This window comes from Lepidochelys olivacea, assembly GCF_965140295.1.
Source record: "Lepidochelys olivacea isolate rLepOli2 genome assembly, chromosome: 1".
Lineage (NCBI taxonomy): Eukaryota > Metazoa > Chordata > Testudines > Cheloniidae > Lepidochelys > Lepidochelys olivacea.
This window is the reverse complement of record NC_140411.1, coordinates 250,627,203-250,877,122: the sequence shown is the minus strand read 5'-3', so window position 1 is coordinate 250,877,122 and position 249,920 is coordinate 250,627,203. Positions and strand designations below refer to the sequence as shown.

Genomic DNA, 249,920 nt, shown 5'->3' with positions numbered 1-249,920 from the left:
CATCTTTTGATATAAAAATTGTATTAAAGCTAATGTTAAAACTATCTAATACACAAATTAAGGAAAGAAAATACACATAATATATAATCTGCAATACCCCAAATTATGGTTAATAAATTTAAGAATACAGTTAAAACAGTAGCATCCAAATACATCACTCATAAAAAGTTATATTAAGAGTAGCTTGTGGAAAGAAAATATAGCAATGGGTGTAGATTGTTCCTCAGTAACTGAGAATTTAGGATAGTAAATACAATCCATCAGAGAAGTTTTTCAGTTACTTTCCGGACTTCACTTCTCAATGGCATGCCAGCTCCTGGTTTTGCTGATGTCCGGTGATGTGTCCTAAATAAATGTCCCTTGACCACTTAATGGCATCTGACATCATGAGTTGCCGCATCAGCCGAGCATAGCACTGACCGTTCCCACATTCGCACAACGCTTACTTGTTACAGGGATCCCATGCGCCCAGTGCTCTGACGATCAGCACATGTGTTTGAACCTCATAACCCCTAGCACTCAAGACATCGACCAGAGAGGTGTATTTCTCTACCTTTCGAGCTCAGGTCTTGCAGAAGGCCGGGGTCCTGTTTTCAAAGGCAACTGTGATGTCCACCATGACCATATTCTTCCATTCCTCGTTAGCGATGACGATGTCCTGTTGCAGTTGACTGTCCGTTCCAGGGATATCAGAGTCCCTGGGTGGCGGGATGGCTTTGACTAGGCAATCTTGGATGGCATTGTGGTGCAGCTGCAGGCTCTGGAATGGGGCTTGCAGCTACATAAGTCATGATCTTTGATCTTAGCTAGATGGCTTAAGAACTGAAAAAGAAGATGATCAGTGGGAGGAACCTGTCTTACATTTTGGATCTAATATCCAAAGATTTCTGTATGCTGGTCATCTTCCCCATACTGTGTAGCAGTTGCGCCTTAACTCTCTTCTGGAGGTGGTACTTCTAGGCATAAGAGAGTAATTCAGACGTTAGGTTCACACAGTCTTTGGCAGTTTCTGTGCAGAGGGCAGTCAGTGTGTCAGTTGAGATTAGTACTTGTCCACTAAGAAAAGAGCTGAGACCAGTCCTTTTGTGTAGGCCATTCACAGCTGTCAGATGATGGTGACTGGCTGTCACTAGTGATCTGGATTCTACCATGAATTAGAACTGGTTACCTAAGGTACAGCTATGAGAGAATCTGTACGCTATTACAGCTCCCATGAGCCATTATCTCTGCCCATTCCTGTCTTCTACCCACCATGATGTCCTTACGAAAGAAACTTCAGAAGTTAAATCAGACAGAAAACCACCTGGATTCCAGCAGCACACAGATATTGACATTTTTTTGCCATAATTACAAATAACTTCAGGTGCACAAGTAAAATAAAAGCTATGCTGGATCTGTGCAGTCAGCATAGATATCTGTTGTGCCTTGTTCACTAAACTTGTGCTGCATGGAAACAGCTGTTGGGAGAGAAAATTTAACAGGCTAGGCAATTTCATGCTGGTGAAATCAAAAGGCATCAAGCTGAATAAGTCTTTGATTTATTCTTATAGACAGGTGCAGCACAGAGAATGGCAGGGAAAGCCTTGTCCCCAGGCCGGGAAAGCTTTGTCCTCTGCCTTGTCCCCAGCTACCTGGCCTCCACTCTCATTCCAGCTGGTTGAAGAATTGTCAGTATCAAATAAACATATTTCTGTCAAAAAATACCCATTTCATCAACAGAGACATGTTTCACTGACATCTGGCAGAGCGGGGAGTCGAAGCTGGGTCTCCCACATCCCAGGTTCATGCTCCAGCCACCAAGCTGTTCACTATTCTGGGGGAGCGTGTTCTCATGTCTTTTGTGAAAATTTTCACAAGCCTTCCATGTCATTCTGAGGCCAAACAAAAACAAATGTCAAAACCTGTCTTTTGCGAAATGGAATTGTTTTCCAACCAGCCCTAACCCTGACCTGGCGAGCTGAATGGGTCGTTCTGTTTAGTTCTTTGCCACTCAGCTCAGACTAACGACAAGACATCTGGTTCATGACAACTGTGATGCACCCACCAGTTCACTAAGAATGGACCGAGAAGACTGCCACCAGTTCTGTACTGGCAGTGAACGGTTCTGTATCGCTTTACTGATTCCCTTCAGAACACCCAGTCCTTGAAATAAAATATTTCCATGATGAAATACAACTTATCCCACTTGAGATTTCCATGAGAAAAGACTTGTCAAGCTGCAATTGAATAAAAAGACAAGACAGCTGAAATGGGAAAATTGACAGTTAGCCACCAGGCCCTGCCATTCCAGATCTGCTTTGTTTTATGTTTTTTAGCTTGTCCACAGCAGCAGATGAAGTTACAACTGCCTCTAGCCAGTCTGCAATGGCTCGTTCTTGTCGGAGCCTTCTGTACCCGCTGTAAATACTTTCTGTTGACAGTGGAGCAATTATGGATGGAGTTTGCTTGTGTGACAACAGAACTGCGTGTATGATCAAACCATCAGACAGTGATCCTGAAAGAAATAAGCCTTTCCATAACAGACAATGCTTTAAAAAGTACCTGAGTGCCCAGATACAGAATGCCTTTGGAACTCATTGTATAAGATCATCTTCACTTCTGGCTAATTACAGTGTCCAGAGCTTTCATAAATACATGTTTTTTATTTTCATTTTCACCTGAGAATGAGCTTACCTGAAAAACAGAAATTGTTTACTGGGAAGAAAGCCAAGTGCTCTCCCTTCCACTCCACCCTTCCCTCCTTGAATGGCTCTTCTTTGGGTTTTGCTGGGAGTTGATACGGAAATTCATTTCACAGACATGATCAAAATCAAAACCCACTTCACGCTAAAAAATGTTTGAGAAAGAGAGAAACTTTGTTGTTTAGCAAATAATTTGTGATGATGCATCTTTTCAATTGTAGCCATTATTGAAACTGCCTTTGTCAGATTGTATGTAAATACTTCCACCTCCAAGAGAGACTGGTACTGCTTTCAGAGCGTTTGCACAGCTAGAGAGCATTTGACATGCACAATGATCTGTTTCTTTACCTTTTAAAAAAAACAACTGGTAGCTGAGCCAAAATCAACTGAAGAGAATGGAAAGACTCCCACTGACTGCAATGGCTTTTGGCTTGGGCTTGAAATGAGGGGATTATTGATGAACTCAAGTAAACTCTGTTAAAGGTTCTCCGCACACAACTCTGGCTTTATTTCAGTTCTGATCTGTAACACTGTAATGTTTCAGTGCTGCAGCTCCCTTCAGCAGAAGCTGCTAATCATACTAAATTGTGTGGGGAGACCCATCAAACCTTTTCTTAGCTGTTGATCTATCGCAGTATTTGAACTCCAGTCTCCAGAGGAGAAAGGGTAGTGCATGAATCACAGACATTAAAAATGGAAAAGATATAGGTCATTTTGGTCCTTCCCGTGCCAGGGATTGTTCTTTTATGGATTTTGCTGAATGCCTTGCCCAGTTTATTTTCAGATGACTCAAGTAAGGGGGCTTTCCCCGCTCCCCTTGAGAGACTATTGCATAGTCTAATAGATTTGTTAGGCAATTTTTCATAATAATCTCAAATGTGGGATTAGCTACCATTTGAGTGTATTTTTTGGTTTATAGTGACTGCTTCTACGGCTTCTGTGCTTAATTAAATGTTCTTTGCCCACTGCCTGCAACTGTGTGACCCTCCAATTACTACCGATGATTATTTTTTACATTCTAAACAAAAGCTGATCTTTGCATCAGTGCAACTCTGCTGAAAAGAGTAGTAAAGAGTGCCATGTTCTGCATTCTAGAGCAAAAAATACCTAAATCAATACAACATACACTGCACTAGAGCAAAGAACGTTAGGTGCGTGGCACAACACAGTCAAGTAAAAAGAGAGCAAATCCCCTTTTTCAAATGAAGCATTTGGTAGTCAGTTACATCTTTGGTCCCTGCTCTGTCTCCAGCATGCCGGCCTACTGTTGTTTTTACTACTGCTGTGGAGGAGGGCAGCTTTGGTGTAAAGAAAAAGTACCTGTTCACATTTGATGTAGCCATACAGAATATCTTTGTGTGATACAGCTGTGTACAAATGTAATCTGAGCAAACACTTCGGTCTGTGTGTAACTTGACTCATCAGTGGGATGACACACACGAGTAAAATTATACATGTGCTTGAGTGTTGATGTGATTGGGTCCTAGCTTAGTTTTGTTTATTGCAATTCCCGGATTCTAACATTCAGAGCGTTACGAACAAAGATCCTGCTCATATGGCAAAACAGGACTGCAGAGCTAAATGCTCAATAAACGTCTTCAGGTCCCTGATAGCCCTGATCCAGTCTTGATATCGATCATATAAGCCTCTATCTCTTTGCATCTTCCCTGTGAGTAACTAAACCTCCAGGTCCACGTTTAGAAAAGAGATTTGTGGGGTTGGCTGGGGCTGTTCAGTGGCTCCAAAGCCCCTTAGCCTCCCCTCCCCTTTAGTTTATCATATTTATATTTGGCACTCGGTGTTTTCTGCAGTGGCCCCCTCACAGCTCCAATTCAAGAAGGTGTTTACACACATGCCTAACTTTCAGCATGTGAATAGCTGATTCTCTTTCATGGGTTTTCTGGATATTTTTGTTGTTGAAATTGTAAAGCAAAAATGTTATCGATGTTATCAAAATGAACATTGGCTAACTTTTCTCAATAACATTTTTGATGATGTGTTTGAGAACAAAAAAAATTGGGGGGAATTTGCAAAAGATATTGTGAGAATCTCTTAGCAAATGCAATGTGGTTCTGTGTTAAATGCTTCGGAACAAAATCAATTTCGAGGTTTTGAAATGGTTTGCAAAACTTTTGGGTTTGCCAGCCAGTGCTAGGTTTGTTTCTTTGACTGGTCCACGATAGCGTGACCTTAATGTGCCTTCCTTTCTCTTCCCGCTGTCCCTCCAGCACCCTAGAAATTGTATAAGTCATTACTACACAGTTCCTTCTGGCTGAGTTAGAAAGAGGCTCCCTTTAATTCCAGCTAGCACAGCTGCTGCGTACAGACAATGGGGCTCCTGATTCGAGACCCAGATCCAGTACTAATTAGAACACGCTCACTACCAATCTAGGCACTGCATATGGGGGAGGGGCTCTTCTGAACAGAATTTACTCTTGGGTCTGGTCACCACCAGTGACAATCTGATCTTTAATAATATTCTTTTTAATAATGTTCTGCATTCAAAATGCCAAAGGAATGAAATGGATTATCCTTTCAGCTTCTATCATGAGTCTGTGAAGGTAATAAAAATGGGGATCCAGCTTTATTACTCCTCTCTATATTCACTCAGTGTCAACTAATTAGATTTAGTCTCCAATGCAGGAGGGATCTTAGCAGTGCTCAGCTGGTGATGATTGCATGTCTGGAAATACCAGGCCCCTTTCCCAGCTACCTTCTAGGACAGTATTTGAATGTAATTCTGGACCTACCACTGAAATGTTGTGAATAAAAATGGGAAGAGTTTTATAGTTTTGTTCCTACCCCTTTAGTACAAACAAAGTTAGCATTAAAATAATATGATCTTGTTGGGAGGGAAAGTGATCTTGTGGATACTAGACTTAACATGGGAGACCCTGAGTAGCCAGTTTATTTTATTGCGTCAGTATACCTCAGCCAAGGAATGAATGATGATTTCTGTTCTCTTAGCATTATAACCAAGCTTAGCAACCCTTTTGTTTGGCAGTGCCCACTCTGACCTGTGCCGGCTCCTTCACAGCACCATTTGGGTGGAGAAATGCAACTCCCTTGCCTTTCACCAAGTATTGAAGCCAGTTACTTTGCATCGGTCTTCACGGCTGAGGATGTGAAGGAGATCTCAAACCTGAGCCATTCTTTTTAGGTGACAGATCTAAAGAACCTGTCCCAGATTACAGAGTAGCAGCCGTGTTAGTCTGTATTCACAAAAAGAAAAGGAGGACTTGTGGCACCTTAGAGACTAACCAATTTATTTGAGCATAAGCTTTCGTGAGCTACAGCTCACTTCATCGGATGCATAAAAGTGGAAAATGCAGTGAGGATATTTTTATACACACAGACCATGAAAAAATGGGTGTTTATCACTTCAAAAGGTTTTCTCTCCCCCCACCCCACTCTCCTGCTGTGTATGATAATCAAGGTGGGCCACTTCCAGCACAAATCCAGGTTTTCTCTCACCCCACCCCACTCTCCTGCTGGTAATAGGAACTGGGGGAGCGGGGGTTTTCTCACTGGAGTCTGGTCTCGAAGTTTTTCTGTTGTAATATCACAACTTTCATGCCTGTAATCGCGTGACCAGAGAGATTGAAGTGTTCTCCGACTGGTTTATGAATGTTATAATTCTTGACATCTGATTTGTGTCCATTTATTCTTTTACGTAGAGACTGTCCAGTTTAACCAATGTACATGGCAGAGGGGCATTGCTTGCACGTGATGGCATATATCACAACAGAAAAACTTCAAGTCCAAACTCCAGCGAGAAACTGCTGAATTGGAATTCATTTGCAAATTGGATACAATTAACTTACGCTTGAATAGAGACTGGGAGTGGCTAAGTCATTATGCAAGGTAACCTATTTCTCCTTGTTTTTTCCTACCTCCCCTCCCCCCAGTTCCTCAGACATCTTGTTAAACCCTGGATTTGTGCTGGAAATGGCCCACCTTGATTATCATACACATTGTAAGGAGAGTGATCACTTTAGATAAGCTATTACCAGCAGGAGAGTGGGGTTGGGGGAGAGAAAACCTTTTGAAGTGATAAACACCCATTTTTTCATGGTCTGTGTATATAAAAATATCCTCACTGCATTTTCCACTTTTATGCATCCAATTAAGTGAGCTGTAGCTCACGAAAGCTTATGCTCAAATAAATTGGTTAGTCTCTAAGGTGCCGCAAGTACTCCTTTTCTTTTTGTCCCAGATTAAGATATCATTAGAGGCGGCTTTGGAACAAATTGATAAATTAAACAGCAATATGTCACCAGGACCAAATGGTATTCACACAAGAGTTCTGAAGGAACTCAAATGTGAAATTGCAGAACTAATAACTGTAGTCTGGAACCTATCATTTAAATCAGCTTCTGTACCAGATGACTGGAGGATAGATAATGTGATGCCAGTTTTTAAAAAGGGCTCCAGAGGTGACCCCGACAATTATAGGCCGGTAAACCTGACCTCAGTACTGGGCAAACTGGTTGAAACTGTAATAAAGAATAATATTGTCAGACATATAGATGAACATAATTTGTTGAGGAAGAGTCAACATAGTTTTAGTAAAGGGAAATCATGCCTCAGCAATCTACTAGAATTTTTTGAGGGGGTCAACAAGCATGTGGACCAAGGGGATTCAGTGAATATAGTGTACTTAGATTTTCAGAAAGTCTTTAACAAGGTCCCTCACCAAAGGCTCTTAAGCAAAGTAAGCTGCCACTGGATAAGAGGGAAGGTGCTCTCATGGATTGGTAACTGGTTAAAAGATAGGAAACAAATTGTAGGTATAAATGGTCGGTTTTCAGAATGGAGAGTGGTAAACAGTGGTGTCCCCCAGGGGTCTGTTCTGGGACCAGTCCTATTCAACATATTCATAAATGATCTGGAAAAAGGGGTAAACAGTGAGGTGGCAAAATCTGCAGATGATACAAAATTACTAAAGATAGTTAAGACCCAGACAGACTGCGAAGAGCTACAAAAGGATCTCTCAAAACTGGATGACTGGGCAGCAAAATGGCAGATGAATTTCAGTGTTGATAAATGCAAAGTAATGCACATTGGAAAGCATAATCCCAACTATACATATAAAATGAAGGGTCTAAATTAGCTGTTACCACTCAAGAAAGAGATCTTGGAGTCCTTGTGGATAGTTCACTGAAAACATCCACTCCATGTACAGCAGCAGTCAAAAAAGCAAACAGAATGCTGGGAATAATTAAGAAAGGGATAGATAATAGGACAGAAAATATCATGTTGCCTCCATATATACATGGTATGCCTACATCTTGAATACTGTGCGCAGATGTGGTTGCCCCATCTCAAAAAAGATATATTGGAATTGGAAAAGGTTCAGAAAAGGGCCACAAAAATGATTAGGGGTGTGGAATGTCTTCCATCTGCGGAGAGATTAATAAGACTGGGACTTTTCAGCTTGGAAAAGAGATGGCTAAGGGGAGATATGATTGAGGTCTATAAAATCATGACTGGTATAGAGAAAGTAGATAAAAAAGTGTTGTTTACTACTTCTCATAACACAAGAACTAGGGATCACCAAATGAAATTAATAGGCAGCAGGTTTAAAACAAATAAAAGGAAGTATTTCTTCACACAATGCACAGTCAACCTGTGCTACTCCTTGCCAGAGGATATTGTGAAGGCCAAGACCATAACAGGGTTAAAAAAAGAACTACATATATTCATGGAGGATAGGTCATCAATTGCTCTTAGCCAGGATCAGCAGGAATGGTGTCCCTAGCCTCTGTTTGCCAGAAGCTGGGTATGGGTGATGGGATAGATCACTTGATGATTACCTGTTCTGTTCATTCCCTCTGGGGCCCCTGGCACTAGCCACTGCCAGAAGACAGGATACTGGGCTTGCTGGACCTTTGGTCTGACCCAGTAAGGCCATTCTTATGTTCTTACTTCACTCCTGCTTCTGTCTCCTTGGAGGTCAGAAATGAGGTTTCTTCTCCTGACAGTAAGTACCTCAGTTCAACAGCTGTCGCTTCCAGTTCTGGCTAGTTTAAATGAAAAGCTGAGTTCAATGACACAGGGTAGAACATGAGGAGCAAATCACAAGCAAAACAGGCACGAAGCAGGCAAGTGCTGGGCCAAGCAGAGTTTCTAGGCTCTAAAGTCACTTGGAGGATGCCAGGTGAGCAAGATGAAAACCTTAGGCCTAAATTTCCAAGGTAACCCCTGGTTTTAGATGCCTCAGCTTTCTGGGTACCCCAATTGGAGAAGGTGGGGGAGGTTCAGAAAGTGCAGAGCACCCTCCCTCTCAAGCTGAGCAACCAAAAACTGAGGCATCTAGAATCACTTGTCCTTGTTTGAAAATGTAGCCTTACGTATTCACAAGCTCTTTGTTTCTGCCAGTGTGGTTGTCTACCCCACCTGGTCAAACTGTGGCTTTCCGCTTGTGAGCTCACTGTTGTGTGTCCAGAAATGTCTGGGTCTTAGAAAGTGTGTCGTTGTCTCTTTTAACAGTCCAGAGTCAGCAGGTATTAGTCAATACCCTATTTTACGTAGTAACATGCATTATCATTAGCCTTCATGATTTTGCTTTGAGACAGGCCTTTGTCCCTCCAGTGGATCCCAGTCCCCAGCTATAGAGGGGTGTATATATCTGTAGCTAGGCCAACCTTGGGAGCTGTTTGTCCAATCACACAAGAACAATTTAGTCATATAGAGCTCAATTGTGCTTTTGAGGGTATGTCTACATTACAGCTGGGAGCGTGCTTCCCAGCATGAGTACACAGACGCACTAATTCTGTTTGAGCTAGCATGCTAAAAATACCAGTGTCGCCAGGAGTAGCATGGACTGCAGCTTGGGCTACCCGCCTGAGTACAAACACATCCGGACCCCTGGGTGCATACTTAGGTGGCTAGGGTGAGTCGATGCCCATGCTACCCCCAGGCAGGGCCATCCCTGGGGGAGTGCAGGGCCCACGACATAAGGCACCGAGTTTCTAATCTACTAGGGGGTGCTTCCCCTTCCCCCAGCTCAGCCCAGGAACTGCCCCCACTCTACCCCTTCTCCCAAGGCCCTGCCCCTGCCCAGTTCCACCCCCTCCCCCCGAACGCACCACGCCCACGCTCCTCTCCTCCCCCCCGCCCCCCGTGCCTCCCTTTGCAGTGAAACATCTGATCTGTGGTGGGTGGTAGACGCTGAGAGGGAGCGGGAGGTGCTGATTGGCGGGGCCCGCCGGCGGGCAGGAGGCACTGTGGGGAGGCGGAAGTTCTCATAGGGGGGCTGCTGGTGGCCACAGCTCACCTCCTCGCCCCCACCACCTGCCTGCCCGCCACTCTCCTCCTTGCCGCCTGCCCCTCACCTCCCCATTTGCTTCCTCACCCCACTCACCTGCGCGCCTCACCTCCCCATGATTTTATACAAGTGTGGGGCCTCCCAAAGTGCAGAGCCCAGGGCGGTCGCCCTGATTCGCCATACCCAAGGGAGGGCTCTGCCCCCAGCTAACTTGAGCAGAGCTGGCACATCTGCCTACCTGCACTGGGAAGGATGCTCCCAGCTGCAGCGTAGAAATACCCTTAGTCCACAGCCCTGAGCAAGGGGTAATTCATAAGAATCCCCACCCCAGGAGAGACCCTAGAAGGGACCATCCCTCTGAGACACCATTCCCTCCCTACTTCCCCTTTGCTCGCCATGTTGACGAGTAAAGGACTTCAAGTCTCTGGGGCTCACAATGTAGTAGCTTTCATGAGTACTAAAGTTCACTTAAATAATATAGTTTTCAAAAGGAAAAAAATAATGTTAAATCCCAACTCCCGTGAAATCAATGGGAGTTTTGCCATTGACTTCACTGGAGCCAGGATTTCACTGAGTCTTTTTTCTTTAGCATTTGAGGGGAAGGAATATAAAGCATCCATTTCCCGTCACACAAACCAATAAAAATAAAGGTCCATAAAATCAGTATTCATGATCACTAACATAATACTCCTCATAGAACCTCTTTTTGGTGTGTAAACATTCCACATTAACCTCATACCAATGTTTGGCTGGAAGAAAGTCCTAAATCTCTCCTTGTTCCTACCTGATCTCCAGTATTGTGTCTTTGCCTTAAAGCTGATAGAGTTGTGTGAGAAACAGCTTGAAGGTTTTCTCTGTTTCCTGGGGATTGCTATTTCTTTAACCAATATTTGAATGAGCTTTCATTGGTTTATACTTCTCAGAGTATAGCACTTTACAAAAGTTCATTTTCGTTTGAGAGCACCTTGGCTGTGCAAGGAAGCATGTCCGATTTGTTATTAATCACAACAATTTGCACACTGACAAAACAGCCAACTCTTGTCACAGATCTGGCATGAAAAATTTAGAATGAGCCAGACAGCTCCTGATCCATTTCACTCCGTGTTTGTTTTAGGACAAAAAGGGTCTCTCTTCTCTGGTCTAGACCAGTTCAGCCCTTAAAAGAACTGGTTTCTATAGATATGTTAAAGAAAGAAAAGTTTACTTCGGTCCTTCATTTGCTGCTCAGTAGAATTGGAAGTAGTTCCAGAATTCTTCAGGCTCCATAAAGAGCAGGTGATCAAGGTAAGAACAGGCATTCATATTACCTAACACAAGAATTCTGGCTAGCTAAGCCAAAATGGAACATTTTCGTTGTTGTAGAACTACCTTTAGAATTGTTAAGACTTGATGGGCGGTTCTCCTCTCAGCCCTGCTAAGGAAACAGCCTACATAAAGTTTTTTGGTCATTGACCTGATGACACATAATAATATTCTTTTTAAATCAACAACTAACTCTTACAGCTATATCTAAACGTGTGTACATTCTAACTATAACTTAGGAGATCACAAATGGAGTAACTGTGGATGATTGTTTAGCTATCCCTTTGTCAAACTGAAGAATTTTGAGGAAAAGAAACCTGACAGCAACTCAGATTGGGATTATATTCCATATTAAATTAATAGTGGCTAAAGTAAATGAGAAACTTCTACTATGCTCATTAGAGCTGGGCAGGAAATAATTTTCCAGTCTGAAATCTTGAAAATTGTCACAAATCAAAAATCTGATTTTTAAAAAAAAACAACCCTCACTTTGGATTGGGTCAATCAAAATGTTTCATTTTAAAAAAATGTTGATTTGAGAACTGATTTCAATCTTGATTTTTTTTTTTACCTTTAAAGTATATAAATTACCTACAATTTCAAAATGAAAGTTGAAGATGTTGTTTCATAAATGTTGAAATGGGCTGTTTCAACAAATTTGAAACTTTTCTTTTCAAATGGGGAGATTTGTTGAAACTGAATAATTTAGGTTTTGATGATCTGTTTTCTCTGATGGAAAAAATGTTTTACTGTGAAATTCCCAACCAGCTGTATTGCTCGCATCCTATCTCAGCCATGTGAAACTGACAGATGATATATTTTATTTTAGCAAGTTATTAGTTATCAAATGTTCTGTTTTTCTATACCTTAAAACTACCTAGTGAATGGGTACAGTGAGTGATGCAATGAAAGCTCAGAGGAAAAGGGATATGCATTGACTCTATATATGAATAATTGACTTCATTGAATCTCCATAAATCAGGCCATTTATCACATTTTGTAAAACTCATCTATTATTTTTAGGGTGGTTTTTTTTAATGTCCTTGGTGCTTTAAATAAGAGGTGATTTGAACATACGCGGACCTACTAGGAATAAGCATTGCAAGATTGGGTTGAAAAAGAGAGCAGGTTAGGGACAGTTCCCTTCCCGCCTTTGTTATTAGGTGGAAGAAATTCATCAAGGGATGCAGTTAGTAGTCGAAGTATAAAAATGTCGGTTTGGGTCTGATTTTATTTTTAAATGCATGGAAATAATGTGTTCAATTGCATGTTTCTTCTGGCCAAGTGATTGCTATGTTTGTGCATTGAAATTAGCTGATTACATGCATGAATGCTCAATGACATGATTATCTGCAGTTTGCATGTGCGGTTACCTTATGTAAATAGTGATAATAGCATGCACAAAGCAAATGAAAAATTGCATGTGCATTTTGCGTATGTCATTACATGTGCCTTATTTTGAAAATAGGCCCTTTGTGAAAGAAAGAAAGAAAGAAAGAAAGAAAGAAAGAAAGCAAGCATTTTATAAAACAAATATTAGTATGAAACATTCCAAGAAATGTTGATTTAAATTTAAATGAAAATAGATTTCCCTTTTATGATGTAAACTGTCCCTTGCTGTGTTTGCAACCCAGACACCACATTGTGTTAGGAGTGAAACTGACATGAAACAGATCAGCCTCCCTTACCTATCTATATTCAAGATGAGTTTAATGGAACAAGATGTCAGGCCTCTTGGCTCATCACTTTTGTGGACAGTACTGTGAATTTCAGTTTCAGTATCCAAACATGTTAATCACCCACATTTGGGTGGTCTGAAGTGCCCAGATCCTATGCTGGGCACAGGGAGAAGAGGAGAGGGCAGGATTCACTCACCTGTTTAATGTAGAAGACCTATGAGACTCACCTCCCATGACAAGCATGCACCCCTCCCAACCCCCCACTAACCTTCCATCCTGCCATAGGGTGACCAGATAGCAAGTGTGAAAAATCAGGACGGGGTGGGAGGTAATAGGCACCTATGTAAGACAAAGCCCCGAATATCAGGACTGTCCCTATAAAATCGGGACATCTGGTCACCCTACCCTGCCATGATGATGACTCTGTGGGCAACATGGCTACTGCCCTCAGGAGAGGAAGAAACACTCTTGTGTGTGTTGTGCTGCAGCACTTCTTCCTCGCCTGCAGGTTGTGCTGTGTAGAGAGCCCTCTCCCTGCTACTCTCCTCTCCCCAGGCCTGCTCCTTCCTCTCTTCCTCACTGCAGCTACCAGGAGGAGGAGAAGTGGAGGGACTGTGAGCAGACAGAGGATTAAAGGTGGGTAGGGTAACCAGACAGCAAGTGTGAAAAATCGGGACGGGGGTGGGGGGTAATAGGAGCCTATATAAGAAAAAGACTCCCAAATCGGGACTGTCCCTATAAAATAGGGACATCGGTCACCCTAAAGGTGGGAGAGGTGGACAGGGCACCCTTTCTGGATTCTCGCTCTCTCTCTCACCCTGATTTTCTGTTTGGAGAGTTGTGAGGTGTAAATAGGGAGAAGCAAACTAGATGCCTAAAATTCATCCAGTCTCCCTAATGCGTTAGTATCTTGGACAAAGACCATATATTGTTGTATACAGGGGTACTGCCCTTTGACTGCATTCTGCCCCCTTTTACGCGACAGGAGGGCCATGAGAGAGATGGGGGAAGCAGCTGGATCCGCATGTGCCAGGAATCCCCCTACCATAACGGGGGGTCCTCCTGCTGTCATAACAGCCCTACACCCCTTGCCCCCAAGCTGTGTCTGGGTGGGCAGGAGGGTGCATGGCTGGATGGCTGTTTGTTCTGGCTCCGGAATGACCTGGAGGTAGCGGTGTAAAGCGGCTGTAAAGTTAGAGCAGCCCTTTGGAGATCTGTTTGGGATTCGGTTAGTGCCCTCTGCAGCTGGGCTGTGGCTGACAGGCTTTGTAACCCCTCACAGCTAAACCCAGTTCCATCGTTGTCCTTAGCCAGGGCATATCAAAACAACCCAGTGCTCTGTACCTGTCACACTTTTACTGGGGCTGTCAATTACAGTTAACTCAAGTGATTAACTCCAAACAAATGAACTCGATTAAAAAAGTGAATCGCAATTAATCGCAGTTTCTTGCCATTAATCACGATTAATTTTTTGTAATCGTTTGACAGCCCTAATTTTTACCAAAGGTACAGATTTTCTGGATGCCCAGCATTTAGAGTTCATTGTATTGGCTTAATAAGCCAGCATTTATACTGCCCTTTACATTTTAAGGTTTGTCACAAGGCAAACAAGCCAGCGTCACCACCTTAATTCTCCCATCAACACTGGTGCAGAACAAGAGCGAGCGAGATGGCGTCAATGTTCCGGAGTGAGGAGATGTGTCTGATGCAGCTGTTTCTCCAGGTGGAGGCTGCCTATTGCTGCGTTGCAGAGCTTGGCGAGCTGGGCCTGGTCCAGTTCAGAGATGTAAGTAGTTATGAGAGGTTCTGGGGTAGGAATGTTGGGATCAGCTATTAAAGGGCCACTGTAAATGTGGTTGGTCCCAAAAGATGCTGGGACAATAGATTAATCTGGAAGGCGGGGATGCTACAAAAGTTTTTATAGTGCGGGTGCTGAGAACCCTTGAACCAAACTGTAATCCCTGTCTATAATGGAAACCACTTCGAGCCAGGGGATGTGGCAGACCCCCTGCATCTCTAGTTCCAGCACCTATGCTGGAAGGGCTTGGCATAAAGACTGTAAATACCTGCCTTGCTCTGGAAAGGAAGGAGGCCGTGGGATTCAGGCAGTGGACTGGGAGATCCGGGTTCAATTCCCAGCTCTGACACAGACTGCCTGCATGACTTTGGTCCAGTCGTTTATTTTCACTGCACCTCGGTTCCCCATCTGTAAAATGGGGATAAAAATATTTCCATTTATCTGTCCTGTCTATTTAGATGGTCAACTTGTGGAGGCAGAGACAGTCTGTGAGTCTGTGTATGCACAGAGCACACTGGGACTGTGATCTCACTTGGGCCTCTAGGCGCTACTCAAATACAAATACAGTAGAACCTCAGAGTTACGAACACCTCGGGAATGGAAGTTGTTCATATCTCTGAACAAAACATTGTGGTGGTTCTTTCAGAAGTTTACAACTAAACATTGACTTTAATGCAGCTTTGAAACTTTACTGTGCAAAAGAAAAATGCTGCTTTTCCTTTTTTTTTTTTTAGTAGTTTACATTTAACACAGTACTGTACTGTATTCCCCCCCTTTTTGGGGGGGGTCTCTGCTGCTGCCTGTTGCGTACACCAGTTCCAATTGAGGTGTGTGGTTGACTGGTTAGTTCATAACTCTAGTGTTCATAATTCTGAGGTTCTACCGTAACAATAATTACTCTGAGTTTACTGTTACACATAATACTCTTCCTATCATTGACTTTCCAGTTTGATCGGATTACCTGAACAGTGTCCCTGTCTGAAAATTGAAAGTAAAGGTTTATTTATATGTCTGTTTAAGGCCAGATACAGTATGGTAAACAGAGCCACAGTCTAAATTATCTACAGTAAAGGGGGTTTCTTCTGTGAGAATTATAATAACTTGTAAGGGGAGTATTTGGAATTGCTGGAGTCCAAGGGTGTCTACTACACTACAATGCAGTCTATGGCCACCCTTACCCATAATTTAATATGGAGATACGATCCACAGAAATTACATCCACAGAGCTCCATTGTAATCAGAGCAGAGACATCTTGGCTCCAGATAGAGCTTTGCTTGCTGGGTATTGTAGTCTCTATAGTAAAGATGAGCAAGGATGCAATGTCTCCATGTGATGCCAATTATGCATGATTGAAGTATATGCACAGTGTGGTGCTTCTGCAAAAATCTAAGCCCATCAAGGAAGATGCTGCTCCTCCAGTTCATCAGCTAAATCTGAGCCTGATGCCAGAAGTTAGATTCAGCTAAGAAAATATGAACCATTTCTCTGCATGCCAATTAGGCATCATTTGCATATCCTTAAAGTCAATCCCCATCACCCACCTAAATCACCTGGTTACCTTTGGTGGTTTTCCAAAGTGGGTATCTACAAGAACGTTGTTTTTGGAGAGCAAAAACTGCAGCATGAGGTTTATCTGTACAAGGAAGGGACTATAAAGTATTTATACAAGGCTTGAAACTGAGATTTATTGGTAACTGCCAGTAGTGAATGGCATAGCGACAGACATATCCTTGGTGAATTAGCAGACCAAAAGAGTCTGCTGTGGGACATGGAAAATTCATGAGTATTTTTTCTGCCGTGGTGCTGTTGGTAGCACTGGTGGAAGCCGTACTGCAGACAGGAGGCAATGGTTAGTGTCTTCCACCGCTGGCGCTGCATCAGTGCAGATAAATGTTTACTAATTTGCTTAGTGTAAACAAGGTATATGGAATGTGCCTCACAAAATTACACCCCAAATAGTTACACCTGTGACATTGGCATGTACATCCCCAAACAGAGGTTTGGTTATTTAAAGAAATGAGAGGAAAGAGGATTCAGAGTCTTGTTCAGGAGAATATCAAGTCTCCCATTGCTAGGACCCCAGTTCATATCCAAGCGAGGTCAGCAGTGGTGGAGAATAATTGTCTGATGCCTGTTCAGTGGTGCTGGTGATACAAGTTCAGGGATCTTGGTTCAGTTCCTCGGTGGCAAGTGGGGAAGAACTCTCCTCTGTCAGGATAATGAGCAGGCTGTCTTGAGTGAATCACTGGCTGAATTCTGTGGTCCCTGTTATGCAGGAGGTCAGACCAGATGGTCCCAGTGGTTCCTTCTGGCCTTAAAATCTATAAAATTCAAGAAGCCTTTTCTACCCCTGCTCAGACCTCTGGCAGCCAGAGAAGCCATGACTGAATGGGCCAAGCATACCAGTTAAGGTTGAGGCACAGTGATTGTCTGAAGAAGTTTTGTATTCCCATTGTTTGTGTGGTGCCTGTTGTGTGGCTAGGAGGCTACAAGTTTCAGTAATATGCAAAGGCAGCATCTTTCACCCACGCTAATATACAGTTAAACTAAAAGTCTCCCAACTGGCAATGTGCATTCAGCCCTGGGTTTGTTTGGGTTTTTTTGTTTTGTTTTTTAATTTCTAGTTGAATGTGAATGTGAACAGCTTCCAGAGAAAGTTTGTGAATGAAGTCAGAAGATGTGAATCCTTGGAGAGGATCCTCCGTAAGTAGACATTTGTACAATGCTACTGGCTCCAGAAGTGGTAATCTACTATTTCAAAAAGCAAAGTGATCTAACTAGCAAAATTGAATGGAATTTGTTCTAAAGATGGCAAAGCTTTCATTAGAAAGGCTTTGTACTTTTCATCTGAAGGCTTTGAAGTGTTTGCATGCACCAATTAAGTGCCACTATACTACTGGGGCTGGGGAGGGGGAGTGTACGTATCACACCTATTTTGCATATGGGTAAAGTCAGAAGAGAGGTTAAGTGTCCTGCATAAAATCACATTTCCAGCAACTGGGCTGGAAATGGAACCCGGGGTCCTGACTCCTCGTCCCGTGTTCTAACCATTAGAACATCCTATGGACACTTCACTTGATACCATTTCCAGTGGCACAACTAGGGATAGACCGTAGGTCTCCTACCTTCCAGCCTTCAGCCCTATCCCTTTTGGAAGAGGGCCCTGGATACTTAAGACAAGTGCTGCTTGTTGGGCAGAGGAGGGTGAAAGCTGTTGTTGCCTGGGGACAGTTTTTCAGTTGGTGTTGCAGGGTCCGGATTTTGAAGGGGTGCAAACAAAAAGTCAGTGGCCAAGGATATAGGGCTAGATTCACAAAAAGACATAGGTACCCTAACTGCTATTTTAGGCACCTAAATCCCAGAATCAGGCCCCACCGGGATTCACAAACCCCTGGTCCGCTGCCACTGAATTCTGTAGGCAACGAAACTCATTTGGCGGCTACATTTTTGCATTAGAAGTTCCCTCTGCCCCTGTCTTTCTTTCTCCGAGCACGTGCACTGCTGCCTCGCCCTAGACATCCAGATGCCCAAGCCCCAGTGTGATGCCTGAACTGCGGGAAGATCAGCTTTCCTCTGCCCAACTCACCTGTGGGGCCCAATCTGGTAAGCAGGCCCAGAGCTTGCCTACCAGATTGGGCCCCTGCAGGTGAACTCGCACAAAACAACTGGAGGGGAGGAGAGGGGAGGGGAGGAGGAGCTCCCTCATAACTTTTAGTCCAGTGGATAGGTTGGTCACCTGGAATGCATGAGACCTCTGGTTCAAGTCTCGCTCCAGCTGCGAGGAGATGGGATTTGAACAGGGATCTTCCATCTCTCAGGTGAGTGCCCTAACCGCTGGCCTATGGGATAGTCTGATATGGGGTTTCCGCCGTTTCTCCTGTTGAAGCTGTTCCACTTGGCCCCTAGCACCAAGAGAGAATCCCAAAAGAGGGTGGCACCTCTCTCCAGCTTGGATTTAGGCGGTGAACTCCCTGAGAGGGGTGGGGCAAGGACTCCCCCCTTGCTTTGGCATCTCTCATTAGCTAGTTCAGGTGAGGAGCTGCCTAGCATGCCGGCTTTTGTGAATCCCATTCTCAGGTGCCTGTCTCATTCATTGTCCAGGAGCCTGGGCACCAAACCCTGGCTTTGTGATATCAAAGCGAGGAGGTGCAAGGTTCAAGGTGTCTAAATAAATCTATTGTATGAAATGAAACACAGGAAAAATGTAGGCTGGATAGCAAAGAACCTTTGCTACCAGTGGGATCTATTCTATTGCAGTGTATTCTCCTGAGGTACTCCTGGGGGAATTCTGCGCTACTGCACATGCACATAATTAATGAGCCCTGCAGATTTCTAATTTTTTGTGAGGAAAAAAGCTTCTGCCAAAATGTTGCTGCAGTTCCACCTTTTGCACACCAGAGGGTGCTGTGGCAATAGAGCAAAGCTGCAGCTCCCCAACAGCGAGGGAAGGAGAGAGCTGCGTTCTTCGCAGCGGGCCAGGTCAGGAGACAGAGGTATGGGGAGACAGACAGTATGGGATGCTGCTGGGTCAGATCGGTTCAAAACAGCTAGTGGGGGAGGACAGACTGGGACAGGGGCTGAATGGGAGTTGAGGTGCAGGGCCACATGGGGACAGGGGGAGGAGTGCAAAGCTACATGGGGATGGGAGTGGCTGGGTGGGGGCACAGAAACACATGGATACAGGAGGAGGGGGTGCAGGGAGACAGGGACAGGGGAGTGGCTGGGTGGAGGCACAGAGACACATGGGGAGGGGGTACAGGGACACAGGGACAGAGAGTGGCTGGGTGAGAGCACAGAGACACATGGGGACGGGCAGATGTGTCTGACTGAATGGGAGAGGCTAGGGGTCAGCCAGGGTCTGCATGGGGAAAGCTCCCTAACAATCCCTCCGCTCCCCTGTTCCATACTTTTCCCACCCATACACAACAACCCTCCAAGTTCACACCCAGGCTCCTTCCCAGCAATGTACTTTCCTCTCCCTCAGCACCTCTGTTAGCTCTGACTCCCCCAAACCTTTGCACTTTGCTTCTGAGGGGTGTGGGAAATATGGTTCTGTATTGTAGTTTAAATGAATTATTACTCAGAGTTCTGTATTAATATGCTTAGTAAGGAATCTATTTGTCAAAAAACATTTCCTGAATCTTTTTGTTATCTGTATTGTTACAGATATACTTGCTGACAGGTATTTTGAAATAAATGACCAAAAATAATTGAAACTGGTGTGTTTATATTGTGTTATTTTGACAAATAAAATATGCAGCATTTTGTAGAATTTTAAAATATTGTGCGCAGAATTTTTAATTTTTTGGTACAGAATTCCACCAGGAGTACTAAGGGAGGTTGGAGTAGCCCCCCCCCCCCCTTGAGGATTTGAAACTGCTGGAGAAACCACTGTATGCTGTGTTGTAAGGAACAGCAGGCTGGAGAGCAGGCACAATGAACTGATGATCATTTTCTACTGCCGTGCTATGATTAGGTTAGCTTCGTACTACAGGCACGATTCCCAGGTGTATACAATTATCTCCTCTGGAGAAGGAGCAGCTTCCTTACTGCTGAGGGAGGCTCCAGGGAGCCAGATTCTTGGGTGTCGAAGAGTTCCACAAATATTTGGTGAATCTCCTAGAATAAGTGTCGAATGACATTTGGATACTGTGATCATGTGTCATGATGTCACATGCGGGTCACCACCGCAGGCCGTGTCAGTGACCCCAGGGAAAGCCTAACAGTGCCTTTTGTGTGGTTTCCTTGCAGGCTTTCTGGAAAATGAAATGGAAAATGAGATTGTGATCTTCAAACCTGAAAAGTATCCTGAGACCCCCCTGCCTCGAGAAATGATTGATCTGGAGGTACAGAATTCTGCCCTGCCTCGGGGGCATATGGAGCAAGATTGGGCAGGGGAGGAGTGAAATTACATATATATCCATATATTTAACATTTCAGGAAAAACATGTGGGTCCCAGAAGTGGAGGCAAGTGACTCACCAGTGACAGATTCTCATGGGTTAGCCATGTTATTCTGTAGTTGTGGCACAATCCTGTGTACTAGATTAATAATACTGCATTTATATATCGCTGATTGGTTTTAATCGAGGTTGACTGTCACTGTTTGTCTGGGAAGAGACCATGATCTCTCTTCACGTAGAATGATGGTCTGCTGGCTTGCCTAATTTAATGCCTAAATATAACTTTGAGTCACTGCATGTAACAGAGAAGGTGGCAGGGGGAAGGTCAGGGGTTTTATAGCTGTGTGCATGTTCCTAAACAGCCAATGCATATTTTAAAATGTTCATTGCACAATCGTATATGTCTGCCCATATTATTTTACAATCCTTTTGACAGGGATGTGGCAGCCTGTAAAAGGATAACTGGGCCTGTCTTGAATCTTTCCTGTTTTGTTTTGGTTGTAAACAGACGGTTCTGGAGAAATTGGAGAGTGAGCTGCAGGAAGCCAATCAGAATCAGCAAACCCTGAAACAGAACTTTCTAGAACTGACTGAACTAAAACATCTCCTGAGGAAAACTCAGGACTTCTTTGAGGTGAGAGTTCTTCAGATGTGTTACTATCTGTCAGTTTTGTCCTTCTTTCTTTTCGCAGAGGGGTTGATGAATTTTAAAGTTGTTTATGCTTTTGGCTTTATTTTGGGGGGGGGGTGTAAAAAAGACTCCAGATTTCCTTTACTGCAGATTCGAGGTCAAATTTTCCAAAATGCCTTGGTGAGCCTAAGTCTCACTGGGTCTCAGGCTTCTCAGTGCCTAAATCTCATGGGCTCCTAAGTCACTTAGACACTTGAAAGTTTGGTCTAGACACTTGGTCTAGCTCTCCGTAAAAAACTGTCTTCAGACAAAAAATAGCAACAGTAAAGATGTGACAACAGTTAAATCCATTGGAACATGTTAGTGTTTTTAAAATAATTTCAAAAGAAAATGATGATTTCTGCTTTCAGACAGAAACCAATCTGCCAGATGATTTCTTCAATGAAGACACTTCTGGTCTGTTGGAATTAAGAAGTACTCCTACTGCAGTGGCTGCAAAGCTGGGGTCAGTGTGGTTATAGGCTTATAGCTTTAATAAGGCCAATGCAAATATACCCTTCCCTTTTACTTCCACCAGCATTAATAAGCTGGTTTCAGCACCATGACCCAGTCTTAGAGGTTTGCTGAATTCGGTTCCTATCTTCAGATAGCTTAGTACAGGCTGCTTTTCAGTCTCTTAATTGTAACTCATTGATTAAAATGAAAGCAACGTTAGTGTTTTGAAGGAGACAATAGATGATTAAAAACTGATCTTTATGGCTCAGACTATTGCTAAATGGGATGGACAGCCTTTCAGCTCCAGGTCACTGGTTCAAATGTGCCTAGTGACTGAAAATCACTGCCATCTGACAGCTGTTGAGTGGCCTCTGGGAAACTTAGTGAGGAAAATGGAAAGGAGCATATATTCTGATAAGTCAAGTGTTAAAGTGCAATTAGGCAGGCCAAAAAAGAATTTGAAGAGCTACTATCAAAAGATACAAAAAGTAATAGCAAAATTTATTTTAAGTACTTTAGAAGCAGGTAGTCCGCAAAGCAATCAGTGGGGCCACTGGACGATCAAGGTGCTAAAAGAGCACTCAAGAAAGTCAAGGCTGTTGCGGAGAAGCTAAATGAATTCTTTGCATCAGTCTTCACTTTGGGGGATGTGAGGGAGATTCCCACACCTGAGCCATTCTTTTTGTGAGACAAATCTGAGGAACTGTCTTAGATTAAAGTGTCATTAGAGGAGCTTTTGGAACAAATTGATAAATTAAACAGTAATAAGTCACCAAGACCAGATGGTATTCACCCAAGAGTTCTGAAGGAACTAAATATGAAATTGCAGACCTGCTAACTGTGGTATGTAATCTATCATTTAAATCAGCTTCTGTACCAGATGGCTGAAGCATAGCTAATGTAACACCGATTTTTTTAAAAGGCTCCAGAGGTGATCCCGGTAATTTCAGGCCAGTAAATCTAACTCCAATACCAGGTAGATTGGTTGAAACTATAGTAAAGAACAGAATTATCAGACACATAGATAAACATGATATATTAGGGAAGAGTCCAACACGGCTTTTGTAAAGGGAAATCATGCCTCATCAATCTATTAGAATTTTTTGAGGGAGTCAACAAGCATGTGGACAAGGCTGATCCGATGGATATAGTGTACTTGGACTTTGAGAAAACTTTTGACAAGGTCCCTTACCAAAGGCTCTTAAGGAAACTAAGTAGTCATGAGATAAGAGGGAAGGTCTTCTCACGGGTCAGTAACTGGTTAAAAGATAGGAAACAAAGAGTAGGAATATATGGTCAGTTTTCACAGAGGAAAAAGGTAAATTATGGGGGCCCTCAAGGATCTGTACTGGAACCAGTGCTATTCAACATATTCATAAAGTTCTGGAAAAAGGGATAAACTGTGAAGTGGCAAAGTTTCAGAAGATACAAAAGTATTCAAGATAGTTAAGTCAAAAACAGACTGCAAAGAGTTACAAAGGGATCTCACAAAACTAGGCGACTGGGCTACAAAAGGGCAGAAGAAATTCAGTGTTAATAATGCAAAGTAATGCACACATAATCCAACTATACGGACATAATGATGGGGTCTACATTAGCTGTTATCACTCAAGAAAGAGATCTTGGAGTCATTTTGGATAGTTCTCTGAAAGTAGCTGCTCAATATGCAGTGACTGTCAAAAAAGCAAACAGAATGTTAGGAACCATTAAGAAAGGGATAAATAAGACAGAAAATATCATAATGCCACTGTATAAATCCATGGTACGCCCACACCTTGAATAATGATTGCAGTTCTGGTTGCCCCATCTCAAAAAAGATATATTAGAATTGGAAAAGGTACAGAGTAGGGCAATAAAAATGATTAAGGGTATGGAACAGCTTCCGTCTGAGGAGAGATTAATAAGAGTAGGACTGCTCATCTTAGAAAAGTGACAACTAAGGGGGGATATGATAGAGGTCTATAAAATCATGACTGGTGTGAAGAAAGTAAATAAGGAAGTGTTACTTACGCTTTCGTATAACACAAGTACCATGGGGCTCCCAGTGAAATAATAGCCAGCAGGTTTAAAACAAACAAAAGGAAGTATTTCTTCACACAATGCACACTCAACCTTTGGAACTCATTGCCAGGGGATGTTGTGAAGACCAAAAGTATAATTGGGTTCCAAAAAGAGTTAGATAAGTTCGTGGAGGATAGATCTGTCAATGGCTATTAGTCAAAATGGTCAGGGATGTAACCCCATACTCTGCGTGTCCCAAAACCTCCAACTGCCAAAAGCTGGGACTAGATGACAGGGGATGGATCTACAATAAATTGCCCTGTTCTGTTCATTCCTTCCAAAGTCTCTGACACCAGCCACTGTTTGAATTTAGGATACTTCACTAGATGGACCATTGTTCTGTCCCAGTATGGCCATTATGTTCTAATGAAAGATGTGCACATCACAGAAACCACCGCTGCAGTTTACACTCAGGGCTTGTCTACAGCAGAAAACTGCAGTGAGTTTGAATGCAGTCGAGTCAGATGGCATGATGATGACTGTGACTTTGCAGCAATGTTGGCTAAGACAAGTCACGTTCAGCACTGTGTTAGCTCGTCGTGGTTAAATCTCCATATAGTGGTGTTTTGTAAAGTAGGCAATTCTTCAGTGGCCCTCATGATGGCATGATTGCCTTGAGTCAGGGCTTAGTTACTCCAGCCTTGCGCTAGAGAAAGAGGGAGAGAAAGCCGGGAAACTGAACTCTGTTCTAAACCTTTGACCTCATCGGGTTGAGGCCGAGGTACATTGTTCGGTCAATATGGTGAAACTCACATGCCCTGCCTATGCTGCACCGGCTGTGTGTATGGAGAGTATTTCAGTTTCCAGTGCTGTCATCCAGGTGCCTTTCACCATCACTATATCCGCTTCACATATTTAAGAAGAGAATGAATCATTCTCTCCCTGTTCCTCTCCCTCCCTCCCCTAATCGTGAAACAGAGAGGTGGGCTTATGGCCCCCTAAGAAGATAGAGAAAAGTGAATAGTTTAAGAAGTAAGATCCATGCTTGAACTTCTCTTAATAAAGAGGCCTCACCTAACTACAGCCACACCTGTGGCCAGGGTCCCAGGTTGGATTTGAATGTAAATACAGTCTATCGTAGACTACGGCACCTTAATGATTATAAAACCCAGTGTGGTACATGTTCAAAAATATTTAAAATATGCCTGCCATTTATCAGTCTTGTTAACACTGCCTAGATTCACAGCAGGGGTGATAAAAAGGGAAAGGATGGTGCCTTTTGAGCGTTTATTGTGGAGAGCCTGCAGGGGAAACATCTATCTGAGGTACACTGAAATGGACACTTCCCTGGAGGACCCTATTACGGTAGGTATACTCCCGCTTTACCTCCTTCCCATTTTATGTGCACACACACACACACACACCTTTAGAGAAACCCAAACTACTGCCATGATAACCCTCTGCCACTCTACTGTACCTGCCACCTTAGTTAAACCTGGGGTTCAAAGAGGCTAATCCATATAGTAAGAGAGGCGGGACAAATATGAGGCGGGGAGGCCCTCTTTAAAACACAACAGATCTTTGTTTTCCCCATTTTCATTTGTTATGATCACTGTTGCCCATTTGGCCTGAGCAGTTTGCCAATAATCAGGGCCTTGTAGGGCTGTTTTCAATAGGATGAGGACTCACTGTCAGGTACGTTCTTGGTGTATTCTTGTTTATTTATGAAAGTGTACACAAAGTTCTGTGTCCCTGAACACAGTAGAAACAAACAGCGGTTTTCTCGCTCAGAAATTTCCAATCTGTCCCTCCAGCAAGCTCTGTGCCCAAGAAGCCCTGTCCTTTGCTTCCTCTGAGGGTCACACTTAGAACTCCTGCTGGCCTTCTGTCTCCAGTATACACAGCCTGCAACAGATATTCTAGCCCTTGTGTCTGCAACCAGGGGAACCCCTCTGAACAGCATTTTGTGTTTTAATTATTGTTCTTGGAAAACTATTTTAAAAAATGCTGTTGAAAAAGGGTGACTAAAAATTTTCCCTTTTCAGTACTGTGCTGTACTTTGTTATGAGCATTTTAAAATCTGCCTGCATTGCTTTTCAGAAGGAACAGATGAAAAAGAATGTGTTCATTATCTTCTATCAAGGAGAGCAGCTCAACCAAAAAATCAAGAAGATTTGTGATGGGTAAGGCAGGCTGCTGAGAAAGTAGCAATGACTCTTTCGGGGGTGTTTACTTGGCAGGATTGACAAAAGGAGCCTGGGAGTACAGATTATTTCTCAGCACTCTGCTGTCAGTTCTACCAATTTGCTCAATCCTGCTTTTCAATTCTGCTGTGTCTAATAATAAAAATATATATCACTTTGGCATTTTAAAATTAAGGCCCTCAGTTTTCCAAAGTGACTAGAGATTTCAGGAGCCTCAATTTCTAGATTTCTAAGCTGATACCTTAATGGGCCTGGATTTCAGAAGGTCTCAGCACCCACTCTATGGAAATCAGGCCCTTATTAGGGTGTCAGAAGATGGGCAGTCCAAAACTGGGGATCCCTAAAATCTCTAGTCATGTTTGAAAATTTAGGACAAATTTTATTAAGCTTCTGTTTAAAGGATCTGGGGCTATGTTTTTAATAAACCTTTCTGTATTGAATTAACTGCTGACCTCTGTGCTAGTCTCTTTAACTGGTGTCAAAATGAAACAGCAAAGAATAAAAATTAAAATTAAAATCTTAAACATTCCGTCTCGTTCCCACCCTATTGAGCAAACTTTAAAAAAACGAATCAGGTCTAAATACTGCGTTACTGTTTTATAGCACTCAGTACTGATGGGCTTTGTACTGTGTAAGTCAGATTTGATTAACTGTCACTGTCACACATAACCCCCAACCCTTTGGCATGGTTAGCTGAAGTCTTAAGGCTGGCAGATTTTTGCAATGATGACTCCAAGAAAGAACCCTATGTGAGAACCAGAACTGATCATACCTGACACAGCCATCTGGTGGGTGGGTCTTTTCCTTGGTCCCTAGGCTCAGTCAAGACTGGATCGGGAAGGAGAATTTTCCCAGCAAAGGTTTTTGACTGTGGAGCTCCAACTTGACAATCTGACCTTTAAGATCTGCTCCTGCATAATTGATATCCATGGGAGTTTTGTCCTTCACTTCAGTGGGAGCGGGATCAGTCCCTTACTGGCTGCCTTTACAGCGTGCTGCAATAAGCAACAACCAAAATTTCTCATGTATGTAACAAGGCGACGACTATGCCTGAAGGCTTGTCTGTGCCAGGGCTGTCACCGGTGCCACCACCCAACCTGTTGTAGAACCAGCGGGAATTTTTCAGAAAACAATTTTAGTAGATATAAGAACTATCATCATTTTGGTTCTCAGTGTGGATTGAACTCAGGTCCCCAGAGCTAAAAGCGTGAACCTCTGCCCCTTGAATAAAAGGGCAGCAGCTGGGAGCCTAAGGGAGTTAGGTACTCAAATCCCATTTAAATTCAAAGGGAGTTAGGCACCAACACCTACACCCTCTACCTGAGAGCTGAAGCAGACTCCTCCTTTGTGGGAAGCAGATGCTGAGCAGTGGCTCTATGAACATGCCCATAGGTTCTCCTAATCCTGGTTAATTTAAAAGTAGAAATGAACTTGGTGGTGCCATTGTAGTCCTTAAAAAGCATTTGCTCACATCAGAAACCCAACATCATCAGTGCACAATTAAGCACAACCATTAACGGTTAATATTCTGCAGAACCCCTGGATTGGAATAGCAGGACTTTTACAGGTCAGAATAAGCTTTGATTGGGGGAACAGTATATGAAATGTTCGCACATCCCTCACTTGCAGTATGCTTGGCTCTAACTGAGAACGTTAGTCTGCCAATTTCATGAGCATTAATCCCATGCACAAATTTATTAAAGAGACAGAGGGGTGGGAACAAGGAGATTTTCCCCTTTCTCTTAAGCTGGTGGCTGCCTAGATGCTAATGTGAATGCCAAAATGGGTTTATCAGCGTAAGCGTTCCCTGCTGAATTCTCCTTCAGCTTTCATAGATGTCTGTCATGAAGGCAAAGGCGATATTTAATATGCAAAGGGGCTGTTAACCGATCAAAGTAGCATTGCTGTGATAATGTGCAAAATGTAGGAACTCTACAGCACGGTGGAATAAGCTTTCAAGTTTGATGAAAAATACCAATTAAAAGATGGGCTAAGAGCTCTGAAGCATAAGAAGCTGGAGATAATTAAGTGGGGCTAGTAACCCTGGGATTCTTTTGCAGGATGTTTTGTGGTTAGAGATCCCGTTCAGAGTGGGAGGCTAGGTAAAGAGATATTGTTGTGATTATAGAGGGCTCAAATACACGGCTGTGTGTTTTGTTAAGTTTGCCACTGTTCTTCCTCACGCACGGGCTAGAACTGATCTGGGAAACATACCGTGACATGCCTTGAGACCATAATGTGACACGCATTTCTAAATGTCACATGCTGTCTTTTAAAACGATCAATGGAATGGTCGCTTTACACCAGCTGATAATCTGACCACGTACCCTTGTGTAAAAAAGCAGCATTCTCTTCTAGGCGTTCTTTTTCAACTGTTTGATTCATGGAGCCATATCTCAATACAGCCTTTGTGACATCCCCTGAAGTGACAGTGGTGGCATGAGCACTAGATAGTATGCCATCGCTGCATGAATCAAACAGCTAATGACTGAGAAATCTGTGTATAAGTAGAAGCTAATCTGTTACCTTGCACTCATTTATTTTCTGTAGTTAAAAATCTTATCCACTGAGAGAGCCTCATGAGATGTGTGTCTTGTTTTGTGAGGGTCCCAGTGGACAGCAGGCCAGAAAAATCTGTCAGTGTACGCTACATGAGTGTAACACAAATACAGCCTGCTCTGTGTGTAATTTTTGTACTGTTAGGGGTGGGTGTGTTTGTTTTTTGACTGCTTTAGTTATACAAGTACAACCCCTACAGTAGTTACAGTTATTCCTGAATAAAGGTGTTCTATGCCAATATTGTTTATTCCCCTTCCTGTACAGGAATAAGGCCAAGTCTACACTATGCGCTACAGTGACACAACTGCAGCCTAGCACTGTCATGTAGACCCTTCCTACGTCAATGGAAGGTGTTTTTCAGCCTTTGTAGGTAATCTACCTCCCTGAGTTGCAGTAAGCTGGTTGATGGAAGAATTCTTCAGTCTACCTGGCTGCGTCTACACCGGGGGTTAGGTCGGCTTAATTGCAGCACTTCGGGGCTTTTCACAGCCTTGAGCGATGTAGCTAGTTCAGTCTAAGTGTAGACCAGGCCTCAACTATATTGGTATAAGCACATTTACACTGGTATTGGTGAATCCAGATTGGGGGGGTGTAGACTTTTGTGTGTAGACAAGGCCTTAGTCATGCATACCGTGCTTTAACTGTAACTATCCCTGTACAGTTAAATCAGCAAAACCCTCCCAGTGTGAACACAGGTTTATCAATATAAAAGTGCTTCTACTGGGGTCGACACTTTTAGATTGAGTTCACGCCCCAGCCCAGGTAAACTCTACAGACTTCGGCTGGCATAGCTGTGCCGGTCAGGAGTGTGAAGAAGTGTGGTTCCTGACCAACACAGCTGTGCCAGCAGAAGCTCCCTGTGTAGATGCAATTATAGCGTCAAAACGGCTTTCACCAGTATAGCTTGTTTCACTCGGGGGTGGTTTTACTATACAAACTGCAGTTTTGCTGCAATAGCTGCATTCATGCTAGGAGTGCTTTGCTGATGTAGTATACAACTATAGCTATCCCAGTATAGCACTGCTTGTGTAGGCCTGGCCTCAGTCTACACAATACTGTACATTCTCAGTTTTAGTTGTTTACACTGGCAAATAAATATAGAAAACATACGTTATAGACTAACTGGGTTTTATTAAAATTTTCCTCAGTGAAGGCTCTTAAGCGTCATGTAACAGCTCACTGACTGGGGATATGCTGATTTTGCAATTGTGATGCAAAGAGAAAGGTGAATGGCTACTGTAAAGACATGGTGCTACAGGGACATCTATTGGCTGCTCTGTTCAATGACTGACTTTTCAGAAACTGCATGAAATGCCCCAATAACAGCTAAGCGGGTGAAATGAGACAATCACTATGCTCTTGAATGAACTCACATAACAAAATGATACCCCTCCCCCCAAAAGACAAAAATATCCTATTGCCTGTCAGTGAACAGTTTTTTCACAAAGCGATCGCTCTATATCTGACCTCTCAGTCCTCAGCCTCAAAGGGAGCCTGTACAGCATCTTCAAAAGATGAGCCTGGGAGCTTAAATTCATGACTTTGCTAGACACTAAAAATCATGGCCTGAATCGAGACAGTGGGTTTATGGCCTATTACAACAATCTGTAACCCACCAATGTTAACAGGTCTCTTCACCTTGAGTGGTCCCTTGAAATATGTGTTATGCTAAACAATCTGTTCCACTTTGCATTTAGCTGGGGCACTCTTGAGTACATTTCCCAGACCCAAAGAAGAGCTCTGTGTAAGCTCGAAAGCTTGACTCTCTCACCAACAGAAGTTGGTCCAATGAAAGATATTACCTCACCCACTTTGGCTTTGCAGAAAATGTTATTTTTGTCACTCTTTAAAATCCTTTCCACTAAGGTTAGGTCTACATGTCAGCAAAACATATGTTGCTCAGGGGTGTGAATATTCCACATGAGTTACCCCAACGTAAGTGTTTCTGTGCACACCGCTGTGTTGGCGCGAGAGCTTCTCCTGCCAGCATCGCTTAGGCCACTCACGGAGATGGGTATTTTATGCTGACTGGAGAGCACTCTCCTGTCAGTATAGGGAGCATCTTCACCAGACGTGCTTCAGTGGCACAGCTGTATCCATTCAGTTGCCCCACTGCAGAGCTGTATGGATAGACATGACCTCAGGAAGATCAGGTACCTTAACTCACAGCACAGAATGAGAGGCCTGTTGTCTGAGCAGCCCCATTTGAATGAGAGTCTCATTTACTGTTGGGTTGAGGGAGGTTCCTATGTATAACTGCACCTCAGCTGCAATGCCAGTGCATCTCAATGCATGAAGTGGAGATGGGGACCAGTTTTCAACTGAAAAGAGTATGCAAATAGCCTTACAGATGACTGTGCATAGTGACAGTAAGCATGACTGGGTCTTTTCCCCCTTCTTCATACTAGGTTTCGTGCTACAGTATATACCTGTCCAGAGTCTGCTACTGAACGTCGAGAAATGTCTGATGGTGTGAACACAAGGATTGAGGATTTAAACGCAGTAAGTGACACTAGCTTTATTTAGGCCCCGATCCTGTGACTGACTGCATGCAGACAGACTGGCTCCTATGGTCCTGGGCAGCCCAGCTGACAACGGCAGGGATCCACACACAAATGGGGCTCTGGCTATGTACAGTCAGTTGCAGGATTGGGGACCTGGTGACGAGGACAGGCTCCAGGAATAGCTAATCATGGAATCATAGAACTGTAGGGCTGGAAGGGACCTTGAGAAGTCACCTAGCCCAGCCACTTGCATTGAGGGAGGCCCAAGTAAATTTAGACCAGTCCTGACAGGTGTTTGTCCAACCCTTTTCTCAAAATCCTCCCATAATGGGGATTCCAGAACCTCCCTGGGAAGTCTTTTCCAGAACTTAACTCCCTTATAGTTAGAAAGTTTTTCCTAATATCTGACCTACATCTTCCTTGCTGCAGATTAAGCTCATTACTTATTTTTCTACCTTCGACAGACATGGAGAACAATTAATCCCAGTCCTCTTTGTAACAGCCCTTCATATATTGGAAGACTCTTACCAGCTGCCCCCTCAGTCTTCTTTTCACAAGACTTAACGTGCCCAGTTTTTTAACCTTTCCTCATAGCTCAGGGTTTCTAAACTTTAGCATTTTTGTTGCTCTCCTGTGGACTCTCTCCAGTTTGTCCACATCTTTCCTGAAATATGCTGCCCTGAACTAGACACAATACTCCAGCTGAATCCTCACCAGTGCCGAGTAGCCAGGACAGTTACCGCCCATGTCTTGCATTCGACACTCCTGTTATTACAGCCAAGAATGACATTAGCCTTTTTTGCAGCTGCATCATATTGTTGACTCATATTCAATTTGTGACCTCCAGATCCTTCTTCTGCAGTGCTACCGCCTAGCCAGTCATTCCCCTTTTTGTAGGTGTGGGTTTGATTTTTTTTTTCCTTCCTAAGTGTAGTAAATTTGCACTTGGTCTTTTTTTAATTTCATCTTGTTGATTTCAGACCAGTTCTGCGACTTGTCAGCTGGGGCAGAGCCTTCTTTTTATGCACAGGGTGGTAGCTGTGCCATTTTCCATTAGATATAGGGAGAGCGATGCCGGGAAGGCCCCACACGTTAAAAGCTTAAGGGGGCGTGGTGGTAGATGAACAAAATACAAAAGTAGGACTCTCTCAGAAAAGGTGGTTGATTGCTGCCAGACTTATACCCTACAGCTCTGATATCTAGGGAGTACATGATGGTATGGTACGAACTAAAGGTTTTAGTAGCCTGAATATGGAACAGCTGAATTACAGGTCATCCAAGACAATATAATAATAATACTCTTACAGCACGTTTTAGCAGTAGATCTCAAAGTGCTTCCGAAAGAAGGTGTCATTGTCCCTGTTTTACCAGTAGGGAAACTGAGGCAAAGAGAAGGGAACTTGCTTGCCCAACTTCTCCAGTCAGGCCCGTGACAGAGCTGGAATAGAACTCAAGTCTTGTGCGTCCCAGTCTAGTGGTCTAACCACTAGGCAACACTGCTTCCCCTCAAGAGGTGCTGGTAACATATTTGTACCACATTGCATCATCATGTATGTGCCACATATGTGACAGAAAAATGTTTTTACAAATGTTTGAGAGAGCTTTACATGTTTTTATTGGAACTATTTTGTTTTGTGCAATAGCTTTAGCAGAGGATGGGGATCTCAACTCTTGTATACAAACACCTACTTTACCACCTGGTCCAACTGTATAGGGATGAGAGGGCACCATAAAACCCTTTAAAAATACCTGAAATAGCTTTACTGTACCTAAAATGGCTGATCTCTCAGGCCCTTGGTGTAGTAACAAGTCCTGAACCACTCTGGAAAGCCAGGGATCTTCCTTTTCCAGTGGTATCCATCTCCTGTTTCTAACTTTGAAATCTCAACCCTTAAATCTGTGACAGCGGCAGAACTGAAAATTACCCATCTTGGGCCTCAGAGGTGTATAATTTTGTGGGGAAAATTCCACATTTGAGGGGAAAGAAGCAAAAGTTTCTTTAACAGATTCCTTTGGGGGAAAAAAAACAGTGGCAGTTGAATGAAGAGGCTCTGAGACTTGTAGCAGTCGTCTAGTGAAGCTGGCTGAGCAGCTGAGTTGGCTAAAGGCACATGATAAATTGCAAAACCGTGTGATATATTAAAAATCCATGTGTTTGTGAGATAATTTATCCCACACGTGACCTTTGCTCTTAAAGGGCCTGATTGAACTCAGATTGCGGTCTGTGGAAAGACGCCCATTGGTTTGGATTGGGCGTTTAATCTATTTATTTGACTGGTTAGTTGGCACTGATAATGTCCTAAATAATCCATGAATTCTGCTGTCTTTGAATCACGCTGAGCTTTCCAAAACTCATTTGTTTGGATTGCTTTGACTTTTGTCACCCAGCCCCTATTTAGACACACATTAACCTGTAAGGCAGGAGGGTGGCATAGTAAGGATGCATAGTAAGGGTAAGAACTAGGGGCCGAGTGCTGTGGCCCATGCTCCACTTCATGAGTAGTGTGCGGAAGTCAGGATGGGGCCCTGAAAGAGTATGATAGTTAAAATACAACGCTCCCGCCCATTTATAAAGACACGGATTTTCCTCCATTTGAAAATGAGACTGATGCATTGGCCTGTTATGTTGTGCAAACTTTCGGTAATACTGCTCAGTGCGACACAGTGGGCAGCCCTCATTCTCTGTCTTTGTTCCAAACTGTCCCAGCTAGCAGTTGGAGATGCAGATGTTTATTTGACATGATATCATCCCCTCTCTAAATGCTCATGTCAGACTGACCCCCTGATAGTCTCACTGCTGACTAGCCAGCTGGTCAGGATTTTGCTTTTAATTCTGCGTGCCTCAGCCAGCCAGACTCCTCTCTCTGCTTGTTAGCTGTGGAGGCCTTCTTGAGAGAGACTGAACTAGGGCCTGATCCTACAATTGTTGCCCAGGAACTCCTGAAGGTGTCATCAGTGTTGAAGGTGCTCAATATCTGCAAGAAATATCTCAGCCCCTTTCAGGACCAAGCTCGCAATGAGCAGAGTTTTAAATTTCTGGTGTCAGGAAAATGTGCCTTACAGTATCAGCTACTGAGCCACTTCCCTGGAAAATTTCTTAACAGGAATGAAGCTGTGATAATTCTCCCCCGTTCGTCCCCCCAGTATTTCAGCTTTCCAGAGATTGGCAAATTGCGTCCATGTTCAGACATCTTTGAATGCCATTACCAGGTGTCTGGCTGACTCATACTAAACACCTGCAATCCTTCCTCAGGCTTCCCTAAAATGCAGCTGAAGGGCACCACACCAAATAAGTTCCCATTGCTTCACTATTGCTCCTGCTTTGCTTGCAGGTGATAACCCAAACGGAATCGCACCGCCAGCGGCTGCTGTGCGAGGCGGCTGCGAACTTGTGGACCTGGGGGATCAAGGTGAAGAAAATCAAAGCCATCTACCACATCCTGAATTGCTGTAACATTGACATCACCCAGCAGTGCGTCATCGCTGAGATCTGGTTCCCAGTGGCTGACTCCGGCAAGATAAAAAGGGCTCTCCAGCAGGGAATGGTGAGGGGCTAAGCGGCGCTTCCCAACCACTCTGTATCGGAGCCCCCTTCTTGCTTCGGAATGGACTCCCAGGACCCACCAGAGCTTCTTTTTCCTCTGCCAGTTTTTTTCGTCTGTCCCTCTCTTTTATCTCTCTCCTGTCCTTTTCCTTGTCTGTTCTTATTTTTGGCTCTCCCGGTTCTGGTGGCTCCTGTCCTCATTCCCTGACAGAGAGATACTCGTGGTTCAGGCTGGGTGGGGACATCCCTGGGTGCGTCTGGAGTTGGGCCACATGTGCTGTTGTGGCTGAGCTGAGCTCTGCATTGAGTTGCTCTGAGCACCCAGCAGCATTAGGCCCACTCAGAGAAAGGAGGAGAGGTGAGCGGCCCTCATGGACTGCCTGCCCCTTCATTTGCGGCTGTGGGAGCACATTTGATTCAGGGAAGTGAGTACAGTATAGGAATGCGCTGTTTTGCCCAACGCCACTGTCAAGGTTCCTTCCCCACTCTGAACTCTAGGGTACAGATGTGGGGACCTGCATGAAAACCTCCTAAGCTTACTTTTATCAGCTTAGGTTAAAACTTCCCCAAGGTACAAACTATTTTACCTTTTGTCCTTGGACTTTTGCTGCCACCACCAAATGTCTAACCAGGTTTATTTTATTAGGAAAGAGCCCATTTGGAAACGTATTTCCCCCCAAAATCCTCACCAAAACCTTGCACCCCCCCTTTCCTGGGGAAGGTTTGATAAAAAATCCTCACCAATTTGCGTAGGTGACCACAGACCCAAACCCTTGGATCTTAAGAACAATGAAAAAGCATTCAGTTTCTTAAAAGAAGAATTTTAATAGAAGAAAAAGTAAAAAGAATCACCTCTGTAAAATCAGGATGGTAAATACCTTTCAGGGTAATTAGATTCAAAACATAGAGAATCCCTCTAGGCAAAACCTTAAGTTACAAAAAGAGACAAAAACAGGAATATCCATTCCATTCAGCACAGCTTATTTTCTCAAGCCATTTAAAGAAATCATAATTTAACGCATACCTAGCTAGATTACTTACTAAGTTCTAAGACTCCATTCCTATTCTGTCCCCAGCAAATGCATCTCACAGACAGACCCAGACCCTTTGTTTCTCCCCCCCCCCCCCCGTCCAGCTTTGAAAGTATCTTGTCTCCTCATTGGTCATTTTGGTCAGGTGCCAGCGAGGTTATCCTAGCTTCTTAACCCTTTACTGGTGAAAGGGTTTTTCCTTTGACCAGGAGGGATTTTAAAGGTGTTTACCCTTCCCTTTATATTTATGACAGCCACTGTGCCCTGAGTCTACTGGGGCTAGTCTGTCTATCCCGTCTCCTGAGGGGACCAGCTTCCAAGGTTGGGAGACAGTGGGCTAAAGGGGTGTATAATGCAGACCTGTTGGGCAGGGTTCACTAGCCAAATAATACTCCATGGGTAAGGTTTCTTGGCAAAACCGCGTGATGTGACTAGTAAAAATGGGCTAACGTCCATCCTTGTCACCTGTTTGCAGGAACGTAGCGGCTCTACCATCTCCCCCATCCTGACTGCAGTACAGTCTAAGATGGCCCCACCCACCTTCAACAGAACCAACAAGTTCACTGCAGGCTTTCAGAACATTGTGGATGCTTATGGTGTGGGGAGCTATAGGGAGATGAATCCAGGTAAAAAGACACGTGCTTTGCTGCAGCCTGAAGATGAGATCCTGCCAAGGGCGTGGGTCAAAGGGGAAGGCCTCCGGTCTCTGACCACACTTTGTGATCCAAAACCACGTATGTCACAGCTGAACCAAATTCTCTGCTGGTGCAAATTAGTTCAGCTCCATTGACTACAGTGAAACTGCACCCCTTTACACGTGGCATAGAGTCTGGCCTTCTGACCCTAGTGGTTGATTTAAAAAGCTGATTCTTGTTGAGGCCCTTCAGTGAAACTGAGCTCCTGTCTGTCTCTTTCCATCAGCTCCATACACTATCATTACCTTCCCCTTCTTGTTCGCGGTGATGTTTGGAGATTGTGGCCACGGGGCTGTTATGCTGGGCTTTGCCCTCTGGATGGTCACTAACGAGAAGACACTTTTGGCCCAGAAAAGCAATAACGAGGTGAGTTTCCTAGGGCTGAATGCATCCTGTCAGCCTTGCAATGGGTTCCAAAATCCTTACTCAATACTGAAGGCATCTAAACCCCAAAATGTTAAATGAATTTTCTTCTGTAAAACTCAGAGAACCTAAGAGGCCTTGCTGTTTGGCAAGTAGTTCCTCTGCCTAATAATAACACAAAGGGCCAGATCGCCCCAAACACGCTCTAACTTTGCACCTGCAGTTTCATGCACCCGCGTATATGCCTGTACAAAACTGCAGCTGGCATTTGTATGTACAAATTGGGGCTCAGTTTTCAGAAGTCGGATACTAAAGTCAGGCTCTTAAATACACCTTTAGGGGTCTAAGTAATTGGCCTGATTTTCAAAAATGTTGAGCAACCAGCAGCTCCCATTAAAATGGCTGGGTGTTCAGCAAGTCTGAAATTAGGCCATTTCTGTAGGAACATCTTATCCAAGCATGAACATCTGGAAATACGGGGAGTGAGTGAATGACTCTGTAAAAGAATTCCTCTCTCGAGGCATGCTGCACAGTGCGAGCATTGCTGTGTTGTGTGATGGTTGCTTGCTCTCCCTGAATTCTTCTCTTGCAGATTTGGAACACCTTCTTTGGTGGGCGCTACCTGATCCTGCTCATGGGCATATTCTCCATTTATACTGGCTTTATCTACAATGACTGCTTCTCCAAATCTTTCAACATCTTTGGTTCTTCCTGGCATACCCGCCCCATGTTTAGAAACAATACGTGGAAGTAAGTGGTAAATGATGTAAAAACAAAAAGCAAGATGACATGTAATGGAACAATATTTTGTTCCCTGGGGATTAAAAGAAAGACCTGCTGAGGATGCATGTGGGGCTGGGCTGAATCCCTGGGGTGAATTCATGTGTGAATGGACCAAGCTGTGTGACTGAATTCACGTTTGGACAAATCTCATCTCAAAATCAAGGTGTATTTTAACAGATACTTAAAATAGCTGCTGACTTGGGGAGGGGCCATCATAAGCATAGTGGACTCCATCACCCGGCACATGGGAGTGTGACCTGGCTTTCCCGTTCCTCACCTCTCTCTCTCTCACTCCACTTGCCTCCCACTCACCTTTCCCAGCCCCCTTTTACTCCTGGAGCCTGCCCTGCCCACTTCTTCTCCTCCCCTGTCTGTACACAGCCCCATATCACTATAACAGGGTTAAAAAAAGAACTAGATAAATTCATGGAGGATAGGTCCATCCATGGCTATTAGCCAGGATGGGCAGGGATGGTGTCCCTAGCCTCTGTGTGCCAGAAGCTGGAATGGGTGACAAGGAATGGATCACTTGATTACCTGTTCTGTTCATTCCCTATGAGGCACCTGGCATTGGCCACTGACGGAAGACAGGATACTGGGCTAGGTGGACTTTTGGTCTGATGCAGTATAGCCGTTCTTATATTCACGATCCGGCTTCATGTCTGTATCCAAGAGATTCCAAGGCCCAATAAATTCCTGGACTGAGATTCTTTGATGTACCAAAACTCTCATGCTCCGGGAGCTTGGGAAGCTTCTGGCATAATTTAAATAGTGTTGGGGGCCTGTCTAAATTATGGCAGCCTCCCCTGGGCTGCCCTATGGGCCGCAGTACTGCCTGGAACCTCTGCAGAACTGTGTGCTAAGGCCCAGTCCCACCTCCAGTCCTGCCACCGACATGGTCCTTATGATGCTAGCAAGGGGGGTCTTGGAAGGCAGCTTTATGGCAGTTTTCCTCAGTTCCTGTTCTGGGGAACCCCCACTCCTGTCCAGCTTACAGGGCTTTTTGAGCCCTTTGCACTGCTCCCTCCAGCCCTTTTACCAGGTGTGAAGGGACTGGAATGAGGGTGAGGATCTAGCCCCTAGTATCCACACATTGGGGAGAAATGGATTTGTGGCATTCCTTCAGATTTTTCAATGACAATGTGAACAATCAAAATGCTAGAGAGCAATTGCCTAGACGTTCCGGAATTGTTCGGATGCTACCTTGATGTGTTTCCTCCCAGACTCATTGTAGCTGGAATAGGAGTGTCAGGCCTTGTATATCCAATATAGACACGTATGTGTGTACACACACACACACACACACACACATGTATAGCATATGCACATGCACAATGCCACTGTAGGCCTTGGGTATATGACATTTTTAATTTTGTAGTACTTAGCACTCTTGATAGAGAAAAACCTCAGGTTGAGGCAGTAAGAACCTGCCCCTTCTCTTTTCTTTTGTAGTCCACATGTTCTTGAAGAAAATCAACTATTGCAGTTGGATCCCGCGATCCCTGGAGTCTACTCAGGAAATCCATATCCATTTGGAATTGATCCGGTAATAAAGTTCAGTTGGTCCAAGATCTTTAGTTATATTCCTTCCTCACGTCTCCAGATCTAGTACATCAGCAGCTTGTGTATAGCCTTCAAATATGCAAGCAGTCCCTCCCAAAGCCACATTGGCCACTTCCTGCTCTTTGCAAGTCCATTACACCTTAGTTATGGAGTCTTTTAGGATGCTCATCTTCAGCCGTCAAGATTTTAGTACAATATTCCTTCCCCTCATGCCATGACCAATAGATAGAGGCTGTGTGGTCTGCAGGCTTGTGCACAGATTTGGGACTTGGGAAATTCTGAGTCTAATCCTTGCTCTGCCTGTGAGTCAGTGGATTTAATTTACCCAACTGCGTAAGGATAATGATAACGTGTACCTATGTATCTCATCATTTTGATTTGAGGATTAACTCCTTAATGTGTGTACAGTGATTTAAAGCACTGAATAAATGTAAGGATTATTAATGTCTCCAAATTTGAGTTATTGACATCTAATACCCCATCATTGCAATTTTGTGTGAACCCTTTTTCTTCATGCTGGGTATGAAATTCATTTAGCACCAAGTGGTCACTAGCACCAACCTCCCTACTTCCCTTTCATTCTCATCCAGCATGCCTCTGTTCGTAAAAGAGCTAGATGTGATTTCATTGTCAAAAAACAAGGCAAAGAAACTCATAGCAGCACAGTAACATGTTAATGTCCTGGGCCCAGACCTGGCAGTGTAGCTGAGAAGCATTCACTGCAATTCAAGAAGTGGCCTTAAAGTGGGTTTAAGCCAGCTGTATGTTCCCTCCCCCACTCCTGGGACCATCTGCGTCCACTCGCTGGTGTAAATTAGAACAGCCGTATGCTTTTATTTACTCTGGCTGCTAATTCTCCCAGTGGGCTATTCTGGCATCCAAGGATGTGGGGGAGGAGGGCAAAAGTGGACAATGGGCATATTCCACCGGCTGTGCATAGAAGACATTACAGTGGCTCCATGTATGCCATCTGAGGATTCCCCGGCACTCTGGTAATCCACCGGTGATTGGGTCAGCTAGCTTTAGGGCAGGACATGGGCTTTGCTGCATAATTATTATTAGTTAATTGGATTTTATTGAAACAAAGCAATTATCCCAGCTGTGTCATTTAATTGGAATGTAGATATGCAGCATACAGCAACACGAAAGTGGACAAGAATAACTGTGATGAGCCCAGCAGGCCACTAGATGGCAGCTTTTCTTTCCAGTACTGCACAGGTTTAGCTGAAAGTTCTAACAGGAATCCTAACAAAGAAGCAGGCTGTAAGAAAATGGACAGTGCCGCACATTTCTTGGTGTGTTTGCAGGGTTGTTGTAGCCGCGTCGGTCCCAGGATACGAGAGAGACAAGGTGGGTGAGGTGATATGTTTTATTGGACCAACTTCTGTTGGTGAGCTTGGAAGTTTCTCTCACTTCAGCAACAGAAGTTGGTCCAATAGAAGATATCACCTCACCCGCCTTGTCTCTCTGCTTTTTTTAATATGACCATTTCTATGGGATTTAACCAGTTCACTCATTATAAAGGCCTGGCTTGTTTCTTTTGTGGAGAATACTTTTGTGCGGGTTTAGTAGGATGGTATGATGCATTTATACCTTGAAGAGAAATCATCACCCTAGACTGAGATCTGACTGTTTTGGGGTCTCCTTCAAAATGATAGTATATCCTACTCTAAAGCGTGTGTAGAAGCTAGTATGTTACTAGCTAAATAAATAAATAACTAGTATGTTACTTTCCCAGCAAACCTCCCTTCCCATCCAGCCTCCCTCCCCCCGAACCCCGCTCCCCGGCTCCTTTTTATACTGTATCTCACAAGTATTGCCTGAAGAGGAAAGTAGGTATCTACTCAACATCCTCCACAGTGGAAAACGAGGCAAATAAACTATTTGAATTACATGCAAGGTACTTTTCATCCTTAATTTCTCGCTCAGCTTCAGGTAGTCCAGTGAATCCTCTGATTCTCTTACAGGCTTTCCTGCCTTCAATGGTTTCCATAACCATAACGGTTCAGCTGCTCCTTTAAGTGGTGACCAGAGCTGTCTCTCAGTTTCATGCATGAGAATAGTCTTTCTTGAGTTGAAATGAGCACGTGTTCTACAGGTCACTGTTTCCTCCAGCGAACATGGAGACCTTTTTTATAGTGGATGAAGGCAGGAAGGATATTCGCATTGTTATCCACCTCTGCTGTCGAGAGAGACATCACAGTCCAGTGGTGCTGGAACAATTTTTATAATGAGGGTGCTGAGGGTGGAAACTATGTATTTGCGTTGTTATTACTACTTCAAGCCAGGGGGTGCGGTAGCACCCGTAGTTCCCGCATCTATGGCACAGTCTAGTGGCTAGTGCCTGACGCTGGAGAGATCGGGGTTGTATTAACAGCTCTTCCACCAGCCTGCCATGTGCATGATCTTAGGTCACTTCAGCACTCCGGGCCTCAGTTTCCTCATCTGTTTAAAAACAGGATAATAATTATCTTGGAAATCTTTGGGTGAAAAGCTTTATATAAATCCAGTGTATTATGAGTCAGACTTAGATTTCAGTCATTTGGGACCGTTCGAAGTAGAACTAGCAAAAGGAGTTTGATGGCATTTGAAATTAATGGTCTAATGATTTTTCACCTGTCATTATCAAAAGCATTCCCCCAAATCCTGCTGTTTTCATCCATTTCTCCCTTCGCTTTTCTGAAGATCTGGAACATCGCTGCAAACAAGCTGACGTTCTTAAACTCCTACAAAATGAAGATGTCTGTCATCATGGGGATTACGCAGATGGTCTTTGGGGTCACACTCAGTCTTTTCAACCACATGTAAGTGTAACGGTTTCGCGCATGCCTTTTAAAGGCTGCTCTGGGTTACTGGGCTAGAGGCGTGGACTCTAAGCCTGTTGCTGCTGCTCATGAATAGCTTCGCGGCTTTAACTCCTTCTCTGAAGCCTAGGCACCGCACCCTCGTCTGGTACAGTGGAAAATCCTGATAAGGATCAAGTGTTGGCCAGAATATTTTATCCTTATCAGCAAGTGATTCTTATGTACTTATGTTTTACGTATTTTCCACGGCCTTAGCTTCCACTGAAGGAGATATGCATTCCTGGCCTTCAGCCTTGCAGAAAATTCTCCCCAGCCCAACATTCCCTGTACCGTTCACTTTTCTACTACAGCTATCACTGAGTCAGGGGTCCCAGTAACCGCACACTTGTCTCTCAGCCTACTTGCAACATGTTTTAGTGCAGATGGGACCTAGCGATGTCCCTGTAAGTGAGTGAAAGCCTTGGACTATTGTTTGTATCAAAGCCTCTACTTAAGCCTGTAGGAAAACAGGTTGGAAGTAAGGTACATCTGCACTTGACAGCTGAGTCAGAGGACCCATTTACAACATGGTTACAGTTTGCAGTGCCAATTGGACCTTAGCTGGTGCTCATTTATCATGATGAGCCAGTATGGGCTTGGCTACACGTACGTTTTATAGCACTCTAACTTGCTGGCTCAGGGGTGTGAAAAATCACCCCGCCCTCCGAGCGCAGCAAGTCAGAGCGCTTTAAAGCACTAGTGTAAATAGGATCTGAGCTCTGGGAGCTAATCCCCTCGTGGAGGTGGGTTACCAGGAGCGCTGGGAGAGCTCTCTCCCAGCGTTCGTGCACGACCACACTTGCACTTCAAAATGCTGCCACGGGAGTGCTCCCGCGACAGCGCTCTGAAGTTTCCAGTGTAGCCATGCCCTATGAAAACCTAGCTAGGTGAGGAGATAGACCTGTGATGGGTCACAGTTCTACCGCTCATAAGATAGGGTAGTAGCCACAGGAGGGCTGTGCATAAGGTGACCATAGGTCCCGTTTTGGCTGGGACAGTCCTCTTTTTAAGCTCTGTCCTGGCTGTCCCGACATTTTTGACAAAAATGGGCATTTGTCCTGTTTGCTGTTCCCAGCTGATCAGGTGGCAAGAGCAAATGAACGAATGCCCAGTTTAGCAAAAAGCTCGGGTGCAGGTGTAGAGGAACGTTGGGGGGGGGGCAGCGATGCGAGGTGCTGGGCAGCAGGGCTTATGGGGTCAGCCCCAGCAGGCACGGGGCTCGGGTGCTCAACCCCAGCCGCAGGAGGCATGGGGTAGGGAGTTCTGGTGGGGGGGTCAGCCTCAGCCCATAGTGATGTGGTGCTCGGGGGGGGTCAGCTGCAGTGCGGCATTGGGCTCAGGTGCTCAGCCCCAGCCGCAGGTGACATGGGGCTCAGGGGGGTGGGGGTCAGCCCCAGTCATGGGCAGCACGAGGCACGGAACTTGGGGGTTCAGCCCCAGCCCTGGGCGGCGCGGAGCTCGGGGAGTGAGCCCCAGCATTGGGTGGCATGGGGCACGGAGATCAGGGGAGGGGAGGTCAGCAATGGGTAGCAGGGGTGTGGTCAGTTCTGGCGAGACCTATGGGCAGGGGGAAGGGCGGCTCAGGCGAGCCCCATGGGCACGGGGGAGGGCAGCTTGAGCGAGCCCTATGCCATCCCGTTTTTACTTTAGGAAATATGATCACCCTAGCCATGCAGCAACCCTGCTGATCGTGCCGGTGCCCCACACCTGCACTTCACCCACATCGAGGCTGATTCTTCAGTTTACTGCAGGTGAAGCGAATTTTCCCTCTAATGCAGATGGGCAAGCCCTGTGTGTTGATGCACATCACTGCTCCAATTCATTGCTGAAACCGAACCATGTGCAATAGGTCACCAGTTTTCACAATCTCTTCTTGATTAGGGTTGTGGCTTTTCTGCTGAGTGATCTCTGTGTGTGTGTGTGTGTTCTTGATTTCACAAACTATTTTCAGAGATACAGAAGTGCAGTTAATTTTATATGTAGAATCTATAGCTTTTTTGGCTAAAATCTCTCTCTCTGGGCCTGATCCAGAGCCCACTATAGTTAATGGAAGTTTTTCCATTGACTTCAGTGGGCTTTGGATCAGGCCTTATATGTATAATACATCCACAAAACCCAGATTCTGTTCTGGGATCTCATGGAGGTTGTGTAGTGGATGAGGCTGTCTATAGGACCCTCGTTTGCTGAAAAGTCAGAAGGTACATAGTGAATGAAGCAGGAAACTGCAGGAAGAGGAAGGCTGGTCTCATAGTTAAGGCAGTTGAACGCTCCCCTGGAGAACTGGATTCTATCCCTGCCTCTGCCATAGAGTTCCTGTGTGATGCCAGGCAAGTCCCTTAAACCAAACTTTTCCCAGGTGGCCCCTAACTGTGTATTCCTCATTTTCGGAGCGCCCAACTTGAGACCCTGGGTCTGATCTACAGAAGTGCTTAGCCCTCACAGCTGTAACTGCAGTCAATGGGAGCTGTGCTCTGAACACAGTGTTATATAAAGCTAAGCACTGTGAAAAGTCAGGCCCTGTATGCCTCAAATTGAGCACCCAAAATTACTGGGCACTTTTGACTTTAATCTGTATGCCTCAGTTCCCCATCTGTAAAATGGGGCTAAAAACGTCTCGCCTCAGAGGGGTGCTGTGAAAATAAATTCACCAGTGCTTGTTTGGAACTAACGTAATATGATGAGAGCACCATAGAAAAGCCCATAAGGAAATTAATAATTCTGCATTCAGTACAGGGTGTGGATGGTATGCAATAAATAAGGCCTGGGGTCACACAGGGAGGAGAAAACAAAACACTGAAAACTGCTCATTCAGCAAGCACTATCCCTCCTGTGCACTGACTGCAGCAGGGATCCTATAGAAAAGTAGTATGTGATCATGTACACACACATGCACACACACACGGGGGTATGAATTAGGGCTGCACGGGCAATCTTAATTCTAGCATTTCCTAATATTTGCTACTTTAACATTCTTTTAATGTACTTTTTTAATGTAATAATCTATAAAGATGCTCAGATACCATAGTGATAGGCAAAGTGTAAGACCTGAATAGAAAATGTGTAAAATAATATTTATATCTTAATAGTACCTTTAATCCCTAAATTTGCCCAAGTCACACGTTTCTCCCTTGTCCATCCATAGCTGTACAATGCTAGTTTCATTTTTCGGAGACTACATTATGTGCTCCACAGCCCTAACTCAGTGACCTTGTCCCGGGTGTGCCACACCAATCCCTTCGGTGGGGTTCTGTCTTTCCAGCTACTTCAAGAAAACCGTAAACATCGTCCTGCAGTTCATTCCAGAGATGATCTTTATCCTCTGCCTGTTTGGTTACCTGGTCTTCATGATTATTTTCAAATGGTGCCGCTTCGACGTCCATGTATCCCAGAAAGCACCGAGCATTCTCATCCACTTCATCAACATGTTTCTGTTTAATTACAACGATCCTACAAACGGTCCCTTATATCCACACCAGGTAATGACTCGAGTATATTTACACCTAGTTTTACCCCAAGTTTAGAGAGCCATTTCAGCCCAACTTCATTAACTGGTGTGTGTGGGCCCCAAGCTATGTTAGTTTGAAAATTAGACAAGCACTGGTATAATAAGCAGTTTAGACTGGTCCTACCTTTCAAACAGTTCAAGTCTGTTGAGAAAATTTCTATGGGTCAAACATACAGCTATGGGTAGCATAAAATCCCTCCTTGTCCTGTAAGGGGTTAAGAAGCTCAAATAATCTGGTTGGCACCTGACCAAAAGGACCAATAAGGGAAGAAGATACTTTCAAATCTGTGCGGGGGAGGTTTTGTTCGTTCTCTCTCGGACAGAGAGGGACCAGGGCAGGAAAAAAAGATCTCCTAAAACCCTACCTGAAATAAGCATCTAAGATTACAAAAATTGTAAGTAATAGCAAGGAAATGCATTAGATTATCTGTTGTTTTAGCTTGTGAATTTTCCCTGTGCTAAGAGGGAGGTTTATTCCTGTTTTTGTAACTTTGAAGTTGAGCCTAGAGGGGAATCCTCTGTGTTTTAAATCTTTTTATTACCCTGTAAAATTACCTTCCATCCTGATTTTACAGCGGTGCTCCTTTTTTCTTTATTATAAAGTTCTTCTTTTAAGAACCTGATTGAATTTAGTGTCCTAAAGAAAGGGTCTGGTCTGTACTTTTATTAAAGGCAATTGGTTGGTATATTATTCTCAAGCCTCCCCAGAAAGGAGGTGAAGGGGCTTGGGGGATATTTTGGGGAAATAGGAACTCCAAGTGGTCCTTTTCCTGAATCTTTGTCTAAATCACATGGTGGTGGCAGCAATCCCGTCCAAGGACAAGGAAAGGATTTGTGCCTTGGGGAAGTTTTAATCTAAGCTGGTAGTATAAGCTTAGGGGGTCTTTCATGCGGGTCCCCACATCTGTATCCCAAAGTTCAGAGAGGGGAGGAAACCCTGACAGGGTCAAATTCTGCCCTCCATCACACCTCCATGTGTGGTGGGTTGTGTAGGGTGGAATTTGGTTCTAGTGAAAGCAGTATCTCCTCTTAATGTCTAACCCTGCTGTCTTTTTGTTCTGTGAGAGGCAAATCCTGTCTCCAGGCAGCGAAATCAACGTTGTTACTGGGGAGGCGCAGAGGGGCTCAAGTGCCAGGTGCCAGGCTGGGGAGCATTGTTTTACTGGAATTCAGGTTGCTCCGGTAGTGAGCAAATGGCTCTAATTGCTGACCCCAGTGATGACGCGCCCAAGACTGGGAGAGTGAGTGTGGAAGCAAAGCTGTGGTGCTCTATTGTCTCGTGGTGACTCCGTTTTTAGGGCTGCTCATAAATTTTTTGGCGAAACTATTTTTGACATAAAACCAGGTTTTTGACAAAGCAAAATTTTTTCCAGAAATGTCTGCTTTCCTCTAGAATTTCTGATTTTTCATCGGAAAAGCTGAAAACTCAACATTTTTGGCTGAAAACCGAAATGTATTTGTTTTCAGGCAATTTTTGATCAAAAATTATTTGGTTTGGAGGTTCTTTACTTTTAATGAAAAGTCAAAATCTTACACCAAAAGAAAACTGTTTTCCTACCAGCTCTGTCCATTTGGTCAGATAATACGTGAGAAGATGTTTTTTCTAACTGTCAGCCCTGCAAATTCATGCTGGCTTCACAAAGTCCAGCTGTGTTCTTTCTGGCTCATACATACTTAATCTCTAATAAGGAAGGTTCTGCAGGACAAATTCTGCCCTTGGTCGCATCTGTGCAACCCTACAGCATTCTGAGGTCAGATTTCTGTCCTGCGGTTTGGACTCAGTTGCCAAGACTGTTGTTGATGCCTAAGATGGAATAGACTCGCTGTCCAATAGCTGTCTGGGGTCTGCAGTGTTAACAGGAGTGCAAAGGAGTGCAAACTGCAGTGTTAACAGGAGTGCAAATATGCTTATTTTTGTCACCAAGCAAGCAGATGACACTCTGAAGGTACACAGGGAGCAGACTGGTTGAGTGAGAAGGGACCATTTTTACTGAATCACTTTTCTGACCATAATTGCACTTGCAAAGCTTTTTTAAAAAAAGCTTTTGTGATGTCCCTTTAACAGATTTTTTTTCCCCCCTTGGTCCCTTGTAGGAAGAAGTCCAGAGCTTTCTGGTCATATTTGCCCTGATAGCCGTTCCCTGGATGCTTCTGTTTAAACCTTTCATCCTCCGAGCCAATCACCGGAAAGCTCAGCGTATGGTAAGGGCACAAGTCCGTTGCTGCAATCAGAAGTTGCAGACAGCTCTGTTTTCAATACATTGGGCCAGAGCTGAAGATTAGAGGTGGGATTTTCCAAAGCACTAAGCATAGGACCTAACTCTGCTCCCGTTGAAGTTAACAGGAGTTATTTACCAGCAATGTTCCCCCTAATTTTTGACAGGCCGTGTGCAAAAAAAAATTAATTCTGTGCAAACTGTTGTGTGCGTGGTGTTTTGCCGTGTGTGCGGGGTCTAGGATCTGTGTGCACACGCGCGCGCAGCTTAGAGGGAACAGTGTTTACCAGTGACTTTGATTGGAGCAGAGTTAGGCCAACACTGAGTGTTTTTTAAAAACTATATCCTAGGTCAGAAGCAGTTAGAAAAAAGTAATTGTGAGGCCAGTGGTCTAGTGATTACCTCAGTTCCCTGCTGTGCTCAGTTCACAATCACTGTTATGGCTGATTGCTTGCTCCATATAAACGGGGAGCAGGGCAGAAATGGTGCTCTCAGGGAACGTATACAGTACCTGGGGAAATGCCTGATTTAAAAGTGATTGACCACTTGTAAATAATGCTTTCCTCCTTAAATGATAGAACTCATATGAGCAAGTTTTAAAGCCCCTGGTCCTACTCTGTTGCACATAACAGTCAAAGCTGCTTGTGAATTCTGTTCTTTATCACATTTGTTTCTAATTTACTTTTCTTGGTAGTTAGATGTAGTGACTGGAGTATCTTTTGTATGGCACAGATGTTTTCATTTAAAAAGAGATCAGCTAGTTATGCTAAGTGACCTTTTCCAGTCCAGTAGCTCATAACCTATCATTTGTCCTGTAACTTCTTACTGTGTAACTCTTCTGGGATTTTCAGGCAAGTTTTACATTGTTGACTCCAGCTTCTGCTTTACGCCAATAACATTTGATATCTTTCCTCCTCTTTCCATCTTTCCCCCCTATTCCAACCAATGATTTTCATATGTCAGCTGTCTGATTAGATCTTAGATTTGCTCAGTGGTTTGAGCATTGGCCTGCTAAACCCAGGGTTGTGAGTTCAATCCTTGAGGGGGCCATTTAGGGATCCAGGGCAAAAATTGGGGATTGGCCCTGCTTTGAGCAGGGGGTTGGACTAGATGACCTCCTGAGGTCCCTTCCAACCCTGATATTCTATTCTATGATTTGGCCAGATTCATACAGCTCTAACAAAAGGCGCTCTTTGTATGATATTCAAGACAACTCTAAGATAAGCAGGTATCACAGAGATTACTGGTGCAACAGAACAAACACATTATTATGAGACCTTTCCTACAAAACATGTTGGAAGCATTAAAGAATGCCAGGATCCGGCCTAACAAGCTGCTATATCAGTACTAAAACGAGACTTTTATTGTGCCCTATATTATGTTGGCTATAAGATTCTTCACATACTCGTTCATGGTCTTTGGAGGCATGGATCAAGTCATCCTGTGTGTATTATAATGCTGTGCACTTTGATGATGCTCCACAAATACTGATTATGGAGAGAGGGTGGATAGTCTTGAGATTTTGTCACCAGATATAGGTCAGGAGATCTGGATTCTGTTCCCAGATCTCTCTCTCAGACTTACTGTGTGACCTTGAGCAAATCACTCAGTCTGTGTGAGGCTGATTCTCTCCTCTGGCTTGTAACAGCATGACTCCATTGGCTACAACTATTCTCGATTTGCATTGGTGTGATTGCAAGGAGCAAATCAGGCTTTCAGTGCCACAGTGTCCTCATCTGCCCAATGCAGATGGTATCCCCCTGCCTCACAGAGGGGTTGCGAGGCTGAAGGTAGTGCATGTAAATTATGTTGCAATCCTTGGCTGGAGGATGTTCTAGAAATTAAAGAATTTATTTATTCCTAGTGATGGAGGCAGCAATACACTCTTTCTCTAGTCTAATAAATGTCTGACTGTCGCTGAAATCACCAATATGTCACACATAGTCTGTGCTACAACAATATAGGGGAATTATGTTCCACATACGTATAGGTATAGTTACATAGTGCATCTATTGACCTGTAGGACCACTGAGGCAATTTGAATAATACAAACCTCGCCTCTCTCTTTTCTTTTTTGAAAGCTCCAGACACCAGCCATTTCAGAAAACCCTGCTGGTGACATTGAAGTGGAGATCATTGACTCCAATCACGCCAAGAAAGCTGGTCAGGAAGACCATAGTGGTGGCCATGCGGGACATGACCATGATGAAGAGGTAGGGAAATCAGAACACGGGACAGGGGGAGGAGCAGTCCTTATGAATCCTACCTGCAAGTAGGTCAGACTGGAATGTGGATGATCTTCTGCAAGGCCAAACTGAGGTCTTGGAATTTGCCTGCGGCCTTTTCAGTAGTTTCAGGGAAAGCTCTTGAACCCATTCCTTGTAAGAGAAGAGCCCCCTGAACCTTAACCCAATCCTCTGACCAAATCTGAACCTAAACTTTGTTGAGATTCAGACAGGTATAACGCTCCATCCCCTTCCACTCCCCATCTATTATTGTTCATTTTCATGCCTCACTGGGTTTATAGCTGGCCAAATAAAGCCAGCGTGTAGCATATCATAATGTACTTCCTGTGGGAGAACCTGTTCTTTTTTATCTTCTCACCCAGTTCTGTGAACCCATGAGGTTCAGATTTTGAGGCTAAGCATCGGAGGTTTTGGGTGTGAACCTAACTATAGGAACTTCCAGACTGGATCAGACTTCAGGCCCATCCAGTCCCATACCCTGTCTCTGATATTAGCCAGTACCAGCCGCTTCAGAGGAAGGCGTAAGGACCTTGCAGAAGGCAGATGTAGAACAATCAGCTCCCCATAGAAGTCTCATCCTGCTCTCTAATTATTAGAGTTGTCTTAAGCCCTGAAGCCCAAGGTTTAACATCTCCCCCACCTTCTGAGGTTTTGCCTGTCACGAAGGTCCGGTTTACACTACAAACTTCTATCAGCATAACTATGTTGCACAGGGGTGCAAAAAATCCACACCCCTCAGTGATGTAGTTATACCAGCCTAACCCCTATGTAGACAGCACTGTGTCAGCAGGAAAGCTTCTCCCGCTGACATAGCTACCGCTCTTGGGAAGTTGGATTAACTACACCGATGGAGAGCTCTCTTCTGTCGGTTTAGAGCGTCTTCATTAAAGTGCTACAGCGGAGCAGCTGCATCGGTGCAATGTTTTAAATGTAGGCTTGCCCGAAGGAAAAGCAGTTGTCCTGCTGGAAAAAGCACAGGAGTGTTCGGCATTAAAAGAACCTGAAATCTGGAGAGGAAGGTGAGAGCAACTAAGATAGTGACAGAAGTTGAGCATAATTCTCACCTGAATGTACTGATCCAACACCCACTGAAGACAATAGAAAAACTCTTGTTGATTTCAGTAGTGTTGGATCAGCCCCTTTGTGCTCCACATTTATTTCAGGGTTGCACCCTTGCAGCCTGTAACGTGTGTGTGTGGCGGGGGAGGGGGCCATTAGGCCTCATTCATTTGAACTGGGGGAACCCAGGATGTGGGCCTCTGGCAGCAGACACTCTGCCTAGACTGGGGTTCACAGCAGTCCCAGATGCTTCAGGGGGAGGGGGTTCAGTCTCAGCTGGCAGTTCGGGAAGTGGGATTGGCTGGCTGAGGAGGGAGATGGCTCTTAAGAAATGCACTGATTTGGCGTATGTCCCCAGAAGCATCTGCCACCAGGTTTCCTGTGCAGTTCCAGCCATAAACTAAAGCTTCAGGCCTTAGGGGAGCCCAACGAGGACAGTGGTCATCTCACTGCCACCCCCCAGCAGGGGTTAAGTTGTAGGGATGGTAAAGGGTAGTTCTTTAGCAGTTGCCTCAAGTTGCCTTTCTTCTGAATGGTGGGCTGGGAAAATAAAAGAGAAGGAACAATTTTCAAACCTTTCCTTTTGACCTGTGAAGTACCCATGTGTTGCTCCCACTGCCATGAAGAGGAGAAAGGAGACCAATGTGCAGCACATTAAGGCAGCACTGCGCTGTTCACTTACGCTCATTTAGTGCTGCTTGTTCAGCAGCTTCATTTTTACATCATTCCAGTTCAGTTTTGGCGATACGTTTGTCCACCAAGCTATCCACACGATTGAATACTGCCTGGGCTGCATCTCCAACACAGCATCCTACCTTCGGCTCTGGGCCCTCAGCTTGGCTCATGCACGTGAGTTATCACTCTGTGTTCGTTATTCTTCAGGTAGTGACTGTGAAAGGCTGCTACAGAAAGGATTTCAGTAGAGCTGGTTGGGAATTTTTTGTCAAAAAGTTTTCTGGGGAAAATTTTGGTTTCCCCAAAAATCAGGGAAATTGCCCATCAGGAAAATCAAACCAAATGTCAACCCAAATAAACGTGTTTTGGTTTGTCGAACAAAATCAAAATGTTTTGTGGCAGTTCAATCTGTTCACCTAAACTGCCGCAGCATGGGGCACGGGTCACTTGCAGGTTTAAACTAGTGTAAATGATGGATTATCTGTAATTTAAAATCTTTAAACCATGATTTGAGGACATCAGTAACTCAGCCAGAGGTTATGGGCCTACTACAGGAGGGGGTGGGTGTGGTTCCATGGTCTGCGATGTGCAGGAGGTCAGACTAGATGATCATTATGGTCCCTTTTGGCCTAAAAGTCCGAGTCCCTCTGGTGTCTTGTAATTGTGGTTCCTCATGTCCACGCTGTGGCCTTGGCTCTCTGGCTGAACTACATTTCCCATGATGCACTAATTGAACCATCATGGGAAGAGGTAGCACATCCGGGAACCCAGCCCATAAAGGAGAATGAGAGCATGAGGCACCAGAATTACAACTCCCCACGAGGCACTGGGGCAGCTCAGGCAGACACAGATTAATGTCAAACTGACGTGAAAAGAAATATTTTGATTACGTGCAGCAAATAAAAATGAAACATTTTGCTGTGGGAATAGCTAAACTTTTCATTTGGATCTGAAATTTTCCAACCAAAATTTTTTAGAACTCTCCATTTCATGAAAAATTTCAATATGTCAACTTTTCATCCTGATTTGGGATGAAACAAATGTGAAAATATCAGAATTCCCCGTAGGACAGAATTTCTGATTTTTTGACCAACTCTAAGTATTATTATATATTTATTATTTATATTTTTGTGGCACCCAGGAGTCCTAGTCATGTACTGGGGACCCCACTGTGCTAAATACTGTCCAACACAGTACCAGACAGTCCCTGCCCCCAAAGAGTTTACAATCTAGAAATGGGCAACTACAGAAGGAAGGAGTGCAGAGATCCCTGGATTGGAAGGGGTGAGCTGCACTTCCCCTTATAACAGCCTTGTTGGCACATAAGTGAGTCTAATAGGACTTAATTAGAAGCCAAGTCACACTAGCCTTATACTGGAGATAAAGTGATAAAAAGTATAAGACATTTGAGTAAAAGGGTGAAATGCACTTAAATATACAGGTAACCCTTTCATGAACATCTGAACACCTGTTTTTCTTGGGAGGTTTAGCAGAGGTGTTCATTACAACTGTTGGCACCTAAGATGATAGCCCATTCATCTGAACTCTTACATCAAAATATAGTCTATGGATCTTTCTGTACTGTCCAAGGAGATAGAAGAAGGATGATCCAATGGTTAGGGTGCCAGCATGGACTGTAGGAGAGCTGAGTTCAATTCCTGGCTTTGCCACAGACTTACCGTGTGACCTTGGGCAAGTCACTTCGCGTCTGTTCCCCATCTGTAAAATGGGGATAGTAGCACAGAGGTGCTGTGGAGAGAAATACAATGAAGATTATTAGGTGCCTAGATACTATAGTCAAGAGGGACATGTAAAAACTAGGGCTGTCGATTAATCACAGTTAACTCATGTGATTAACTCAAAAAATTAATCGTGATTAAAAAGATTAATTGCAGTTTTAATCGCACTGTTAAACAACGGACTACCAATTGAAATTTATTAATATTTGTGGGTGTTTTTCTACATTTTCAAATATATTGATTTCGATTACAACACAGAATACAAAGTGCTCACTTTATATTATTATTTTTTATAATATAAAAAAATATTTTATTACAAATATTTGCACTGGAAAAATGATAAACAAAAGAAATAGTATTTTTCAGTTCACCTCATACAAGTACTGTAGTCCAATGTCTTTATTGTGAAAATGCAGCTTACAAATGTAGATTTTTTTTGTTACATAACTGCACTCAAAACCAAAACATTGTAAAACTTTAGCGCCTACAAGTCCACGCAGTCCTACTTCTTGTTCTGCCAATCGCTCAGACAAACAAGTTTGTTTACATTTACAGGAGATAATGCTGCCCTCTTCTTATTTACAATGTCACCTGAAAGTGAGAACAGGTGTTCGCAAGGGACTTTTGTAGCCGGCGTTGCAAGGCAAAATCATAGGATAGACTGATAAGAGAAATAATTTTGAACCCCAAGAGAACCCACCTTTTACACAGGCTCCTATTGCCCACGATCACAGATCTTAACATTAGCTGGAGATCAAGTAGACAGTCAGTGGTAAGAAAGGGAACTGATTTTGGCAGTAAGGATGAAATGCAAAACCATGAAGGGTTTCAGAGTAACAGCCGTGTTAGTCTGTATTCGCAAAAAGAAAAGGAGGACTTGTGGCACCTTAGAGACTAACCAATTTATCTGAGCATAAGCTTTCATGAGAGAAAGCTTATGCTCAGATAAATTGGTTAGTCTCTAAGGTGCCACAAGTCCTCCTTTTCTTTTTGCGAAAACCATGAAGGACGCTCCTGGCATCCCACTGTCTGGGGGACCAGAACTACTACAATGGCACAGACTATTATAACTCTGATAGAAACAAAAGGGAGATCTCAGGAGAAAGCAGCCTGGATTTCTCTAAAGATCTCTGGCAGGTGCAGTCACACACACAGCTCCGCAAAAGGACATAGAGCCAGATCCTCAGCTAGTGTAAACTGGCAGTGCTCCACTGAAGTCAATGGGGCTGTACGGAGCACCAGGATGTTACACCTCAGCTGCAGTATATACCCACTTCCCATTCGTTCTGCACACAGCTTCCCTTTAGGGAAGGCATTGTGAATGATGGAGCACAGAACAAATGGATTGTTCCATCCAGCGAACGGGGTGGGCGTATGGATTTTACCATTGTGATGGTTGAACTATTCTTGCTCTTCCCCGCTGCTTGCTTTGCAGAGTTATCAGAGGTCCTCTGGACCATGGTGATGAACATTGGACTGAAGAACAGCGGCTGGGGAGGACTTATTGGGGTCTTCATCATCTTTGCCATCTTTGCAGTTCTGACTGTAGCTATTCTGCTTGTCATGGAGGGCCTCTCTGCCTTCCTGCATGCACTGCGCCTTCACTGGTACGTATTCGTCCCTCTTCAAGCTATGGAAGCCTTTTCTAGTGCAGAAACGAGGGCACACATTTTACTGCAGAGAGTCCATGATGATGTGCATGGGGAGGGGCACGGGGTGAGGGCATGTAAATACCTAATTAGAAAGTGAGACTGTATGCCTCGGTAGATGCTCATATTTGTTACAGGATGTTTTCTATTCACAGCCGTTTATTGTACCTCAGGCTTATACCATAACACTGCTCGAGATTGCACTTTCCTGTTTGAAGACGGGCAGGCATGCAAAAATATGTAAACGGTCAGGTGAAGTGGCCTAACTGAGACCTCCAAACTCATGTCTGTTGGGGAGTAGCTCATGTTTCTTCTTCGAGTGCTTGTTCACGTCCATTCCACATTAGGTGCGCGCACGCCGCGTGCACCAGCGTTGCAAACTTTTTCCCTTAGCGGCTGCCGGCGGGCCCCCCGAGGGGCACCACTGCGCCGTGCATATATACCCCGGCCAGCCCAACCCCCTCCAGTTCCTTCTTACCATCTGTGGCGGCATTGGAACAATCTCTCTCTCTCTCTCTCTCTCTCTCTCTCTCTCTCTCTCTCTCTCTCTCATAGAAGAGCAGTCCCTTAGCCTTTAGAGTAGCTGTTATCAGTTTGTTCACATACAGATTGTGGACACTTAAGTCATTAGGTGCTTGGAGGCCTCTAGCACCTGCCCCGGGCCGCGGGGCATGCCGCAGGCCCACAGCTTCAAGGCTTGCACCACGTGCCGCAAACCTATGCCAATTAGTGATCCCCCACAACTCGTGTCTACGTTGCCTGGGGGACGGACATCAAACTGAAAGGTGTAGGATTTGCAAGGCGTTTAAGCCAAGGACAAGGAAAGAAAGAGACTTTCGCCTAAAGCAACTGTTGATGGAGGCTGCATTGCAGCTGCCAGGCCTGAAGCGCCCGACGCTGGCTCAGACTTCCTTGGTGCGTAGTGCCCCGGAGCCGTCAAGAGACCAGGCATTGGCTAAGCACCGTAAACTGTCGGCCCCGGAGCGCCAGGCTAGATCCTGGCACCGATTGTCCTCCCCGGTGTGGCCCCCAGCGCGGCCTAAAGGAAGGCGTGGTCGTTCCCCGCACAGGAGGCTGGTGCCTCCCAAGGCTCCGAGTGCCGTTAAGAGCGGGAAGGCCGCGGTACCCGTGCTGACCACGACGGTCCCGGCAGCACAAGCCCAACCGAGCCCAGACCTAAGTGAGCTCAATGCGGACGATGGGCTCAAGGGCATAACAGATCAGCCCTCTACCCCTGGCACCTTTGAGGCTAAAAAGGACCTCATCTAGCAGTCGGCGGCGAGCCCCCTCCCCTGTGGGGAGAACCCTCCGTCACCCATGCCTCAGGTGCCGTTGAGGGGTAAGCCGGCAATGGTGGGCTGCTCGAGGACACTGTCCCAGCACCGCTCCCAGAGTTGGTCCTGGTCGAGCTCCGGCTCTGCAGACTCACACTTGCCAGCGGCCCAGAAGGAGGTTGCAGCACCGGCAGCGGGTCGACACGAAGAAGCACCAGAAAGGGCACACCGCTCTCTGGCACTGCCCAGAGACCGGCACCAGGAGGAGTTGAGACGGCCCTCGCCAGAGGTCTCCCGCAGATGGTCCCGGTCCAGGGAGCACCAGCACCGGTCCCGGTCCCAGTCCCGGGGATACTGGTACCGATCCCAGTCCCGCTCAGCCAGGAGCCACTCATTCTCCCGCCGGCGCAGATTGTTGGCACCGCCATGGCCTTCACGATTGGCATCGCCACAGTCTGGTGCCGGCTCCGGCCACTATACCTACCTGCACCAGGGCCCGGAAAGCAGGGACCCTCAGGGGAGCTGGCAACCTCAATGGGAGCCGCCAGGCCATTGGCCCTTCTGGACCCCCTGGGCCTATCAGGAGCGCCAAGGGGCCCCATCCAGGGCAAGTTACTCGGTGCAGCAGTCCCGGTCTCTGCACCAATGCCAGATGGTCTCCAGCATCCCCCCAGCATAGAGTGGAAAGTCCAGCACCGAGCCCGGTGCCGTCCCATGGACTCCCACCGCGGCCTGAGCCGGAGGCCCCTACCACAGGAGATGGGGAGCAGGAGGACCAACCAGAGGGGGTCGAGCAGCAGCTAACTCCTCATCTTCCCCCGATGAGGCGGTGGCGGGTACAGAGGTGTCCGGCCCTCCGCCGATAGACCATAGAGCCCACCAGGAACTGCTGTGCAGAGTCGCCCAAAATTTGGGGTTGCAGGCCAAGGAGACAGTTGAGCAGGAGGACCCCATGGTGCACATTTTGAGCCCCGAAGGTCCATCCAAAATAGCGCTCCCGCTCATTAAGACATTCAGTCTAACAATAAGACTATATGGCAGACCCCGGCCTCCAGCGCTCCACCAGCTAAAGGAGTGGAGCATAAATACTTTGCCCCATCTAAGGGCTATGAGTTCCTGTTCTGCCACCTGAGTCCCTGCTCCCTAGTGGTCGTCAGTGAACGAAAGGGAGTGCCACGGACAGCAGGCCCCAGCCCCTAAGGCCAGGGAGGCGAAACACCTGGACCTTTTTGGTAGAAAGGTGTACTCATCTGGGGGCCTTAAGTTGAGGATTGCTAACCAGCAGGTTGTTAGGGGGCTTATTCCTTCACCCACTTACTTCCCTGGTCCTTCTCACATGAACAGAGAGCAACAATACCCGAAGTCCAAAGGTGCAAACAATTCGATGTTTATTGGGGTGAACTTCCAGCAAGCATGATTCCAGTTTCCTTCCTTAGTATCCTCCTTCCCAGCTCTGACACCACAGAGCCTTACACCTATGTCCCTGTTCCGATTCCTGCCCTTAGCCAAGCATGATTCCAACTTCCTTACTCCCATTCCCTGTTCCCATTTCCCCCTTTAGCAAAACATGATTCCAATTTTCTTACCCCCATTCCCTGTTCCCATCTCCCCCTTTAGCAAAACATGATTCCAATTTTCTTACCCCCATTCCCTGTTCCCATCTCACACACCCACATGCCCACCCACACCCACACCCCCACCCCGTCACTTCCTCATTGACTACAGATTATATAGTAAAACTTGAGTTCTGCTTAGCTATACCTTAACCAATCATTTTCCTGAAATTTAACTAACCAATCCTAACATATTGTAACATGATTATGTAACCAATTATATCCCACCACCTCAATTAGTTTACACCCAGCAAAATTAATTATACAGCAGACAGGAACAATCACAGAACCAGACAGAGATTATACAGACAAACAACAGCAAAGTGGGAACTATAATGACAAAACAATACAGAAGTGAGGATTTCACATCCCAGCTATTGATAAGTGAGTTCTTGCCAGACAGGATGCTATCAAACTAAGTTTCCTTTTACATTTTCTAGGCACTTCCCTTTCTCTGGAGGTGATAGGAATACAATCCTGTCCTGATAGTGCCTAACAGCCCAATAGCACCTTATTTCAATGTGACTAGTTTGGAATGTGAGGATGTGACCGTTCGCTTCCCAGCTTATGGCTGCCTCTGCTGCTTAGCCAAAGGCCTTAGCCTAAGAACAGGGCCTCAGACTGTCACAGTAAGAGAAGGCCCTTACACCAGCAGACAGTGATCTTGATTCTTTCTTTTATACCTCTATCACTAGCCAAGTGATAAGAATACACCTAAATTCTTAGAGTACAGGCCTTTGCAGACAGGCCTGAATATCTATATCCTAACACTCCACCCCTTTTTTTTTCTTTTTCTTTTGGGATCCTCCTGCCCAGGTATCCCTGGAAAAGCATAGGACATATGGCGACACATTTCCTGATAAGGCCAGGCATCAAGGTGGAAGGTGTTGATATTCCATTTGTCCCACTGCCCCTTGTGTAGTATAGTGCCCTGCACCTTCTCTCATACGGGCATACCACACCTATTCCAATTAGTGTTCCAGACTTCCCATTAGAGTGGGCCTGAGAAGGTTGGGTCCGGGTTGTCTAGTACACTGCAGGGTTTGGAGGGCTTATTACATTCCTAATAGGTTATCTCCCTATGCAACGTAACACAAGTACAGTTAACAATACAAAATCCACAGCAACACCGAGTCCTGACCACTGCAGTATGGTCCAACGTCCGAGACACCCCCAAAATACTGCCTCTCCTCCTTCGATGGGGTCACGATCTTGTGTCCAGTTGCTGGCAGTTGCAACAAGCTGCTCCTTCAAGTTTTGTATGCTTTTGTCCATATCACAAGTCCATTGAATGTTCACAGAGAAATGGGATATTGTCCAAACCAGCTTGACCACTTGGTATGGAATCAGGCAGTAAGCCCTGGCTTATTCACAGCAATAAGATTCACAGATCCATTTGTGCACCAAAGTCCATATAGCAGCATGTAGATGTGTGTAGTTTGGTTATGGGCTGGTGTAATTGTGCCCCCAGTAATATGTACATTCCCAGCAAAACACCTTATACACAGTACACCCAATTGTCCACCCCTTGCATAGGCCATTGATCCCGCTCCTCTATAGTCATAGGAGAGGGGCACATCCAAACATCTTCTATTGATTTACACTATTTTACACACACCTCCATTAATTCCCAGTGAGCTCCTCCCCTTTTCATTATTTCCATAGGGCTTGTGGGGGCCACCTTAGTTGCCATTCCATTTCCAGGTACCACGGTAGCTATTACACAGGTGCTGGCCTCCTAGTTGAGAATTTGCATTCCCATACACATCTTCCCCCCCAAGGCCAGCCTTTGGAAGCCATCCCTCACCCACATCATGAGGTTTTCTGTTCATTAAAACACAACAATGCTAGCAACAAGACAAACACCACAGACAAACAACACAAAACATAGATCCATGGTATTCTGGGTTATTTTTCCGCTGGCGCCAGCTTGCTTGTAGAGTATCTGAAAAACAAAAGAAACAATTTCCACCCCCCTGGTGGGGACAGATTATTGCTTAATAATAATACCACTTTCTTTTACAAATGTCCTTGCTACTTGCAGGAAAAACAGAAGAATTACCTCCAGATTGTCCTTATTTTGTTCTATAGTCAGGCTAGTGAATTACCCCACTCACTGGTCATTTATGAAATTCATGAGATGGTGTACCTCAGTTTCCCCTCTTGTACAACAGACCAAGTTTGCAATAGTTTCTCTGCTGTACCAAGCTTTAAGTTTATTCTCAGGTAATAGCTGAGACACAGCTTCAGATTTTAGCACTGTACACACACACACCCCTTAAGGTTAACCTGTCCCCCTTATTTTCAGGCTTAACTTGTTTTTTTTTTTGTTTTTTTTTCACCTCCCTTTCCTGAAGGGCCATAATCTGAGTCTTCTAGTAGCTTGTTTGCTGACCGGATGTATTTGTTATTTGCAGCTCCTTTGTGCCCATCAGCTAGGTAATTTGCATTTACACACAGAGGCTTACTAGCTTGCTTTTGGATCCAAAGCTGTTAGCAGCTCAGACACTGTCTTAAAAGGGAAGCATTTTACTTCCACCAGAGTTCTGATTACTTTCCACTTTCATCTCCTGCTCCAAAACACAGCGACCTGGAAAAGAAAGCACAACCTATTGTGGCTCCTTTTGGAGCCCTATTAGGATTTTAATGAAGTACCATGTTTTATTTGCATTTCTTTTACTCCTTTTCCAATATACACTGCACATGTCCTGGGAAAATGCAAATTCCTTCCATATAGTTTAACCTCCATAACATCATATTAGCCAAATTAATTTTACACAAGGTATAACTGCCTCCCCCATGCCTACAGAGTTTTCATGCAGAACCCACCAAAGCAACAATCTGATCCCCCAGAGCCATCCCAAGGTTCAGTGTTCCCATCATTCCTCCCCTTTTCCTTTTCTTTTACCTGTGCACACATACACACAAAATTCTGTTTTGCCTAACATCCCTTGCACTGTAATTACTCTTTTTACACAACTGTACCCCGATTACACTTCCATCTTGTACAACTAGACACAACCAGGGGCAGCCAAGTTAAGTTCCAGTAGAAACCCCTTCCATCCTTTAGTGATTTTGATTACATTACCCAATAGTCAAATAATTTTGATCAGATTCTCTCTCTGCCTGCTGCCTGCAGCAGTCCCCTATAGACCATTTCTGTGGGAAAAGGGCCCATTTTCCCTCAGAATAGCCATAAAGGCTTCTGGGGACAGAAGCGTAGTGGTGATAGTAGCCACTCTACCTGACCCCCTTGGAAAATTTAATGACCAAGCTTCCATCCAATGTGACTGCACAGAGTTGCACATACAGTTACATTTATATAACTCGGTTTTATCATTAAACAAAAACTTCCTTCTTGACATCTCACATAAGTATCCAAAGTACCCTCCATTAAAACTTCAGAAAAACAAAAGAGTGTGGAAAGGCAGGTTGCACTTTGAAACTTTTTTTTTTTTTCCTCTACTCCCCCAGGACCAAGTCTCAGATCCAGTCTCTAAAGGTGGTCTGTTAACTCTGCTTTTGACCTTAAACCCTTTTGTGCCAAATCATCTTTCACTACCCCTAACTAATTTACAACCCTTCAGCAGCCCTTGCTGAAGCAGCACCAAACTTGAAAGATTACTGGCAGCTTCCCATAATGCTGCCCTTACTTCAAACCTCTCAAGCAGACTGAAGTGCCTCTTTTCCCTGGGAGGCATTCAGTCCCCATGGGCAGGGACCTTTTTCCCCTACCCATATACCAAGGAGGGTGGGCTCCTCAGCCACCCCCCATACCTCTGGGTCCCCTAACACTTCCTCCATTTCCTTTTTAATCTTATCCCAGGTTGACCCCTGTACCTGGTATGGGCCCTGGTCCTCCCTTATCCATTTATCCAAAAAATCCTTTACCCTGGCTTGCCAGAACCCGCAACTACCATCACGAGAGTTCGCGATACCCCCTCCAAGCAGCTGCGCGGACTGTTGGGGAGGGGGACTTACAGGCTGCCACTCACCTATCCAATGCGATGCATCCGAGTCACCGGCACCAAGATGTTAGGGGGCTTATTCCTTCACCCACTTACTTCCCTGGTCCTTCTCACATGAACAGAGAGCAACAATACCCGAAGTCCAAAGGTGCAAACAATTCGATGTTTATTGGGGTGAACTTCCAGCAAGCATGATTCCAGTTTCCTTCCTTAGTATCCTCCTTCCCAGCTCTAACACCACAGAGCCTTACACCTATGTCCCTGTTCCGATTCCTGCCCTTAGCCAAGCATGATTCCAACTTCCTTACTCCCATTCCCTGTTCCCATTTCCCCCTTTAGCAAAACATGATTCCAATTTTCTTACCCCCATTCCCTGTTCCCATCTCCCCCTTTAGCAAAACATGATTCCAATTTTCTTACCCCCATTCCCTGTTCCCATCTGACACACCCACATGCCCACCCCCACTCACACCCCCACCCCGTCACTTCCTCATTGACTACAGATTATATAGTAAAACTTGAGTTCTGCTTAGCTATACCTTAACCAATCATTTTCCTGAAATTTAACTAACCAATCCTAACATATTGTAACATGATTATGTAACCAATTATATCCCACCACCTCAATTAGTTTACACCCAGCAAAATTAATTATACAGCAGACAGGAACAATCACAGAACCAGACAGAGATTATACAGACAAACAACAGCAAAGTGGGAACTATAATGACAAAACAATACAGAAGTGAGGATTTCACATCCCAGCTATTGATAAGTGAGTTCTTGCCAGACAGGATGCTATCAAACTAAGTTTCCTTTTACATTTTCTAGGCACTTCCCTTTCTCTGGAGGTGATAGGAATACAATCCTGTCCTGATAGTGCCTAACAGCCCAATAGCACCTTATTTCAGTGTGACTAGTTTGGAATGTGAGGATGTGACCGTTCGCTTCCCAGCTTATGGCTGCCTCTGCTGCTTAGCCAAAGGCCTTAGCCTAAGAACAGGGCCTCAGACTGTCACAGTAAGAGAAGGCCCTTACACCAGCAGACAGTGATCTTGATTCTTTCTTTTATACCTCTATCACTAGCCAAGTGATAAGAATACACCTAAATTCTTAGAGTACAGGCCTTTGCAGACAGGCCTGAATATCTATATCCTAACACAGGTCATCCTCAACTGGCACAATTTCAACACCTGGGTGGCGGTGGGGAAGTTTAAGGACAACCTCCCGCAAGGTTCCCAACAGGGGTTCACAGCCCTGGTGGATGAGGGCAAAGCAATAGCCAAGACCCCTCTCCAGGCCTCTCTGGATTCGGCAGACGTGGCGGCTAGAACAATCACATCGGGGTGGTCATGAGGTGCTTGGCGTGGCTCCAGGAGTCAGGTCTGCCCCCCGAGGTCCAGAATCCACTCCAGGACCTCCCCTTTGAAGGGTCCAGGCTCTTCTGGGACCAGACAGACACGAGGCTGCATAGCCTCAAGCTACACTCAAGTCGCTGGGTATGCACAGCCCGGCGACTCAGAGGAAGCCCTTTAAGCCGCAGCCTCCCCCTCAATGCCAGTACCAGCCTCACCATAGGCATGAGCCTTACCATAGGCAAGGCAGGGATAACAGGCAATGGTGCAATAACAATAATAACAATAATGCGCCGGGCCAGAACCAAGGCCAGCACAAACCCCGGCCGGGCACTAAGCCAGGCTTTTGAAGGTGCGCTCGAGGACAGCATACCAGACCAGTCACCAGATCCGCCCCTTTGTTTCCTGAACCACCTCTCCTGTTTCTCCCATGCGTGGTCCACCATTAAGTCAGACCCTTGGGTCTTACGCACGGTGCGGAACGGGTACTCGCTGCATTTCGCCTCCCTCCCCCCCTCCTACTCCCCTTCTCTGTCCCTCTTCAGGGACCCCTCTCATGAGCATCTCCTAGAGGAGGAAGTCTGCTTGCTGCTAGAGGCGAGGGCGGTAGAGGCGGTGCCTCACGGCCTAAGGGGAAAAGGGTTCTACTCCCGGTACTTCCTCATCCCCAAGGCCAAAGGGGGCCTTCGCCCAATCCTAGATCTGCACGGGGTCAACAAATTCCTGATCAAGACCCAGTTCCGCATGGTCTCTCCGGGCACCATCATCCCTTCCCTGGATCCAGGGGACTGGTACACTGCCCTTGACATGAAGGACACGTACTTTCATATCACTGGTTTCAGAGTAACAGCCGTGTTAGTCTGTATTCGCAAAAAGAAAAGGAGGACTTGTGGCACCTTAGAGACTAACCAATTTATTTGAGCATAAGCTTTCGTGAGCTACAGCCACAGCATGCATCTGATGAAGTGAGCTGTAGCTCACGAAAGCTTATGCTCAAATAAATTGGTTAGTCTCTAAGGTGCCACAAGTACTCCTTTTCTCTTTTCATATCACCATCTTCCCAGCACATCAGCGGTTCCTACGCTTGGGCCGAGAACATTATTAGTTTACGGTTCTCCCGTTCGGTCTAGCCGCGGCCCCAAGGGTGTTCATGAAGTGCATGGCGGTGGTGGCGGCCTTCTTACGGAGGCAGAGCATCTGGGTGTACCCGTACTTCGATGACTGGCTCCTGGCGGGCCGATCCGAGGTGGAGGTGTGGGGCCATGTGGAGGTGGCCCTGAGATTGTTCCACGAACTGGGGCTCCTTGTCAACATCCCCAAGTCCCGCTTGTACCCACGCAGAGAGTGGAATTCATAGGGGTGGTCCTGTACGCAGTGCAGGCCAGGGCAAGCCTTCCGGTATCCTGATTCCAGACTATCCAACAGGCAGTGGCCTCCCTGCACCAGTTTCCAACGACAACAGCCAGGTGCTGCCTGTTTTATATAACCAAGCAGGGTGGGGCTCGTTCCTTGACACTCTGTCACGAGGCTCTCCTCCTCTGGGACCTTTGCATAGCCCATGCAATTGACCTCGACACGTCCTATCTCCCAGGGGTGCGGAATGAGCTGGCGGACTCCCTCAGCAGGTCGTACCACATGCACGAGTGGACGCTCAGGGTGGATGTCGTGCTTTCTCTCTTCCGCAGGTGCGGGTTTCCCCGGGTAGATCTGTTTGCCACCAGGGCCAACGCCCAGTGCCCGCGGTTCTGCTCGTTCCAGGGCTGCAGCCCGGGCTCACTCGTGGACGCGTTTGCAATCCCGTGGAGAAGGGGGCTTGATGTATGCCTTCCCCCAACTCCTCTTGATGCACAAGGTCCTGCTCAAGGTGTGCACGGACAGGGCGGTGGTGATCCTCATTGCCCCAGCCTGGGCCTGCCAACACTGGTACACATCGCTCCTAGAGCTGTCGGTGGAGGCCCCAGTAGTCCTGCCCCTACACCGGAACCTGCAGTCACTGCACCTGATGGTGTGGAGGCTCCGTGGTTAAATGTCCTGGAGAGCCAGTGCTCCCTTCCTGTGCAGCAGATTCTGCTTGGCAGTAGAAAGCCGTCTACCAGAGCGGCCTATATGGCCATGTGGAAAAGGTTCTCGTTTTGGTGTGAACTCTGACAGGTGCAGCCGGGCCAGGCCCCGGTGCAGGCCATTCTGGAGTACCTCCTGCACCTCAAGCAGCAAGGGCTAGTCCCGTCCTCACTCAGAGTGCACCTGGTGGCCATCTCCGTCTTCCACCCAGGGTTCTCGGGGTGCTCACTGTTTTCCCACCCAATGGTGGGACGGTTCCTTAAGGGGTTGGAGAGGGTGTTCCCGTACTCCCACCCCACAGTCCCTCCATGGAACCTTAACCTGGTCCTTTCTAGACTCATGGGACCCCCTTTCGAGCCCCCTGCTACCTGTTCTCTCCTCCACCTTTCCTGGAAGGTGGCATTTCTGGTTGCCATTACCTCGGCCAAAGGGTGTCCAAACTGAGGGCCCTCACCTCTGAGCCACCGTACACAGTATTTCACAAGGACAAGGTGCAGCTCCAGCCGCATCCCAAGTTCCTCCCTAAGGTTGTCTCCCAATTCCATCTGGGCCAGGACATTTGTTTACCAGTGTTCGACGAAGAAGTCCAAGAAGGTGGCGCAAGGCCGGTTTCCAACCTCCCGCAAGGGAACGAATAAGACTGGGTGTGAGCAAGGTCCCGAGCCGGGCAACTCTTCACCCACGTAAGGATCTTGGGCCCACGCTCCTGTGGAGCGATGTAGCCCAACCTGCTCCCTGCCAGCTACCTCAGATGGCAGCAGAGGCTTCAGTCAGCTCTGGGTGCCGTCCATGCCAGATGCCCTGCAGGCAGCGCAGGAGATCATGTCCCTCCCGGTGCCGCCCACGCCGGCTCCTGCGGTTCCCCGGTCACAGGGTAAACCTGTGTTCGGACCACCACGGTCCCCACCTCAACGGGCACCATTCCCCATCGTGGGGGGACATCCCGCCGGCACTCACCCTCCCATAGCCGCCACGCATCTGACCACAAAATGCAAACACCGCACAGCACCATTCGGTCCCCAGCCCTTGGGCACAGGCAGAGAGGCTTGAGGCGCAGCTCGCCGGTCATTGGGTGCAGACCTTTGGAGGCACGTGCCCCCCGGCAGAAATACCGATCCTGGCACCCGGTATCTCTGAGACCGCAGTACCACTCCAGGGACCAGTTGCGGGATCACCATCACCATTCCTTGGACCGTGGCCGATCCCCTAAGAGGGCATCACTGCATGCAGGTGCTTCCCGGCATTGGGCCCACTCTGACTCCTGGTCCCGCTCCTTTCATCGGAGCAGTGTTCAACTCTACCCATACCAGGGCATTCCTGCTGCTGGAGCGATTCAGGGCCAAGACCCAAGGTATGTGGTCCCCAGAGGAAACGACGCTACACATAAACGTCAAAATGCTCAGGGCAGTGCGCAGAGCTTGTGCGGTCTTCCTACCTCACCTGTCGGGCAAAGTGGTCAGAGTCCTGACGGACAACACAGCCTCGATGTTCTACATCAACAGACAAGGGGGAGCATGATCCTCTGCCAAAGGCACTCCATCTTTGGGACTTCTGGCTCGACCATGGAATCCATCTAGAAGCGTGTCACCTTCTGGGTGCCAAGAACATGCTAGCAGAACACCTAAGCAGGGACTCCTCCTCTCACCATGAGTGGGTGCTCCACCTGGAGGTAGCCGACGTGGTCTTCCAGAGGTGGGGAACTCCCCAAGTGGGGAACTCCCTTCTTCAGAAGGGGTCCAGAAGGTCCTCCTCGAGAGTAGAAAGCCCTCGACTAGACAGACTTACCTGGCAAAGTGGACGAGGTTCTCTCACTGTGTGGCCAAACGGGGCATCTCCCCTTCACATTCTTCAGTGCAGTCGATCTTAGACTACCTGCTTCAGTTGAGGAACCAGGGTCTGGCACGCTCCTCTGTCAGGGTGCATTTGGCAGCCATTTACACCTTTCATCCACCCATCCAGGGGCAGACGGTGTTCTCCCATGACATGACGATCAGGTTCCTCAGAGGTCTCGAGAGACTTTTTCCTTGAGTTTGGTCCCCGGTCCCTCGGTGGGATCTCAATTTGGTTCTCTCCAGGCTCACAGGCCTGCCCTTTGAACCTTTGGCCTCATGCTCCCTGTCTCACCTATCGTGGAAGGTAGATTTCCTGGTGGCGGTGATGTTGGCAAGGAGAGTCTCCAAGCTGCGAGCCCTGACCTCAGACCCGCTTTACATGGTCTTCTATAAGGATGAGTTTCAGCGCCAGCCGCACGCAGCCTTCCTTCCCAAGGTGTGTCCACTTTCCACATGAGCCAGGACATTTTCCTTCTGGCCTTCCACCCTAAGCCCCATGAGATTAGCAAAGAGAGGCACCTTCACTCTTTGGACGTAAGAAGGGCTCTGGCTTTCTACCTAGATCGGACAAAGGCTTTCTGTAAGTTGACTCAGCTTTTCATCTCTACAGCTGATAGGATGAAGGGCCTCCTGGTGTCCATGCAGAGGATTTCTAACTGGATCACCTCTTGCATTTGGACCTGCTATGAGTTGGCGGGAGTCCTTCCACCGCTGATCGTCAGAGCCCACTCGACCAGAGTGCAGGCATCTTCAGCAGCCTTCCTGGCACACTTCCCAATCCAGGACATCTGTCGAGCCATGGTCCTCGGTGCACATGTTCACAGCCCACTACGCCATCATGCAGCAGGCCAGGGATGACGCTGGGTTCGGCAGAGCGCTGTTGCAGTCAACGCATCTGTGAACTCCTACTCACTTCCAAGGGTATTGCTGGGAGTCACCTAAGTTGAAAGGACATGAGCAAGCACTCGAAGAAGAAAAGACAGTTACCTTTTCTGTAACTGGTGTTCTTCAAGAAGTGGTGTTCATGGCCATTCCACAACCCACCCTCCTTCCCCACTGTCAGAGTTTCCGGCAAGAAGGAACTGAGGGTGGGGGGAACCGGCAGCGCCCTATATACCGCATGTGCGCACCACTCCAGGGGACGCCGGAGCCGGTCCCCTACAGATAGTGGTGAGGGAAAAACTCCCAACATCAGTGCATGTGGCGAGCACACACACCTAAGTTGAATGGACATGAGCAGCACATCTCGAAGAACACCCATTACAGAAAAGGTAACTCTCTTTTGTAAACTCCTTCCTGGTGGTGGAAGATTTAGTGTTAACTCACTGTTCCGCCTGCACTTAGGGGTTCAGACACTTTTCTAAGATCTTATAAGAACCCAGACTGATGTGTAAAACAAATTCAGTGCAAGGGAAAAAAAGAACTCATCGGCCCTGGAGTTCTCTTGGAGGGCTTGTGTTGTTTACTTTGCATCACGTGACATTCCATCCCTGACCACACAATACAATGAGCAAAAACCAGCTTGTAAAGCTTGGAATCACTTGATATGGGGCTGGAGGGCCTGAGAAGTTTGCTAGCTCTCGGGTTCCATTGTACTGCATGAAAGAGTGAACTTGGCTGCCCCCAGTGGTTATCAAAGCTCTCTCGGATATTAGGTTTAGTGTAGGAACAAGGGCCTAGTTTTCACTGCTTCAAAGATACTGGTGATTGTCCCCTCACTGGCAGTGTTTTCAGACTGATGTATGAAAGGAGCTGTAATGGTCAGTGGCTCTTCTGAATTCCTTTTTCAGCCACAGCTGTTACTCTCTCTCAGACACTTTACTTTCCTCCTTGTACCCCCAACCCAAGGAAGGTGGGAACCAAATATGTCAAGGGTGGTTCTTCTTCCTTTGAAATGTAGTTGCCAATGGTGCTGTTGCTGATCCTGACCCTTTCCATTATGTCAGAGCGGCCCTCGGGAAACCCTAGCTCAGCCACCAGTCCAGACCATATGCACATCACAAAGCTGTAGAGATTCCTGGAAACTTGTGCATGTTTCTGACATAGACCCTCCACTGTTAGTTAAGCAGCCGGTCTCCCTCTTCCTGGAGCTGCTATTTTTGTACCTCACTGCTTGACTTTTAAATGTTCCTTTCTTCCCTCTCTCCCCACCTCCATATCTTCTCTTGCAAACTCATATAACACATTACGGTGCCTCTTAAACTTCTCTTTGTGTTTATTTTCCCCCTATCAGGGTGGAGTTCCAGAACAAGTTCTACATGGGGACAGGTTATAAGTTTTCTCCATTCTGCTTTAAGTCTATCATAGATGGAACTGCAGAAGACTAGAGACAACTCATTGCAAAAACCCTTTATTTCCTGGACCATATTTTTCATTCCTTGAAACAGATTACACTGTGGAGTACAGAAACCTCTTCAAGTGAGCTTCATATTCTATGTAGTTAAATGGAATTGTTGCGCTGGCCTAGCACTAGGTACAAACCAGACACTACTCTCATTGAAGGGTTAACCGTCTGTCATAATTTAGCAAAAATTTTAATCTAAAAGGTGACCATTTTTACCTGTACAATGCTAAACTGTAAATCAGTGGAGCAACAGAACACAGATCCTCAGCTGGTGTACAGGTGCATCGCTCCGTTGATGTCAATGCTGCGTATCTGGCCCTATATGTAGGAGTCATCTGTCTACTCTTTGGATTAAAAACAGAGGATGTGTACTGTTTTGAAATAAATTAATCATCAACTCTCACGTGTTTTTCCCCCTTTGCTGTCCTGCTTTGCGGTTTTTGTTTTTTAAGAAAACATTTAAGGGTTGATTCAGATGAATTCCTTGGGTGATCAGAAGACAACTGCATGTGATGAATCCCTGTACAAGATTACATTTCTTAATATAGCACACAAATGCAATTCAAAGTAACTTAAGAAAAATGCTTGCTTTTAAAGACATCCTTTACTACGACAAACTGCTTATTATCTTATTTGTTCCAGAGCTTAACATCGCTGGATTATAGGCTTTCTCACACATTGTCACTTTAGAAAAGCATTAAATTTGAATCACACAAATACAAGGACACACCAGCTGCAGATCAGCAATGCGGGCCTTTGGGGTTTCTAGTTCTAGTGTGTACCTGTCATGGCTGAGCTCAGTAAAGCTGGTCATTATTTACTAGCAGGTCTTAGCAACAAATCCTGAAATCCTTGCTCATTCTTTACTCAATGCTGGCCACAGGCACAACTCCCATGGGAGTCACGGGGAATTTTGACTGAGTAAGGGCTTCACAGGATATACATCTGGGAATAAGCTCTCAAAAGCCTGAGGCTCCATAGATATCTGGGTGCCTCTTGGGGTGATATAACGAAGACCTCTTGCGATGTGCAGACAGGCACAGGCGTAGCTACCATTGCACGAGTTCAAACCTTGTTAAAACAGTAAAGAGAGGTCCTCTCTCTGAGATCGTGGTCACTAAGACTTGCCGGGTCCAAGACTAGCAGCCTACAAAATAGTCCTCACGTGGGGGTAGCGCTGTATGATCTGAGCTTGGCAAGAAATTGTTGCCTGTGTATCCAGGCTTACGTACATCCCGTTGATCTGGATGGTGTTTGTTTGCAGTAGCGAGGTGATGGGAGCTACACAGTATCGTGAGGTGGTTAACAAAACAAAACAAAAAAAATCTCAGCACCTCCTGACATTTTCCACGGTAACTGTTGTCATCTCCTGTCAGGGCTATAGCGCAAGTTTCCTGAGATCCACCCAGAGCAGAGGAACTGCCAAGCCTCAGGCAGTCTGGTTCAAATTTGCATCCCAAAGCTGAGCAGTTAAAACCTCTTTCCTCCCTAGAAGTGATCCCGCTAGCGCAAACCTTAAAACACGTCGATGGCAAATCTGGATGTGCTGCTGCCCACACTGTACCTCTCATGTGGGGAAACAGCCTGGACCGTTGGCAATCTAGCACCCTCCGCCAGTGTGGTAAAACCACTTCCAAAAACGAATGCCAGAAAATGCTTCTGGCAATTCCACTGGGAACCACAAGCTGCCAGCTGCATTTGTTCCTTTGCAGTTCGTTGCTGAAAAAAGCCTTGTGGCTGACACATCATTGCTAACGTCACCATCTTTTATTTCCAGAGTACTCTCAGACTGGCGTGGCATGATGCAGACCCTCCCGCGCTCCGACACAGTGCCCCTTTCTGTTACCACATTCCTTAACACCGGTTTGTTATACTGAAGCCTTGATTACATTAATGGATGAACCCGTAGCCATCCAGACCACTGCCATCCAAGTGTTCATTCTCGCATCACTGACACAATCATGCACATCACTGGATTGAATTCGTTCAGTCTTTAAGGCAGCTGCCAATTCAACAAAGGCATTGAGATGTATCATTTTCATTCGCTTTATCCAAAATATTCATTGTTTTGCATTTCCATTCCTGTTTACGTATAAGTGCCGAGCCAGATGCATCTTCCCCCTTCTGCATGCCATAGGCATTACCGGGGCCAGGGATGAGAGGAATGCATCTCTCACCAGGTTATTATAATTGAACTATTGTGTACTGGCCCTTATATTGCCCTCATCACCATCGTATTTAATACCTTCCAGTCGTTGATGTCCCTCCCAGGGCAGCTGCAGGAGTCATTCATTTTTACTCCTGCTCTCTCTGCCCCACGAGTATTTTTTGTGTGTTTGCACCTCTATTTCTTGGATGGCTGACGTTCCCAGGAAGTGACATTCACGTGTCTCATTGGGCATGGTCTGGCCCCACTTCATTCGGAATACTAATAGGCAATACTGCTGCTTCATCTACTCCTCCCCACCCCCACGCACACATTCTATTAGCCAGTTTATTCCCAGTGTCTCTGGGCATCTGAATAATAATAATAATCTCTCTGAACTCCTTCCCATATGTTTGTACAAACATGCTGCTAAGTGGGTCACCAGTGGAGAGCTCTGGATCTAAATGCACAAGCCTCTACTGCTTGAGCTAAAGAATTAGCTGTGTTAGTTTAACGGCGGTATAGACCCACAAATCTCTATACATAGCCTAGCCACTAGAGGGGAACAAAGTCAACCATGTTAGTGTAGGTTATACACTCTCACTGATCAGGAAAGCTCATCCCATGCATTAGAGATCCACAAAAGTTCAGTTCTCCAACAGAACATTATTTGTCACGATTCTCCTGGATGTATCATTGGGAGGGCTTGAACATTGGATCTCTGGGCCTAAAATTATGAGTTTCTACTGGTTGGGAATGTCACAGAACTGTGGCCAGTTTTGTTCACATTAACACAGGGAAGTTGGCATTGTGAAATTTCTACAAAATGCTGTGATTTTACATGAAGCGTTTCAATTTTGCTGGAACCAGTTTACAAAGTGGGTATAGGATGGTGGATTTGGCACACCAAATCCTGCTACTGATCCATCTAGTTCAGCCTGGGCCAATACAGGACATTTAAAAGGAAGTTGTAAAATAACGCTATGGGATGTTATGTGTTGGGCTGGAGCAAATTCCTCCCTGAGCCCCGGAGGCCATGCGGCGTGAAGTTAAAATGCTTTGGTAAGATTACTACTATAACACGGTGTTCAGCTCTGGTGTTCACATTTTAAACAGGGAGAAGATGGTGCCTAAAGAAAACTGCCCTCCTTTACTTAACTCGTAAGTCCTCATTGTGAAACACAGTGCTCATATTAAACTGGAAATATCTGGGAATAGACGTCAGGCCGTCAGGCCAGCCTCAGAGGAGACCATTTGGAATCTCACACTCCCATTCATTAGGTTAGGGGCCTCTCTCTTTTAACAAAGGGTGTCTTCCCATCAGTTTCGGTGTGTAAGAGTTTGAGGGGAGTCTGTGAATCTGTGACTTCTCCCATTGATTCCCTTCCTTCATTAGCCATGGAGAGAACAGGAAGCTCTATATGCTCATGCCACTTTCAGTTTTGCATTGTGATGATGACTATAACCACATCTCAGGCTTCAGGGCTTTAGTTGGTCACCTGCAGGGGTCAGGAAGAATTTTTTCCCCCGATGAACAATTGGCCAGAAGTAGCGTGGGTCAGAGGGTGGGGGCATGGGAAGGGAGTTAGGTTGGGTTGGTTTGGGGTTTTGTTTTTTTGTTTGGTTGGGGTTTTTTTGCCTTCCTCTGAAGCAGGAGGGATTGGCCAGAGGAGGAGACAGGACAACAGATGGGATGAATCAGTGCTCTGAGGTGGTATATGGAGGCCTTTTTCTCTATACCTGGCCAGTGCACCTTGTTCACATGCTCAGGGTCAAACTGATTGCCATTTTCTGGATCGGGAAGGAATTTTCTTCCAGGGCAACTGGCAGGAAACTTGAGAGTTTTCACCTTCTTCTGTAGCATGGGGCCTGGTTTGCCTGCTGGGATCATCTGGGCACATCTCACCGAATCAATTCCCTGACACTGCAGAGGCCTTGGGCATAGGTGGCACCTCAGTCTCTACTGTTCTCTGCCTGTGGAACACAATAGTTTAGTTTCCTGAGGAGTTAAAATTGCTTTAATTTAACCCAAATTATTGAGCTCAATATAGGGGTAACTGTGTGAAATGTAATGGCCTGTGATATGCAGGTAGTCCAATTAGATGATCTAATGGTCCCTTCTGGCCTTAAATGCTATGAAATTATGGGTTGGTGTTGCCCTTTTAAGACAGGACAGGTGAAATGTTGTCGTGGAGGAGGTGTGGCTCAAGGATATTAACCTGCATATTTTAGTGTAAATTCCTTAAAAACATTTCCTGGAGGCACAAAGTGAATTGACCTATTAAGATACCGTAAATGCAGCAACTTACTTTGGAAAGGAATGAGGAAGTTTTGAAACCCTTCATTTAAAACCCAGACAAGCCAGAGCTGAAGGATTTAGAGAGGGATGTGTGTGCCCCCGGCTAGGAAGAAAAGTAAGTTATGGAAGCTGGCCCCTAAAGCAGCAATGCAGCTAGTGCAATAAAAGGAAAAGAGGCAGAATAGTTAAAACTGTAAACGAGGAAAGAGCCATTTCCCCAAGTTTGAGAGCTTTCTAAGGTAAGAAACTTTCACTCAAAAATCAAAACCAAGTCCTGTCTAGGTGGAGTGCGGTTATTTGAATGTTTGTGTGTTTTGCTGTGACGGAGACTGCGTTATCTAAAGGCCTGGTGAGCAGCCATGTATTTCCTATACCTGCCTCCATTGCTGAGAAGTCCTGCCAGGGTTCTCATTGTGGGTCAGTTAATCTTTCTGTGTTATCTCTGTGCCACTAAACTTATCACTCAGGCTGCTCCCTTTAGCTAGTGCATTATTGTGGTGGTGATGGTTATTAATGTATCACTTATACAGCACATAGTGTTTTCAAAGTGACTTACAATTATTAATCAATTAACCCTTGAGACAGCCCTAGGAAGGACAGAAGACTCTAGCTCTTGTACCAGGGCAAATAAGTTTGGAAATGTTTGGGGGGAGCAAGCCTGCACTTTTAGTAAGAGCTGTAGTAAGATTTCTTAGAAGTATTCACATATGGATAAAAACGTCACTCTCCGCTCACCCATTCTTTTAGACATAAAAGCTGTTGTATAGCATGTAGTACTATAGACATTTGAAGTATACAGCGTCTTTCATGATGCATCCAGCACAAGACACCGTATGGAGAGAGAGATGAATATACAGGGCATATTTCTGTGGTGCTGCTCCTCCTTTGTAGATGTGAAGCAAGGGGCTTTTTCTCATGACCACCACAGTGGCACTGCGAAAGATCTATCAGTGTATTTAACTGTGAAGCATCCAGCCAGTGTGGGAGCGCTGGAGAGTGACTAAAAAGGTAGAGCCTTCTGTTAACATTGATTTGCCAAATGCTTTCTCTGCGCTACCCTCAATTTAGGATTCTGATGGGCTCCTTACTATCAAACTGTCTGAATCAGCATATGCAGTGGGGTAGTAGCTGTGTTGGTCCCAGAATATTAGCCCAACAAGGTGGGTGAGGTAATCTTGTTTATTGGACCAACTTCTGTGGGTGAGAGAGAAGCTTTCGAACTGCATGGAATTCTTCTTCCGATCTGGGAAAGGCGCTCCAAGCCTCACTGAGAGTACATTTCGCAGACCTGAAGAAGAGCTCGGTGTAAGCTCCAAAGCTTGTCTCTCTCACCAGCAGAAGTTGGTCCAGTAAACGATATTGCCTCACCCACCCTGTCTTTGAAATAGTAAAAGCATGGCATTAGGGCCTCATCCAGTGCTCACTGAAGTCAATGAGAGATTTTCCTTTCACTTCCGCAGGCTTTGGATCGGGCCCTTACTAGCTAAAAGACCTCCTGTGTCTCTCTCCTTTCATCTGATCTAGTTAGCTGCCTTCCAACTGCTACCCTCCACCACAAACACTCTAATAATAAGAAAAGGAGGACTTGTGGCACCTTAGAGACTAACAAATTTATATGAGCGTAAGCTTTCGTGAGCTACATCCGATGAAGTGAGCTGTAGCTCACGAAAGCTTATGCTCAGATAAATTGGTCAGTCTCTAAGGTGCCACAAGTACTCCTTTTCTGTTTGCAGATACAGACTAACACGGCTGCTACTCTGAACTCTAATAACAATCACCACTTCACTGCATCGAAGCCAGCTCTGGTTTGGCATACCGCAGCTTTTCAGCAGTGCACAGCAATATTAGGGCAGGACGTACTGACAGAGTTATTTATTTATCTCTAGCCTTTATCGTTGTGAAGAAGACGTTTCTAACCTGGAATGAAGCACTGTTCTCTTTCCAAGGGCTCTTCTAGATAATCCATTTTAGTAACAATTTATATTGTTTCCACTTATAAACGGTTAAGAACTGGGAGGAGACAGTATAAACATATTGCCGATAGGAGTAGTATGTGTTGTGGACAGTTATAAACACCTCAAAGGAAGATGTTATAAGCTATACCAGTGGTTCTCAAACTGGGAGTTGGGACCACTCAGCGGGTCGCGAGGTTATTACATGGGGAGTCCCGAGCTGTCAGCCTCCACCCCAAACCCTGCTTTGCCTCCAGCATTTATAATGGTGTTAAATATATAAAACCATTTTTAATTTACAAGGGAGGTCTCACTCAGAGGCTTGCTATGTGAAAGGGGTCACCAGCACAAAAGTTTGAGAACCACTGAGCTATACAATAAGCAGCTTATTGACCTGTTGGACTCTTTAACAATTTATAACAAAGATTCTGTCATCTAAAACACCTATTAATCAATTAATAACCCTTTAAAATGTCCCTCAGTGTAAAGTGTTGACCTAAATTTTGAATGCTTCCAGAATTCAATTTTTTTTCAATGTTTGTGTTTCCCTCTAACTAATATAACTGACATTTTACATCTCTTTAAAATGTCACAGTTCATTTTTTTTTCTCTCAAACTCTCTGACTCTCTTCAAACCATTGTCTTTTCTGATTTGGCCTTTTGGTCTCTATCTATTTTTGCCTTCAGTGTTCAACCCTCTCTGTCAACATTTCTCTCCTCCATCGCCTCTCTCCCCTTGCTGGGCCTACTGGGATGGGAAACAGCACATTGGTCCTGCCCCTGGAAGAGGAATGTGTTTGAGAGGGTGTCTGAGTGAATTTCTTAGCGTAACTCTCCAGGGGCCCAACCGAACTCCCACTGATGTCAAAAAGAGAGCCTTCCATTGACTTCACTGGGAGTTGGACCCACATCCCGAATGCAGGCAAGCACACAGCCCTGCAGCGTTAGTGAAAACACTAACCTTCATCTCCCCAGCCAGCAGAGGAGACCTGTGATTGCCTCCATTATAATCGTTTGGACCTGTTTCCCCTGCCCCGGAGGCAGTAGAATGTGAGATGGGGGTTAAAACTGAGGAAGCTGGGCAAAACAACCTCATGATGTTATTTTCATTGAGGAGCGACACCAACAAGGGGCAGTGTTTTGCTGGTTATATAATGGGGGGTTAGGTTGCACAGAATACACTGGCAGTGTTGTTCTCAGGCAGCGTACGAAGGGCTTAAGAAAGAGTGCTTAAGAGCACAGATGCGCGATCCCTTTTGATATGTGTGCAGGGTGTTCCAACCTGCTGGGCTTAATTTCAAAGCACGATGTAATAATGATTAGCAATTCGAGAGCCCATTATGTCTTTAAAAGAGCTTAGCCAATGGGAAGTAATCCCCACAGCATTCCTGTGAGGGAGGCATTGTTGTCCCCTTTTTACAGACACATGGAAGATTTAAGCTCTAACTCCCTTAGGCGTCTTTGCAAATCCCAGCCTCCACAGCTATCTTCACCCTGAGAAGTTGTTCTTTCAGCAGGAGGTTGAAGGTGCCGCTGATGGCTGGAGGGGGGCAGTGTTAAGGTAGCTTGCTTTGCTGCTGCTCAGGCTAATCCCCATTGAATGCAGAGAAGGAAGATGGCAATCCCTAATGTTGTGCGTCTGGTCCTTTCCCCAGCACTGCTGGGTACCTCATGTGAAACCCAGTGTGGATCTGTTTCTGAGGAAACCGGAGAAGCAGGCAGAATTCCAACTCAACAGCACAACCCTCTTTATTATATTCTCAGTGCTTGTGTGTAACGAGGAACCTGCCCCTACTGGGACTTCATCTGGAGCGATGCTCTCATTTGTGTCACACAAGAGTCTCCCCTAAACAGGAGGTGGCTCTTGTGCCAGCCAGGGTGGAAAATGTTTTTGTTGCATCCCCACTCCCCTTCCAAACAGCAGAGGAGAAAAACAAACAACCTGAGCATCACAGTGGCACTGCACCCCCTGGAAGTTGACACCTAAGGCAACTGCCCTGCTCATCCCGCCCCCCCCCCCCCGCCCCAGAACAAGCCCTGCTGCTAAGAGTGAGTAGCAGAACTGCGCAGAGGAGGGAGATTTCATTTTGCTAGGAATTTGGGGCTTTCTAAATTAGGCTTTGTTCTGCAGCAAAGCAAAAGCAGAAAATTTCAAAATTCTCCATGAAGGAAAATTCTGAAGCATTTTGTTTTTCGTTTTCATGTCAGTTTTGACCCTTTAAATGTTTTGTATGCATCATAATATGTAATATAATCATATATTCAAATGAAAAGTCCTTTTGTAATGAAAAATGTAAATGTTCCATTACAAAAACGTGAAAACAGGTTGTTTCAATGTTGTTGGAACTTTTTTCCAGTTTTCTTCCAAAACAAAATTCTGGTGAAATCAACCTGATTCAGTGAAGCATTTAGATTTCGGTGGAAACACACTCTGTCTCTCTGTGAAGAGATAGTCTATTACTACTCTAAGGAAAAAAGTTAGAAAGTCACCATTCATACAGTCTCCCATTTAAGTTACCTGATTCCTTCTTTGCCTTCCTTTCCTTGGGTGAACACAAACCCACAGCATGCTAGGTGCCTTTCAGACAATGACTTCTGCACATATAGCACCTTTCACTTGAGGATCTCAAATCTCTTTACAAATGTTGATTAAAAAGCCTCCACGATACCCCACAAAGGTATATGAGTGTTATCCTACCTTTTTTAGTAGCTTCATTGGACTTTTCATGAATAGGCCAGGATGGTGACTGACCTTTGCCAATTTTAATAAATAGTCCATGACAGCCCTTCTAATTTTTTATTTAAATGCACACCAACAGGAGGTAGGTGCAAACCCTTAACATTTCCGATTAGCATCCTGAGAAACTAAGAGACTTTAAACTGCCCTCACTACCACCAGTCTTGCATTGGAAATTACTTGATGGCTCATTACTAAGACTGTGACTATCTTGTAGGTTGGAAAGTGAAATCAAAGTAATCTCCATTGTCATCTTTGGGAACCCAACAAGAGCTGAAGATGGCCGCCCAGCAAAAAGAAGTGCCAAATGCCATTGGCCTGGAGGAAATAGGCACTGAGAGGCAAGAACCCAAGAAAGGTTGGTTCATATAAACTGGACTGAGGGTGGTGGTTGTCACATCTCAGTAAGGAGGGGCAGTCTGGCCCTGGGTTGGGGTTGGGTGTGGCTTCCCCACAGAGAGCCCTACTACCTCCATACGGGATGAGCAAGGTTCTGCTGGGATAAATAGCCAGCCCCCTGGATGCTACTCTGTGATAGCAACTCAGCAAGTGAATTTTACCCTAATATAGTTTGAAGGTAGATTTTAGCACTTTCTATTAAGCTTATTTTAAAGCAATTTATGCAAGGAAAGCTAGGGCCCAGTCCTCAGCTGTGTCATGCTTATGCTGAAGATGGAAAAGTAAAGTTGGCATTAAGCTCTTCAGCGGCTGACCTGACCTATAGCACAGGTTAGAGCAGCCAGCTTGTAATTGTCATCTGGGGCCGTTAAAATAATAAGGATTACTGGGCTGCAGTGAGCTCTGGCTTCCTCTCATTCTGAAATGCCTGCTGTGCTGGGGAAAGTAGAAGTATCCTGACTAGTACAGCTGGGGAACAGAGGCCCCAGAGTAAGAGACTTGCCCAAGGCCATACAGGAAATCTGTGGTAGAGCTGGGAAATGAACCCAGGGCTCCTGCATCCCAGTACAGTTCTCTAACCCGAAACCATCTTTCCTTGGTCTAAGCAATACATACAGTAGCTCAGAATACTATATGAAAAGCACTGGATGATAGACCTCGTCCTTCCTTCCATGTATGTTCTGTATTCTCACTGGCTATCTATCATCTCTTGATTTTATCTCTCTCTCATTTTGTTGAATCTCTAAAGTGCCCAGCAACCCTGACCTCTTGGGGATCTATATAATTCTACAGCTGCTTAGTTGAAAGAAGCTCTCTGGCACTGATGGAGTTTCCAACATCTTTCCTGTCAATAACAAAAAGTGTTTCTGTTTTGCAAGGACATACTTAGGGGTGGTCTCAGTTCTAACACTCTCTTTCTCTTTGATGTTTAGAACAGAAGACATTTACAGTGGAAGAGGCTGTGGAAACCATCGGGTTTGGGCGGTTTCATATAGTGCTTTTCCTGGTCATGGGCAGTACTGGTGTAGGTTTTCATTGTCTACTAACTTGAGCCTAAAAATCCTATTACAGTATCCTTATTAATATGAAACAGAATCCATAGACTCTAGGCTCACTTCTGACCTCACCTATCACTCACCATTGACTTAACTGGGGTTGCATGGGTGTACATGGGTCAGCATTTGTCACTCTTAGTTCCCTTTCCTTTCTTCTTTTTGTAACAAGCCATCCTGAAAAACACAGAAACACCACAGTCGTCAGCTGGGCTCAGACCTGAGAGTGACTGCACCCAAAGTGTTATAATTTCAGCTAAAAGAGGGATCTCATTAGCTATGAGCAAATAGCAGACTCTTATCTTTGCTGTCACCAGTCACTAGTGGGTGACATGCTCACATGTATTAAATCAATGTAGTACAATTGCACTTCCCAGCCAAGATTTTCAAATGTGGGTGCCTCGAGTTAAAACTCTTAAATTCATAGTTAGACACTGAAAGAAGTAACTTGATTTTTCAAGAGTGTGAAGGACAGAGCAGTCTCCACTAATACACATGGGCAGAGAGAGAGGACCCTGTCAGTCTCTAGCCCTCCCAAAAATAATTTGAGAAGCTTCCCTCGGAACCCCTCCCCCCATGTTTCCAAGAGTTCACAACTTTCTGGAGAAGACAAAGATTGGGTCCTCCAGTAGGCCTTGTAAATGGTTGTTATTCTCGGAGTCCAGTACCACAGTAACTGTTCTTTGAATGACTGAGAATCCCAGTAATACAACCAATGGGGGTATGCATGCATTGCAGAGGTACTGGATATACTCCATATCAGGGGCTGAGGGAGATGCCCGTTCCATGATTCCTTCGGCTCTGCCTGCAGAATGCTGCAGGTTGGTTCTGGAAAGTGTATGTGTACTGTTCGAAATGGATGGCTTGACTTTTGGTCACCTGGATTTCAAGCCCTAGCATGACTGGGATCTTTCCCCCCGGCATGCAAAGGAATTGTTCACTGTGCTGCCACTGGAACTGACCTTTGCAAATGTCTATGTTTGTTCTTGAAGGTGGTAGAAGCCATGGAGATCATGCTAATAGCTGTTGTTTCTCCACTTATCCGTTGTGAGTGGCAACTTAACGACTGGCAGGTGGCTTTAGTGACAACGGTATGTGTCATTTATAACCCCTTAAGCTTGTAGTCTGCAAACATTGCCGGGGAAGGAGCTGTTTGGTTTAGTTTAAATGCACATTTAACCAGATCGGAAGATGCTCAATGCTATGGAGAAAAGGGATATATGAGTACTCAGAAAATTGCCACCTAATATATACTAATTTTAGTTATTTATAGACTCTTCCACAGGGCAGTATCTGAACACATCACAGACGTTAATGAATTTAATCTCCCAACAGCCCTTTGAGGGAGGGACATGTTATCATCATTTTACAATTGTGGAAACTGAGGCAAAAAGACTAAATGAATAGCCCAAAGTCACACAACAAGCATGTGGCACTGTCAAGGTTAGAATCCAGGTCTTCTGAGTTCAGTGCCTTCATCACAAGACCATCCTCTCCCTCTTAAAGATTTGTCGTAGTTTATCCGAAGTATCAGTCCCAGGATTGAAATAGTAGAGGATGCTACAGGTCTGGATTAAGCCACCTTGGGAAAGCTGTGAATGGTAAACCTGACCATACACATGGCTTAAGTCACAGTTATTAATCCCTCAGTTTCAGGTGTATTAAGTTCAACCACACATTTAAGAGCAGTGCCACATAATAGGTACAAGGTGTGGAAAAAGCCCTACTGATTAACCAAGACAATGTTTTAATCTCTCTTAGATGGTGTTTTTTGGCTATATGATATTCAGTATACTCTTTGGACTCTTAGCTGACAGATATGGCCGCTGGAAGGTAAGTGAAAGTTCTGGAGCATTCCATTTTAGTCCCTTTTAACAACAGAGCCAGGCCTGATGACAGAACTGTCAAAATAATAAGGTTAGCACTGACCCAGACTGTTACACCTTTAACCACATCACCTAATCAATCTTTGTGAAGGGGCTATTGTTATTCACGTCCCCCTTTACACATGCACTTGTCCAGGGCTGCACAGTGAATCAGTGGCGGGGCTGGGATGAGAATTAAGGACATTTTCAAACATGGGTTCCTCCAGGTAAGCCTCTGAAACATAATCACAGAATATGGTGGGCACCATTAGATTGCTCACAAGCTATTTAAAGGGATACTACCCTATTTCTAGGCACTCCACATTCCAGAGTTAGAACTGGTTCAGAAAGCAGAGCCCTTGTGTCTCTCACAATGGGCAGCCAGACTATATGACAATGAGCACTTGTGTCAGAGGGTATCGAATTTCCACAGTGGTTGGTTGTTGGAAGGGTACAGAAGCATTCAAAGGCTTTTATGGATCCTTGGTCCTTTTCACTTCCCCTTGAGCTTGATCTAGAGCCCTTTGAAAGCCTGCTCTTGGATCAGGGTCTTTAAAGAGGTCAATGTGAAAGAATGGGGCCAACTGGAGCTGTAGGTGACATTAACTAAGGAGGAAGCCTCGCCCAACTCTATTTATTTAAAGAGTCTCTCGGGCTACATCCGTACTACAGCACTTGCAGCTGCACGGGTGGTGGTGGTGGTGACTCTAAGCCAACAGGAGAGAGCTCTCCTATCAGCTTAATACCTCCTGCTGCTGAAGTAACCTGTAGTGTAGACAAGGTCTCAGAGACCGATGCTTTGAATTTCCATTTGGGCTCAGCTGATCTGTGCTTTATTTATGCCCCAAGTCAGCAAAACATTCAATCCTATGCTTGAAGTGCTGTCCTGAACAGGGATATTTTCTAATCTTTCCCTTCCAGATTCTGCTGATCTCTTTCTTATGGGGGGCCTATTTCTCCTTGCTGACATCATTTTCCCCATCGTACATCTGGTTTGTTTTCCTCCGGGCCATGGTGGGATGCGGTGTGTCAGGCCACGCACAAGGGTAACGTTGTACTTTGAGCACTGTAGCCCTGGAAGCAATAGGCAAATAGAAATCAAGAACACCTTTTAAGGGGAGGAGATCAGCTGAATTCTCCCCATGTCTCATGTGACTAAGTACTACTTACTAAATGTGACAGATAGAATTGGTTGCATGAGGGGTGTGTGTGGAAAAAATAAATTCTCATTTTATGCCAAAGAAAAGGTCACTGACATTTTCCAACCAGTGTAAGCAAGTGAAAAACTTACTGGCAAGCTGGCTAATGTGCCCTTTTTTCAAAAGCAAAGAGAAAAAGACCTATAGCACTCGGTTAGCCGTGGTAGCCAGACTAGAATGCACTTTGAACTGATCTAATTTTGTTAGACTCAGTCGGTTAAAAGTGATAACGGAGTTCTATTAAATTGTAGTGCTCTGCAGATTACGAGTTCAATCCACAGCATCCTGGGCCTAGTAGAGGCTGGATGCTTCATAGAGTTTAAGGCCAGAAGGGACCATTCGATCATCTAGTCTGACCTCCAGTGTATATCAGGACATAGAATTTCCCCCATTTCCCCCTGTATTCAGCCCATGGAGTGATGTGGAGGCATATTACTTCACCTCAGGCAGGCAAGGGCAATCATGGGAGTAGACCGTCAACCAGGGACTTCTTAAGAGGGCTGGGAATAAAGGGGAAATGAGGGGAAATTCCCCCATCCACTTTACCAGAATTTCAAGGAACCCTTCTGAACAGAGCTTTAAATTACTTTCCCGAAGATCTAAACAATCTAGATTAGACAGGGGCAGCTAGTTTACACTAAATGAATGACAATGGCTTATCAAACAGGGTATGAAAGATAATTGTAGCTGTGTCAATCCCAGGATATTAGAGAGACAAGGTGGGTGAGGTAATAGCTTTTCTTGGACTAACTACTGGTGGTGAGAGAGACAAGTTTTTGAGCTACACAGAGCTCTTCCTCAGGTCTTTGGTTATGGCTACACTACAGTTTAAGTGAGAATAAGCTACTCCCCTGAATGATGTAAATTACTCTGACCTGAGAGCCGGTGTGGACAGCACTACGTGTCAGCATGAGAGCTTCTCTCTCCGACATAGCTAGCCCTGCTCCCGGGGGCTGGAGTAATTAAGACAACGGGAGAGCCTTCTCCTGTTGGCATAGAGCATCGGCACTAGCAGCAGTGCAGCTGGGCTGCTGTAAGCTCTGTAGTGTAGCCATAGCTTTCCTCAGGTTTATCTCAGGCCCAGACCTGAAGTCTGGTCCAAGAAAAGATATTGTCTCACCCACCTTGTCTCTCTCATGGCTTATCAAACACATTTGATAAGGGACAAATAAAAAAGTAATCGATGTGTAAATGTTACTTCACAGTAAACAAAAAAAAATGGACACAATTCTGTTTTAATAATGGACTGTTTTATGAGAATAGTACGTTTGTATTGAAATGTAAATGCAGTGCGTACTTGAAAACCGCAGTGTTAAGTGTTACACAGTCAGTGTTATAGCGAACACTTTCAGTACTTCCTTTTCAGAAAAAGCCTTTACGCTGTAACATTGACACTCACAACACTGTCAGCCCTTTTACTCCTGACCCCCCAACCAACCAAGAACAACAAAAGAAGAAAAAGAGGAGAAAATAACTACATTTAAAAAATTAGAACAAAAACTCTACTGCAAGTACAGTTTTTATTTGGAAAAGGGAAAGTACTAGAGATTACATGAAATCCACAGTGGAATTTGCTGTTGCTATTCTTTTTTTGTGGAAGGTGCTCAGATGTTGTGGAGATGGGAGGCAGTGTAAAACCCCGAGAGAGAGAGAGATACTTTACATATAGTCTTTCCCCACTAAATGGATATTAGATGCCTCCCCTTCATGAAAATCTCAGCATGGAAAGTGAGATTAAAGGCTCATGAATTCCACTAGGAATAAACACATGGGAGTCCATTCAAATCAAAAAGCTAAAGACGAGAGCTGCCCAGGTGACCTAGTTTGGCGTGTTCCATTGTTGGAAGCCTGGAGTCACTCCCAATTCCCAGGCAGGGGTTGGAAGTGGAGCGGGTCAATATTTTTCAGCCCCACCATTTTCCCGCTAGAAAATGGAGTTTTGTCAAAAATTAAAATTTTCATAGGATACTGTAATTTTTGATTATTTCTTTAATTGTTTTGACAGGAAATTTTGAAATAAAGCAAAACATTTGATTTCAAATTGAAATTTTTATTTGGTTGGGTTTTTCAAAAATTTCGGATTGGGGGGTTTTTTTTCTTCCCCTTTCCCAACCTTTTTGCCACTGACTGTAATAGCTGAATGATGTATGTTGGGTTTTTCCCCCTCACTTTTCCCTGTGTTTGGTTTGGTATGGATTTGGGGGGTTTTTTCCCTCATTTTCCCCCACTCTAACTTTTCAAAACATATTCAAATCTGGAAAAGTTATAGCGTGACAAAAGGAAAAATAAATCCCTGTAACTTTTTTGAAGTTGGAGATGTTTCAAAAAGTTATGGTGGGGAGAAAAAAAAGTGAAGAACCCTTTTCCACTCACATATTATTCCTTTTTCTGCACTCAGTGGGAGAAAGGAAGGAAAGGGAGAAAGGGGAGGGAATTTAAATTAAAAATATTGAAAATTAAATTTTTTTTTTGAAAAAACAAAATTTCACCAAAGGTTTTAGGGAAAAACTGTTTCATTTCAAACCCTGCAACATGGAAACAAATCAGAAAACTCACCATTTTTCATTATTCCCGCCCTCCCTCCCTTTTTCCACTGGCTCTCTCTGGTAGTGCTATGCTGCAGGGCACTTGGACCTTGGGAAAGAAACAGTGCCCTGCAGAAGTTACTATTCTTGGGACTCTGCTGCCCGAGTAGTGAACAGACTGATGAATTGCAAAGTGGCTTCAATCCAATGTGAAAGGTTATGACCCACCTCCAGGCTCTGGGGATAGGCAGGTGAAGAAAGAAGCCCCTCAGGATACCTAACCAAAACCAGCCTTTCTTTAACTTCACATCACACAGAATGCATAGCATTTAAACATGGAGTCCAAACAGCTCCACGGTTCCTTCCCTTAGAGGTGTGCACGATGCAAAGTGCCAGCACTCAGATACTTGTATCCTGAGATTATGTCCTCAAGTGTACTATTGGATTGACATTACAGAGCCTCCTTGTCCCTGTGGGCAGATATTTGTGCAGCATGTTGTGTTAAACTAGGTCGATATTTGCCAGCAATCTTTGCTGCAGGAGCAGTAACATTAAAGGATCTCTGACATGGAGGAGGGACACTCTCTGTCAAAGGACCAGAGACTCTTCACTGAATTACAAGGTTAAGGTCAAACCCCCATCTGCTGTAAATGGACACAGTTCCAGTGAAGTCAGTTGAGTTACACCTATTTACTTCAGCTGAGGATCTGGCTCTGTGGTACGCAATGAGACATGCTCACAAACGCTATGTACATTTATTTGTTCCGTGCCCAACTTTCAGTTGCTAGCAGTGAAAGAGCAATTGACTGACAGTGGAGTCTAAATTCGATTGACTGACCGTGGAGTCTAAAATTGACTGAGCTGGCATTTCAGCTGCATGCAGATTCTCACTCTCTCTGCATTTTTTTCAGACTTATCATAAAAACCGAATTCTTGCCTACAAAATACCGAGGGTATATGTTGCCTTTATCTCAGGTAAGATTAAATGCATTGCAGCCCAGATTTCCTGTGTCTGGCTCAGAAAGCAGAATTCTAGCCAGTTTTAATGTGTTCCACAATATCTGAATATGTACTGCACTCAGTGAGGGTCTCTCATTCTCAGCGTGTGTCACAGGCAACACTGCATTATTAAACATGTGCACGGGTGTGCAGAAGAAAAGCAATTTCTTTTCTGATAATTGGCTGCTCTGTACATGGCACTGAGACACTGATTGACAGCTGACATCCAGCTTTTTGGTTGCTAGGTTGATAAATGCGTCCGTTGCCTGTTCTAACAGTATCGCCCCTGACAGGCTGTCAGTCAGGAGCTGGGTCAGCCGCTCAATCTCGTTTCAAGATAATAGCACATAGGCAGCTAAAAATTGAAACAGAAATGTGCTCCACGCCGGTAGACTGGACTCTGTCTATCTGGAAGCAATTTTCAGACTGGGGCTGGCCCAGGACAAATGAATCAGCACTTGTGTTGTGTACTTTTGGAGATGAGTTCAAAATCTGATTTGGGTCATAATAAGAGATTCATTAGGTGGTCCCATGCAAGTCCCCAATTTATGTACATCAAAAACTTATCATATAGTGTGGCATAATGGGCAGTTTCTGTTCAGGAGAGGCTCAGAGCTGGAAAAGCTAAAGGTGCCCTGGGTGGCCAGGAATGGAGCAGCATTGATGGTTGCGAGTGAGGACTGAGGTGCACTGGGACAGGTTGTACTGCCTAGCAAGGGCTGGTTAAATCTGGAGCTGCCTTGAATTTTTTCTTGTGAATGATTTGTCCAATGAATTTAGCACTTTTTCCATGGGTTTCTGGAATTATCTGTAAAGAGCTCCTGATACACAGGAATTTGTCCAATTGCTCAACCAGCAGGGGCACTGGAGCCTTCCCAAAAGTGAGAGGCCCGAGGCCCAGCCACTTCCCCTCCTCTCCCCCTGGAGGCCCCATCCCCTACCCAGCCGGAAGCTGGAGCAGGGCCAGGGAACCTGCGCGCCCCTTCCGCCCCGCCCGGGGTGGGGGTAGGGTTGAAAGCAGTCCCCTGCCCATGTTCCCGTCCCCCAGACCTCCCACACAGGGCAGCTGGAGGGACCCAGGCTCCCCACAACTGCCTGTGTGGGCTCTTCCTGACCCTCAGAGCTGGAGCCCAGCCTGTGTGGGCAGAACAGTGTGGGCAGCTGAGGAGAGCCTGGGTCCCTCCACCTGCCCGGTGGGGTGGGGGAGCACTAAGAGCAGCCCCTGGCTGTGTCCCTACCCCTCAGGCCCTCCTCCCAGGGCAGGTGGAGGGGCTGCAGCTCCCTGCCCACACCAGGCTGCGACTCTGAGCCCCCCCAGCTGGAGCTGGGTCAGGGAGAGCCGTGTGAGGCACTGGCATGGAGTCACAGACCCTCCACTTCTACCTGTCCTGGGCCGGGTGGGGAACCTGCGGGGCGAGGACATGGGCCGGGGGCTGCTCACAGCCTCCCCCGCCACACCATGGGCAGGTGGAGGATCCACATGCGTGGCTCCCACAACTGCCCAGGTTCCCCTCCCTGGCTGGGCTCCATGCTGGCCTGGACAGGAGATGGGGCCTTGGGGGAAGAGGAGGGGATGGGGGTGGGGTCCACTTGGGATGGGGGTCAAAAAGCGAAAGGGCCCTGGCCCCCTGAACCCCCGCTCCCCTCGGTTCCGACACCCCTGTCAACCAATAGTTGTGCAAACATATATTGGCCTCTGGCTTATTCATGGTCTTGTAGCAACTAGTATTTGCTTTTCATTATTCTCTGTTTGAGCCATTGGATTGATCGCTTAAGTCATTGTTTCTGTTCTCGCCTAAGATTTATAAACAGGCAAAATCCTTTTATTATTATTTATTATTTATGTTCCCTTGCCCCCAGATGACGCAGTGGACAGGTTGTGGCTTTTATGAATTTGTTTGTTGTTGCTTACCTTATTTGTGTAAATAAAAAAAAGCATTTTTTCTAATGGCTACATGAGAACTTCAAGGACACACATGCTTGCAAGTATTGGGCCAGATTCTCCTGTGGTGTAAAATCAGTGGAAAGTATTGCTCACTATTTGCACTAGTGTTCATAGCACTATTGCCTTCTACAAGCATTCTTATAAGAAAAAAAAAATCTCATTCATATGACTAATGAAGCAAATAAAAAGGCTCATGAATACCAGGGAAGCAAATTAAAGGGTTTCATTTGGAATGATAACCACACATGGCTTTCTGTGTTCAACCACAGCTACCTGAAACCATCCTGGGCCCAGTCGCACCAAAACTTTGGTCCAGCTCTCTCCAAAAATTCGACTTCCCTGACTGTGTCTGAGTCAAATCTCTACCATATTCTAATGGTGTGGACGGGGAAGGTTGCTCAGAAAAGAACAAAGAAAAGAAAAGAACGGTGGCTAAAATATACAAACCATAACCATTGGCTCCTTTATTGTAACCTCTCACTTTCCATTTGAAAGGTCTTTTGGTTGGCAGGCTCCTTATTAATTATTGGATTGGCATCAGTGATTAACCCGACCATAGGCTGGCGCTGGCTGATCAGAATCTCCTCTGTTCCAGGAATCATTCTCATCCTGGCATTTAAGGTGAGAAGAACACTCCCTCCCACCCAAAAGAACACACTAGGTCTGGAATCTCTAGGTATATTTTGCCATCAGCTGATAGAGACAGCAGGACCTGATAGCCTGCCCCTGTGGTCCTGCTTTCACCGTAACCCACAGCAGCCCTCTCATGGAGACAAACTTTGAAGAGCCCACACCAGCCACCAGCACGCAGGGACCTGCAGGAGACAGCCTCTTTCTACAGATTTGCTGTTCCTTCATAGCAGCATCCCAAGACTAGGGCATCAGTGTTCTGGATCCATACACTGTATTCTCATATTGTGGTGGTGGGGGAGGGAAGGGCATGCAAACATAGATGAGATGAGATTGGATTAGATTACGTAGAAGCTTGCAATTCATATGCTGGCAAATTTAGGAATTTGTTGCTGTCATCCATGTATATACCCCATCCTCGTAACTCTTTACATTTTGTAGAACTAAGTGAATAATTCACAACAAACAATGTACCCAACAAAGTTAGCCTTTTAACAGGTTGCAATGTCGTCTTATTTATTAAGGGGAGAGCATATTTTCTTTCTCTGGACTGATGTAAACAAGTCTCTGTGAATATCGCAATTTGAGCTATGTTGGTTAGCTGTGATTGGTCAGATAAATCACATAGACGATAAAATCCATTCCCTGATTGGATGAGTGCCCAAGCATGTCTGAGAGTATGTCTACACCGCAGGCAAAAATGTGATTTGCAGCTTGGGGAGACATCATTGCTCTAGTTTTAATGTATTTAGTACAGCTAAAAATAGCAGTGAAGTACAAAACTGCCTGGTCCCCTGGAATATGGATTCACATTCCAAACCCATGCTGAAGCCTGTGCTCCTATATCTTCACTGCTATATTTAGGCCTATATTATGCCTGTCCAAGCTGCAATCACACCTTCGATTGCAGTGTCGACATGGACTGAGATAAATACGTATGCTTGCAAATATAAACTAGGATCTCTGTAAATACCCATGTCTTGAAATTTGACTTCTCTGAACATCTCTGCTAGTAAAACTATGCTGCCTGATTTGTTCATGGAAATAACAAAATGAGAGGCACAAGCATGGCCAAGCAAATGCCTTTAAAAATTCAAGCACCGCTTTCTGTAATATTCATTCAGTTCTACTTATTTTGTGATCAATACGAGGGATGAGTGAAACACTCCAGTTAAACTAATGTCCCCCAGTTTTGTCCATCCCTTGAAATGAACCCAAAATCTCTTTTAAGTCTGGGACGCTTTTATTAAGAGGGAGAGGTATGTTGTTAGTCTCAGGTTACAATGTCAGATTCAAGTTAGGTTTTGTTTAATTATTATTTTTGTTTCACTGTTTTGGTTTGGTTTCCCCACAGTTTTAAAAAAGCCATTTTCTTTTTATTGATTGGCTGTCCCAGAATGGCTGTAGAACGGAGATCAGTAGTTCTGTTAGTTCTCTGAGAACTCACTGAATATGTGCAAGGAATTGCTGTTGTTCAGAACACTTATCTAGCACTGTTTATAGACTGGACCAGAGCCTCAGGTTGGGTCAATCAGCATAGCTCCACTGCAGTCGATGGAGTGACACCAATTTACGCCAGCTGAGGGTCTGGCTTAATATTTATGAATGTGCATTCTCAGTGGATTGGAAAACTGAACCATGCAGATGGGAAACAGCAAAAAGAAGGGGGAAATCCAATAACTGTTGGGTCTGTGCACTGTCTCCTGGCACTTAACCAAAGCTCTGTCTTGCTGCTCAAAGCGGTTAAAGCTCTTCCTAACCAACCTGTATTTGCAGTTCATTCCAGAGTCTGCTCGGTACAATGTATCTACTGGAAATAACAAAGCCGCCGTTGAAACACTGGAGAAGATAGCCAAGATGAACCGCTCAGTAATGCCAGAAGGGATCTTGGTGGAGTCTGTTAATGTGAGAGTTAAAATATCTTCTCTCATCACGCTGATGGTTGATTGGATATTTCCTGGGGCACAGGATTACTGGGATTCTAGGGGACAGGGCTATCTTGCTTAAGCTTTTCATGCTCTATGCGTTTCTACTATATCAGGCATCATTCCAAAGGAATATTGAATGCCATGATAGAAGCTGTCATTTGTCTATTTAAAAGAGAGAAATCTTAGCCCTTTCATTTTAATGGGCTTGTTTATTCTATTCTTCTTCTCATTCAAATGAACATAATGCTGGGGAAATGTTTGCTTTTGCTACCATAAAAAAGGCTTCCAGTAGAGAGCACCCCCTTTGACCTGGTGAGATCCCTAAGCAGTCTTTTCCGAGTTGCTGAGAGATCTGGCAACAGCTCTCCGGGTGCAGGAAATTCATGTCTTTCCCTTCCTGGAAGATCTGTTCATCCAAGCTCCTTTTTGAGGAAAATGGCCCTTCAGGACACAGAAACAACCATCACCTGCCTGCAAGAGCATAGCTTGTAGGTGAACATGAAGAAAAACCATCTGGTGCTGAGTCAGAGACCAAAGCACCTCGGAGTAATGCTAGCCCAGCCAAAGACGAGGCCTTCATCTCTGACATGAGACAATTGCCCCTTGTTGGCCTGACTCAATGATTGACAACTGCACCCAGGTATCAGTAAGATTCCTCATGCAGCTCCAGGGCACGCTAGTATCAAGTGTGGAAATTCTCCAGGTGGCACATTTCCAGATAAAGAGCTACAAAGATTCCTCCTCCCCTCCCTGTGCCATGGCTGGACAGAGTTAAGCATGGCTTGCTGCCTCAGGTATGCAGTCCAACTCCTCAAATGGGGGCCCATAGAAACATACAAGTGACTCAGGGAGAACAGACAGACCAAGAGTGAAAAAGAATCATGAACTGTGGGAAACTGGGCTTATGCTCCTTCCTTTCCAGATAGAACTGCAAGGCAAGCATGTACTAGTCATGACCGGCAACACCCAGGCACTGGCAGATGTGGGGGAATGGAGCTGGAGCACTTAACGGTGCGGGAGCACTGGAGCAGTCATTATTGGTTACAATATGGCTCAGGCCCTGCATATCAATATTAAAGGAAACATCATGGTGTGAGTGGCTCAAGAGGCCACAGTTAGATTGAAAGAACTTAGACCTGAACCATGGGAATCTTCAACACCATCACCCAGCTTGGAGGGGTCCCTCTTCTAGACCTGTTTGCTGCTTATCTAATCCCACAGGCACTTAGCATTGGCCTTGGCAACTCATGCAATGTGGTACTATTGAATTGGCATTAGGATTAAACAAGAAAGGCCTTCCCTATACGCTCTGTAAAATTTCTGTAAAGAGATCTCACTGGCTCTGTGATGTTTTTATTAAAATTTAAAGTTATGCACACAGCCATGTTAAACAAAGAGAAAAAAATCAACTCGAAACATTCATGTGAACTCTTTCCCCCTCCCCTGGGACAAGTGATGATTAATTGACTCTCTTCACATTCATGGCAGCAAGAATCTTGCCTTAGATGTACCAATCCTCTAGATGTTACTACATATCTTCACTTTCATATCTGCTAGCCCAATGTCTGACAGCTGGTTAGATGCAGAATACAAAAGCAAGCATACAGCCTCTAATTTCTGACTCTGTTTCTCATTACGGCATTTATGTCTTGTAACATAAAATGTTACATACAAATGGTAACTGCGGTCAATTCAGACCGCAGTAGTCAAACCAGAAACAAATAAGTAACCAACACCTTTCCCAGCTTAGGCCATAATACAGCAAATTTTTCCACGCAAGTAGAGCCTGGGAACATTCAGAGCCCTGTGGAAGTCAGTGGGGCTGCACATGGACTTACAGGATCATGGCCACATCCCCACACATTCTCTCTACAACCTTTTCCCTTTTGGTGCTCTTTAATCTCCAGATTCATCTGTGTGCTGCTGCAGTGTGTTACATGTCTGCCTTTCAGCTCAGCAAACATATTAGTGTATAGAAATACATGGTAGCACCAGAAAATTAGTCGAGAGAGCCAAGATACTTCTCCAAACTTGTGTTTTCTATTAAATGCAGGAAAGAAGAGGTAGATTCTGCGACCTATTGGACTCCAAATACTTACGAACTACTTTGCAAATATGGATCATATGGTAAATATGTTATTTGGTTTTGGTTATTGTTTTTAACGTAATTCTTTCATATGAGGGGGGTAGGACCCTGATTGAAAGTCTCCCATTGACTCTAAAGCAAGTTGGATCAGACTCTGAGTGACCTACAGAGACATCCGGTGTAGCGGTCATAGGGGGGAACATCTGGATTGGTTTTAAGATTGCTCTCTCACCCCTGGCTTTCCCAAAACGAGAACCCGTGCTCCACCAGCTGCTTTGGTAGCACAGCCAGAGTACCAGTGAAATAGGTTTCAGACAGAATGTTGTTAGCTCTTACTGATTCCACTGGCTTTGGAAAATTCAACGTGAACAAAAGATGACTCTCATCTGAAGTCTCATAAGTAGGCCTGAAGTAGATCAATCTATATTTTAATGGCACCATTGTCTAGAATTATAATGAGAAAAGGTGGGTGAGGTCATATCTTTTATTGGACCAACTTCTGTGTAGTTCAAATCAACAGGAGTTAGTCCAATAAAAGATAGTACCTCATCCACCTTCTCTCTCTCAGCACCTGGGACCAATGCAGCTATGACACCACTGCAGACTAGAATTGTAATGTGCTGATAATGGGTGTGTGGAAGCTCAGGGATCCAGAATCTTTGTATATCGGTCCCTGAATCTTTTATGATTTTTCTATTTTTGTAAAATACAGTTTTTCTACGGTTATAAATCAGCTTATAGGCTCCATAGATTTACTTTCCCATCCTCTGTGTACTTAGCATTCTCCCTGCATTCAGTATGCAGGTCTTTTGATAGCTTTCAGAGTAACAGCCATGTTAGTCTGTATTCGCAAAAAGAAAAGGAGTACTTGTGGCACCTTAGAGACTAACCAATTTATTTGAGCATAAGCTTTCGTGAGCTACAGCTCATTTCATCGGATGCATACTGTGGAAAATACAACAAATACAACAAACATCTTCTGTATTTTCCACAGTATGCATCCGATGAAGTGAGCTGTAGCTCACGAAAGCTTATGCTCAAATAATTTGATAGCTTGTAATTCTGAGGCTCGCTTCTTCAATTGCCGGGGGGGGGGAGGGGAAAGGGAATAAAAATCCACTTCTTAGCCTGTTTATGATGAGGGACATGCCGAATTAGGTGATGATGTTGCAACAAGGCTGCCGTCATTAATACTCTGCTCTTGACAGACAGCCATGACAATATATGAGCTTCCCCCATCAGACGGTGCCTAAAATTGATTTTAAAAGTCACTGCACAGAATGGGGAATGAAGCTCTGATGGTCCTAGGATTTGGTAAAAGAAGCATCAGGGATTTGTTTTAAATATTCAATGGGCAGGTTCCACCAGGAGTGAATGTTTGAAAAATTTCCTGGCACAAACATGCATTGCTACACATTTTTAGGGCCCACTGCCCCAGCCTGTAAATAATACCATTGCTCCTTTCATCAATGGGTCTCAAACATTTGGAAAATAGTATAAGGTAGGTAAGAAACATACAGTGATAATTTCCACCCACCATGCACCCACCTCTGGTATAGAACATGGCAGCTGTTTAGCAGTGCACAGCAATACTTCACAATACATGTGGGGAAAAATTATCTTTAACTGAAATGGCAGGGAGAGACAGAATGTAATTATACAGACTGGCATTTGGCCAGGGCTTCAGGGCTAATCTTCCTGTTCATATGAAAATTATAATGGGAATTTTAATGGTCACAAGGGATCAGGATCTTGGCTTTACATTTTAAACGAAAGCTTGTAAACTACAGTATATAGAGCCCTGCATCAACGAATTTTAAGAACACCGTGGGCCCAATGCTGCCACACTTCCTCAAGCTGAGTAGTATTTTATTCTGCGGCTTTAACATGGAATAAGCTCATATTCCGTGGTGGTAATTTCACCCCTATGCAGAAAGTCTGAACAAAAGCCTATGTATTTCTTAAATTCTACTTCTTAAGTCCTCAAAACAGGGTGTAAGTGAAACATTGACCTTATGCTGGCTTTCTGTACCAAGGTGAATTTCACCCTCTGTGAGATAGATTTATACCCATTTTATGGATGGGAAAACTGACACACACAGAGATCAGCGATATTTGGACTGTAAGCTCCTTTGGACAGGGACCGTCTTTTCATCCCTGTTTGTACAGCATAATGGGGTCCTGGTCCATGACAGGGACTTCTAGGTGCTACCATACTACAAATTAATAACAACAGTCCAGTTAAGAACTGGGCTTTTTCTTTTAATAAAGAGGAGTACTTATATGGTAGCTGCCATTGTGTAACACATTTGTGACAACCAGTTTGCTGCTGGTTGCACAAATAACTACTGGGGTTTCTCTGGACTTAAGATTTCCAAAAGTTAAGTGTTGTTTACCTGTTTTGCTTTGTAATTGTACTTGGGCATTTAATATCTGCTGAGTTTTATTCCTCTGTGGTTCCATGAATCTGATTATTTTCTCCTTGTCAACATTGGTTTTCTTTCCCCCAGGCTTGGAATATCTTTTGCTTATTATGGCGTCATCCTGGCCAGTGCTGAGTTACTGGAGCGGGACATGGTCTGTAGTTTGCAGACAGCAGCAGCGAAGGAGTTGGGGAATGATTCAGAGGAAAGCCACAGCCCATGTCACTGTCGCTTATTTGCCCCTTCAGATTACCGGATCATGATCATCAGCACAATTGGAGAGATTGCATGTAACAGAAACATCTCCAAGTTGTCTTTCTGTGGCTATTTAATGTGTTATGCAAAGTGTTTAACTCGGCAGTTTTACATGCCCGTGCTCAAAACAATATATAAGCTATAGGTGAAAATCACCCTGTGCACAGAGCCAGCCAAGGGCAATGCACTACTTCAGTGGGATTTACAGTAGAACCTCAGAGTTACAAACACCCTGGGAATGGAGGTTGTTTGTAAATCTGAACAGAATGTTATAGTGGTTCTTTCAAAAGTTGACAACTGACCATTGACTTAATACAGCTTTGAAACTTTACTGTGCAGAAGAAAAATGCTGCTTTTAACCATCTTAATTTAAATGAAACAAACCCAGAAACAGTTTCCTTACCTAGTCAAGTCATTTTTTTAAACTTTCCCTTTATTTTTTTCGTAGTTTACATTTATTACAGTATTATACTGTATTTGCTTTTTTTGGGGTGAGGAGGTGAAGGGGGAGGGAAGGGAGGGTCTCTGCTGCCTGATTGCATACTTCCGGTTCCAAATGAGGTGTGTGGTTGACCGGTCAGTTTGTAACTCTGGTGCTCATAACTCTGAGGTTCTGCTGTAGCTGCATATGCTTTGTGCTGGTGTCAAAGGGAGGAATTTCACCCTACATGACTAATTTATCTTTAAGGACAGTTGTGAAAATTTAACTGGCAAAGCCGAATAGCCCCTATGCAGGGGATACATAATGACTTTCTTTTTTTAAAATGACCATAGGAAACTACCTGAACAGTAAAGTCCAGATCCTCAAAGATACTTAGGTGCCTATCTTGCACTGAAATCAGTGGAGGCTAAGCACCCAAATGCTTCCGAAGTTCAGGTTCTAAGTTACCAGAGAGCCAGGACTGGCTTGAAGGCAAACTTTCAGACAACAGTGACTTTTGGAAATGCTAGCAAGAATTGCAATCAGTCACTGATATGTAGGCAACAGAATGCAGCAAAGGTGTGCTTTAGCTTAGAAAGGGTATTATTTCAGTGCCATCATCCTGTACTGTGCAGCAGAGACCTGCTCAGAGTAGGTTAGAATGGAATACAGCAGAAAGTACACAATGCATCCAGAGCAACACAAATCACCATGTTTCTTGGTATATCTCCTCTACTTCAGTATTAGGTGGTAAAAGTGTCATGTGATAACATGTTTCCATAGCACCTTCCATCTAAGGTGCTCAAAGTACTTGGTAAAACATTACTGGATTTAGCTTCATGGCTCCCCTGTGAGGTAAGCTTTATCCCCATTTACATCTAGGGCAATGAGATAAAAGGAGATTAAAAGTTTGATCCTGTAAGGTGCCAAACTCTCTGACCTCAGTCCAACAAAGGGCATAAACACATACTTAAGCTAGAAGTTAACCATGTGCTTCAGTGTTCTGCTGGGCTGGAGCCACATTGCTTAGCATCCTGGAGCTCTGGGTGACTTGCCCAACTCGTACGGGAAGTCTTTGGGAGAGTTGGGGATAGAACCCAGCTGTCTAGAGTTCAAGTGCTGTGCTTAACCACATGACCTCACCCTTCCTCCCAGCATCTTGCTGGTACTAAGAAGTGATCAAGGCTATAATGCTAGTGAGACATTACTGGAGTCGTGACACAATAGTAGTGTGTCTATAGCGGGAACTAAAGTGTCTCAAGTGAGGCCGGTTCAGAAACTCCAGACATTAAAAAAAAAAAGAAAAAGGAAAAATAAGTAAGAGGAAGATCATAGTGTTTGGGTAATGGAGGGTGAAATCTTTTCTACTGGGCATGGTGGGATGGAATTCCTGGTTTGTAGTGTCAGGAAATGACCGCTAAATAGGGGCTGAGACATAATTAGATCATCTAACTCTGAAGTTTGACATTTATGTTTTGTTCTGTTTTCCAGTAAATCCCTTAAACATTCTAGGCATCAATTTCCTAGGAAGACGGCTGAGCCTGTCTATAACAATGGGATGCACTGCACTATTTTTCCTCTTCCTTAATATCTGCACTACAAGGTAGCGTATTAGATTAGTATGCTAGTACTGTCGTGGTGGTTTGTAATACCATAGGCAGAGGGCAGGACCTCTTAAATTCTCAGTTTGCTAATCAGCAGTCCTGATAATTCTCTCTCTCTCAAAAAAAATCTCCTGCAGTTTCCTGTCACTTCCCAGCAAAAAAATGTAATAGCAGAAGCTGTAGTGAGGTCTTGTATTGCTGAGACTACGGGGATTTCACAAAATATACGACAGGACGTGTCCTAGCATGCTATGGAGTGCGATAAATAATTATAGCTAAACCACACATCAAGATAAGGAAACAAAGTACATTGTGTGGTACAGTGCCCATAATTTTTTGCATTGTTTGTTTGCTCATTTACCAAGTTAGGGTAGGTCTCTACGGAGAACAGAAAACCTATGGCTGGCCTGAGCCAGCCGACTTGGGCTATGGGGCTGTTTCATCGCTGTATAGACTTCCAGGCTTGGGCTGAAGTCCAGGCTCTAGGACCCTGGGAAGTGGGAGGGTCCCAGAGCTCAGGGTCCAGGCCGAGTCCATGAGCCCAAGTTGGCTGGCACAGGCCAGCTGCGCGTTTTTCTTTGCCTTGTAGACATCCCCTTAGACTAATAATCCATGGGGCGGGGGTGGGTCTCGTAATCAGGATGAATTAGCAAGGTTTGACTATATTCACTAAATAAAGACTGAGCTGAAGGGACTTACAGGTTCCTCCCGTGAAGCTGGCAGAGCTTGTCAGTTTTTTTGAAGTGGACCAGGACTGCAGCTAGGGCTCTGAAATGACCCTTCAGCTTAAAGGTTCCATTAAACTGACCTTTCAGCTGTGAGGGACGGCCATGAAGCACAGTTGCTAATGGTCTGCTTTACTGGTGCCTGAAAAACAGCATAGGAAAATTGTATGTTCATGTTTGAGATGGGAAATTTAAAAATTTAGTATCATAGGTGCTGGAACCAGTGATGCTGCACCCCCTGGCTTGAAGTGGTTTCCATCATATCCACGGTTCACAGTTTGGTTCAGTGGCTCTCAGCACCCCACTGTACAAATTGTTCCAGCACCCCTGACTAGTATAATTTTCTTCAAACTTGGCTTGTTGCATACATGGCAGGGAAATTTAGAAATCAAGCCAAAGTCAAAGTTTCTAGCCAAATCTATGCAATAGTTACTTGAATGCAAAATTCTGATTGGAATAAAGGGCTTTTTCCAGTGGCCAAATACCTGAAACAATTATGCTCAGTCTTCACCTTTGGGCTGAGTCCAAGCATAGACTTTGTGAGAGTTAATAAGCAACTGAGAAAGAGGGATAAGACAGCAAGTTAGAACCCAGTCTTAACTCTAACAGATGCAACCTGACGTGCTATAATGAATATAGATGTCATCTCTCCCTTGGCTTGAAAGCTTGGTCAGTCCATTTTCCAAGCATTTTCTCAAGAAGAAAGTCCCTCAGTGTGAATCATCAACCTTTCCTTGTCAATTGAATGGATAAAGGTTACATTTGTCATTATTACATTTTACTTGTGTCTTTTATTATATTCTTATTTTGGAGGGAAGTTCCTTAGTGCAGTGAGTAACCACTTGCTTTGTCTGTGTTTTAACAAGTGTTCTCTGATGCTAGTGCCATATTCTCCACCCCTTTCTCCCTAGTACGGGTCTGATCGGTTTTCTCTTCATGCTGCGTGCCTTGGTAGCAGCAAACTTCAACACCATCTACATTTACACAGCAGAGGTAGGTCCTTCTGAAAGTTCCTCATTAAGCTGCTCTTGCCAGAAGCTGGGAATGGGCGAAGGGAATTACCATTTTTGTTCATTCCCTCTGAAGCACCTGGCATTGGCCACTGTCAGAAGACAGGATCCTGGGCTAGATGGACCTTTGGTCTGACAGTGTATGGCTGTTCTTATGGAGTGTATTAAATGAATAACAGCACAGTTGCCTATTCTCAGGAATTTTCCCATGCTAGTTGTCTGTGGCAAAGTTATTGTAACTATATGATTATCTATGAGTCTGCTTTACTATCTCTGTAATAATAATTTAGTATATCATAATCGTGCTTACAAGAATGCACCTGCAGTGCATAGATATATTAATCTTTTGGTGGTCTAGAATTGCGGAAGTCCATTATTGGCTATGGATGTGTCAGAAACCACTAACCTGAGACCGTTTAATAAAAAGGGACAATGAAGCCCACCCAGTGCCTGGAAAATGCTTCTTGAGACTGCTCCCCTCGAAGAAGGAAAGCAGTTGGGGAATCCTTCTCTTGAAGTGGCTTAGTGAGAATGATACCGCTCTGAGTCCTTCCACAACCATATTTCTAACAGATAATAAACTACACAGTCCCACCCCTTTATGCTTATGTGCTTTGCTGAAACAGGGCCTAGGAGTGGCAAAAAGCATAATTCACAGTGAGTCTTGGAGGTTCTTTTTAGATCACTTTTTTGTCTAATACATAAGTGAATTTAGGGCTTGCCTAAGGATTGAAAGCCCTGGACACTACTTGTCTCTGTCCATCAGACATGGAGCGTGGCCATGCAAGCGTACCCTGTATCACCCTATCACGGTTCTGTAACCCTGACCTTGAGCAACCACCTCTAAGGCTGAGGGATTCGTTCAGTGTCCGCTCCAGCTTTGATTGGACTAACGCAGTGGTTCTCAACCTATTTACCATTGTGAGCCGCAACAGTACCTCTATGGCCCTGAGGATGTCACATGGGCTGCAGCTGTGTGCTGATTGGGCTGCAAGTGGCCCATGGGCCATGTGTTGAGAACCATTTGACTAACACAAACTGATTCAATATGGAAGAGAGATTTGGGAGCCTTACTGCCCTTTGAAAATCTCCCCCTACAGCTGTCCTTTCTTGTGCAGTGAGCCGCCAGGAACCAGTGGCATGCCATAGTTCTTTCTGGTATTGAATTAAACCCTCTTTGTCCTGTTACAGGTTTACCCTACCACAATGCGAGCTCTGGGGATGGGGACAAGTGGTTCACTATGTCGGATTGGAGCTATGGTGGCACCATTTATAGCACAAGTAAGATGCTTTTCCTGTTATCAGCCTGGTATGAGGTGGGGGTTGTCAGTGATGGGGAATGGGAAAAAAAAGCCCTAGGATGGTATTTCTTCAGCTACCTTGGAAGAGCTTTCAGCACTGGCCTTTGTTTTTATGGGCACCGTTTTGGTTTTTGGTAAACTCTATGCCCAGCGTTGCCCTCAGATGCACCCACAGATCTCCTGAAAGCTCATAGGTGCATGCATACACATGTACATACTGACCTTTGTTTTTGCCAAGACATTGGGTCTTTGATATTTATGTGGGATACTAGGATTAGTTACGTGGTCATTGCCAAAAAGACCCGCATCCATGGTGGTTCTTGACTTTTTTGACAGATGAGACACAAGTCAGAAAATGGTTACATCTCCCCTCCCCAGTGTATAATTTAATAGCTATTAAAAGTTTATCTTATTTATAATGCAGTAGCAGCAGGAGGACTCGGGAGCTGGAGCTGCTGCTGCGGCTACTCAGGCCACAACCGGAGGGTGGAGCATGAGGCCGGCCTGGGAGTTGACAACAGCTCTTGGTGGTTAACTTGGACAGCCCTCCTGAGGCTAGGGAGGCACAGGTCCCAACCCTGCCCCCTGAACCTCCCCTTGAGCCTGGCCTCAACTGCTCTCATTCCCCAGCTGTGGTCCCTCCATGCAGTGCTTACCACAGCAATGCTGATAAAATGAGTCCTCTGCAGGGTAAATTGTCATGGTAACAAGGCAGCTCCTTGAGGCACTTTTCGCTATCCCACATTTCAGCCTCACGCAGCACCACATTCGTCAAACTTCCTAGTGTGGGGTTTCACTACGGGTGCGTGGATTGTGCCATTTAAAGCTGTATAAAAGTATCAGTTACATAAAAAAGAATATGCAAAAGGTATGGTGTAGCTTTTTGGGAATTCTTGAGTAGCCTGTGGCTCATGTTCCTGGGCTGGCAAGCTGCTCCTGCCCTGTGTAAAGCTCTCTGTACAGAACGTAACTGGTTAGCGTGTGTTACACACTTTGCGGAAGCTGTTAGAACAGCTTGTTTTCTTCGCTATTATTGAATCCTTTAGTCTCTTATCCATTTCACATCTTGATTCCTACCATGCCCCCTGACCACAATCTTGTACTGCAGCATGGAGCTGATGCTTGAATTGTTTGTTTGTAGGTTCTCATGAATGCTTCCTTCCTTGGGGCCTTGTGCCTTTTCTCAGGCGTGTGTGTGGTGTGTGCCATCTCTGCCTTCACTCTGCCCATAGAGACCAAAGGAAGAGCGCTCCAGGTTTGTAATATCTCATTTCTGACACAGCTACAGCTTTGTCCCCATGAGAAAATGATACTGATTTAACTAAATCAGTTTAGAGGCTCCTAAAATCATTATCCTCTCCCAGCTCCATAAAAAGCCCACAAACCAAAATAACAGGTTTCAGAGTGGCAGCCGTGTTCATCTGTATCCGCAAAAAGAAAAGGAGTACTTGTGGCACCTTAGAGACTAACAAATTTATTTGAGCATAAGCTTTCGTGAGCTACGGCTCACTTATTCCGATGCATGCAGTGGAAAATACAGTAGGGGGATTTATACACACAGAGAACATGAAACAATGGGTGTTACCATACACACTGTAAGGAGAGTGATCAGGTAAGGTGAGCGATTACCAGCAGGAGAGGGGGGGAAAACCTTTTGTAGGGATAATCAAGGTGGGCCATTTCCAGCAGTTGACAAGAACGTCTGAGGAACTGGGGGGCGGGGAGAGTGAGGGAGGGAGAACATGGGGAAATAGTTTTACTTTGTGTAATGACACATCCACTCCCAGTCTTTATTCAAGCCTAAGTTAATTGTGTCCAGTTTGCAAATTAATTCCAATTCAGCAGTCTCTCGTTAGAGTCTGTTTGTTTTTGAAGTTTATTTTGTTGAAGAATTGCCCCATTTAGGTCTGTAATCGAGTGACCAAAGAGATTGAAGGGTTCTCCGACCGGTTTTTGAATGTTATAATTCTTTACGTTTGATTTGTGTCTATTTATTCTTTTATGTAGAGACTATCTGGTCTGGCCAATGCACATGGCAGAGGGGCACATGATGGCATATGTCACATTTTTAGATGTGCAGGTGAACGAGCCTCTGATAGTGTGGCTGATGTGATTAGGCCCTATGATGGTGTCCCCTGAATAGATATATATCAACAAAAAAACTTGTCAACTGCTGGAAATGGCCCACCTTGATTATCACTACAAAAGGTTTTCCCCGCTCTCCTGCTGGTAATAGCTCACCTTACCTCATCATTACAGTGTGTATGGTAACAAACACCCATTGTTTCATGTTCTCGGTGTATATAAATCTCCCCACTGTATTTTCCACTGAATACATCCAATAAAGTGAGCTGTAGCTCACAAAAGTTTATGCTCAAATAAATTTGTTAGTCTCTACAGTGCCACAAGTAAACCAAAATAAGTGTCTTTACACACACAGGTTGGACTGATCTAACTAAGCCCTTGTCTTACTACAAATACTTTGCCATTATAGCTCTATTGGCATAGCTAGGCTGCCAGAGCACTGTCACCATACCTCTTAGCATAATGCCACCACCTTCCTAAAAAAACCAGTTTCAGAGAAGGACTTAAGGTTGTTTAATTACTCTGCCTCTGTGGGTAAAACGCAGCCCTGTGCTGAAGACTCACACACTATTTAAACCCTCAAATGGTTAATATTGCAATAATCAAACAAGAACACTCCAATAAATCGCATTACATGTAAGAGAAAAGCTTTGATCCATCTATAATTGACATGACCTAGATAAATGGGCTGCATTCTTGTGAGCTAATATCACAGCTGAAGTTTCAATAGACATCATCCTTTTTGCAGACAAGGTCTATGGCCCTGATTTTGCTACCAGTTATACTTTTCACATAGGATTAGTCCCATGGAGGTTAATAGAAATAATCAAGTATGCAAAGTTACTTGTGCACAAAAGTTAACCAGATTAGGGCCACAGGCTTTATTTTCAGCAGGGATGATGCCAATGCTTATGCAAATGTGTAACTTTGCATACTTGATAACATCCTATTAACATCAATGGGATTAATTCTGTTCATAAAGTTATGCATGCCTGCAGATTCTAGACTAATGAATGTATTGCCCCTCGCTCTCTAATAGTAGGGATAGGAGGCCATATAAAATGCTGTCTGTATTCTTTAACACAGTGACATTTAAGGCTAAGAGCCAAGGTGGCAATGTCTACATTATGCCTTCCAAATCTGCTTTGTAGGCAACTATATTTCAAAAGTAATTTTAGAAGTCTGCTCAATGTTATTTGAAAGAGACACAGGCTGAAAATATCCAGCCTTGCATCAGATTCTAATCTTAGAGCAATCTTAGAATAGTGTATGGGTCTTGCAAATACAAGGCAGGATTTTTGGACACACAATAATACACATTTGTATCTGAGAGCGGAACCTGCTCCTGGTCCATAAGCCCCTGTTCTTTCAATTTGACTCTGAAATTTTTATCCTTTTGTATCTTTCCCTTTTTTAGCAAACGAAATGAATGAAGACACTCAAAGTTGCCTCGTATGTGCGAGAAAAAGGAACCCTTTGAATAGTTTCTCAGTTGCAGTTGAGCTGCTTTATGTTGATTGCTTCTTGATGCCATTTCTGGAAAGAGGATGCATAAATAATCACAGTTGAAGAGCACACAAGCTACAGGATGCATTTGGAAAAACTGTTGTGCGCGCGGTCTTTCCTGTGATTCAATAAATAGATCTCTCCCCAGCCCCTGGAACAAGATGAAGTCTCTACACTACCCACCGGATCGGCGGGCAGCAATCGATTTATCGTGTCTAGTCTAGACGCAATAAATCACCCCCAAGTGCTCTCCTGCTGACTCCTGTACTCCAGCTCTGTGAGAGGCGCCGGCAGAGTCGATGGGGGAGCAGCAGCAGTCGACTCACCACGGTAAGTCGATCCAAGTACGTCGACTTCAGCTACATTATGTAGCTGAAGTTGCGTAACTTAGATTGGATTCCCCCCTGGGCTTAGTATTGGTCCTATGCCACAAGATGGCCACTAAAATACATAGGTCCTAGGCCCATCTTGGAGTACCTGGTGTTGGGCAAGTTGGCGTATTTACTTTACAGCTGGAAAAAGGGAGAGGGTGTTTTTCCTTCATGAGTGGAACATGGTTTTTGCCACAGCAACCTGGCTTACAGCATGTACATACTAATCAAGTACAACATTCCTTCCTCAAGGACCAAATACTCCCATCACTGGGACTGACCTGTAAAAGCAAGTTTCACCTTGCCCTCACAATGGGGCTTTCGGGTGATTGCTCTGGCCCTTACATTTACCTCAATGTTTAGAGCTGGCTGGAATTTTTCCATTGGACACGTGCCAGCTTCTGTTTCTCCCCTCAGCAATCAGGGACCCTGGCACAACACTAGGGCTCCCTCCCCTCTTTTTTTAAATGTAACTTCCACTAATGGATATTTCTGTAAGACTGGAAGTTGTACAGAGCTCAATTAAAACAGCAGATACAAAACAGGGTTCAATACAGCGGAGTCAAAACCTGGGTGAAGGGGGCAGCTTTCCCGATCAGGCCCACAGAGGGAGCAGTGGCTGCATAGCGGTGGTGGGTTTGTATGCTGGAAGTCTGAAAACTATAGTGGTTTTTAAACATTCCAAAATCATTCATCTTTTTCAAAATACCTGCATTTCATTAATGTGAAAACTAAAGCTTCCCTTGGCTGTCACAGGCTGGGATAGAACGAGGCTCATGGACACAGTCAGTGTAACCGCAACCATTTAGAATTTTTTTAATCATTAGTGTGTATGGGTGTAAAATGTAGCATTTATCAAGGGGCTACTGCCTCACTTCACCTCAGTCTCCTCTCCACACTGAGACACAGACAGTTAGGAAGTGTTGGAGATGAGTAAGCTACTGTTACCTTGCTAGTGGATACTTGCCCCACTATGGGAATACAATCTTGAGCTAATGCATCATATGAGGGAAGCACTCCTTGCCTTAATTATGCCACTGCCTATGGAGAATTTGGGCAGAAATTAATATTTTTTGCACAGAATTTCCTTTTCCTCCACAGAAATGGGATGCTGGCCACTAGAGGGGCTGGGAGCTGCAGGGTTTCCTGCAGCTGCAATTCTCAGGAGACAGGTTGATTCTCCCTCTGGGCAGGAGGGGGCGTGTGCTGCCAGTGTCTGAGGTGGGCGTGCCACAGCTGGGCTCTGGGGGGATGGGGTAGAGAAAAGGAATTTCCTTAAAACTCTACTCCTGGGGAATTTGTGTGGGTCTGTAATGTTACAGACAGAGTTGCTGATAGGCAGGATTATAGGGTGTCATTTTGACCAAAAAAATTGCAGAACTTTAAAATACCAGTGCAGAATTTTTTGCCACAGAACTCCAGCAGGAGTAAGCACATGAAACATGCCCAGTTGTATTTAGAACAGACATGGTCAGTCTATCCTCTAATCCCCACAGCCCAGCTTCTCTATTTTGGGCCTGTAGTGTTGTCTATGCCTGCTCACATAGTCTTTATCCCGAGGCTTGTTGTGTCGGCAACCACGGGGCAGGGGCCTGGCTCCAAACACTAGTTGTTTCAATACAGCTGCACCTAAGTGTATATACATCTAGGAACAAAGAACATAGGCCATACTTACATGATGGGGAACTTAATCCTAGGAAATGGACTCTGAAAATGATTTGGGGTTGGGGATGGATAATCTGTTGCTTGGCCATGAGCTCTCAGTGCAACACTGTAGCCCAAAGAGCTAGTGTGCAGCTGGCTCCATAAACAGGGGAGTAGAGAGGTTATTTTACCTCTATACTTAGCACTGGTGCAACCGCTGCTGGAATACTGTGTCCAAGTCTGGTGCCTACAATTCAAGAAGGATGTTGATAATTGGAGGGGGTTTAAGAGTCAAGCAAATGATAAAAAAACAGACTTATGGAACTTACTCACTGTAAGTCATATCTATTTTACTTAGGGATGACTTGATTACAGTCTCTGCATGGGGAACACATCTAGTAATGGACTGTTCAGCCTAGCAGAGAAAGGTGTAACACTAAGAACTGGAAGTTGAAGCTAGACAAATTGAGCCTAGAAGGTGTACATTTTTAACAGTGGGTAATCTACCAAGCGTCATAGGAGATTCACCATCACTGACCATTTTTAAATCAACATTGGCTGTTTCTCTGGAAGATCTGCTCTAGGAATTAATTTAAGGAAGTTCTATGGCCTGTGTTCTACTGGAGGGGTGACCAGATGGTCTCTTCTGGCCTTGAACATTAGTAATTTCCTCCCCACTTCCCATCCATCCTGTGCCCTCCATGGTCATACCAATTTTCAAGCTGGCTATGCCTCTGCACATTATATCACATGGGAGTGGAGGGTGAGGTGACTGATATACAGTCATGAAACCTCCATGCATCTGAAGAAGTGGGGTATTTTACCCATGAAAGCTTATGCCCAAATAAATCCGTTAGTCTTTAAGGTGCCACTGGACGCCTTGTTGTTTTGGTGGACACAGACTAACACAGCTGCCCCCTGATACTTGTAAATTTAAAATCATTGATAATTCACTCAACTCAGCACCCACCAGCAGCAGCCCTACACTCCACTCTGGAGAACCAAAATAAAGTAACAAAACCAGGCAACTGTTAATCTAAAACCTAAACTAAATGTTTGACAGTTTTTCTGTAGGTAATTTCCTAGATTTTTTTAAAATAGTTTGTTTACTTTTAGCAACTCCCCTTACGTATTAGGGGGGTTTAGAACTCCCAGCAATAGAATACATACTGCTAGTGGGGCTCCAGGGTACCTCAGCTGGCAGCAGCAGAAGGTTCTTATTCCAGAGCAGAGGTGACCCTGCCTCTGCCTTTTTTCCTTCTCGCTTCATCCCTGCTGCAAACTTCCTAATATTTTATAATGAAAAATGGCAGGTAACCTACAGCTAAAGGGGAAGTACCAGCCACCCTTCTACTAAGGCAAAGACGACTTACCTGGCTATAATGCTCACCTTCAGTCGGTTTCTTCCCCTCACTCCAGAGCTCTGCCACCAAGTAGTCATCAATGATTGTGGCCAGCCTCTAAACTCCTGTGGTAACGATCATGTACACTGGAGCGGCAACCTATCTATCTGTTTGCTTACCTGCAGTATCGGTGTAGACAGCTACCATAGTGCCCCACAAATGGGAATAGTTTGGCTACGGCTGCCCTTATGAAGTTCAGTTTCCACATAAAACCAACCTGAATTAGGGCTTTTAACTGGTCTGTGGAGCACTCACAGACAGGTGCCTTTGAAAGGAAATTGTACTTAGGTCAGTGGAGCATCAAAGAGAACGACTTGAGAAGGGAGCATGGGTTGACATATTTCACAAACACTGCCACAAGAGAGCTAGTGAGGTCAATAGCAGGGTGAAGGAGGAGAGCTGAACAACAGTGTCTCCTGCTTTCCAACTTGAAGAGGTATTGCTATAGTGATGACTCAGTCATCCAGGAGCGATCACCATGACCACCTCTATGAAAGGAATGAGAAATCCAAAACTGTATTCCAAAGATGACATTTTTAGAAGTTCAATAAATTGTCTAAACAACCCTAGGTACAAGTAATTATTCCTTCCTTGCAACTATGCCATTAACTCCTATTAGCACATGTACATTGAATCTGTCTTATCTTGTTTAGAGGACATTTCAGAGACATTTTAGTGCATCTCATTGCAGTAATGCATAGTGACCAAGAGAAATCCAACTGCTGGGATGAGAGGAACAACCTTTCTCACCTATAAAAACACCCCAAACAAATCCCTGATTTTTTAAATATATTTTAATACAGCCCCCCCTTTACATTTTAAATCACCAGTAACTTCTTTGGGGGGGCAACTACACTTCCATTGTACCAGTCAGTATTCTAGGACAACAAATTACACCATGTGCTTTCATGGCTTGGGGTTAAGTACAGTACAAAACTCAAATTCTGGCCAGCCACATGCCTTTGGTAAAATTAATGTCTGGTGATATTACATTTTCTTGAAACTGAGAAAGTCACACATTGAATTCATGTAACATTTTAAAGTTTAATTCTGTACAAATTCTTTTCTTTAAATGAATTTGAGCAGCTGTTGTTCCAGACTGCCGTTTGAATGACGTTCAACATGTAGGATGTAAGGACTGAACTTCAGAGAACAGTCTCTCCAAATGCCTTGATCCCTGGTAGATTTCTGTTTGAGGAGGAAGGGTATAAAGTCTAGTAAACATCCACAAATGTACAGGTCAAAGTGGTCATGACTTTTCCTCTTGACAACTGACAGTCGATAAATATTTGTTTAGTTTTAAAAAATTCATTCCAGTACATGCGACTCATTCATTTAAGCAACTGGCGCTCCTCTCCTTTGAGGCGTTTTTTCCGGGGCTGTACAAAATCATCATCAGAGTCATCACTAAATTCTGGATTGTCTCTCTCACTCCGACAGTAGGGTTGTATAGGGAATTCTCTCTCTGGATAAAGGGTCTTTAGGAGTTCTTCAAAGTAGGCTTCAAGTTTCATGCCAGCATCAGCCACTTCTGAATCAGGCTGTTGGGTGAGTTTACAATAATCAGTGCATCATAAAATAGTTTGACACTTATAGCACCCAAAGAATCTCAAAGTGAAAACTACAAAAATCAAGTAGCAATAAGACACAGACATCTCTGGGAAATGGGTGGCAAACAACCAGCACACAGAACTCTGCAAAAATCAGTGGTAGAGGGGAAATTTTGGCCAAGGACATCACAGCTAATTCCGTCTCTTACAAAATGGACATAAAATCTAATGTTCAAGAACAGACAAGATCATTGGTTTAAGATCTCCACTGAAAAACCTACTTAAGAGATCATACATGGTACAAAGTTTAGCCACTTCAGAAATGGAAGGGTTGGGTCAATTGTGCCACTAAGACGACAGAGTATTTTGTACCAGATACTTTGACTGCTATGCTGCCATTTTTCCGCCTCTCTCATATACACAGCAGAATATAAAATGTTACTGACATGGATGATTATACCTTAGGACACTAACCAGCCCCATGGTGTTTCTCATCAGCAGCCCTGGCCAGTTTCCTGGTTTAAGCAGAGGCTAATAGCTAAAGCCAGTTCTAGTCAGGTGTGCCTCCTTCCTGCCCTATCTGGGACATTTATCTCTTCCCCAGGGTTCCACCCCTCACTTCAAATGAGGAATCAGCAGATGGCTAACAAAGCCAGCAGTGGCCAAGGAGTTCTTGGCATGGCAGTCAGAAGCCACTGTGTACTTAAGAGGTTGACTGAAGGGCAGGACAAGGTGGGTGGGGAATGAAAGGCTCACTACTCATTGAGAGGTCAGGGAAGGGAGGAAGGGCAGTGGAAAGGATATTATTCTGCAGATAGGAGGCAAAAGGCAGAGAGAGAGAGAGAGATGTAAAGAAATATATAACTGTTAAATAAGCGTGCATAATAATGGTATATGTAAAAGGGAATTTTTCTGTATCTGTCAAGATGACAGCTCTCAAAACTCTGCTAAAACAACTTTAAAGGCTGTAAAAATCAGAAAGCTGGTTTGTCTCTTATCTCCAGTGGATTCTTGGTTCGTGTAGATAACAGGGCAAAGCAAACCAGACAAGGTGTGTGGTTTCAGAGTAACAGCCGTGTTAGTCTGTATTTGCAAAAAGAAAAGGAGGACTTGTGGCACCTTAGAGACTAACCAATTTATTTGAGCATAAGCTTTCGTGAGCTACAGCTCAAATAAAAAGTCTTTAAGGTGCAACAAGTTCTCCTTTTCTTCAGACAAGGTGTGAGATTTACTAGCCAGGTGAAGATCTTGGACTAGGGAGGATGGATATTAACTAGACAGAACTAGCGAAGTTCAAGGTCACAAGATGAAGATAAGAATAAGACATACAAAAGCAATGAAAAGACAGCTAGATTGAGTAAGAAGGACGGTAGCAATGGTTAAAAAGACAAGAGATATCAATTAGAGTTTTTGAAGGATAAGTAAAAGATGTACTAGAGTTACGATGGTGTGTATATGAAAATGTTTAGAATAGAATGTTGACAGATAAGGAATTTTAAATAATCAGTGTCCTGTATACCTGTACAAGGTATAAAGGACATGTGGAGCAATGCAGGACCCCTACCAGACTGGACCAGAATGGCTCTGATGAGAACAGAAACAGACTACCAGTGCCCCAGGACTGTATCCTACTCTGATCTGCTTTACTTATGCTCTATACTTAGTTAAGGTGGTAATACAGTGTCCTAAAATGTTGTTAAAGTTTTCAACTAATTAAGCTTAAGTAACTGGTGTGGATTGTGCCTTTCACCCAACAGAAGAAGCCATATTAAAATCTGCTCCTATCCATTTCCATAGAATAAATGGTTACTAACTGTAACTGCACTTTGAGATGTGATGCAGATGTGTATTCCAAGTAGGTTTGTGCACATGCTGGAGCCAAAGACTTTTGCCAAGCAGTAGCCGTAGAGCAGTGGCGCTCACGCTTCATGCCTGTAGCCCCTCCCTTGGCTATATGAGGCGACAAAACCCCATGTCCCCTCAGTTCTTTTGCACAGAATGCTAGGGGAAGATTGATGCTGAGGGGATGGTGGGTGGATTGTGGTACACACGTTTGCATCCTATCTAGAAGGACCAGAGTTACAGTAAGTACTTGTTTAGTCTTCTTTCAGTAGATGCAGACACGTATTCCAAGCAGATAACGAGCGAACCCCATCTGGGGTGAGGACTTAGCGTCCACCTGAGCAAGGACTGCAGGACTGCTCTTCTGACATTAGTGTCTGCTCTGGAAGAAGCAATGATTGCCTAATGATCTGTCAAAGTATACACAGACAACCTTGTGACCACCCGACAAATGTCCAATATGGAAATGTCATTGAGGAACACCACCAAAGTTGCCTGTGCTCTCGTCAAATGTGCCCATATCTGCTGAGGACACGTAACTGATGCTATTTCGTATGCAGTATTGAAGTGAGAGGTTATCCATCTAGACATGGATAACAGAGACCGCTTGACCCTTCATATGGTCTGCATATGATACAAACAGGGCAAGGCGAAGCACAAAACTGTTCATCTTGTTCAGATAAAAGGCTAGACAGCATCTAACATCTAGTATATGGAGGCATTGCTCCTCGGGGGAGGAATGCAGCTTGGGGAAAAATACAGGCAAATACACTGCCTGGTTCAAGTGAAACTGAGACCAATTTGGATACAAAACTTTAGATGTGGCCAAAGCATAATCTTGTCCCCGGAAAACTGCGTTTAAGGAGGACCAGCCATCAGGGCCTGCAACTTACACCCCTTCTGGCACAGGTAATGGCTATCAAGAATGCAGTTTTCTGGGACAGGAGGCAGGAAGCAAGGGGCTTACATGGCGGCCCCATTAGACCCACTAAAACCATGTTCAGATTCCCACAAGGGGACCAGCTCTGTGACCAGAGGATGCAGGTGGAGTAGTTCTTTCAGAAATCTCATCACCATGGCATTGGAGAAAAACAATTTTCCTTGGACAGGCAGATGAAATGAGATTTCAGTCTTCAGGGACCACTCGTGGCTCAGGGAGAAAACCCAGTGAGATGATCCATGAGATGGTTCTGGACCCCTGGTAAGTGGACAGCTATTGGGGTGGTATCATCTGATACAGACCTGTCACAGGTTGATTGCCTCCAGGCAGAGTGCTCTGTTGTGGGCTCCCCCCTTATTTGTTCACATAGTACATCACAGTAATATTATCTGTGAGTATGTGAACCACGGAATGCCTGATTCAGTCCCAGAAGGCACAACGTGTTGTGGATGGCCTGAAGCTCCACACTGATATGAAGCAAGGTCTCCTGTTCCGACCACAGACCCTGCACCTCCAGCGAGTGAAGATGTGCTCCCCAAAACAGAAGGGATGTGGTGGTAACCACTGATTTGGTGGGAGAGGGCCAAGTGAAGGGGACCCATTGGCACATATTCAATGGTGACTCACACCAGTGCAAGGACTCCAGGACTGATGAATGAAGGTGAATCAACCTGTCTAGAGAATACAGGGTAGGGCTGTAAACCATCCTGAACTACATCTGAAGAAGACAAAGGCGTAACCGGGCAAGATGGACCACCTAGGTGCTGTTGGTAGTGGTACAAGTTCCCTGTTCCCATGTGGTCCAATAGGCTCAGGCACACATGGACTGTCGGACAGCTGTGATTGCAAGCTGAGGCACAGCTGTGGAATCATCTGGAAGTGACTGGTCATCAGAAACACCCTTGACCTCATGGAATCTAACAGGGCCCCAGTGAACACTATTTGCTGAGTGGGGGCCAAAGTCCCAAACAGTCAAGGAAGTGTAGTATGGTATCAATGTGGGCAAGAACCTCCCCTCTGGAGCCTGCAGCAACCAGTCATCAAGGTAAGGAAAGATATGGATTTCTTTCCTCTTCAGATATGCCATGACTACTACCATGCATTTGGTGAAGACTCGGGGGCGCAGCAGAAGAGAGGCCGAATGGGAGAATCACGTATTGAAAGTGGCAGTCTCTTACCATGAAGCAAAGATACTTCCTGTGACTCGGTAGAATAGCCACATAGAAGTAGGTGTCTTGAAGGACCAGAGCTGCAAGCAAGCCATTTTGAGACAAAGCAGGGAGGATAGATATATACAACAAACTAGACTAAGATATAAACTCGTGAGGTTGTGAAGCAATAACTGCATAGAGCTCCAACTCCAGCAAATGGGCAGTAAGAAGGAACTGGGGGGGTTTGGGGTGCCACCTCCACATATATCCAGGGGAGGAGTGACCGGCCCGAGGCATGAATGCCATCCCTCTACAGGTACTGCTAGGCAAAAGGCTCTGGAGCGTGGGGCACGCATACACCTACTTAGAATACACTTTTGTATCTACTCAAAGAAGAATTAATGCATATTTAATCCTGGTGTAATAACAATTAAACCAAACTGTTTGCTACTGCCTTCTTTCCCTTCTTCCTTCTATGGAACTGTCTCTACTACATACTAATCTAATACAAAAGTAATTTCAAGTGAAATCTATAACTTCATTGAATAGGTCTTATAACCAAAGCAAGATTAATTCACAAAGTTATGTCATGTCATTTGCATCAAGAAATTCTACCACCTGCCACAAATTCTGCTTTCTTGGAAATATATAAGCTTGTAAAACTATACGGTTTTACTTTTCTGACCTCATTAAACTCAGCACAATTTTGGAAAATCAGTCTGAAATCAGCCACAAAATCTTCAGGTTTCATATACAGTGGATGGTTCACTTGCAGTCTTTTTTTGATTGTTGACAAGTCCATAGGCTTCTTTATTATTTTGTAGTATTCAGGCACCTAAAAGAAAAAAAATCATCAATTCAATCAGATCTCTCTCTCACACAGACACACACACACTTTTAATCATCATTTCTAGGCAAAATACTATTCAGTTTAACTCTTGAAGTATAGTTTTAAGATGTAAACATAATGCCTTCTTCCTTGAGCCTGGCTCCCTGTGAGTAGCGAGACACAACTCTGCTTACCTTTATGATAAGATAAAGGATCTATTTGGATTTATTTCTACACCGCTAAGGCCTGGTCTGCACTACAGACATTAGGTCGACATAAGACAGCTCACGTCGAAATACCTGTGTAAGTGTCTATACAACAATTTTTCTCCCACTGATTTAACTTGCGTGCTATGTTGACCTAATAACTCCACCTCAAGAGCTGTAGCACTTAGGTCGACGCAGTGTCTGTGTAGACACGGCATTGCTTACATTGCCTGTTGCTGCCTTTCACAGCCCTTCCGCACCCCACAATGCCTCGCTTGCATTGGTGCAAGTGCTCCTGGCGAGGCCGTGCACCGCCAACAGAAGAAGCATAGTATGGACACAAAGAACGGATGTCATTACTATGGTTGCTGTGGGGCAAGCTAACTTAAGTCTATTTAATTTTGTAGTATAGACATGCCCTAAGTGTTCTCCATACTACATTAAATGAAAATGGCAAGACTAGTTAAAGATGCATTTGAGGTATAAACAGCTATCTACCGATCTATATATATTAGTACCGATAAATGATTTAAACTATTACTTCAATCCTTTCACCTGTGCAGCCAGGCTGTCGTCATAATACAGTGGTGCCCAAACTTTCCTGCTCTCCCGCAGCCCTTGCCAGTGATGGAATCTGTCTGCGTCCCCTCCATTACTGCACAGTTGGCTCAGCAGAGAAGCTTGGGCTGGAGGCGGGGCTGGGGGAGGACCTGGGGCTAGAGGTGGAGTGGGAATGAGGGCAGAGCTGGGCTGATGGTAGAGCAGGGGGGAGCTGGACTCAGGGAGGAGTGGAAATGGGGGAGAGTGAGGCTCTTTCCCCACCCCCCATGGGGGCTGTCCCAGGCCCCGCCAGTGCGCACCCCCGAATGTTCCTCTGTGCCCCCCAGTGGGATGCGCCCCACAGTTTGGGGACAACTGTCTTAATATATGGGGTCCAACTGTACAGGAGATTTACAAATTTAAGATAGCTTTTCTGAAACTCATGTCATGGTTTTGAACTCCTGTATCTGACAACCTGCTCAGGCAAGAACTAAAGTGCACTCAAGGTGCGTGGGGTGATTTCCCTGCTATCCAATAGAATAGAACCTGTATTTCAAATTCTGATGGTTCACAAGATATTGGACCTAAAAACCTGTGACTGATCTAGGTTGAGTAGTGTAAGGACTCTGCCTCAGGAGGAAGAGCAAATATTTTTGAGGCAGAGGTTTTTTATTTTTTAATACAGTAACTGATAGAAAGCAGCTCAAAGTGTTGGAATGTTAGAAGCAGTCTGGAGTGAAATCAGTGGGCAAAATGCAGCTGAGGCTCTCAAAAATAAAGAAATGTAATGTATCGTATAGCTACTGCCATGTATGCAGGGCACATTTTTGTTTAAAAAAAATGAGTTTTCAAAACTATTTTTCAAAGGGATTTAAACCTCAGTGTTCTACAGTAGAAGTACTCAGTAATATTTTACATCTTTATGCATCTCTTCATCTCCTCCTTTTTAAATATTGATTTTAAACAAAATCAGAAATTTAACTCCAAAAATGAGTCACTGTTTCAATATCGCCACAATAAAAGGGTAAGTTTCCTTTCACTTAGATCTGCCATTTTACGGATACATCAGTGCTTAGCTATAATAGCAATAGGCACCATAGATGAACCGCAGATAGCTGCAGTTTTAGAACAGAGGAAATACAGCACAATATTTGACTAGATGAAAAAGTGGTTCATGTAACTTCACTTTAAAAAAAATTAACTTGCCTTACAGCAACATGAAGTGTTCCAAAGATGCATTTCCTTTGTCAAACTGAAATAAATGATCAGATTAGCAGCTTCCTGTGTGTGTTTAATAAAACATCTGACACTTTAAAAAGAAGATAGAGGGTACTTAAGGCATGAAGGTGCAAATTTTAAAAGATGTAATTTTGTATGCTCCTGCCTGGCTCCTATGCACAAACAATGAGCGAATCCTGACTTGCATGTCAGCAGGAGATGTGGATAAAATTCGGTCTTTAAAAATTTTTTCTTTAATCTGTGTGTAATTTTTCTCTCTCTGCAATTAGATGCAACAATTAGAACAGCCAATTTATTTCACATTCCAGATTCTTATTTATGAACCAGAAGCCATTCTTTTCTCCCCATCCACCAACAATCTAGGCAGATCTGTGAAGAATTTTAAGATGTAGTCCAAGTTGTGGAGTTAAAGTATGTGCTTGTACTACTGACATTACAGAAAGAGAGACTTCTCTTAAGGCTCAACTATACTTACAACGGTGCAGCTATAGCGTTTAGTGAAGACTCTACCTATGCTGATGGGAGAGCTTCTCCTATTGGTGTAGGTACTCCACCTTCCCACAAGGCGGTAGTTATGTCATAGAATCATAGAATATCAGGGTTGGAAGGGATCTCAGGAGGTCATCTAGTCCAACCCCCCGCTCAAAGCAGGACCAAGCCCCAGTTTTTGCCCCAGATCCCTAAATGGACCCCTCAAGGATTGAACTCACAACCCTGGGTTTAGCAGGCCAATGCTCAAACCACTGAGCTATCCCTCCCCCCTGGATAGGAAGGTTTCATGTCAACGGTAGAAGCCTTCCTATCCACATAGTGCTGTCTGCACTGGGGATTAGGTTGACATAACTATATCACTCGGGTGTGGAAAATACTGGCATACATTGGTAGCGTAGATCAAGCCTCTCCTTCCATTTTGAGTTCACACAAATAAATGCTTCACTGCTGTTAAATGTAAATAGCACCATTCATTATGCAATTCAACGATGTGCCAACTACCACTGATTTCAATAGAATGCAGCAACACTCAAGATGAAGTGGGAAAACCAGAAGTTAAGGGTTAAGTCATGTTTCATGCATAAAACACATGATTTTTAAGATGTAGCGTACACTTTATAGTAAAGTTTGTTAATTTACTGCAATTGGTAACTAAGTCTCACCTTAATCTCTGCTCGGATTCAGTGAGCACAGAAATTCCATGCATCTAGTATCAACCTTTTACCGCTATCCTACATTTTGATATTTGTTACATTAAATATCTGGAGTAGATTACTCTTCTGATGATGGATTTGTTACCAGTAACGCCCACAGAAGTGCTGGTGCCAAGTGCTCTGACTCTTTTATAAGGCAAAAATGACAATGTACATACTGTAGGAGGAACTGGATCTTGAAAAGCCAGGCTCATTTCATGGCAGTAGAGGTACAGCAGGAGCCTTTCACACTTCTGTATATAGGGAAAGAAAGAATGCCTGTGTATTAGAGAATGCTGCGATTTTACCTTTAATAATTTATTATGCTAAAAAATTCAGGCAGATGTTTAATACTTCCCTGCCCCCCCAAAACAAAATCAAGCACATCTGAAAATTTCAGACAGTCAGTAAAAGCAAGTCAATCATCATTACCAAGAAGCCTAATTGTGTTTTTTCCACAGCGCCATCCAAGAGAGTGCCCCCCTGGCTGCAGTTCTGCCTAGAGTGTCTGGTGCTGCAAAGACTGCAGGGTGAGAAGCACACCTCAGTTCTAGTTCTCCTTATAGTAGGAGCCTCCATTTTATACCTATAGACTAAAGCTAGAGTGCAGAAATCCCCTTAGAACCCAACATTAACTAAAATTACTAATCTCCTAATACTGGGTAAAATACAAAAACCAAGAGGCTCTGGGAAACAATTTTCCCAGAACATTAGGTCAAAGAGACTGAGCCCAGGTTTCTGTTCGGCACACTGCCACAGTTGGAAGGAACAGAGGTGGCTTTTATAGCTTCACCTCTAATATTCAGAGCCACAAAGGGAGAACACAACATGCAGACCCTGCTCCAGAGGCTGCTACTAATGCAACTGCGACACCAGAGCACCTCCCAATATTGGGGATATGCAGCGGCCCGCCAAAAAATATTTTAGACTTCATAGTGCTCTATGAATGAAAAAGAGCCTTCAGAATAGGCCTGTTCCAGGTGTGGGAAACCAAGGCAAAGATATTTAACATCTTACTCAAGACAACTGAAGAGCACTCAGTGATTCTTGGTTATATTTTAAATGTACGGCCAAGTTCTCAGAGCTGTTTAGAAATCCTCCAGTGAACTCTTATTACTACCACCAAATATATAAAAAGCAGCATTTACAAAACGACTGGACAAGCAGACTGGTTGAATGAACAACGTATCCTCACCCGCCGATCTATTGGTGCCAATCCCATATAACTTTCTAGTTTTCTTTTTTCAGAGCTCTGATTGGGATTATCACAATCATATTCTACTTCCGGCTTTGACAAGTCCCGACAGAACGTGCAAATCCACTCTCCTCTAAACAAGGGGAAAACAGATATATTACTCCGGGCACCTGCTAAAGTTTCATGGTCTTCAACAGAGGGTTTCCAAATGCCTTTGGACAAGTTGTTCATTTCTATTTTCTTTTTGCACTGTGTCAATTTTTTTGCAACCACCAAAAGGAGGGATAATGATAGAAAAGGACATCTCTTTGGAAGAAAAGCTCACTCATTCCTGAAATTTTTGGAATAGTTTTACACCAAAAAATAGCATCTATTTCCACTAGTTTTGAAACCATTCATATGGGTTGACAGATTAAATTCAAATTTTAACAGCAGGTGCAGTTGCTGGTTAGGAGGCAATTTGAAGAAAAAAGTACAAGAGAAAAGGAGAAAAAATTAAAATTTTGGGATGAAAAATGGAACAGAATAGGCAGAGTGCAAAACAAATTCAGAAACCACAAAAATGGAGCAACGGAGAGGTTGGGACCTGTGGGAAGTATATTTTCTCATTAGAAGTTAGCCTATAGGCTATAGTTTTCTATTCTTAACAAAATAACTTTTCAGCTTTTTTTTCCCTCATCTCAGTTATTCTTGAGAGAAAACTCTAAATGGCAGGGGAATAATGGTTCACAAACTACTTTTGCTAACTACCCTTCCCCCCCTACCATTAGTTATGCCCTCAAATACTTGAGCAATCCTAGTGAATGTTTGTGGTTTAGTAAAATTCTTTACAGAGACACCTGCATCTTCACAGATAACTACAATATGGCTGAATTGTATTAACTTGCTTACAAGAATGAATAAAGACAGAATTCAGCTATGATTGATTGTGAAAAGTACAGTATTAATGTGCATGTATGTACCACATATCTGATCTAATAATATAAACATGACCTCCGGCATTGGGGTTAGTTTCAGGAGCAAGTTAAAATTACTTTTGACAGTGAAACTTGTTAAAGCCTACATCAGAACTACAAGTCCTCCAGAAAAACAGATATACATCCTGTTAGGATAATTAAAAGATTTCTAGTTTCTCCTAGGCTAGCCTGAGCCTGGAAGGTAATGAGTGACTAACTCTTTTGAAGGCAAATGTCAGTTTGTTTGCTTTTATTTTGAGAATTAACAACTACTTATATTTTAGTAACACCTAACCACCTGTAACAGAGGGAGCCTGTGCTAGGTGCAGTACGGAGGTATATCTGAGTCTCGGCCCATCTCTGAGACAACAAGAAACATTTGAAGGATGGAGGAAGGAGATATTCAAATACATACAAATCATGGCAGAAATGGATCCTGAGCACAAGAGAATAGTAGCCTTAAGGATCAGTATGGGGAAGATGTTCCATTCACTGAAGAAAGCATAAATAAATGTATTGAAGGCGTGAAAAAAAAAAAATCAAGCCTGGCATTGTTGGTAGAGTAAAAAAAAGTCTGGTGCTGAGGGATGGAGTTTTAAGACCCATAAGGTCTAAGAGTAACTCGCTGATATACTGCATAGTGTATATACAGGTAACATATGAAAAATTAGAAACCTGCTAAAATTATGTTCTTAAAATGTGTGCCAGGCAGGACAAGATACTCCACCCAAGACAAAGGAATGTGTCTCCAAGGTAAATCAAGACAACTGAAAATGTATTTACATAAAAGGTAAAGAAAGCCATCAAGCTAACAAGGGGAGGAAGCAACCACCCAACTATCACTACTAGGGAAGGAACTAGCATGAAGTCTTCACCAGACCATGTGGCATCTCTTCCCAGCAAAAAAAAAAAAAAAAAAAAAAAGGGGGGGAACTTTACCAGAGAATACATTTCACAGGTTCACTGGTCTATAAAGAAGGGGGAGCAAACTCAAGTTATCTTTCACCTGAAGAGACAAAGGAACCAAGCACTCTGTCCAGGACCCTTCACAGATCTCAGAGTCTGGTCAGCCATGCTGGAAAAGAGACTTTGTGAACAAGAGAGTCTAATTTGTTAAATAAGGTTTTAGCCTAAAAAGCATATTTTTACTTTTATTTGCTTGTAACCCTTTCTACCTTTATTCCTTACACTGGGTATCACTTAATCCTATGTTCTTTTGTTAAATACACTTGTTTTACTTTTACGATAAACCAATTCAGCACTGTTTGAAGGGAAGGGTGTGTTAACCCCAGTTAAGCTACCTGCCTGCAGTATACTGTCTCTTTAAAAGAGCAACAAACCTAATAACTTCTCTAAGTATTCAGTAAGAGGGCTGGACACTATAGGGCAGTGGCTCTCAACCTATTTACAATTGTGGGACGTATATGCGACCCACAGTGTATTATGTGGGCCGCATCCAATACTACCCGTATGGCCCTGAGGATGTCACATGGGCCACAGCTGTGTGTTGACTGGGCTGCAAGCGGCCCACAGGCTGCAGGTTGAGAACCACTGCTGTAGGGAGACATCTCTGGGGAAGCTGGGGTTCACTCTCTTACCCACAAGGCAAGGTTTGGACTGGCAGAGAGCTGAAGAGTTTGCTGGCAAGGCATACGAGCTTGTGTGTCCGGGAGCTGTCCTACAGCTTAGCAGCAGCAAAACTCACTTGGTGAGGCTAAGATGGGTAACACAGTAATTCACAATTCTCTGAATCCTAGCAGCTTTTCACACATATTTAGCCATGAAAAGAGTACATTAGGGACACGGTATGACAGCAGTTTTGGTGGAGTGAAGAGAACAGATGTCAGATAGAAAGGGATTCAAGACAGAGTACAAGCAGAGCAATTCAAGGCAATGGCTGTAACAGCATGTCAGAGTGAAGGGCTGCAAGTAGGAGAGGCAGTTGGAGTCCAGGGCAACTATTTTGAAGGGAACGGACCAGAAGACAGTAAGGAGCAAAAGGGGCAAAAGAGGGAATGAGGGAAGGTTGATAGGATGGGATGGGGCTGAGGGGCAGGTTTAGAGATGGGAGTTCAAGTGTGAAATCTCAGTATCGGTGACGGTACTGCTCAGAGTTAAGAGTACTGGCCACTAGTATTACTATGCACTTTACAGATTTGAGCCCCACTTGGAAACTTCTTTTTTTGCTCTTTGCCCCATTGAATAAGCTCAGCAAAAGCCACAGCCAAAGAAAAGTTGAAACTTTAGAAAGATATTTCTGGAATGTTTAGAAAATCCAATAACTGTACAATGTGACATGAAAACAGTGATATTTTCCTTTACACTGAGAGGACAACATTTAACTAATAAAAAACAGTTGTTATCCATCATATTCATACAGTCTTTCCTTATGCACAGAGGAAACAAAATTGTAGAAAGCTGTTATGGTCAGCAAAATAACAGTGCTGTATTTAAAGGAAGACAGCCCCATAGTTTGGAGATTCAAAAGGCACATATTCGATGTGCATAGACTAAGTACAGTACTTGAATATAACTGGTATTTCAAAGCCTGATGTGCTACTAGCAATCATTCTAATCAAAGCATGTAAGCAGAGCTGACCAGTGTAAGAAACTGTAAACTAAACCAGTATTTAACACTTATATCAAATCACTGAACGCTGACCATCTTATGGTAAACACATTTGTATCCTTGTTCAATACTAGCTTAAGTCTTATCCAATGCTCCTATACCAGAGTATCACAAAAATTTCATTTTTACTCTGGCAAAGCAGCTGACACCAATAATAAACTTTAGAAATACTAAGGATACGTATCTATTTTCAAACATTTATACTTAATAGAAAAATGGATTTTTAATCTTCTGATTGTTCCAACTGGGCTGAGCAAATTGCACAGTTGCCTTCCAACAAACCAATTAAGGCCTATAAAGATTAGTCTTGCTTCTTCTCAGTGCTTACTGAGGTAGTTTTAAAAATATTATGAGCAGACAGCAAGCACTGTGCCCTATGGCTGATGTGGCCCCTGTTTAGAGCTTTTTCTTGAAAGAATTAAAAAAAAAAAACAACAACAACGGTTTGCTGTCTTAAAGGATTCTGTTTAGAATGGTGATTCTATGGCCCAATTTTGTGGCTACAGATAATAATAGATGGCCCAGATATAAGCAATCTTGCCAAGAAACTGCAGCATTTTATAATAGCTTTTGCAGCAGCACTAGTTCAGGTTACACAACTCAAATTTAGTTAAATCCTGGTTTTCACCGACTCAAACTTTCTTAGGGCTTGTTTACACGTACAGAGTTGCAGGGATGCAGCTGCACTGATGCAGCGACGCCGCTGCAGTGTGTCTGGTGAAGACGCTGTATGCCAATAGGCAAGAGCTCTGTCGTCAGCATGATAAAATCACCTCCCCAAGAGGAGGTAGCTATGTTGGTGGTAGAAGCTCTCCTGCCGACATAGTGCTGTCCACACCAGTGCTTATGTTGGTGTAACTTATGTTGCTCGGGGGGTGGTTTATTCACCCCCCTGAGCAACATGAATTATGCCAACATAAGCTGTAGTGTAGAGATAACCTTAGAGTTATCTTTTGGGGCAGAAACGTCCTGTACTTGGCCTCACAACCCAAAGGTGGTTTCTTCTGAGCAAAGTTTGGCAAAATTCATTTGGTCATTTTTACCTAGGAAAGTTCATCAGTGAAGGGACATGACAAGAAAGGTGGAACACTTTAGGGCATTTCTCACAACACAGGAGCTCCCCTCCATTCTGACACACTGCACACCAGTCTTCATTGGGGTCATCCTCTTTTCTGCTGTCTCCAATGTGAGGGGTACCCATCCATGCTGTCTTCCCACTGGAGGTATTCTCCTGAAGTATCCCTGGTCGGTCACCTGTGCTATCTGGAGCATCTGTTCTTAAGACTGTTTTGTCAGAAGTGGTATTATGACTGCTATCCAATAGCAGTGAGGTGAGTATGCTTCTTGAAAAGTTGGTCTGTAGGAAAACGCAAAGATACATCTAGATGCCAGGCTGTCAGGTATAATTATCAATGCATAAACTCATTGAAAATAAAAACATTACTTTTTTCACATGTATTGTTAGTCAGGCCCCTTATTACCTCTACACAGGAATTATCACTGTTATGGCTTCAGCCAATTTAATACAGCAAACTAGTATAACAGGACCCAAGTAGGTTAGCTCTGACATTTAAAAAACTGCTTCCAATAGAAAACTATAATAATCTTCCAGTAGCAAATAGGTCTTGCACTCCTAAAGTTGAGCATATGCATTAGTAGTAGCAAAATCTCCAAACACCATGTGAAAGAATTTACAGTATTTATAAGATTTCCCCCTACCTCCCAGATCCCCACAGACTATGGTAGTCTGATCATGTCAGTTATTTAGTCATCCCAGTTTATTAAGAAATATAACTTGTTTTGGAATCTCACTTCATCCCTTTTTAAAAAAAACAAAACAAACCCAACAACACACACCCACTAACACATTATGTGCTTCCCTTAAAGTTAACACCTAAGAGTAACGCTCTAACAGAATATTTGTAATTTATTCTATTTCCAGTAGACGAAAACACCCTCCCCAAAACCCAAACTCAGAAGAGATTCTTTATTATTGTTAATATTACATTCCGAGGCCGGGATTCTTCATCTGTTTCTTGCTTCACTATAACAATTGGGAAATCATAGTTCTCGTGGGATGTACCAGACTCCTGTTTAATCCTGATTGGCTCCAACATGACAACAGGGACTCTGTGTGTAGAATCAGCTCCTGGTGGCCTGCTGGAGGAGCCAGAGCTATAGAGGATGAGAAGAGGCAGAAAGAAGAGAAATGAAGTTGCTGGACATCATCTGCACCATTCAAGAGAGCACAGTGCTTTCAGAAAAATCACACCTCTTGTAGTGATTAAGACTCATGACCCTGGAATACTACAGTATTTTCCATTCTCTACATTTTGAGGCTACCGCGCTACCCACCATAGAACAAAATCTTCAGGTTTTTTAAAATAGGATAGTAAAAGGGGGGAAATGCTAATCTAATCCTAGGACTGCAGAACTGCTCAGAGTTTTATTTTCTATAGGTCAGAGGTTTGGAATACAGCATTGGTTTGTTTAGGTCCCATGGTGAATGCACTTCTCATTAAACTCCACCCAATACAAATTTTAACAAAACCTAAAAAATAGCAGTATTTTGGGAAGTTTTTGAGAGGAGAACAGTTACATTTTTGGAGAAAGTAAGTGTCATTCCAGCAACGTCCACTCAAACACCACACACTGGACTATATCCAGTCAGGTCCTTCCCTCAGAATCAGGTTTCATGTCACTGCTTTTGTGCATAATCATAACAAAAAGAGAAAGGACATCTTAACCTTAAATTACGATGGAATTTCAATTTAATTCAAAACATAGGAGACTGCACCCTAAAGGAGAAGTTACTTACTATATACAGTAAGTGGAATTATTTGAGATGTTCTGTCCCTACGGATGCTCCACACAAGGATGTGCATTAAGTCCATGCACTCATGACCAGATTTTTCAGTTAACAGTGGCCACGGGTCTGCACCTGGGCTGTATGCCTCCTCGTGCCCCAGTAGGACAGCCTATAGGAAGGAGTAGATCCATGCTACTCCAGTTCCTTCTCCACTTTTGAGCATGGTAGGACTCCAATGCAGAGGGGAAAGGAGAGTAGATGGTGGAGCACCCATAGAGACCTAACACCTTGAAGAATTCCAGGTCCTGCCCAAAATAAGTAAACTCTCCATCTTTGAGTTATTGTCCCTATGGGAGCTCCATGTGAGGAAACACCCAAGCAGTACCTCAGTATGGAAGAGAGGGTTCTGAGGAGGTGGATTCAGTACAGCGTAGAATGGCTTCAAAGGCCACATTAACTCTGGAAGCAGACACTAAAGCATATTGTATTAATATAGATAGAATATATGGGTCAAAAGTGTTAAAATAACCCAACTTTAAACAATTATAAACACTGTTGGAGGTCTCTGCCATTAAAGTCTGATCCCCTAAAAGACAGAACAGGACAAGCACGCAATAGGGGAGAGAAAACAGCAGCAAAAATAAAAAAAAATGCAGGTTCTGTCTTCGGAGTTGACTCTTACTTGCATCCTCACCGCTGGAAAAAACAGGTACAGCACAGTCTTATCAGCTACTTTCAGACTGGCAAACTTGTACCAGCATTGGGATGTTTAGGATATTTAGCTTCCTCTTTCTAGTTGTAGGCTTACAGCAGTGTTGCAAAACAAACAGCCCTGGTGAGCTAAGCCAGGCCCTTGGACAGAAAGAAAAAGGAGAGAGAAAATAAAATAAGTAAGATAGGGAAGGAAAAGTATATGTGGGGGCAGGAAACAATGTCTCTCATTCCAGGTGGTGGTTGGGATTCCGACGGAACTGGTGGTGTGGTGATGTCATCTGGCTTCCTCTCTGTGGCCTGGTCAGGATAATGAAGGCCCAGAGCTCCCAGAGAAGGTGGGGGTGGCAGCCAGATGGTGAAGCTTGCTCCAGTAGCCAATTTTTCTCCCAAAGTTTCTCTGAGGACCCCAGAAGGGAAGTATGGATGGACAGTGTTCCAAATTTTCAGTTTTTACCAATTTTCAGCAATAAAGTATCACTTATTTTAATTAAAGGAGTTCAGTTTTTACTGATTTACACCCGTTTATCAATCCACTCAATTTTTAGGGGGGGGTACTTATTTTTGTTAAACACTAACTTTATGTGATTGTTGTGTCCTGAAGCTCTGAGACTAAAGCAGATCCGCAGTATAAAACACAGAACACATGCGGCGACGGTTGGAAAATCAAATTGGCTCACAAGTAGATGCTGGCCACTTATTTCTTCACATCTGTTTTAGTTTGGCACTGAATTTAAATGATCAATCCTCCACAGATAAAGATAGAGAAGGTAAAAAAAGATAAACATGGGGCAAAAACGCAAATCTATGCCTGAATATCAACAAGAAAAATCAGTGCTTAGAAATTTGCAAGAAAAGTAAAGGTGGGAGTGAAGAGGATGCATTACGCTCCAAGTACTGCAGCATTGAGGTCAAGGTCAATGCTCACACTGACAGAATAAAGAAGCATATCAAGAGCAAGCAACACAAGTAGCTTAAATAAGAAAGTGAGCTTTGGTATAAACAGTCAATATCTGGAGCTTTCACCAGGGTTTTAAATGAAAGAGGACACAGCATGAGTGTGTGCATGCTCTGTTTCGCTGGATAACCGCTGTTAATTGCAGAGGGGCCTATTGGTGACTTAGTGCAACAATACTGTCCAGCAACAAAAACCCTTCCTAATGCAAACAACCTCCCTCATAAGTATCTGAAAGAAAATGATTCTTTAGTATCTAAAACGATGGAATGAATTGATGGAAATTTGGTGTCTGGTCTGATTTTTGACAAGTCTTCTGATGCTTTGGACCGTCCGATTCTTGGCCTTTTGGTTTTTTTATTTCAAAGCGAATAAACCTGCATTATTTTGTGCCAATGGGATATTCATCCCCTCAGCTGACAGCCACTTTGTTGATGCAGCAATAACTGACATGTTTGACATGTACCAAGGGACTTGGGAAAACAGGGCCACAACTAACTTCCTGCATGGCTAAGTTTGCACGGGAGATTAAACTCAACCAGAAACCAGAATTGCTATTATTACCTGTCCTGCTCATCTGACTAACATTGAGCTGCCAGCAGCTACTGCTACAGAAGAAATGAAAGACATGAAATCTTGCATCATTGCATGTGGGGCCATTTTCAAGCACGTGAACAAGTTGAAGGCTTTGTTTTACACAGTGCGAGATGAGTGACAAGCCGACTGCCGATTACCTACTCCTTTTGTGCCACATTGGTGGATGAACTTGTACTTTGCTGCCTGTCATATAAACAACATATGGACTGTGCTAGTGCGTCTCCTGGATCATCCTGAGTTTTTTGGTTCTAAAGCAGAAACTTGGAAGAGACTGGCAAATAACCAAAATAACTGTGTACCAAGGGGATGACGTTCATTGCTGAAAACTTGGAATCACTGTGTGACACAGAAAACTCTGGAGTTACTCCAACTACTGACAACACATTTGCCCCTACAGATGTTTACTAGATCCTGACAGCCAAAATCTCAGAATGGAGCACAAAAGCTGCAGAAGAAACAGCATGAAAACCCAGATGTTTCTGGAAATCCTTGCAACACGAGAACATCAAAAAAAGAGTTCAAAACCTTCAACACAATGCTCAGCAAGGAATGGGAAACCCAAAGTGTTTGGTGCTGAAGACTCGTTTTGGAATGTCATCCAGGTGTTACACCTCCTTCCTTAAGGTGAATTTTGCAGCAGATTATGGCCATTATGCCAGACTGTTTCCACCATTTGCCACTAAAGATGAAACTTCAAGTCTGAAAGGGGAAATTTACAATTTACCTGAGCATACCTAACCCTGGCTATTTGAAACTCAGTGTGCTGGCTTTTTGGAACAGTCATCAAGACACACTTCCCAACATCAGCGAAGTGGCATGGCAAGCTTTGATTGTACCCCCTGGATCTATTGGTGCAGAGTGCTTATTTTCAAAGTTGGACTACCTCAAAGACAGCACAAGGGGCTCAAAATGAGTGTGGATACTTGGAAGAAAGTTATGCGAGTGTACACAAACCAGGATTTCTTGAAAAGCTATTAGCTCTGACAGAGACCAAAAAATACCTTTGTACATAAAAAAGTTTCAGTTGCACTGTAGTAAAATGTGTATATTATGAACTTTTTTTGTTTTTCTTTTTTCTTGCTTTTTATTCTTTTTTTTAAAACCGATTTTATCCTGGTTTTAATGTTTGGAAAATAAACACTGAAAAATTCCTGGATTTCTTTCCTTTTTACAAATAAAAACTGAAATCGTGGAACACTATGGATAGGATAACCCATTCTCCTCCTCATTTTGCCCACTAATCAGGCCTAGTTTTCGACACATCAATTTTGGTCCATAGAAAACAAGTATGGAACTGAAAATCTAAGGATGATCTTAACACAGTCCTTAATTTGGAATCTCACTTTTGCACCTTTTCCCTTCAACTTTTGTTATAAGTTATTGTGACATCTTATGAACTTAAACTCTTTTTTTTTTCCATTTGAGCTCACATTTAGAGTAAGTTTGTAGGTCCATACATCATGTTCTGAGAACGTGTGAACAGAAGACCAGGTGGCTGTCTTATGGGTACCTTTCTGAGGAATACTATGGAAATGGATTGAGCCCTAGTGGAATGAGCAGTGACTTTAAGAGGGCGTGTATCCCAGAGGACTCATAGCATGTCAAAATACACCCCAAAACCCATTTAGATATTCTGAATAGAAATAGAATGATCCCTCATCCTCTCAGCAAAGGAAATGAAGAATCTAAGGAAAACCCTAAAGGGCTTAATCTGGTGAAGGTAGAAGGCCAGCGTTGTTCTTTTCTATAGGCTATAGGGACTGGATTATTCCCTGGAAAGGTAAGGCTTGGGGTAAAATAACTGGCAATTGAATATCCTGACTGATTTGGACTTCTAATGACACTCTAGGGAAGAAACAAGAATGGGAATGCAACGTAGCTTTGTCTGGATAAAACACTGTATATGGTGGGTCAGCCATGAGGGCTTCCAGTTCCCCAGCCATTCTGGGCAAAGTCATTGCCACAAAAAATGAAAACTTGACGGACAGATGCAGGAACAAGCAAGTTGCCTTGGGCTCAAAAGTGGGCCCTCTTAATGTGTTAAATGGCAAATGGAGGTCCCTTGGTAGAGCAGGGTCCTACACTGGAGGAAACTGATTAAGGAAGCTGTTAAGAAATTTCACAGACTCCGATTCCAAGGCCAGAAGGGACCTTTGTGTTAATTTAGTCTGACCTCCTCCTGAATAATACAGGCCACTGAACTTTTCCAAAATAATTCCTAAAGCAGATCTTTTAGAAAAGCATGCAATCTTGATTTTAAAATTCTCAATGAAGGAGAATCCACCACAACCCTTGGTAAATTTTTCCAGTGGTTAATTACTATTAAAAATGTATTAATTCCAGTTTGAATTTGTCTAGCTTCAACTTCCAGACATTGGATTGTGTTATTCTTTTTTCTACTAGATTGATTAGCCCTAGATTGAAATATTTGTTCCCATGTAGGTACTTATAGACTATAAATCAACTCACACAATAACCATCTCTTTGTCAAGCTAAATAGATTGAGCTCCTTGAGTCTATCACTATAAAACATGTTTTCCAACCCTGTAATCATTCTTGTAGCTCTTCTCTGAACTCTCTCCAATTTACCAATATTCTTCTTGAATTGTCAACACCAGAAGTGGACAATACTCCAGCAGTGGGTGCACCAGTGCTAAACGGAGGTAAAAAAACCTCTATTCCTATTTGAGGTTCCCTTGTTTATACATCCCAGGATTGCATTAGTTCTATAGGTCACAATCACACGGGGACCTCATCTTCCTGGCAGCTCCAGTGGGCTTGGGCTGGGCAAGGGGCTCCTCTCCCCCGGCAAGTCTGGGGCAGGTCTGCGCTAGGGCTGGCGGGGACAGGCGCTCTCTCCGCCGCAGCAGGTCTGGGGGAGAAGCATCTCTCATCAGGCGTGCGGCTTAATAGGCAGCTGCGTAGCCACACAGCTTAGAGGGGACTTAGACCACAACCTCCAAATCTTTCAGAGTTACTGCTCCCCAGGATAGTGTTCCCCCTCATGCAAGGACAGAACTACATTCTTTGTTCCTAGATGTATACATTTATATTTAGCTACGTTAAAACACATTGTTTGCTTGCATCCAGTTTACCAAGAAATCCAAATTCCTCTGAATCAGTGACCTGTCCTCTTCATGAATTACACACCTACTCAATTATTGGGCCATCTGCAAACCTTATCAGTGATGATTTTATGTTTTCTTCCACATCATTGATAAAATTGTTAAATAGCATAGTACCAAGAACCGATCCCTGTGGAACCCCACTGAAAACACATCCGCTCAATGACTATTCCCCATTTACAATTACATTGAGACTTATCAGTTAGCCAGTTTTTAATCAAGTTAATGTGTGTCAAGTTAAATTTATATTGGTCTAGTTATTTAATCAAAATGTCATGGTTGTAGGATGTGCGAAGAATTAAGCCTTGTCTACACTACAGGGGAAATTCAATCTAAGCTACGCAATTTGAGTTACCTGAATAGCGTAACTCAAATAGACGTAGCTTAGATCTACTTACCGTGGGGTCCACACTACGCGATGTCATCAACTCCACCCAGTCTTCTTGATCCGGTAGAGTACAGGAGTCGATGGGAGAGTGATCTGCAGTCAATTTAGTGGGTCTTCGCTAGACAAGTGCTGAAAATCCTTCATTTGGAAAGTGGAATGCTGTGATAGCAACTAAGTGACCACTGACAGAGCTCTGGGACAAACCCAGCAGATTTTAGATTCAGACGGTAATAGAGAATGAACATAAGGGAAGATTTGGAAGGAGATATGGGGGTTTGGGCGCATCAAATCTGGCAATATTTCCACTTCTGCAGGTACCAGTGATAGGCCTGCTCATTCTGGAGAGACCTGGTGATGTCAGACTGTGCCAGGTGAGATGGTTTCTTCAAAGACTCCATATTCTTCGAGGAGTTCTTCCATTTAGGGAAGTCCAACAACAGTACCAACATCTTAGCACTATGCCCAGTGGGAGACTCACTGATAGCTACACCAGGACATGAGGTCTCCCTAATCCCAGGTCCAAATGAAGACTTTTCTCTCTCCTCTTAGTCTATCGGGGAGTGAGGTCTCTTATGTTTGGCAGTCTTCTGAGAGACCAAATCTAGCTCCTGGTTTCTGGAATTCAGAGCAGAGCACATGAAGTCTCTGGAGTACTCTGTGGGGCTGAATCTGATGTAAAAAATGGGAAGTTGGATCCCGCAGGTCTAAGGGAGCACTCCATGAGGAGCAGTTTTAAATAGTCTTCCCTCAGTTTACAAGATCTGCTCTTGAATCCTGCATCTGGACAGGATCTGGGCTTCTGCAAGGGAGTGGAGGCAGCTCGCATTTCCATCACTGAGGGGAAGGACCTGTGGCAGGTCTAGCAAGGCTTGAATCCTAGGGCCTTGGGGCATAACCTGCTAAGCAAGCCACTGGCCAAGACGACCTGAGGACAAAAGGACCTGACCTTAAACAAAAAAAAAGGAGTGTGGCACAGGAAGGGGAGGGACAGAATAGAAGCACAAACCCTGCTAAGAAACAAAAACTAAAAGAAGCTACTAAGAATATAAAGAAGCAACTGCCTCAGCTAGATAGCAGACACTACACAACTCCATGTTGAGCTATGGGCAACTGAGAAGGTATTGGAGTGGTGCAGGTCCGCTCCTTCCTACATGCCCTCATACCCGAGTACACAGAGGCATCGACCTGCAGACACTGCTAACAGAAAAGTCTCTGGTCAAGAGCATACAGGTGCATGCACATCACATGGAGCTCCTACAGGGACAATCTCTTGAACTAAAACTTATTTATTTTGTGAGAGTAGATTTTGCAGATATCTAATGTAGTTCAAAATTTATGTATAAATAAAACTTTTAACTTGGACCTCATAAGAATATACGGACCCTTCATGACTTTTACTATATAAATAAAACAACAAGAAATATTCTGTTAAAAGTATCTGAACTTCCACTTCCAGCAGCACGAACATATTCTCTGCTTTTTCTCAACATGAAAAATTAACTCTATATTAATTGTATGCCCTGATTTACTGGAACACATTAACAGACCTGCTCTTCAGACAGCATTGTCTAACTATTTGTTCATGAATATTCCATCATTTCTAAGGCTGTCAAGCAATTTAAAAAATTAAATCGCAATTAATCACACTGTTAAATAACAGAATACCATTTATTTAAATATTTTTGGATGTTTTCTACATTTTTAAATATATTGATTTCAATTACAACACAGAATACAAGTGTACAGTGCTCACTTTATATTTATTTTTTATTACAAGTATTTGCACTGTAAAAAAAATTAGTATTTTTCAATTCACCTAATACAAGTACTGTAGTGCAATCTCTTTATCGTGAAAGTTGAACTTACAAATCTAGAATTATGTACAAAAAAAACTGCATTCAAAAATAAAACACTGTAAAATTTTAGTGCCTGCAAGTCCACTCAGTCCTACTTCTTGTTCAACAAATCACTCAGACAAACAAGTTTAACATTTGCAGGAGATAATGCTGCCCGCTTCTTGTTTACAATGTCACCTGAAAATGAGAACAGGCATCCTCATGGCACTGTTGTAGCTGGCATCGCAAGACATTTACATGTCAAATGCGCTGATATGTCCCTCCATGCTTCAACCACCATTCCAGGGGACATGCATCCATGCTGACGACAGGTTCTGACCGATAACAATCCAAAGCAGTGCAGACCAACACATGTTCATTTTCATTATTTGAGTCAAGATGCCACCAGCAGACAGATTTTCTTTTTTGGTGGTTCAGGTTCTGTAGTTTCCTCAGAGTGTTGATCTTTTAAGACTTTTTAAAAGCATGCGCTACACCTCGTCCCTCTCAGATTTTGGAAGGCACTTCAGATTCTTAAACCTTGGGCCGAGTGCTAAAGCTATATTTTGAAATCTCACATTGGTACCTTCTTTGCGTTTTGTCAAATCTGCAGTGAAAGTGTTCTTACAATGAACAATGTGCTGGGTCATCATCCATGACTACTATAACATGAAATATATGGCAGAATGCGGGTAAAACAGAGCAGGGGACATACAATTCTCCCCCCTAAGGAGTTCGCTCACAAATTTAATTAACGCCTTTTTTTTTAATCAAGCGTCATCATCATGGAAGCATGTCCTCTGGAATGGTGGCCAAAGAACAAAGGGACATACAAACGTTTAGCATATCTGGCATGTAAATACCTTGCAATGCCAGCTACAAAAAATGCCATGCAAATGTCTGTTCTCACTTTCTGGTGACACTGTAAATAAGAAGAGGGCAACATTATCTCCTGTTAATGTAAACAAACTTGTTTGTCTTAGCGATTGGCAGAACAAGAAGTAAGACTGAGTGGACTTGTAGGCTCTGAAGTTTTACACAGTTTTGTTTTTGAGTGCAGTTATGTAACAAAAAAAATCTACATTTGTAAGTTGCACTTTCAGAACAAAGACTGCACTACAGTACTTGTATGAGGTGAACTGAAAAATACTATTTCTTTTATCATTTTTACAGTGCAAAAATCTGTAATAAAATTATATATAATTTGATTTCAATTACAACACAGAATAATAATATATGTGAAAATTGTAGAAAACATTCAAAATATTTAATAAATTTCAGTTGTTATCCGATGAAGTGAGCTGTAGCTCACGAAAGCTTATGCTCAAATAAATTGGTTAGTCTCTAAGGTGCCACAAGTACTCCTTTTCTTTTTGCAAATGCAGACTAACACGGCTGTTACTTTGAAACCAGTTGTTATTCTATAGTTTAACAGTGCAATTAAAACTGCAATTAATTAACTGCAATTAATTGACAGCCCTAATCATTTCTTTATTTTTGTGTCTCAAAATATCTAGTACTCACTTAACTGACCGCATCATGGTTAAAGCTTCCTATTTATAATCCTCTCTATAAAGCTGATTCCTCTGAAGTTACTTATGGTTCAGTGAGGATTTTCTGCTTCAGACTTTAAAAGAAACAGTTGTGTAACTGTCATGAACTTTACACCATTATTTACAGTACACGGTTATCAAAACATCTGATCAAGCTGTCAATCTCACAGCTACCATATGTTTAACACATTACAAGTCTTTAATGTGCCATTAAAAATTAGATATGAAATTAGAACTAAATTTTAGGCCTTGAAGAGTATTACAATAAAGCCATCAGAAATGCTCTCTCAGACGAAATAACATGGCAAACCTCGACATAGATTACTGGTGAAAGCTTCTGTCAACTGCGGTCACATGCATATAGTGTCCTTTGAGATTGAAGCTATGTTTTTTTCAACTGGTCTGCTTACCTGCCTCTGCTTCCAACACTGGAGGCACTGGGTGAGCGAATTGGAGGGTGGACACTGGTCATAGTTACTGGTCCTAAAAAACAGGTTAAATTAGAAAAAACCCAACCAGGTTTGTTCATACAAGAAGTCTTGCATTTAATTTTCTGTCAGAGAAGTACATAGAGATTTGTGTATAAGTATTCATTTTGATCTCTTGATATTGATTGTTCAGACCACCCTACACATTCTATTTGTAAAACAGACCAGAATATGCTTCTTCCTCACCTCTACTGTGACTTTGGTCATTCTTTACTCATTTAACCCAAGTCTAGAAAAGAATGAGACATCTTATCCTGCACATTTCCAATCCAGAGTATTTGTTCACTCTTTTTATTTAAAAAGTATTAGAGAAGGCAAAATAATGAAATTCAGAGAGAGTGAATATGCACGCACTTACTGACAGATGGAAAAATCACCACCCGCTAAGTGGCAAAAAGAATTATTTTACTGCTGTAGGTATGTTCATTGGAAAGATATGCTTCACAAGCAGCAAATACATAGCTGTAATACAGGAATGTATAAAGTGCTAATTTAACTAACTACTGGAACTAGGAAAGGAGTAACCTCAGGAAGTCTGACATTTTGCGATGTTCACAGCTTCTGCACTGTATTTGTGTTCTTTCAACCCACAACTAAACACTTCTCCGTCTGATATCACAATAGCAGAGTTCCCTCTCTAACCACAACCTCATCTTCCATCTGTCCTCTGCTCTTATACCTCTGACCTCCAATCTAACTTCCATGACTTCAGCATTCCCAGACCACTCTGCTGTAGGACTCAGCTGTCAGTGGCTCAACTCAATTCTCTCCATCATACTGTACTCCTTCACCTGTCTCTCGCACAGTAAAATCCATTCCACTAACCCAATTTCCTCTTCCTCCACTCATGAGCATCCCTGAAGAAAGTCCCAGAGGCAAGAACCTCCTCCGTAACAAACTTATACTCCCCTCCTGCAATTTCCTCACCTTTCTCCTTAACCTCACAGTCCCATTAGGTACCTTTACCACACAACATAACACATTATGATATTCCTCATCCTAGATCCTACCTTGTACAACTACCACCTCATGTCCCTCTCCCTGACTTGGATCTTAATCCTCCTACCACCACAACTCAGGTTTCCAGCTTCCCCACTCCACTGTAATTGCTTTAACTTAAGTTAATTGTCTTTAACTACCTCTTCATGGTCAAACCTTGGTGTTTCTACTCTATCCTCATCCTCCTCAACCTTTCAGCCATCTCAGATAGCTGATCATACTCCATCTTCTTAAATTGTTACCTTCCCATTGTTTTCACAACTCTGTACTCTTAGTTTTCCCATCTCTATAGTCATTCATTCAGCCTTTCAATGGCTGAACCTCCTTCTCTTTTCCTCCACTAGTTTCCAGGCCACTAACAGACCACTTTTATTTTCTCTCTCTACATCTTTTCCTCATCTACTCATATGATGCAACAATTTTCTCTGCACAGTTGACTACAAAATTTCTCTCTCCACCCAATTCTTCATTAGTTCGTTGCTCTGACCTTTCTGATTCCCTTGCCATCAACGAAAGCAAAACATAGCCCAAACCAAATTCTGTCTCCCCTTACAAGTCCTCCATGCTACTTAACTCTCTTTGTCACAGTAGACATCATCACCATTATACCTATCACTCAGGCTTGTAACTTGGTTACCAACTTTGACTCCATTCTCTGCCTAGAGCTTCACATCACAGCTATCTAAATCTTGTGGCTCACATGCTCAGGGTCTAACTGATCTCCATATGGGGGGTTGAGATGAAATTTTCGTCTCAGTTTGGCAGTGACTGTGGAGAGGTGAGGGGTTCGCCTTCCTCTGCAGTGTATGGGTACAGGTCACTTACCAGGATTATCTGGGTATATCAGTTACCTGTTAGTATGGGGGGCCTGGGTATTGATGTAATTCTGTCCCTCCTGTTCTCTCCTTGTGGCACTTAATAGCATAGTTGCCTATGGGCTGTAATACTTTGGTATAATTTCAGTTGTTGGGTTTAGTGTGCGAGTGCTGAATGGTCATGGTGGCCTGTGATACACAGGAGATCAGACTAGATCTGATCTTTTAATCTCTGACCACAAAGATAAAACTCTTAGTTAGGCCCTCATCTCCCATTTGATCAATGCCAGCCTTCTCCCTTGCCCTGAATTTGTCAGTATGTCGTAATAAGCTAGAAGGCATGATGATAATAATACATTAAGTCAGAGATGGGCAAAATACAGCCCACAGGCCATATCTGGCCCACGGAACTGTGCTGCCTGGCCCCTGAGCTCCCGAACGGGGAGGCTAGCCCCTGGCCCCTCCCCGCAGCCACGCCAGCAGCGCAGTTTGTGCCCGCCCACCTCCCTGGCTTTCCAGTAAGCCTGTCCCGCTGTTCTGAGTGGCATGGTAAGGGGGCAGAGGGAGGGGGGTTGGATAAGGGGCAGGAGGTCCCAGAGGGCAGACAGGGGGCGGTTGGATGGAGCGGAGGTTCGGGGGCAGGGGAGCAGTCAGGAGACAGGGAGCAGGGGCGGTTGGATAGGGGGTGAGGTCCTGGGGGGGGGGGGGCAGTTAGGGATGGGGGTCCTGGGAGGGGGCGGTAAGGGGACAAGGAGTGGAGGGGGGTTGGATGGCTCAGGGGTCCCGGGGGGGCCTGTCAGGGGGTGGGGCAGTCAGGGGACAGGGAGCAGCAGGGGTTGGATGGGGGTGGGGGTGGTTAGGGGCGGTCAGGGAACAAGAAGTGGGAGGGGTGGTTGGATAGGTCGGGCGTTCTGAAGGACGTTGTCAGGGGGCAGGAAGTGGGAGAGGGCAGCTAGAGGGCAGGGGACAGGCTGTTTGCGGAGACAGAGCCTTCCTTACCTGGCCCTCCATATTATTTCGCAACCCAGATGTGGCCCTCGGGCCAAAAAGTTTGCCCACCCCTGCATTAAGTTGATAAATGGGAACTCAGATCAGGGAGTAAAGTGCTAGATTCCCCACCACACCATTTAAAATCAGGTTAATCACCATACCCAAGAGGCCCGGAGATGGCACTGATGAATTTGGTGACTGGACGGTTCTGTTTGAAGGGGGTTTTGGCTGGCTCTGCTCCACAATACCATCTTTCCTTACAATGTTATCCAGTGTAATGTTTCCCGAACACTCAATCTAAAAGACGCAAGAAGGGAGGTTATTGTTAAGACAAAAATACTGTGATCAATATAGACACCTTATCTTAGTTTGCACTTCCACACCCTCTTTCAACATGCTCATTTATTTCATTTAATTAAAAAAGAACATGCAAATATATACAATTCAAAGAATTAATTCAGGAATCACCCAATAAGCAACCCAACACATTCCACATCCTGGCCAGAGGACATGCATATTCAGTAGAAAAGGTACACAGTGTCAGCTAAGTGGTTATGTCTTTTCAGCCATGACACATAAGGACAGAAAAATGAGACACCTGTTTTAGAGCAAAACCAGTTCCAATTTATCATCCCAGCCCACTGAAATTGTCACACATGCTGCAGGATTAGAGAAATGGCCTTTGAAACACAAATACTCTAAATAAGAGCGTTTGGCTAGAAAACACAAATAACTTTAGGATCATACTTTTCTAAAGCATTCACATGGCAAGCTGCACCTTGCAAATCCACCTGTAGAGGCTGCACTGACCTTTGACACTATAGATTAGTGTGATGATATGACTACTGTGAAGTGTTCCAAAAAGCACATTACATTGTTCTTAATCACTACTAATATGGTGAGGTATCCAATAGCATGTATTCAATGATACACAAGTGAAACAGAGCTGCTGATAGTCTTGTACATGAAGAACAATGTTAAAGTACTTGTCATGGATTCAAATTACATGTTTATGATTGCAGAGTGTGATGTGTTTTGAGTGTGTTAACTAAGTATCTTAAAACAATTTTAAATGATGGGGTATCCAGTTCTCATTACATTGTCCTATCACAATGCCTCTGCCAATGTTTTCAATTAAAAAAATAAAAGATAAAAAGGTTATCCAAGATCCGAGAGCAACTCAGAAGGACCAGGAGACAGGAGGAAGAAACAGGGATGAATAGCAAATTACCGCTGAAATGATATGAAATTTCAGTTATTCATAAACTGTTGAGACCTGTTAAAGTGCACTTTTCTTGTTTCTGACACAATGAAGTAGATCGCTTAAAGTTCAAAATATCTAACTTGGCCCTCTGATAAAGATGTAGTAATCTGAAGAGACTCTTGCTGTATTCCAGTTCAAAGTCTATTAGATAAAACACAGCAAGATTATGACACTGCTTCCCCTCCTACCACACACAAATTGTGGGAGATGAGCTCCTAACACCCATTCCCACCCATATGAAAAAAAAATACTGAATGCGCTGATGAAGAAAAATTATTTCAGCCTAGCACTGTATATTAATATCTACATGGGACAGACTTTCAATTATATAGAAACCTCAGTAATATAGTATTGAGACCCTAGATTTATAGCATGTACTATTACATGTTCTGGGTACTGATGACCAAAGCTGAGGAAACTCATTTTTTATTAGCAGCAACTGAAGAATTTGACAGATGAAGGCTAGTAGGTGTCTACATAAAAAGAGTACAATTGCGTTTTTCATTCTTACTCTTCCTGCCAGTTCTAAATCCCTTAAAGGCAGTGCCTCCAGAACAGTGCAGGAGCACTGTCTCCAGGACCATGTAGGAAAATTGAACTGTTGCTTTCTATATTGTACCAGTTTGGTAGGCAGAGAAAGAATTTCAGTGTCAAAGACCTTTCCACTGATCACCTTTTGCAAACAATTCACTTTAAAATAAAAGCTATAAACCATTGCTTGTGTGTTACTCTTACATCAGGAAGAGAAGGTAGGGTATAGGAACTACCGACTGGAGAACTCAGATCTATCATGGGTGGACCAAATGTCTTCCCATCATACCCTGCAGCACTAGTGACAGTGGGACTGGAAGGGGTGGATGTAGTGCTGCTTGCAGTTGACGGAGCAGCTGATGCTTGTCCACTGCTTATCTGCCACTAAAAAAAAACAAAACAAAAAAACAAAAAACAACAACCAGAATTCATCATTGTTCTTTGCGTGGTAGAAGACATCTATTACATACACTGACACTAACATGTTTGAACTAAGCAAGCAGCAACACAAAAGCAGAATGAGTTGAAGTTAGAACTGAAATTCATATTTGCTTTGTAGCCTCAAATCATGACTCACTAGAAATGGGAAAAAAGAGAAATAAGAGGTAGGACAAATGTATGAGATTTTTAAAACTTAAAATTTATTTCCTGCTGATAACATGCATTAGTATTTACACGTGAGAACATGCACAATGTTGCAGAGGGACAGAATAGTTTTAGTGGAATAAATGCACTACCGACAATGGGCTGAAGGTGAAAAGCTGCTCCTGTATTTTTAGTACTGTAAACTAGGTACTGTTATTTAAGTGGACAGTGGAACGATGTTAAGGTGTTTGGTTTTTTTTTTTAAATGATTTAAGAAGGACTTGTGAAGCAATCTTGATCTTCTCTTTGATTCAGCTCACATGACTGTGATAGCCATGGCACTATTATTCCATTTCTTAGGTCACAGATCAGTGTTTCATTCCTTCCTATGGTGGCAAGATACTCTGCTCTTTTTAAGTGTATGATCAGCCTTAAATGGTGTGTTGGTTCATTGGTATTTGCCTCATTGAGCAGCTAGAAAGTAGCTGAAGTATTCACTCTTATCCCCAGATAACTGCTGATCAGCTGGGGATTGATCACTTGCAGCAGAAGGTCCACAACTGTGGAATTTCTTTCCTCTCTTCATCTGTAAGAGTCCAGGCGTGGCAAGCTCCAGAGCCTAGTGGTAGCTAGAGCTTTTTAAGCAGGCTTTTGTCTGTTTACTGATGCAGTAGCCAGCGGGGGAAATTAGAGGGCGGGATTTTCTACTCTGTTTGTCATAGACTGCAGTGAACAGAACTTGTGTTTGTGTTAAGTTTTGCAGGCTGCCCAGAAGTCAGTGATAGATACAAAATAAACATAGCAATAAATTAAAGCAAACATTTAAACCATAATTCACTCAGGCTACATCTACACAATAGCACTTACTGGAGCACAGCTGTACTGATGTAGCTGCGCTGCTGTAGCGCTTGGGGTGATGATGCTCTAAGCAAGCGGAGGGCAACCTGCGGCCCGTGAGGGAAGCAGCGGCCAGCACATCCCTATGGCCTACGCCATTTCCTGCAGCTCCCATTGGTTGGGAAAGGCGAATTGCAGCCACTGAGAGCTGCAGGCAGCCGTGCCTGCAGACAATCAGCATAAACAAACTGTCTCACGGCCCACCAATGGATTACTCTGATGGGCCGCAGGTTGCCCACCGCTGCTCTAAGCAGACAGGAGAGAACTCTCCCATTGGCTTAGTAACTCCTGCCTCTGTGAGAGGCGGTAGCTATGCCAACGAGAAAGATAGTACTGTCTACACCAGTGCTTAGGTCAGTACAACTTAATGGCTCAGGGGTATGGTTTATTCACACCCCTAAATGACATAAGTTATACCAAAGTAACATGTTATGTAGACAAAGTCTAACTCTTCCTCTAGTCAAAGTAGTTGGAATGGACTGTACTTGACAATTAACTCATTTCAAAATCATTAGGTATCTTGTCATGAACTAGACTAGTGGCTCTCAACCTGTGGGCCGCTTGTGGCCCAATCACCACGTAGTTGTATGGCTCAGAGACTATATATATAGTGTGGATGCTGCCCACATAATACAGAGAAAGCTGCATATGCAGCCCACAATGGTAAATAGGTTGAGAATCACTGGACTAGACAGTAGTATATTCGCTGTAAATCCATCCCAGAAAAGTAAGGAATGTAAGTTATAAAATGAATGTTTACAGTATTCAATTTTTATTTTTGGGTGGGTGAGTGGAGAAAGTTTACCTGTTTAATAGCTTGTTGTGCCAAGAACGCCATCTGCAATGGGTTGGGCTTTATTGTTAGTCTTGGTACATTCTGGTTCTGGGGACACCTCATTTGTTGAGCAGGAAGAATTGACCCATTAGAGTTGGGATTGTGATTCTGAAAGTTAATCAAGCGTGGAGGTGGCTGCTGGAAGAGACAGACAATCCCCTCAGTTAGCTGTCTGAGGACTAACACCAAACACTCCAGAAAAAACTCTTCCCTCAACTTCCTATTTAAACTTTTAAAATACATGACATACATAGTACTGAACCATTCACTCAAATGTAAGATGAAATCAAATCTCAGCATTGATGCATCTTGACAATTAAGATAAGAGTAAAATATAACAAGTTACAATTAATTATTCTATCTGAACTAATCACTGAGGCAAATTGTGTAATAATATGAAAAGAGGAGGTTACTTACCTCTAACTGGCGGTTCTTCTGTATTCCACTGTGGGTTACACCTGGGCACCACGTGCCTGCACCCGGAGAATTTGAAAGCAGTGTCCATTGGTCTGCATGGGTGTCCAGGCTCACTTTGTGCTTCTGACCAAAGGGATAAAGAGTGGGGCAAACCGATTGCCTCTCCAGTTCCTTCTCTACCACGAATCAGATAAGATCCAAAGCAGAGCGGAAGGAGGACGGATAGTGAGATACAGGTAAGGACCATGCATCCAAAAGAACCTCCAGTTCTTTAAGTAACCTCCTCCTCTTCTTGGAGTGATGGTCCCTGTTCCATTCCACTGTGGGTGATTGACAAGCAGTACCTAAGCAGGAGGAGGGTTTGACGATGTAGACAGTAGGGCTGATCAGAGTACCACCATCCCAAAGGAGGTATCGGCAGAAGAGTCCTGCACCGGTGCATGCTGTCTTGCAAATGTGTGAACGGAGCCCCATGTGGTTGCTTTATAGATGTCTAAGAAGGGTCCCTCTTGAAGAGATGCCATAGTTGTTGCTTGTGCTCTGGTGCAACAAGGTTAGAAAGCGGAGAGTAGGATGCAGCCAGAAATCTAACTGAAGATTCTTTGGGTGGAGAGGACATGCCCTCTGACTCTTTTTTTCTATAGCGACAAAACAATCTTAAAGGGAAGGGTAAACCCCTTTGAAATCCCTCCTGGCCGGGGGAAAGCTCCTCTCACCTGTAAAGGGTTAAGAAGCTAAAGGTAACCTCGCTGGCACCTGACCAAAATGACCAATGAGGGGACAAGATACTTTCAAAAGCTGGGAGGAGGGAGAGAAACAAAGGGTCTGTGGGTCTGTCTATAGTCTGTCTTTGTCGGGGACAGACCGGAATGGAGTCTTAGAACTTTTAGTAAGTAATCTAGCTAGGTACGTGTTAGATTATGATTTCTTTAAATGGCTGAGAAAAGAACTGTGCTGAATAGAATAACTATTTCTGTCTTTGTATCTTTTTTGTAACTTAAGGTTTTGCCTAGAGGGGTTCTCTATGTTTTGAATCTAATTACCCTGTAAGGTCTCTACCATCCTGATTTTACAGGGGGGATTTCTTTATTTCTATTTACTTCTATTTTTATTAAAAGCCTTCTTGTAAGAAAACTGAATGCTTTTTCATTGTTCTCAGATCCAAGGGTTTGGGTCTGTGGTCACCTATGCAAATTGGTGAGGCTTTTTATCCAACATTTCCCAGAAAAGGGGGGGGGTGCAAGTGTTGGGAGGATTGTTCATTGTTCTTAAGATCCAAGGGTCTGGGTCTGTAGTCACCTAGGCAAATTGGTGAGGCTTTTTACCAAACCTTGTCCAGGAAGTGGGGTGCAAGGTTTTAGGAAGTATTTTGGGGGGAAGGACGCGTCCAAACAGCTCTTCCCCAGTAAACAGTATTAGTTTGGTGGTGGTAGCGGCCAATCCAAGGACAAAGGGTGGAATATTTTGTAGCTTGGGGAAGTTTTGACCTAAGCTGGTAAAGATAAGCTTAGGAGGTTTTTCATGCAGGTCCCCACATCTGTACCCTAGAGTTCAGAGTGGGGGAGGAACCTTGACACTTTTGTCTCCAGGCAAATGGGTAGAACACCCCCCTCCCTATTTACTTTTAGGGGGAAAAAAAAAACCTCTGGGTTGGAAGACTGAATTTCCCTGCAGGAATTAAGTACCCTGCCTCCAGGCAAAGAAAACCTGCAATTCACAAAGATAATCCCCTTTTGTCTCAGCTCTGGCTCCAAAGCAGAGAGAAAACAAGCTGCTTTTCCAGCAGCTCCAAAGGAAAAAAAATTTCCTTTTTAAAATCTGTATTTCTAGTTCAAAAAATCTCAACTGGATCTCAAAATGATCTCCTTAACAGGGAGAGCTATTCTGTTGGGCCCAAAAGTGTGCAGGATATTTAAGAGTTTGTCCTAGGAGTCTTGGATCCCCTCAAAAGGAATTTGAAGCTCTCCAGCAACTCTGAGGAGAAAGTCCTGGAATTGCCCAAAGTCACTGTTGTTGGGTAAGGGAAGGGGATACAGAAGTCACCTTTTTGTCTCGAAATGACAATGGCAGTCTTGCTGGTTCTGGCAGAACTGCTGGATCTGGAGCATAATGTTCCTCCTCCTCCGATGGATGGATGAAGGTGCAGATCTGACTGTCTCCTTAGATGGGAGGCAAGGGATGGCTCCCTAGCAAATCAGATCAACTCTGCAAATGGATACTGTCCAAAGGCCCCCAATACAGCCAGTAGGAGGGATAGATAAGTGGTCATGGGGCCCCCATGGCATGAGGTACCAGCAGCTCAGAGTGAGTTTAGGTGGATGTTGGACCCAAACCAATATGGGTCTTTTAGGTGGTGGAGGACACACAGGGTCAGGGAAAAGCAGCTCATCAGAGGGTTTAGCATCTCCCAGAGAGAAGGCTGATTCTGGTTCCAGTGGCAGTATTGCTGATGCTGTTGGAGGGGAGATGTATTCTGCATATGGGAGGGGTAATAAGTTCCTTCCAGCAGTTGATTCTCCCAGAGGCAATATCTCCCTGGAAGTGGAAGAGCCTGGTGGAGGAGGGGATTCCAGATCTGGGAGAGCGAAAACGTCCTTGAGGTGGCAACAGATTCATATCTCCCCAGTGTGAGAGGAGTTCTGCTTGTTCAGGCCATTGGAAATGGTGAGAAGGGTGGTATCTGAAGTTGGCAGTGATCAGAATTCGTCGGTGCCAAAGGATCCCAGGTTTTGGGACATGCTAGGGATGACAGTACCAACGGAACGCAGTCTGGTACAGATGGAGCCCAATGCTTATGGGCTTTCTTGTTGTGCCACTGGGACTTAATACACCCTAAATCCTCATAGGCCAAGTTAGTGGGCTTGTTTACAGCCAAGTCAGACTTCTTTGAAGTGGACTTAGAGGAAGACTTAGTCTCATGCTTATGAATGTGCTTCCTAGCTTCCTGACAAGATCCCGCCATGGGGTCCATTAGGGTAGATTCTCCCAAAGCAGAGTCAGACTTTGCAACAGGAGGTGCACTCCTTGCTGAGTCAGGCTTTCGTACGAGGGGAGTTCCCTAGTCTGGGTCTGATAGTCATGGCCTTCTCCATGAGGTATTTGCGGAGTTAAAGTTCCTGTCCTCCTTGGATACGGCTGAGGAATGATCAGCCGATACATCGCAGCGAGGTGCAGTGAGCTGCCCCAAGGCAGTATAGGCAGCACTGGTGGTTGCCGCTGACTGAGAAGGATCATCGCAGGAAGCACAGAGTTTGAAGCCTGGAGTCCTGGGCATAACGGTGTCCCAGGGTTTTTAGACTAATTTAATGCTAAACAGTAAAAACTATTAAAACTGTTAACACTATTTACAAACTGATGATTTTTATTTTGTAGAACTAAGCCGAAGCTGTGGAAACTTAAAGGTTCTGTTCGGACCACGCAGCGGTGAGAAGGAACTTGAGAGGCAGCTGGCCGCCCCATCCTTTATCCCCTTGGAGAGACAAGGTGAGCCAGGTGCATGTGCAGACCAATGGACACTGCTTTCAAATTCTCTTGGTCCAGGAGCATGTGTAATCCACAGTGGAATACAACAGGGACCATCACTCAAAGAATAAGAGTTCTTTACAATGCTTAGAGATTATCTGGAAGTTCTAGAGATATGGGCATTGAGATCTTGAAAAAAATGCTGTAAATACATACAATATGGGCTTCCTTATAACTATATGTGCTAAAGACTGCTGCGCCAATGAAATGTCACTATAAGTCACCGTTATCATTCTATTAGAACAAGTACGATCAGACATGTCTTCTCTCTGGAACAATGATAGTTTACCTGATGAGAAGTAGGAGTGTGCTGCATGGGCCCTGGAATTCTTGGGTTCGGTAGACCCATTGGGCCTACCCTGCGTTGAGCCTGCTGCCTCTGAGCCATCACCTGCTGCTGCATGTGCTGGAGTCGTAGTTGAGCTAAACTGATCTGTGTTGGGAACTTAGACAGTTGGTTTGAAGGTAAGCCACTTTGTGGCTGTAAATTTGGTTCCATCACAGGGCTCTTGGGCATGTGTAGTGGGGTTTCTTTATCTTCAATTACCAGAGAACCTGGTAAAAAATAAAAACATATGTTTTAATGTTCACCTTACACTTGGGAGATACGCAGGTTCTCATAATTTCCCTCTTTTTATGCCATCAGGTCACCATTCCTAATTGCAGTTTAAAGGATGGGTAAACAATTCTTTCCAAAATCTGTGTCAGTGGCTGCAGAACTGTGTGCATTACTGTGCCATCGATAACAATGAGGGCCCTTCCATTACACTGAAAACTATGGGTTATTTAACTTGAAATGAGACACTTGATAATGCTGTTATTTCATTTTCTTAGATATATTCTAAACAGCACCCAATCGCTAAGTTGTTTAGTAACACCCAGTTAGCCTTCAGATATTATCACACTGCCAGTAAAGAGTCTAGCTAGTATTTCAGCTAACACAACTTCAGACCTGAGATTCTTCAATATACAAGAACTCTTACAAGACATGGTCTATGGGGAAAAAAAGTTCCCGATCAACCTTGACTCTGAAGCTTTAACCCCTGGTGGCTTCAACTTCTGAAACTGTGTAATAAACCATGGAGACATACCAAAAGGGGCCAGTGCTAAATTATTATTCATGAAACCATTCTAATAGCCTGAAACACACAGGCTCCCACATGGAATTCCTGTTCCCATTTCAGTATCTCAGACTTCAAGGGAGCAGAACCCAACAATTCAAAGGCATATCAGAAGGAAGGAAAGAAAGGTTACCTGGAAATAAAGAAAAACAGCTTCTTTTATACTTATTCACACACACATTACTCACATGGCTGGAGGGTTCACCCCCCAAGGAAAAATACAGATACACCTCTTTTGTGATCTCTTTCCCAAAGACAATAAACAGTTATTAACTTGTTCTGTAATGACTGTTCTTCAAAATGTGTTGCACACATCCATTCCACTTTGGGTGGATGGGTGTCCAGTGCATTAGCTGCGCGACGATATAAAGGGTGGAGTCACTGTTCTGTTGACCCCTGAGTCACGGAATGGACATGTCCAACAAATCTCGAACAATTACAGAACAGGTTAATAACTGTTTTCTTCGGGTGATTACATGTGTCTATTCCACTTCAGGTGACAAGCAGTTCAATCTGGAGATGCACTGGAGTCTACTTGAATTATTGTAGGACACGTCCAAATCTGGCATCATCTCTAGACTGTTGGGAGATGGCGTAACGAGAAGCAGAAGTATGTATTGATGACCAAGCTGCAGCGCTATAATTGTCCAGTATAGGCATGTGAGATAGAAATGCTGCAGAGGCCACATGGGATCTCGTTGAACGTGCCAGCACCCTATCTGGCAGAGTTACATTGGCCAGGACACCCCACAAATGTATACAGGAGGAAATCCATGACAAAATTCTGAAATGAGACTAGAAGACCCATGACTGCCACAAACAGCTGTGAGGACAACCTAAACAATTTAGTTCTGTCCAAGCAGAATGCGAATACTCTCCTAACATCCAATAGGTAGAGCCTCTCCTCATCCTTAGCATGAAGCTTAGGAAAGAAAGTTGGTAAGCTGCTAAGTGACCGATATGGATGAGAGAAACCACTTCGGATGAGAGCATAGGTCTATCTTCTCCTTGTAGAGGACTGTATGCAGTGGATCAAATACTAGAACTCTCAGTTCACCTACTCGCCAGTTACCTCAATGAGGTAAGTACCACCAAAAAGGCGACCTTCACTGAGAGATGGAGCAACAAACAGGTAGCCAGAGGTTCAAAGGGAGGACCCATTAGTTTTGCTAACACTAGGTTTAAGTCCCAAGGAGGAACAGAATCCTTACCTTGGGTATATAACCTTTCCAGACTCTTTGAAAGCCTGACTGACATGAGGTTAGAGAAAAGAGTGATTACCAGTAAGATGGCGGAAAGCCAAGATAGTTCCGTTAGGGTTCACCTAGCAGCTAACAGCAAGACCTTGCTGTTTTAGATATAACAGTCTGGTGTATGTTGTATTGGAGCCCGGACAGGGGAAACCCCTTTTTGCTGAGACCAAATGGAGAATCTCTTGCATTTCAATAGATAAGCCTACTTAGTAGAAGGCTTTCTACTATTCAAGAGGATGTTTTGTACTTCCTTTGAACAGATCTCCTCTTGAGGGGTTAACCAGGGAGCATCCAGGCTGTAAGGTGAAGGATTTCCACATTGGGATGAAGGATGCAACAACCATGGCCTGGTGAAATCAAATCTAGGTCTGCTGATAGTGTCAATGGAGACCTGCTTGAGATGCTCAGCAGAGTGGAAAAACCAAGACTGAGCAGGCCACATCAATGCTGTGAGTTTCACTCGAGCATGGTCCAGTTTGATTTTTAAACACCATCTGGATGTGGTAAGCTAGATGAACGGCTCAACTTTTATATTTATGAAGTGAACTAATCCTGGCCAGGCCATAGCCCTTGAGTCTTCAGAGAACCCAAATGGACTGTCACAACCTAGGGCGGAAGTGTCCATAACCAAAGGCAAAGTAGGTTGTGGGGGAACAAAAGGAATAAGCGCACGCGCACACACACACAGGATGAGTCTATCCATCAGTCCAAAGAGGCTAAGATCCATGTGGTCATTCAAACCACCATGCTCACTGGATGACGAATTGGAGAGTACATCAAGCTCAGACAGCTCTGCAGCTTTCTGAGATGAAGCCTGGCCAACTGAACCATGTAAATACATGAGGCCGTATGCCCCAGAAGGCTGAGGCAATTCTGAACTGTTGTGGTAGGATAAGCCTCCACGTCTAACAAAACGGCCAGCATGGTCTGGAATCTTGTTTGCATGAGGAACACCCTGTTTTCCATAGAATCTAACACTGTTCCTATAAACTCTATCCTCTGAACAGGTGAGAGGACTATCTTTTCCTCTTTGATCAGTAATCCTACTGTGCTGAAGGTGGTTTGGATCATGGTCATGCTAGATATTACCTAGCTCTTGGTGTGGCCTTTCACCCACCACTCATCCAGGTATAGAAACACTTAAACTTCTGATTTCCTCAGAAACGCTGCCACCACTGCCATCCACTTTGTAAAAACGCGTGGGGTCACAGACAGACAGTTTGCAGTCCTGACATGTAGCCTCACAGTGGGATTGGCTAACCGTAAATCTGAGGAATTTATTGTGGCTTTGATTTATTGGGACATGGAAATGTGTGTCCTTTTAAGGTGAGCGCAGCATATCAGTTGCCAGGATCCAGGAAGGGCATAACGGAAGCCAGAGTGACCACGGAAAACTTTATTTTCTTTAGATAAATATTGAGCTCCGGCATGTCTAGTATAGTTCTGAGACCTCCTTTTGCTTTTCGGATTAGGAAGTGGCGAGAATAAAACCCCTTTACCTCTCTGAAGAAGAGGAAATTATTCTATGGCTCCCAACAGGAGGAGAGACTGTACCTCTGAAAGATGACCTTTGTGAGAGTGGTCCCTGAAAAGGGATGGGGGACAGAGGTGGTGGGGCAGCAGCAATAAACTGAAGAGTGTATCACAATTCCATCATGCGTAAAACCCATTTATCTGTAGAGATATGGGTCCAAGCACTTAGGAAGTGGGATAGTCTGTTGGAAGAAAACAGGGATAGGAGAAGCTGGTAAACTGGTAAGCTGTCCTCAACCAGAACGTCAAACTGACTGCATGGTATTCTTATGCTGTCTGGACGAATCTATAGCAGACCCCAAAAAAGAGAAGGCGGAGGTATTCTCCTGTAACTTCTCCCTTTCTTTGTAAGCCAGGCCCTGATGGTGAGGTATACAGAAAGCGTAATGATAAGGCTACTGTGGACAGAACCACTGCTTCTTTGGTAGAAGAGTGTAAATATCCAAAGACCTGTGCATAGCCCAAGAGTCTGTTTCAGGCTATGAAGCCTGTCATCGATCTGTTATGCAAATAGTTATAGTTCCTCAAAGGGGAGATCTTGAATGGTTTTTTTGGCCCTTTTGACGAGGACCTGATGCCTGGAGCCACAAACACGTACTCATCGTAACAGCCGATGCCCTGGCTCTGTCATCAAAATCCGCTGCATCCAATGCAGCCTGAAGCGAGGTCTTGGCTATCATCTTTCCCTCACTAACCATAGTGAGAAACTCTTGCCTGCTCTCACCCTGCAACTTGTCCATGAATTTTAAAATATTGTCCCAGAAGGAGAAGTTATAACATCCCAGCAATACATGCTGATTAGCAATCTGGAGGCGTTATCCTGCTGTCAAATATATTTTTTCCATAAAACGATCAAGCCCTTTTGCAACTTTTCATTTTCAAGTAGATGCCTGCTGACCTTGGTGCGCGCTCTCATTAGAAACTGAAGCCAGCAAAGATTCCAGAGATGGAGAGACATAAAAATGCACAAACCCCTATGAGGGCACATAATCCCTCTGCTCCATCCTTTTAGCTGTAGGAGGCATGGAAGATGGAGTTTGTCACAACACTTTAGTGAACTCCAGAATAGCCTCGTTTATGCAAACTGCCACTTCAGAAGGCCCCACAGATCCCATGATAGCAACCAATCTGTATGAGCTCTCCTGAACTACTTCCACGTGTATGTCTAGGAAGGAAGTCACACTTTTTAGAAGGTTCTGTTGAGATGTTTCCTAAACTGCCGGTGACACTGGTACCAAGAGACTCAGCAGATCATGTGCCACAGCATATACCTGAGGTATTGTTGGCACTGGGACAGTCTCTTGATACTGCTGAGTCAAAGATGGTGTCACCTTAGATGTCAGTCTCAACAAGGCTACAATCAGCACCAGTCAACGACCCTGACTGATGTGCTATTTGCCCCTCTAACCTCCTTCCCAGCTTGTTTGCTGGACTTCAGTGCCAGAGACCTTAATCTCCTGGGCGCTGAGTTCCTCGATGCCAGCTTATGGTGCCTCCTCTTCAGTACCAGAGAAGATCTGCGTTGAGACTCTAAGACAGGCAACCGCTCCTAACTGAAGGAGACTCGCTTGGTGCATGCTCTGAATGGGGACACTCCCAAGGTGGGTGGAGGGCTGCCTCCATAAGGTGCTTTAGTCTGATCGCCCTGTACTTCTTAATTCCGGGCTTAAAGTCCCTGCAGATTCGGCACCAGTCTCTGATGTGCGGCACCTGGAGTGAGAGAGTCAATGCCTGGCACTGATTTCTTGCATTCATCGAAAGGCTGAAGTCCAACGACCGAGGCAATACCCCAGCGGTCGGAACCGAAGAGCATATTAATAAGTATCCCAGGACAAGGAAACTTAATAGCAAAAAATTCTGCTAAGGCAAACCATTAAATAAGTACCCACTATATACAAGACTGAAAAAGGGAAACACTTGCAGCAACAAGATAAAGTGATCCGACAACCGTCACAGCACTAAGAAGGAACTGAGAGAGTAAGGGACAGCTCTGCCCTTCACATCATTGCACAGCAGGATGAGACAACAGAAAGTGCATTCACCACCCCAACAGGTACCACTAAGGGAAAAATCCCAGATGCTAGTGCACTGGGCGCCCACATACCTGAAGTGGAATGGACATATGCAATCACTTGAAAACAAATCGAGTAGTTATCCAGTACCTGTGAGAAAGGATCTTGTCATGACAGCACTCTTATGACAACATTTCCCCACCTTTTTGTTAAAATTATGGCCCTACCAAATTCACAGTCCATTCTTGTCAATTTCATGGCCAGAGGGTCTTAAAATTGGTCAATTTCACAATTTCAGATGTTTACATCTGAAATTTCAGGGTGTTGTAACCGTGGGGGTCTTGGCCCAAAATGGTATTGTAAGGGGGTTGCAAAATTATTGTGCGGGGGGGGGGGGGGGGGAAGAGATCCCAAAATTGCCACCCTCACTTCTGTGCTGCCAAGACAGCAGCCTCCGAGCTTCCTGCAGTTAAGAAGAGGTTCTCTGAAGTGAATAGGCTCTCCCCCATGCTGCTAGGAGCACCCCAGCAGGTTAAGGCAGATTAAGACAGATTAAGGCAGCGGGCTCCAAGTCAATTTGAGAACCCACCGTGAAAAAAATGGGTGCCCCAGAAGAAGCTCCAGGGCAGAAGCCCCGACCGGGTCACCCTGAACCCCAGTAGTAGCCCTGGGGGATGGAAATCCCGAGCCCGGGCTGCCCCGGCTGCAGCCAGCAGGAGCGGAATCCCGCAGCCCCAGGAACCGTCGGGGGAGAATGGCCTGAGCTGCGGAAGGAATCACGAGATGGGGGGCAGAAGCCCAGACCCCAGGCTGCCCTGGCTGCAGCCTCCAAGAGCAGAAGCCCCTAGCCTGGCAGGAGCAGCTGTGGGAGGAAGCCCCGAGCTTGGAGGTTGGGGGGTGGGAAGAGAGACAAGTCAGGAGCCCAGCTTCCGGGCTGCTGCAACACAGAAGTAAGGGTGTACCACACTCATTTCTGTGCTGCCTCTGGAGGGGAGTTTGATCTCCCCACCAAGAGCAGCCACGCAGGGGAAGGACAACTCCTGTCCCTCCCCAGCACGTCTGGACTAGCAGCTAGGAGCCCCTGGGATCCCAGCAGCAGGGGAGATCAGATTTTGTAGGGAAGGGCTGATTCCACAGCCGTGAAATTGGTAGGGCCCTAGTTATAATGCAAAGCTGGTTGCACTTTTTGACCAACGGCCAAAATGCCTGACAGGTACATCCAAAACCATGTTCCAACAGAAAGATGAAGACACTGACAAAAAAAACCCTACAGATATTGAAAACAAGGGAGGCATGAAAATCAAATTCATCGAGACAGAGTCTTTCTAGACTCTAATTCCTGCTCCTAGCAGGGCAGTTCCTATGCTGCATGTCTTCATTAGACTGAGTACATATACTTAGTCAATCATATTGAACAGGCTATTCACAGAGCTCCCTATCACAGAATGTACAAGCAGAAACCTAGCCACCGGCAGATAGAAGAGAAAATGCAAATACCAGTCTGACGGTAGGAATCCAGCCTGCCTAGAGAGCATGGTACAGTGGGGATGGTCAATCTTTGCTTGCTCTATGAGCTCACATCTGTTAACAGTATGCCAGGAAGGACAGCAAGCAAAATCTATAGAGCTAGGAAAAAAGCACCTAACCCCAACAGAAAACTATTACTCAAAAGACTGCTTTCTGTACCTGATGCATTTCCATTGTAGTTCCCCTGCCCCCTTTTTTCCTTCTCATCTCCAAACCTCAGTTCTTATGCCTCAGCTCAGTCAGCTAAAACTAGTTAGGCACTGCCTAGCTAGCCTTACTACCTGGAAAAGCATCCAATATGGAGTCAGATCAGACACGCACTTTAGAGTAATTTCTGTCCACCAGTAGAAGATATATGAAAGAACACATGAGAAATACACTCAATTATATATCTGAAAGGCTGTTCAGCTGACAAAACTATTTTTAGTGATACTACCAGTTTCTAAAGAAGTTGATAAAACAAGCAGGAGCCACATCATACCTAGATTGAAAATATTTTGAGCCCAGAAGCTAGGATCACAGTGAAACTGGACAGTGGTGTTAGTCACTGGTGAAGCATCACACCTTGCTCGAAGGAGGTACCGTAGACGATATGTAATCTAGAACAGGAAAACACCTTGTACAAAACAAATTTTTTTTAATAGGAAAAAACCCTGATTAACTTGTACTGTTTTCCCACAAGACAACAGCAGGGTTTAATGTTTATTATCTGAGAAAAATGCCTTAAATTGGGGTGAAAAGAACAGAGATTTGTGCAACCAACTAAAAGCAAAGATTTTCAACTTCCCACTCTCCCCTCCCCACCCACAGAAATAAAGTAATTTTCAACACTCATTAACTACAGTATAAAGAAATTAAGTTTTTCCAACTGTAGAGATATGTAGTCATCCTTAGATGACAATGTAATGAGCCAATATATTTGCAAATAAACTTTCTGTTCTTTATGTGATCATTCCTGGTCTGAAAGTCCTCTATTCTCATGTCGGTCAGATCTTACTATTCTCATTAGAAAGGATGTTCTCAGAATAAAAATTTCTGTCCTCCCTCCCCCCAATAATGAAATGAATTAATGTATAAGAATTCTCTGAAATGTTCTAATATCTAAGAGCTTTTCTAAGCCCTTAGTTTCAACAATTAGATTATGTTTACAATTGGAGAGAAAACATTATGAAGAGTAGAATACTTCAGGTCAGACAATTAAAGATTCGGGTTTTATTAGGAAGGAAAAAACTGGGGAAAAAAGGCCCAAGAAAACACAAGGGCTGACGTATTAATCCAAGTACTAATTATAACATAATACAGACAACTTCAGACAGGCAAAAGCTAGCCAACTCAACACACCTATTTTTTCTGGATTCCTCCTAATCCCAATTCCTCTCAAAATCTTCCTCAAAAAAAAAAAAAAAAAAATTCTACTGAAGATGCCTCTTAATCTCATACATTTGGTTAATTTAACTTCCCTGCTTGTACTGACATGAATTACCCACTATATAAATATTTTCATAGAGTTCCTTATTTACTTGTAGTTTCCTTAACTTTAGGTACGTCAGTTCTAGAATACCTAACCAGTGTGAAAATGCGTGACAAAATACATATTTTAAAAGGGGATGTGGGAATGTTTAAAGCTGTAATCACTACCACTTTGAATGCAGGATTCCTGTGGACACCAGCAGTAGCTGGGGTACTTAACGTCACAGGATTGCTTCAATTTTAGTTCATATTTCACTTGAGAGCTTTTAAACTGCCTATGGCATACCAGGCTCTACATATGGTTTTTATCTATTCATTAGATGACTAAAACTGTTAGCTACTACAGTTATTCACAACAGCTAACAGTGTTTTGTTCATGCCAGAAGTCTAGGTTGGCATATGTAGTCTTCCTGCAACCTGCTCAGCCCGTTTCTTTTTCTGCAGTGTGGATAGGGCTTCCTAGCAGTAATCTGTGTAATTTAGTTGGCTAGGTTATGCTCCTTCCCAGCTTTCTGTGGCAGGATATCCCACAGTGCACAGCCTCACATGTTCCTCTGTACAGGTATATGTCCTCTGGAGGAGATTTCAAAGGCATCCAACTTCCAAATGTCTTTGCCTTTGGCAGGAGCTGGGCACTTAACTTCCTTTGTGCTTTGAAAGTCTCCCTCTGTGTCTTGCTAAGGCATGATGGGATAGTTGACCAGAATGCACTGATACACTCATGGTTAGGAAACCTGTTAGGTGTGGATGAGCAAACAATTGTGATAACAGAAAAGACAGTGTGTGAATATAACACAATTCCATTTATCTGCAATTGTGTAAATGCCCATGTCTCTAATTTTTATTTTTATTTTAATTACAATTGTACTTTTAATGTAGCAGGACCTTTCTATCTTTAGGCCTTGGTTTCTCTTTTAAAATTAAAAAGTTTGGCTTTAGTACATATCAACCTATAGCATCAGCTACATTATGCAGACTTGAAAGTCTGAAGACAAGGTCTTAACCTTTCAATGGAAGGTTATACTGACTGTGGGGAGCCAACATGTTAATTTTACATTAAAAAGCTATATCTATATTATCCATTATGTTTGGATCACCTCATCCTTGAGCTAAAAAACTGTGTTAACAGTATGAGCATGTATACACAGAGACATGCTTCATCCTAAAAAGGTTAACAGAAGTGATTCATACACTTTCACAGCAGTGTGACAATCCCTGTCTCAGTGGACAACCTGTAACAATTCAGATTTTCAGGAATATCCAGGAGGGATCAGAAGTCAAAGTTTTAACATCCTCCTCAACTTGTGCTGTTGTAGGAAAAAATGTATATTACACACTTGTGCTGAAATATACTGAAGTAATCAACAAGATTAATTCCTTGACTTTACTTAAGACGCAGAAAATTCACTTGTTTGACTTAACTATGGCCCCTTAGCAACTAAGGAATACTGTCTTTCCAAGCCTTACCAGGCGTTTGCTGTACAATAACGCTGTGCTGCTGCCACTAGAAACTGCCCACTTGGAAAAATTCATGACATGTTCCAGCTGTTTAGAAAGACCTGCCACCTCCTGTTGTTGCTGCAGAAGCTTCATCCGATGATCTTTTGACAGACTCTGAAAGGGGTAAAGTACTTCCAGTGAAATTTTCAATTTACAGCAGAAATGTATTAGCTCTCATTTGCTAATCCATAAACATGATACTCCTCAAAAATATCAAATGATTTCACCTCATTTGTCAGAAGAGATTTAAAGAGTGATTATATACTCTAAAAAGTCACTAAAATTGGTACACTCTTACTCAAGAGATCAGCCCACTGTGTGTATTCAGATTCCCATCTTCTTTCCTTAGGGACAGAAAAGTTTCTATGGGTTTTTACTCTATAGTAGTGTTTAAATAGAGACTGTGAGGGAAACCTATCCTCTCCTACTTGTTATTATAATGAAGTTGGACAGCTGAATTTGTGGCATCTCAACCTCAGTTTTCCTGCATCAGACATAGATCTGTGACTTCACTGCACAGCCCAGCGTCTTTTGGTGGTTATGAGGGAGGGCAGTCCTGATTCATGAAAACTAAGTGCAAACAGGAATTCAGAGTTACTGGCAAAGTAAATTGCTACTGTACGAAATATTTCTCTGCTTGGCCTTATTTGAAACGTTCTCATTAAGGGGTACCAACATGTAACTCATGCTGAAAGATAGTTTTTGCTGTGTTTGAATTTTGATGGATCATTTAAAGCCTCTGTAAAAGCACTTACAAGATGACTGTTACTTATAATCTTAAAAGGGAATTTACCTCTAACTGATGCAGCAAGGCTTTCCCCTTTTTATTTATTTCTACCATCAGTGTAAATATGGCAACTTTAATGTCCTGTTCCACCTGCTTTTGATTCTGATTCGCTTCAAGGATTCTGTAAGTAAAGAATAAATATTTAGAATTGTTTAGCACAGTGTCCTTAAGAAGCCAACACAAAAGCTCATCCTGACTCAACAAAGGAAATGAATTCTTTGTACACAGAATGCCATGGATTCCTGCTCATGTGCAGCCAGTAGTATATATGGAATCAGATGTTACCATTAGCCAGGAAAATTATCAGGCTGAGTTAGTTTAAAAACAAAACAAAACACAGATTTAGGAATGCATCTGACCTTGGTGCAAGTCTGAGAAATTCTAATTATATGGACTAGAAAAGTAGGACACTTATTTAAGCAAGGGAATTTTATTGATAAAAATGAATGGTTGAAAGAGTCTTGATTTTAATAGTCTCCTAAGCCTTTCTTGCAGCGAATACAAAAGTCTCTATACATCACAGGAATTCAGGATATCATTTTTTTCCAATATAGAAAGTTTCTCCAGAAATAAGATATCCAGCAATGTAGCGGCGGCCTTTGCATTTGTGTTTGTTGTTTTGAATGCACAGCTTGAAACAATACACTTGCCAATGGTGAGTCAAATTACTGCTTCAGCACGGCTTGCAGCCCTATCTAGTGATGTGAATATTGCTACTACACTGCTGACTCAATCAATATGCTGCTCATTCTACCCTCTCTTTCGTGCGGTGAACACTTTTCACTACCTTATGCATGGGTATCAGGTAGTGCTGAGCACCTGGTACAGGTGCTTAAAAACACCAGGCAGAAGAAGTTAGGAAGGAGAGAAAGGCACTTGGATTCCATGTGGGAGGAGAAGAGTATTATATTACTTTTCTCCTGCCATCTAGGAGCAAGGGGTGGGGGGGAGGGAGGGAGGCAGTGATTTGCATCCAGCATCCAAGAAGTGATGAGAGAGAAGCAGGAGAGAACAAGCATAAAAAGTAAAGCTTCTCCATGTCCCAACAGCTAAAACTAGGGGGAAGACTGGACTTACATTATCAGGGTATTGAATCTGAATAGCGCTGTGGAGGTACTTGCTAGGACCCACTTTGAGAGACCCTGGGAAAACAACATGAGGGGGAAAGGAGTCCAGGAGAGCCGGCTGTATTTTAAAGAATCCTTATTGAGGTTGCAGGAACAAACCATCCCGATGTGTAGAAAGCATAGTAAATATAGCAGGTGACCAGCTTGGCTTAACAGTGAAATCCTTGCTGATCTTAAACACAAAAAGGAAGCTTACAAGAAGTGGAAGCTTGGACAAATGATCAGGGAATAGTATAAAACTATTGCTCAAGCATGTAGGAGTGAAATCAGGAAGGCCAAATCACAATTGGAGTTGCAGCTAGCAAGGGATGTTAAGAGTAACAAGACAGGTTTCTACAGGTATGTTAGCAACAAGAAGGTGGTCCGTGAAAGTGTGGGCCCCTTACTGAATGGGGGAGGCAACCTAGTGACAGAGGATGTGGAAAAAGCTAATGTACTCAATGCTTTTTGTCGTCTCAATCTTCACTAACAAGGTCAGCTCCCAGATTACTGCACTGGGCAGCACAGTATGGGGAGGAGGTGACCAGCCCTCTGTGGAGAAAGAAGTGAATCAGGACTATTTAGAAAAGCTGGATAAGCACAAGTCCATAAGTCCACTGCATCCGAGGGTGCTAAAGGAGTTGGTGGATGTGATTGCAGAGCCATTGGCCATTATCTTTGAAAACTCATGGCAATCGGGGAAGGTCCTGGATGACTGGAAAAAGGCTAATGTGGTGCCCATCTTTAAAAAAGGGAAGGAGGAGGATTCGGGGAAATACAGGCCAGTCAACCTCACCTCAGTCCCTGGAAAAATCATGGAGCAAGTCCTCAAGGAATCAATTTTGAAGCACTTTGAGGAGAGGTAAGTGATCGGGAACAGTCAGCATGGATTCACCAAGGACAAGTCGTGCCTGAATAACCTAACTACCTTCTATGATGAGATAATCTCTGTGGATGAGGGGAAAGCAGTGGACGTGTTATTCTTTGACTTTACCAAAGCTTTTGATATGGTCTCCCACAGTATTCTTGCCAGCAAGTAAAAGAAGTATGGGCTGGATTAATGGACTATAAGGTGGATAGAAAGCGGGCTAGACTGGGCTCTACGGGTAGTGATCAATGGCTCCATGTCTAGTTGGCAGCTGGTATCAAGTGGAGTGCCCCAAGAGTCAGTCCTAGGGCCGGTTTTGTTCAATATCTTCATTAATGATCTGGAAGATGGCGTGGACTGCACCCTCAGCAAGTCTGCAGATGACACTAAACTGGAGGAGAGGTAGATATGCTGGAGGGTAGGGATAGGATACAGTGGGACCTAGAGAAATTAGAGGATTGGGCCAAAAGAAATCTGATGAGGTTCAACAAGGACAAGTGCAGAAGCCTGCATTTAGGACGGAAGAATCCCATGCACCGCTACAGACTAGGGACCGAATGGCTAGGCAGCAGTTCTGCAGAAAAGGACCTAGCGGTTACAGTGGACGAGAAGCTGGATATGAGTCAACAGTGTGCCCTTGTTGCCAAGAAGGCTAACGGCATTTTGGGCTGTATAAGTAGGGACATTGCCAGCAGATCGAGGGACATGATCGTTCCCCTCTATTCAACATTGGTGAGGCCTCATCTGGAGTACTGTGTCCAGTTTTGGGCCCCACACTACAAGAAGGATGTGGGAAAATTGGAAAGAGTCCAGTTGAGGGCAACAAAAATGATTAGGGGACTGGAACACATGACTTATGAGGAAAGGCTGAGGGAACTGGGATTGTTTAGTCTGCGGAAGAGAAGAATGAGGGGGGATTTGATAGCTGCTTTCAACTACCTGAAAGGGTGTTCCCAAAGAGGATGGGTCTAGACTGTTCTCAGTGGTAGCAGATGACAGAACAAGGAGTAATGGTCTCAAGTTGCAGTGGGGGAGGTTTAGGTTGGCTATTAGGAAAAACTTTTTCACTAGAAGGGTCGTGAAGCACTAGAATGGGTTATCTAGGGAGGTGGTGGAATCTCCTTCCTTAGGAGTTTTTAAGGTTAGGCTTGACAAAGCCCTGGCTGGGATGATTTAGTTGGAAATTGGTCCTGCTTTGAGCAGGGGGTTGGACTAGACCTCCTGAAGTCCCTTCCAACCCTGATATTCTATGATTCTATGTACTGTTGCAACTGTGGTTATGCCTTTGGCTTGCAAGTGTCAGGTATGAACCCTGATCACATTGTTATTCCACAAATGATCTTCAAGTAAATCGGTCACAAGTATTTATTTACAAAAACCTGGCCATAACATCTCATTTATAGGAGCGATACATATCATGAGAAACGAAAAAGGAGGGTGGGCGGCGAAGAGATACTGCAATTGCCTTCTAAAAATCTCCTAGCAGCCTACTTCGCTGAGCTTGCCCTCCTGTTGTCCTGGAAGTTTACAGGCTAAGAGAACAGTTATGTAACCAACATCAAGTTTAACTTAAATACACAAGGATTACCACAACCAACTGAAAGCCTAAGAATTTCATATTTCACTACTGAAAACATTTTGGAAATTATTTCCTTTTGGAAGTATCAAACAATGCAGAGATTACGTACAAAATCCATTTAGGAATACTTTAATTTGAAAGCCTTGGTGAGTTAGGTAACATTCTTATGTTCAGTGTGTCTCAATATTATTTAGCAACATGATACAGACCTGTTTTGGATCTGCTTCCCTGTATATTTTATGTATTTAGTCTTCTCCATTAGCTTGGTGATTAGTGTATCAATGATCACTTTCTGGTTCTGAAAAGCTTCCTCTATAAACTGGTACCTGCAATAATCAGTGACTTAATGAACTATTTAAACATGAGAAAGAGGTTTGAACTACACTTACTAAAAAATAGACTGCACTCCAACAAAATCATCACTCCAGCTAAAAACACTGCTAAAAGACCAAGTTTAACACCAGGAAGCCCATAAAAGGCAAATATGCCTGATTTTGAAGTATTTTTCTTGTGTAATTATTTTCTTCATAGAAATTAAGAGTATTAGTTTTTGTGAGAGCCATTAAAGTGACATTTTAGATTTCCTCTGATAAATACTCTTCAGAGAGAAATGAATATTTCCCCTTTATGAAAGGTTTGGTCAGGTCCTCAAACAACCATCCTGTTCAACGGCAAACTGAGAATTATGTTTGACTATATAGTTACATAATATAGCCCCGGTGCTTTTAAGGGCTCTCTGTTTGAACAACTGCATAGCAAAGATTTCCATCTACAGTAGAACCTCAGAGATATGAACACCAGAGTTACAAACTGATGAGTCAACCACACCCCTCATTTGGAACCAGAAGTATGCAACAGCAGAGACCAAAAAAAAAAAAAAAAAAAGCAAATACAGTACAGTACTGTGTTAAACGTAAACCAGTAAAAAAAAAGGGAAAACAGCATTTTTCTTCTGCACAGTAAAGTTTCAAAGCTGTATTAAGTCAGTGTTCAGCTGTAAACTTTTGAAAGAACCACCATAATGTTTTGTTCAGAGTTACAAACAACTTCCATTCCCAAGGTGTTTGTAACTCAGAGTCTACTGCAATTCAACTGCCAATAACGAAAGGCCCACACAGGGTTAGAAGCTGGAAGATCAAGATTCTATTTTCAACTTTACCAAAGACTTTCTTTAGCAAGACCTTTCAGTCAGTTAACTTCAGTTACTTCATGGGTCTTTTTGTTAAAAAATAATTTTGCATTTTAGCAGGAGCCCTGCTCAACAATATAACCGAGGCTAGTACTGCAACCAATTCAGAATTCGTTCAACATCTTTCATAAGGCATCAGCTACTAGTTGTATAAAAATACGTAATTTACTTTGGTACCTGTGCTCTTTGTGTTCCAGTAACTGGCAATCCCGGCATGTAAGTTTGTCACAGGTCTCGCAATAGAGCTTCAACTGTTCCTTTTTGTGGTAAGGGCAGAAAACAGGCCGCTGACTGTTCACACCAACTGCCTCTGTAGAAAAAAGGAGGATTAAAATTTCTATTAGCAAGTTAAAACAATCTTTATAGGCTTGGGTTAGAATGAGAAGTTGGTTAGTTTCCATATCTCCATTCTGTCTTCTTTGAGCAGGAATCCATTGTTCCATCTTGGAACTGTTGGACTTTTCTACTTTCTTCAAGTCTTGGAGGCAGACAAGAGATCTTCTCCCCCTCCAGTGCAGTAGCACTCCCATCCAACAGTTGGAGTATAAACATATGAGGTGCTAAAGCGATGACATTTCAAGCCAAACAGGTTGAAAATTTATACTTTGGCTTTGTTGTATCAAGTGTTTTCATGGGAGAACATCCATGAAACCCTTGGATTCTGTTCATCCAGTGCTGCCTTTGAACATAAAGCATGTCTGCTTTGTCTTGTGAATGGGACCCTTGAGTAGCTACCCTGCAAGTTCTGTCCATGAAGTAGTTGTATCCTTAGTGAACACTTATATTTCAGGAAGATCTTGATTAGAAGCTTGGAAGATAGTGGCCTTAATCCACCTGGATGAAGAAGGGGTGCAGAAGTAAGTACCACTAATAAAGCATTGGGCTTCCCACACGCTGAATTTTACCATTCTACAAAAGCTCTAGCTTCACAATGAGAGAGGCTTTAAGGACAAAGAGGACAAGGAAACTGACTCGCTTAAATGGAAGGTTAAATTTCTCTTACAAATGAAATGGGGAGCTTGCCTTTCAACCACCTTATCTGAAAAAAGTTTAAAGTAAGACTACTTGTTGCAAAGAAACCACAAAATATGCTAATTCTCTGATGGCCAAAAGGAAGACAAACGTTTGAGTTAGAAAAAGACAAGATCATTTTCCTGGTGACTTGAAGGGTTATTTAGTATGAGTGTGTAACACTTAATTGAGGCTCCATTGTTTCAGTTGGACAGTGGACTAGGGGGGTCTTTGACATGATGCTGCTTTCAGAAAATAGGAACATCACAAGTCCAGTCAAGTGCCCCCTTTTAGCCACTCACTGTGTGGTGATCCAGTTGCTGAATCCCTGGCTCTTTTGAGCATCCAGAAGTTTTAACAAAGGCTAGGCACTGCCTCTGTCTTGGGGTCCATAGGCACACTCTCAGGATGCAGACCGTCTGTCTCGCAAACTGTGCTGAGACCTCCACAGTCAAACAGCCTAGCCCATTACCAATGCTGACTCCTTAGAATCCCTCTTCCCCGTACCTCTCTTCCAGAACTCCAACCGAGAGCCTACTGGCTTACGCCCTCATGGGGACACGTGGTAGGTGTAACACTGCTCACACAGACAGACTTTGTACAAGACTAGACCACCACTGCTCTTTACTTAAGAGATAAAATAGAGTACATATCAAGAAAACACACATCCTGAACACAACACCCCTTGTTTTATTTCACCCTTCCCTTGGGAGTCCTTTGCAGTTTAGGTAAACTAGGTTCCCCCACCTATCCAGGCTCCTGAAGTAACTTCTCTCTGCTTGAGCTGCTAAAAATGGTCAAAAGACCCCAAACAGATCAGCTCCTACACTATGGATCATAAAGCACTTTATAAGGAAATTTCTTAGATTAGAAACGCTAAAGCCTCATTCTGAAGTAAGTTTTTCATCTGTGATGATTGAGGCTGGACAGCTCCAGAATTGGATGAACATCTATGGGATCTTTTAATTAACACAAAGAACCTGGAGAACAAACCGTTCTTATGATGGAACCAAGATTATTGCTCTAAGGGAAAGAAAATGCACTACAGAGTCTAGAAACCCTCATCTTTTCACATAGTCTTCAATTAGAAGAGGCAAAAGACAAGTTAGAGAGGGTGGCTGCTGAAAGTCTATGAGAAGACCTTGTCTGAGAATCTTGACAATGTGTGGTATCAGCCCAGGTTAAGAAGGTACTTTTGGGCTTTCCTGCCACAGATCGGTGGGCTCAAATCAGCAGAGCTTATCTTGTAGAGAATCCTCTTCTGGAGAGGCCCCTCTGGCTGACTTGGGAAAGAATTCTTGGCCCCGGTGTTTTGAAAGGGATGAAAAGATTGGTGGTTCTGTGAGGACTGGAAATTGCAGAGAGATGAAGTGACCTGAACTCCAGCAAATGTCTTGACATTGGACCCAAATTAAATTATATCCAGACATCCAAAGAATTCTTAAGGACTTTGCTAGGGACGTGTCAAGCATTTTTACCCTTTGAAAGGGCAACTGAACCAGATTGCTTGTGGCAGTAGTGACCCTACCTAGAGGTGTGCGGTTCCAGGTTCTTCGACCAAGGTTTTGTGGGGGGAAAAAAAGATCTGGAGAAGAATCTGGTGATGTCACACGAAGCATTGAAGAGGAAAGTACTAGAGAGAATGGGTGATACTGAGATATGATATTGCTAACATATCTGTAGAAACCCTTCTTGTTACTCTTAACATCCCTTGCTAGCTGCAACTCCAATTGTGATTTGGCCTTCCTGATTTCACTCCTGCATGCCTGAGCAATAGTTTTGTACTCTTCCTTGGTCATTTGTCCAAGCTTCCACTTCTTGTAAGCTTCTTTTTTGTGTTTAAGATCAGCAAGGATTTCACTGTTAAGCCAAGCTGTTTGCCTGCTATATTTACCATTCTTTCTACACATCAGGACGGTTTGTTCCTGTAACCTCAATAAGGATTCTTTATAATACAGCCAGCTCTCCTGGACTCCTTCCCCCTCATGTTCTTCGAAGTATTCACCTGAAGACCCTCCTCTTGTCACCTGGAGATGAAGGTGAAGAGATCATGAAAAATTAGCTAATGATCTTGAGGGAAAAGAGCCCTCAGAAAGAGCTTCTGCAGACAGCTCTGTGACTGAGCATGGACTAGACGATGGAGGGATATCATCAGCATACCTATAGAGGGAGTTGAAGGCAGATTTGCACTGGAAACAAAACAATCACTTGCCTGACTCTGGGCCCCAGAAAAGTCAGAAAAACCAGTAGTTCTAAGCCTGACAAGGCAATGAATTCTCATGACAGAGAACCAACTAAAAACTGGCAGTTCTTCACAATATCTTGATAATAAAAGAACAGTCATTCACATTTTATTGTGCTCAAGTCACTCAGACCATGGCATCATACAGCTCAGGGGACTGATAATAGGAAACAGAATCTTTGACTTCTTACTCACTTGTTAAAACCAGACAAGAAAACCAGTAACCAGAACTTACCATCTAACAGCTGATCAGTAACCAATTCTAAATGAATTGGCAGTCTCAGTCTAGCTTCAGTGGACAAGTGTTAACAACATAAGAAATAATACCATACCATATGTTATTATACTGCACATGCTCAGTACCTGGAAAACTCAGATAATTTGTTAAGCACCTAAACCTGATGGCTGACAGTTAAACTTGGAACTCTCGTTACTTAACTAAAACAAGTTATAGCAAGGAAAGTTGAGAGCTAAACAGTACAGGAGGCAGTTAGTAGGGACTGAAAGAGAAAAAAATGAAAGTTTTTACTGCTTTTATCATCTCCCTGTGAGTTCAGCTGTATCCTAAAAAATAAATAAATCAAGATTATTAAATACAGTAGCTTTAAGCTTAGTTTTGAAGGTGAGTACCTGGTTTGAAAGCTACCCTTTGGCTATGAAGTACAAGAATAAGGGTAGCGAAGCTCATGTGCGTGCACGAGACATGGGGGGCTTGAGGAGACGACGAGAGAATGAGTGCAATCTGAACAGGCCAAATGTGTACAACAAACCTATTAAAATTTTAGAAAAATAACTTTGCAATAAATATATTTAAAGTCGCAAAAAAGTATAACAACCTTCTCCCTAATGTTTTCTTGGACTTCTAAGAAGTACTTTTCACAGTGCTTAACACACTGCCTCAAAAACAGTTTTAAAATCTTTTTAATATACAGTAAAATTATAAACTAAAGCTACATGCTTGAAAAGCAATAAGCAATGCCAGGATGTGAATTAGTAGCTAGAGGCACAATTCTTCAGCAGCTGAATGCCAAAGAAAAGCAGGAACCACCTACTGCTGCGTTCCCTGTGGTGGCTTATTGCAGTAAATTAAATGTTAATAGTTGGTAGAGCTCTACAGTGTGGGAGCTGACTGTTCGAAAGATTATCTCCTGTGCAGTCAATTTGGGAAAAGCTAGAAAATAGCTTAATGCCATTTAGTGTGGAACAATATCTTAAGCATGGATTTTCCTCATTTTTCCTGATTCAAGTCTCTCTGGACCAAGCTCACACATAATGTAATCCCTTGATTTCAGTGGAGTTACACCAGGGATGAATTTATCCCTTCATGTTTAACAGGGTGAAGGGGGTTCTTAAATTTACACTAGAGTCCATATCCTCCTAAAGAAGTATACTGGCTTAAATAAAATTATCCAAGACAGATTTGCACCCAAAGTGAAGAAGAAAGCAAAATGTATTACCTGGTGATACTTCTTCTTTCTGTCTGACTGTATGGTCCTTTGTGAATTTAACCCTCTGGTGAGCTCTGATGCAGGTCTTGCATAACCATTCTACACACTCTACACAAAAACCATTGGCTTCTGCATTGTCTTCACAGCTTGTGCAGACCTGACAAGAAGGGGGAATACAAAACAGTAATTAAAATAAAACTGACAGATAACCTCAAGTTGTAAATGCATCTTGTGCATTATTTCTGGTAAGTGAGTCAAAAGGAAGAAAAATATGGTCTGAAGTACAGAACACATTACAGCTCTGTCCATTAGATACCCCCTTAACTATACAGAGTTTAAGGTGATTTTTCAAGAAAAAACTCATATAGCCAATAAAACACTTTTTAAAAAATGAATTAGCTAAAAATCAATTCAATTCCTTCTGTCTTGTACTATATATTTAGTAAACTGCTCTTGAGAAGTATTTAACTAAAGTAAGGCTGACTTTGAAAGATTTTCTATGCATCTAGTAGCATCCATTGGACTGGTTTGTCTTCCTAGAAATACGCTCATTAATCAGCACGAGTTTCTCCTCTACTACTACTCAAGAAACTAGAAACTGTTTAAATTGTAAATAAAACTAAATGGACTGAAGATAACACTTAGCTCCCAGATAATACTGGACATCTTCATAGCATTGTAGCAGTATTAACTAATCCTTACAACACCTCTCTGTCTGTACCTGTAATGGGATTTTTGGTATAATTTAGCACTGATGGTAACAATTATGGGTGTGCTAGTGTGGATAAGTCTCCATGTACTGTTTAACCCTATTCCAAGCAATAGCCTCAAGTTGTCTGGAACTCTATATTCACTAGAGCCCCCACTGGTGGTGTGGAACTAGTAGGAGCAACGAGAAAATGTTAGCAATAATCGCTATTGTAGACAAGGGTTAAGAGGAAGCAAGCATTTATATATGATGGTGAAGGTATGCTTTATATATGCTTAGAACTATCCCCATTTTACAGAAGGAGAAAACTAGGGCAAAGAGGTGAAATGACTTGCTTAAGACCATATAGCAAGTCAATGACCGGACAAGGATTTGAACTCGGGAGTTCCAAATTCCCAAAGCTATGACTGCTCTCCTAGATCATGTTGCCTCTCAAGCTAAGACTCTTCCAAGAAGGAAGTCAAGACAGGGATTGTGGATAATCTCCAAGTGAAAGCAAGAGGTTTCATTGAATGTTACACGCAAAGAAAAAAAACTTGGCTCATGCCCTTTTTCTGATTCTTTGTGATAAAGGAGGCCAGAAAGACTTTAAAAAAAACAAAACAATTTTCTGCTAAGAATTCGGGTCCTATTCTAGGCTGCAAGATATGGAGAACTAAAAAAAAAAAAAAAGTGATATCACAAGACCTTAGAAAATGAAAGGAACAATGGAGAGAGGAAGCAAGTTTTAGTCAGACTGTTTAAAACTTTCTATATGTTCTCCTTGACTCATGCATAACTTCAGTGACATTTTACACAAAGGAAGCATTGTTAAAGATTCGGCATCTTTAACTAAGAAGAGCTAGAACAGGCAAGTAAATATCCTTTTCTAACACCTTGTTAAAGGGGAGGGAAGAGAAGAGGTGAGATTTGACATTCCTTTTATTTCTAAAGTGCAAAACAAGCGGACATAAGAAAGAAAGAACAAAAAACAAACAAAAAAAACCTTAAAAATCTTTCAGGCATTCTTAGCAAGTAAACTTGTTACAAGCCAGAACATTTAAATGAGTTCAAAGGATTTCAGAAATGAAGTATCCTTCCTAGGATTCCAAGTTCTTTGCCACTCTTTCTGACATACTTTAAAGCTTTCTCAGCTGGTAAAAGTTGTTAGGGCTTGAAAGACCTACCAGTCCCTTCAAATGCTGTTCAATAACTGCCAAGCAGGCGCTGCCAAATGAACTAAAGCTTCACCTCTCCTCCATGGGACAAAGCACATACTATCCTTTATTTGTGCAATGTCCTAAGACACCAAGGAAAAATCAGAGTTCTCAATTTATATTTAATTAAAAAACAAGGATCAGATGTGGTAAGTCATGTCCTCAAACAACTCTTATGTGGTAACCAGTTTTGTTTTAATCCATTTTCCATTTGAAAAAGACAAAAATGGGACTTTGTTAAAACTCACGGGAATTTTTCGGGGGGTGGTGTGGGTGGGGACCAAACCATGTCCTTAATGTTATTCAAAATGTCCTTTATTTTATTAATTAGGAGAAATGCTATGCTATGGCTTCTAAATTCTCTTGTCTTTTTCCTCTTGATCAAGATTAGAAGGTAGTTCTGTATTAACAATTATGCTTACAGGAAAAGCCTATAGCTACTCTACTTCCTCCTTACTAGTTATAATATTTGTAATAGCACAAGGCGATCATTCAGATCTTACGGGGGCTTCAATAAAAACTGAAGATACTCCTCGCATCACAGAAAGGTCCCTACATATATTTATCTTTGTACAGGATTGTTTCTATTCATAAAAAAATTAAAATTTACTTTTGAAAATCCAGGTAAGGCAACATCCTGTTAGAGACTTAGAAGGCCTTCACTGCAATCAGTGAAACTATATTTTAGGTAGTAAAGGGGTACAGCAAGCAAAAGTTTCCAGTTTAGGAAGAATGCCAAGAAGCAGGTAAATCTGGAGGACTATTCACTCACCAAGTGTTCCAAAATTTGCCAATCTTAATTGGTTGCATCTAATTGCCCACAACAGAAGATGAGAAAAAATATGAAACTAAGTATTCCAAAAAGTTTAGAAATGCCACTTCTTGGCATCTGTATTGTGTGTTGATTTAATGTGACTAAATGAACGAAAAATCACCAAGGACATTCGTTTATTTGAACGCTTCTCCCTTTCTCTGGGCACCCTCAACCACACATGGCTCCAAATATGAGCTGAGTATTCCAAAACCCACATACCGAAACTCCACCACTTCCCTTCTTCAACAGTATTTCATCAGCTCCCCCTCTCACAAACACAACGTGACAAAAAACAAACTCCGATTTTTCCTCCCAACCCTTCTACCCCCTTCACTATCATTAACAGCTCCACTATACTTCCATCACACAGGCTTGCTATGCTAGTGTCTATCAGACTTCTCTCTCCACTTTTTCCACTCCCAAGATCTAATCCTGTTGCTTCTTTTTTGACATCTCAAACAAAACCCATCCTCTCTTCTCCATTCCTACAACAAAACCCTTTATTATTCAACTCAATCATAGTAAGCAACATACCTGGTTATGTCCAACCTATACAAAAACACTTCTAAATAAAAGTGTCCTTTCCCTCTTCTGGTGCTGAACGCGGACAATAGGATACAGGACTAAGCACAACATGGGTCTGATCCAGCATGGCAATTCCCACATGGTTAATAGCTTCCTCTCCTTTTTCCAAATCAAAATCAAACTTAATTTTCACAAGGCCTTGCACAGCTCTACCTCACCTTTTATTTCTTTTCATCTCTAATTCTTCCTCTGCCTGTGCTCGTAATTATCTTAATTTATTCTGTCTCCTTCAAAGCTATCCTGTAGTCTTGGAACTCCTTCTTTCTCTTTGTACACAACACAGTCACCCTATTTATTTTCAAAACCTCAACATTCAATTACTTTCAGTAAGTCAGAGTGTCAAAAAACCCCAAAGGATCTGCACCTTCCTCTGCTCATTCAGCATATTTACATTAGGGTTACTCAGGGGTTGCCTGAAGATAAGACTAGCAATTGTTTATGGCACTACAGACATTCCCCTTCTCTCCCTCTGATATGCCCTCCAGGCTGGGCCCTTAATTCAGCCATGCAACAGCCAGGAAGACCCATTACACTGGAAGTATTCCTCAGGAACTTTCATTAACTTTATGCCTCCCTTCTGTTACTGAAGCTTGAAGGCACAGCCATGGATAGGGTAATAAGTCAAAGCCAGCTCTGAACACCCTGCTTTTTTTGAGGGGGAGGATGTTGACATTTTGATGGTTTCCCACTTCCCTTGTAATAAATTTATTGTTCAGGGAAGTCAAGAAGAGAATGCTCTCTTATCTTCCCCAGTTAAATTTTAAATTATGTTCCCAGAAGATGAGATTCTTTGCATTGTAAATGTTTCAAATAAGTCTTTCATTCATGGAATGGCTATATATCACAATAGGTTATCTGTAACAAGTAGTTCTTTGGAGGGTTTTATTAACATGACCCATTACCATTCTTACGTCTGGAATTGTTCTGTGAAGAGTAGGCTCCCCATCCCTTATGTACCTGTATGAAACGCAGCAGGAGTAAACAGTGGACTACTTAACACATATTATGATTTCTACTGCCTTCACAGTACAACTTGAAACAAACAAAAACTTTGCTCTTATTTGAAAGTTGTATTTTTGAAAAATCTCCCTAAGCTAGAATAAACTGCTCCTTCTTCTTGATGTCATAGGTGTAAAAGCCAGTTTCAGAAAAGAAACACTGGGCTCAAGCCACTACCTCTTGTATAGCAGCCCTGGCTTGTCCTCGCCAATGGAAGTTTCTTGAAGAATACCTGACAAACTGTTAAATACAAAACTTAACTAAACAATGGGTGGATATCCATATAGGCAGAAAATATTTCCAGAAATCCAACTTTCATATAACAAAGTCTGTGATTATTTTCCTTTATGATCACTTTCTAGAGCAGATCCATTCAAACAAAACAGAACCGTGCATCAGGCTGGACTAATTTAAATCAAAGTGATATAAATCAGCAAACAGGAAACTGATCTAAATCACAGATTTTAATCATGATTTCCATTTCTATTTTTTAGTTCTTTTCCTACAGAAAGATTGGTTCTCATTCATTGGTAACCATTAAAACATGTCATTTGCCACCAAAGATAGCTTTTACACAAATTACGCACTTTATACTACATTTGGTGATTCTTTATACTAAACCAGCAGGATACACTATATGTATACACATTTATTTAAGCAATTATGTAGCTTAATTTACCTTTATTCAGATTTCTAATGTAATCAAAAAAATCTAACATTCACCCTTTTTCTAGTAACTGATTAATATTTTATGTGGGGTTTGTGTAAAGCTCCATTTAGATAGAAATTCAAATTCAATTAAAAATACACATAGTATTTTAATTTTTCTTATTAAATCCGTACTGGATACATAAGAAAAAGGTTTATCAAAATGTGTGTCATTTAAAACTGATTTATTAAACAAAAGGAAGTATTATCTGTAGTTAATGAATTCAAATGATTTTTTTCCAGTCACCATGTCCCTCAAGTTTCAGAGTAAAAGCCGTGTTAGTCTGTATTCACAAAAAGAAAAGGAGTACTTGTGGCACCTTAGAGACTAACCAATTTATTTGAGCATGAGCTTTCGTGAGCTACAGCTCACTTCATCGGATGCATACTGTGGAAACTGCAGAAGACATTATATACACAGAGACCATGAAACAATACCTCCTCCCACCCCACTCTCCTGCTGGTAATAGCTTATCTAAAGTGATCATCAAGTTGGGCCATTTCCAGCACAAATCCAGGTTTTCTCACCCTCCGTCCGTCCCCCCCCACACACACACAAACTCACTCTCCTGCTGGTAATAGCCCTTCCAAAGTGACCACTATCCTCACTGTAGCTCACGAAAGCTCATGCTCAAATAAATTGGTTAGTCTCTAAGGTGCCACAAGTACTCCTTTTCTTTTTGCGAATACAGACTAACACGGCTGTTACTCTGAAACCTATCCTCACAATGTGTATGAAAATCAAGGTGGGCCATTTCCAGCACAAATCCAAGTTTAACCAGAACGTCGGGGGGAGGGGAGGGGGGGTAGAAAAAAACAAGGGGAAATAGGCTACCTTGCATAATGACTTAGCCACTCCCAGTCTCTATTTAAGCCTAAATTAATAGTATCCAATTTGCAAATGAATTCCAATTCAGCAGTTTCTCGCTGGAGTCTGGATTTGAAGTTTTTTGTTGTAAGATAGCGACCTTCATGTCTGTGATTGCATGACCAGAGAGACTGAAGTGTTCTCCGACTGGTTTATGAATGTTATAATTCTTGACATCTGATTTGTGTCCATTTATTCTTTTACGTAGAGACTGTCCAGTTTGACCAATGTACATGGCAGAGGGGCATTGCTGACACATGATGGCATATATCACATTGGTGGATGTGCAGGTGAACGAGCCTCTGATAGTGTGGCTGATGTTATTAGGCCCTTTGATGGTGTCCCCTGAATAGATATGTGGGCAAAGTTGGCAACGGGCTTTGTTGCAAGGATAGGTTCCTGGGTTAGTGGTTCTGTTCTGTGGTATGTGGTTGTTGGTGAGTATTTGCTTCAGGTTGGGGGGCTGTCTCTAGGCAAGGACTGGCCCAAGATTTGTGAGAGTGTTGGGTCATCCTTCAGGATAGCTTGTAGATCCTTAATAATGCGTTGGAGGGGTTTTAGTTGGGGGCTGAAGGTGACGGCTAGTGGCATTCTATTATTTTCTTTGTTAGGCCTGTCCTGTAGTAGGTGACTTCTGGGAACTCTTCTGGCTCTATCAATCTGTTTCTTCACTTCCGCAGGTGGGTATTGTAGTTGTAAGAATGCTTGATACAGATCTTGTAGGTGTTTGTCTCTGTCTGAGGGGTTGGAGCAAATGCGGTTGTATCGCAGAGCTTGGCTGTAGACTATGGATCGTCTGGTGTGGCCTGGGTGAAAGCTGGAGGCATGTAGGTAGGAATAGCGGTCAGTAGGTTTCCGGTATAGGGTGGTGTTTATGTGACCATTGTTTATTAGCACTGTAGTGTCCAGGAAGTGGATCTCTTGCATGGACTGGACCAGGCTGAGGTTGATGGTGGGATGGAAATTGTTGAAATCATGGTGGAATTCCTCAAGGGCTTCTTTTCCATGGGTCCAGATGATGAAGATATCATCAATATAGCGCAAGTAGAGTAGGGGCATTAGGGGACAAGAGCTGAGGAAGTGTTGTTCTAAATCAGCCATAAAAATGTTGGCATACTGTGGGGCCATGCGGGTACCCATAGCAGTGCCGCTGATCTGAAGGTATACATTGTCCCCAAATGTAAAATAGTTATGGGTAAGGACAAAGTCACAAAGTTCAGCCACCAGGTTAGCCGTGACATTATCGGGGATAGTGTTCTTGACGGCTTGTAGTCCATCTTTGTGTGGAATGTTGGTGTAGAGGGCTTCTACATCCATAATGGCCAAGATGGTGTTATCAGGAAGATCACCGATGGATTGTAGTTTCCTCAGGAAGTCAGTGGTGTCTCGAAGGTAGCTGGGAGTGCTGGTAGCGTAGGGCCTGAGGAGGGAGTCTACATAGCTAGACAATCCTGCTGTCAGGGTGCCAATGCCTGAGATGATGGGGCGCCCAGGATTTCCAGGTTTATGGATCTTGGGTAGTAGATAGAATATCCCAGGTTGGGGTTCCAGGGGTGTGTCTGTGCGGATTTGATCTTGTGGTTTTTCAGGAAGTTTCTTGAGCAAATGCTGTAGTTGCTTTTGGTAACTCTCAGTAGGATCATAGGGTAATGGCTTGTAGAAAGTGGTGTTGAAGAGCTGCCGAGCAGCCTCTTGTTCATATTCCGACCTATTCATGATGACAACAGCACCTCCTTTGTCAGCCTTTTTGATTATGATGTCAGAGTTGTTTCTGAGGCTGTGGATGGCATTGTGTTCTGCACGGCTGAGGTTATGGGGCAAGTGATGCTGCTTTTCCACAATTTCAGCCCGTGCACGTTGGCGGAAGCAGTCTATGGAGAAGTCCAGTCTGCTGTTTCGACCTTCAGGAGGAGTCCACCTAGAATCCTTCTTTTTGTAATGTTGGTAGGGAGGCCTCTGTGGATTAGTATGTTGTTCAGAGAAAACCTGGATTTCTGCTGGAAATAGCCCAACTTGATGATCACTTTAGATAAGCTAAAAATGATTAGAGGTCTGGAACACATGACTTATGAGGACAGGCTGAGGGAACTGGGATTGTTTAGTCTGCAGAAGAGAAGAATGAGGGGGGATTTGATAGCTGCTTTCAACTACCTGAGAGGTGGTTCCAAAGAGGATGGTTCTAGACTATTCTCAGTGGTAGAAGATGACAGGACAAGGAATAATGGTCTCAAGTTGCAGTGGGGGAGGTTTAGGTTGGATATTAGGAAAAACTTTTTCACTAGGAGGGTGGTGAAACACTGGAATGGGTTACCTAGGGAGGTGGTAGAATCTCCTTCCTTAGAAGTTTTTAAGGTCAGGCTTGACAAAGCCCTGGCTGGGATGATTTAATTGGGGATTGGTCCTGCTTTGAGCAGGGGGTTGGACTAGATGACCTCCTGAGGTCCCTTCCAACCCTGAGATTCTAGGATTCTATGACTTTATGGTGCACACATGACACTGTATAAGGTGTGCTGTCGGCTCTCCCCACCCTCAGTTCCTTCTTGCCAGAAACTCCAACAGTGGGGAACGGGGGTGAATCATGGAATGGACATGAGCAACACATCTCACAGAACAGCAGTTATGGAAAAGGTAACTGTCTTTTCTTCAAGTGCTTGCTCATGTCCATTCCATGTTAGGGGACTCCCAAGCAGTACCATCGGAGGTGGACAGGAATTCACGGGTGTGCAGATTGCAACCGTGCTCTGCCGAACCCAGCGTCGTTTCTAGCTTGCTGTGTGATGGTGTAGTGTGCTGTGAACCGAAGACCATGTCACAGTCCTGCAAATGTCCTGGACGGGGACATGCGCCAGGAAGGCCACAGAGGACGCTTCAGCTCCCATCGAGTGGGCCTTCACAATAGGCAGCAGTTGGACCTGTGCTAGCTCGTAGCAGGTCCAGATACAGGAGGTAATCTGATTAGAGATCCTCCAAGAGGACACTGGAGGGCCCTTCATCCTATCCGCTGTCGCAATGAAGAGCTGGGTCGACCTGCGGAAGGGTTTGGTACTCTTGAGGTAAAACACTAAGGGACGCCAAACATCCAAGGCACGCAGCTGCTTCTCCTCAGCGGTCTTGTGCGGCTTAGGGCAGAATACCAGGAGAAAGATATCCTGGTTGACATGGAAGGAGACCACCACCTTTGGCAGGAAGGCCAGATGGGGTTGCAGTTGTTCCTTGTAGGACACTGTATATGGCAGCTCCAAGGTGAGAGCTTTAATCTCCGACACCCGTCTCGCCAACGTCACTGCAACAAAAAAAGGCGGCCTTCCACAACAGGTAGGAAGGGGAGAAAGAGCCCATGGGCTCAAAGGGCAGTCCTGTGAGCTTGGCAATGACCAGGTAGAGGTCTCATTGCAGGATTGGGTCCCAAATCAGAGGGAAGAACCTCTCGAGGCCTTTCAGGAACCTGATCAACATTCCATGTGAAAACACCAATCTTCCCTGGATCGGCGGGTGAAGAGCCACAATGGCAGCCAGGTGGATCTTGACAGAAGAAAGGGCATGGCCCTGATTCTTCAGGTGAAGCAGGTAATCCAAGATGGACTGCAGAGATCAGCGCGTCGGGGAGCTGCTACACTCAGATATCCAGCGGGAGAACCTCATCCACTTGGCCAGGTAAGTCGCTCTAGTGGAAGACTTTCTACTCTCTAGGAGGACCTGCTGTACCCTACTAGGGCAGGTCCGCTTTTCTGGGTTTAACCACGCAACATCCACACCATGAGGTGGAGAGGGGGCAAGGAGGTGACCATGATCCAACGAAAGAAGGTTCAGGCGGTTGGGTAGTGAACACAGGGTGGCTACTGCGAGGTCCATCAGCGTGCAGAACCAATGTTAGCAGGGTCATGCTGGGGTGATCATGACGACTCAAGCCCTGATTCTCTTGATTTTTGACAGGATCCTGATGATGAGAGGGATCGGTGGGAAAGCATACATCAGCTCCCCAGACCACAACAGAAGAAAGGCATCAGAGCGTGCCCTTGCCAAGGCCCTGCAGAGAGCAAAACTGATAACACTTCCTGTTCTTTCTGGTGGCACACAGATCCACTTAGGGAGTTCCCCACTTCTGAGTTGAGTGACCACTCGTGGTGAGAGCAGAAGGACCTGCTGAGGTGATCCACTAGCGTATTCCTTACGCAGGGGAGGTGAAAGGCTTCCAGATGGATCGCATGATGGATGCAGAAATCTCACAAGCGGAGTGCTTCTTGGCAGAGAGCTGAGGAGCAGGCTCCCCCTTGCCTGTTGATGTAGAACATCGAGGCCGTGTTGTCCATCAGCACTTGCACCACTTGGCCCGTCAACTGTGGCAGGAAGACTGTGCAGGCTAAACTGACTGCTCTGAGCTCTTTGACGTTGATATGCAACGTCAGCACCTCTGGGGACCACGTCCCTTGGATCTGCAATGTGCAGAGATACGCTCCCCAACTGAGGTCCAAGGCATCTGATATCAACGAGACGGAGGACTGTGGGTTGTCAAATAGCACTCCTTCGAGGACTGCCCCTGGGTCGGTCCATCACTGTAGAGAGAAGCGACTACCCTTGGCGGGATGGTGATGATCTTCTCCAGGTGATCTCTGGACGAGTTATAGACCATTGACAGCCACTGCTGAAATGTGGCCCTTGGGCACACCCTTAAAATGCCTGCTTAACCCCTGGCTGGGTGCGAGTGGATCCGGACTGCGCCGAAGTAGTGGGCTGCTGGCCCTGTTGGCACTTGTAGCCCTTGTTCTTTTTTCGGAAGGGCTCTGATCTAGGCTGGCTGTCCAGCCACTAAAATGGCTGCGGCTTTAAACGCTTTCTCTGTGGGCCCGGGGTGTAAAGGCCCATGGTCTTAAGCGTAGTGCACGAGTCCTTTAGCCCATGTAGTTTACTGTCTGTTTGTTCTGCAAACCGGGCTTGACCATCAAACGGGAGGTCCTGGATGGATTGTTGGACCTCCACCGACAGGCCCGAGGACTGACCCCTTCTCATTGATATGGCGGAGGCCATGGTCCGTGCCACAGAATCAGCCGCGTCTGAGGCCACCTGCAGTGCTGCTCTCGCCACTCCCTTTCCCTTCTCCAGGATCACCTGGAACTCCTTTCTGGGGTCCTCCGTGAGGGAGTCGGAGAATTTGGGTAGGGATTCACAAATATTAAAATCATAGCGGCCCAGCAAGGCCCGATAGTTCGGTACCCTCAGCTGCAGGCTTGAGGATGAATAAATTTTTCTTCCAAATAAATTGAGCTTTATTGCTTCTTTATTCTTGGGAGTCACACCTGGTTGATCCTGTCTTTTCCGCTCGCTGACTGCTGAGACCACCAGTGAGCTTGGGGCAGGGTGGGTATACAGATATTCATACCCTTTAGTGGGCACATAATACTTGTGTTCTGATCGCTTGGAAATTGGGGGTAGCAAGTAGGGGGTCTGCCACTGGGACTTCGTAATCTTGGCCACCCCTTTGTGCACCGGCAATGCCACCCTCGCTGGGGCTGACGAAGTGAGGACATCGAAGAGAGCCCAAGGGCTCCTCCAGTTCCTCAGCCTCTAGCCCCAAATTAGAGGTGACCCTCTTCAAAAGCTCTTGATGAGCGCTGGCATTGTCCTTAGGGACCGGAAGCGGGGGTCCGGCTATCGCCTCATTGGCTGATGAGGAGGATGCAGGTGCAAGTAGGTACCGCCATCCCTGAGATCTGATCTACAGGACCTTCCTCCCCAGCAGGTTGCACCTGAGGGGTCCCATGGATGGTGACCTCTGCCTCCCCATGGGGGTGGGAGACCATGGCAGAGGGTTTGTTGGAGACTCCCAACACCAATTTGCACCCTTGGGATGGCCACGATGGCCCTAGCGGTACCGCAGGGAGAACTGGCGCTCTGGAGGGAGGGCCTTGTCCTGGTGGTAGGGACTCCTGGCTCGACTCAGAGCCTCACAAGGATGGGCCATGTTACGGAGATCTCAACCGCACCAAGATCAACCAGGCACCTCAGTTCTGGCGGTGTTTGCCCCCATGTTCTGAGTGGGATCTGTATGAGGGAGACGATCGTCCTCATCGAGAACCCGGAGACTGGCGTTGGCGCTCAGTGGAACCGTGACGGTACCCCAGCAATCAACGCTGAACGTTTGGGTTGTGTCTGATGGAACAGCCCCAGGGCAGGCTTATCCCTGGATTTGGAAGCTGCTGTGCCTGGTGTGGGTGGCACTGGGAGGAACATGATCTCCTGCGTGGCCTGCAGGGCTTCTGGGGTCCAGGGTACCACCATGTGCTGGACTCTGCTGTCACTATCTGGGGTAGAAGGCACATCCCAGGATGGGCTAGCCTGCTCAACCACAGCTGGGGCCCAACTCCCTGTCAAAGGTGACGGGCTGCCTCTCACGGGTTTCTACTCTCCTCTGCCCTCTCCTTGTCCTCGCGGGGAGCAGAACAACCTCTTCCCATCTTCTTCCTCTTCCCCGTCAGTACCAGGGAGGGGTATCGACGCTGGTCCAAAAATGGTGCCAGTGGCACACTCCACACTGAGGCTGCGATGCTGGGTGCAGAGTCCGACCTGGATGGTTCTGGTGTTAACACAGACTCCATAAGGAGCACCCAGTGTTGAATGTCCCACTCCTCCTTCATCTGAGGTTTAAAACTTTTGCTGATGCGACAGTTGTCGCTGATGTGGGTTTCCCCCAAGCACCTTAGACAGCTACTGTGCGGGTTGCTGATGGGCATAGGCGTCTTGCAGCTGTCGCAGGGTTTGAAAACCGGGAACTAGGTGTACCCCATCCCTGGGCTAAGTCCTGTCTGGGACCACCAACTAGCTTAACAAACATTAAGGGAACGATGTATAAAAATTATCTATTTACAGGAAAAGTTTGCAACAAACAGTTCTGACCTGAAGAATTTGCCAAAGCAACAAATGTTCCAGCACCATCACTGGCGTAAGAAGGAACTGAGGGTGGGGGGAGCCAGCAGCACTCCTTATACCTTGGCATGTGCGCACCACTCCAGAGGGCGCTAGAGCAGATCCCCCACAGGTAGACCAAGGGGAAAACTTCCGGCACCAGTGCATGTGGCAAGACATGCACCTAACATGGAATGGACATGAGCAAGCACTCGAAGAAGAATATCTACATAGGGCTTTCCCTACAGCCCACTCAGACTATCCAGCTTCCAATGGAGAACTTTGAAGCACTGGTTCAAGTGCTGTTTGTATCCTCCCCAGCAGAGCAGGACCAGCAAGCATTCAGAAAGACTTAAATCAAGGGAAGAATGGGGATCTGTTTTCTAATCAACGAGGATGCACAGTATTATTGAGTTTCAGAAATGCTCATATGCTAAGCCATGACTCCTGAAGGAACTCCATAATTTTTAGAGACTTAAGACTTTGAGAATGACGAATGAAGTCCTGCTATACAAATTTTGTGATCCGCACCCCAGTCAAAAAGGCCTCAATGCCTGAGATACTAGTGATAGAAAGCTGAAAGGCAAATACAAATAAAAAACCCTTGATCTTGTCAATAAGATTACCTCAACTAGTTCGGTCATAGCTCTCTGAACTAAGGTTCTGGGAAGCTTATAGAATCAAACAAATGTAGGGTTCGAAGGGGCGGTCAGATGTCATCTAATCCAGACCCCTGTGCTGACACAGGACAAAGTAAACCCAGACCGTCCCTGGCAGGTGTTTGTCCAACCTGTCTTTAAAAACCTCCAATGACTGGGATTCTACAACCTTCCTCCGAAGACTATCCCAGAACTTAACTCCCTTATAGTTGGAAAGTTCCTCCTCATTTCTAACCTAAAATGCCTTTTTCTGCAATACTCCAGTTGAGGCCTTAGCAGTGCCAAGCAGAGTCGGACAATTGTCTCCCATATGATACTCCTAATACAACCCAAAATATTAGCCCTTTTTGCAATTGCATCACATTGATGACTCGTTCAATTTGTGATCCATTATAACCCCCAGTGATTGTTACATATATTGGAACAAGACAGCAATATGGACTCTTATAAGTTTAAGAAAATTTGGGAATACCTCTGAATGGTATCAAACTCTTTATGACATCTCTGGAACTACATAACTTCTTGCTACTCCTCCTAATGGACAAACTCACTAGAAAAGCTAACTGACTAAAGATAAGATGATCACTTTTCCAAATCAAGCAGTGATTAATCACTGCATAATTAAAGATCATAGGTTGCTTTGGTGACTCAGTGGGTGACATGCAAAATATGCATGATCAAAAATACTCCACATTTAAAAAAAATTATTCCTACACAAAAAGGTAGACAGATGTTGTCCAAGCTTCTGGAGAGCTTTAATCAAATCTCACTTTCCAGTCCAGGTTCAGAAAATTTGATATCATCATAACGTAGAGGTCCAGGTCCCAAGCTGGCTGAGCATCTGAAGACAGCTAACAAAAGCTTCAGATGGCCATAAGTTTAAATATCCGCACCTATCTTGGGGTAGGGGAAGGAGACTTACAAGGTATATTTCCACCCCCACCACTAGAAACTTTGAAACAAAAAAGATTGCATGGTATAATTAAATAAACCCTAAAGACTGCCAGAATACAAAATAGATCAAGACTTATGATGCACTCCTTATACAAAATGAAGGGATTAAAAAAGGCACTTTCAAAATAATCTTTATTTTAAAAGAGAATAGCATACAAAAGTATCTCTGCAATTAGGGTCTTGACTTTAAATGACTGCAGCATTGCAAAAGTAGTCTTCTTGCTGCCATTATAAAGAAAGCATCTATGTAGAAAGAGGTTAAAGGAGTTAAAATCATTTCCTAAAGTCTAACAAAGTCCATTTATAAAGCACATGGACTTTTATCTTGGCATGGCCCAGAATGAAGGATGGCAAATTCTAATGCCAGAGGTTCCTAAACTTTGGCCATATGAGTCACTGGCTATTTACTTGGTGCTACCTCTTCTTATATCTGGTTGCTAAAATGCATGAAAAGAAACTAAAAGTACATTAAAAATCATTATGCACTTGTGAATGGAGAAGGCAGTGGACCATAGACACACAAGTAAGATATGATCTCAACTACAACATTTGAGAACTTCTTGTCTAATGAACCCAGCTGTTTAATATTAGCAAAACATGACACTAATTAGGTTCTATTTTCCCAGTCCTGACCAAACTAAATTGAGTTTTACACGAAAGGCAGAACGAGAAGTAATCAGCTTAGTCTGCAGCAAGGGACATTTAGGTTAGATGTTAGGAAAAGCTTTTTAACTATAAGGGTAGTCAAATTCTGGAATAGGCTTGCAAGAGGTTGTGAAATCCCCATCACTATCTGTTCGTAAATACCTCCAAACAGCTGTCAGGGATGTCTATAGTTGGTTCTGCCTCAGCAGAGGCGGCTGGGCTTGATAATCTCTAAAGGTCCATTCCAGCCCTACATTTCTCTGATTCTATTATTCTAAGTCATTCTGGTCTCTTGTTCTAGGAATTCTCCCATTTAGAGTCCTCCATGGGAAGTGTTTTGTCTTGGGTTCAGGAAGTTTCACTGTAGCAAGATAATACATATTTTATTTCTCTCATTATCGTTGTAGCCATGCACTTACTTCACCTCAGATATTTAAAACCATTATTTTTTTTAAAACAGAAGTTACCATCACCACCACTCCCAACACACTACCTGATTTTCGATGGCAGTCATAAAATACAAAGTATGGCTATTTGAATGCTCTTTCTACCTTCCTCTCTCCCCCGACCCCAATACAAAATAAGCAATAAAGGCCACACAGCTAGTAGCTTAAGATATACCTAGGCACCCAAAGGATGCTGAGGCGGGTTACATTTTAATGTACTCACCTGATTTGACTTTTCCACTGTACTGCTGGGAACCTCTGTGGTGTCCTTCACAAAAAAGTTATCTATGATGTGTCTCTCTGCACATTCCTGGCTGCAAATTGGACAGCGGATAACACCAACTGGAGAGAAAAATAAAGAGCAAGTTCAACTGGCAAGAAATCTTTTAAGATTTGTAAGCTTATCAATTTATCAAAAAAACTTCAAAAATAACTGTTCTAGAGATATACTTTTCTGAAAACTTTCAGTTAGTATTTCTAGAGCCCAAGGGATAAGATGCCAATTCTTATCCACTGCCAACCCACAGACTCTGGGTCTCTGCCTGAAAATCACTGAGTATCTCAGCTCCTAGTAGGATTCAGACACTTTAGTTTCAATAATCAGTTTTGTCGTGAATCTTGTACTTATTTCACCCCTTTGCTACTCAAAGGTTCATGTCTTCCCATGAGCAGTTTGTTGCAAAATGGCTGAAGAGTCAGTTTGTAAGGTACCAGATACGTTCAGCGGGACTAGAGGTACATAACTGCAACAGTGATGTGATGGACATGGAATTGTTGTGTAATAATCTAAGAATATTGAGATGTAATAATTTTCTGAATACAATATACCGTCTGATCAATGAGAAGTTACTGTATATTGGTTATAAGACTTTCCTATTCTAATTAATAGGGGGCTTCAGGAAAAGCCAGCAGGACAACACAATAATAGCTATAAACAAACCCCCCAGGACAATTGCCAGACAATGGCGTACTTCCAGGCTACAGCCCAAAGCGAGACAGACATTTTACCAGTCTGGAAACTCACAGATCAAAGGGCTATAAACAGTTAGAGAGCTGTCAATTGTCAAAGGGACAGGTTAACAAAGGCCCTGTCTACACTGGCAAGTTTCTGTGCAGTAAAGCAACTTTCTGTGCTGTAACTCCCGAGATGTACACGCTGCCAAGCCACTCAGTGCACAGAAACTGTGCAGTTGCAGGGCTGTAAAAAACCCACCCTGACGAGAGGCGTACAGCTTCCTGTGCTGGGCCTACAGTGCTGCGGTGCCAGTGTAGACACCGTAGTTGAACAGAGCGCTGTGATTGGCCTCTGGGAGGTGTCCCACAATGCCTGTTCTCACCTCTCTAGTCATCAGTTTGAACTCTACTGCCCTGCCCTCAAGTGACCAATCATCCTCCCCATCCTGTAAATTCCTTTGGAATTTTGAAAGTCCCCTTCCTGTTTGCACGGTGATGTGTGCAGTGGTCTCAGCGCACCTTTCCAGGTGGCCATGCCTGCTCCACGCACCAGGCGATCCCCCGCTTGGAGCAATGCCAAGCTGCTGGACCTCATCAGCATTTGGAGAGAGGAGGCTGTCCAGTCCCAGCTGCGCTCCAGCCATAGGAATTATGATACCTACGGACAGATTTCCCGATGCATAACAGAAAGGGGCCATGACTGGGACACACTGCAATGCAGGGTCAAAGTGAAGGAGCTGCGGAACACCTACCACAAGGCATGGGAGGCAAACCGCCGCTCCGGTGCTGCGCCCAGGAGCTACTGGTTCTACAAAGAACTGGATGCGATACTCAACGGCGACCCCACCTCCACTGCGAAGATCACTGTGGATACTTCGGTAGGTCGCGTTCCAGTTGAAAGTGGACCGAGCCAGGAGGAGGAAATCTTGGACAAGAATGTGATGGGGAAGGGGGATGGGGACCCAGAAGCAAAAAGATGACTCGAAGGCCAGAGATGCATGCAGCCAGCAGCTCTTTTCTACACCAGAGGAGGCTTGCCAGTCACAGCTGCTGGTGAAGAGCAAACAGGAGAGAAGGCCCCTGGTATGTGGACTTGAAGTGAGCTGTTCGGGGCGAGAGGGTTGCAGAAAGCAGGCTTGTCTCCCACCGCATGCCTAGTCTGAGCAGCTGAACAGGCTGTTGATTGACTCCCTCACTTCATGGGAATCTGCCTCAGATCTCCAGGAAACTCTCATGGAGATACTGGGAAACCCGCTGCCACAGGTTCTTTGGCAGAGCTGCTTTGTTTCTTGCCCCATTAATGGTAACTTTCCCACACCACTGTGCCATCACCTTGGGGGGGGGGGGAGCCGCATAGGGGCCAGGGCAGAAGCTGCAGTCTTGGAGAAGACCCTCCCTTGATTGACTGCTCACCCTTAGCAGCAAGATATCTTCCATAATGATCACATCCTGTGGAAAGTGTGGAGACAGAAATGATCATCAGGCCCCACCTACAGAGCTGGCTCTCCCCAAGAGCCACGTGCCCAGCGAACATCTGAGTCTGGGATGAGTGATTTACCATGCCCCTGCAACTACTCACCATTTTGGGGGTCTTGTGGCTCATGTGTGCTTGCCTGGGGTCAGCCAGTTAGTGACAGGTGTGTAAGTACTGGCTGTGTTTTAAATCACTGAATCAGTGTTCTGTGTGTTGCAAACAATACTGCCTCTGTAAAATGTTGCATTTAAATTTCACAGAGATGACCTGGGGAGCCAAGCCTCCCTCTTTGTTATCGGCGGCTGAATGGCTGCACAGAATTAGAAAGCGGCCAAGAAGAACTAAGGAGGACTTTCTGCGTGATGTTATGATGCACTCCATTGCTGAGAAACAGGAATCGAAGGAGTGACGGAGACAGCGAGAAGAGGGACCGAAAGGAGAACGCGGCACACCAGAAAGAAGACACGGAGTAGTTCTTAAATGTTATGGAGTGCTAAGTGGACACACTCCAGGTGATACTCGCTCTTCAAACAAAGCAGCTCTGCGCCCACCCTCCCCTGCGGCCACTGTTGCAAAACTTTCCCATTCTCCCCCCAGACACCACCACCACACTCTTATCAATCTCCCAGCTCCAGTCTATACCCGCGGCATTTCACTCCTCCCTTGTCACAGTCCAACACTGTGGACTCCCACAACCCATTGCACTCAACACACATCCCTCTGCAGTTTGGCCCTGCTGAAGTACAGTACCCGCTGCATTGTACATCAAAGAAGAAGGTTAGCTATGATCCCTGGACATACACAAATCTTTAGCCATCCCCACCTCCTCTTGGGATCTTCCCTTCCCCCATCCCCCTCACTGCAGATTTTTTTTTGTTTGACTCTCTCCTCTGGTTGTTGTTTTTTAATAAAAGAATTGTGTTGGTTTGAAAGCAATCTTTATTCTATGAATTGAAAGCAAACAGAGCCCTGCAAAGCGACAGACAATTATGTTAAATGTTCACATTGCACCAATCACAATCCCCTCCTAGCATTACAAGCACTGCACTTCCAAGCATAGCAACAGATATTAGTGGCTTTCAGCTTCAAATTGCTGTCTCAAGGCATCCCAGATCCTTATGGCCCCGCACCGTGCCTTTCTAATAAATAGCCCTGGGCTCTGGCTGTTCAAACTCAGCCTCCAGGCGCTGAGCCTCTGAGGTCCAGCCCGCAGTGAAGCTTTCACAAATATTATAGAGCGTACAGCACGCAGCTATAAACATAGGAATATTGTCATCGGCCAGGTCCAGCTTCCCATATAGGCAGCGTCAGTGGGCTTTTAAACGGCCAAAACCATACTCAGTCATTCTGCATTTGCTCAGCCTGTTGTTGAACCGCTCCTTGCTGTTGTCAAGTTGCCCCATGTATGGCTTCATAAGCCACGGCATTAAGGGGTAGGCAGGGTCTCCGAGGATCACAATGGGCATTTTGACTTCCCCTATGGTGATCTTCTGGTCCAGGAAGAAAGTCCCTGCTTGCAGCTTCCTGAACAGGCCAGTGTTCCAAAAGATGTGTGGGTCATGCACCTTTCCAGACCAGTCTGCATTAATGCCTGTGAAATGCCCACAGTGATCCACAAGTGCCTGGAGAACATTGAGAAATACCCCTTGAGATTAATGTACTCAGTGGGTAGGTGGTTTGGTGTCAGAATTGGAATATGGGTGCCATCTATTGCCCCTCTGCAGTTAGGAAACCCCATATGTGCAAAGCCATCTGCAATTTCACGCATGTTGCCCAGAGTCACCGTCTTCCAGAGCAGGATGCGATTAATGGCCCTGCACACTTCCGTCAACACAAGTCCAACTGTGAACTTTCCCACTCCAAACTGGTTAGCGACCGATCAGTAGCAGTCTGGAGTAGCCGGCTTCCACAGTGTAATTGCCACGCACTTCTCCAATGGCAAGGCAGCTCCCTCTCTCTCTCTCTCACCACATGCTTCTCCAACGGAAGTGCAGGGCTGGGGCGAGCTCATCCCATGAATGTGGTTTTCCTCATCCAAAAGTTCTGCAGCCAATGCTTGTCACTCCAGATGTGCATCACGATGTGATACCACCACTCAGTGCTTGTTTCCCGAGCCCAAGAGTGGTGTTCCACTGTGGGCAGCACCTCCATGAATGTCACAAGGACTCTTGTGTCATAGATGGTAGTGTGGAAAGATCAATGTCGCACTCCTCTTGCCTTTGTAGTTTAAGGAATAACTCCACTGCCACTCATGATGTGTTGGTCAGAGTGAGCAGCATACTGATTAACAGTTCAGGATCCATTCCTGCAGCCCGAAGAGGCATGGCATGCAGTACACAAATGGTTGAAAGATGGCACCAAATATGGACAGAAGCACAGGAACTGCAGGGATGCAAAGCAATGCATCACGGGGCATTGGGATAGGATCCAGGATGCCCTGTGATCCCCTCCATCTCCACATAGGTGCCGACGCACTGGCAGCTCCCTGCCCCGCCCCCTGCCAGAGCTCACCTCTGCTCTGCCTCGTCTGCGAGCACCCGCTTTTCCCCCCTCCCTCCCAGCGATTGTCCCCGCAAAGTGCTGGGGGGGGGGGGGAGGGAAGAGGAGGAACACGGTGCACTCAGGGGAGGAGGTGGGGCCAGGGTGGGGATTTGGAGAGAGGTCCAATAGGGGCAGGGACTTTGGGGGAAGGGGTTGGAATGGGGGGGCGGGGGTGGCGAGCACCCACCGGCACCATGAGAAGTTGGTGCCTATGCGTCTTCCCACAACTCTTAGTGGCAGAAAAGGAAGAAATGCTCTGTGGGATAGCTCCCCAGAGTGCACTGCTCCGAATACCACTGCAAGTGACGCAAGTGTGAACATGCTATTGCGGAGGCAACGGACAGTGTGAACATACAACAGCAGTTTCCCTTCAGCACTCTCTGAGCGGCACTGTAACCCCGCCAGTGTAGACATGCCCACAGAGAGCCTCTGTGGCGTAGATTGCGTTAGACCCTTCCCCAGATCCAGGAAACAGTAAGCCTTAGAGGAATGCAGACATGAATACTGGTTTGGGGCAGAGGGACAGCTCAGTGGTTTGAGCATTGGCCTGCTAAACCCAGGGTTGAGAGTTCAATCCTAGAGGGGGCCATTTATGGATCTGGGGCAAAAATTGGCGATTGGTCCTGTGTTAAACAGGGGGTTGGACTAGATGACCTACTGACGTCCCTTCCAACCCTGATATTCCATGATTCTATGAAGTTTTGTTAAGATCTATTTTCTCTTAATTGCTTTGATTATGCTTTAAGAGAAGGTGTGCTGAAAACAGGAGGGACCAGAGGGGCAGTTAACCTGGTAACTGACACCTGATACACCAGTTCACAGTTAAATCTTTTAAACTGACAAGAAGATGTAGAAGTTAAAATATATATTACTATATAATCAACTATGTTTCACATTGTTAGTGTTCTGAACTCACCTTTTACACAAGCCTCCCCATAAAATTTTGCCAATGTATCTTAATATGTATTACTAACCTCCCTGCTATATGAGAATTAGGCCTTTTCCGATACAAGCCCATTGATTTTCTCAGAGTGACTTTGTGATCTGGACATTCATTTAACACAGATTATAGAGAATTCAGACTTGTGCACTGCATCTTGTCTCTGCCTTATCACATTTAAAGTTGACTTTGACAAAATACATTTACTTCTATGTATACGATCGTAGATATGTTAAGTTCTTATTTCAGTCCCAAAATCTTTAGCTAAGAGGAAAGATGTACAGCTTACATATCTCAAAGACAGTTGTGCTGCATCACTAGACATACATGTGATAGCTCTTCTCTTGGCTGACAGACCAGACAGGGACTGACCTAGGGAACTCTAGAACTGAAAGTGAGATGCTACACCTTGAGCTAAATAGCCAACACTTTATAGCTGCAGGCTGAAACAACTCATTCACTGTGGAACAGCACGTAGAAGGATCTTTACACACACACTTTCTACACCCTGGTCAAAACTGCAATAGATATCTGTTACCATCATTCTGGATATAAATCAGGAACTCGGTTTTCAAGAAGTCTGATAAGCTCTAGAGCTTAATGCAAACAGTGCTGAAACACAGGTCTGGTCTACGCTACAAAGTTCAGCTGCTGACTCAAGACAACTTATAAGCTCTTTGTGCACGTCTACACTCAAATTTGTCTCTGGCCAATATAAGTGTTGCTTTTGGTGATTGCCCACCTTGGCAAGCATGCCTAGAAACTCTCCTTTGTTGTGTGCATTGTCCAATGTTTAAAATTTAAAGATGGTGACTGGCCCACCACCAAAAGACACAGGTACTAACTCCCCATTTAATATACAATAATTATTGTATATTTAAAAAAAAAAAAGTACAACAGAGGTAGAGTTGGCATCTGCTTTTTGTTCCCCTCTTAGGATAAGTGAAGGGGAAGGGTGGGTTGGGAGGGGCACCATGCAGAACATCTCGAGGAAACTTTCATGGCAAGACTCAATACTCTCCTGAAAGTTTTTAGGGATGGCTGTTTTATTTCTTCCTCTGTGGTAGGACATTTTCCCATGCCACTATGTGATGAGCTCAAGTGGCACCACTGCAGTAAACAGGCTAGTAGCATATTGGCCAGGCAGCTTCAGGATGCTAGTAGGCAGCTGGGCTTTCCATTGCCTGAGGAAAATAGTGTCAATATTACCACAGCCCTGTGGGATAGAGACTGAAATTTTAGTGCATCATGCAAGCAAAGCCATACTCACCATGGCTGGGACTGGAGAGTGATGCTGTGTAGAGGCTCTCCAAAGCTGAAGTGTTAATAAGCATGTCTTATTAAAAGTCTTTATGGGAATAAGACAAGGGAGTTTTGCCTTATCATTCCCTTTCTGATGTGACTGTAAATACAATGATACAACTGTTTTTAATCAGCCGCAGAATACCTGACCCTGATGAGGCGAAAAAGAAGAGGACTAGGGAGCACACGTTCAGGGAAATCCTGCAAGCCAGTGCTGTGTTAGACACTGAACAAAGGGCCTGGAGGGCCAACAAGGCAGACAGCATAAAGAACTCCAAGGTAGCAGCTCTCTAGCCCCTCAACATAAACACGTGGCATCATGGGCTTACTCCTTACCCTTACCACTTCATGCCAGAGGACAGCAAGGAAGACTACAGCTTCACACACGAACTGTGATTCTTGTTGGACGGTGTATATGTCACCACAACAGGCCACATTTGTGCACTGAAATGGGTGTTTGCTGCTCTTCCAATTTTGAAGTCCTAATCTGTTAATTTATATTTAAAGTTTGTATTGCATTGCCTGTTTTTTGCCCACTGGTTTTCGACAATCCATAAATTTTTCTATTTTGGAAAACAGAATTTTCATTAGTTCACAATACATATTTGGAAACACCGATTTAGGCTTCTGAGTTTAAAATTGCTGAAGTGAATGTTTACCATATTTTACAGTTAGAGAATAAGTAGAAGTAATGGTCTAAATACAGGGGGCAGAAACAGACAATATTCGTCACTGTGTACTGACAAAGCACTTTGAAGAGGAGAAGCTATATATACCCATTTAAGATGAGGAACAGTGAAAACCCTCTCTAAAATAAGAGTCTAATGAATCAAGAATGTTCTCGAAAAAGGAGAAGGATTTAGTCAGTCACTCTTGTGAAGCCAGCCTTTATTGCTCATTATATAAGTCTCCCACAAAACATCTCCTCACTTCCTTCTACAGTTGTTCTGTAAGCATGTAATGATATCCTTGAATTAATCCATGAGGCAATTAATCTCTCCTCCCTTAATTCCTTCTTCAAGACACACTTCTATGATGCCTACAAGTCTGCCAGTCAATGATAATTAGGTTGTGCAGTAGCGAGGGCACGCTGATTTTAATTTAAGATTTGGAAACATCAATTTCTACAATACCTATGTAACTGTATTATCTTGTTTTGAGTTTGGTCACCCTCACTGCCTGTGTTTTCCCTGAAGTTACCGTATTCTTTTCAATGTGGGGACTATATCAACTTGTGTATGCAATAACTAACTACATTAGCATATGTCCCCATTGGGTAAGTCCTGGAGAACCCAAATACAGATAGTATGGTACTAAGTGTTTAATTTATTTCATTATTTGCTTTTATTTCCCTTACCAACACAGTCTTCCCTAAATTATTAAAACTATGGGAGAGGTGGAAATTACATTTGTTGCTGTTGTGACAGCAAAGCTTCTTACAACTTCAATGCACAGGGCTCTAACGCTGCATTTCAATCACTCAGAAAACACCTAATGACTTTCATGGGAAACCCCATGAGTAGAACTGAAGGAAAGTTACAATACATTGGTCAAAATTTCAGCCACACTGAATATGAAGGGGGTAAAAAGCCAAACTGATGTCACAACAGTCCTTAAATTCCACAAGTAAGATCTAATACACAACTCATCCCTAAGACTATCAGCCAGACTATCAGAGGCTCGTTCACCTACACATCCACCAATCTGATATATGCCATCATGTGCCAGCAATGCCCCTCTGTCATGTACACTGGCCAACCTGGACAGTCTCTACATAAAAGAATAAATGGATACAAATCAGACGTCAAGAATTATAACATTCAAAAACCAGTAGGAGAACACTTCAATCTCTCTGGTCACTCGATTACAGACCTCAAAGTGGCAATTCTTCAACAAAAAAAAATTCAAACAGACTTCAACAAGAGACTGCTGAATTGGCATTAATTTGCAAACTGGACACTATTACATTAGGCTTGAATAAAGACTGGGAGTGGATGTGTCATTACACAAAGTAAAACTATTTCCCCATGTTTATCCCCTCCTCCCCCCAACACACACACACACAGTTCCTCACACATTCTTTTAACTGCTGGAAATGGCCCACCTTGATTATCACTACAAAAAGGGCCCCCCCCGCTGGTAATAGCTCACCTTACCTGATCACTCTCCTTACAGTGTGTATGGTAACACCCATTGTTTCATGTTCTCTGTGTATATAAAATCTCCCCACTGTATTTTCTACTGAATGCATCCAATGAAGTGAGCTGTAGCTCACAAAAGTTTATGCTGAAATAAATTTGTTAGTCTCTAAGGTGCCACAAGTACTCCTTTCTTTTTGCAGATACAAACTAACACAGCTGCTACTCTGAAAACTATCATTTCTGTAAAGGGCTTTGAGACGGTGAGTGGATCAAACTGTACATTAAAGGAAGCTTTCATGGGCAAAGAAACATTTGAAAACTTTCCTCAGGGTAAGTGCCCACTCCACTAAAAGGTACTGACCTATAATAGGTAAGCTAAGTTGCTGTCTGGCATTTTGAACAAGTCATTCTCTGTTCTCTAGTGCCTGCAGCTGCATCATGTTGCACTGCCAACAATCAAAAACATGAGAAAGCCAGATATCTACAATCACATTGTGAAATACTAGTTATCAGTGAAGATCATTAGGACACATTTGCCTCTGGGCCAGAAGGTTGTGCATTCAACTCAGCATGTTAATACCAGCCTCAAACTTCTTGTTGATACTGCAATGCACAATGCTCTTGCAGTGTCAGAAGGAAAATTTTTCAACTGTTAAATCTGTACAGACAGCTGTTATATTCCACCGTGAGTATATTTTGTGCTTGACTGCACAGAAATGCAGTGTAAATGCAAGAGGAGTGAGTATTTGGAGTTGTGGTGGGCATACAAAAACTAGCAGCTATTGTTAGGGATGGGTACGGTTCTATTATATTCCCACAGCTCTGTTATATTCACCGTGCTTATTGAAATCTTCACAGGGGCAGACTTAAGGTTGCATGGGAGTAAGGTCTGGCAGGTTTTACCTTAACTCTGCACTTCCTGCTTTTATAAGGTTGGTGTTTTGTTTTGCTGTATTTCCAGCTTCCCAGGAGGTTTCAGTTTTCAGCTGCCAACTTCTGTGTTCTAGAAGGTATAAAGGCACTGCTAGCCAACTTTAGCTCCCTTTTAAACAAACACATTTATTTAGTGAGTTTCTTTGCTTAGACCCAACTGAAAGTGCCAATTCAAGACAAATTGCTTAAAGTTACAGTTACAGCCTGTCATAAATATAAAGGGAAGGGCAAACCCCTTTGAAATCCCTCCTGGCCAGGGGAAAGCTCCTCTCACCTGTAAAGGGTTAAGAAGCTAAAGGTAACCTCGCTGGCACCTGACCAAAATGACCAATGAGGAGACAAGATACTTTCAAAAGCTGGGAGGAGGGAGAGAAACAAAGGGTCTGTGTCTGTCTATATGCTGCTCTTGCCAGGAACAGAACAGGAATGGAGTCTTAGAACTTTTAGTAAGTAATCTAGCTAGGTATGTGTTAGATTATGATTTCTTTAAATGGCTGAGAAAAGAATTGTGCTGAATAGAATAACTATTTCTGTCTGTGTATCTTTTTTGTAACTTAAGGTTTTGCCTAGAGGGGTTCTCTATGTTTTTGAATCTAATTACCCTGTAAGATATCTACCATCCTGATTTTACAGGGGGGATTTCTTTATTTCTATTTACTTCTATTTTTATTAAAAGTCTCCTTGTAAGAAAACTGAATGCTTTTTTCATTGTTCTCAGATCCAAGGGTTTGGGTCTGTGGTCACCTATGCAAATTGGTGAGGCTTTTTATCTAACATTTCCCAGGAAAGGGGGGGTGCAAGTGTTGGGAGGATTGTTCAGTGTTCTTAAGATCCAAGGGTCTGGGTCTGTAGTCACCTAGGCAAATTGGTGAGGCTTTTTACCAAACCTTGTCCAGGAAGTGGGGTGCAAGGTTTTGGGAAGTATTTTGGGGGGAAGGAACAGCTCTTCCCCAGTAACCAGTATTAGTTTGGTGGTGGTAGTGGCCAGTCCAAGGACAACGGGTGGAATATTTTGTACCTTGGGGAAGTTTAGACCTAAGCTGGTAAAGATAAGCTTAGGAGGTTTTTCATGCAGGTCCCCACATCTGTACCCTAGAGTTCAGAGTGGGGGAGGAACCTTGACACAGCCCAAGGCTGGGGTTTCTATGCACACCAAGGCAAGGCAAACCAAACCAGACAGACAAGACTTTGGTTTTACCCCACAGGCTAACCACAAGTCACACAAGCAATTCCCTTAGACACTCCAGTTTCCCATTATCACCACCAGTGCCACTCATTATGGGGAAAAATGGTTATGAAAACCAATACCCCAGTAAAAGAAAAAAGGTTCTCTCGATCCCAAAGGACCAAGCCCCAGACCCAGGTCAATATACAAATGAGATCTTACCCACAAACCATGCTGTTGCCAATCCTTTAGAATCTAAAGGTTTATTCATGAAAGGAAAAAGATATAGATGAGAGCAAGAATTGGTTAAATGGAATCAATTACATACAGTAATGGCAAAGTTCTTGGTTCAGGCTTGCAGCATTGATGGAATAAACTGCATGTTCAAATCCAGTCTCTGGAGTACATCCACAGCTGGGATAGGTCATCATTCCTTTGTTTAGAGCTAAGTCCCTCCAGAGGTATGACGCAGGATTGGAGACAAGATGGAGGAGTTGCAGCAGCTTCTTATATTCTCATGCCATGTGGTCTCTCTTTCTTTGTCCCAAGGACAAGCTGTCCATCACATGGCATGGAAAAGCCACAGAGTTTTGTCCATAGGCATGTCCCTGCATACCTTGCTGAGTCACAAGGCGTGTCTGCCTTCTCTCAGTGGGTCAGCTGTATATCTGATGGTCCTTAATGGGCCATCAAGCAGGTTAGGCAGAGCTGACACCAACCTGTCACTCAGAAGCATAGCACAAGTTTGAAATACAGACAGTATAGAGCCAATACTTGTAACTTTAAATACAAAAATGATACATGCATATTCATAGCATAATCATAACCAGCAAACCATAACCTTGTCTTAGACACCTTATTTGACCCCCTTTATACAAGATTTGGTATCATTACAGGACCTTGGTTGCAACAATGATCTATACAGTCCTAGATTATGTCAATAACGTCACACAAGGCCATTAAGAATTTTGCCTGGCATCCACACTAGCACTATTTTAAACCATTCAGTTTCAATTACCTTTGGATATCTATTCCACAGTCTCTAACTCAGTTCCCAGAAGCAATACTGAAAGATTTTGCAAGGCACTGAGGCACTCTGTGATGGTAGTGGGAAGACCAGCTGAACAGTTAAATCTAGAGTGCTCTGGCACTGCACTAAACCGGATAAACTTGCTGAAAAATTAGTCTGTTCCAAATGGTAATTAAACCAGTTGTAAGCCATTTGTAGATATGCAGTGGTTTTTGCTTGAGGAGAGGAAATGTTCTACAAACATTCTAGTGGTTTAATGGTTAAATAGTTCCAAGATAATCCAAGACAAAGCTTACCTGTTTAAAGGGCATTTCCCCTGAAGAGTACTTGGGAACAACTGGGGACTTTTGTTTTTCCCAAAGTATATCTATGGTTAAGCAGATTAGTTAGCATTGTAAAAAGGTGGTAAAATGACAGACAGCAAGACAGGATTTTCCAAGTTTACAAAAATTCAGAGCATGACAATTTTTAGTTGATGCAAGATCTTTATAACTGATAAATTACAAAAAGTAAAGTTAGTATTATAAATACTGAAGAAGAGTTATAAGTACAGAAAGCAAGATTTAAAGATGGACATGGTATTTTTTTAAGGACAGAAAAAACCCAGGTATTTTAAATTTTAAAACAGTGCCAACCCTTAACTGTTTGACTCATAAGGACATTTCACTTGTAACAAAACTTCCTCTCCTCAATATGTGCACATAACTCCCACTAATATGACACAAATATTGTTAAACATGTGCATGGGGTTGGAGTAAACTGGTTGTCCTCATACACGTCATATTTTTGTTAAATATTACATAAAATGTTATTAAAAGACTTAACACTGGAGATATTACTCGCAATAAGCCTGAATATGTTTTAAAGATACCCCTTTCCTCAGTAAATCAATCCTGTGCTGGCAAAATTAACAACTTCTTCAAACTGGTTTCCCCCAGAAAAAACTGCTTCTATCCAGTTCTAGCAGTCTGCTGCTTCTAGTGGAGTTCACATAGGTTAAACCAACAAGCACACGTGTCTCTAGAGGAAACCTGCCTCTAACTGCAAACCTATAAATCAAGCAAATTAGTTTATTAAAATCTAAATGGTATATTTAAACATCATATAAAATGGATTAATATATTAAAGATAAGAGACTACCTGATTGCAATCCCCCCTCCGAAAAAGTGTTACAGGACAGTTTCAATGCTGCAGTGCATTCACTTTCTTGAAATGGAAAGCACTGCAGAGCAGAATTAAAAATACTTCAGCTGCTCTGCAAACGTGGCTTATTGTTTTTACCACATGCCAGCCTTTAAATGTTTCAGTTAACAAACAACCTACAGATTTTGCAACTCTTGTATTGCACTGAAACTTATCACAACATTATGAATGCAGAATGTATGGCTGAAAGCAAGAGTATTTCTTCTCCAATTTCAGAGAAGCAGCCGTGTTAGTCTGTATCTGCAAAAAGAAAAGGAGTACTTGTGGCACCTTAGAGACTAACCAATTTATCTGAGCAAAAGTTTTCGTGAGCTACAGCTCACTTCATTGGATGCATGCAGTGGAAAATACAGTGGGGAGATTTTATATACACAGAGAACATGAAACAATGGGTGTTACCATACACACTGTAAGGAGAGGTTTCAGAGTAACAGCCATGTTAGTCTGTATTTGCAAAAAAAAAAAAAAAAAGGAGTACTTGTGGCACCTTAGAGACTAACCAATTTATTTGAGCATAAGCTTTCGTGAGCTACAGCTTATGCTCAAATAAATTGGTTAGTCTCTAAGGTGCCACAAGTACTCCTTTTCTTTTTACTGTAAGGAGAGTGATCAGTTAAGGTAAGCTATTATCAGCAGGAGAGAAAAAAAACAAAAACAAAAACCTTTTGTAATGATAATCAAGGTGGGCCATTTCCAGCAGTTGACACGTTCTTGTCAACTGCTGGAAATGGCCCACCTTGATTATCACTACAAAAGGGTTTTTTCCCCCCTCCTGCTGGTAATAGCTCACCTTACCTGATCACTCTCCTTACAGGGTGTATAGTAACAACCATTGTTTCATGTTCTCTGTGTATATATAATCTCACCACTGTATTTTCCACTGCATGCATCCGATGAAGCGAGCTGTAGCTCACGAAAGCTTATGCGCAAATAAATTTGTTAGTCTCTACAGTGCCACAAATACTCCTTTTCTCCTCCAATTTATTTTCTTTAAAAGACAAGGTTAGTGGTATGAGAAGTGCCACAATAGCAGAACAGCATTAAGGTGTACAATTCCTCTCACCTCCCTACCGTCAACTAAACCTTGACCGAAGGACTACCAACAGTTACATCAATTGTGATGACTATGTAAAAATTATGACTATTAAAGAAACATCTTTTCATGTCCTGAAATCTACAAGTGCTCCAATTCTTATATTTGTCAGATATGTAATGAATCCAATTTCACAGGACAAAAGGTCTTCAAAGAGACTTTAAATTTGATAGAAACTTGTTGTTCTAAAAAGAAATTTCTAACTTTCAAAACTCCAGTTCCCTGCGAAAAGGTGCTATAATCTGAAGGTTGCCAATAAGCAAAAAGCAGGTTTGCAGGGCTGTAGCCAAGGAAGGAAGCATTGGGATGTGCCAAGCCCAGGCCTCTGGCGCCATGAAACGGCATCGAGAGAGATAACATTTAGCCCTGTGGCCCCCAGCGCCCTTCCTTACAGGGCAGCAGGTCCTCAGCTGTGGGCAGGTTTTCAGGGCTGCAGCCAGGGAAGGCATGTCCCAGCATTTCCCAGTCTCCCTGAGGCCAGAGCTTTTCTTCCAAAAGAAGTTCTCAATAAGCAGTATGGCTGTTGCCAGTACTTGAACCCCATTAACATCAAAGTCAATGGCTCCCAGCAAAATGTTGCTATGAACTGAAAGTCATTAATATTTGGATTGCTAATGACTGGCATCCACTGTAGTTTTAATACTGCCTAAGCTTCAAGCTTCTGTTAGGAACTCTACATAAATGCCACTGAAATAATATTTTGCAAATCTAAATTTTATATATCTACATTCCTGGTTCTTATATTGGTGGTCAAGGATATAGTGCCCTAGTGCCTCTCCAGAGTAATGAAATCAATAGCTCCACTTTCTTCTCTGCTTGCCAGAAAACAAAGCACAAGTTTGTGGTTATTACTAAATATATTCAAGTCGGAGAGCGTTGCTGTAAAATAACTCTTACCAAAAAACTGGCATAGAGGTGGGTCTTGCATTTAGCTCTGAAGATGGCAAGGTTAGTAATAATTTTTATTTCTTTTGGCATTGAGTTCTATAGTTTAAGACTAGATCCTGTGAAATTTCAGTCTCCTACCACTAATTGACAACTTTGGTGTTGTAGTGGAAGCTGTGATTATGGAGAAGTAGAAAGACACTGTCTTTTAGGTTTCAGAGTAGCAGCTGTGTTAGTCTGTATCCACAAAAAGAAAAGGAGTACTTGTGGCACCTTAGAGACTAACAAATTTGTTAAATACTAACAACTTTGTTAGTCTCTAAGGTGCCACAAGTACTCCTTTTCTTTTTACTGTCTTTTAGGAAGCTAGAGCCAATCTCAGGCAAGACTCCATAAAAAAAGAGATTCAGGGCATTCTGGAAGACTTCTGAGCAGTGAGACCTTGCTGCCTCTATAGCAGATGAAAAAGTATGTTTTCTGATACGTAATATTTTTTCCTGTTGCTACAGCCAAGATCCTGTGGTAGATCCTAAAATTATGAAACTGATTGATTACTGGTTTAGACACAGCTATCACTAGTATTCATTGGCACCGATTTTCCCGCTTTCCCAGCCCTGCCCCCACTCCGTCCCCTCCCTGCCCCCATTCCAACCTCTTCCCCAAATCTCCAGCCCGCCTCCTCCCCTAAGCACGTCACTTTCCCGCTTCTCCACCTCCCTCCCAGCATGCCACCAAACAGGGGAGCAGCACTAGGAGGTGGGTGGAGGAGCGGGGACATGGTGTGCTGCAGGGGGAGTGCGGGGGGAAGGCTGGTGAGGGGAGCTTGGCTGCCAGTGTGTGCAGAGCACCCACTAATTTTTTTCCGTGGGTGCTCCAGCCCTGGAGCATCCATGGAGTCAGCGCCTATGCTACTATTGGGATCGGGGCTCTGTGAGCACTTTCTATCTTGATTTTCCCAACCCACTCTGCTGGTGAGCTATATCATAGCTCGGGGCAACTGCACCTGTATTTCTCCTTAGTGGTTCAGCAAGGGTATCCACTGTCAGGCTCCCTACTTGTTGCCCATCTTTGGTGGATACCCTGGTCAGAAGGGAGAGACACAGGTATTTCAAGACCGACCAGTTCCCTACCTTCAGTGTTATTCCCAGCAAAAGACAATCTACTTAAATAGGCTCTCTCTTCAGAGACTAACAACACAGTAATTGCCAACAGTTATAAGTTACCACACAGCATTTCATATGCAAGCCTATTTTATTTTTAAAGTAAAAATCACTACGGAGAAAACATTTTAAAAAATGAAAAAAACTACACCCCTGCTAATAAGCTTACCAGAGATCCCCTCGACTGTCTCCAACATGGGCTCTAAAAAGGGGAGTCCTTCAAACCATGTAAAGAGGTCTCTTTTGTGGTCACAGGCTCATAACAGCTTCAGCTCAGAACTGCAGGCCTGGCTTGACATGAGTAATTGGACATGAGGAAGACCTCATTTCTTGGGAGAGCGGATTAGAGAGGTAAGTAGATCAGCAGCATGGAAACAACGTCTGTGGTAAGATAGGTAAATGGATCACTGAGCTAAGAAACTGAACTTCTGAACTAACTAACATAAGGGGAAACATTCTGGGAACCATTCACAACGGACAACATAACAATGGACAAGATAAGTCTAGAACATAGGATGAGGTAAAAAGTAAGTTGTGCATGGACAATGTGTGGACAAAAGCATGTTGTACACGGACTGGTTTCTGCAACGTAACCAAGCCAAACTCCAAAATGTGTAACGCAACATAATGGGTAAATTATGTATATAAACGGACAGACAGAGAGGTTCTTCTGTGTAACTTAGCTTTGTGATGTTATCCTTGCATTTGAGTCCGATCAACTCAGCATAGCTTTGCTGTATGCCAAATAAAGATACCTAAATGTTAAAATCTGGAGTCGAACTGAGTTCTTGGGAAGCCAAGTGAAAGAGAGCTCTCAGAGGGAATCCCAACAAGAACTAGAACCCCCCAGAAAAGTTAATTCCTAACTTTATAGAGTTTACAGATGCAGATAATTAATAGACACTCAGTTTCTCTCCCCAGGATGTAGCTTCAAAAGAATAGCTCTAAAGTGGGTCATCTGCATTCCCCTCACTCCCAGGTACTTCCTAGGAAATTCACTTCACACGTTGTCCCCAAAAAGTTCTTAATATCATCCAGAGATTGCATTAATCCTGTCTCCTGCTAAAGAAGTTCCATATAACCCCACAATAGTACATAAACATTTGCATTTTTCAATGAACCACAAAGATGTTAATTCACTAAGGGTTATCCAGGATATTTCAGGAAGCTGTCGTATCTGTCACAATAAAGAAGACTTCAGAGAGAACGTGAAGAATTTTGCATTCATAATGGTGGTCAGGTTGAAAGCGATCCTGTGAATAACTTTAGGTGCCAGGCTTCAATGTGACGTAACCACATGCTGATATGCCATCCTATATAGAGATCTTACTTGATTCAGGGCCTAGGTAGAAGATCATTGGGTACCCACTAGGAAACATTCCAGCCACAAGACTGCCACTAGAAGATCTTCAGGACAGTAGTTTCAATTCAAATACTGTAACACGTTCATGCCACAGCACAGCATTTGGAAACCTTAAAATTGCATTAAGGTAGGTTTTGCAATTAATATGTTGCAAATGTTCATGTAACAGTGGGGTAGTACTAAGGATTCTCATAGCAAAATTAACATCCATTGCTAAATTTTAATCCATTTCCTGACTTGTGTGTTTACATTAGACAAATTAATGTTACAGAACTGCTTACAAAAAAGGAAACCCTTAATCCGCATCCCTCATTTTTTCTTTATGCTGTTTTCTCCCTTTCCCATAAAGTTCACACTTCTTTCCACTCCACTCTGTTTCCTCACCCCTCTTTGTCTGAGGGCTTTGATCCCGCTCACCACCAGATAAATGGACAACAGAAGAGTGGCATCTTCTTTCCTCAACCCCTTCCAACACCCAGACTGATCACAACTGAAGCTGTTTTAGGGATCGTCTACACCAGAAAACTAAGTTGACTTAATTATGTTACTCAGGGCAGTGGATTCTTCAGCATAAAGCTGATATAACCCCTCAGCATAGACAGTGCTAAATCAATGGAAGAATTCTTCCGTTAACATAGCTACTGCCTCTCGGGGAGGTGGATTACCTATGTCAATGGGAGAACCCCTACAACAGCTGTGCTACTGTAGCATTTCAAGTGTAGACAAACCAGGGTGGATAAAAACCAATGATTTAAAAAAGAAATTATTTATTTTTATTTAAATCAGATTTGCAGGGAAAAACACACCTATCTAAAGAGTTTTAATAAAGATACACTATAGCTCAAAAATATTTCACCATGGAATAGGGATTATAAAATCTAATTCTACAGTATGAGACAATATATTCATGTAATGTTTAATAAAAGTTTTGTAAATGAGTTCCAATAGTTCATGGATTAAGGACCCAATATTACAGAATTCCAGGGGCTTCTGTATAGATTATATAGGTTAATCTTTCTACCTACCCAATGGGACTCAGGACTCAGTCTAGAAGATACCATCAGAGATGCTTAGTTTTGCAGTTCTCAAACTGTGGATTTGTGTCTCCAGACATAACATGCTTGTTAACAGCAAAAATGTTTTTAAAATAAATAAATAAATATTAATATATTGAGGTGAGAAATAACAGACCTCAACCCTATTGTCCCTCTGCAAATTTGTGTACACAGAGTCAATCCCTTACCTCTCTCTCTAAAGGTGCAAAGTTTCAAAAAGTTAAATGAATAAAAGATTGTTGGGGGCGGAAAAGATCTGGACAAGGAGAAGAGGTCTCGAGATAAATGTCAGAAGGGAGGGAAAGGCAGTAGAAACAAAAGTGAAACTCTTCGAGCAGCATATTCCAGAAGTCTTGAGGTCTTTCTGGGTGTAGTCTTCATTGATTTGAGATCTACCATACCATTCTCTCACTGGAAGGGAAAACCTATAATGGCAGCAGGCCGTAAACGGGACCCAGTTTGGGAAGATTTTAATGAAGTTCCTCTACCTGTGGGCAAGACAGGCATGTGTGGAAAATGCAAACAGTGCAACAAAGAAATGCAAGGCCTGGCTGCCTGAATAAAACAGCAACATGAGAAGTATTCCTTCTCAGGAGGAAGCTATGCTGAAGATATTCCTTTCATCATGTCTGAACATGCAGGATCTTCAGGTTGGTAAACTTTTTTATTTCATACTTCTTCCTTAAGAACTGCCTGTCTTCCTTCTAGACTATTCCTGAATTCTCATGTTTGAGCAAAATATATAGTTGTTACTCTATGGTACTACCATTTTAGATGCAGTTGTGATAAAAAAAAAAAAAAAAAAAAAAACAGCTGAAATAGCCAGATCTTCCTTTTACAATTTCACCTTTAAAATAGTACGGAGTATCAGTGAATGCAATGGGTAATACTAAATGAGCAGTATGGTAATAATAATTATTAAATAACTGCATGGACTTATTGTGTTTAGGAGAATCCATCCTCAACATACAGGATTCTGAAGACTATCCACCTTCAAGATCACCATCATTTTCCATAGTTTCAGAGTTATCTGCCAATGCCAGTGTTTGAGTCACATCATCTACTTCACATAGCCACAGTATATCACCTGTAGCAAAAAGGGAAAAAAAAATCTTGATCATCCAGAAGCAACCATAGGTCAGTTTGTGATAAGAACCAGCAGATTACAAAAAGAGGTAATTGATGAAAAAATTGTCCAGTTTGTTTATGCAACAAACTCTCCTTTCCGTATGATTGAGAACCCGTATTAACATGGTTCAGTCATTAAGACCAAGATACAGTCCACCCAACAGAGCAGATGTCGCAGGCAAATTGCTGGATAAAGCGTATGAAAGAGAAATTGAGCAATGTGCAAAAGGTCTAGAGGGTGACATTGTTAACCTGAGTCTTGATGGGTGGAGCAATGTCCACGATGATCCTGTTGTACGTGCTTGTGCGACAATAGAAGAAGGGAATGTCTTCCTTACAGAAACAATTAATACAATCAGGAAATGCACACAGAGCAGAATACTTACAAGTAGCTGCAGTAAACTGTGAAAAAACTGTGAAAAAAAATTAAAATGTCTAGTATGCAGCTTGGTCACAGACAATGCTGCAAATGTATCCAAGAGGAGAAAAAATTATTTAGAAGAGAAGCTAACAACATACGGTTGCAGTGCTCAGTTGATGCACCTCCTAGCCAAAGACTTTAGTGTTCCAAAAATAAAGGCTAATGTTGTTGAAATTGCAAAATACTTCTGTAACAACCACTTTTCAGCAACTGCTCTCAAAAAAGTGGGAGGAACCAAGCTAACTCTCCCACACGATGTGCAATGGAACTCACTAGTGGACTGTTCTGAGCACTATATCAAGAACTGGCCTAATCTGATGACAGTTTGTGAACAAAATCATGGAAAAATAGATGGCACTGTCACAGCCGAAGTTCTCAACGTTGGACTTAAGAGAAATGTTGAACAAATGCTGAGTACCCTGGTGTAGAAAGAATATTTTCTTCCTTTGGACTAATTCGTTCCAAATTGAGAAATCGTTTGGGACCTGAAAAAGCAGGAAAGCTGGTTTTTCTTTTCCAGATTATGAACAAACAGGAAAAGGTGACTGGGTTAGCTGCAGAAGCCAGTATGTTAAGTTTCTCATGTTGATCTGGCTGTCTATTTAAATTTTTTTTAAAATATTTCATTTAACTATTTTAGTTTAAAACTATTAACAAAAACAAACCTGATTTTAAATAACTTGAATGTTTAGTTAAACATTCAAGTTTAGTTTAGTTCAAATTTAGTTAAATTCAAAAATTCATATGCTTGTTTTGTTAAAATAGTATATGTTTGCTGTTGAAGAAAAATATCCAGAATACATAATGTTGTTTTGGTTAAATAAAACAATTTAAATGTTTGTCTGGTGATGTTCTCCTCCTAATACAGCATAGCAAGAAAATCCTCCAAATATTAATGATTAACCTGTTGAATTGGAGACAGTTCACCTTCCAGTGACTTCATAAATATCTGCTTCTATTACCTTTGGTAAATGAAATAACCAAACTATCATTTTCTGATACAGCTGTAAAACTAATCTGAAAAGTTTTCAAAATAAATCACTTAAAAATGTATAGTGTGTACCTTCTAAAAATGAAACCTACATCTATCTCTGAGTTGTGAAGAATATGTATTAAGGTTATAACAACCAACAAGAATGCACTTTTATGTAGAAATCCATGATTAAATCGAGTCTTCCTGACTAGTGATTTAAACCATGATTATCAAATCCACCCTGAGACAAGCCCTCTCTCTATCCAGGTAATGATGATCACTAGGAGACCAAGGCTCCTCTGCACTCACCTGCAGGCCACTGACACTAACTGCTTAAATTTTTCATGCTCATCCAGTGATATTACTTCAACACTGAACAACCGATCAATCAATGCCAATTCCCTGCAGGAAAGAGCAGCCAAGAAGCAAAATAGCAGTGCTGCTTTTATAGAGTGCCTGAAGAGACCCTGCCCCACAGCTCCAAACAAAACCCTGATGGGCTGCATGCTCCGTGCGGACAGTGCATCAGTGCCCAGAGCCATCTAGTCTTTAACTGGGATCAGTCTACATTATCGGTTTGTTTTTTGAAGTGAGACAATGCTGCTCACAAAATGAAGTTTCAGATTCACTATTGTTCCACAAACGAAGTTTTGAAAAAGCAGCATCTTTTCCTACATATTTAGCTGAACGTAGAAATAAAGACTTCATTTAAAGCACTATTATGCAAACAAAATCATCTCTGAATTTTTACAACACCAGCCCCATCTACTCTTCTCCACTGAATTTTCCAGCAGCATCCCTCTGTCACCTTCTCTCTCATCTTTGTGCATTAATCCATACTTCCTCTGTCACCAGTAACCCTTAACTTACTTTGGTGCAAGTCAGTAAATTTGGTATATATCAACACCCGAGGTAACTAAAATCAGTTTTAATTCACACCTTATATCAGTAGCAATCTGTGTGTATATATGCTGTGCAGACAACAGGTGTTTACTAGCATTAAATGTATTGTATGGATCTTTGTTTGCTTTATCCAGCTTCTCAGTTTTATTTTGAGTGTAAGTGCCATGAACTTATTAAACACTGTTGTGCTGGAGGTTGAGTGAATCATCATGAAACTGGTGGACATAATAGCTGTCCTTCACTTAGGCTAGGTGTAAGAAGCAGTTAAGCCCCTTTTAGGGTGAGACAGCTGAAAAACAGGAGTCACCTCCCAAAACCCAGTCCACATGAAATTCTGATAAAAGCTGACCTATTCAGGTGTAGGAGATTCTCTGGGGGCTGAATGCAAATAGAGGGCTGGGTATTGGTTTGGTAGCGATAAGACAGAGAGAACAGATGCAGTCAGAAATGTCACAAAAGATAAAAGGGCGCAAAAAGCCAAGGACAGCCAGACCTGATGCCAGGTCTACCCCACAAAGTTTTGCTGGAATAGCTATAGGGTTAGGAATGGGGGCAGGGAAATCACACCACTGCCAGACAGTTATGCCAGCAAAAAACAAACAAACAACACCAAACAAACAAAAAACCCCATGTAGACATTTTATACTGGCAAAAGAATCATTTTGCTGATCTAGATGGTCATTTGAGGAGGTGGTTTGACTATAAAAGCAAAAGGATATAAGCTGCATCTCCACTGAGCCCTGGTCTACACTAGGACTTTAGGTCGAATTTAGCAGCGTTAAATCGATTTAAACCTGCACCCGTCCACACAATGAAGCCCTTTATTTCGACTTAAAGGGCTCTTAAAATCGATTTCCTTACTCCACCCCTGACAAGTGGATTAGCGCTTAAATCGACGTTGCCGGCTCAAATTTGGGGTACTGTGGACACAATTCGATGGTATTGGCCTCCGGGAGCTATCCCAGAGTGCTCCATTCTGACCGCTCTGGACTGCACTCTCAACTCAGATGCACTGGCCAGGTAGACAGGAAAAGAACCGCGAACTTTTGAATCTCATTTCCTCTTTGGCCAGCGTGGCAAGCTGCAGGTGACCATGCAGAGCTCATCAGCACAGGTGACCATGATGGAGTCCTAGAATCACAAAAGAGCTGCAGCATGGACCGAACGGGAGGTACGGGATCTGATCGCTGTTTGGGGAGAGGAATCCGTGCTATCAGAACTCCGTTCCAGTTTTCAAAATGCCAAAACCTTTGTGAAAATCTCCCAGGGCATGAAGGACAGAGGCCATAACAGGGACCCGAAGCAGTGCCGCGTGAAACTGAAGGAGCTGAGGCAAGCCTACCAGAAAACCAGAGAGGCGAACAGCCGCTCTGGGTCAGAGCCCCAAACATGCCGCTTCTATGATGAGCTGCATGCCATTTTAGAGGGTTCAGCCACCACTACCCCAGCCGTGTTGTTTGACTCCTTCAATGGAGATGGAGGCAATACGGAAGTAGGTTTTGGGGACGAAGAAGATGAGGAGGAGGAGGAGGTTGTAGATAGCTCACAGCAAGCAAGCGGAGAAACCGGTTTTCCCGACAGCCAGGAACTGTTTCTCACCCTAGACCTGGAGCCAGTACCCCCCAAACCCACCCAAGGCTGCCTCCTGGACCCAGCAGGCGGAGAAGGGACCTCTGGTGAGTGTACCTTTTAAAATGCTATACATGGTTTAAAAGCAAGCATGTGAAAGGATTACTTTGCCCTGGCATTTGCGGTTCTCCTAGATGTAGTCCTAAAGCCTTTGCAAAAGGTTTCTGGGGAGGGCAGCCTTATTTCGTCCTTCATGGTAGGACACTTTATCACTCCAGGCCAGTAACACGTACTCGGGAATCACTGTAGAACAAAGCATTGCAGTGTATGTTTGCTGGCATTCAACCAAAATCCGTTCTTTATCTCTCTGTGTTATCCTTAGGAGAGTGAGATATAATTCATGGTCACCTGGTTGAAACAGAGTGCTTTTCTTCAGGGGACACTCAGAGGAGCCCATTCCTGCTGGGCTGTTTGCCTGTGGCTAAACAGAAATGTTCCCCGCTGTTAGCCACAGGGAGGGGGGAAGGTTGAGGGGGTAGTCACGCGGTGGGAGGAGGCAAAATGCGACCTTGTAACGAAAGCACATGTGCTATGTATGTAATGTTAACAGCAAGGTTTACCGTGAAAGAGTGTAGCGACTGTTTTATACAATGTGTCTTTTTAAATACCGCTGTCCCTTTTTTTTTTTTCTCTCCACCAGCTGCATGTGTTTCAATGATCATAGGATCTTCTCCTTCCCAGAGGCTAGTGAAGCTTAGAAAGAAAAAAAAAACGCACTCGCGATGAAATGTTCTCCGAGCTCATGCTGTCCTCCCACACTGACAGAGCACAGACGAATGCGTGGAGGCAAATAATGTCAGAGTGCAGGAAAGCACAAAATGACCGGGACGAGAGGTGGAGGGCTGAAGAGAGTAAGTGGCGGGCTGAAGACAGGGCTGAAGCTCAAATGTGGTGGCAGCGTGATGAGAGGAGGCAGGATTCAATGCTGAGGCTGCTGCAGGACCAAACCAGTATGCTCCAGTGTATGGTTGAGCTGCAGCAAAGGCAGCTGGAGCACAGATTGCCACTGCTGCCCCTCTGTAACCAACCCCCCTCCTCCCCAAGTTCCATAGCCTCCACACCCAGACGCCCAAGAACGCGGTGGGGGGGCCTCCGGCTAACCAGCCACTCCACCACAGAGGATTGCCCAAAAAAAGAAGGCTGTCATTCAATAAATTTTAAAGTTGTAAACTTTTAAAGTGCTGTGCTTAAAGTGCTGTGTGGCATTTTCCTTCCCTCCTCCACCACCCCTCCTGGGATACCTTGGTAGTCATCTCCCTATTTGTGTGATGAATGAATAACGAATGCATGAATGTGAAGCAACAATGACTTTATTGCCTCTGCAAGCAATGATTAAAGGGAGGAGGGGAGGAGGGGAGGGTGGTTAGCTTACAGGGAAGTAGGGTGAACCAAGGGGCGGGGGGTTTCATCAAGGAGAAACAAACAGAACTTTCACACCGTAGCCTAGCCAGTCATGAAACTGGTTTTCAAAGCTTCTCTGATGCGTACCGCGCCCTCCTGTGCTCTTCTAACCGCCCTGGTGTCTGGCTGCACGTAACCAGCAGCTAGGCGATTTGCCTCAGCCTCCCACCCCGCCATAAACGTCTCCCCCTTACTCTCACAGATATTGTGGAGCACACAGCAAGCAGTAATAACAGTGGGAATATTGGTTTCGCTGAGGTCTAAGCGAGTCAGTAAACTGCGCCAGCGCGCCTTTAAACATCCAAATGCACATTCTACCACCATTCTGCACTTGCTCAGCCTGTAGTTGAACAGCTCCTGACTACTGTCCAGGCTGCCTGTGTACGGCTTCATGAGCCATGGCATTAAGGGGTAGGCTGGGTCCCCAAGGATACATATAGGCATTTCAACATCCCCAACAGTTATTTTCTGGTCTGGGAATAAAGTCCCTTCCTGCAGCTTTTGAAACAGACCAGAGTTCCTGAAGATGCGAGCATCCTGTACCTTTCCCGGCCATCCCACGTTGATGTTGGTGAAACGTCCCTTGTGATCCACCAGAGCTTGCAGCACTATCGAAAAGTACCCCTTGCGGTTTATGTACTCGGCGGCTTGGTGCTCCGGTGCCAAGATAGGGATATGGGTTCCGTCTATAGCCCCACCACAGTTAGGGAATCCCATTGCAGCAAAGCCATCCACTATGACCTGCACATTTCCCAGGGTCACTACCCTTGATATCAGCAGATCTTTGATTGCGTGAGCTACTTGCATCACAGCAGCCCCCACAGTAGATTTGCCCACTCCAAATTGATTCCCAACTGACCGGTAGCTGTCTGGCGTTGCAAGCTTCCACAGGGCTATCGCCACTCGCTTCTCAACTGTGAGGGCTGCTCTCATCTTGGTATTCATGCGCTTCAGGGCAGGGGAAAGCAAGTCACAAAGTTCCATGAAAGTGCCCTTACGCATGCGAAAGTTTCGCAGCCACTGGGAATCGTCCCAGACCTGCAACACTATGCGGTCCCACCAGTCTGTGCTTGTTTCCCGAGCCCAGAATCGGCGTTCCACAGCATGAACTTGCCCCATTAGCACCATGATGCATGCATTGTCAGGGCCCATGCTTTCAGAGAAATCTGTGTCCATGTCCTGATCACTCACGGGACCGCGCTGACGTCGCCTCCTCGCCCGGTATCGCGTTGCCATGTTCTGGTGCTGCATATACTGCTGGATAATGCGTGTGGTGGTTAATGTGCTCCTAACTGCCAAAATGAGCTCAGCGGCCTCCATGCTTGCCTTGGTATGGCGTCCGCACAGAAAAAAGGCGCGGAACGATTGTCTGCCGTTGCTCTGATGGAGGGAGGGGCGACTGACGACACGGCTTACAGGGTTGGCTTCAGGGAGCTAAAATCAACAAAGGGTGTGCCTGTACATCAAGGAGTATTTCAGGCAGGACTTCACGGAGGGTTCCAATAAGAAATGGTGCACCTAAGTTATCGTTCTTATTGGAACAAGGAGGTTAGCCTGGCCTCTGATTGATACATGGCTAGATTTACCTCGCTGCACCTTCTCTGTGAGTGACTGCAGTGTGATCTAGACAGGGGAGGAGGCAAATGAGTACAAAACAAATCTGGTCTATTTCTTGTTCTGACCCACTCCATCTATCTTTTACATCTTTGGCTGGCAGCAGACGGTGCAGAAGGACTGCATGCCATCCACATCTCTTGCCTGCCTGGCAGAAGATGGTACAGTACGACTGCTAGCAGTCCGTATCGCCTGCCCGCTCACCATAAGATGGTTCAATAGGACTGACTGCAGGACTAAAGAGAATGACCTGCTCAAGTCACTCCAAATTTAGTCCCTGCGCCCATGTCTGCCCAGGCGCTCCTGATCGACCTCACAGAGGCGACCAGGAGCACCTCAGACATGACGATGACGGCTACCAGTCGTACTGTACCGTCTGCTGCCACAAGGCAAGGGGTTGCTGCAACTGTGTAGCAATGCCGTACCGCGTCTGCCAGCACCCAGGAGACATAGGGTGACAGTTACCTGAGCGGGCTCCATGCTTGCCGTGGTATGGCGTCTGCACAGGTAACTCAGGAAAAAAGGCGCGAAATGATTGTCTGCCCTTGCTTTCACAGGGGGAGGGAGGGAACGGGGGCCTGACGATATGTACCCAGAACCACCCGCGACAATGTTTTAGCCCCATCAGGCATTGGGATCTCAACCCAGAATTCCAATGGGCAGCGGAGACTGCGGGAACTGTGGGATAGCTACCCACAGTGCAACGCTCCGGAAGTCGACGCTTGCCTCGGTACTGTGGAAGCGCTCCGCCGAGTTAATGCACTTAATGCACTTAGAGCATTTTCTGTGGGGACACACACACTCGAATATATAAAACCGATTTCTAAAAAACCGACTTCTATAAATTCGACCTAATTTCGTAGTGTAGACATACCCTTAGGTACATTGTTGGTAGAACTGTACCAGCAAAGTCTACTAGCACAGACCAGTGGTTCTCATCCAGGGTTGTGTGTACCCCCTGTGGTACACAGAGGTCTTCCAAGGGGTACATCAACTCAGCTAGATATTTGCCTAATTTAACAGGCTACATTAAAAACACTAGTGAAGTCAGTACAAACTAAAATGTCATACAGTCAATGACTTGTTTATACTGCTTTACATATTATATACTGAAATGTAAGTATAAGATTTATATTTGAATGGATTTATGTTATAATATGGTAAAAATGAGAAAGTAAGCAATTTTTCAGTAATAGTGTGCTGTGACACTTTTGTATTTTTATATCTGATTTGTAAGCAAGTAGTTTTTAAGTGAAGTGAAACTTGGGGTATGCAATACATATCAGACTCCTCAAAAGGCGTTCAGTAGTCTGGAAAGGTTGAGGAGCCACTGGTATAGACTAACCCCGAGAGAAAGCGGAGAGAAAGCTTTTTTGGGTCAAGTGCTTGCTGAGAAAAAAAGGCTTGGAAAACTGAGCAGGGAAACTGTCTCCTGTTCGATTCCTACAGCATTCAGGACTTTGTGTACATTCTTTATAATGAAACAGGATTGCATCCAAGAAATACCTATCAATTTCTTCTCCTAATGAAAACAACCAGCAAGGCCTCAAATAATTGGCTAACCATATGAATCAAAAGATACATTTTCAAATTATTAAAGGCTCATTTTAAATCAGCTTGTGAAATCAAACAGAATATATACCAGCATGATATACTTTTATAAATTTAGTAAGTGGGACAACTGAATGATTAGCATATTTCTATTTCTGCTGGGGGAGCTATTAAAAAGAATCCACTAAACAAGGCTGTAAAAGGTATGTAATGGATTAACATTTAAAGGAAAACTGCAAGAAAAGTTTGTTTTGTTATTTTATATAAAGAAGGCCTGAAAGTTGCTTCCCCCCATACAAACTTGTTCTGCCTGTCTTTACATTAATAGTATCAGGTCTTGTCCAGTAAAAACCAAAGAGAGAACTTGTAGGACGAGAAAATTAGTACGCTGACCTCATAAAAGAGGAACTTCAACTGAATGTATTTTTTGTATTTGTTAAACTATTAACTGCAATTTTAAACACTGTCTTGTGTTTGTTTTTAACTCAAACACATGAGGAAAGAGTGGTTTGGGGGTTTTTTTGGTTGGTTGTTTGTTTTTTAAATAATTCTGACATCCCACCCCTTCTATTTAAGGCTGCCTTATTTCCCACAACTTTCTAGACTTCTGAGGAGTCCTCCAGCACAAATAAGGAAGACAAGATTTGAAGTTGCTGATACTTCTCAGATTATTTTCAGGTCTTCATATATCAAAAAGAAGCAAACAAGAAATCTGTATTTTGCTACATTGATATCAATTTTAAAATTTCCTGAAGACCATTGTGCAGGGCAGGTAGTTGTCAATATCTTCACTTCCCACACTACTTAATTTACAACAGGTTAAAATTGATGTAATTGTAATGAGGACCATCAGTTTTATCAAGAAATTACATAGGTACAGAGAAGAAAAACCTGCACATACACACACCCCAGAAGGGGAGTGTCATAAATATAAAGGGAAGGGTAAACCCCTTTGAAATCCCTCCTGGCCAGGGGAAAGCTCCTCTCACCTGTAAAGGGTTAAGAAGCTAAAGGTAACCTCGCTGGCACCTGACCAAAATGACCAATGAGGAGACAAGATACTTTCAAAAGCTGGGAGGAGGGAGAGAAACAAAGGGTCTGTGTGTCTGTCTATATGCTGGTTTCTGCCAGGGATAGACCAGGAATGGAGTCTTAGAACTTTTAGTAAGTAATCTAGCTAGGTATGTGTTAGATTATGATTTCTTTAAATGGCTGAGAAAAGAATTGTGCTGAATAGAATAACTATTTCTGTCTGTATCTTTTTTGTAACTTAAGGTTTTGCCTAGAGGGGTTCTCTATGTTTTTGAATCTAATTACCCTGTAAGATATCTACCATCCTGATTTTACAGGGGGGATTTCTTTATTTCTATTTACTTCTATTTTTATTAAAAGTCTTCTTGTAAGAAACTGAATGCTTTTTCATCGTTCTCAGATCCAAGGGTTTGGGTCTGTGGTCACCTATGCAAATTGCTAAGGCTTTTTATCCAACATTTCCCAGGAAAGGGGGGGTGCAAGTGTTGGGAGGATTGTTCATTGTTCTTAAGATCCAAGGGTCTGGGTCTGTAGTCACCTAGGCAAACTGGTGAGGCTTTTTACCAAACCTTGTCCAGGAAGTGGGGTGCAAGGTTTTGGGAAGTATTTTGGGGGGAAGGACGCGTCCAAACAGCTCTTCCCCAGTAACCAGTATTAGTTTGGTGGTGGTAGCGGCCAGTCCAAGGACAACGGGTAGAATATTTTGTACCTTGGGGAAGTTTTGACCTAAGCTGGTAAAGATAAGCTTAGGAGGTTTTTCATGCAGGTCCCCACATCTGTACCCTAGAGTTCAGAGTGGGGGAGGAACCTTGGCAGGGAGCATATACAGAGAACAGATAGATGCAAGTTTATTAACCTATGGATCTGGTACTTCAGGTTTGGCTATTAGGGGATAGGGATATATGGTTTGTTTTGGGTTTTTTGGAGCGGGAATTGCTGGACAAAGAATATCCCTGTCAAACAGAAAAAAACTAAATTACAGCTCTTACTTGTCCCACAGACACCGATATGAGAGTCAAATATTTGTAGCCAAATCCAGATTAGCCATGTTACCAAGTAACAAACCCAGTTTCCTTGGCGTCATTTCTGTTTCATGCACGGCTAAGTAATTTATTCCAACTAAAGAAACTACAGAGGTGAATCAGTATTTAGATTAGCTTCGCTTCTAGAAATATCTATCTATCGTTACTGTTCTGCAGTGTAACTCCAGCTTGTGCTGGTGTAAAATAAACTAGTAGGTATCACATCTACAAGAAACATTTTTTTTTTTAAAATGAAGTTTTAGACTCCAACCCAAAACTATAAATTCATGCTAATTGTAGTGTCATTGCAATAAGCTATTGACTGATGACATGATAACTGTATTTTATGGTGAGTAGAGTACACAATGTCCAGCACACTCATATGCCTAACAAACAAAAACCCCACAACTTTCTAATTTGTATTTATCAACAACTTCTAAATATTTTATACGGTAAAGTTTTCCCTTTTTCACTAATCTGTTGCCGTTAAGGTTGCCATGTCAGAGCGGAGATTTGATTTCACGATAAACCTGGTATTTTTTTTAAATCATTTGCACAATAGTAGTTGCCACAGGATGAGAGAGAAGAAAGCACTAACACTTACTTTGGAAAATCCTTATTTTCATACGCTTGCTTATTAAGAAAAGTGATACTTTGTGCTTTTGGCAATTTCCATCAGTAGATTTCTGAGAGCTTTTCAAGGCTACCCTTAAATTGGGTTTTATTTAAGACAGCTTTCCAAATTTTTAGAAGTTGAGCCCCCTTCAGAAATTTAAATCAAATGCATCCCTTACTGCTCTCAGTGTGTTGCTAAAGCCTCCCCAACTTAATTTATACATCTTCATCTTTTCAGGTAGTTCTTCATGCCCAGTACTTTTAGAAACACCGATGTAGATCTGCTTAATATACTACTTTCTTACCTGCTACGGCCTGATCTATTCTTAAAAGTTACATACCAGTGTAAATATTTTGATTGGGAGGACGGGGGACGACTGGTGATTTTCTTTAAAACCAAAATAGTTATATCAGTAAAAGCATTAGTGTAGATGCAGTACACTGTTATAAAGGTGCTTTATATCCTAACAGAAGACATCAGGCAGTGAATGCTGACTCAAGAGCCATGTCCAGAGAGGAAGATGGAAACATCTCCTGCTCCATCGGTACCACTGGAACTAGGCTAAGTGGCTCTTCTTCTATCACTGGTTCCAAGCACCTGCTGGAAGGCGCATGGGATGGGGAAATTGGCGAAATCTCACTTGCTAATCACATGGGTTCCAATGGCGGGTATTGTGGCCAAGGTCCCCAATATGGGCAGCATGACGAATCTGGAGGGTGTTGCAGAAGACCCCATAGCATGGGAAACCAATGGCTCCATGACAGCTGCACCAGAGGATACTGCCATGGTGTAGGTAGCTTCCTGCAGTAGTCCTGGTGGTGGCAGCGGCATGTGATGGACAGACCCTGCCCACCGTCCGACTCATCTGAAGATGAGCTCAGAGATGGGTTCCATAGGCGGTACCGTCAGAACTGGTGGAAGTGTGCGGATTGCCGGAGCAGAAGTTGAGTGGTGAGCCAAATGTGGCATGTTTATATGGGGAGGTACAATCTCCCTAGAAATGAAGGGTCTGGACAGGCGTGGAGAGCTTGGGTTTCCCAACTAGGCCCTAGCACAGGGTCCATAGTGCTGGACTTGGACTCTTGCCAGATGGGCACTCTTGGCTGTCTCAAGATAACATATAGGGGGTCCCTGGCTGGTATTCGAATGAAGCCTCATGGCAACTTCCATGAAATGCGTCCTGAGGCACATAGCCTGACCTTCTTGGGTACGTCTGGCAGATACTGCACCTGGATGCAATGTGGCCCTCTCCCAAGCAGTAGAGGCAGCGTTCATGTTCATCGCTGACCAACACGGAATGCAGACAGGAGGCACAGATTTTAAAGCCTGGGGTCTTCAGCATAGTCTATTACCCACATGTGGGTGAGGCATGGGGGGGTAAAAGACAAAAAATCAGGCCCCAAACTAGCTATTCTATTCAAACTATTAGAAACTACCTAAAAACAGTAAAAATCTCTAAAAATTTACTATATACAAGTTTGAGAAAGTGTGTCACAAGCAAACAGATACCAACCATTCCAACCCAGTTCCTTCTCACATCTGCATGGTCTGAAGATACAGTGAGTCCATCCTACCCTGTATCACCTTGAACTAAAAGCATGGGGTGAGTCAGGGCACGTGCATTGACCAATGCACACAACTACTTTTACAACAAGACCGGTGGCACCTGAAAAGCTAACACACCTACTCTAGCGAAACCATCACAGGACCCAATCACATCAGCCACACCATCAGGGGCTCATTCACCTGCATATCTACTAATGTGATATATGCCAGCATGTGCCAGCAGTGCCCCTCTGTCTGGTTTGGCCAATGTACATGGCAGTCTCTACATAAAAGAATAAATGGACACAAATCAGACGTCAGGAATGGTAACATATAAAAGCCAGGAGGAGAACACTTCAATCTCCTTGGACATTCAACTACAGATTTAAAAGTAGCCATCCTTCAACAAAAAAAACTTCAATAACAGACTTCAAAGAGAAACTGCAGACCTACAATTCATTTGCAAACTTAACACCATTAATTTAGGTTTGAATAGGGACTGGCTGGCTCACTACAAAAGCAATTTTCCCTCTCTTGGCATTGACACCTCCTAATCAATTATTGGGAGTGGACCACATCCACCCTGACTGAATTGGCCTTGGCAACACTGGTTCTCCACGCGTAAGGTAACTGCCCTCTCTTCACATGCCAGTATATTTATGCCTGTACCTGTAATTTTCACTCTGAAGAAGTGGGTTTTTTACCCATGAAAGCTTATGTCCAAATAAATCTGTCAGTCTTTAAGGTGCCAATGGACTCCTCGTTGTTTCTGTGGATATAGACTAACATGGCTACCCTTCTGATACTTGGCAACTACTTTTACATTCTCTGGCTCCAGACACATGGGGTGCATGCGTAAACTCTCAATGGGGTGCAGCTGGGACCATCACTCAAAGAAGAATTTCCTCTTCTCATACAGGAAGAAGTCATACCGGTATATAGGTGCTTTATACCAGTATAACTGCATCCACAGTGGGTTGGGGGTGTTGTATTGTTAACTATTCTATTTTAATTGTACTGGTTTAACTTGTGCTTTGGTTTAGTCTGCACTACATAATTTTTCCAGCATAGCTATGTCTGCTAAGAGTGTGAGGGAGAGGAAGGGTAAATCACACTACCAGCCAACTTGCAGCTACGCTGACAGAAAAGTGCTGGGGTTCATATACAAGCAATAACAGTATATTTAATGCTAAGTGACAAAACTTCGCTTTAATGTCTATTGCATAGACAATTTACAAACAAGAACAGTAGTTCTGCACTGGAAGGCCATCAGTGGACACCCAGGTACTGCAGTTTCAATTGCCTTCCAGAAAATGCTGTGAAAACAGAAAATAATAAAAGATGGCTGGAGCAAAGTGTGTGCTATAAGTCAACATTCCCCCCCACCCCCCACAAAGCCTTTGATCACAGACATTTACAAATTGGGCTGTCTCGTGCACAACATCTGGTTAAAGGTGGGCTAAATGCAAAACTATAAGTCCCTGCCAAATTGGGGTTACCAAGCAGAAACTCATTGGTTGCCAACTTAAACATTTATCTGTAGTTTCAAAATTGCATAGCAGAAAGAACTAAACAAGTCCATTAATGAGTTAATACAAGAGGTCACAGACAGAACCCAAACAAAGTTAAAATACTATGGACTCCCTCACAATAAACCAATTATACTCCCAAATACTTGCTAATTTCTTTTCTGTGGCTAGGCTGAAAATGTAGATGTTGGGGTGCCTCTTCCTTTGCGCTAACATGCAGCTTTACCAGTCATCCAGGATTAGGGTGACCAGACGTCCTGATAAAATCTGGACTGTCCTGATATTTAGTTGTTTGTCCTGCGTTCCAACCGATGTCCAGGTGGGGGGGGGGGGGGGGAGAAGAGTCTCTGCATGGTGCACCTATCACAAGCGCTGGTTCCACTGTGGCCAATGGGAGCTGCAGGCGCAGACACACACACACACACCCACCCCCCGGCTGCCCCTGACCCTGGGGCACTGCATGCTACTCATGTTCCCAAATAAGTCCCGCCCCCACAGCTTCCAGGCAATGGCAGCTGGAGCCAGTACTTGTGGCGGGCGCAGCACGTAGAGTGGAGATCCTGCTGGCCGCTGCTGACCCTAGGAGCCAGAGGAACCTGCCAGGTGCTTCCCAGTGGGTGCGAACTGTCCCCCAGGTGAGCAGCGGGGCTGTGGCTGGGACCCTGCACCCACGGCTCGCGGCAGGGCTGCAGGCAGGAGCTAGAGCCATGTGCTTGTGGCGGGGGCTGAGGCCATGCGCCCCCAACCCGCAGCTGGGCTGCTGCAGGAGCAGGGGCCGGGCACCCCTGACCTGTGGTGGGGCTGCAGCCAGAGCCAGGGCTCTGCGCCCCCGACCCACGGCTTCCTCAGGCTACGTATCCCCTTTCCCCCATGGCTCCAGTGGGGTGGGGGCTGTGAGCCTGTGGCTGCTCCTTCCCCCCACCACCGTGCCCTGATATTTTATTCTTGTCATCTGGTTATCCTATCCAGAACAGTGTTCCCACCTCTGCTTTTCCAGTTTGACTTCTTCCAGCCTGAAATAGGACCATTAGTCTACTCTACTTCTTGAATGAAGCAAAGTCTCCTTAGTTTGAAGAGCCTGGCCAGGATTAGACTCTAGCTTTTCATAACTTGATTGAGACAATGCAATTAGCAGGTAATCAGGAAAATAATTTGACCATCTGTGGTGTGGTCTGCATCAGCACAAACATGGGATTTGGATCCCAGCCTCTCTCTGGCTGCTCGGAGGAAAAAGGAACACACTTACCCATCCTCTCATGTTGATGGGGGTTTATTCTCAGCTACTCTAATCCTCCTCCTGGGCATAGGCATAAAGCTGTAGGAGACTCGAGATAGTATCTGGGCATCTCACCAGTTGATGCCCTTCCATAATCACTCATACTGGCCCCTCCTGCTCGAAGATTCAATCCCATTTTATTAGGTTCTGATAATTTAGTGCTGGATGGCTTCTGTTTACCTACTAGAGCCAGTAGAGGCTAGATATTAGCACAGATCAACCCTGCATCCCTGTTGTATTACCACCCATACATAACCACAGAAGTTCTTGACCATCTCACTTTATTTCAGCTACAGTGAATCAGAACACAGATAAAGATAGGCTTGTGTACTGAATGAATGGTTTAAATTTTTCTAGCTCATATGCCAACCTTTATTGTGCCAAAAGAGTCACTCAAAGATTTACTCAATGAAGTAAGCTAAGAAAATGCCAGTAGCTATGACAACAAATGAAAGACAAAGTAAAAATCTGTTAAACTATTAAAGAAAGTAACATGGGAAATATCTGCAGAGCTATTAAGACATTACAGAGGAATAACAATCCAGAGATTCCACAACTGCTGCCATGTCAGAGAACCAAGCTTTCCAAGTTTGAAGGTGCTGTTGAATTGTGCGACAGCACAACTGTTAATCTGCCAAATATTGAAATTACTTCTAAGAGACCACCTTTTAGTTCTACTAAGCAGCATGTCCTCTGGGAGACTGTTCAGCACTGTCGAGGGTATCTATGCTGATTGCTGCCCAACTCATCCTCAAGTTGCGTGATGTTGAAGTGCAATTTGGAATGTTTAATGTATTACTGTTTGGAAGGAGTTCTTTCTAGTTTGAAAGAGCTGGGAACAGGGTCTCCTGCATTCTTTTCAGGCTCTGCCACTGACTCACTGGTTCTGTCTATATTAGAAGATTTCCTACCCATTTTACCGCAACATGGGATAACAGTATAGTAGAAACCTCTGAACCCTGTGTACACAGTTGATAAAACCAATGCAGAAGTGTACAGAACATCTAATTAGATGAACCCATTGTAAGACATTGGGCAAGTCACTTATCTCATCTGTTAATCAGGTATAAACAATTCTCTACTTCATAGAAGTGTTGAAACTTAGCTGTCTATGACGCACTTAGCCTCTGATGAAAAAGCACAACTGAACTGCCAAGTAATTTATGTTTGTATTACAACTCCGTAAAACCACGGTGACCTTGAGGTCATATTCAAACAGTACTGTAATTGCTAAGATTTTTTTTACTGGAGTCATCTGTTTTATGCATGATAGCTTTAAAATACTGTTTAGTCACATAATTGTGTATTTTAATATCACAGAACTCCAAGTCGTGTATCAATGTTGCACATTACTACTATCTAGTAAAAGTAACAACACAGAAATCTGTTTAAATGCAGGTAATAGTAGCAATACAAATAATTGTTACTACCATATATAGACAGCAAAACATTTTATTAATGCTACTTTTAATATGCTGTTGAAGTTAAAGATTTGTACAATTTGTCTAATGGTATTTGAGAAATACACATAGACACTAGTGCAGGGGTTCTCAAACTTCATCACGCTGCGACCCCCTTCTGACATCAAAAACTGCTACATGACCCCAGGAGAGGGGATCAAGGCCTGAGCCTGTTGAGCCAAAGCTGAAGCGCAAGAGTAATGGTTACTTGTAGGTTACCTCTACAAGTAATGGTTGTGATCAAGTGTCAAAAGGGAGGGAGTCAGCACGAGCCAGAAGAAAGGAATGTCCAAAGACAAGTGTCCTTCAACTCAAGCTGAACAGAGGTTCTACAAAGGAAGCCAACACGGGGGGAAAGCTGCAATTATAAGCAGGTCAAGAGCAGAGCCAGCAGCTCCATCTGAGTCAGCTTCTCTCTCGGACAAAAATTCTTAATTTTGACAGAGGGAGCACTGCTCCCACAGCAATCTGCTCTCTGTCAATGATGCTGAAGGGGGGTGGGGGGTAGGAGAGAATATCTTGTCTCGGGCCAAGGAGATGGTGTTAATATGGAGCATTAATTGAGAGCAGATACCCCCAAGATGCCTGATCATCCCCAAGCCAACTACTTACTCCTGCCATACCTTCACTCCCATAGCTGTGTTATTTCCAACCCCACCCTGCCAAGACAGTTGCTTACTAACTGGGCCTCCATACAGCACTACCACCCTCTCCACCCACAAACAGGTTAAAGAGCATGGAGGTATTGGGGGTACCTCCAATACATGTGGGTCCCAAGACAGAAGTGACTCAAGGTTTGATGTCAGGAAAAGCACAAGTCATCTCTCTAATTTGTTGGACTAACAGGGAAAATTTCTCCTATCTTGTCTCCCAACAGCCAATAAAAAAAGTCACAAGTCTTCAGAATCCAGGTTCTGCTCTCTTAGCCACGTGCTTATCCTTTTTCTAAAAAAATCAGGTACTGGTCAGGTTTAGGGCATGCTTTTTCAAATCTAAGGCTATGTCTACACTAGAGACCTTACAGCAGCACAGCTCTCCCATGCAGGTGCATAATTAAACCACCCCCAGCAAGCTGTGGTAGTTTTGTTGATGGGAGAGCATCTTCCACCAACATAGTGCTGTCCATACTGGTGCTTCAGTCATGTAACTTATGTCCATCAGGGGTGTGGTTTTTCACACTCTGACCAACAAAAAGTTTTACCAACAGAAGTGCTACTGTAGACATAGCCCTCATCAGCTCTTTCTCCCTCTTCAAACTGCAGGAAGAGATGAGCATAAGAACAAAAGCATAAGGCTGAAGACACGCCCTGCCTGAGGAAGCAGGAAGGGAGTTTGAGAGAACATTATGGTAGTAGTAATTTGTACGTCTGTAGTGCCTAGGAAGAACTCCAGTCATGGAGCAGGCTCCCACTGTGCTAGGCACTGTATAAATAGTTCCTGCCCCAAAGAACTTAGATTGTAAGTGTAGGACAAGGGACAACAGACTGATGCACAGACAGACTGTGGAGTACAAGGAAATAATATTGTCTAAATAGACAAGACACACAGGGTCAGAGAAGGATAAGTAATTCTGGTTAAGTCATTAAGATTAAATCAGTTACCTATATCACGTTTCTTGCAAATTTTGCAAGATTTGTTGGTCTTCAGGTTACTTTGCCAAACTAGAATCTCAAGACTTCTTATAGCTGTGTTTTACTAATCAAAAACACAACTTCAAAAAGCTAAATGGGTGGACTTATAGAGGAGGGGTGGCCAAACTTACTGACCCTCCAAGCCCCATAGGACAAATCTTCAGAAGTTCAAGAGCTGGGGTGCACCCCGAGACCCGCCCTCTCTGCTGGGCAGAAGCCCCTACCCCACCACCCTGCTGCAAGGCAGAGGTCCTGAGCTCTCTCCACACCCACCCTCAGTTTGGTAGGTGGAAAATGGAAGGAAGGACGTGTGGGGCTCCGTGAGCCGCACTTTAATGGTAAAAGAGCCACAGTTTGGTCACCCTTGTTATAGAGCATTTAGTATTGGCCCAAGTCTGTTTCCATTGAAGTCAACTGGAAGTACAGTTAGGCCAACAGAGTGTGTCTGAAAATCCCTCCTAAAGTAAGTTACAAAAAGTAAATAAAAAAAAAGTTACTCAGTGCTAATACTTGCAAACTTAAAAGAATTTAACATGAGAATTTACTAAAATATATCCGATCACACTACATTCAAATCTTTTCAAAGGCTTATCACAATGATAAACCTATTCAAATTCTATATTCATGAGTGGGTGATTTTAAAGTCAATATGCAAATAGAGCCTTAACTGATTTGCCAAAAGTTATAGAACTGTTGGTGTGAATTTAAACAAGTTTTGCACACTACATATTTGAACAGTTAACTACTGAAGCTTCAAATCACAATTGCGTTCCCAGATTTTCTGTGGGGTTGTGGTTTTTTTGAACCACACAATCATCACCTAATAGGTAGTAATTTAAAGTTATTTTTAATTCCTCTTGAATTTGACCAATAGAGATTACTACAGGTAACCTGCAATCCTAATTTTGGTTTACTATGAACTCTGAAATTTCTCTTTCAATTGTTTTATCACTTGGTTAGCTGATTTATAAAATTAATCCAAGCTTTTGTCTGAGAGATTATCAAATCAATGGCACCACAAGTCATGAACAAGGCATGCAAGTTCTCCGATATCTTTACAATGCATATGAAAAGCTCCTGTTAAACTAATGCTACGGTGAACGAACTATGTACTTCCCATCTGCATATTTTAATCACTGATTGGCTCAAAGTTTCTAGGTGCTGACAGTGAAGTTTGTTAGTAAACAAAAAAAAGTCTAGATTATACATTTAAGACTGACATGCTTTTTAATTCAGGTACATACTTTCAGAAAAATATTTAAATAATTAAGTCACTTGGGTAAAAAGAAAAGCACGTGCATTCTTTACAACATAAAGCTGCAGTATAGACTGATGTAATATGACAATTCACAATGACTGCTTGACATTTCAGTTCAGTTTCAGATGGTATTTCAGTTGTAGTCTTGTTTTATTCTACTACTGCTGCACTCTTCTGTTAGGGACTGCAAAGTAGAAAGACAGTTAAATAAGGTGCTTATCTGTGGCAAAAAAAAATTTTCCAGTTATGACCATAACTAGGAATCCCTCCATGGTGACCAGTGAGTCCAGCACTCAGGCCATGTCTACACTACCCCTTATGTCAGCAAAACTTTTGTCCCTCAGGGGTGTAAAAAACATCCCCTTGCACGACATAAATTATGCAGGCATTGTAACGGTTTGCTTTCCTTATTACAGTTAAGGAACTAATCACCTGTGTATTTCTGAGCTACCCATGCCTCATTTATGGCTTGCCTATTCAAGGGTATTTCACACTAACTGAAGAGGTTTTTCCCATTAAAATGTCCTACATCCACCCATCACAATTCTTCTTCTGAATTAACTGGCCAATTGGATAATCCACTTTAAACATAGGCGCTGACTCCGTGGGTGCTCCAAGGCTGGAGCGCACACAGAAAAATTGGCAGGCGCTTAGCACCCCCCAGCAGCCAGCTCTCCCCCTCACCCCAGCGCCTCCCATCCGCCAGTGGCCCTGCCGATCAACTCCTCCCCTTCCCTCCCAATGCATCCTGAATGCTGGAGAACAGCTGTTTCATGGCATGCAGGAGGCGCTGCAGGGGAGGTAGAGGAGTGGGGAAGAGCAAAAAGAGGCAGGGAGGGGGTGGGGCATTGGGGGAAGGGGTGGAGTGGGGGCATGACCTGGGATGAGCACCCTCAGGGAAAATTAGAAGCCAGCACCTGTGACTTTGCAAGTGGATATTTTTAAATAAAATTAACATCGAAAAAGGTTTGTATGGAGAAGCATATATTCGGGATTAATTTCAGTCCTCATTTCTATTCCACACTGCATTGCTTCACACTAAGACTCACCTGTTTGTTTACCCTTGTGCACTCTATTGGGGTAAGTAATGTTGACTGGATGTCATCTCCCTGTTTATGACATGGTGCACAGCCAGGCATGCCCTATTTGCAGTCACACACTCCTAGAGACACATACCCTTCTCTGCATTAGCACAGCCGTGCCTCGTGCATCTGCATGAAGCCATGCAGAGGTCATGGATTTCACTGTGATGTGGGGAGAGGAGACTGTTCAATCCTGCCTTAACAGCAGCTACTGCACTATCAGATGCACTATCCTCTTGTGCCTCAGCCTGTTGGTGCTTTCCAGCTGCTACTATCTCCACAAGCTCAGCATCAGAAAGTTCACCTTTCATCCCAAATAACTGGGAAACTCAACAATGGCCTCAAAAGTTCTCTGCGGTTAGATCTTCAGGAACAGAAACATCAGCCAGCATAACAATGTCCACCAGGACATCATTTTCTGTTGTTAATGAAAACCTTCCCTTTCTGAAGGAGTTTAGAAGATTTTGTATGAGAAGGAAGACCCATGACTTCTTAGTAAGATGAAGTGCAATCAGTTTTTCTGACATCCGCCATTTGTAGACGTGGTTAGCATCCAGAGAGGCAAGAATGTGCACATTAAGATAAGCATGGTAGTGACCTCTGAAGTTTTTCATGACACCCACGTCCATTGGCTACTTGACAGAGGTTATGTTTGGGGGCAAGAATTTTAACACGATATGTGATAGTTCTACATTTGCTGAATGAGCTGGGCAATTGTCAAATAAGAGGCATAGTTTGGTCTTGTAGCCACAGCTCCCTACTCCAGTTCTTAAGCCAACAACAAACTTGTCATTCATGCATTGGTTGAGTTTCAGTGGAACACAGGCATCTTTGACTGGACCTCAGGGAAACAACGAGGGAACTTGCTCTTTCTGATCACCAGAAGAGGCCACTTCTCATCCCATTCGTTTACACAACAGAGCAATGTGATGAGGTCCATAGCTTTTTTTCCCTCCTGCAAACCCTTCTTTCAGCATGGCATGGCCTCTGTCAGGAAAACCCAAGTAGGATACACCAGTCTGGTCAGCCCTGAAGACGTCATGTGGCTGGTACTACTCTAGAACAGTGGGTAAGATGTCTGCCCGCAATTCAGTAGCTGCCATAACGTCAAGGTCTTGCTTCTCACCATGGTCCTTATGCTGAACCATGTTGCACTGGGCTTTCCACCAACTGAACCAGCCATCTGAAGGGTTAAAGTCCTTCCCCTGTTCTGCTGCCAGCTGCCTCGCTTTCTGTTTCAGCATTGGCCCAAGAGCCCAGCATCTTGTCCAAGCTTATGCTGAAACCAAAGCCAAAGGGCGTCACCAACACCTACCTCCTTTTCTTTACGTTGGCACTTGTGGTCTTGGTTTATGCTGTTCCTGTACTCCTCTAAAATGTTATGGCTCTTCTTCTGAATGCACAAAACAAACTTTGAGATACCACACCACTCAGCTACTCTCACCTGTTTAGCACTGTTGGGATTCCCTCCAAGATCTTTCCACTCAGTTTAACCAGAACACCTCATCCAGTTCTGGACGAATACTTCATCCAATTCTCTGGGATCCAAAAAAAACCTCAGTTTGACTCCAGCTCGTCACTGAGGTTATCATATTAGGCATGTAGCAGCTCTTTGCCAGCACTGGCCACGCCCAGACACTGGGGATTTAGGTACAAAGTGATACCACAATTCCAATCCATTCCACACACAAAAAACTTTATATACATCTTTCCTAGCTTACATCTATACTGCGAGCATGTAAGGACTAATAATCTGCAGATTGTGTAAGGTAAGTTTATCAGGTGGGGGTGTTCCTGCCTACTTTATTTACTGTAGACATTCACAATAATTAGTTGTGTCAGCAATTACTTGTTCAGGCTTGTCTTAACTTGGGCCTCCTCACATCAGCTAAATTAACCCCACAAGCACTGGGCTCACATAGGGCCCACAGGACCTGAACTTTATCAGCAAGAGACAGGTCCACACATATAGATGCCATAGCACACAATGAGAGCACTCAACTGTGTATGCTCAGAGGCAGGAAACTGATTAGATAACCTCCCCTCTAAAAAAGTTGCTATTAAGAAACATGCCTGTTGCTAATATCTAAATCCCATTAACACTGATGTTAATGGGACAGGACTGGTGCCTGGCAATATGTTGTCATTAACGAGAAGTTGCTATTATCAGGATTGCTATTAAGCAGAATCTACTGTAAACCATATAAACAAAGTGCCCTCTCCAAAAATCATTGAATACAGCATTTAAAAAGCAAAATACACTCCTATGTCACTTAATCTATACACAGAGTAATGAAACCTTGGTATAATAGTGCATAATAAAATTACATTGAACCTTTCAGCTCTTTACCTCAAAGGAGGAGTACAGGGCAGAGCATCCCTGACCCTGAGGCCCTGATGATTTGCTTCAGTTTGCAGAGAAAGCCTCAGGAAGTTCGTGTCCTGAAAGTCTCTGCAACCGTGCTTCCCACCAATCAGTGAGACTCCCTTGCTCTCTCAGATGCTGTGAAAAATACAGCAAGCAGTTATGATTCAGCCTTCAGCCTTCTCATAAGATGCCATCCCCCCTTCAAATACACATTCCACTGTCGTTCTTCAGTTACTCAGGGTATAGCTGAACGGGCCCTTTCTCCTATCCAAGTGTTCAGTAAAATGTTTCATAAGCCAGGGAAGCAAAAGTAAGCTGGGGATCCCAGAATGAATGGGAGAATCACACCAGCACTAATATCCACAGCAGTCTGAGCAGCAAATTTTCCATTTCTCATTAAAGAAAAGAGGAGTGAGTTCTTAAAGATCTTAGCATCATGGACCTTTCCAGATCACTTAGTATTAATACTCGTGACAGTCAGGCCTTAGAGAACCAGGGAGAAGTACCCCTTTTTGTTGATGGACTTGGAAGCCTTGTGGGGATGGGGGGAGGCAGCAAAACATAGGGACTTGGGCTCCATCAACTGCCCTAATACATTTAGTAAAGTCTAGCTGTGCAAAATCCATCAACAACCTCCTGGTCATTGCCAGCGTTTATGACTTGTGTCATCAGCATCTTAAAGCAGCACAAACCTGCACGACAACAGCCCTGACCACTGATCTACCAATACCCAAACTGATTAGCTGCTGACCAGCAGCAATCAGTAGTGGTGAACTTCCAGATGGAGATGGCCACACACTTCTCCACACCAGGGGGAACTCTCATGTTGGTGTGATGCCACTGCAGCTGCAAGGTGAGCTCCACACAGATCTCTAGCAAAGTCTTACAAAGTTCCGGGGGCTTCTGTATAGATTATATAGGTTAATCTTTCTACCTACCCAATGGGACTCAGGGCTCAGTCTAGAAGATACCATCAGAGATGCTTAGTTTTGCAGTTCTCAAACTGTGGATTTGTGTCTCCAGACATAACATGCTTGTTAACAGCAAAAAATATTTTTAAATATTAATAAATTGAGGTGAGAAATAACAGACCTCAACCCTATTGTCCCTCTGCAAATTTGTGTACACAGAGTCAATCCCTTACCTCTCTCTCTAAAGGTGCAAAGTTTCAAAAAGTTCAATGAATAAAAGATTGTTGGGGGCGGAATAGATCTGGACAAGAAGAAGAGGTCTTGAGATAAATGTGAGAAGGGAGGGAAAGGCAGTAGAAACAAAAGTGAAACTCTTCGAGCAGCATATTCCAGAAGTCTTGAGGTCCTTCTGAGTGTAGCCTTCATTGATTTGAGATCTACCATACCATTCTCTCACTGGAAGGGAAAACCTATAATGGCAGCAGGCCGTAAATGGAACCCAGTTTGGGAAGATTTTAATGAAGTTCCTCTACCTGTGGGTAAGACAGGCATGTGTGCAAAACGCAAACAGTGCAACAAAGAAATGCAAGGCCTGGCTGCCTGAATAAAACAGCAGCATGAGAAGTGTTCCTTCTCAGGAGGAAGCTACGCTGAAGATATTCCTTTCATCATGTCTGAACAGGATCTTCAGGTTGGTAAACTTTTATTTCATACTTCTTCCTTAAGAACTGCCCGTCTTCCTTCTAGACTATTCCTGAATTCTCATGTTTGAGCAAAAAATATAGTTGTTACTCTATGGTACTACCACTGTAGATAAAAAAACCAAACAGCTGAAATAGGCAGATCTTCCTTTTACAATTTCACCTTTAAAGTAGTACTGAGTATCAGTGAATGCAATGGGTAATACTAAATGAGCAGTATGGTAATAATAATTATTAAATAACTGCATGGACTTATTGTGTTTAGGAGAATCCATCCTCAACATACAGGATTCTGAAGACTATCCACCTTCAAGATCACCATCATTTTCCATAGTTTCAGAGTTATGACTCAAACACTGGCATTGGCAGATATCATGTACGTCACATAGCCACAGTGTATCACCTGTAGCAAAAAGGAAAAAAATAATCTCTATCATCCAGAAGCAACCATAGGTACATTTGTGATAAGAACCAGCAGATTATAAAAAGAGGAATTGATGAAAAAATTGTCCAGTTTGCTTATTCAACAAACTCTCCTTTCCATATGATTGAGAACCCACATTAACATGGTTCAATCATTAAGACCAGGATACAGTCCACCCAACAGAGCAGATGTCACAGGCAAATTGCTGGATAAAGCGTATGAAAGAGAAATTGAGCAGTGTGCAAAAGGTCTAGAGGGTGACATTGTTAACCTGAGTCTTGATGGGTGGAGCAATGTCCACGATGATCCTGTTGTACATGCTTGTGCGACAAAAGAAGAAGGGAATGTCTTCCTTACAGAAACAATTGATACATCAGGAAATGCACACAGGAGCAGAATACTTACAAGTAGCAGCAGTTAAAGCTATAACAAACTGTGAAAAAAAATTAAAATGTCTAGTACGCAGCTTGGTCACAGACAATGCTGCAAATGTATCCAAGAGGAGAAAAAATTTAGAAGAGTCCCAAGCTAATAACATATGGTTGCAGTGCTCAGCTGATGCACCTCCTAGCCAAAGACTTTAGTGTTCCAAAAATAAAGGCTAATCTTGTTGAAATTGCAAAATACTTCTGTAACAACCACTTTACAGCAACTGCTCTCAAAAAAGTGGGAGGAACCAAGCTAACTCTCCCACACGACATGCAATGGAACTCACTAGTGGACTGTTCTGAGCACTATATCAAGAACTGGCCTAATCTGATGACAGTTTGTGAACAAAATCGTGAAAAAAATAGATGGCACTGTCACAGCCAAAGTTCTCAACACTCGGCTTAAGAGAAATGTTGAACACGTGCTGAGTACCCTGAAGCCTATTTTTGTAGCCTTGAACAAAATGCAGGGAAATAGCTGTTTTATTGCTGATGCTATGGAAATTTGGAAGTAACTGAGTAAGATCTTAAAAAGAGAAATAGGCAATGACAGAGTTAAATTACAAGCATTAAAAAATGAATGGGACAAGCACTATCTCGAGCTCATTTTCTTGCAAATATTCTCAATAGCCAGTACCAGGTCAAACCTTAACTGCTGAAGAAAAGGAGTTGGCTAGGACATGGACATCCAGCAATCATCCCTCCGTAATGCCAACTATAACAAACTTCAGAGCTAAGGGTGAACCATTCAAGAAATACGTTTGCTGATGATGTTTTAAAGAAAGTCACACCAGTGAACTGGTGGAAGTCACTTAAGCACTTGGATTCAGAGACTTCTGAAGTGATAATCTCACTTTTAACAGCAGTAGGTTCTTCTGCCAGTGTAGAAAGAGTATTTTCTTCCTTTGGACTAATTCATTCCAAAATGAGAAATCGTTTGGGACCTGAAAAAGCAGGAAAGCTTGTTTTTCTTTTCCAGATTATGAACAAACAGGAAATGAAGGTGAAGACGACTGAGTTAGCTGCAGAAGCCAATATTTTAAGTTTCTCATGTTGACCTGGCTGACAGTCAATTTAATGTTGTTTTTTTTTAATATTTCATCTCTATAAATATATCAGAGGGATAAATACCAGGGAGGGAGAGGAATTATTTAAGCTCAGTACCAATGTGGACACAAGAACAAATGGATATAAACTGACCATCAGGAAGTTTAGATTTGAAATTAGATGAAGGTTTCTAACCATCAAAGGAGTGAAGTTCTGGAACAGTCTTCCAAGGGGAGCAGTGGGGGCAAAAGACATATCTGGCTTCAAGACTAAGCTTGATACGTTTATGGAGGGGGTGGTATGATGGGATAAATTAATTGACAAAATTAGTCTATCTTTGACTATTAGCGGTAAATATACCCAATGGCCTGTGATGGGATGGGATCCGAGTTACTACAGAATAATTCTTTCCTGGGCGTCTGGCTGGTGAGTCTTGCCCACATCCTCAGGGTTTAGCTAATCACCATATTTGGGGTTGGAAAGGAATTTTCCTCCAGGGCAGATTGGCAGAGGTCCTGGGGGTTTTTCGCCTTCCTCTGCAGAATGGGGCACGGGTCACTTGCTGGAGGATTCTCTGTACCTTGAAGTCTTTAAACCACAATTTGAGGACTTCAGTAGCTCAGACATAGGTTAGGGGTTTGTTACAAGAGTGGGTTGGTGAGATTTTGTGGCCTGCGTTGTGCAGGAGGTCAGACTAGACCAGAGGTGGGCAAACAATGGCCCGCAGGCCACATCCGGCCTGCAGGACTGTCCTGCCCAACCCCTGAGCTCCCAGCCAGGGAGGCTTATCCCCAACCCCTCCCCCGCTGTCCCCCCTCCATGCCCCCAGGACTCTGGCCCACCGCTCTTGCCGGGCAGCGCAGCGGTTTGGCTGGCTCCGGCATGGTAAGGGGGTGGGGAGCGGGGGTTCCAGGGCGGCAGTCAGGGGACGGGGGTGGTTGGATGGGTTGGGGGATTGGGAGAAGGGGGCAGTCAGGGGACAGGGCGCAGGGGGTGGTTGGATAGGGCATGGGAGTCCCAGGGGGCCTATCAGTGATGTGGATAGGGGTTGGGGCACTCAGGGGACAAGGAGCAGTGGGGGGGGGTTGGATGGGTCAGGGATTCTGAGGGAGGCAGTCGGGGGCGGGCAGGCTGTTTGGGGAGGCTCCATATAGTTTTGCAATCCCGACGTGGCCCTCAGGCCTAAAAGTTTGCTCACCCCTGGACTAGACAATCATAACGGTCCCTTCTGACCTTAAAGTCTGTGATTCAAATATTTTAGTTAAAAACAATTTTAACAAAAACAAACCTGGATTTTAAAAAAATTTCAATGTTTAACTAAATTCAAAAATTCACATACAATATATATAAAACAAGCAAGTTTGCTGTTGAAGAAAAAAAATCCAGAATACATAATGTTGTTGTTTTAGTTCAACAGAATAATTTAAACGTCTGTGTGGTGATGTTCTCCTCCTAATACAGCATGGCAAGAAAATCCTCCAAATATTAATGATTAACCTGTTGAATTGGAGATAGCTCACCTTCCAATGACTTCATCAATATCTGCTTCAATTACCTTTGGTAATTGAAATAACCAATCAATCATTCATTTTCTGATATAGCTATAAAACTAATCTGAAAAGTTTTCAAAATAAATCACTTTAAAAAGTATAGTGTGTATCTTCTAAAAATGAAACCTGTATTTATCTCTGAGTTGTGAAGAATATGTATTAAGTGCAACAAGAATGCACTTTTATGTAGAAATCCATGATTAAATCGAGTCTTCCTGACTAGTGATTTAAATCAATTTAATTTAAATCAAATCGACCCTGGTATTAATAAGTACATTGACTAAGATACACAGCAATGTGTCCTCCATGCCAGCTCACCAAAGTTTGAAAGTGGTGCTAACTTACAAAAGACATGCTGGAATGAAAGGAGAGGAATCATGGGAATTTGTTACTGTGACCCCAAGTTCCAGAATTCCAACAGCTTCTGGTAGATATCCCACAATACACCATGAGAAAAATCCCAGAATGTACAGAACTCAGCAACAAGACAGAGCACCTGTCTGGAATGCTGAGTGCTTAGACAGAAAAAAAAAAAGTTATTGCCATGTATATGCACTGATTTGGAGGTAAGTAAGTAAAAGCCAGCCATGTGGATGAAATTATTGCAAGATATTTATTCCACAAGTTAGCACGCACAAATCTAAATACACAGAAAACCTGTGTAGACAAGGCATTAGCAATAAACAAGTATTTTATGACACATTCGATGGGTCATTTTGAAGACTTTCACTTTATGTTTGCTTTTCAACATTAAACGGATATAGCAGGTACTTAGCAAATATACTTATCAAAAGGTATGTCCAATTAATCAACATTTCTTATTTAAAAGAAAAATATGCTGATGATAGAATAGCAAACTGTGACAACATAGTACCACCTATCAATATAACTTCCTCTGGCATTAAACATTTCAGGGGGTCTCTGCCCAAATATTAAAAATCATTGAAATTACATACAAAAAAATTGAGTACATGTTTACTGCCAAGTTTTAAAGAAAGTTAAACCAGTTCATTGATTTGAGCTTCTTCTGCAGGTACAGGGAATATTTCCTTCATTTCAGTTTACTTGACTAGTTCAGTTCAATGACTACTTCATTTGAAGTTAAGAAACCAGCTGGGCTTTGAGAAAGCAGGAAAAAAGTTCCTTCCAAACTATGAATAAAAACTAGGTGCAAGAGGATGAGCTCTGCTAGTTCTAAAGTCTTGAAAGACACTGTGACAAAAGCAAAGTCAGTTCAATATACTAACTACAAAAAAATAGTTCCTTTGTTCAATCAATCAGTTTTTTTAAATGCAAAACATTTTGATAAATATCTGTTTTTGTCTTCTGCATCAAGCACATTTAACACAGCTTTATTCAATAAAAAAGCTAGGTGATATTTTTGTGCATTTAGTTAAATTTGAATTTCCATTAAAATGGAGCCAGACCAAAAAAAATCGCAAGTAAAAAATTAATCTAGTAAATAAGAAATGCATCATTCATCATTTTCTAACATAAATTGCTTATATACACATGTATAGATATAGAACAATTTCCTGATTAGTATAAAGAAGCACCAAATTTAATGTAAAGGCTATATTCAGTTGCAAATCAACATGTCCTAGTGATTACCAAACATCAAGAACCAACATTTTAATTATTTTCCTATAGAAAAGTACAAATGCAAAACATGGTTAAAATTGATTTAAATCAATCCATCCTGGTGCATGTCTCAAGGGAAACAATATTGCAATGTGATTGGTCACCAAGGCAGGACAACGAAATGGTGATAGTAATACCACCGGGCCCAGTAGTCTGTACCAGAAAAATCAGGCCACAGGGGAAGGATCCTACAGCATTAAATATAAATGCCCACAATATCCATACAAGGTAGGTAATTAAGAGCTAAAACAATCTCACAAGTCATAATTTTGCCTTTTTTGTTCAATTATCACAGAAGTCTCTTTTTTTTTAAATCTGAAGTTATTCACAACTTTCTTCCCCTGCAAAACATTTGTACAATTCAATTGAACACTGTCCAACTGATCAATGCAGTGTAAGTTTCAAACAGCATATTTCATTGAAATATTAGTTATATAAGATATCCTACCAGGGAAAAGCAAAAATACAGTATATTCCACTTCTTACCAACTTCTCAGTTCCCAGCAAAAAGTTGCCATTATCCAGCAGCTGACATTAAGCAATAAGGCACTATTTTTGAGCCCATGCATACCTGTTTGGGTGTGGAAGAACAATCCACTGAAATTGTAGAAGCTTGGCTACTGTCTAAGTTTCACTTCGCTACAAGGCAGAAAAAAATTTTAAAAAGTATAAACAAAAAGATGCTGTAAGTGTTACACTGTAAGAAGTAGAGCAAACTTAAATCTTGATATACTGCTAGTACTCACATGAGACATGGGGTGAAGCAGCACACAATTTTATGAACAAATCAAGTAGCCAAATTTAAAACAAAAACAAAAAATAATTTAAAATATGTCCAATGTTGCCTGCTTTTTATGATCTGTTACCTTTAGCTGTAAATCCTTCTCAATTTTGCATACAGCCTTGTAGCCATTGTCAACGTCACAATACTGGAATATCCTGCGGAAAATGTCCATTGCACATACCTGTTCTGGAAGCAAAGGGTCTTTAAGTTTGTTGGGTGACACATTACTCTCTTGTGGCTTTTCAGCCTGTGGGTGCTAAACAGACATGAGAATTTTGGCATCTGTGAGTCACCTCCTGTCTCCAGGTGACTCTCAAACTCAACAATGGCTTCAAATTCCTCTGTTAGATTACTGGGACAACACATTATCCACTAAGCCAGTATTTTCTGTGGATGATTCAAACCCTCTTTCTGAAGCAGTTGTAAACAGTCTTGGAAAGAACAGCATCCATGACTCCTTAGCGAGATGCACTGCATCAATTAAAGGATATTTTGTTTTGTTTTGCAACATCCATCGCTTGTAGGTGTGGGTCAGAGAGGCAATGATGCACACATTCAGATGAGTGTGACAGTGACTTTTGAAGTTCTTTATCACATACCATGTCCATCAACTGCATGCCTGACGTCGTGTTGGGAGGCAAAAATTTTAAACACATGTGACAGCTGTACATTAACAACTGTCCTGCTCACTTAGTTAATCAACAGGCACATGTGACTATTTTGTAGGCATAGCTCCCTGTTCCAAGTCTTCAGCCACTCTTGAAATAAACTAGTCATGAAGGCATTGGCAGAGTTTCTGTAGCTCATGGGCAGCTCTGAATAATCTTTAAGGAAAGAAAATAGGTGCTTCCTCTTTCCGATCCCCATATGAAGCAGTTTTTTCTGTCCCATCCATGTATGCACAACATAGCAATATAATGAGGTCCATGGCTTTTTTCCCCCCCTCCTGCAAACTCTTCACCAAAGCAAGGCCTCTGTCTAGAAAGCCAGGCAGAAGAGAGTAGACTTAGCAATGAAGAGGTCACATGGCTGGAACTGGACTAGAAAGCTGGCCAGGGTGTCCGCCCTCCAATGAGAGCTGCTGGAAAGTGAGTGGCTCTTGTTTCCTGCAGTGACCCTGACACTGAAGAACACAGGGTTGGCCTTTCCAACAACTAAGCCAGCCATCAGAGGAGTTGAACTCCTTTCCCTGAGCTGCTGCCAACTGAGCTGCTTTCTATTTCAATATCAGACTGGAAAAATCAAGCATTTTGGCCAGGTATATGCTGAAACCAGAGCCACAAGACTTCACTAATGTCACCTCCTTGCCATTGTGTTGCTACTTGAAGTCTTGGTTTGTGCTGCTCTCATGTTCCTATTAAAATGTCACTGCTATTCTTAACAATGCACAAAACAGATTTCAAGACACCAAGCTTCTCCGCTACTCACTCATGCTTAGCACCAGGCTCACACAGGGCCTCCAGAATCTTAACTTAATCAGTGACAGAGAGGTCCACATGTTTGGCAGCCATGACATTGCAGAAGAAGTGCTCTGCTGCCAAGGATGAGAGCCAGGAAATTGTTTACAGGTAGGACCTCTCTTCTAAAAAGTTAAGTGGTATTCCTGTTGCCAATATCCAAATCCCATGAATATCAAAGTCAGTGGGATAGGATCAGTTCCTGGCAAATTGTTAGGTTTCAGAGTAACAGCCGTGTTACTCTGTCTTTGCAAAAAGAAAAGGAGTACTTGTGGCACCTTAGAGACTAACCAATTTATTTGAGCATGAGCTTTCGTGAGCTACAGCTCACTTCATCGGATGCATACTGTGGAAACTGCAGCAGACATTATATACACACAGAGACCATGAAACAATATCCCCTCCCATTATTATTAACAGCAGGAGAGTGAGTTGGGGGGAGGGGGGCGGAGGGTGAGAAAACCTGGATTTGTGCTGGAAATGGCCCAACTTGATGATCACTTTAGATAAGCTATTACCAGCAGGACAGTGGGGTGGGAGGGGGTATTGTTTCATGGTCTCTGTGTGTATATAATGTCTACTGCAGTTTCCACGGTATGCATCCGATGAAGTGAGCTGTAGCTCACGAAAGCTCATGCTCAAATAAATTGGCAAATTGTTGCTATTAAGGGGAAGTTGTTAATATTGTGATTGCTAATATTGTGATTGCTATTAAGCAGAATCCACTGTAAAATGTTATCTGACTAAATTACACAGCATAAATGGCAAATTTTACAAACAAGTATACTATTAGAATTGAGCTTTCATAGTTTTTACTATCATGAAGTCTGAGTGTTCAGTTATGCATCAGAGGTTGTTCTTACAAGCAAGTCAAAATTCACTTCGGACTTAGATTAAATATTTCTGGGATTTCCCCTACCCCATTAGTAGCTCAGCTATAGTAAGCAATATCAACTTTATAGATGTACCATAATTGGAAAATTCCACCCATGTTACGGGAAATTCCATCCGCAAACTCATGTATCCCCTTGGCTTTGAAAGAATTTTTCCAGTGTCCAACTCTAGGTTTTTAGCACATTGCATTAGGAAACACTGCTCTAAACCGTGGCCTTGTCTTCATTGAGGAGGTGGAGGGGGAAAGTGTGTTCTTAACTCAAGTTAGCTAATTTAAAGGTAAAATCCTAATGAGGATTAGGTAACTTGTAATCTTCACATGAATTAACTTGTGTTAAGACTACGAATGGTCTTGTCTTCTATCTTCACTAGGATTCTATCTCAAGTTAGTTAACTCACCTCTCCCTCGCTCATCCCCAGTGAAGACAAGGCCCATGAGGTAAGATATATTTCCTTAGTCTATGGCATCAAGAAGCATCACTACCAAGAGTGTAAACACAAATCTGAAACTCATGACCACATGCCCCTCCGTTCAATATGCATCTCTTGCCTGAACAGAGACAATGGCGTATGCTTATCTTTTAATTTTAAAAACAGCCTTGTCAATTATCGTGAGCTGCAAAGCTATGACATGTCTATATTTCTTTAACATTACTAACTGGTTAATAGGTGCATTCTTAATTCTGAGACAATACAAATTAAGGTTCTACAAAGTTGGTTTCTCATGCCATAGGAGACAAGGTCTCCACAAAAGGGGTAGAGTATCTAAAACATTTAGGACAGAGACACCCCCCCACACACACTCCAAAATGTTTAGTGTCAGGTTAAGTTATGTAAATGGTTTCCAATTTTATTCTTGGTTATTCAACCCACTGTGGCTAAAGACTCAGCACCATGATGAACAAGGCATAGGTCACTTTTCAGTCAAAACATCAGTGTTTTAGACCAATGGTTCTCAAACTAGGGCCGCCGCTTGTTCAGGGAAAGCCCTCGACGGGACGGGATGGTTTTTTACTTGCCGCGTCCGCAGGTTCGGCCGATCGTGGCTCCCACTAGCCGCAGTTCGCCACTACAGGCCAATGGGGGCTGCAGGAAGGGTGACCAGCACATCCCTCGGCCCTTGCCACTTCCGACAACCCCCATTGGCCTGGAGCAGCGAACCATGGCCAGTGGGAGCTGTGATTGGGCCAGTTGTTTACCTGCCGTGTCCGCAGGTTCGGCCATTCTGCCAGGGCCTTTCGCTGAACAACCGTCGGCCCTAGTTTGAGAACCACTGCTCTAGAGTGTGAAGCCTCACATGGCTTCAGAGTTAAAACATCTGAGCACCAACAGGAACAGAGTCAAGACTTAGGGCAGGGGCAAACATGACCATCCTCATCTGGAGGATGAGGCTCCTAGATAGATTAGGCTTTGTGAATTTCCCAAATTGGAAGCACAGAATTTAAAATGCCTTTCAGCATCCGTGATGTTCAAGACTGACTGGGGCAGGAATGTAGTTACACACAGAGGTCAGTGGGGAAAAAAAGGCAACAGACCCACAGAAATATATAGAGGCTACTTGAAGACATTTCCCTCCCCCTTTCAAAGTAGTACCTGCAGACATGTTAACTCAAATGCTGTTCTTATAATCACTTTTCATTTTTGAAAGGTTAAGCTCACAAGAAGAAAGTACTTTTGTAATTTGTCTAACATTTGTGTTTTTGTCTCTTTAAATTTAAAGGTATACAATCTATATCTAAGCTATTTCACAAGTAACATGACTCTCTCGATCAGAGACTTGACCATCGTGTACATGAACTGTGCCCATGGACGGTGCCCACAGCATGCAAGGCATTATCAGGATAGAAATAATAATGTTATGTATTACTTTTATTCTAGCATTGTCCACAGTGTGCTAGGCACACACAATCCCTACCCCAGTGAGCTCACAGTTTAAGACAACAAGCAGCATACGAAAGGTGGGGGAGAGAAACAGAATCAAACATTTTCTTTTTAAAACAGAAACCAACAACTTCCAACTGCCCCAAATCAGCTGACCAAGAGCTGATCTACACTTAAAAGCTTAAAATCCACACCCCTGACTGCCATAACTATGCTGACCTACCCCCGATATAGATGGAGCTAGGTTAATGGAAGAATGTTTCCTTCAAGCTATCTACTGTCGCTTAGGGAGATGGAATTCCTACAGCAATGGAAAAACCAATTCATCACTTTAGTCTGCATCTACATTACGGGGTTACACTGGCATAGCTATGGCACCGTATATATGCTGTTATAGTACCCATAGTGTAGATATGACCTAAGTTCTTCTAGGAATCATGGCATCAAGAACTGGGTCCTGAGGAGGAATATGGGAGAGAGAATAATGGACTTTCAGATCAGCCCAGAAAGGGCATTCATTGCGTAAAGTGTAACATGCAAGGTGGTATGAAATAGTTGTGTAGCAGACAGGCTGTCAAGGCTGGAATCATTGAGGGACTGGAGAGGCCTGAGAGAGGAGTGGGAGGAAAAAGATAATAAGGCAAGAGCTGATAAACAGGGAGGGGCAAAGTCACAAACAGCTTTGATGGCAAGGACAAGAAGCTCAATCACTGATGAAAACAAGAAGAATTACATGCAGCAATAAGCAAGTAAAGCCTGGTCTGCACTTAAAAGTTAGGTTGGCATTCCTACATCTGTCAGCGGATATGTCCATATCCCTGAATGACATACCTATGCTGACCTAGCACCCAATATAATCACAGCTATTTTGATGGAAGAATACTTCTGTCAATGTAGCTACCATCATCATTCACAGAAGTGGTGTTCCTATACTGACAGGAAAACCTCTTCCATTGGTGTAGGCTGCATCTACGCTACAGGGTTGCCAACATAGCTACAGCAACATAGCTTTGCTGGAATAGTTTGAGTATTTTAGCTGTTGTATTTTGAACATGTAAGGCAGTCTAGAGAGGATGTGACTGCAGTAGTCAACATAGGAAATGAGGGTCTGGACAAGAGTCTTAGCTGTGTGAATAAAGAAAAAAGAGTTAGGATGGTAAAGATTAATGAAAAAGTGACAAGATTTGGACATGGGTTGAATGTATGAAGGGAGACGGAGTAGTTCTTGGATCTCTCTTGTAAAGCACAAAATAGTCATGGTTAGCAATTACTTCTGGACAGCTTTCCAATGAAATATCAAACTGAAATCCTTACTGTGTCAAGTTTTCACTTAATCCAACTCAAGGAATTTAGCACATCTGTAAAAGTCAGTCTGGAGATTCTTGGACATTTGTACCCTTAGGAGCGTCCAAACTGGTCTTTACAAAGGTATGAAAAGCTTTTGAAATTCTAGTGTAGACAAGCCTACTGACAAAGGCCAAATCCTGGCCTCAGTTACATATGAGAATACTGATATTAATAGTATTTCATAGATATAAGTGAAGGCAAAATTTTGCCACGTATTTCCAATCACATCCACAACATACAGGTCCATTATCTAGAACAGTAGTTCTCAAACTGTGGATCAGGACCCCAAAGTGGGTTCATTTTAATGGGGTGGTCAGGATCAGGATTAGACTCGCGGGGGTCCGGGGCTGAAGCTGAAGCCTGAGCCCCTGCCACTCTGGGCGGAAGCCAAAGCCTGAGGGTTTCAGCCCAGAGAAGCAGGGCTTGGGCTTCACCCCCACTCCCTGGCCTGGGGTCATGTAGTAATTTTTGTTGTCAGAAGGGGGTCGTGTTGCAATGAAGTTTGAGAACTGCTGACCTAGAAAGAGGATTCATTTGCAAAATCTATTCTGTCTCCAAATTGGCAATAATGGAAAATTCAAGAGTGAAACAAAGATGTTTCAAGCTTACATGGCAAGAAATAAATGGTTCTGAAATTTTGTTGTGAAAAAAGTATGTTCACTCATGTGGTTATCAGATGCCTCAATTTAAAAAAAATGCACAAAAACAGATAAATGCTTCTGCACTCCCTCCACCCTGGAAGTTGTCCTTGAATTAAACAGAGGTTATTACTCAGCTGGCCTTTGGGGCATCACTCAAAATACACATTCATGCAAAAAGAAAATTTCTAAAAAAATCATCTTGTACTCAGTGATCAAACCTCAGTTTGCAAGCATACACTCAGTGTTCAAAAACCAATAAATTAAGTTAATTTTTATTTTCCAAAAATTCAATCAGGCCCAGATGTCCAAGAGCAATGATAACTGGTCATATACTAAACTCAGTTTTGGGAGCACCAAAACCTAAGTTTTAGGAGCACACTCTTGCAGCAATATTCGTAACCCATATGACTCTATGTCAAACTCAAAATCACCACAAGGGCCACATGAGGACTAGTATATTGGCCTGAGGGGCCGCATACAATGATACAGAAGTATAGTCAAAAATGAAAAAAATGAAGAGTAATATAGAATGCTATAAAAAGTCAATGTTTTAATTTTTTTTAAAAACTAATGTGAAGAGGGGTTTCTATAAAATATAAATACCTGTAACTATCCCTTATCTGGTCAGAAACACTGATGATGATCTACACTAACAGTCTATCAACACAGCTATCATGGCAGGAACTTTTTAAAGTAACTACTCATACAAAATACATTGCCACTTTTAACATTCTTCCCAACTACTCCCAGCAAAGAATCATACATGCTGAACTTCATACCTCAGACTGCTCGTCTAGTCCATGAGGCCCCACCTATTCCCTCCCTTTCCCACCTCCATTCCAACTCCTTCCCCAAATCCCCGCCCCACCTCTTCTCCACCTCCTCCCTGCTCTCCCCGCCCCCCCAATCCCTCTTGGAAAGTCCTAAGCACTGGGAGGTAAGTGGAGGAGCGGGGACGTGGCAGGGGGGATAAGACAGCCTACCAGGAAACTTTCAGGGCCTGGTGAATTGCCTTTACTATTGATAAATTAAATTAACCTGACCTAATGATCTTGTCCTATGAGTGAAGTTTTTGTGCTATGGTTTATACACATGCAGGCATTCTGAGACTTACTCTTCGACAGTCTAAACTTTAGGAACAAAATATAAGATATCACAGACTCAGATTTTGTTCACTGAAAAAAAATCAAATTTGAATGGTGTGAAGAGGCTTACAGCACAACATAAACCAAATCTTTTTGAATTCTAACAAGCTCTTGAGCTTAAGGAAAATTGCAGTAATGAGTTCTACTGGTTAAATAAGTGGTTATACAGTTTTACACAACACAACAGTTTTTTCCATATTCATAGATTCATATGTTCTAAGGACAGGACCATTGTGATCATCAAGTCTGACCTCCTGTGTAACACAGGCCACAGAAATTCCGCACAAATAATTCCTAGAATATATTAATGTTCTTTTGTTTTTATACAGATGCTATGCAAACAACCAATGCTAGATTATGACTAAGGCTACATTTTAGTCACGGGTATTTTTAGTAAAAGTAATGGACGGGCCATGGGCCGTAAACAAAAATTTACGGCCCGTGACCTGTCCATGACTTTTACTATATACCCTTAACTCTCCATCAGTCCAGATTGTACCCTGGGTAATGCCACAGTCATACATACATTGCCCTCTTCAGAAAACAGTCTTGCAGCATTACACCTTGCACTGTAAGCCTGCTTCAAAGGTATGCATTCAAACCTACCCATAAACCCATATTTATGCCATACTTGTTTATGATTGATAGAATCCTCCACAAATTCCACTTTATTGCCAGACCTTACAGACCTTTTTACCTAGCTTCATACTAGGTTTGCAAGACAGAGGCATCTGTACCAAGCAGACCCAATATAGATAACCATCCGTAATTCCATACCTGGTTGATTGCAAACTTCATAAGCCTCAACAAAACAAATCTTATTTTCTGACAGACACTACACAAAGAACAGAAGTTACAATAATTTGACTAGTAAGTTTCCACAGTAAAACTTAGCATTTGTACAGGACAAAGGTGATTTTTTTTTATTTTTATTTTTTTAAAAACAGAATGTACTGAGCTGAAGGACATTACATAGATAAGAGGAAGTTATCAGTACAATGAACACACAAAATGTACTGCCAAGTCGTCCCTACATTGGTAAGAGGTGAAAGGCCTGGCAGGCATGCATGGTTAGTGGTAACAGAAAAGAAACAAAAGAGAAATTGCATGGGCAGAAAAATGTATGTAAACTGAAGCTTGCACGTGGTACAGTATTGTATTTGCTATGTAAGACAATGCTTAATGTTGACTGGATGATCATATAATCCGGAATGGTATAGATGTTAGAATGTAAAGGGAAATTTCTTGTGACCCACATATGCCCCAGGAGAAGGTAGCTGATCAATTTATTTTTCTGTGTAGCTATCATTCATTGCTTTTATAGAAATTGCAACTGCAAGGCCATGTTTTTGGTTCAAACAAAGGTCTGAATTAATAAACCTGAGTGTCTTGGCCCCAAGCTCACCCAACATTAGTACAGTTTCATTCCATATGTGGTATAATCACCACTGCAGCACCAGCATTACATATAACTAGCTCCATAAGCAGTAGTTTTCATCCTAGGTGTAGGCATAATGCATTATGGAACTCTGGTTCAGTTTGGTCAAGAGTTCTCTCATGTCACAATGGACCCGAACTACAATACAATAAGTGTGGAAAGGAGATACCTTGTATTCTCCATAAGTTAAGCAGGGATTCAACTTCTTTGTGAAGTGGGTATGATGAGTCATCCCTGAGCCGGTGAGTATTCTGAGGTAATTACCTGCAAGTCCTCTGAAAGGCCCATGCTAATGAACCAGGGCCCAGCCAATCCACAAGCAAGGGCCTAACCCTGGGAGACCCCAAAACAAGGTATATAGGCTCCTTAGGAAACAAGCCACTCCAGCCTGCAAAACATTGCTACCTTAAGTGACAGGATTCCCAGGGGATACAACTTTTAAGGGGGCACAGCAGTACCCCAGTTCCCTCTCCAATATGGGCTGTCTTTCACAATACTTTCCTAGTGACAAGGAGCAAACCCCTCTAGGCACTGTGATCACTCAGCACAACAGCATGTGGAGCCCCACCAGATAGATAGCATGAATGCTCCCAGAGACACTCGCAAATCACACCAACCAATGTCCCCCACTTCCAGCCTTGCACCCTAGAGCTGTACCATCTTGTCCCGGTCTGAAGCCTAACCAGTGCAAGTTTATTACCTAGTCCACCCCTCCCTCAATGTGGAGAGGACATACACAAGCCTTTGGGAAATCTCAGCTCAGTTTACAAGCACTTCAGCCAAAATACACTGTTTTAGGTAAATATAAAACAGAATTATTAACTACAGACAGATAGATTTTAAGTGATTATAAGTAGTAGGCATAAAAGGTCAGAGATCGTTACCAAGAAAATAAAAAGGTAAACACACAGTCTAAATCTTAAACCTTATTAGTTCAAGCAGTTTTCTCACCCCACTAGAAGTTACAGTACTTAATACACAGACTTCTCTCTCTCTATCCTGGGGCCAGTCACCACAGTTGAAGTCCATCTTTTCAGCATTCTTGTTGCTTCCAGCACAGGTGGGGGAGGAGAAAGGCCAAGGCAAGATGCCACTGTCCCTTATTTTATATCCTCAGTTTACGTGCCTGGAAAATACTAGCCCAGACACATCCTGTGGGCTTTGCCGAGTCACAGCGTTGAGCAGTCCCCCAGTATAGTCTTGTGCAACTGAGTCCTAGAGTTGGTGCTAGCACAATTGTCATTGAATTGTAAATCCCTTGATTACAACTCCCCTGCTGATTAATGGTCATTGAACACCTTCCTGGGCGTGGTTTGCCTTCTTTGTCTGTCATTAGGAAACTTGTAACACGTTTCAGTAACAACCATACAGCAAAATGTCATAACTTAATATTTACTCATGATATACTTTTTTTTTTTGACACAACAATGGGTTTCAGCAGATCATGACTCTTCATATGACATCTTATGTGACATGCTTCGTATGAAATATATCATAATTACATAACAGGAGTAAACATGGGGGTTCCAAGGTGCTGCTTTGACTACAGAGTGCCACATCTTCCCAGGATTCCCAGCTGCCTGGTAGTTCTGACAGACTGCTCCACAGATTGTGCCTGTTCCTTCCCCAGCCTGCACTGGCACCCAGGCTAGCCTTACAGTGGAGGGAAAAAAGCAACCGTAACCAAATCTTTAAACTATAGTTGCAGCCATCACTTCCACAATCATAAAAAAAAAAAAAAAAAAGGGTAAGAACAGAAGTGTTCAATCTACTCTTTCCATTTTATTCATTTTATTCTACCATACCTCCCCTCCTATTCAAGTAATCTCTGAACAGTCCTAATCTTATCTGTCTCCTGACTATAGACCTCTTCTATATTTAACTTGTCAGTTTGGATTCACATTTCATTTGGGCTGTTTGCGCTCATGACCTCAAAACTCAAGAGAATTCACCAACAAAAGATGATTATATGGCCTAACCCCACTGTCATGGTTACACGGCTTACTGCAACTCTATCCCCTTTCTAGTCTCCGAGTGCAACACCTCATGTGTCAGGCCACATGCCTTTACCTCTCCTGGGTGGAACTCTGCAATCCTTCCACTCCTAGGCCAGTCCAGGGACTAGAACAACCTATGTATCAACAATGCTTACCCAATAAGTTTGACTGGGGTCAGCCCATGCCAAAGTCTAATGCCTTTAGCGTATGTAGTGACCAAACCACCTTCTTAAAACCAAAGCGTTTATTTCACAGTAGAAACGAAACTTCCAGAGAAAAAGAATTTTAAAACAAGTCGACGTGCAAGTCTATCTTATCTAAAAGCTCACCATCCCCTTATGGGTTCAAATTTTAAAAATACAAGATGGGGGGAGGGATAGCTCAGTGGTTTGAGCATTGGCCTGCTAAACCCAGGGTTGTGAGTTCAATCCTTGAGGGGGCCATTTAGGGACCCTGGGGCAGAAATTGGGGATTGGTCCTGCTTTGAGCAGGAGGTTGGACTAGATAAACTCCTGAGGTCCCTTCAAACCCTAATATTCTATGATTCTGTGTCAGGTAATCACTGATTAATAATGATCAACACAGCAAAGCACAGATCGGAAAGTTATACATACCAAACCAGACTGGATAAGTGATTTCACAGCTCGATTCACTCGCAACTAACACCCAGAAACTCTCCCCTTTATATGCAATGTGTGTTTACAGAAAACGAGAACGAAAACACGTTGACCTACAGAGCTCTTTTCACTGTATCTGGTCTAATTGATAAGCTAAAGACACATGTAACCAAGTCATTGACAAAAAAAACAGGAGTACTTGTGGCACCTTAGAGACTAACAAATTTATTAGAGCACAAGTTTTTGTGGGCTACAGCCCACTTCATCGGATGCATTGAATGAAACATAGTAAGGTATGTATATACACATACAGAGAAGGTGGAATTTGCCATACAAACTCTATGACATTGACAGAAAACATCTGTAAGTAGTTCCTGATAATGAGCAATTGGGAGAGGAGTTTAACTTATCACAGAGAACATCTGCCCCTCAGTAACAAGCAGTCCCTTTCTTGTGGTTCCACCTAGTTTTGCGGGTTGGCTAGGAGGAAGTAAAATATTCAGAGCTAGTAGTTCTAACCTTGCCCCTTAACAATCCTTGTTTGTGGAGGGATGGCTTATGCTGAGCTATTCTATTCTCTTCCTCCCTTTTCAAACTGTGGGTCATGACCCAGTACTGAGTCACAGAATGCAAGGCACTGGGTCGGAGGCGGCTCTGGTCAGCACCGTCAACTGAGCCATTAAAAGTTCCACTGGTAGTGCTGCCTGGCTAAAGCAGGCTAGTCCCTACCTGATATGACATCGCGCTGCACCCTGGAAGTGGCCAGCAGCAGGTCCAGCTCTTAGGCAGGGGGGCCACGGTTCCTGGCCAACGGGTGTGCGGGGAGGAAGGGCGGCGCGGAGGGGAGGCCTGTGGGCGAGAGTCATGCAGAGCTGCTTGTGCTCCTCCACCTAGGAGCTGGACCTGCTGCTGGCTGCTTCTGGGGTACAGCGTGGTCCATGGTACTAGGACAGGAAGGACATGGTACTAGGACTAGTCAGGACTAGTCTAGGACATGGTACTAGGACTAGACAGGAAGCCTGCTTTAGTACCCCCGCTGCGCCACCTGAGATAAGCCCATGCCCCAATCCCCTGCCCCAGCCCTGAGCGCCCCCCCAAACCCAGAGCCCCTTCCTGTACCCCAAACCCTCATTCCCAGCTCCACCCCAACCCTCTGCCCTAGCCCTGAGTCCCTCCCACACCCTAACTCCCTCATCCCCAGCTCCATTGGGTTCTGGGCATCAACAATTTTCTTCAACTGGGTTGACAGAAAGAGTTTGAAAACCATTGTCCTGTTGAACTAAGTTTAGTCATAGAGTAAACATCCCAATAATAGGTCTACCTACATTATTACAGAGCAGCTTATTTTGTTACACCTTCTTTTTCCCCATTAAATATATCAACTTCACTCATTCCCATACTATGCTGCTTGTTTGAGGTTTTCTTCAGGATGAATTTATGTATAAGAAAGGGGATCAAGACATTTTTAAACTGTTTTCCCTGTTTTTTGATAAACTACTGGCATAGTACTAGATTTCTGCTACTATGCATCTATTTTCTAGAAATATACCAGACATCAGATAGATCTTTACAATGAAAAGCACATTCCATTACAGACTTCATCTTGGTGCAAACAAGATCACACCTATAAACGGTGTAAAAAAATCCATCTGGGGCTGCTTAACAGCTTGCTCTTAAAATGATTAAAACAGCTAAACTTCGGAACACAACTTTCTCACCACCAAATGACAGATCTTTTATTCTGCCATACTTCTTTTCTCCCTACCACAAGCCCTTCTCAGTTATCTTTTACAGTACTGAGCAAGTCAAATCTCTTCAACGTGCAAAAGTCAGCAGTAAGAAGATGCAAAACCACCAACAAATCCACATCACAAACTGCACTGTTCAGCTTTCTCGCCTTCTGTTTAGCACATGCAACTTGTCACAGATGATAACGGGTGTGGCTCCAAAAGGAAATAATAGAAGCTCCTTCCAAGAACCAGAGCTAGATCTAGAGAGTGAAGTGCCGGAGAACACCATGCGGAGAATAATCCAGCGGCGTGAGGGGGGTGGAAGATGTAGATGGTATCAGAGAGTTTGCTCCGTCTCTCGTTTCTGACACAGGACGCACCGCAATAACAGCAGCAATTAGGAGACCCCCGACAGAAGAGTGGTAGTTAACAGAAGAATCCCAAGCCCCCACTTGCTCCTGGAAGAAGTTGCCCGCAGAGCACACACAGCAGAGGGGCCGGGCTCCCTTTCAATATCGAACTCCCCCCCCCCGCCATTCCCGCATCGCGACATGACCCAGGCACTCACTCACCCCCGTGACCAGTTCATCCCTACACAACAGCCACGGTGGGAGCGGCCAGAGACCCCGGGCCTCTCCCGCTGCCCGCCAATGGGCGGCGACCCACGCGAGCACCTGCCCTCCCCTTCCAAAGGGGGGCCGCCGCGGTCGCTGACAGAGCGATGGCAAGAGCGGCGCCTCTCGGCTTCCAGCGGCGACGGGCTCCTCGCCCTCCAGCTCCTCTAGCGAGGAGCCCGGCCTGGGGTGGGGCGGACCGAGGGGCACTTACCCGGCGTGCAGTGCAGGGGCGAGGTCGGCGAAGGGACGGGCGAGGAGGGGGACGCCGGCGGCTGCAGCTCCTTGGGGGTGCCAGGGCCGGGGGACGGGGCGGCGGGGGGCAGCATGAGGTAGCGGTCGGGCTGTGGCAGGCAGCGCAGGCAGAACGAGTGCAGGCAGGGCAGCAGCTTGGGCCGCCGGCTCTGGATGTGCTGCCCGCACACGGCGCAGGTGTCCAACAGGTTGAGCTGGGCCGCCTCCCCGCCGCGCTCCGCAGGGCCCTGCCGGCTCTCGGCCTCGTTCTCCCCGCTCAGCGCCGCGGCCCCCGCTCGATCCGCCGGCCAGGCCCCCGCCGCCACCGAGACCGCCGCCGCCGCCGCCTCCATTGTCCTTGCGCCGCCCGGCGCCTCCCGCCCCGGGGGGTGTGGGGAACGCGACTCCACCGGCCGATCCCCGGGCCGCGCCGCGCCGCGCCGCCAACGAGCGGACCCTGCCCCCTCCGCGGCGTTTGTTATCCTCGGAGGTTGCAACTGCACCCGCGCGACACGGCCAACGGCCAGCCGGGCCCCGCCCCCTCCTCGGAGATGGGTCTCCCCGTCGCCCCGCCCCCTTATTGCACATAGATTCCGCCCCGCTCCTCCCCCTGGCTCCTCCCTTTCCCCTGTCACCGCGCACTGGAGACCCCGCCCACCCCCGTATAGCTCCACCCCCAACACCGCCCGCTCTGCACACGGACCCCCACCCTCGCCCCTGCTCCACTCACACAAGCTGTTTCCTGGCCCGTCCCCTCCCCTCACATAGCTCCATCCCCCACCCCTCTCAGGCCTGAAAGTCCTGCTTCTGCCTGGCTTCCTCATCACACCACACTCCTTCCTAAAGGGAAACTCTGCTCCCTCTCAGGACAATACACCTGGCCTGGGGGAAGGGGGAAGTAGGGGGTTTATCCCTTCCCTACCCTTTCTCGGCTTACTACATTTGAAAAGGAAAAAAACTGGCACCCACCGCCAGAAGGCAAGCCCGCCCCCTAACCATAAGGCAACTTTGCAACCCCTGCCCTTTCAACAGTCACTTATAGTATCTACAGAAAGGACACACATCGATAAGATTCCAGAGTGGTAGCTCTGTTCGTCTATATGAGCAGAAAGAAGGAGAAGTACTTGTGGCACCTTAGAGACTAACAAATTTACTGGAGCATAGGATTGATACTATTGCACAACTCCTCACTCTCACATGACTCAAACCTTCTCTCACACATGCATGGTGTGCTTACAGTGGTGGTGGGCAGACAGCTACTGTATTTTCAACAGTTTTGATCTGTTATCGCTTAAACTGCAGAAGTGAGAACACTGCAGCATCTTTAGCTGGACACAGAAACTTTTAACTAGGGCTGTCAAGCGATTACAAAAATTAATCACGATTAATCACACTGTTAAACAATAGAATACAATTTATTTTAAATATTTGTGGATGTTTACTATATTTTCAAATAAATTAATTTCAATTACAACATAGAATACAAAGTGTACACTGCGTACTTTATATTTATTTTTGTTACATATATTTGCGCTGTAAAAAACAAAAATAATTATTTTTCAATTCACCTCATACAAGTACTGTAGTGCAATCTCTTTATCATGAAAGTTGAACTTACAAATGTAGAATTATGTACAAAAAATCTGCATTCAAAAATAAAACAGTGTAAAACTTTAGAGCCTACAAGTCCACTCAGTCCAACTTCTTGGTCAGCCAATCACTCAGACAAAGAAGGTTGGTTACAATTTGCAGGAGATAATGCTGCCTGCTTCTTCTTTACAACGTCACCTGAAAGTGAGAACAGGCCTTCGCCTGGCACTGTTGTAGCCGGCATCACAAGCTATTTATGTGCCAGATGCGCTAAAAATTCATATGTCCCTTCATGCTTCAACCACTATTCCAGAGGGCATGCGTCCATGCTGATGATGGGTTCTGCCTGATAACAATCCAAAGCAGTGCAGACCAACGCATATTCATTTTCATCATCTGAATCAGATGCCCCAGCAGAAGGTTGACTTTCTTTTTTGGTGGTTTGAGTTCTGTAGTTTCTGTATCAGAGTGTTGCTCTTTTAAGACTTCTGAAAGCATGCTCCACACCTTCCCCTCTCAGATTTTGGAGGGCACTTCAGATTCTTAAACCTTGGGTCCAGTGCTGTAGCTATTTTTAGAAATCTCACATCAGTACCTTCTTTGCGTTTTGTCAAATCTGCTGTGAAAGTGTTCTTAAAATGAACATGTGCTGGGTCATCATCAGAGACTGCTTTAACATGAAATATATGCAGATTGCTGGTAAAAAAGACCAGGAGACATACAATTCTCCCCCAAGGAGTACAGTCACAAATTTAATTGATGCATTTATTTTTTTAACAAGCATCATCAGCATGGAAGCATGTCCTCTGGAATGGTGGCCAAAGCCTGAAGGGGCATACAAATGTTTAGCATATCTGGCACGTAAATACCTTACAATGCCGGCTACAAAACCTTGCAATAAAGCCCATTGCCAACTGTGTCCACATATCTATTCAGGGGACACCATCATAGGGCCTAATCACATCAGCCACACTATCAGAGGCTCGTTCACCTGCACATCTACCAATGTGATATATGCCATCATGTGCCAGCAATGCCCCTCTGCCATGTACATTGGGCAAACTGGACAGTCTCCACATAAAAGAATAAATGGACACAAATCAGATGTCAAGAATTATAACATTCATAAACCAGTCGGAGAACACTTCAATCTCTCTGGTCACTCTGGATGTGTCATTACACAAAGGAAAACTATTTCCCCATGTTTATTTCCTCACCCCCCATCCCCCACTGTTCCTCAGACGTTCCTGTTAACTGCTGGAAATGGCCCACCTTGATTATCACTACAAAAGGTTCCCCCCCTCCTGCTGGTAATAGCTCATCTTAAGTGATCACTCTCCTTACAGTGAGTATAATAACACCCATTTTTTCATGTTCTGTGTGTATATAAATCTCCTCAATGTATTTTCCACTGAATGCATCCGATGAAGTGAGCTGTAGTCATGAAAGCTTATGCTCAAATAAATTTGTTAGTCTCTAAGGTGCCACCAGCACTCCTTTTCTTTCTGGCTACAAAAGTGCCATGCAAACGCCTGTTCTCACTTTCAGATGACATTGTAAATAAGAAGCA

The 249,920-nt window shown here is 43.8% G+C and overlaps 3 protein-coding genes across 10 annotated transcripts; 2 read left to right on the top strand and 1 right to left on the bottom strand.

Moving 5' to 3' along the window:
- The first annotated feature begins 11,046 nt into the window (after positions 1–11,046).
- Positions 11,047–69,788, top strand: ATP6V0A4 (ATPase H+ transporting V0 subunit a4). Of its 4 annotated transcripts, none has more exons than XM_084636968.1 (22): positions 11,047–11,235; positions 13,518–13,568; positions 14,586–14,718; positions 17,356–17,434; positions 20,483–20,577; positions 21,142–21,267; positions 21,675–21,769; positions 24,999–25,125; positions 25,861–25,943; positions 30,932–31,025; positions 34,360–34,572; positions 36,078–36,228; positions 36,524–36,663; positions 37,253–37,410; positions 38,896–38,989; positions 41,692–41,810; positions 45,109–45,325; positions 47,449–47,556; positions 49,652–49,783; positions 51,607–51,724; positions 54,725–54,896; positions 69,275–69,788. In XM_084636968.1, exons 3-22 carry the CDS (start codon positions 14,602–14,604, stop codon positions 69,366–69,368), a joined length of 2,532 nt encoding a protein of 843 aa, XP_084493094.1. In that variant the 5' UTR covers positions 11,047–11,235; positions 13,518–13,568; positions 14,586–14,601; the 3' UTR covers positions 69,369–69,788. The 4 variants fall into 4 exon arrangements, with proteins under 4 accessions (XP_084493094.1, XP_084493092.1, XP_084493093.1 ...); XM_084636966.1 differs by having other exon boundaries at positions 14,524–14,718; XM_084636967.1 differs by lacking the exon at positions 13,518–13,568.
- Positions 69,789–73,860: 4,072 nt separating this feature from the next.
- SVOPL (SVOP like) lies at positions 73,861–104,776 on the top strand. Its single transcript, XM_084618400.1, has 16 exons — positions 73,861–74,069; positions 78,737–78,877; positions 79,851–79,942; positions 80,963–81,061; positions 81,732–81,803; positions 82,757–82,881; positions 86,471–86,534; positions 88,999–89,124; positions 90,910–91,038; positions 93,115–93,188; positions 95,658–95,860; positions 97,738–97,849; positions 99,487–99,568; positions 100,777–100,866; positions 102,028–102,141; positions 104,389–104,776. Exons 2-16 carry the CDS (start codon positions 78,799–78,801, stop codon positions 104,398–104,400), a joined length of 1,473 nt encoding a protein of 490 aa, XP_084474526.1. The 5' UTR covers positions 73,861–74,069; positions 78,737–78,798; the 3' UTR covers positions 104,401–104,776.
- A 3,895-nt stretch (positions 104,777–108,671) lies between these two features.
- On the bottom strand, positions 108,672–247,291 carry TRIM24 (tripartite motif containing 24). 5 transcript variants are annotated; one of them, XM_084638427.1, is made up of 19 exons: positions 246,741–247,287; positions 181,825–181,943; positions 166,128–166,275; positions 161,595–161,727; positions 160,438–160,554; positions 156,682–156,796; positions 155,856–156,002; positions 153,400–153,517; positions 145,762–146,027; positions 141,504–141,668; positions 139,421–139,600; positions 137,583–137,718; positions 134,540–134,612; positions 124,163–124,331; positions 123,200–123,513; positions 118,572–118,704; positions 117,556–117,630; positions 114,064–114,213; positions 108,672–109,436 (listed from the first exon to the last, which is right to left on the bottom strand). In XM_084638427.1, the coding sequence occupies exons 1-19, from the start codon at positions 247,111–247,113 to the stop codon at positions 109,227–109,229; spliced, it is 3,141 nt and encodes a 1,046-aa protein (XP_084494553.1). In that variant the 5' UTR covers positions 247,114–247,287; the 3' UTR covers positions 108,672–109,226. The 5 variants fall into 5 exon arrangements, with proteins under 5 accessions (XP_084494553.1, XP_084494552.1, XP_084494555.1 ...); XM_084638426.1 differs by having other exon boundaries at positions 141,504–141,671; positions 246,741–247,286; XM_084638429.1 differs by lacking the exon at positions 139,421–139,600 and having other exon boundaries at positions 141,504–141,671; positions 246,741–247,288.
- Positions 247,292–249,920: the final 2,629 nt, after the last annotated feature.

Bases quoted from the DNA above. Each gene is read 5' to 3' on its own strand.
- ATP6V0A4 (XM_084636967.1), top strand. From the start codon at position 14,602: ATGGCGTCAATGTTCCGGAGTGAGGAGATGTGTCTGATGCAGCTGTTT. The intron at 34,573-36,077 runs GTGAGGGGCTAA...ACCTGTTTGCAG, and splicing joins GGGCTCTCCAGCAGGGAATG to GAACGTAGCGGCTCTACCAT. The intron at 47,557-49,651 runs GTAAGGGCACAA...CTTTTTTGAAAG, and splicing joins ACCGGAAAGCTCAGCGTATG to CTCCAGACACCAGCCATTTC.
- SVOPL (XM_084618400.1), top strand. From the start codon at position 78,799: ATGGCCGCCCAGCAAAAAGAAGTGCCAAATGCCATTGGCCTGGAGGAA. The intron at 86,535-88,998 runs GTAAGATTAAAT...TCCATTTGAAAG, and splicing joins ATATGTTGCCTTTATCTCAG to GTCTTTTGGTTGGCAGGCTC. The intron at 97,850-99,486 runs GTAGCGTATTAG...CTTTCTCCCTAG, and splicing joins CTTAATATCTGCACTACAAG to TACGGGTCTGATCGGTTTTC.
- TRIM24 (XM_084638426.1), bottom strand. From the start codon at position 247,113: ATGGAGGCGGCGGCGGCGGCGGTCTCGGTGGCGGCGGGGGCCTGGCCG. The intron at 160,555-161,594 runs GTACCAAAGTAA...TGATTATTGCAG, and splicing joins CTGGAACACAAAGAGCACAG to GTACCAGTTTATAGAGGAAG. The intron at 156,003-156,681 runs GTAAATTCCCTT...TACCCCTTTCAG, and splicing joins CCTTGCTGCATCAGTTAGAG to AGTCTGTCAAAAGATCATCG.